This window comes from Antedon bifida, chromosome 3 (assembly GCF_963402885.1).
Source record: "Antedon bifida chromosome 3, ecAntBifi1.1, whole genome shotgun sequence".
Classification (NCBI taxonomy): domain Eukaryota; kingdom Metazoa; phylum Echinodermata; class Crinoidea; order Comatulida; family Antedonidae; genus Antedon; species Antedon bifida.
Genome location: NC_136228.1, coordinates 26,766,450 through 27,037,308, shown reverse-complemented (window position 1 = coordinate 27,037,308; position 270,859 = coordinate 26,766,450). Strand labels below are relative to the sequence as shown.

General features: G+C 32.4%; 10 protein-coding genes and 1 long non-coding RNA gene across 19 annotated transcripts; 8 read left to right on the top strand and 3 right to left on the bottom strand.

Annotated features, from left to right (window-relative positions):
- Nucleotides 1-4,807: 4,807 nt before the first annotated feature.
- On the top strand, nucleotides 4,808-13,246 carry LOC144836913 (delta-aminolevulinic acid dehydratase-like). Of its 2 annotated transcripts, XM_078691843.1 has the most exons (9): nucleotides 4,808-4,941; nucleotides 6,128-6,275; nucleotides 6,743-6,878; nucleotides 8,529-8,612; nucleotides 10,052-10,140; nucleotides 11,252-11,395; nucleotides 11,764-11,850; nucleotides 12,170-12,299; nucleotides 12,850-13,246. In XM_078691843.1, exons 1-9 carry the CDS (start codon nucleotides 4,829-4,831, stop codon nucleotides 12,927-12,929), a joined length of 1,011 nt encoding a protein of 336 aa, XP_078547969.1. In that variant the 5' UTR covers nucleotides 4,808-4,828; the 3' UTR covers nucleotides 12,930-13,246. The 2 variants fall into 2 exon arrangements, with proteins under 2 accessions (XP_078547969.1, XP_078547970.1); XM_078691844.1 differs by lacking the exon at nucleotides 12,850-13,246 and having other exon boundaries at nucleotides 12,139-12,227.
- Nucleotides 13,247-17,747: 4,501 nt separating this feature from the next.
- Nucleotides 17,748-56,754, bottom strand: LOC144836876 (protein SCAI-like). Its single transcript, XM_078691787.1, has 14 exons — nucleotides 56,558-56,754; nucleotides 48,012-48,107; nucleotides 47,543-47,629; nucleotides 40,336-40,434; nucleotides 36,145-36,241; nucleotides 26,259-26,357; nucleotides 25,676-25,828; nucleotides 24,430-24,537; nucleotides 23,835-23,936; nucleotides 22,718-22,896; nucleotides 21,414-21,495; nucleotides 20,369-20,618; nucleotides 20,019-20,119; nucleotides 17,748-19,346 (listed from the first exon to the last, which is right to left on the bottom strand). The coding sequence occupies exons 1-14, from the start codon at nucleotides 56,653-56,655 to the stop codon at nucleotides 19,203-19,205; spliced, it is 1,695 nt and encodes a 564-aa protein (XP_078547913.1). The 5' UTR covers nucleotides 56,656-56,754; the 3' UTR covers nucleotides 17,748-19,202.
- Nucleotides 56,755-61,232: 4,478 nt separating this feature from the next.
- LOC144837532 (acetylserotonin O-methyltransferase-like) lies at nucleotides 61,233-77,954 on the top strand. Of its 3 annotated transcripts, XR_013611521.1 has the most exons (8): nucleotides 61,233-61,502; nucleotides 62,351-62,531; nucleotides 62,718-62,893; nucleotides 63,261-63,405; nucleotides 63,487-63,753; nucleotides 64,382-64,653; nucleotides 77,582-77,648; nucleotides 77,756-77,954. XR_013611521.1 is itself a non-coding variant. In XM_078692701.1 (6 exons), the coding sequence occupies exons 1-6, from the start codon at nucleotides 61,428-61,430 to the stop codon at nucleotides 64,600-64,602; spliced, it is 1,065 nt and encodes a 354-aa protein (XP_078548827.1). In that variant the 5' UTR covers nucleotides 61,233-61,427; the 3' UTR covers nucleotides 64,603-64,816. The 3 variants fall into 3 exon arrangements, 2 of the variants coding, with proteins under 2 accessions (XP_078548827.1, XP_078548828.1); XM_078692701.1 differs by lacking the exons at nucleotides 77,582-77,648; nucleotides 77,756-77,954 and having other exon boundaries at nucleotides 64,382-64,816; XM_078692702.1 differs by lacking the exons at nucleotides 77,582-77,648; nucleotides 77,756-77,954 and having other exon boundaries at nucleotides 61,412-61,502; nucleotides 62,334-62,531; nucleotides 64,382-64,816.
- On the top strand, nucleotides 77,949-81,347 carry LOC144837535 (acetylserotonin O-methyltransferase-like). The gene is made up of 6 exons (XM_078692704.1): nucleotides 77,949-78,039; nucleotides 78,871-79,068; nucleotides 79,255-79,430; nucleotides 79,794-79,938; nucleotides 80,020-80,286; nucleotides 80,913-81,347. The coding sequence occupies exons 2-6, from the start codon at nucleotides 78,948-78,950 to the stop codon at nucleotides 81,131-81,133; spliced, it is 930 nt and encodes a 309-aa protein (XP_078548830.1). The 5' UTR covers nucleotides 77,949-78,039; nucleotides 78,871-78,947; the 3' UTR covers nucleotides 81,134-81,347.
- Nucleotides 81,140-90,593, top strand: LOC144837534 (acetylserotonin O-methyltransferase-like). Its single transcript, XM_078692703.1, has 8 exons — nucleotides 81,140-81,184; nucleotides 86,877-86,943; nucleotides 87,048-87,331; nucleotides 88,180-88,360; nucleotides 88,547-88,722; nucleotides 89,090-89,234; nucleotides 89,316-89,582; nucleotides 90,210-90,593. Exons 3-8 carry the CDS (start codon nucleotides 87,257-87,259, stop codon nucleotides 90,428-90,430), a joined length of 1,065 nt encoding a protein of 354 aa, XP_078548829.1. The 5' UTR covers nucleotides 81,140-81,184; nucleotides 86,877-86,943; nucleotides 87,048-87,256; the 3' UTR covers nucleotides 90,431-90,593.
- A 3,175-nt stretch (nucleotides 90,594-93,768) lies between these two features.
- Nucleotides 93,769-125,319, top strand: LOC144836940 (SNARE-associated protein Snapin-like). 2 transcript variants are annotated; one of them, XM_078691889.1, is made up of 5 exons: nucleotides 93,769-93,955; nucleotides 117,062-117,108; nucleotides 117,525-117,643; nucleotides 122,263-122,357; nucleotides 124,704-124,844. In XM_078691889.1, the coding sequence occupies exons 1-4, from the start codon at nucleotides 93,783-93,785 to the stop codon at nucleotides 122,353-122,355; spliced, it is 432 nt and encodes a 143-aa protein (XP_078548015.1). In that variant the 5' UTR covers nucleotides 93,769-93,782; the 3' UTR covers nucleotides 122,356-122,357; nucleotides 124,704-124,844. The 2 variants fall into 2 exon arrangements, with proteins under 2 accessions (XP_078548015.1, XP_078548014.1); XM_078691888.1 differs by lacking the exon at nucleotides 122,263-122,357 and having other exon boundaries at nucleotides 124,704-125,319.
- Nucleotides 125,320-135,982: 10,663 nt separating this feature from the next.
- On the top strand, nucleotides 135,983-166,462 carry LOC144838809 (complement C3-like). Its single transcript, XM_078694305.1, has 38 exons — nucleotides 135,983-136,105; nucleotides 136,972-137,138; nucleotides 138,909-139,109; nucleotides 139,675-139,727; nucleotides 140,365-140,520; nucleotides 140,679-140,721; nucleotides 142,218-142,305; nucleotides 142,652-142,751; nucleotides 143,020-143,247; nucleotides 143,823-144,008; nucleotides 144,995-145,114; nucleotides 145,650-145,718; nucleotides 145,965-146,153; nucleotides 146,413-146,562; nucleotides 146,876-146,950; nucleotides 147,326-147,377; nucleotides 148,102-148,161; nucleotides 148,638-148,923; nucleotides 149,495-149,723; nucleotides 149,913-150,125; nucleotides 150,541-150,655; nucleotides 150,762-150,863; nucleotides 151,117-151,411; nucleotides 151,948-152,119; nucleotides 152,302-152,379; nucleotides 153,276-153,456; nucleotides 153,676-153,926; nucleotides 157,710-157,871; nucleotides 158,214-158,273; nucleotides 158,742-159,034; nucleotides 159,306-159,393; nucleotides 159,512-159,583; nucleotides 160,115-160,220; nucleotides 160,838-160,930; nucleotides 161,686-161,763; nucleotides 162,796-162,876; nucleotides 163,595-163,754; nucleotides 164,066-166,462. Exons 1-38 carry the CDS (start codon nucleotides 136,047-136,049, stop codon nucleotides 164,202-164,204), a joined length of 5,250 nt encoding a protein of 1,749 aa, XP_078550431.1. The 5' UTR covers nucleotides 135,983-136,046; the 3' UTR covers nucleotides 164,205-166,462.
- A 5,145-nt stretch (nucleotides 166,463-171,607) lies between these two features.
- LOC144838337 (uncharacterized) lies at nucleotides 171,608-220,259 on the top strand. Its single transcript, XM_078693676.1, has 57 exons — nucleotides 171,608-172,140; nucleotides 188,842-188,930; nucleotides 189,389-190,062; nucleotides 190,966-191,019; nucleotides 191,589-191,642; nucleotides 192,508-192,561; nucleotides 193,264-193,317; nucleotides 193,701-193,745; nucleotides 194,269-194,322; nucleotides 194,419-194,463; nucleotides 194,932-194,985; nucleotides 195,105-195,149; nucleotides 195,364-195,417; nucleotides 195,506-195,550; nucleotides 195,737-195,790; nucleotides 197,667-197,711; nucleotides 198,043-198,096; nucleotides 198,257-198,364; nucleotides 200,445-200,498; nucleotides 200,805-200,858; nucleotides 201,352-201,396; nucleotides 201,588-201,641; nucleotides 201,862-201,906; nucleotides 202,370-202,477; nucleotides 202,758-202,811; nucleotides 202,970-203,023; nucleotides 203,272-203,325; nucleotides 203,645-203,734; nucleotides 203,833-203,886; nucleotides 204,169-204,222; nucleotides 204,539-204,700; nucleotides 205,093-205,146; nucleotides 206,017-206,124; nucleotides 206,334-206,441; nucleotides 206,776-206,829; nucleotides 207,004-207,057; nucleotides 207,216-207,269; nucleotides 207,941-207,994; nucleotides 208,193-208,246; nucleotides 208,423-208,530; nucleotides 208,755-208,808; nucleotides 209,129-209,182; nucleotides 209,505-209,558; nucleotides 209,780-209,833; nucleotides 210,225-210,332; nucleotides 210,426-210,479; nucleotides 210,803-210,865; nucleotides 211,024-211,095; nucleotides 211,434-211,451; nucleotides 211,751-211,768; nucleotides 212,304-212,321; nucleotides 212,596-212,613; nucleotides 213,027-213,113; nucleotides 213,707-213,839; nucleotides 217,448-217,557; nucleotides 218,608-218,820; nucleotides 219,265-220,259. The coding sequence occupies exons 1-57, from the start codon at nucleotides 172,115-172,117 to the stop codon at nucleotides 219,418-219,420; spliced, it is 4,422 nt and encodes a 1,473-aa protein (XP_078549802.1). The 5' UTR covers nucleotides 171,608-172,114; the 3' UTR covers nucleotides 219,421-220,259.
- LOC144836869 (uncharacterized) lies at nucleotides 210,600-235,988 on the bottom strand. 4 transcript variants are annotated; one of them, XR_013611401.1, is made up of 14 exons: nucleotides 235,854-235,988; nucleotides 234,952-235,158; nucleotides 233,919-234,131; nucleotides 232,351-232,524; nucleotides 228,624-228,803; nucleotides 227,748-227,990; nucleotides 226,603-226,718; nucleotides 225,349-225,516; nucleotides 224,766-224,919; nucleotides 224,086-224,330; nucleotides 223,172-223,361; nucleotides 222,839-223,025; nucleotides 222,170-222,449; nucleotides 210,600-210,612 (listed from the first exon to the last, which is right to left on the bottom strand). XR_013611401.1 is itself a non-coding variant. In XM_078691777.1 (13 exons), the coding sequence occupies exons 1-13, from the start codon at nucleotides 235,921-235,923 to the stop codon at nucleotides 222,233-222,235; spliced, it is 2,364 nt and encodes a 787-aa protein (XP_078547903.1). In that variant the 5' UTR covers nucleotides 235,924-235,988; the 3' UTR covers nucleotides 220,684-222,232. The 4 variants fall into 4 exon arrangements, 1 of the variants encoding a protein (XP_078547903.1); XR_013611399.1 differs by lacking the exon at nucleotides 210,600-210,612 and adding an exon at nucleotides 220,684-221,100 and having other exon boundaries at nucleotides 221,175-222,449; XR_013611400.1 differs by lacking the exon at nucleotides 210,600-210,612 and adding an exon at nucleotides 220,684-220,856 and having other exon boundaries at nucleotides 221,175-222,449.
- An 825-nt stretch (nucleotides 235,989-236,813) lies between these two features.
- LOC144836852 (sushi, von Willebrand factor type A, EGF and pentraxin domain-containing protein 1-like) lies at nucleotides 236,814-264,555 on the top strand. 2 transcript variants are annotated; one of them, XM_078691734.1, is made up of 27 exons: nucleotides 236,814-236,921; nucleotides 238,472-238,642; nucleotides 244,273-244,479; nucleotides 244,764-244,964; nucleotides 245,259-245,432; nucleotides 245,903-246,085; nucleotides 246,631-246,804; nucleotides 247,034-247,219; nucleotides 247,681-247,875; nucleotides 250,066-250,233; nucleotides 250,459-250,644; nucleotides 250,896-251,099; nucleotides 251,443-251,625; nucleotides 253,068-253,304; nucleotides 253,832-254,127; nucleotides 255,363-255,513; nucleotides 256,069-256,272; nucleotides 256,905-257,150; nucleotides 258,408-258,731; nucleotides 259,614-259,802; nucleotides 260,289-260,480; nucleotides 261,196-261,381; nucleotides 261,562-261,744; nucleotides 262,022-262,048; nucleotides 262,574-262,711; nucleotides 264,071-264,391; nucleotides 264,423-264,555. In XM_078691734.1, the coding sequence occupies exons 1-26, from the start codon at nucleotides 236,870-236,872 to the stop codon at nucleotides 264,349-264,351; spliced, it is 4,938 nt and encodes a 1,645-aa protein (XP_078547860.1). In that variant the 5' UTR covers nucleotides 236,814-236,869; the 3' UTR covers nucleotides 264,352-264,391; nucleotides 264,423-264,555. The 2 variants fall into 2 exon arrangements, with proteins under 2 accessions (XP_078547860.1, XP_078547859.1); XM_078691733.1 differs by having other exon boundaries at nucleotides 264,071-264,555.
- LOC144836948 (uncharacterized) lies at nucleotides 253,844-257,774 on the bottom strand. Its single transcript, XR_013611416.1, has 4 exons — nucleotides 257,642-257,774; nucleotides 257,292-257,407; nucleotides 254,182-254,234; nucleotides 253,844-253,983 (listed from the first exon to the last, which is right to left on the bottom strand). It is a non-coding gene; the product is annotated as an uncharacterized LOC144836948 (long non-coding RNA).
- Nucleotides 264,556-270,859: the final 6,304 nt, after the last annotated feature.

Below are 270,859 nucleotides of genomic sequence, written 5' to 3'. Positions count from 1 at the left end.
ATGAAATGCATCGATATGAATTGCATGATGCGATATGAATAACATGTTTTGAATTGAATGTTTTGAATTGGATGTTTTGAATTGGATGTTTTGAATGGAATATGTTTTGAATGAAATGTTTTGAATGAAATGTTTTGAATGAAATGTTTTGTATGAAATGTTTTGAATGAAATGTTTTGAATGAAATGTTTTGAATGAAATGTTTTGAATGAAATGTTTTGAATGAAATGTTTTGAATGAAATGTTTTGAATAAAATGTTTTGAATGAAATGTTTTGAATGCTTTGAAAAGTAAAACTATATGGCGGCCGCGTATGTATGTCATTCCCGCTCAAGATGTTTTTCTCAACCTCGCCTTGCAGGTACCCTCTTCTTCTCTCTCCACCCGCTGTCATCAATATGGATCCTTTACAGAAATTCTGCTGAAAAGAAGAAGGATAAAATCAAGAGTGACTTTTCGAACTGACGAAATTCGAACATTAATTGTTGGTTATGAACTGTAACATCTTTTTAAAAAGGAAGATCCTGATGGTAGCAGAAATGGGTGAGGCGGTGTCAATAAGTCATTAGCGCTCAATGATTGAGCCTCAATCTTAGCAACTGAATGAAGCAGCAGTCAACACAAATCATCTACAACTTGATACATCAACCATGGAGGTATACAACTGTGTATGAAATACTGACCGATAAAATTATACATTTTTCGATTATCAATTATTATTTATCAAATAAATTGTTAAACAAACAATGAAGCAAGTGCTAACGAACACTGGTGAGTGAAGAAACCTTTAAAAATCGTTTTAATAGAAAGATATAGTCTTTATTATTTTATTTAGATGTCCGTCTCGCGTATAATATGCTACGTGATTTATATTTCTTCGTACGTGCACCAAGGTTCTAGGACATAGATCGTGTACTGGTTCATCGTCGATTAGTACAGTAGGTATAGGCATTTATTTTTTTAATAATAAAATTGTTGATTTACACAGTCAAGCTTTTCATTTACAGAAAAAAGTTCTCAGGGAAACTTGTTGGCCTGTTATCCATGAATTGAAAGCAATGTTCCGAGGGAAAGCACAGGAGGAACAAGGTGACGTCGATATTTAGTGACTTGACAGAGGTTGAATGTTCTCAGTTAAATGCAAAGGTATGTTTTATGTATTTACTTCGCTATATTGATTCAAACAGTTTAATAATTCGATATTTCATTGTAAGAGAGGCCCAATGCTCATTCTATTCCAATTTTATTTTCATTTGTTTCTATTATTTTTTAAGACTGATCACAGTATCTTCAGGATAAACATCAATGCCGTCAAAGAACATGTCTCTGATACATCGCAAACAGCGTTAATATCGTCACCAACGAAAATGTCGTTCGAACCTTAACAACATTGTCAACGACATATTTTTGCATGTAATTCAAGAATTAAAAGCAGTACTTAGACTTAGTGGCATGGTACAGGCACAAGGGGACGGTGTCGCTTCGGTAGTCAGGTCAAATGTTGAACGGGCTCTTCGCAGTAAGAAACTAATGCCAATAAAGAAAAAGCCAAGCAAGATTCCAAGAACCAGATGTGTGGACACATTGTCTCCCTCTAAAACTAAACTAGGCAACACCGAAACAGGAGCCGGTACATCTGTGATGACCCAGAACCCTATGCAGGTATAACATGATTTCTCCTACTAGTGTACAATGTTATATTATCTAAAGTTCAGGAATAATACATTTTTATAACCAAGACGAATCTCCTCCCGATCATAAAACAAGAATTATATTTATACTTATGTCTCATATTTTGTCAACTTGAATAAATTCAAGCCATTAATTTTTACATATTTTTAAGTTGTGTTCTTTTGAAAATAGAATTGTACATCTTATCACAAATAAATAGCTTACTAGTATTGTAGGCTTGACATAACCCACACTTTTTACTTTTCACACATAAAAATATAGAATTTCATGTTACAAGATTACCATTCACTAAACGCTGACTCAACTGCTTTATACTAAGGCGCATTCTTCACTCTTCTTTCCGTTAAGCCGCCAGCGAATCTTAACAGACCTGGGTTTGGATCCATTTAGTAGGGGAAATTTGTACATATTATTTTTGGCGTATAGGAAGATTGTTTGAATATTGAGTATGTTTGTCGGCCGCCAGTTTGTTTACTGGAATGTTTGGGTATGTTGGTCACTACGGCCTTACGGTAAGTCCCATTTACACTAGGACGATAACGATCGACGATAAATTAGTAAATATGCAACTTTCCTACATAAAACAAAAAAATTAATAAAAAGTTTTCACCATAACCATGCTGCCTTTGATGAAAATAATATTGTTACGTAAGTCGAGCGGCTACAATCGCGTGCTCAAGTTAGTGTTTACCGACCAATCGACCGACCGACCGACATAGTGAGCTGTAGAGTCACGTTGCACGCGACTAAAAACAGTTTTAAACAGGAAAGTAAACGTTGCAGAATACACTTGGCCTACCAAATCCCAGTCAAAGTTTTCCATCTTGCTTGTGATGGGAAAAAATGAGCAAATTATATAAATTTAAGTAAAGTTTCTTTTTCTCTTTTTGTATATGAAGGCCAAAACAAGTATTATATCATTCATTCGTTGTTCCATGGAGAACTAACTTATTTCTCTTTTCTTAGTTTTTGCCATTCAAATTCAATCCATATTTCTATCTTTCTCTCCAATTTGATTTTTAATGCAAAACGTTAGGCGAAATATTTTGTTTTTGCTAATCTACGTCACAAAAGTGATTACTGGGAATCAATTAATATCATCAACACATTTCCATGATACGATCATATCGCTTGAACATTTATTGATTTTAATTTTTAGTTTGTCTATACTATTGTAGGCCGAAGCATCTTCATTAACAATTTCAAATTTCGGACGTGATTTGCCTCTAGGAACCATTGTTTAACAACTGGCTTTTAAAATTGATTTTTATATATTGAGGGTACAATTGTTTTGGCTTGTTCAACTATACAGTAGTATAATAATTGGAGTCCAATTAATTCTGTCGTTTGCTTTTTTAAGCTCTGTATTTTTAGCTCATGTAGTGGACATCTAGCCTCATCTGACTAACTCGCATCATTTAAAGAGTTTGTCCATCCGTAAACTTAAAACCTTCAATGTGAAACACTAAACTTATTTTTTGATAGCGTTATTAGAAATGTACTTTTATTCGGCTGGTTCTGGTTTTCGAATCTTACACAAAAGGGAAAAAATAACTAGAAAATTGTAATGCGGGTCAGTAAAATCATTAGAATAAGCTCGCCGCTTGAATCTCTAATTATTTCGCTTTTATAAAAGGGACATTCTAAACACTGTACAGTATCTAAAATTCAGATCCTCTAAATCAATCACTTAGCCACACTGGCAGACTGATTCTGATCTGCTTTAAATCAAAACTTTAGAATCACTGTTGGTACGATGCTTTATTATTGTATTCATGTCTAGTTTGTATGGAGCTTATTTATTAATGAAAACAGTGGAAGTTGGTCACTGTCAATGGTAACTTAAAAGTTACCATTGTAACTTAAAACTTAAAAGTTCTTCATTATAATAATACAGTATATTAGAAAATGCTATTTATTGCTTCTTAATTAAAATTATCGTTATTTTCTGTGTTACCATACTTGAATTGATCCATCGTTCTTGCTATACGACATTTCCTTTTCTCCATTCAACAGATCTTATTGTACCATTCGGACGTAAATGGGCCTAATGGCGACAACTGTCATCTTTTCTACCTTTTCATTATATAGTTATTAGTATACGCAAAAAGTAAAGACATTATTGAAACTTTTAATACAATATATATAGTGATCACCAGACCAAGAAACCAATGTATTACGATCTAACTTTATTTGACCTAATTCTCATAAAATCGACAATTACTTCTTCCATGGATCTTTGTTTTACATTTAATAATTACCAATTCCATGACGATACTCTTTTATCATTGTTTTTTTTTAAACCATAAAATTGTTTAGAATCTGAAAGATAATGAGCGAATAAGTACATTATGGTGCCATTTTAGACCAACATGGTAATGCAACAATCTCATCAAGAAAATACCCTTTTTGCGGGTTTAGCAAAAAAAAACACCAAACATTAATAACTATGATTTCCAAATTTTGTATACCAAGAAGTTGACAGAATAATATTTTCTTTCCTATGGAACCTCAGAACCGATAACATAGGAAAACTCTACATGTCAAATATATTCAAATTTGGTGGCCTACATTAAGAATTCAATGGCTGCATAAATTGTTGAATGATGAAACTATTGCACCTTGGAAAAATATTTTTATATTGAATTCTTTCTATTAAAAAATTATTCATTTTATACTTCCCAAATGTAATATCTGTACATCTTGTAAATGTAACAAGGCCATATATATACATGGCTGCAGTCGCGTGTGCAAATCTGAGTTATTATTTACCGACCGACCGACATAGTGAGCTATATAGGGTAGCGACTAATAAAAAGACACTACCAGATAGTAGGCAATTTAACATTTTCCCACTTTCACATTCATGAATCCGCAACACTAAAGCTCTCTCTACACTATCAATTCTTTTTTTAAATGTGATGTGTCATATATGGACACGGCGGATAATGTCATATCACTACCATATTTGGGCAGAACACTACCATATTGGGCACATCACACTTTTTTTCTCAAACGGCGAACGCGTTGTTAACCAGTCAACGCGTTTGAACATAAAGGAACGGATTATCTTGATTAAACGCATGATGAGGGCCGAGGGCAGCAGCTAGCATGGAAAAGCCAGGAAGGAGGAAACATGGCGAATAAGTCCTGTCTTCACAGTGGATATGCTAACGAAGTTCTTCGGGGCTGGCAATCTTGCAATACTTCGTTGCAACCTATTAATTTTATTTATCCTGTATTTATAACGTAAGAACACTACTTTGTTATTTGTTATGTCTTCTTGTGCAATACTAGCTAGGCCTACTAGGCTAGGCTAGGTCGGAAGCCGATCACTCCGGCCGCGCTTCACTCCGGCCGCCGTATCAGTTTAGCCTTTAGCTCTAGCTAGGCCTCCTAGGCTAGGGCTATGGCACTATGCTAGGGCTCTACCTAGTTAGGCCTAGCCTATACAGTAGCTAGTAAGGCTAGGCCTAGGCTTACTGAACCAGAGCCGGCTGAGGCCTAATATTAAATACAAAGTGGTTAGTTAGGATTCCGGCAAAATCAACGCAATTGATTGGTCAATTGAATATCGCTCATTCATGAATCATAGTCATATTGTACATGCACATTTTTATTTATAATCTCATGTACACACGTGACACAGTTTAACACCAATTTTTCCGACTGGTTGGCTGGCTTAGTTAGTGGTGTGGTACTGCGGATAGGGGTCTAGGCTAGTGGTTTTGTAGGTTCAATTCCTGATCAATTAAAACATTTTTTTTTAATTAAAAAAATTGTATTTTATTCACCATCATCGTCTTTACCCACCATTGCCTAGAGGGATGTTTTTTTTTAGTTTTAGGTTTTAGTTCTCAGTGAATAGTTTCTGCCGGAATCCTAACCACGGCGTAATAAATAAGCCGGCCCTTGTTTGTAGATTGATTGGCTAGGCCCAGGCTTAGTCTATGCCTTTTTAACGAAATGGAAGACATCTTCGATCGATCCAAACAATAACATAGCCTATAGCACGGTGAGCATATTTACGGAAGAAAAGTTTACTTAAAAATGTGTAATTCCTTAACATAACGGACATACATATATATATTTTTACTGTAAAATGTTCCTAAAAGTTTGGCTTCAATCACTGTATGATTTAAAAAAATATAAACATTTATGTTGTGTGGTGCCGGCAGAACTGTAATCATGATATCCCAGCGATTTAAAGATCTAAATAATACATAGGCTTTCTAAGTTGCCACATACTTTACAACATATGCAGGTCTAGACCTTCCTTGACTTGATTTGAATCATGATTACGATAAAAGTCCTTCAGTGAAACATGAGGTGCTTTAGAGAACCATAACATATTTCCACTGGCTTTATTATTTAAAAATATTTTCAAATTATAATTTTAAAATACTAGGTCTACTGTTTGTAATTGATACTGTAGGGATGTTGCTGAGGCTGTTGAACCGATTGCAAGTTTACCAGGACAAGCTCGATATGGTGTTGAAAAGCTACAAGAAGCCTTAAAACCACTTGTTCGCAAAGGCTTAAAAGCTGTCCTTTTATTTGGTGTTCCTTCATCTCTTCCAAAGGTTTTCTTTTAAATATTATTTATTATTATTATGTGAACTTAAATGTAAACCTGGTAACTGTCATTTTTTTAATTTTAAAAGTAATCTAATTTAAACAAGAAATATGAATAAGAATTATTGTTGATTTTTTTAATAGCCACTATTAAAAAAATAAATTAAAAAAAAAAAAATATTTAGTAAAGCTATACAATTATAAAGTGTAATATATTAAAATGTATGAAATTATTGCACATTTGTTAAAAAAACTATAGGCATCCCTAATATCTAAAAGATTCTCAAACCACAGGATACAGCAAAATTTAAATGAATTTTTACTTTGTGTTCAAATGTAATTTTCACCCGATGTTGTGTTCCAATTGTGCAATCAGCTTTTCTTATGTAGAGAAGTTCAATTCTGTCTTCTTATAACCTTCCCACATGTCAAATAATTAAATCAGTTGTCAACTGAAATCTACTTATTTTTACAGGATGCTAGGGGGTCATATGCAGACTCACCTGAAACACCTGTAATAGCTGGTATCAGGAAGTTAAGGATGACATTTCCAGAGTTGTTGATTGTGTGTGATGTTTGTCTGTGTCCATACACAGATCATGGACATTGTGGTGAGGATAGTAATTACTTTACTAGCTAAAAATATATATAAAATACATTGAAAATACAAAAACAAAGCATATGGCATTAGATTTTTGGGTGTTTTTAAGTTTCTTTGTGCAAATTTATTTTTATCTGTAAGTCCAAATGATGTAGGTAGGCAAATTGACTACTCAATCCAAATGTTAACAACTCATTTTAAATTGAATTATAAATATTTAACTCTGTGGAGTACAATAGAAATAACACACTATAAGTTGTTTCTTGAATGTCCAATAGCAGCCTTACATGATATAACATTCTAAAAACGTTGACAACAGATGAATGTGTCATAGAACCATTTAATAAACAACTAGACATGGAACTCGTCACTTGAGGACGAGTTTGGTTATCCGCCCGTAACAAAACGTATCTTGCGCATTCAAGTACTTTTCATTTATGACTTTTCCAAAAAGTATCCTATTCAAAATTAAAACTCCCCTTTCGGTGTAATAACCAAATAAATTGTTTTATTTAATTGTTTTCGCCTGATGGGATTTGAACCCGGTACCTCTGATACCAAAGGCGGTTGCACTACACATCGAGCCGTATGAGCACCTGCTGAAGAAAATCCGAAGAAAGATTACTCGTTCACTCGGTATGTCGTGACCCCTCGATGCAAGTTGATTATTACATACCGAACTAAATCATAATTTTTACTATGATAAAATCTTCACAAATTTTAAACAGTGACGTATTATGAAAGTGCATACTTTCAAGTTTTATATATTACAATATGAAGAAAAAAGATAAACGTTATGTTTATTGTTTTGCTCTTTGAAAATGTTATTGTTGGTTTGATTGTAAAAATTTCAAAAATTATATTTAATATGCAAATAATGTAGCCATAAAATACGTTTTAACGTTCAACACTATAATAAATCACATCTACGATTCATACACTGCAAGAAAAAAAAAAAAAATGGGGGTAACCTTGCATTCTGATGAACTGTATCGTTTTTAAAAGTAGACATATTTAGCAACATTTTCACAATATTTTAACATTTTACGTGCGCAACCAGTCATGTTTAACGTGCTCGTAGAACGTCATTTCAAGTTGAATAGTGAATAAAATAACGTAAAATTGTTAACCGAAGATTGAAAAACACAAATCGTGCAAAAGAAATGCTCATACGTGTTCCCTGCGCCGTGTGCACGTAAAAATGTGCGCACCTGGTGGCAATTTTTTAAAACTTAAAATGACCTGAAACGTGCTCTAATTTAATCAGAAATTGATTTGAAGCATTTTAAAATTTCAAACGCCATTTACACGCACACTTTCTAATGTTACATGCCATTTTTAATCCATAGAAAGTTAGCGTATGATGTAAATTAAACTTTGGCTAAGTTTCAATTAAAAATGTTATTTGGTTTTTGACCTATGTTAAATACGCGAAATTCATAAAATCGCGCGAAAATCACGTTGCGCAATTGCAAACGGCGTTGCGGATAACCAATAAGTATTCAATACACTCGGGTATGTTATAACCTGATTTGTCATAAGACCTCAATATTAAGGTACTCACAAACAGTCTGTAGTGCATCTAATGCCATGTTTAATGTATTTATTCTCTTTTACTATATCTCTATAATCTTGTATTATTGATATTCTATTTATTAAGGTATCTTATATGATGATGGAACTATCAATAATAAAGAGAGCATTAAGAGACTAGCTGAGGTAGGCCTTGCCTATGCCCAAGCAGGTACGTACCATCAAACCTATTGTACAGTATGTCCTGTACCTAAATAAATATAGAGTGCCAGTGTCCTTTTGTGGCATTTCTTAATAAGGCCAAACAAAAAATTATTGTGTTTTTGTGTTGGTAATCCCAAAAATGGGTAGGTCGGTAGGAAAAGTTTTGTTTTTTTCAGACCAAAAATGTGTTGCCGGCACATTAATAAACAATTTACACAAATGATACAAAAAGACTTTTAAAAACACTTTTCATAGCACCCTAGGCTCACGCTAGCCATAAATATTGTTTCAACAAAAGTTTAAAAAGGTTTATTAAGTAAACGTAGACCTAGCTTTTTGAGGCATAGATAGGCCTAGGCTAGCTCTAGACCTAGCTACCATTTTTAAAGCCAAAAACAATCAAGATCGATTTAAACTACATTACGCGAGTTAACATATTATTCCAGATGAAAAATATTGAGTTTTATATTGTTTTATCCATACGTAATTACACTGGCATTAAGGATATAACATTAAAATGTAGGCAGTTATAAGCCATATTTCGCCGATTTCTTATCGCGGGGAAATTCCCCACCAGAGACATCAATCGAGGAGAGGGCCTAGGCTAGAGGCCCGGCTAGAGGCCTAGCGTGCATGCCGGAACGGGTGGATTATCATTATATAAATAACAAGTTTGAACAAAAGAGCTTACGACAGTCTTAGGTATTACTACTACTTGCTTGGCGAATCCATGCCTTTTAAAAAGCTTGTAATCAGATCGTAGTACTGTACCAAAAAACACCGCCTCAACAACCTCGTGCGATGTACGATCTGTTGTTCTTCGCTGCAGATTATGAGGGTGTTTAAAAATGTGATAACTATTAAAAACGTGTCTCAACCACTGTGTAATCAAAAGCGTTTATTTAGTTAAAACTTGGATTCCCCCAAAAATTGATAATCGCGTATTCCGGTTATCACATGATTGATTCACGGTTGGTTGCACGGTTTTCTTTTTTACACGTCCGGCGGAGGCAAAATATATTCGGCAATTTGGCGATATTTTTTCACCATTTGGTTTCAAAATTGCCGTTTGGCAGTTTAAGGTCGGTCGGGCATGGCCAACATAATAATTTTTTTTTTTGCCTAATGGTATTCACTTGTTCTTGTCATTTCATTCAGATTGAATTAAAGGCCTATTCTTGTTATGGGAGGCCGCGCATAGTTCCGGTCTTTAACCGGTTGATAGTAATTCACCAAGCTCTCGCTGGAGTATGCGCAAAGCATTATTGTTATGCTTCATCCAGTTGAAATCTGAATTCACTGCGCTATGATTGATGGGGCACTTAATTTTTATCATGTGACCCACAATCATCCAATCAAAGGAATCTATTTAGGTGTTGCATAATACTGTTTATTTGTTAAATGTGCAGTTTTGATTTTATAACAAAATGTTTCCTTTTGTTTTAGGATGTCAGGTGTTAGCACCCTCTGACATGATGGATGGCCGTGTGCAAGCGATTAAAGAAAAGCTACATGAAAATGATTTAGGAGGAAAGGTAATAATAAATCTTTAAAAATTATGTTACTCTGTTTAACGCGGTGCACTGCGTAAAACGTTATTCCGTGTGTTATAATTCGAGTACAGTAGTAACATTTGTTCAGTGAACAGGGGAACTCCCAGTTGTGTGGCCGTCAAACCGGCGTGCTGCAAGACTCCTGGCTATACGTACATACTGTATACAATTTTATTCTTAGTAATAATATAGTGTATGAATGGTTTTTTTTTTTATCAAACTACAGTTTTACTTTTATTTAAAAAAACGTTATAATGAAGATATAGTAAAATGTCTGATTTAAATATTTACAATAAAAAATCACAATTTCCCACAGTCTTGCACATTTTCTCACGGTCCCAGTACTGCACAGTCCTAAAAAGGGTGTATAATTACTTAAATGTAGGCTATTTTATTTTTATTTAAAATAAACCTGTTATCATGGTGTAGTTAGTGTGTGTATTTAATGAGAACGATCTTTGTAGAAAAACAATTCCATTTTGTATATAATGTACATGCACCTCTCTTATGAGATATTTTGTGGCCACCTATCATCTTCTATTGTCTTTAGTCTATTAACTTATCCTATACTTGTTATGGCTGGCCATCCTAAACCTCCTAATAATGCTTCAGTGGCGATAATAGCCAGGCAAATTTGCAGAGGTTTTGGGCAACCCTAGCCCTTCATCAGTGGAAGCTGCAAATTTTTCTGGCTGTTTTACTTTATCGTTTTAGCTTTTTGCTTTTTTTATTTAGTATCTCCATTGTGATCCAGCCACTGATATCCACATTTTTTCAGTAATTTGCCTTTGGATTTATAATAAGAATATATATAATGTTTAGTTGCTGTATGGAAATGGCAAATCCTTCTGAATGTATTTCATCTGTTTCTCTTTTTTAATACTTTCAATGTTTAGTTTTTGTATTTAATGCTTTATTATCCAATTATTATTCTAAGTAATAGACTAATTATTGATCATTTCTGCAAGAAGTAAATTTGAAAAAATATAATTAAAGAAATTTGGAAATTGTTTCTAATTTGAGTAAAAAAAAAATTTATTTTTAGTAGATATTTTGGATTGAATTGTAAATCAATTAAATAATTTTGTTTTAGGTATCGGTTTTAAGCTACAGTGCTAAGTTTGCATCTAGTTTTTATGGACCTTTCCGTGATGCTGCCAAGTCTGCTCCAGCATTTGGTGACAGGCGGTGTTATCAGCTACCTCCAGGCTCCAGAGGACTAGCCTCCAGGGCTGTGGTAAGTATTTTAATAATCAAATATGTTATGTGGGTTTTAAAAAGATACAACATTTTCAACATTTAATGGGGGTAGGATAGGACTTGGGCCACTCTCCTCTCTCTCCACCCACCCCCACCCCCACCTACTCTTGTGACAGATAAAAATAATGAGGTTATAAAACTACTTTTTGATATCTATTTTTGACAGATTATGTTAGCGCTCGTGTTTAAAAAATCACATTTGAGTTTAGAATTAAGAATATAAACTTAATGTTTACTCTGAGTAGGTATGATGGTAACTGCGAAAAATGGCAAATTCTGTATAGTCATAATTGATTTTTGTCATTTATTACAAAAGGGAATAATTAAAAATATTTTATTAACCAGGAGCGTGATGTTCGGGAAGGTGCTGATTTTATAATGGTAAAACCTGGTATGCCTTACCTTGATATTGTCAGACAAACAAAAGACAAAGTAAGTTTGTAAACATGGCTTTTTGATACACCAAAAACTATTGTTATTTTATGTACATTTTTGTAGAGTAACACCTACTTATCCTTTCACTGTATGTCAATGTTATAACGATTTAAAACCTGTTTCTGCTGCATCCTGCCGAATACACCATTTATTTCCGCATTTCTGCTAATTTTGTGCTCTCAATTAACTGTTTAAATTAGTGGTTGGATGCAGCTGATTTGACTACGTTAAACTCTATGGCAATTTAGAATGCATATAAATCTGCTATTCAATGTTCAATTGCAGAGATTATAAAGAAAAACATTGCATTTTACAGTACCCGGACATTCCTTTAGCTGTATATCAAGTATCTGGTGAATATGCTATGTTATACCATGGAAGTCAAGCTGGTGCTTTTCAATTGAAAACTGTAGTTATGGAGTCATTAACAGCAATGAGAAGAGCAGGTGAGATTTATAACGAATAAAATACAGTATACACCTTCAGGACAAAACACCCTTGAACGAATAGAGCTTAGCCGTAGTGTTAACACATTGCCCCTTGTTTGTTTCACAGGAATTCTATCTTATCAATTAATTTATTATGTTAAACTAGAATCATGTTCTCTATTCTCCACATGTTAATGTGATTAAGCTCATGCACACAATAAAGCATCCGTCTGTCCTGGATGATGACAAATAATAAATGTGTAATAATATATATATTTGTCATAGTCCCAACTCCAAAAATGTTTGGTTTTTCTGAAAAATAGACATAGAAGGAAAGAATGTGAAGCTTTAGGGAAAATCAGGTTTAGAGAGTGAGTTACTAAATTTCAGGATGCCATTTGACTGTGCTTCAGTCAATGTTGTACCACTGACAAAAAAGAGTTTGAACGAGACATGTCTTTAAATACTATTGTACATGTGAATTATATATATATTAATTTAAACATTCTCCCAAATAAACAAAACAAAATTTGTTAATACACTAAATAATAATCAAACATTTTTTCAGGTGCTGATCTAATTATATCTTACTACACACCACAATTGTTAGGGTGGTTGCAGCCTGAGCTAGGTGAAGAAGATGACTGAAAAAGATAATACATTCAATTACTGTAAGATAAAACAACAGTAATTTTAATGAACCATGCTATTATGAAATTGTTATGTGTGGGTCTACAAGACCTAAAATAATTAAACCATGAACATGTGTAGATTATTTGTGATAATTTCCACAATGTGTTTAATGCATTTTTGCTGAATAATTAAACCTAGGCCAATATTTGTTATGCTGCTATAAAACGTAAATGGTGTTTAATATTTTATGGAACAAGTATGTTCTTAATATACTGATTATGCTTTTCTGTATAATTTTTCAAACATACAGTGAATAAATCTTTATAAATATATCTATGTAAGTTTTTATATGGTGCCCTACAAAGAACAATACTAGCATTATTAATTAAAAAGAAAAGTTTTAAGTTGACGTTTAAATAGAGGTGCCGAATTCGCTCCTCTTAATTTGATAGGAAGCGGATTTCAGATCCATGGTGACAGAAAAGTATTGTCACCAGCTTTCCGATCATTAGAGGAGCAAAGTCGACACCTGTAATTAAATGAAAGCTGGTCACGGTTAAACTTAAATGAAAAAGGAACAACAGAGTAAATACATTTATAATCAAAAACAATCATTTTGTACAAAATTCTTTTTTTTATATGAAGACATCGAGGGCTGATCCTGTACACGCTCAAACACCAGCCGCGCCACCTTTAAGTTTAAGATCAACTTCGCGGGCACCAAACAAGAGTGAGTTAGCATAGTCTTTTGCGAGTAGTTTTTTTGTGAGACTGAAAGAAAATGAAAAATGATGCATCTACAGAATCTCCAACAATAACTCTGTTAAAATGTGAAAAAAACGTTTCAGGAAACTAGGAATTATACGAAAATGTTTATAAATAACGGTTTGTGTCTAAGGCTTAATTTATATAAATTTAAAACTGTATTTTATTTTTTTACATATTATTGTGTATATTAAAATAGCCAATTGTATCATTCCTCACAAAATTATTCCTTTTATGAATTAGTACTTGGTGCTTTGGACCTTTGCTTCTCACTGTAATATTTGTAATTGTGAACCCATCCTTGGAAAATAATATTGGTGCTTCAATTTATATTACATAGTAGAGTAGCTAAAAAAAAAAGAAATATTATCAATTGTTCACAGCTGGTTTTGTGACTATTTCAAATATAATAGAGTCCTGACTGATATCCAAAGCATAGAATATTATTGCTAATGTGAACGTTACTTTAACATGTCTTTAGCAGTTGGTAGCTAAATAGAAACATTAAAAGAATCTTCAATAAATAAATGTCTTATTTGAACAATTTGTATTGTAATATTGTCTAAGTGTAAAAGTGCCTCTCTGCTGTTAAAATATATTTGATGGCAATGGTTTTTTGTTTGTTTTATTTTCACAAAAATAGAAGAAAAATGAGTTAATAAGCATGGAACACAACACATGAATGTTATGCACACAAGTTGAACACATCTGTAACATTTAGGTATACCTACCAAAATAAATCTTCTGTTATAACAGAAGATTCATTTTAAACATTCAAATTTCCTCATATACTGTACTGAAAAGCTTAACTGAAACAATGTTTAGATGGTGGGATGACATTATAGACATATTCACAATTTAAATGCTGTATTTGTCACTGATGAATGCTAGGTTACTTGTGTAGTCATGATGATGCTGGTCCCACACTGAATTCAATTCGTGGCTATGCAGTAAAACAATGGGAGGTGAAAGACAATGGATGCATAATTCAACTGAAATTTTCATGTACGGTTTGAATGATATGCACGTATTGTGATTGTGACCATGTGATTAATTAAGTTTTAAATGTGCAGATCAAATTGGGCGCAAGTATCATTGGAACATAACGTTTGGTTCCCACTTGGATGCAATGCAATGACATAAGTGCTACGCAAGACCAATAAAAATGACAGTTCTGATCATCCAAGTGTCATGATTAGTCAAATTACTTTCTGTTGCAAGGGAACCAAGATTTATGCACATACAGTATATACAGAACTTGGATTTGTAAAATAGAAACTGTTTTAACTACATAGTTAAAACTGTATCCAAGTCTAGTTAGTCTAGGTTCTAGACCATATTTCGAATTAATATAATAGCAAAAAGATAAATATTTTGGCACAGATGGCGTTTCATATGTATAATACTTGAGATCACAAATATGTATATTTTCAGACAAAAATCTAAATGCCGATGGGTCAACTGCCATAAAAAAGACCATAAATACAGACTTGGGGCAAGTCAACCAAAACAATGTGAGTTCTTTGTGGTACAGCGATGATCAGACATTAAAACACACGAAAAAAGAAACTTCCAGATATTATATAAAACTCTTTTTTATTGTTTGATTACTTGTTTAAATAGAACATTCAAGTATAATTTCATGGAATAAAAAGGTGTAACATCATAAAATCAACAACAGAGATATAGCCAGCAAAAGTGCTGGCATTTTGTCTCTTGGAAAAACATTTATAAAAGGAGCTTCTATTTGCAACAACTGCAGTAAGACTAGAACCAGAAAGTTGTAAAATAATCTCAAGTTATTCTTTAACCAGCCTGCACTTTAAGTTAAACTAGATCGGCCATTTTTCCTGTGCTACTATTATCTTTACAGTTCAGGTAACTTGGCTGAGATTAAGGTGCAAAAAGCATTCACACATGACTTTTTACAATCAAACGGACGTTCAATTAGTTTGAGTAAAACAGTGCGAGTAAGATTTAAATGTTTTCTTAAAGATATATTGTCCCCTGAAAAAATATTTTTTTTTTTGAAAATGCCATTTAATTTCACATAATAGTTATTCTCTTCGTCCAAAAATTGGATAGAAAAACAAATTATTTAACTGAAAAAAATGTAATTTAAAGCAAAAAAAAAATGTCAAAATGGCTGACAGCTAATGGGTTTATGGTTGAATTTAACAGTTTATTTTTGGGGTTTTTTTTGTTAGAACTGGAAAATGACCCTTATTTTATTAATCATCATTTTTCATGTTTTTAGAGGACAATACATCTTTAAACTCTGTGCAAACTGCCAAACTAAATATATGACACAACACTTTTTTTTAAACAATTCATAAAGATATCAACAGCATTTTGACAGACAAATTATAATTTGATTCTGCAGGAAAGAAGAAGAAAACAGAAATATCTGTACTACTGTATATGCCAGATATACAACACTTCTTAAAATATTTTACTATGTATTTGTTCGGTACCTTGTTTTTTTATAGTACAAACCAAAAAAAATACTCCTGTACATACAGTAGGCCTACTAAAACACTGTACAATTTTAAACATTCATTCAATTTATGCATGCAATATTGTAAAAAATAACAAATAATATGGTTTCTCTCCATTAAACTTAGCATTAATTATTCATTATATTTAAACTTTTTTATGTATAAAAAAAATAATTTGACATCCATGGAATATTCGGTTAGTTAATACTGCATACAAATAATTTTGGCAGAATATAACATTATTCAAATTGTATATACTTTATTATATAATTATTATTCCTTTTTGTCCATTATCATTCAATTTAATTGTTTTGATATTAAAGATGCTTTCATATCATGGTAACTTTGAATTCTATTTAATTGCTACAATTACAACATGCATATCTACATACAAATTTTATACAAATACATTGCTTTTAAACAATTGTAACCGGTAGGATTTGACAAGTACTGAAATTGAGTATAAAATGAAATGAGCATATTTAACATTGATACGATCTTAATACAGATCCTAAAACAGAACTCCAGGTCCTTTTCACTAGACAAATTTATTCGCACGAATCTAAAATGTTCACCAATGCGCACATGCATATTAATATTTTCATCTACTTTTTGTGACATGAAAAAATGCGTAACCAACCAGACCTCGCGAATATAAAAGAGGCTTAAACACTCCTAAAACTACCTTTATCCTCTCTCTGGACACCTATCATAAGGACACGTTATGGTCTAAAAATAGTGTATCCTTAATAGGGGTGTCACCTGATCCCCTGAATAGGGCTTGGCCATAATTTTAAACTTTCTCCTTGGATAGTGTACCTTTAACATGGGTGTCCCCAGAATAGATGGTGTGTCCCAAAAGAGGTATAGCAATATAATAGTTTTCTCTAAAAAATGTGTAAACAACTCAACTCAATGTTCTACCAAACATAACAAAAACACCATACACTGAATTGTTGTCCCCAATCAAATAAGGATTACCGTACGCCTTGCGTAAGATAAAGAAACCTAACTCAGTGAAATTGTAACTAAAAATTGAAATCAAAATTGTGATGTATTCAATTTCAAATGTAATTCTACCAGTGTGTATTGCATCTGAATAACATGATTTACAAACAAATATTCCATAATATTACACAATACACTGAAATATATGGAAGAAATATAGAGTATGAATATCCATCACCTAATGAACAAACTGACATAACGTAATATTGAAAACAAAAATAGAACATTATAAATATAATGGAAAAACAAATTGTACTGTTAATCCAAGTTTTTTTTTACAACATTATGCAACACTGTCTTTAATATGAAAATATATACGTTTAAAATAAATTAAGTTCGTAAGCTGAAACCAGATCATGTGGCAAGTTACTCAATACAAAATAATAAATATTATCAAAGACACTTGGGTAATAAATTATAAGAAAAAAACATTTCAAATTAACTATGAAAGAATGATGGCTAAATCACAAATTTAAATTAAATAATTATTTCAGATATTAAATAAAACTAATAAAGTCAAATAATAATAACATGGTTTAACTATAAACAACACACAAATATATACGGTACACCAATTATGTTCATATAAATACAAGTAATAAATCTATAAATCTATGTAAATAAATTTGATTAACAACAATTTAACATAGGGACCGGAAATAATTGTTTCATGTAGAATGTATATGAAATGGAAAAAAAAACATACAAACAAAACAATATTGCACTGAATTTACAATTAAAAAAAGTTTGTTTCAGTAAAAGTAGATTCTAAATATATTAAAAGTATTAATATTATAACTAAAAGAGTTAATTGTATTAATCATTTGGTGGTTAATTAACATTTCAAGCATTTTCTGCTTTTAAAATAAAATTTTTCCGTGATACATATTCTGTAAATTTTCTACAAGTTTCTTTTCTTGATTTAAAGTTCTAAAAATGCACTACTGCTTATTATATCAAAGTTTACAGTTGCAGACTAAAATTGATTTCAAATGTTTAAAAACCATGACCACAAAACAAACGAACCTACTACTACTTTTGTCCAAAAAAAACCCCCAATTTTTTTGTTTTTAAAAATGTTTGCATGCATACAAATGCACTATACAACAGCTGTTTCACACATACATCTAATTCTTGAAAACAACCATACTATGTAAAATAAGCATACTCTTGGTGGGATAAATATCACAGTAACACATTATTTATACTGTGTTTCTCCTATTCAAATCTTTATCATTTATTATATACAAAAGGAAGATTGCTGTTGTTGACATAATTATATCATTAGTGATGCGGAAAATATAATCCACATAAATATCTGTATCTGTAATATAAGTACACTAAATCTATACATAGTTTCATAGTTATGAACATACAACAGTATAGAAGAATAACCTAGGTTTTTGTAAAGATACAACAACAGTATAAATGTTATAAGGGCAAGGATTACATTATATCAAGGTTACCACAAAGGTCAAAGGGCACACGTTAATACAAAGGTTAGGCACATAATACTACTATTATTAATATCTTATGGATATTGATTCTTATAAAATTGAATCAAGGGCTCGCACAACGTGAGTGAAATACTTGGCAAATTGCAGAGAAGGACAGAGGGTGTGTTATTTAATATTTCAGCTGATCTTGAAAATACAGATAACTTTAAGGTTTTGTGACATCATCAAAATCAGGATGATAACTTGAAAATTGGGAAGTTATTGTGCAAAGAATGAAATAAATGTACTTGGCATTTTTCCAAGTAAAATCATCATCTTGCTTTTGAATTTCAAAAGGTTTTAAATTTAATTCTTGCTTTTTCAAGAACCTATTGTGGTTCCATCATTAATATTTATATTTTGAACAATACTTATAGGCTACAATGCACATGTAATTCATTATTCATTACGTTCTAATGGAAATCGGGCATTTGTAACTGGTAGTCCTCCATCCATCCATCTTCAATAGCCTCTTGCTAGACAAACATTTAGGTGTCACAAATATTGTATGTTTTTATTGACTAGTCTGTTTCACCGACTTCCAGAAACACCGGCCTGACATCCAAGATCGATGCTAACTCTAAAACATGCTTGTGCAAGAGGGCGTTTTCCATTATGTCATTGCCTCGCAAATCAGGATGCGATTGTGGGTAGAAACTTTCATCCTGAAAATTTAACATTTGAAATAAAATTATGGCACTGTAGTATTAGTCGACATGTTTGTTGCCTATCAGAATTTTTCTGACCAAAACAGGGCCACTGCCTAAACTTCATACAAGACACGGTTTAAATTGGTTTATTTTCCATCTTGAATTGGGAAGAATCAAAACATTACGAATGTGATATGAAAATGTATACATCATAAATTTTGAAAATGTTAAGTTAATCCCCCACTCATATTTGTCAAAGTTTTTTGGGGCCCAGACAATTGTCACCTTAATAAGGTTGTCCCCTGAAAACCAAATTGCCTTCACAGGACTGAGAAGAACTAAAAATTAAGCAGCCACCAATGAATACTTATTAGGATATCTATTTTAGTATTAATAACCCTATAAATTAATATAATTATTTGATCAGTTTTGTATTTTTTTGATGGAAAGAAAAATATTGTCCCTTAAAAGTATCCCTGTCCCTTTAATAGGGGTTGACTGTAGTGTTAAAATGTTATATTGCTATAGTTCCTGTAGTGTTAAAATATATATTGTTGACCCCCCCTCTACCCCCCGCCGCCCCACCCCACTTTGTGTCAGGATGTCTCCTAAGGGTGTTCCAAATGAGGGGTTTTATTGTAATTTAATACATTTAAAGTACAGTAGCAGATTTTTTATAGACAGTACCTTAAATCCTCGATGGTATCTGAGTGTTGCATAACAGAAAATGTAACGAAGAATAAGAAGTCTCAAGTATTCATCTCCATAAAATTGCATATAAACATGATCTTTAAAAAAGAACAAAAAATACCTCGTTATATTATTGTTTTTTACATGAATAAAATAAGACACACTTATGCGGACACTTATGATAACAGACACTCATCTAAAAGTCTATTTTCAACATGCCCTTTCCGTAATAGTATAAAACTATGTAAAAATTTACATTCTCATCATGCTTTTGTTGACTTAATATTTTATGTGATCAGAAATTAAATTTTTTTTTTATTAGAAATAACATATATTTTACTACTTACCAATACCCCTAGACTTGCACAGCAAGTTAGCTGAATCATTCACAACCTTTGCCATGACCTTTTGACACTTGGACCAGACATCTGCAGTGACATCAGTGATGTCACAGATTGAGCAGAATGCCATTACTGGGTCACTCAAGAACAGAGTAAAGAGGTTGCCTTTGACATAGCATCGCTCCTGGATGGCAAGTGGTAATTGTACTGGAGACATGAGAACAATAACTGGTTGACCAAACAAGTTTGGAATACCCTGCAAAAAGGAATATTTTTTTTTAAAATTATTGTATTTATTCAAATAAACGCCCCACTTAGGAATACAAAAATTTACATAATAACATTTTCTATTTGTAGTGGAATTCATTGACTTTCATGATTTACAATTGGCCAAGTATTTTCACTGTATTGTCAAGTATCACTTCTTGATATTAATTGTGTTGTGTATTTTAATAATTCAGTTACCATATTAAACCAAGAAAAGAATATATAATATAAAAATATAAAATAAACAAAAGATAAGAAAAATAAATTCACCTAAAAACCATCCCGAACAATAAACGTAAGTTTTAAAACCTGTTACTAAATTTGCAGAAAAAAGTCTTATTATGAATGTGAGAAGTGGTAGGATGGCAACATTCATGTCATTCTAACCAGCTGGGATGACAGACAATAATATAAAATAATTGCTATACTTATTTAAGATGTAATTTCCATTTTCTTAGACTCTGTACACAATATCAAACTACTAGTTTGTCAAAAAAGGTGTGATATGCCCAAATATGGTATAATTGTGTCTATATATGGCACATCACATTTTTGTTCACATAAAGTTTGATATTGTAGACAGAGGAATTTTGTATTTTATTAAATAAAAACTGTTTTGGTAGTTTCTTTAAAAAAAAGATAACCTAAATATGAATAAACAAAATGAAATTAAAGATTCCAACTTTTTGTATTTTATACAAAGATGTATGTAGTTCATGGTGAATGAAAATAGATGTTGGCTTACAGTAGTTAATATTTAGAAATATTATACAGTACTACTTACCTTAAAAACATGACTATTAGGACTGTCAACAATTAGAAACAATGGTTTCCTGGTAAATGGATAAATATCACCTGGATGCACACTAAATAAAAAAAAACAACTAAACTGATAAAGGATTACCAATTGTAGCATTTAGAAGTTGGGAATACAGGCATCTATACCAAGTTTGCAGTCACGTTTGTGAGCAAGGGGCTTATTTTTATTTATTTCATACACATCCAATGTGAGCAACTTGCCAATTACAGGATGGATAAACTAGAGGTTTCTTTATAAACTTTTTTTTTTACATTTCAGGAAATAGGGCGTTCAATTCAAACCCTATTGCATCCCTTCTACTAGGGCTAAGTACAATGTATGTATACGACTAGGAACAATATGGACATTATTTATCACTCAACATCGGATATATTTGATAACAAATTAAAAAAGAAAACAAGCAAGTATGTATTATGATATTTTAAAGATAGACAATTCATTTAAAAAAAAATATGTACATGAATGTAATAATTATGAAGATAGAAAGATAATAATTTAAGATTATATTACGATTACATGGCGATAAGATTGCAGATGAATTGTTTATTTCTTTTGATTGACAATAGTAAAAGTCAATGTACACTAAACAGGGTGGCAATCACAATATTTTGAAACAAGTTTTTGGTTGTGAACCCAGGACCACCAAATTACAATGATTATTAATGATTTATTGTTTGAAAATCGGTAAAAATGATGAATGATACAAATATGGATAAATATGTTGTGATGCTAATTATTCTTTTCAAATAACATTGTGAGTAGTAACAGTATCATTATTCATAATTTCAAAGAACAAATCTAAAAACGTTACAATGTGTGGTGTACTGTGACAAATTAACTGAGTATCAGTTGCAACTACTAGCAAATATGTAAATTAATAGTGCATAACTACTTGAATACATAAACAGTATATATTACATTAGAAACCATGATAAGGTTTGAAAAAAGATTCTTTGATATTGTTACAGAATTAGGGATAATGAAAAACAATGATTTGTATTATATTAATGCAAATAATAACCTCAGATAAAAACAAGAAATATTTCTTACAAAAAAACACTGCTTGAATTTTTGACTTAATAGTTTTAATTACTGTTCTTTCTTCAGAAATAATGATTTATTATCGATTATTTTTGTTTAACGGTCGATAATTATAATTTCCTAAAGGCGCGGCACAATAATTACTACAATTGCAAATAATAATTTAACACTATTATAAAAAATGGCTATTAATGTAACAAAAAAAACACATAATTACACATACATACCAATGCATTTCTTTAAGATTGCCACTTGGTTTATTGTTAGACCGTTGGTCATTGCCTTCTTTACGATTGTTGGTGGCGATACCACCATAATCATAAGCACCATAATCTTGAGGTTTATCACAACCACTGGAACCATCAGCTGACATGTACAGCAATAAGGCTGCATTTGGTGGAAGCTCCTGTCAATCAAATCATTCAATACCTTATTTAATCAATTAATACTTGAATCAATCAATCAATACTTGAATCAATCAATCAATAACACAATGATCAAGCACAACCACTGGAACCATCAACTGACATGTACAGCAATAAGGCTGCATTTGGTGGAAGCTCCTGTCAATCAAATTATTCAATACCTTATTTAATCAATCAATACTTGAATCAATCAATCAATAACACAATGATCAAGCACAACCACTGGAACCATCAACTGACATGTACAGCAATATCAATAAGGCTGCATTTACAATATACAATTCAAAAGTATTCCAGAATACCAAGATCTTCAATTCAATATCTTCATTTGTTTTTTGCTATCAGTAAATATACAGTTGAATAATGGAAAGATTCAAATGAATGGCCTATTCTCATATACTAATCTGGTATTGTTTATAAATATATGACACTTGTTTTATTTTTATTTATTTTATGTCTTTAGGCAATGTGGCCAAGGATTACCAATAGTGAATTAATCACTGTCCTATCAGATAGGTGGTAATCCCCCTGATACAGGGGCTATTTTGTGAACCAGTTCACCGGGGTAACCCCCTACTCTTTTCGAATAATGAACTGGGTTCTTTAAAGTGCACACAGGTTATAACTGTGTACACTGGACCTACGGTTTATAGTCCTTATCCAAGAAGACATGTTCCACCACCAGAACTAGGAGCGAGTTTTGAAATATGGAAACATAATGGCTTGTCTATTTTTTTTTTCAGAGTTTGTTTCATATCATTATTGATTGTATTGGAAATACAGTAGAAATGATGCATTTCAATACTAAAACAACTATTATGAAAATAAATTTTTATTTTATGACAGTTTGGATAGAGGCCAGATAGATAAAGGTGACCTTCCCCTTAAATAATCACAAAGACACAAGCTTTATTCTTACCTTAAAGGCTGTACCCATGAAAGTGTAGAATTGTCCAAAGGTTGGTTTATACAGTAAGTACTTGTGCGGATTTTCTCTCTTTCCTACCTTCTGACTATTCTCCTATAAGTCAAAATTGATTGCTAATAATATTAATTTTCTTATTCAACAATTGTTTTTAAAAGAAACACCAAAAATACTATGAGCAAATAAGGTATTAAATTTGCGACTATCAAAATAAGATTGTAAATCTTGAAATGATTCTAAGATTTTGCAGCTTCATATAACTTTAAAGTATAGTGTATAGTACAATTACTCTGGATGTACTGTACCTTTCTCCATGAAGCATGTAGCTCTTTCAAAAGTGTAGTTTTTGAATAAATTATTATTATAATGAATGCCTTCTCAGTCAGTGCATGGAGTAATAATTGCTCCATGGTCAGTGTAAGCTATGCTATAAATAGAACACACTACACACTCTTATGTAAATGTTTCATCTGTATTTTACATTAATCTGAAGTCAACATAGATTTTTAAAAAGTAGCTATTTGTAACATTAATTGGTTTTGTGTATTTAGTAATGTTATTAAAACAAGTAAAATAATGTGGTAACTACCTGTGCATCAGGAATGATGGTTTCTGATTGGTTCAAGTCTGGATCTGGTTCCCTCTCAATAGTTTGTAACATTCTATACATGTCAAGGGTCAATTCACTGAATTTAACCTTTGAAAACAACAAATTTCATCTATTAAATAACAAATTTGAAAATATATTAAAATTGAGTTTGTTAATATATTTGCCTTATCTGCTATTATAAGAAAGAACATTCGTTTGTTTGTTGAATTTGTTAATCCTATTCCAGGCATACACCTAGGATCAAAATGATTACAATGGTTCTTGAGAGGTTTTAAACCACATTTGGGTATCTTTCCCATATACTGTACTGTATTTGGCACATGCAAGGGAAATACAAATACTGAAACTACATAATCCAAGATTTAAAATGCTGAAAAATTATCTTAGTACCATGTCTACTTCCAGAGATTTGACAGTGTAAAGTTTTGGCTGTTGCAATCATTGTTTTGAGAAAAATGCTTTTAAAGTTAAGTAACAGAGGAAATAAAAAATACAAAAAAATAAACAGGGAATTTAAGTTTATGCCTTGGGAAAAGGGTATTCTAATTGTTTTATTTCAATGAAACGTCACACCTTCGTTAATTAACTATTGTTCTATTATTATGCAAAATTGTCATCAAAAACAACCCACTAGAACACTTTCAATTTAAGCATGATAGGTTTTATGAAAATCATACATAATTTACACCATTTTTTTAACAAACATACCACACAAAATAGAAAAACACCAAGGTAATGTAAAAAAATATGTAGCTGTTTCAGCTATCATTTTCTGTAAAAATAAAAAAAAATGTTTTCAGCCTTTTATTGTTTTTGGTTGTCTCGGACTTATGTCAGATTTTGCTTGCATGTGCCACATATTTAATGTACTCCAATAAAATTGACAAGGATGTGTTTGTTCTATGTGTGGTCATGGTTGACATTTTATTTCATACATTTATCGAAAAAGAGAAGGGAAAGCAACATTGGACATTTTTAGTTTTTTGTTATTAAATCCTGTAATTATTTTTGCTACTTTTATATTTTGTAAACTTTTCTTGTAAATAGGCCCAATCTTTAAATCACTTTTCTTTTACATTTATTTATTTACTCTGGATGCACCTTCACTCAAGAAGTGTGCCACTGTTTCGCTTCCAAATAAATTATTATTATTTATATTATAGATATGTGAAACCAACAATTTTTTATTTATTAAACAACCACTATTTTACATTGCAAAACAAACCTGTTCCTGGCAATTGCCTATGATCAGAGCTTCTTGTAGAGAGATGTAGACTGGACAACCCTTGTCTAATGGTGGTAGCACATCCCTGCTTAAACGGTGGGACAGTATCATTTGCTTGTTGTCCTTGTCAACAACAATCACCTGATTATCAGCCTATAAATATGTATGAACACAATTGAAAATTTATTTACGTTTTATAAATTATACTCTACAGATCTGCTCTCATAGATATAGAGACTATTTGTATTTTGCGCTATATAAATTTAAAACCATTCTCACAGGACGTAGCAAAGCTCTTCATCAAACTCTGGAAATGCGACACTAAATGCTGGTTTTGTTTACGGTTAGAATGTCGCCGAACATATATTTATTTGTTATCCATAGTGACATATGCTGTGAATGGGATCTGTCTGCAAAATTCCGCTGAGCATAATTGTCAAAATTGGCACTTGACTTGTCACCCATCAAAATGGTTATACTGTATGGAATCACAGTTGACATAGTGGACATGCAAATCTAAAAGTATGTACTACTAGTAATATTCAATGCTGTAGCTTCTTAGTCTGCAAGGATTCATAATTACCTCGATAAAAGCATTGATCTCTCCCAAAACTAGCGACCATTCCATTTTATCAGACGTGTCAAACAAACTGACATACTCATCAATGTGCCGTGACAATTCCTACAAGAACAATGTACATTATCATAATATAAGCATTTAAATCTGGCAATGTTATTATGAGAAAAGAATGTTTATAGTACTATACTCTAATAAATTATACGGCTAGATTTTTTAACAAGGCATGGAACAAAATACTTTTGATATTACTTTTTAAAATGCATCCTACACTCTAGTTCATACAAATACAGTACTTTATATTACTGAATTATTATTATTTGAATATGACATTATGGGTTTTATAATTAAACTTTGTACTGTACTACTATACAGTAGGCTTACTATTATAGCGATTACAGTACATGAAAGCTACTGTATAAAGATTAGCATAAATATTCAGTTACATTTAAATTAATTTTGTTCAAAAGTGAGTTTTTTATTAGTGTACTGTACACCTCAGATATTAAAGTCTTATTTAATTTACATAAACGCTCAAATCTCAAAAGACAAAAGATAAAAGTAGTTGACGTCAATAGATACCAATCTGTAAAGTACTCCCATAATTCATTGCACATACCAGTGATACAAATGAAATTGAGTTTAGCAGCAAAGAAGTTAATAAAGCTGATTGTGAACTTATAGAATCAAAGCTCAAACGTGTTCACCATGAACTAACATGTCCTAATAATATGGTTGCCTCATCATCAGCCAATTAATTAGATTGCTAGTTTGAAGCCACTACTAAACCCAAGTTTGATGTATTGCTATGATGCTCGTATAGAATGTTTTCAATACAATCTTGTGTGTGATCCTTAGAAAATATTTAGACTATCAAAACATAACCATAAAGCTTATTTTATAATAAAATGCTATTGTAAACCGCCCTTATAAATTAGTAAATGCTTTCTACTGTGATCACACAAAATAATGCGTTTTCAATGTATTTATGATACATTTCTGCATTCTCACTCCTGAGGAAGATCAAAGCATATTGATCAAAACGTCAAGAAACTTGACAGTTCTTTTCAGAACTAATACATGTAGTGTACCGCAAACTTTATATCAACTATGTATTTTTTTTATCAAATGATATAATAAATACTGTATAATTGAAATTGAATAAACACAAAATTAAATGTTATTTAAAAATTATTATAGAAAATATTATAAAACCTTGGCCTGAAATTGGAGGGTATGCAGTATTGAAAATTCCATCTTTGCAAAATACCAGTTACAACTTTTCACAGTAAAAACTATACACATCCCCATAATTTACATTAGATAGATGATTTAATGCCCCTTTCCCACATTCACAAATTTTGCTACGAATGAACATGAAGTTATCATAACAATATCTTATCTCCATTGTGTGACCATCACAACAGGAAATTGACAATTTTACAACGTAGTTTTTAGTACGAATGACTACGATTTTTTAAAATTTCATGTTTATTTGTAACCAAATTCATGAATGTGGGAAAGGGGCATTAATTATATTTTACACAAATGCAATATTTTCCTTAATTTTCCATTAAATAAAAACATTTAGATAAAATAATAAAACGCCATCAATTTATAGTAACGTATCAAAGAAGTTAAAGATGCAAGGATTTTAATTGCTTTGAAATTGAAAAATAAAAAACAATTTGCATCAAAGTGAATGTATAGAAATGTTATACAGTATGATAAATGTACAGTAATAAATACAGTTTTACAATTCAACCTTATACAGAACCTTAACTATCTACAAAGGGGTTAGATATGCAAGAATTATCTAAGCCAATTACTTTTAAACTTGAAATATTTTGAAAAGGAGAGAGTACGTAGTTTCAATCTTCACTGTCAGGTTTACATCCTCGGGTTATAATCTATTCAAGAAAATGCGGGACAAACTACAAGCGTACAGGCAATTAAAATATCTCTCTGTACAAGTGCTGAGACATATAAATCTGACTGATATTATAATTTCATATGCATTTTAAAATCTCTAAGGTGGAGGAGGCTGACATAATGATTAAAGCAAGTGTATGACTAAAGCCCTGTGTGAACCCCAAGGCAACTGCATAGAAACTAAAGTATAAACTGAATGAATTAGCATCTTCATCTACATGAAGCTTATTTTTAACCAGTGACATTTACTACAGTAAAATGTACAAAATGTCTAAAAATATTAAACTGATGATTTGATTTGGTGCTAGCCATAATTATAAGCATTAAATTTGTCATAAATTTAAGTGTACTTTAAATGTCCTTATTTTGTGTTGTGCATGTTTTCACTGCCTTTTCCCTGGTGAATTAAGACCTGAAGCCCACATGAATAAACTCCCCCATAGAAAATCATTTTGAATAAACCTATCCCCCACCCCCTCGAATAAACGCCCCAGGGCTTTTATTTATTTTATTGAATAAATGATGCACAATATTGTATTATTATTATAACACATTTCTATTTGTAGTAGAATCCATTGATTGACATGATCTACAATTTATCAAACATTTTTACTGTATTTTATCACTTCTCAATATTAATTGTGTTGGATTTTTTCATATCTAGGAGCCTTTATTTGATTATACATGTTACCATATTACACCCAAAAACAAAATAAACACCTCTTCTGAATAAACGCCTTCCTTGAATATACGTTCCCCTAAAAACACTGAACAATAAACACCCCTGGTGCGTTTATTCAAATAAATATGGTATTTTATGAATGTATCAGGTGCGCCGAAAGATTTTACGATTGGAGAAAGGACTAGTGACATGTCAACATTAACCTCCCTTAATTGACCCCTTTTATGAAAAAGCACCAAAAAAAGAACAGATCTTCAAAACATTTGATAAAAGATGGTCAAATGAACAGTCACAGACTATTGACTAATCTCTGTCAATAATGACCACCGACTGATAAACCAGTTTTATACTACAATTTGCAAAGCTATTTTTTACAAACAGCTCTACCAAAACCAGTTTCAAAGAAAACAGTCCTTCGAGGTTGTTCAATAGAAAGAATACATTTAATTCTTCCACAAGTTAAAAATAGGACAACAAATGCAAACATTGAAAAATTCATTTAGAATAGAGAGTAGATATTGTTAATGCAACCTCACTGATTAAATAACACGCTAATAAAATACTGTTACAAGGCCCTCGCTTTCTGTATAATTTCTAAACTACAAGTTAGATGGCATGTAGAATAAACATTGTCTATTGACACTGACCAAGTGATTCAAACAGCCAGGAGCAATTGTTTTTAAATTAAAAGTATTGTACACAGAACATCTATTAATTAATATTGATTATTAATATGCAATTACGTACAGAATACTAATTAAAACAACATGCCTATCACTAACAATTAATAGTACAGATCACAAATTTGAAGAATTAGTATATTTCTGCATGCCATACAGTAGTATTTCTTATGTATTTGCTTGCACAATAGAGTCCATGATTTTTAAGTTTAATAATAAGTCAGCATTTTTAGAATACAACTGTATTAATAAACTGAATATTTATACACATATTATAATAAAATGATGAATAAAATTAGATGAAGGCATGGTTAAGTGGATTACTGTATATTATGTCATCGCTTCTTTTAGAATTGCAAGGTAATTTCCATACTGTATTAGAAGTTTTTAAAGCTTATCAATTAATCATTTAAATTGCAAAATAATATAATTATGGTACATTAAAGCGTTATATTTTTGTATCATTGCTCTGCACCAAACTTTTATTGTTAACGAAAGTTGTTAATGTATGCACCACAGTAAAGGCATGACAGACAGGAATCCAGAGTAGAGTCACAATACAAAACTATTCTACTAATCTATTCAGTAAAAATTAAAGTTTTAAAAATTATGCATGGCATAAAAAATCAATCAATCAACATTTGATTCAAGATGGAAGCAGCTGATTATTTTAATAAAAGTTGCCTATAGAACAGTAGGTATTTGTTGAATGAGTCGAATATTTAAATGAAAATATTCTCCCCATTCAAGTTCAACTCATAAACATTTATTAATTATATCACTGTGTTTTGCACAAATAATGAATGTTTTACAACTTCAGTACAAACAAACTTTAATGAATTAAATGTTTTAGCATATCAAGGGAATTGTTTGTCGAATTCAGAACACAATCTACACACCCCACCACCCTCAATTCTATAAGGCGTCGTTTTATATGGTTTAACACCTACAAAAATTCCTGTCATTTAATTGGACAATTCACATGTTATGCAAAAGTACATACTATTTAATGATGATATAGTTACTTGGTTCAAATCTGCATGAAACCCAATAGCATCACCGTCTGTTGTTCTGTGCGAATGGAAGCTGCGACGCGCACGACGCAATCTCCCCTTCGCATCAACAAGTTTAGAACAATGGCAAGAATCTACTTTATGTATAAAACAAATGAATGTTTCTATATTCGTGCCATGGTACAAATAATTTCAATCGGTTCACATTGTGAAAATAGAATTTCATCTTTCACTTCATGAAATTATTTGTACATTAATTTAGTTGTATAATATATCTATTTATCAACTACTATTGCTAATTTCAGTACTGCTCTGATTATCGTACTGCATGGTACCAACATTTAGTTTTGAATGTTTTTTGTTGTTGCTTTGTGTCTAGAAACCACAGTTCTCCATTTATATAGAACTCATGCATTTTTCAACAAATAAACACCTCCATGAGGAATGATATACACAGTAACATAGTAAACCAAGAGCATGTTTTCCACATCTTATGTCCATCAGTTTCAGACTGTATGAAATTACGCTGTTCCGATATTATTAAAAATATAATATTATGCAGAAATAATTATTTGCAATATGAAAATTTCTATTTATAATGATACATATTTTAATAAATGTCTAATAAATCATATGAACTCCACAAGGTCAACAATAATATATAATAGTTATTGATATCTTATTTTGGAAGATGAGATTGTACAATTCAGTTTCAAGGTCATTAATCTTAAAGATAACTGCATACAGTATGATCTCATCTCTATACTTTTACAGATACTTTTCACTGAAAATGATAATAAGTTTCATATTAATGTTATTATCGATGAGCAACATCAGCATGTATTCAATTCAAATTGGTCGTGATAAATCCTTGCTTACGATTCATAAAGACTTCTGTTGCAATTAGAGTAGGGAAAACGGCAAGTTTACTTTGAAAAGCATTTTGTATTTACAACCCCAAGGAATTATAGATAAGTTAGTTGAAATTATCTAGGGATTGGACTATGCAATTACTTACTGTATGCAGTTGTAATTTATGAATACTAAATGAAACAGCACTATATAATATTTGGAATCAAGCAACTATAACATAAGAGAGAGAGAATTAGATGCTCTTCTAAGGATGAGGAATTACTTTATAGAGAAAAATTCTCCTCCCAAATACAGTAAGACTCAGGGAAATTGACCATACTCCTACAGGTAGAAAATTACAGTTAAAAGTGTTAACATTAAACTAGATTTAATTTGTTACTATGACTATAGGTTATAATGCATTGATTTAAATAAAGATATATTGTATATATATTCATTGAATGATTTTGTCAGAATCTTTAATTATTTATAATATATGGAGATAGGATCTTGCTAACGCAAATACAATAGCCGGTACCACAATCCAATCAAAGATCCCTCTGCGTATAATAATGTCATAAACTACAGTACCCTTGTTAAATAATAATAATAATAAAGATAATATAAAGACAAAGTTAGATTTCATTATACAGTACATCATGCGTATAATCTATACACTAAGAAGTTTGAAAATACGATTAGCTACCTACTATCAGTATAAAAAAACAAAAACAAAAAAAATAGAAAGGTCATTACTATTAACTTTAAATATTAGCAATAGATATGTCATATGTCATAACGGTGGAAAATGCATTTAGATAATTAACATACAGCAATGCTGCAAGTAATTAGCATGATGCCATAATGACAGAATTGATGATATAAGCTTAAAAGCTACTCTAGTCTAAGCAGTAAACAATAGTGTGAAATGAATACGTGGCTTTAGTGCATAACAAACATATTTGGGCAATTCTCCATTGGAAGACCAAAATCATCATTTTTTAAATCTACATGAACCTACACTTAAGTGTTATTTTTTGTTTACTAATATGTGTGGAATGTAGTTCCAACTAAAATTTTTGTTTTATTAATTCACATTTCTTCAAAAATTGCTTTCCTTGTCGAATGTGTAATTTAAAATTTGAAACTGAAAAAATAGCTGAAATTAGACAATCCTGAACTATGTACTTAACTCAACCCTTGTTGACTTTAATTATTCAAATTATTTGAGTTCATGGTCTCTAGAACACTAATATTAATATAAATTTTCATGTCGCATCTTCCACTTTCTATAAGAAATCATTCATTTTCTAGTAAATTAGTTTGTAATTCCGTTACCAAAAAATTGATTAAAGTTTTCCTGTGAGCTAACCAATGCTTATAAACTTGAGTTACTTTAAATTCTCTTATTAGGTATGTCCACTTACCTATATCAATTACACATTTTGTTTGGTCTTCTCTAGTTTTGTAGAAAACTTGGTAACGGAATTACATTTGGTAACGGAATTACATTTGGTAACGGAATTACATGGGGGTATAGGTATAAAATAATGTATCTTAATTCACTATAAATGTCTCTGTAATCACATAAAATTGTTTTTAAGTGAAGGGAATCAACAATTAATTGATTATTTATAATAAATCCAATTCCTAGTTGCCAAAACAGTTCCATGGAGTCACTTATAGTAGAAATTTACTATTAATGCACAAAATCACTTAAAACGTTTATAAAACATACTTCCTATGAGCTAACCAATGCTTATAAAAACTTAAATTACTTTATATTATCCTAATACTAGGTTGCTCAAACCAATATCATTATCAGCAACCAGTTATGTCTCCTCTAGTTTTTTTAGAAAGCCTGGGTAACATAATTAAATTTTGGTATAAATTAATGGTATTACATGGTAACGGAATTACATTGGGTTATGTATAAAGTAATATACCTTAATTCACTACATATGTCTTAGTACTGTATAAATTGTTTCTAAATGAAGCTAATCAACATTAATTAATAAATAATGAATCCAATTCCAAAACAAATCCATAGTATATAGAGTCATAGTACAGTATACTGTAGATACTATATTTCCGATCGATGCTAAAATCATTCAAATTCATTCCCTATACGGGCACCACTTTAAGGATCTATCTGAATCAAAATAGGTTGATAAAGGTTAATAGTCATAAAGCTGATGACAGTAGTGAATAAACTTATATTTAATAATGATTATTTTCTGTAGTACAGTGTATACAACAGCTAGTTAAACTTCAATAGTGATAACACTGACAATCTAAGCTTGAGGTGAGTAGTTTTAGGCACTTCAGCCAGAATAAAATTAGAGAAATTTTGGCCAGGCTCTTGAATATGACAATGAAAATTAAGCTTCACAATTCAATTTGTTAACATTTTTAAATTTGGAACATTTGGTTTCTAGTTATAGTGTAGATATGTAAATACAGTGGACAGATCATGCATATATTGAGTAAGCTCTGTGAACCACAGATAGGCCCATTTTTTTTATTATTATAGTAGGTAGATCCAACAAATTCATGTGATGATTTTTATAAAATCTGGTTTAAATGGACATCAATCATTGTTAAAGTTCCATGAGAACACTAAAAAACATAGAAAAAATTATTATTTGATGTTCTATTCGAATCAATAATCAGACGCGTAATTCCGTTACCATGTCATGTAATTCCGTTACCAGACAAAACTAACCAAATGCAGATAAACTATGAAAATATCCGAAGTAAACTTGTATTAATAAATTAGCCACATCTTATGTCTACACTGTAATACCAATCATAATCTTCAGTTGTTTATAGTATTCAGACGGAATCTCATGTTTCAAGTTAAAAATTTAATTATCGATTTTCTGCGTAATTCCGTTACCAAAATAAAAGTTACCAGAATATCAAGACATTGTAATTTTTTTTTTTAAAGTAGACTGTTTTAGATTGGTAAGTATGTGTACTACACACACATATCAAATTTATTATTCAAAGCTTACCCAGATCTTGTGGGTTGGTTAAAAAAGGCCGAAAATCAGTGTGAATTGTAATTCCGTTACCGTGGAATTGCCCATGGATCTGTGGAATTTTTACAATATTAATTTATTCATCTTTCAACTGAAAATCATAATTTACAGTCACTCACAGACATAACATTGGTTGAAATAAAAAGTCTTTAATTGTTTTTTAAACTGATTTTTACTGTGGTCATTTACAGTAAATGTTTTGGCAATTCCAGCATTACGGACATGCAAAAGACTTTTGTGAACTGTATTTTGAAAAGTAATACATAAAATATGATGAAAACTTCACAGAATGTTTGTCTTACTACAGTATTTATTAAATGTTCCAAATTTCATATAGAAAGAAAAAGTTATTGTTGAGAAAATTGCTGAAAACCTAGAAATTTATTTTTTAACCAGTTAGTTTTAATTCTAAATTTCATCAAATATTTTGAGGCCAGAACTAAATATGTCTTTATTTTCATCTTAAAAACACATACAATTTTAAAATTATAATGGTGTTTGACATGTAGGCATTTTCAAGGCAGGATTTATATTCATCTACAGTAACTGTAATGTTATCGACTTTCTGCAGTGTTATGGTTATTTAAATGGTATTTAAAAAAGTACAAATATTCAATATTATTATCTTAGTATAAAATTCTTCTGCTACTGATGTGATTTGTACAGTACATGTGTACTTGTACAATCCTTTCCTACTATTATAATACAAAATTATATGCAGAATTATAACATCATAAAGGCAATGGTAATTTTGTTCCATTCAACCGTAAATTTAATGTTGCCAATTTGAGTTTTTTGTGTGTAAACCGAACCAATATAGAATGTTTTGCAGCCATAATAGATTGAGATGGCGGACTTATTAATAATATATTGCATTTAATAATTGAATGGGGATAAATATATTATTCATTTGTTGAAAGAATGATTGTTTCATTCAACACAGCTCTACCTGTTAAGGCTAGGCAATCTAGTGAAACAAATTGCAAATAGAGATTTTTATTTTTTAAATGGTCACATTATGATTAGGAGATCAAAATTTGAGCATCATCACACCTTTGTCACTCATCCCGATGATATGCAAATTAGCTTAATTATGCAGATTACAAGTGAAATTACAGGGTTACCATATATCAAAAACTAACAGTCGGACTCAGAGAGAGTAGTCAAGTCAAACTGGTTGGATAAAAAGTCAATCTTTCAATATTGGAAATGAAAATCGCTTCTCTAGCTTTTCATTATAATTCCATGAATTATGAAATGTATTCACTACTCTGTATTGATGATATTGATGATTTTGGTATATAATTACTGTAGTACTGATAATTGCTTGAAGTAAAGAATATTGCCAAAGCCTTTTACATTTGGAATATTACCAAAGTATTACCGGTTTACCTGTACTTTATTCATCATACTTTTCCAAACATTCTGGATATCACCTGACTTAATAAATTTGTCCTCAATGTGTTTGGCATAGTCCCTCTTATCCCTTTAATTACTCGTTTCAATTCCCTTTGGCTGAATCTCCTTGTTTAAATGTTTTATATTTTTCTTTCATTAATGATCTTAATTCCTTTGAAAGAATTTAAGTTAGAAGAATGTTGCCAAAATCTATTTTTTTCCAATTAAAACCAACCAATCGGAAAACAAAACTACTACCACCTTTCATTGTATTTAAATAACATACAATACCTTAATAAGCTCTCTGATAAGATCCATTTTCCTCAAAAGCAAGCAGACAACAATTAGTCTAGCATAATATCGTAGCTTCTTTACCATCAGCTCAGGTCTGCAAAGATAAAATCTCTGTAAAGGACAGGTTCTTTTACAAATAGAGACATGATGATTTATAAAGCATGTTTTCCACTTAACAATTTTGTTTTCACAAATCAAAAGCATCAGCTTATCCACATACGTACAGTATTCATGCTTCCATCCTCCCTCGCTGCGACGAATTCTAGCTTTTTCGCTTCATTGAAATTAGTAGTTTGAATTTTTTCTACTTTTGGCGAAGTGAAAAATTACGCAACCAATCAGAGATCATGAAATGAGGTATATCGCATTCATGAGCACTCATGCCAATCAAAAAGCACAGCAGACACGCGATGGAAATAAAAATCAGGGCTATATTCCCTCTTGTAGTGGAGGGTAATTTTTTCTCTTGCTACTGTAAACAGCTCCTCTGAATTCGAGCTAATAAATTTGCCTAGTGGAAAACAGGCTTAAAGAAAAGATAACAACAATCTGACATAGTGTTGACATCATTGAAGAGATGTACACAAATACTATAGGGTTGCTAGAAAATAAAAGCACTTTCTTAGGTATCCGGTGGTTTCTTAGTAGGTGGAAGACCTATCATGAAAAGTGAAAGATATGATTTCTTGGCACAATATCATTGCTTACATTCCCCCCCCCCCCCCCCCGATATTTATACAGTTTACAGTTTTATATGTTTTATACTTAAAGACACACTTCAGTTATTACTGTACTGTATGTCCAACCATAACATCAAGTCCATTGAATAGAAAAACATGGATACAATTAATTGATTCTTTCTACTCTGGAAAACCAAATTCAATTTTGTGAATCTGACGTCGATGATATTTGACTTTGAAGCTACAGGACTGTTAATATCAACCTAATTCAAAATCTGAATGTAAATAATCAATATTAACATTTCAGCTAATTCAATAAGTATTCAGACACATTAACATGGCCAATCACTGGTATGCCATACACTATAGATTTATCAATGTGAGAATGACTTATGGAAATCACTTAGTGATGGCAGATGTACATATTCAAGTACTGTTTATTAGAGATGAATGAAGTCTCTACATAGTTAAGATGAAAATATGCATTGCATGCAATGGAAGGATAACCAAAGAAATATGAATTGTCAGAGTAGAAATTACCTTGATACCAATGGAAAAAATCTAATTTATTTACAATATAAACCTTGCCTTTTCCGTAATTAAATAGCTTGACTGTACTGTACTTTTTTATACTTTCTATTATAACAGTATTGTTTAAAACAAATTTGTCTTTTTACAATACTTTATACCAATGTGTTCTTTTGCAATTTTTAGGGTTGTGAGAATTTATTTAGCTTTAGGGAGCAGTCAAAACAGTTGCAAACATGGATGTACATTACAGTACAACACTAAATACATATACTCTGTGTACAATGAAATTGTCTATTATAAATTGGGTTATCATTGGGTTATTAGCTAAAAACGACTGATGTTGTCTGTAATCGAACCTCCCTCCTTATAGTATAAAATGCTTGTCTTAATTCTTTAATGATCATAATTTTGATGAAAGTATTCTTCTTGTGCACTGTGTGGTACATGTTGAAGTAAAGTACTGTACAGTATGCCTCTAAATCAGAAAAAAATAATCGTATGGCTTCTTGTTTTCTCTCAATTTATATTGGATGGAAATATTTTCTGAATTTAAAATGAAGTGATCAATCAATTAAGTGTCAATTGTATTGTACAATAGAGTAAAGTGTTCTTTTCCCTGCCATTATTTAAAGTAAAAATGCCACCGAATGATGAATATGACACACTCTACTTTATCCCAATAAAATATCATTACTGCAGAGTAGTACTACTGTACACACTCATCTCTAAATTTTCTGCAATATTAATGACAAATTCTTCAGGAATTAAAACCCCATGTTATAATATAATAATACTACTGTAACTATCAGTACACTACAAAGTATGAGTTATTTTGTTGCAGGTCAGTCTGTTTCTGCTCTGCTATAAAAATAATTTCTGAATACAGTAGTTGAAAATAGATTTTAAAAATATTTGATAATAACTGATAGTATTTCAGTTTACTCTTAAAAAATCACCAGCAATATCGCAAACACTCAAAATTCACAACACATGACCGTTGCTGGGGATCGAATAACATACTCTCTATACACCCCACATTGTTGAGTTCCTTCCTTAGTAGTACACAGAGTTGCTAGGGCGAATATAAACATGAAGATTTACCATTTCATGTCGGGGCAAAACAAATACCGGCACACGGTAATTACACATATTTTACACGCGCAACAAATGCAGGTTATGGTATATGCTTTGTAGTCAGTAACTGTACTTTACACTGCAGTAACGTTTGAATTGGCCACCAGAGCCGATTGCATTTTAAATACTGTTAACGATTTATGTCAACGACTACCCACTGATTTAAACGGTTATTTAGGAGAAAAATTGAGCAGAAATGCAGTCAATATAAAAACATATTCAGAAGCTTTAGATGTAGAAATGTACTGGGATGTCAATAATCAATGATTTGTTAACCAATCAAAATATAAGGGGCATTCCACAGTATTTTTTTGTTACGGACGGGACATTTTTGAGAATATAACTAGACATATCTTAGAAATAAAAAAGAATACAAGATTCAAAGTAGAATAAATGTATACATATATGGCCAATGTTTATTATGAAAGTCAAAAAAAGAAAAAAGACTGTACAAAAAAATGTTTATTATGAAAACTGTATGCGTCGCGGATGGGACGGCAAATGGACATGACTTTTTGATAGTAATGTTTTTTTAATGTTTAAATCTATTGCAATTTAATATCCTTAGGAGTTGAAAATTAAGATTTAAAATTAGGAATTAAATAACAATTTTAAAGCCATTACTTCAATAAACACAAGTGAGGAAAAACCCCCAATCGAAATGTCTCAGAAGTAACAATTATGAATTTTGAAATGCAAGTATGAAATTAATAAAAAATTTTAATAAAATACTTTATTATGAATAATTGGAGCTTACTTTGAAAAAAAAAGTAACTGCAGTATATTTATGGGCAAAAATGTTAACAAGATGCATGGTTTTATGAAATAAAAAGGATTTAAATGATATGTCCCGTCCTTAACAAAAATGTCCCGTCCGTAACAATATATTTTTGAATATGATATTTTCACCAAAAGTTTCAAAATATTTGTTTATAATGTATTGCATATAGTTTTAAAAAGAGAAAACAAAATATTAAATTGTGGTATCAATACTTTTAACTGAAATGTAATAAACACCATAAAACTACTATTAAAATGTCGCGGTTGGGACAATTATGAATTTTGAAATGTATATATGAAATTTAATAAACAAAATATGTGTTATAAAATGCTTGAATATGTACAATAGGGACATAGAGTAACTATATCTGGCAAAAAAATGTTTAAAAGATGCATGGTTTGTGAAATAATTAGGATTTAAATGATACGTCCCGTCCGTAACAAAAATGTCCCGTCCGTAACAATATATTTTTGAAATATGATATTTTCATCAAAATCTAAAATTTTCAAAAAATTTGTCCATAATATAATGAGATATAGTCCTCAGGAGGAGAAAATGAAATATCAAGATTTTTGCATCATTACTTTTAAAATAAATGTAAAAAAAAACGCCTAAAACGTCGCGGACGGGACATTTATGAATTTGAAATGGATGAAATTAATAAACAACAAAATTTTAATTAAATACTTGATTATGTATTATTGAGACATAAAGTAACTATATCTGTTGAAAAAACAGTAATAAGATGCATAGTTTATGAAATAAATAAGATTAAAAATGTCCCGTCCGTAACGCCAAATATGACTTTTTCATATTTAATATTCAATAACTTAAAAAATAAATATCAGAAAAATAAAAAAAATGTTATTTAATAAACTTCAACATGTCTACTTTGAGAAATGGCCAAGAGTTACATCAAAATCAGTAAATGAAATGTTTAAACCCACGGACCAAATACTGTGGAATGCCCCATAACACAAATTAAAAAAAATTTTTTAAATAAAAATCCAAACTTCTTTATAACTCAAAAGTCTCAAAATTAGTAATGATAAGTATACTGACCCTTTTTCCTTATTAACCTTTGAGTAATACGCACGAGCACGGATAGCTGAGTAAAATGAGAACGACTCCATCAGGTAATTTGTTTCGCTTGTTCGCAAACTGAAATGGAAAAAACATATACAGTAAAGATCAATAATTATGAAATAAAAAAGCAAAAAAAAACTTTTTTTTTTAAACATCAATATCAAGGACATGTCTTGGACTGCATTGGAAAAAAATTATTTTAAATATTGTATACAAACATATTTTTGGCATTAAATGTAGAAATTTCTTTTTTTCAAATCAATTGTAAAATTTGAAATTATCTATGGTTATTTATCTTCTAGACAGTTTCGTTGTTCCTTTTTTAATTATTTTCATTTTAATCTAATGGCAGTGGCGGATCCAGGTGGGGTTCGGGTGGTTCGGAGAAACCCCATTGAAATTGGAAAAAACTATTTTTTAATGATGGTCAGACTAGCTAGCTAGCACGGTAGGTATGCTACGAACCCACCTTGTATGAAACAAAAAAAAGCTGGCTTACATTCAATGATCTAGGCCTAGTCTAACTATATATGGAGTGGAGTTGTGGCTTGGTGGTTACAATGCTTGTCTACCACTCCAAGGGTCCTGAGTTCAAGTCCCGTCACATGTCAGGATTTTTTCTAAGGACCAAATTACTCCACTCCCAAAGACTTGTAATAAGACTTTGTAATATGTAGAGCATCTTGTGTATATGTTTGTCTTGTGAACCTCTGAGGGTCCCTAATGATCAGCAATAGCTGGATGGATCACCCTCATTAAATATGAGGTTGTTGGAGCTGTCAGTGTCAGAGATCATAAGCCAACTTTTACGGGACAGAAACCAGACTTCATTACAGCCTCTCTAGTAGCCGTTATCATCAGTAAAAGCGTGAAATCTGCAGTGTTGCCTAAATAAAAAATGTGTCTACGTTCATTCATTCAAGAGGAAGAGGGGGAAGCCCCACAGCTTCGTAGTATCTAAATAGGGTGTGGGTGTTTCGGGGAGGGCAATTACTGACCTCCCAAAATAAGTCATGGGGGTTAAATACAACAACCAGAAATGGTGTTGGTACCTGGATAAACCTGACAGTAGCCCTTTTCCACGAAGTGCGAAAACAATTACAAACAATTTTACAGTAGATCACCTCCTTAATAAATAGGCCAGTCCGCCATACTGCCCTCTCGTGGGATCACTCCCACGCATTACCATCATCATTTCTTTTCGTACCGTCGTGAAGAAAGCACAAAGTTTAAGAACGATAGCTTAAAGCTACAGTAACCTTTTATTACTTAGATACGTTGGTTTACGTTGCCCTTGTTTCGTTGTTACAGGGCAGAAATACCTATAAATTATAAGTTTATAATTTAAGAACTTGATCGTTGTCTCGTCTGTGTACGAGAGAGAAATATTTCTCTACATACCGGAGTTTCTCCGGCATAGAGTATAGCATACCTTTACGAGACATACAAAGGAATCAGTTAGGTGTACTAATTGTAAACAACATCTAGTTACGTTAGGTTAATGGGATACTCTGCTAGGATGTGTCCGTGTGTTTTGTTTAGATGTTGCTTTGCCACCATGCCTAAACAGGAATGCGTCCAGTGCGTTCAGCTATTAAGTGGGATCACCACATGCGGTGCATAAATTGCCGCACGTGCTGCCAGACCAAAACCATGCGACAGTTACGTACAGTGGACACCAGCAAAATTTGCATCCTTACCATGTCCCGCGGGACGTACTACTTCGGAAGATATCGCGCCCGAGAGGGCTCCAGCGGAGGTTGCGACTGAAGCCGTGCCACACAAGGAACAAGGCAGATTTCGGCATCGCTCCTGTTCCAGTTACCGGCCTATGTAATCCCAGAACCAACCGAGTTATCTCTGGCGATTTTACAAGCCATCACAACAGCGGTGAGGGCTACACCAAGGGATGAGCCCGCGGTTTTCTGAGGGCCTTCAGTGGAGGAAAGCTACACTAGTGACCGCAGTATGCTTACGCTCTCTTATGAGGAGAGAGCCGCGGAGTTGCGGGGGCCCAGTGAGGAGGGTTTACAGGCGCTGGTAAATAAGATACTTCCGGCAGTACTTGGATATCTCAGTATAGAGTACTCATTCCGTGAAACCTAAACCTACACCTTCCACAAAACGATTCTCGACATTTGGCTTGCGTACACCTCTCCGGAAGGTTATTACTTGTTCGGTTGTGCCTCTCAATCCGTAACTCGACACAATTGCATGTGATACTGGGACACGTAGGCCTGCGGCGTACGTCCTTTTTTCTGCTTTTCCGGTGCCGCAGGCGCAATTCGACAGATACATCATAGCGCCAGGCGTACTGGATGCCGCCAAAGATCGGGTCAGAGAGGACCGAGGTTTGGAAGCAGGCAAGCCAAGCTACCTTGTCCCGAAGGCCGCAAAAACGGAGGAGATGCATCTCTTGGTAGATAGAGCGGACTGTGAGAATGCTACGTGTAACATCTGTTTCAGGCTACCTGCTGTCATTTTTAGCTGATCCTGACCATCTGAGAGAACATGATGCGGAGGTCATTGCGCTATTACAGCAAATCACGGGGCTGATTGCTGATCAACATGCGTTTATTTATGTGACGACGGCCGCCTCACATCATATCAACGTCCTTCAAGGGACACCGGCACATTATCGTAGGTTCACGACATCAGAATCGTCAGAAACATTGCATCCGCAACCGCCATATACGCCAGACAACAACAGATATGCCCGGTCTGTAGAAAGGAGCAGTAGAACAAGTCAACACACGATGCATCGTCTCGAACACGAGTCGACCGTCTTCCTAACAGAAAAAAAGACAGGCGATTGGCGTCTAAACAAGCAGTTTATTCAGCCCCAGAGGTTTCAGATGGAGACATTCTCATCCATCCTACTGGGGCTAAGACGATGAGACTGGGCAGCCTCGATAGATCTGAAAGATGCATACTTTCACGTCCCTAGTGCAGAGGCTAATCCTTCTTGTTACGGAACAGGCAGGTTGCATTATAAATCGGGAAAAGTCATGCCTGGTGCCGACTCAATCCCCGCTATAATTCGGAGCACAGATAAATCTTGTGACGGGCTTGGCGTGTCTATCCCACCAATGAATAACGTCTGCAATGAGTGCAGTACGCAATCTAATCACTGCTCGTACTCCAACGGCTTACGAATGGCTCAGAGCATTAGGATGTCTGGCCAGCTTTGTCGCCTTACAGTAGTTCCGTATTGCCATCGGTGTATGAGATCAGTACAGCTTCATCTGCTGGCTTATTACCGACCGCACTTAAACTTATTACTCAAAGTGGTCCCGATGAATGACTTCATTCTGTGCAAACAGAAGCTAACGTCAGATACCATTTGGGCAGGAGGATCCAAGTGACCAAACAGGTTAAAATTCTCAACAAAAATTGCAAATAAAACATTGAACTAATGTACTGTAATCTACATTTCTTCTAATTACTTAAAATTCAAATGCTATAAAATAAAATTTGAGGATTCGATTGCAGCCATTACCAACCAACTGAACATGTCTATAGTGTACAGTAGACAACCTTAGTTTTGCTAGTCTAATTTATAACCAAAAAAATGCTTACAGTAGTAACAATTTTGTTTTGTGACTTCACTTTAGATTGAATTACATTATATAATGCAGTTTGCACATTAGCATTCACTGAATCTGACTGCATAATTAATGGTAAATAATCAACTACAAAATGCAAAGTTACTGTACAGTACAGGAACAAATAACTTTACAGTAATGTCATTTCATGTCAATGTTTGACTTTTAAACAACAAATTCTAATGAACATTGTTCCAAGACACTATTGTATTAGTAACTTATTGATTTATTAATGGTAAGACAAATGAAACCAACATGTTGTGGTGAGAAATATTTATTATTAAAATTAAAAGGTAGAGTATAAAAATTATGATCTGAGAATACCAAGAAAATAATAATGCATGCCATATTTGGTATAATACTACAGTACTGTATAATTAGTAAACAAATAGGCAATATTTATATTTTATAAAGTCAGTGTTATATAGATTGGTAAGTATAATATATTTAAAAAGCTTGGTTACTGTTGTTTAATATAGTAGTGGATATTCAAGTGGTTTTTGACATAAATTCAACTTAAAAGCAAGCATGAATGGTGAATACTATACTAGCAAGAAGATGATTACAGTAGAGACTGGATAGTGAGAAAACCTGGCAATCAATTAAATCCCCAGGGACACATTAGCATTCATAATTATTCATGTACTTTCATGCATATTCAATTCACACCTTTGCATTCTGTGTAAATCTGATAGTGATGCAGCAGACACATGAAAATAGATTTCTTTGCATTGCATAAATCAGTGAATAAAGAGTTACTGTACTGAATTGGAAATTTATATTTTTATACTAATATAAAAACTGGAATTTTAATGTGACTGATTATTAAAATAGCTTACAGTACTGTACATTTTAAATATTATATGCAAAAAAATATGTACGGTCAAGTAGTTTCAAGTAGATAATTTAGCATAAATGATCAGTCTGAGGAGATGGTGCTTGTTCAACTGCAATTATGTAAATGAACAGTAGCTCTGTATTCTCAATATTCTCAGAGAGAGCTTATCAATATTTAGTATTAACAATTTTAAAAGTTTGGATGAATTCATCTCTTTTCTTTCTATAAATGTAGGTGATTAGTTCAATGCTTTCAGCCTTTCTTCATACGACTGGCCTCTCAATTCGGTGACAACACTTGTTAGCTCTCTGCTGAACATTTTCCAAACGATTTAATTTAATTTTTATCCTTCCTGATATAGGAGATCCATGCATCTCCATATTCCATCTTGGATCAAATTAAATTCAGCTAAGGCTGTGATGACGATATTGAAATAAATAAAATGAAAAAAAAAAAATCATTTTAGATGTATGGCTGGAGAAATTTAATTTATGATCAATTATTATCCTCTGTTTCTTCTGTAACACACTCAAAATTTGTTTTAGATACCTTCTCCTAACATAATTAAACTGCATATTCTCAGATCAAAAAATATAAAGCAAAAATCAACTCAATCTTGAGCTACTTTACAAAAGTGCTTGATGATTGTTTTCTTGAAAAAAAAAACGCAATATACTGTAGCCTTGTTTTAAAGAAAGCTTGAAGATGTATTGTCCCCTGAAAAAATATTTATTGAACATTTTTTTTGTTGAAAATGCCATTTTAATGTCACATTATAGTTATCCACTTTGACCAAAAATTAGATGAAAATAAATGTATTCACCTGAAAAAACTGTTATTTATTAAAGCAAAACATAGTCAATTTGGCTGCCATTGCCAGTCAATGGATTTTGGATGAATTAAACCATATTTTTTTCATTTTATAAAAAACATTATTTTTTCCCCTTTTTTCTATGGAAGTGATTAACTTTATTAAAACTACAAAATAACCTACTCAAGTCTGATTTAATTAATCTTCATTTTTCATGTTTTTGGGGGACAATACTGTACATCTTTAAATTGAACTCCAAGACTCAAAAAACATGTCTGACCACCTACAGTATGTCACCATATCTAGATTACAATACATATTCAATTTTTCTTTTACTAAAAAAAAAATGCTGTGTATTCGAAAACTAACCTGCAGTGTGCGCCATCTATAATTCTTCTACCACATGATATAGCCGAATTACTGGCGCCATATTTTTCAAAGTAAGGTGTGTTACAAAACAAACAAAAAATGAATTCAAGAATGAACTGGTCTATTTCACTGGGCTCAGTCAGGCTCATTAAATAAAAGCTATCCAAGTTTCAACAAATTTCATTCGGATTTATGCATTATCCTTGGCCACACTGTCTAGACCAGTGTTCCACATTTTTATATTTTGTGGCTTAAAATCTAGTTCTCTGTACCAAGCCGTGGCCCAACTACCCAGCTGGATCAACATAGTGAAGGTAATAATAAAAGAATCAGCCACCTCAGACCCACAATGGTTGTGGGGCTGAGGTAAGACACTTTTAGGATGGACCTCTACAGTAGGTATGAAAAAAGTATTGTAACTTTGTTTTTAGAAAGGTAAAAATGTATTCACTGAAAAAATGAATCGCAGCACGAGACATGTCACTGTCTCACATCACAGTTCACACATGATTTTACATTATAGTCATACAGTAACTTTAGCCCACATTTAAAATAAAATAGTCCGCCACCTCAGCCACACAACAGTTGGGTATGAGGTAAGACAATTTTAGGATGAACATCTAGGTTCCTTGAAATGTCATTGAACTTTGTTTCGGGGGGTAAAAATTGTAAAGTAGCCGTTTTATTTTTCGCCAATCTGGAAACGTTTTCTCCCATGGCGACTTGGCGATCGGTCAGTGTGAGCCCAGCTGTATTTATTAAAATAATTAACACTCAACTTCTGCTTAAGCTGCAAGACGTACTGTGAAAAAAGGGCAAAAAAAAGCAAAAAAAAAACACATATTATCGCGCTCGGCTTCATCATCGGCCGTTTTCACACAACGTTGTTTACGAATAGAAAACATCACTAGACTACCGCTCTGTATGTAATGGACCACATGTATTTCTCTCTCGACTAAACTCCCTAGTCTTGGCAAGCACATATATTATCTGATCTCGTTTTCGGTACGTTATCACGAAATAGTGCGTTGTTAAAATATGTTGTTCACACATGCTGTTCTGCCGCATATATGGATGGGAGATGGGGAATTTAACTATGTGAAGAGGGAAGACAAAAAGAAAACCACATATCTTCACGCTCGACAACGTTGTTTACAAAATAGAAATACCCTCGATTGCCGCTCAAGCTTGAAAACATACAGTACAGTAGCCTAATACTGTGTATAATATCATGTGTATTTCACTCTCAACCAATATCGTGCGTTTCTACAACTTTAATTTCTCAAGCCACCCCACGGTCCTTCAGAAATTTGCGTAATGTCTATGTAGACTAATGAATCCTACTGTAGTTTTTTTTATTGTTGGCATGTTGTTATATTATCACACAAACTAGGGTATTGCTAAACATCGTAAACCTCGCACAAACCCCAAAAAAACCTGGGCAAAGCTCCTTCAAACTACTTAATATTATATTAGATCACAATTAGAACTATAAAAGGTTTGCGCAGTTTTTAACTACTGTACAGTATGCAGTCTCAACAGAAAATTGTGCAAACTTACTAATAATGGTAGTAAAGCTGTCCAATTTTGGATGCCACTTCTCCAATTTGCCATCGCTTTAATCCATAATGGGTATCCAGGGTAATCCTAAACGAGAAAAAAGGAGGGTTCCTAATATTTACTGTACATTCTTTTTATTAAAACTCTGTACAGTATAAGTTACAGTATCAGTACAGTTACAGTAAACTGAGTGTAATAAAAACTATCTGCATGGACTAAATAAATGTATGCATAAAATTCATTAATCATAATCTATTTTCTTGTTTTTACACTATACAGTCATCTGGATTGATAGAAAACTTTACACTAGACTCATGATCAATCGTGTCAATAGAAATATTAAATACAGTAACATGCACAGGTTGACTGTAACAAGCCAGGCCTAAAACAAATTTTTTTGGCCATTTGCGGAAAACAAACTGTGCCACACATTGTCAATAGAAATAACTTTTCCATAATCAATACAAACCTATGTTGTTGTTGAAACTTCCACAATTTAGTGTACACATCAAATGTTCTGCAAAAGTATGACTGCCATTGTTTGTGCCCATACTGTGGAAGATCTCTGAAACAATTTAAAACAATGGAAATGATTACATTTTTAACACATCGGCTGTGTATGTTTGACTGCATTTGTTTAATGCTAACTTTTTTAGATTGTAGGGATAGCAATCAAATTCGCATATTTTTCTGAGGACTCTTGAAAGATTCTGCCCTCAGACCTTTTAAAAGGTATTTGAACTATCATTTTGATATTTCTAATTACTAAAAAGCAAATTGTTGTTTGTTGGTCCCGAGTTCCAAACTATCGATGACAATGTTTTTCTTTCTGTACCTTTATTTTCCTTATTGACCATCCCTTTTTTTTTTTGTTAAGTATGGAAAATATCTTACCAGACTAGCTAGACGAAGAACTAGTGATATTCTCGGTCTGGTGTTTTGTATGGCGAGCGCCGCTAGATACGCTGTTTAATATTGGTTGCATTTGAAATCACGTTTTATTTTGGTCACGCTAAATGTTATTATGAATATGTTTATAATATATACATTTTTCATTTTACAGGTTTCAATGAAGTACTGTATGTACTTTTTGAAAATCATTAATAAAAAGTTTCTTGTTTTGCAATTCTAAAAAGATTACCACTGATTTTAAATTAGTTACCAGAGCCTGCCTATTACGTATTTTTAAACCACAATTACGAATCTTTCTATGATGTCAACAAGTGAATACCACCAGCTCATATTGCTTTATATTACATAGCCTATGTAAATACGTGAACGTGATTGGTTGAAACTGCGTCACATGACTATCGCTGCGAGGATCGTAAATCGTATATATCCTCGAGAACGATGATATTGACTGAGTAATTTTCGCGTAATTATCGTGTCCCCTGTCATTAAACATATACATTCTCGAGTTCGATGATATTGACTGTGTAATTTTCGTGTGGCAACACTCGCGTTTGCCGATAAATAAACAAAAGTCATCTACTGGATTTGAACTCGGGTGGAATTGTCACTCCATCGCAAGACAACGCTTCCACCGTTGCGCCACGCAGCTTGCTTGAAGAAATTATTCATCTAAACTATTTAAACTATGCATACATAGCGCCCTCATTTGTTATTAGTCCTCCCTAAATGTGATGAAACACCGTTTGTGATTGGTCAATACTCACGGTAGTAACCTAGTAACTAGTACGCGCTGAACATCCGGTGATTCGGCTAGCTCCTCGTCGAAGAGAAGACGATGAATTGTTTATTCGGCCTACCTGATTATAATATTATTATTAATAGGCTTATTGATGGAAATTCTTCTGTTAATTTAAACGACCTAGGCCTAAGTGAATATTTTATTGCCAAGGAATCATTAATTAGTAATTATCTGTATATTATTCTTCGCAAGGTAAGGTGTCTAGGCAGGAGGCTTGTTTACATACAATACAAATACTATAGAATAGGAGGCCTAGCCTAGCTTCACCAGCAGACTTGTTCTTGGCTATATAATATAACAGATATTGCCTTTTATATCGGTTAAATATAAGATTTGACATCCCCTTGGGAATGATATTATGTTCTCGGGGAATATATATTTCCCTCAGCTGGCGCTTCGGGAAATATATATTCCCTCGAACATAATATCATTCCCTCGGGGATGTCAAATCTTATATTTAACCTCTAAGCAGTCAATATCTGTATAATAGTAGTTTTAGGATAATAATATGAATATAAATGAAAATACAGTTGAACTTCCGTGAGTGGCCACCTCCCGTATGCGGCCACCTCCCTTATTAATGGCTGCACTTTCAAAAGCCTGTTTGTTCTTCCTACAGTATCTAATTAGTGCATTTTGTACCTCCCGTAAGCAGCTGCGGCCACATTTTTTTACTTTAACAATATTTTTAAAACATTTTTGTATGGTAAATTACCACTGGTAAGCGAAAATTTCGTATTGACGTTTGACTATAAAAATACAATTTTGATACTTATTGTGCTTTATTATTACTGTAGCTTTATTTTCGAAGCTTGTGTGGAAAATCTTTTGTTTGATTTATTAGGTGTTTGATTGAATCATTTAATTATATTTAATCATTCTTGCAAATCCATTACTTGAAAGTAAACAACTACTGTAGATAATACTAGGCTTACTGTACACCTGACGTTTTTAATAGGCCTGGTTGTTGTTTTGGTTTCAGGCTTTTTTTAAAAACTTTTAACGACAAGGTTCAGACCCTGCATCACATCACGTCAAAATAACGATGCAAGTTCGGAATTAAATTTAAATTTTCACATTTTTAACTGTTTCAAATTAAAGACAAAAAAAATTTATCGCAATAAGTACAAATAACGCAATATTTTTACATAAAATGTAGTGTGACCTAAAATTAGGTCAAAAACGTACGTCTTGTGTCTTTAATAATAAGCAAATAAAAAATATCCACAATCTAGATCCTAACAACATTTTATCGCGACCAAAATTAACGTGACCACCAATATCATTGTAAAAAAGATTGAGTGACTATGGCAGGGTTTCCCCTTCTTGGGCTGGTGAGGAGCTAGAGCGTGCGACCACGAGTAATGCACTTGTCAATTGTATGACCCACTAAATGACGACCGGGAGAGATGCGTCATTTGTTCGATGTGCATCATACAGTACCTTATAAATACCATGACGCAAATGTGATTTACCTTTAGGTGACCATGATGCACCCATTTTGACGCACTGTGAGTGACCATGTGGTTTATGAATGATCCATTATTCATTGATTTGACTACCATCTAGGCTAGGCCGATTCAGGGACGATTTGACCCGGGGCTATTCGGCCAACTTTTTGTGGGGCCGAAACATCCCACTTTGTGGGCTGAAACGTCTCACTTTAGACCAAATTCATATTCATTTTTTTTGGTATAAATTTTAAAGGTGTTAAACAATCCGTATTTTATTGATATTGACAAAGTTGATATAATATATATAATAAATTACTAAAAAAACGTAATTTTATATTCAATTTATTACTTCGAAAACCTTGTTTATTTTGTGCATTCGCCAAGCGGCCAACAGAGGGCGTAACTGGTTTACATTGTTCCCGTGACTAAAAAATGATCATTTTCGACAATGTTTTCAAAATGTTTGCTTTATTGCATCTTTATCCCTAGTAGTGCTACCCCATAGTCTCTCTGAAAATAAAGTTTCGGGAAAAAAGCTTATTTTATGCTTATAAATGCATATCAAAGCCGATAAACGTAAGTGTGCCGAATCGTCTCAGGGCCGAATCGTCCCGCTACCGGCTAGGCTTAGATTTTTTATGCACCCCTGAGTCAGTAATTATTCCCAGTGGTCGTATAGCCTAGTGGTAGTGCGACCTCCCTAGCGACTACATGGCGGAGCTTCCACTTTTTTTATGCCTAGAGTAGGCACCTGCAAGTTACGAGGCCACGCCCACTTTTTATGTCGGCGAAAATGTGTGACTAAATTGCGGACCGGTCCACGACCGCCAGCTGTAATTAATTCATAAAAATACGACGGGATTGGTCATGGGCTAAGATTTTGACCTCAAAATGTCACGCGGAAGTTATTGTACAGCTGAGTTATTTTCAAAAATTTTTGTGACCACGTTTATCGAGTGTTGCAGATTGTTAAACATTACCGTTCACAAAATACGCCTAATATTTTGATATTGGTATTAGTATTAAGCATTTTATAATCTTTCATTATACTATAAGTTTGAGAAATTTGGTGTACGTAAAGCTGCACTTTGGGCACCCCCCGTAATCGCCTATTTGTCCTAGTTTTGCATTCGGTCTAGGCTAGTGCTAGAGAATAGGATTTTGGCTGTGCGAGGCTCGTCGCCGTGGGCGATGAACTCGTCGATTGTAAAAATTTAAATACAGTACAGTATATCTAACAAGTATTTTATTGCAAATATATTATAAATAATAGGAATAATATATAATAATTTAATATTGATATTTTATTGATCATTGCTTACTTTCACTCACACTTTATATTTATTATAATTATTAATAAGGCCTATTTTTGTAGTGGGAATAGAAACAAATTCAGGAACCTTGACAACCTTGGGTGGTCGTTTTGTAGTCAGAGGCCGTGTGATAGTTACTATTACTAGGCTGGTGATGGTAGATTAGTTTAAACTAATTGTTGTACTATATTTGCATTATTAATACTTTTATTATATTTAATTTAATTGTATTGTAGGTTATTCTTTGCCTTAAATCAAGGATTAACAAAATATATCTTCAGTTATTTTTGGTAAATAGTTTTTTTCTTTTAAATAATTCTATATAATCATGCATATTAAAATATTATTTAGTATTAAGTAATATTATTTGATGAACATAACAGCTGAGAAAACAACATGGCATAACTGGTGATATCTCAGAATACTTTAGAATCTTATCTAAATGTAACAAAAGTTTGATTGTCTTGCTGTGGGTATTGGAAGGTATTTGTTTACCTTTTGGAGGTAAGTTTCATTAATACTTTGCTTATTTACAGATGTTTCCACCGAGATGAAACAAGCTTGATCGCCTCGCTACCAACGCCTTCTTCAAGAAGATCACCAAATGACTGGACGTCAACGCCACTGCACTGAATCAGCGTCGTCTACCACAGTTTACAACTCATTGTTTTATATAATGTTTTGCAAATATTTTTTATTTGCTCAAAGGGGCACATGCAAATGTGCAACCTACCCTCGCTGTGATCATCAACCTTGTCATAGCGAGGCTTGCGTGCTTCCTTGTATTGTTAGCCAGACCAATGATGATCAATAAAAAAGTAAAATATATACAAACACACTTAGTGAAGAAAGTATTTGCCAAACAACAAATTGAAAAAAATAGGGAAACTATTTCATATTTTTCGATAATTATTGTTTAAAGTATTATTTGTTATTGTATATAAACAATCAATATAATATGACTATGACTATGAGTGCAATTGGCACAGGCAACTTATTTATATTTACAATGCTAATGTTTTAAATATCTATTTTTTATCACCGAAAAAGTAATCAGAAATCACATTTTACAATAAAACTGTATTTTATTCAGAAATAGCTGAGTACTAGATTGTTTTAATTGAATAAATGTACAATATTTATATTATGATTGAATAAAAGTGGGAAGACCCCACTAAAGAGAAAAAAAGAGTGAGTAATACTGTAATGTTGTTCAGTGAAAAAATGCTCTAACAATATGCTAGTTATCGGGGTTTCAGAAACATAATAAAACCACAACTCTTCCCCCTTCACCACCTCCACCCAGGCCTCCCCCGCCCTTCTATAAATGCTTGCGATTCTTCATATACACCTAAAAAATTAAATACAAAATTAATACTGTATAGTTATATTGTAAATAAATTGATTACCGATTACAAATGTCTCCCCCTCCAAAACCCCCCTCCGAACCCACCCACCATTTCTCCACCCTGCCTCATAGGGTCTGCGGAGATGTCCAAGATGTTGAGCATTATGAAAAATAAGTAATTATTTAATTTTGGAGGTTAGCACACATAAGCATGCAATTTGCCACAAATATTTGGTATATAACACTAAAATGCCTATACCAAATTTTTGATATGTACAAAAAAAATCATAAAAAATCGAATTTTTTTTTTTTTTTACAAATGCATTACATATTTTTCTGAATTTTTTGATGTATGGGTCAATGAATTTGGTTACGTTTGAATTTTCTTGTCAGGTGACAATACAATTGTTCTGTTATGTATTAAACCTACAGTACAAACTACAAGGAACAATACAAAACATCAAAAACTAGCAATGCATGTACTTTTTATAAGGCATGTTATTATTAGGTACTGTGTTAGGGAATGCCAAGATTTTGTAACAATATTACTATATTAACTAAAGATATTTTAAATAAAACAAATTTTATAGACAAATTTAATTAAGAACCATCTACTAACTGGATAAAGCCATTTAGGAAAAATAATAAACAAGTTGATCATAACGAGTGGTTTTCAAAGGCCTAATGCAAAACAACGTTAACGGAATATACTATGTATAAAGGAACTCCAAACTTTTAACAATATTTGTTAGGTAAAACTAATTTTACGAGTATGAATTTAAAATTTAAAGCAAGATCAAACTCTCTAGATCTTGAGGGTCGTAGACAATCCTGGTCAAATCATAACACAGGATTATGTAAGATGTGTATTACTAACGAAAAAGAAACAGTAAACCATATTTTATTTAAATGTCCTTCATTAAACTCTGTTAGAAATGATGTATACTTGGATCCTAAGAACAACCTCATAGACAATAATTTAAGTATGTACTGGGATAATTTTAATTGTGGATCTAAGGAATTAAAACACCACTTTATGCTAGACAATTTATTCACTGAAAATGAAACATTAGGAGAAATCTTTGATTTTTATTGTAAACAATATTTCATGAAAGCATGGGTTACTAGATCTACAATTTTATCAGCATTACCCCTCTCAACTAATTATTAATTATAGTAAACAAGCTACAGACATCTCTATGAGGATGTATACTGTAAGTTTTATTTATATAGGCCTATTCTGCTGTATTTTTGTTGTTCTGTTTTTATTTTTGTAGTTATATATATTGTACAATTTACGTATTATGTATTTTCATACAGATCTAATTAATTAATTTGTTCACATTTTTTTTGATGTTATGTATTAGTATTTAGAACTTTGTGGCTTATGTTATTTGTAATTTTGTCTGTAAATTGGATGCACCATTAACTGATAAATGTGTGACACTGATATAAAGGTGATTCCTATGAATAAATAAATAAATAAATAAAAACTATATAAGTAGGTATACTTACTTATTATATATAAAAACTAAACTAAACACTACAGTATAATCAAAATTAAAGCATATTAATTAAATACTAGGCCTATGTTTTCCTATCTGGATTTAAACACTTTAAATGTTAGTACAATCGGATTCGAAATTAGAAAATCTTAAATACTACAATACAATCGGAATTAAAACATGTTACTACAGTACAATTGGAATTAAAACATCCTAAATACTACAGTACAATCGATATTAAAATATCCTAAATACTACATTACAATCGGTTAAATTACCTACACTCTATAATGTTGTAAAATATGTAAAAGAATGTTGGCAAATGCATTCTAATCGGCCCAATCCTATCGGATCAACATAAATAAAACGAAAGAAATAAGGATTGATTTTCGAAAACATAATTGCTCTGACAGTATACATTAATTAAAGTAAAGGAAGTAGAGATTGTTAACAATATAAGTATCTGGCAGTAGTGTTTGACTAAAGCTTAAATGGGTGGACATGTTGATCGTAGTTAAAAAGTTAATAACAAGGCTGTACTGCTTAAGGAAACTCGGTTCTTTGGGGTAAAGCAGGATATTTGTACTATAGAATGTTTATGTTTTACTAATCAGTGATGTTCTATTTGGGCATATTGTATATTGGGCTAGGAATATCAGTAAGGGAGATAAAGACCGAATTGAGAAGGTGCTGAGTAAAGCGGGGAAAGTAATTGGTTTGTCTATGCAAATGCTTGACTAGTTCTGACAGCGAACGGCTTGCCGATGTATTCCATGCTATATTGGAAGACACCAATCATCCTCTTCATGGCGACATTATCAGCTCCGGTTTGCATTCGCTATTATAACGTTTTGATGCAACGTTGTTCAATTAGAACATGTATTTCTACACAGAAACGTTTAAAAACGTGTTTAAAACGTTTTAGAAAAACCAAACCTAAAAACACGCAATGTCAAACGCTGTGTTTTCTGGGAACAAAATGGTACAGATTTATTGACAAAATTATAATGTTTATTTGTTTTACTGATTACCAATAATCAGTATGTGATAGATCTTATTAAATGTACTACTGTCATCTTTATTAAATGTACTAATGTTAGGTAAATTATATTTTTTATTTGTAACTGGAATAAAAACTTTCTTTATATATTTTCTGTATCTATAAATCCGTAAAAATTATTCAATATCCACCTTAGGGAATCCACCTAATATATTAGGGAAGGATACCTAAAAATTATATAGAAATAAAGAGCCATAATATACTGTATTAACTTGAAAACTTGAATTTAATTCTACAGCATGCAGGGCGTAGTTGTTTTCTCTTTGTTGCTGAAACATAATGCACTAAACAAAAGAACAAAAGCAGCAGTATTTTAACACATTAACACACTCAATTAATAAATAGGACACCCCTATTTTCCCATCTTTTTATAATGGTATAGTCCATACAAGTCGAGGTGGCCGAAAACGGCACCTGATCCATCATTGCGTATTAGTTTAGGACTAAATTTTACGCGACTTTTCGATAGGGCGAGTTGACTAACATCCGGCCAAGGCCTATCCTAGCTATCAATCTAGGCTAGCATCGCGGCCTATTGTTATTAGGCCTAGGGTAGGGGGTGCGGTACTCGGACTATAGATAGGGCCTAGCTAGCCTCTAGGCCTACCACGGCAAGAATCTTACCTTAATCCATTAAACAATTGTTTAGACTTTTCAAGCAAATAACTAAATTCCTGTACAACTTTGCGTTCTTCTTCGGTAATTCCATTGTCTCCTTCCATGTTACAAAACACACTTTTTATCAGGCAATCATTACACAAAACAAGGCAACTATGTTAAACAGATCCAAACAGGTGTCATCAAACACAATCCTTTCTCTGCTGTTGCAATGGGAAGCTAACGCGCTCGCTCAAAGATGGCTAGAGATAGATAGAGGGGTATGGAACGCCAGTAATCTCTTCTCATTCGATGACGTCATGCTCTTATACTATTTCATTATGCTCTTATACTGCACACAATGCTCTTATGCTCATATGTAATGCTCTTATACTCTTCGTCATTATGCGACGTATCATGCGCTTATGAGGTGTGCTCTTCTTATACTCGTTCGTCATTATGCGACGTATCATGCTCTTATGAGGTATGCTAGTATACTCTTTCGTCATTATGCGACGTATCATGCTCTTATGAGGTAACTGAAAATGCAACACAGATTCCCCACGCACGCGGCGCACTACTTAGAATGTAAAATAATAGACAGCTGTACAAATAAGTCTATAAAAGTTACAATCCCCTAGCCTAGGCCTAGTGTATAGGGTTTTACAAAGGTCCAACCTTAAAAAAACTAACTAGCCTAGCTAGCAAGAAGGTAGGCGTGACTTTTTATTGCTGAAACTTGTGAAAATAATTAATTCAAACGTGTACAACTTTCCTAGACTTATTTGTACAGCCGTCAATTATTTTACATTTGAAGTAGTGCGCCACTTGCGTTGCATTTTTAGTTACCACCTCATAAGAGCATAATACGTCGCATAATTGGATACCACATAATTGACATAAGAGTATGGAAAGTCACATAGAGCATGACGAAAGAGTATAAGAGCATGGAAAGTCACATAAGAGTGAATAAAAGAATAAATAAAAGATTAAGAATGAGTATAAGAGCATTAAGAATGAGTATAAGAGCATTAGCAATGAGCATAAGAGCATGCTGTGCAGTCATAAGAGCATGTTACGTCATCGAATGAGAAGAGATTACTGGCGTTCCATAGAGGGGACCGTCGGCGGCCTAGGTAGTCTTCTTTTTTCGCGATGCGTTTTTATAAAGCAGGCCCTCAGTGTCAGTAGAAGTTTTTGCTTGAAAAAAAATAGATGGCTCTCTCTCCCCACCCACAGAGCCATATATATAAAGAGTTACGACATTGAAAATTAGAAGCCATTTTTGTGTCAAAGAATTCGCACGCTGAGGGCGCGCGCGTCTCTTTTGTATCAGAGCCATATTATATATTGAGAGAGTTACGACTTCGAATGGATTAGAAGCCATGTTTGTGTCCAACTATTCCTATGTAGCGTATGGAGTTGAGTCTTTTGTTTTGAAAATGTATAACGTTCAAAAGGCTTTAATTATCGAATTTAATATCAAAACAATCAATTTGATTAAAGGTTTTTGTTAAAATAATAAAAAAATTATAAAGTTACTGCGAACATGATTTAAAACAACAAAAATAGCAATTTCGGAACGGCTCTGGTTGTGCGCTCCATGCACGCTCTACGCGTGCGCGTTTAGTTTGTACAGCGATTCTCTATAGTAATGCATTGTTTTTACATTTTGTTGTTTAAAATCATGTTCGCAGTAACTTTATGATTTCGTTATTATCTTACCAAAAACCTTTAAACAAATTGATTGTTTTGATATTAAATTCGATTTTTAAAGCCTTGTGAATGTTATACAATTTTTAAGCAAATGACTCGACTCCATACGCTACATAGGCATAGTTGGACACAAACATGGCCGGCGTGCACACCACGTGACTTTCTAAAATCTGTGAACGCAATGCCGTAACTCTCTCTATATATGGCTCTGTTTTGTATAGCGTTTTCCTATAGTTCATGCATTATTTTTAGATTTTTTTGTCTATGAAATAACGCTTATATTCCGTTTTTATTTTAGTAATTAATTTTATTAATGGTATTAATTTGGTAACATATATATATTGTGTCTATAATAACAAAAGAATAAATGCTAGGGCCTACATGCAAGTCAGGATACATCAAAGCATGAACCAATACAAAAAACACACAAATTCACCCCTCTTTTTATACAGTATATGTCTCTCTGTGTGTTTTTGACACAAACTTTCAGAGACTCGTTCATCATTTCATTTGTAATAATTTGCCTTTATTATTTTAATATTGTTCATACTCTATTCAATATATTAACAAATATATCCACGACACTTTATTATTTTATTTAGTCATCAAAGCATGCATTATGAATTGAAAATATTACATAATTGTTATTGATAGGACGTAGTTATGGGATGTTTCGTTCCAAAATCAATCAATCGAACTTTATAATGTACTAGCGCACGCGCGCGCAATATTCTTTGCTGCAATTACTTCTGTACGCTGTGCACATCGATATTTCACCGTAAAATGTGCAATTACATTTTTTTAAATATAAGAAAAAGTTTAAAGTATTTTCTTGCTTCTATACTTTACATGCATTAACGGAGACAAGTTTGACACAAATTGATCTGCATATCACGTGACTATAATCCAATGTCGTAACTCTTTATATATAAATGGCTCTGCTCACCCAATGTGTCACATACACTCTACTGTAGGCCTATATCCATCATCACAGAAATTAACCTTGTTATACTGTAAAAATCAAGCTAGAAATTCATCACCGAAGATGAGTATTAGAGTTCAGTTTGAAACTATTTTGGAGACTTACTATAGAATTAACTATTACTATAGAATTAATTCCATATGACCCTCATTCCAAAACCGAGCAAAAACACAATAGTACCAGAGTACGAACCCCATATCAGTATACTGTATAAGATAAATCACAACAAGGCGAACATGAAATTGTTTTCTTTGATGCTTAAATTACACATACAATACAAACAAATATAATAAATAAATATCAATACAATAATAGGCCTATAAAGACTAAAATAACATGATGTAAAAAAATGTATTTACCTGAAAAAAAAACTAATTTAAAGCAAAACACGGCCAATTGGCAGCCAGTCAGTGGGTTTTTGGTTGAATTTAACCATTTATTTTGTCAATTTATAGGTGAAAACATTCAAAGTCTGATTTAATTAATCTTTATTTTTCATGTTTTTGGGGGACAATACATCTTTAAAGGACGGATTCTACCTGAATTATTAACTACATATTTATTATTTAACGTGTGTGAGCTATCCTCCATTATTTTCTTAACTTGGCTAATAACATCACGCCTGTATATTACATCAATGACATTGATATTTCTAGCTATTATTTTATTTGCAGTTTTCATTATACGGTCAAGTTTCTTTCTTATTTTGTTGTTGTCGCAGAACACGGACAGTGCATATTCTAGTTTAATTTTTTTTTCTTTTGATATTTGAAATGTAATTCTTACATTATTACACAACATCCATTAAATACTAAAAACACAGTTTTGTTAACATAGTAAAACAAACTACTTAGTCCATACCACTTTCTATAAAATTCGTATTGGTTTTCCCAGAAAAATGGCAAATTGTTCCAAACTTCTATAATATACTTTAACTTCCCGTTGTAACTCAGTTACGTTTGGGTTTATTACACATTTTTGCTTTGTATATATATAAAATTTAATAACGATTAAAATAACATTTTCTAATATAAGTCAGGCTATTGTACCAGACACAATTAAAAGTTACAACACTAAGAATAACACTTATTATATTTATATATTATATGTGTATATTAACAATTTATACTTAAATTTAATGTGTATAAAATATAATACCATAAGAAAATTATAATTATGTTCATGTAAAAAGAAAGTGTGTGAAATGCTATGAACATGTTTAAAGTATAACATATTGGTAATCGGTATTAATTAAAAATTATAATTATTTTGTTATGGATATTTGAGTTGAAATACTTGTATATAGCTATGAAAATATAATTTTGTTTTATAATTATAATTATTATTATATCTTAATGTATGTATAAGAAAAACTTACATCTGTATTAATAGAGAAATAAATATTAATGAAAATTGTGCATATTACAAATCGTAATAGATAGGTTACGATAAGTGTTATAATTACTAAAAATTACTAAAACAGTTTAATGCACTGGAAATGTTAGATAATTAGGCCTAACTATTTAAACAAAATAATTTAAATTGATCAAAAAAAGTACACAAAAGTAATTCCCAGGGTTCTAATTTTGGTTACAGAAACCATCGTGTTTATTTATTCGTTTGTGTAAACGAAAATGTATTATAGTTAACGCTGAAATTACTGTGTATTCGATAAGCAAGAGTTATTATTACTAGATGGTACGCGAGCGAAGCGATTGTACCATTTAGTAATAATAACTCTTGCAAAGGTATACAAGCTAGCTGAAGGAAATTCATCTTGAAAAAAATCAAACAAACTTGACCTTTTGTCTTTCAGTGTCGTCTATTTTTTATGATGAGGCTTAAAAAATATGTTATCGAATTTACGGCTGTTGCCATAAAAGGTACACATTATTACTTATTAAGCCTAAGGAAGGATGACTTTGTACTGAAAAGTTGACCTCAAATCAAGAAGTCTTTTACTATTAATCTTGCTTGAAACAGGTTTCAGCAGATTACAGACCCTGAACTGCTGTCATCTTCATACCAAAAAAAAAGTATAATAGCCTGTTGTTAGAATTGGAAGTTGATGTGATGCCAAAGGAACCAGCCGATTTTATTATCACATGATACTTTTATTCATATTTCAAATCGTGTTTCGACGACGGTGGCCTATAGAACTTTCAATTTGTATACTGCGTGGTATTGTACAAGACCAGCATGGAAAACGAAACTAATTCAAGACTGTGGCCTACCGTTCTTGTGGATATTAATAATGGTTTTGAAAAATCACAGGTTTTTATTATTATTGTTGTTTTTGTTAAATTTACTTAAATTAAATTTACCGCTTGTTTTACAATAATAATTTATAAATAATAATATTCAAATAGTGAATGAATGAATATTCATTATTTATTTTATATAACATCTAAATAGATTCCTGTCATTTGAATCAGATTGAATAAAGGCCTAAATTTGATTCACATTGAAACCGTACGATATATTTGGTTTTACTGTAAAATATTTTTGTAAAACAATATATATAATTGTAGGTGTTATATAATATAATATGTAGGGCCTATATTTGATACTTCAAGCGAGTGGATGGTGCATAACCGAAAAACACACACTTTACTGATAAAATATGCATTCTCAAAGATCCAGGCGTTATATATTTTTGCTATTTTATAGAGTTCTATAAGTTTAATCTGTACATACCGTATTTAATCGAATAAGCGTTTGCTTTGAATAAACGCCTCCCTCTCATAAACTCCCCCATAGAACATCATTTGGAAAAAACGCCCACTCGAAATGTCCTCGAATAAACGTCCCGCCACATGTTTAATAGGCTATAGTAAAGTCATATTTCCACTCTAATAAGTTGCTGTGGGCATTATTCGTGTTAAAAGCGAATAAACATGTGTTTTAGGGTAATGAATTTGGGGTGCTGAATTCAAAACTGCTGTTTACCCGACTCAATTTTTAGAATTACAATGTGAGAAACAAAATGGCCGCCATTTCTGAATTAATTTGACTTATAACTTAATTGATCTTTAAATGACGTAGCAAGCTAAAATTGGTATCCTATGTTTGTTATACGATTTCAAATATACTTAGGCCTATTAGGATTACATTTGTTTAAGGTGTTATTTGTGACAACTGAACTGCAATTGTATGATCTCCTTGCGACGCATCCAAATGGAATGACAGCCAATGAAATAGCCAGCAGGAAGGAACTCAATCTGGAGGCAACGGAAAGAATTCTCGACTTTGTCGCTGGAATAAAACTTATTAAAAAAGATTTTAAATCTGAATCAAAAACTGGTAAGCAAATGAATGCATCTCTTGTAGATTCGAAGCTTGCTAGGCAGCGCGTACGATAACTGGTGGAACCAATAATAACATTGCGTGCTATTTACACTAGGGGTATAATTATTTTTTAAGCAGGGACATGAATAACCTATCTGAGTTACGAAGATCTGAATTTTTTATTTTTCATTTTTTATTTAGCAATTTACAAGAATCTTCCTCAGATTGCAACATTTCTGCAATCAAGTACGCCTAATAGCATGGTAGGGGCTATTATGCATGCTTCCCGTATCAAATACCCCTTGTACCAGCATTTGATGACAATAATCAAGACTGGCAATCACACAGAAGCTTACAAACATGCATTTGGTTTTGATGTAAGAATATTAGTATAATTATTGTATTTTGTTTTAATAACACCGCCGTGTACAGATATCTCTGTGTGTTTCACGTGAACCGAAGACTTCACCTAATATGGCGTGAATGAGTATATATAAATTTATGACCGGACATTCAACTTATAAATTACACTATACGTTTTAAATTTAAGCTTTATACTATTATACCATGAATTATTTGTTGAATTATTTTTGTCGTGGTGACAAAATACACAAAGAATGTCAGCCAGACAGGCTGTTTGTGCGCCTCAATTTCTGACATTTAAAACAATATTTCTATCTGTTACACCACAAAACCACCAAGGCACATATAACACAACTGAAAACTCATTTTCCCTTTCTTTAGGTTACATTGGAGAATAATATTTATAAATCAGATATATACTCGGCAACGTTTCTACAGTTTATGCATCAGATATCTTCAATTACCTCTCCTGGGGTTGCAAAAACATTCGATCTTTCATCTTTCTGTGAGATATGCGATTTAGGAGGTATTTTCTTTTCGATATCTTAATGAACAGGATGTTAATTTTAGTTATAGCACTACTACATTATCATTCTTCTTTATGCAGGTGGTTCTGGGGCATTAGCATACGCCTTAGCATCTGAATATCCAGACGCAACTGTAACAGTGTTTGACTTGGCTTATGCTGTTGAAGAGGCTAAGAAAATTACACCAGACGACACTCAAAGACAAAAGGTCAAGTTTGTTGTTGGGGATATTTTTCAAGATGAATTTCCTCCAGCAAACTTGTATACTTTTGCAAGAATTATTCATGATTGGGAAGATGAGAAAGTGCATCAGCTACTGCAGAGGACTTTCAAATATTTGAAATCTGGTAATTGGCCATGAAGTTTAGAATATCGGACTGTGCATATTGTTTGGTTAGACCTGTCTGTCATAGTGTCCTTCAGATGTACATACAATATCGTACATGTAATTCGAAAAGAGTAGGAAATTCCCGGTGGCATTATTTTTTTTCCTATCAAAATAAGCCAGAAATCATGAATAATTCATTAGAATAATTATGACATAATATGGAACATGATAGAGGGCGAGTTCTTTCAAGAACATGTTTTTTTTAATAGTTGAGAGAGATTATTTAGAGGGTTAGGTTTCAGTATATTTAGGAAGTAGATCATCTATCTAGCAATTCTTTATAATAGAAAATAATTAAGGTAATGAATAAATAATATTCATGATTTCTGGCTTAATTGGATACAAAAAAAAATGTGCTGATCATGGTAGCCATTGTTACAGGGCCTAATCCGATTTCCTTATTTTCTAAGGACGAATTATATCTGATACCTTGATACATTTTGTTAAACAAGTTAAAGCACTATCACTATGACAGCTGCGAAATCTTCCCAAAAATAGTATCCTTCAATTCATTCAATAAAATATTATTAAACTGAGCAGCTATACCTCCATGCTATAACTATAGGCCGTCTATCTTTTCCCCACAGGTGGTGCTGTGTTGATAGCAGAACATCTACTGAACGAGACTAAAACTGGCCCTCTAGAAACGCTCTTCTTGAACATGAATATGATGGTTGAAATGTCTGGAAGAGAAAGAACTGAGACAGAGTACCGTCAATTATTGGAACAACATGGATTTGTTGATTTCCAATGCAAATCTGTAGGAGGACACGGCAGTTTTCATACGATGATTGCTAAAAAACCATAAACATAATTGTGTATGCCTGTTATTGGTAACCAAATCCGTATCGTTAACAAGGTACTGTCTAATGAGACGGCCGGATGTCGTTGCTATCCGGCCTTCCACGATTCCTTATGACTTAGGATTAGGGTAAAAGGTTCCAACTTCAAGGTCAATAATTATTACTGTACTAAGGGTTTATAATGTTTTGGTTAGAAAATAAAAACAAATTACATAACAAGCAACCATAGTTATTTATGTATTTATATTACATAGCCTATGTAAATACGTGAACGTGATTGGTTGAAACTGCATCACATGACTACCGCTGCGAGGATCGTAAATCGTATATATCCTCGAGTACGATGATATTGACTGAGTAATTTTCGCGTAACTATCGTGTCGTCCGTGGCATTAAACATATAAAATCCAGTAAATTTTCGAGTACGATGATATTGACTTGAATTCATCCCATCCATCCTCACAGTTTTCATATCCATCGCATATACGTAGGCCGTGGGCGTACATCCACCACTTAAAACCACATTGGAATTGTTCATCATTACAAACATACTGCGTTGTAACAAAAATTGTTATGCAATATAATATTATTGTCATGCAGTCGGAAAGCCGCGTTGGTAACGCATCACTGATTTCATTCATTGTGAGGGCGCGCTTCGTGGAAAATGTTGGAATTTTTGCTATTTTAGTACACTTAGAAAATGGTATAATTTTGATATTAAATGAAATCAATAAACGTATTTCAATAGTTGAACTACAAGCGTAAATAATGATAAAAACTGTGATCTAAATTCCACAGATTTTTTGTTTCAAGAAATATCATTATTTTATGTATAAACTTTTTTACTTTAATTTTTTTTTAAATGATGGTAAAAAATCATTAAATTTCATATTTTCTAGATAAGGTTTCAAAGCGAATTTAAAATCCTTTCAAGATAAACTATTAAGCTATCTATTAAAATAAAAATCTAATTTTAAGCTTTCTTGGGATGCAACTCCCACTAATCAAACCAAACCTACTACATTTCTGTTCTGTTTCGATCGAAAAATCGCCATTTTGAAACTTTGTTTACGTTTTACGAAGCTGGTACGAATCGTCCCGGACCGAATCGTGTCTGTGTTCAATACGGTTTTCATGCAGGCGTATTACGTCATAGGCCTAAGATTTCAATTTGCTCCCCGATTATTGTTCTATTTGGTTTCTGAGCTAGGAAAGGCTACCTACTATAATTACTTACTTGATTTCTAGCCTAGCTAGGCCTAAAAATAGTATTTTCTAGGCCTAGCTAGGCTGAGTAATTCTGATACAATACTAATATTAGATAGGTAGGCCTACCCTAGTGAGTGTTAATAATAGTAGCTGGGTATTCTATAGTCTAGGCTGGTGGTAGGTCTATCCCAGCTCTGCTCATATACCAAGCAAGAAGAAGCCTGAAGGAGAAACTAGGCCCAGAACAAATAAAAAACTGTTAAAAAAACAATAAATGGAAAAACAAAAAAAAATAACCCATTTTCAATTTATATATGGGGAATGTTTTATAAAATCGGGCATGTTTGTTTCAGAGACTCAAACGTGTATTTTTATATGGTCATGTTTTTAAAAAAGATAATTATGGGCCCAGCTGAAACCAAGATATAAAAATATAAGTCCATCATTTACTTGAGTATTGTCACAGTGATTGGTTGGTACTCAGTATTTCAGTATCTGGCAGTAAATGTCACACTTGTATATAAATATTACTTTATTAGATACAACTTGCATTTCACACAAGCAACCAATTTTTTTTTTACGTATACAGAATGTGAAAAAGCAGTTTTTAATACAAATATCTTTCAAACAATACTGATATAAATAGTAAATACTACTACTGTATATAAAAACTTGCTTTTATTTAAATAGCACCTTGTTCATCAAACATAAGTAATGAGTCTTACGGTTGTACTGATTTTATGATTGTTTTATATGTTTATATTATATGTATCTGTGTGACTCTGGTTAATAAAGTAAATCAATCAATCAATTGCAACTTAATTTATATCTTATCATTGACTGATCTGAAACGCTTCTAAAACTTGAATGCGTATGAATGTATATGTTATATTATTATTAGCGAATAAAATGAAAAACTATCAGCTGCAGCAATGATATTGAAATCGAGAAAACCATTACAGCTTCCACCGTCCAACCTCATATTGAAGAACGAGACAGAAAATCGTTGAGTCTTGATACCAACAAAAAACCTAAAATGAAAATGAATAGCTGCAATGTAATGAATGAAACTATTTAAATAATTGTCACTATGATATGAACAAAACATTGCATCGTTATACAGTATAATTATTCAACAACCTGAAAACATTTTCAGATATAGGCCTACCATGAAAAAGCAGCAAATACAAAATTTCCTTATGTCTGTTTATTGTAATAATTATTAATATTATAAATAAATTGTACCCCTCAGTTGTCAATAATTTTACTATAAATAAATATTTAACTATAGAATAGGTAGGCCTATACCTGTATCAGGCTGCGATTTGCTTAATTATCTTTTTAAAACTTCCCAATGCATCTTCAATATAGAGTAGGATTGTAACGATACTTTAATAATACTAAATTGTAACTAAAGTATTTAAATTATAAACAGAACATGTTACTAGGCCTAGGCCGATATAATACGACAACGATCCACCAGGTCGTGCATATACTCACCTACAACAACTCACAATCAACACACCATGCACCACACACGACGGAACTAGTGCCGCGAGACGTAACAATATATGACATGAGGACCTTTTTTAAAATGTTCGCTATAGGAAGCTTAAATAGGGTTTCAAGCCAATTTTAACGTAAAACAGACTATTGATACTTACTCTATCCATATACGTCGGTTTTTTGGTAATTCACTGTATGGGATGCAAATCCCACTAATGGAAAATTTGTAAACAAACACCTGTTAGAAAACTTCAGTTTTGACGGACGCACACGAACTTTGGAAAGAAATTGTCGCTGACAACAAATCCAACAAATTATTCAGAAAATTAGGTGACCTGCGACATCTTAAACATATAAGGAACTGATCTTACCATATATGGTTAATTTTTCGCCTACTAATGTTTATTAAACAGCTATTAAATGACGTATACTTTATGCTAATGTTTTCGCGCGAAACGTTGATGCTTCTGTGCCGAGAGAGGGCTTCTAAAATTTATGACGTCATGCGAAGTCGAAAATTCAGCGATAACGGTCATATTTCCCAACGCGGCTCTCCGACTGCATGATTATCTAACAGTTACTGAAGCTTCTTCGCGATTCTCCGTAAGCAAAGCAAAACATGTGTATAATACGGTTACTAAAAGCAAATGTGAAGATTGTTTAAAATAACATTTTGTGGTACAACATGGCGTGATTCCTAAAAGGTAAAACACTTTCTGAAAGTGTGGTGATTTCATTCATTTGTCGTAACACAGTTGTCGTAATCATGCAGTGATTGGCAATGTTGTAAACTTTAAACTTATACTTTCGTTCTAAATCGGTATACTTTATCGTAACCAGTGAAGAGTTAAATTACTTTAATTTAATTTACATATACACCCATGCTTTGTTAAAAGTTAAGTTTAATGGTATAGAATAAACCAATGAACGGACCTCTATTGATGCCAAGAACGTGCCAATAATTCTTTATGATGAGACTTAAAAAATATGTTATCGAATGTACGGCTGTTGCCATAAAAGGTACACATTATTACTTATTAAGCCTAAGGAAGGATGACTTTGTACTGAAAAGTTGGCCTCAAATCAAGAAGTCTTTTACTATTAATCTTGCTTGAAACTTTTTATCAGGCAATCATTACACAAAACAAGGCAACTATGTTAAACAGATCCAAACAGGTGTCATCAAACACAATCCTTTCTCTGCTGTTACAATGGGAAGCTAATAGTCCAAGAGCATTAGGGTTTGACCCGGGCATTTCTGGTAACAAGCTATTTTTTTCAGGAAAGGTCCAGAACTATGATTGGAACATCATACTAAAAGTCCTGAAAAATCCTCCTTGTGCTCTCCGAGAAATCCAAGATGGCGTCCAAAATGGCTGCCATTTTAATTAATCTATAACTTTATAACCGCTTGTCATAGAGTATTGATTTTGGTGTCAAATAGTTCACGATTCCTATTGGCTCTAACAGAACATTTTGTCAAAAAATGGTCGCTACTGCAGTTTCTGGCAGTTTGACCTTTGACCTGGTCTTATCATATCTCGGTAATGGCTTATCATAAAGAATTGGGATTAGGCCCAAATTGTTCAGAACATGCATATTTTTATTTGGTGTAATGAAATATTTTATCCCAAAATGACCGGAAGTGAGGTTATTGACCTCTTCCTGACCTATTCATATATCTTTTACCGTATCTCAAGAAATATTTATCGTATAGCGTTACTTTTGGTGTCAAATTGTTTGGAACATATACATTTCTATTTAGTCTAATACAACAATTTGCCCTAAAATGCTCGGAAGTAAGTTAAATTATTGAAAATTTAAAAAATCAGAGAGCTGCATAGGCAGAGTATATGAATACTGTAGATAAAATCAAAAACAAAGTTTTAACTCTGCCTTAAAACATGTTTTGGGCATAGCACATCATCAGGTAAAGTGAATTGTTACAAAAAAAAAAATATCAAGTCAATAACTAATCAAAGTTGGTTAATTAAACAAAAAATGGGTTTTTCCACAACAACCGTTACATTTTATTGGGTAGTTGAATAGTGTTTTGTTGTTTTCAACAATAACCTTGAGGGTAAATTTTACTTCGATAGAACAAAGAATATCGGTAACACTTGTTACAAAAAATGGACACGACCAAATAAATAGGGAAACGTAAATTCTCATACTAGTTATGGTTAAAATGTTATTGCTACAAAATGTCACCCAATGAATACATTTTAAATGCTTAATTTGTCTTTAAATCGCGTTACATACGGGAATTAGTGCTTTGTTGAAATCATGTCGTTATTTTTATTATTTTATTATAGAAATTACAATAATTATTTTTGTTCATAAAAGTATAACTTTTATGAATTTAGGAAATGTATAGACTTTTAAAATACTGTGAAAATGAAATTTGTAGGTCATATACATTTTAAACACTATGTACATGGCATATATTATACTCCGGATTGTCAAAAACAAATGTAAAGACCATTTTATTTTTTATGAAACCAGGTCATTCCTTGTTTTAAAAGAGAATGCACTCTTGAATGTTCTCTAACTGGCAAGCCTAGACTTTAACTTTTTAACTGTTTAAAGATGAAAACAAATTAACGTCATAACTGTTTGGGCAAACATGCAACAACACCCATACAGATGAACATGATGATAATGATGTGAAAAAAGCAACAAACACCAAGATGTTGAAGATGCATGAATGACTGTAACAGAATGCTGCTGATAAATGTTACAGAGATTTAAAGACCCTTATTATGCATTATTTTCAATATATAATAAATCCTATAGGGCATATGGCGATAATTTTTTCATCTTTGTGAACAGTTAAATATGTAACTGGGGGACTAGCCCAAATGGTAGAGCGCTCACTTAGTATGTTAGAGGTACCGGGATCATTGCCCGTGTCTTTCAATCTATTTTTCATGGATTTCACAAGTACCAAATAAAATCTGAATCTGAAAAAAAAATCTATGCATGCTGGGTAAAGGGTGTTTGATGCGAAATACCTAGGGTACATTCTCTTTTTATCATAAATAAACCATATAACGAACATTTAAAACAAGGAATGTTTCAAAATGCATTATTTTTAATAAGTCAACAAGGCTATATACATCGCTGCATGCGCGTGTGCAAATTTGAGTTATTGTTTACTGACCGACCGACCTACCGACCGACCGAAATTGCTGAAAATGTTTGAAAATGTTGATAACATTTTAAAAACATTTATATTTGCCTCCAAGTATTAATATCGAGTGTCAAAATAACGAAAAAATATGAATATGAGTTAGTGTTTACCGACCGACCGACCGACTAACCGAAATTGCTGAAAATGTTTAAAAATGTTCAACATTCTTTTAAAACATTTATATTTGCCTCCAAGTATTAATATCCAGTGTCAAAATAACGAAAAAATATGAATATGAGTTAGTGTTTACCGACTGACCAACCAACCGAAATTGCTGAAAATGTTAAAATGTTTAAAAACATTTATATTTGCCTCCACGTATTAATATCCAGTGTCAAAATAACGAAAAAATATGAATACTAGTTAGTGTTTACCAACCGACATCGTGAGCTATAGAGTCGCGTTTAAAAATCTAATCTAAAAATTGCAGATAAATATGGCAAGCCTCAGCTGTCTGAAGTATTCAAAATATTATATTATTATATCATTTTTTTATTATATTATATATTGTATTGTAATGAATTATACGTTTTGCATTATATTACTTGGTTTTAGCATTATATTATATCTATTTCTAATATATTATGTGAAAAATGTAGGCCTAACAAATTATTGACTTTTTGTATTATATTATTCGGTTTTGGCATTATATTATGAACATTTACTATTATATTATTAATAAAATACATTATATTATAATATAATTGTATTATATTAAACCCATTTACCTTACTTTATAACATACAACATTATTATATTATACGGATTCGTTAGTTATATTATTATTTTGTATGATGTTTATTATACGTCACGGCTCATTTCAGTTCTTCTAACTCTTTCTCTCCCTCCCCCTGTTCACTAGCAATCAGCGGCAGAATCTGAATTGTGTGACTGTTGAAGAATAACTATACTACGTACTAGGCCTAGCCTAGGCCTACTAGGGGATCTAGCCTAGATGTAGCTAGTTAGACAAGTGACCAAGGACCACCGGACAGCTACAACTAATACTACAATACAATAATACTACTAATGCAATAACTACTACTGCTAATACTTAGGCCTAGCTAGTAGAGTACTAGGTAGGTTAGCTACTACTAGGCTCTAGGGGGTTAGGGCGTATGTATGATGTTAACTACTAGGCCTAGGCCTACTAGTACTAGCCTAGGCTTGGCTAGGCCTAGACTTAAGTTGTAGTAGGCTAGGGCCGGGCCTGCTGCCTTAGGCTAGGCTGCTACTACTACTACTACTAGGCAGCCAGCCCATGATGGTTACGAGTAAGCCAAAATTTTGGATATAAGTAAACCAAAATTTGGGTACGAGCGAGTTGGCATGGGTACGGGTTGACCTGTATCCTTCTTTCTAGCTAATCGTACTAGGCCTAGGCCTCAAGTAAGTCTACGCTACCCAGTCCGGCTACAATATGGTCTATTTTGTTTTATAGCTTTATTGATAGCTGGGTTCAAATCTGGGTTGGGACGGCTTTTTCTCATTCTAAAACAGAGTTCCTTATCATAATAAAATAATATATGAATTTATTTGTAATAGTACCTAGGCCCTAATTGCCATTGCATTTATTATTATTAATTATATATTATACGGTTACCCCTTAATTATACTATAGTATAATTTCCTTTATATAAAGGAGAAAGATAGATATTATAATATTTCTTTTTTATCATACAATACATAGTACCTATTGGTATTATATCTAAAAATACAAAGGCGGCTAACACAGATAGTTCCATATATACAGTACTCTCTTATAAATAGATGTATCTCTCCAATCTACCTAATCTAATAATAGTACTATTAGCATACTACTTACACTTTGTAGACAAGAAGTAAGTTGTATACACCTAGAGGACTTATGGTAGTACAGTCGAACGCCCTCTCACTGGCCCGGTCAACATAATCTATACCTAGATTATTACAGTAATTAAAGTACATTATTACAGAGATTTTTTTTTTTTTGTTGCAGAAATCAAAGTTATGTGTATAGAAAGCAGTACTCGTATTAAAAACTAAGCAGGTTGTACTCTTGAACGCAAACTGGCAGGATATTTTGAATATTTTTTATTGTTGAAATGAATGGAATCCTAACTTCTTTGCAACAACTGGAGACGAAGACATATTATGACCCTTTTATTTAAATTTATTTGAATAGACCTTCATGTAAATTCATTAAAGGCTATATGTTTGTTTTATATTTTAATATGTGATAGTAGAAAATCATTGTGTATAATGAGGACTAAGAATCTGATATTCACTTGCATTCTCATCTTTTACAAATTTTATTTATAATGCTGGTAATGAGTTTAAAATTTAATTATATTGACTAGTTTTGATAATCATTATTTCTTTTGTGTAATATAGTTCATATATTATGTATTGAATAAATTGGTAAGGCCCTATACTGTTATTATTTAAGGAAAGTTTATATACACTTATTTTATGCCTACTTAGTATTAATTGTTTATATAAATATTTTGTCTAATTGCCTTGATTTTTTGTATAGGCCAATGGCATCAATGTTTTTCTCAACGCAAATTAGCCTAATAATGCCACATTTAAACACATGATTCATTGATTTCTGATATTCTGTACTTGAGTATGCATTACTAAAATAACCAAGTAGTTAATATATTTCATTTGTAATGTATGTATAAACATTACGTTTTTTTTCACATTTTTAAATTTAAAAATTATTACAATACCTACCTTTCTGATATTGTTACTATTGTATAATATATTTTGAGGCAGCAATAAAAAAAAATTAAAACAATTAATTTGACTTATACTGTACTATGTTAGTTCAGGATATGAAATGTGTGTGGGCATCTGGTGTGTTGGAGGTTGGTGGTGTGAGGTGTATATTTGTCACTTTAAGACCTAAATTAGATGTTTTCTGAAGAAAAGAAGTAAGAGGATACGCTTTCAAACAATTCCAAGAAGATTCACACAAAAATAATTACTTTCCAATAAAATAGTATAACAGTGTATATTACAGTACATTGAATAAACTCGAGCGGAAAAATAACGCACATAAAAAAACACTCATATTCTTGTCGAAAAGTGCCCTCTATAGTTTTCTATTAATTTATTAATAATTATTATTAATCAATGAGTAATATGAACATATTTTTAACATTCAATGCTGGAAACTGGTTTTACTCCTAACAAAGGTTCATACCTCCAAATTTCATCAACGTATTCAAAGCACTTCAATAAATATCACATTTAACATAAAAAATTCGGGTTTTGGATAGAATTTTGCTTAAAAACATATACAAAAAACATCGATAAAAAATACTTTTCGTATTCAAAAACAGATGATACTTGGTATAAATGTTCACTATAGGTTGCTCTATTCACAGAAACAAAATTGCATTCATGAACGTTTTTTGTTGGTTGTTTTTTCAAAATAGTTATTAGCTTGAAAAAAATGAGTTGGAATTGTATAGTCTTTCATAAGTGTACATTTTGTAAAAACGTAAATTTAAAAAATCAGTGATATGGCTTGATAGTTATTTTTTTTTTGCAATATGGATGGAGCAACCTATATTGAACATTTATACCAAGTATCAAATGTTTTTGAATACGAAAAGTATTTTTTATCGATGTTTTTTGTATATGTTTTTAAGCAAAATTCTATCAAAACCTGGATTTGTAATGTTAAATGATATTTATTTAAGTGCTTTGAATACGTTGATGAAATTTGGAGGTATTAAACTTTGTTAGGAGTAGAACCAGTTTCCAGCATTGAATGTTAAAAATATGTTCATATTACTCATTAATTAATAATAATTATTCATAAATTAATAGAAAACTAGAGAGGGCACTTTTCGACAAGAAAATGAATGTTTTTTTATGTGCGTTATTTTTCCGCTCGAGTTTATTCAATGTACTGTTATATACACTGTTATACTATTTTATTGGAAAGTAATTATTTTTGTGTGAATCTTCTTGGAGTTGTTTGAAAGCGTATCCTTTTACTTCTTTTCTTCAGAAAACATCTAATTTAGGTCTTAAAGTGACAAATATACACCTCACACCAGATTCTGCCCACACACACTTCATCTCCTAAACTAACATAGTACAGTATAAGTCAAAATAATTGTTTGTTAAAATTTTTTTTTATTGAAAACAATCTGCCTCAAAAAATATCATACAATAGTAACAATATCAGAAAGGTAGGTATTGTAATAATGTTTAAATTTAAAAATGTGAAAAAAAAATGAATGTTTATACATACATTACAAATGAAATATATTAACTACTAGGTTATTTTAGTAATGCATACACAAGTACAGAATATCAGAAATCAATGAATCATGTGTCTAAATGTGGCATTATTAGGCTAATTTGCTTTGAGAAAAACATTGATGCCATTGGCCTATACAAAAAATCAAGGCAATTAGACAAAATATTTATATAAACAATTATACTAATATTGGTAGGCATAAAATAAGTGTATATAAACTTTCCTTAAATAATAACAGTACAGGGCCTTACCAATTTATTTAATACATAATATATGAACTATATTCCACAAAAGAAATGTAAATGAATTTATAAGGACATAATTATTATCAAAACTAGTCAATATAATTAAATTTTAAACTCATTACTAGCATTATAAATAAAATTTTAAAAAGATGAGAATGCAAGTGAATATCAGATTCTTAGTCCTCATTATACACAATAATTTTCTACTATTAGTATCACATATTAAAATATAAAACAATCATGTAGCCTTTAATGAATTTACATGGAGGTCTATTCAAATAAATTTAAATAAAAGGGTCATAATATGTCTTCGTCTCCAGTTCGTAGAAAATGAAGTTAGGACTCCATTCATTTCAACAATAAAAAATATTCAAAATATCCTGCCAGTTTGCGTTCAAGAGTACAACCTGCTTAGTTTTTAATACGAGTACTGCTTTCTATACACATAACTTTGATCTCTGCAACAAAAAAAAAATCTCTGTAATAATGTACTTTAATTACTGCAATAATCTAGGTATAGATTATGTTGACCGGGCCAGTGAGAGGGCGTTCGACTGTACTACCATAAGTCCTCTAGGTGTATACAACTTACTTCTTGTCTACAAAGTGTATAGTAGTATGCTAATAGTACTATTATTAGATTAGGTAGTTGGGAGTAGATTGGAGAGATACATCTATTTATAAGAGAGTACTGTATATATGGAACTATCTGTGTTAGTTGCCTTTGTATTTTTAGTTATACTGTAATACCAATAGGTACTGTGTATTGGGATGCAATTCAACAGTTATGAATAAAAATAGTCCTGTGTACTCTGTATGTTGGAGGAAATAAGCATAAGAGCAAGTCTTGACCACAGGGTGTAAGTCAGTCACTATTTTGAATCAGTAGTATGACTTCTTAGGATTTAATTAATTTTAAAATTATCATTGTATGATCGAAAAGAAATATTATAATATCTAACTTTCTCCTTTATATAAATATATTATTTTATCCAAGGGGTTGCAAACACAAGTGTTCACATGTATTGCACCTTTGTCCTGTCTTTATGTTGTCCGTAATGTTACTGCACTAACGGGTGACCGGTAAACGAGCTTCGCTCTTACGGTTATCCATCCATATAAGTTGTTCATCTCTTATGTTCAGAAATTGAAATGGTAAATAAACTGAAACTGAAACTGTGCTTATGTGGTCCAGGTTGACGAGCCAGGAATAATGGTAGTGCCAGTATACCGTGTAGTTTAGCCTCAAGGCAATACCATGTAGCTGGAGTAGCTTGGACAAATACAGTAGAAATTTATGAGACTTGGTGTGTGATGATTCAGTATGATAAATTTGTGCTGTGAAAGACAAAATTGTAGAATATGAAGAAAATATTGTAAAATATAACAAGGAAATTATACTATAGTATAATTAAGGGGTAACCGTATAATATATAATAAATAATAATAAATGCAATGGCAATTACTTATATTATGTATACATTACAATATTACAAATAAATTCATATATTATTTTATTATGATAAGGAAATCTGTTTTTGAATGAGAAAAAGCCATCCCAACCCAGATTTGAACCCAGCTATCAATAAAGCTATAAAACAAAATAAACCATATTGTAGCCGGACTGGGTAGCGTAGACTTACTTGAGGCCTAGGCCTAGTACAATTAGCTAGAAGGATACAGGTCAACCCGTACCCATGCCAACTCGCTCGTACCCAAATTTTGGTTTACTTATCCAAAATTTTGGCTTACTCGTACCCATCATGGGCTGACTGCCTAGTAGTAGTAGTAGCCTAGCCTAAGGCAGCAGGCCCGGCCCTAGCCTACTACAACTTAAGTCTAGGCCTAGCCTAGTACTAGTAGGCCTAGGCCTAGTAGTTAACATCATACATACGCCCTAGAGCCTAGTAGTAGCTACCTAGTACTCTACTAGCTAGGCCTAGGTAGTAGCAGTATTAGTTATTGTAGTAGTATTATTGTATTGTAGTATTAGTTGTAGCTGTCCGGTGGTCCTTGGTCACTTGTCTAACTAGCTACGTCTAGGCTAGATCCCCTAGTAGGCCTAGGCCTAGTACGTAGTAAAGATAATTAGTTATTCTTCAACAGTCACACAATTCAGATTCTGCCGCTGATTGTTAGTGAGCAGGGGGAGGGAGAGAAAGAGTTAGAAGAACTGAAATAAGTCGTGACGTATAATAAACATCATACAAAATAATAATATAACTAACGAATCCGTATAATATAATAATGTTGTATGTTATAAAGTAAGGTAAATGCGTTTAATATAATACAATTATATTATAATATAATGTATTTTATTAATAATATAATAGTAAATGTTCATAATATAATGCCAAAACCGAATAATATAATACAAAAAGTCAATAATTTGTTACATTTTTCACATAATATATTAGAAATAGATATAATATAATGCTAAAACCAAGTAATATAATGCAAAACGTATAATTCATTACAATACAATATATAATATAATAACAAAATGATATAATAATATAATATTTTGAATACTTCAGACAGCTGAGGCTTGCCATACTTTTGTCTTTCAGTGTCGTCTATTTTTTATGATGAGGCTTAAAAAATATGTTATCGAATTTACGGCTGTTGCCATAAAAGGTACACATTATTACTTATTAAGCCTAAGGAAGGATGACTTTGTACTGAAAAGTTGACCTCAAATCAAGAAGTCTTTTACTATTAATCTTGCTTGAAACAGGTTTCAGCAGATTACAGACCCTGAACTGCTGTCATCTTCATACCAAAAAAAAAGTATAATAGCCTGTTGTTAGAATTGGAAGTTGATGTGATGCCAAAGGAACCAGCCGATTTTATTATCACATGATACTTTTATTCATATTTCAAATCGTGTTTCGACGACGGTGGCCTATAGAACTTTCAATTTGTATACTGCGTGGTATTGTACAAGACCAGCATGGAAAACGAAACTAATTCAAGACTGTGGCCTACCGTTCTTGTGGATATTAATAATGGTTTTGAAAAATCACAGGTTTTTATTATTATTGTTGTTTTTGTTAAATTTACTTAAATTAAATTTACCGCTTGTTTTACAATAATAATTTATAAATAATAATATTCAAATAGTGAATGAATGAATATTCATTATTTATTTTATATAACATCTAAATAGATTCCTGTCATTTGAATCAGATTGAATAAAGGCCTAAATTTGATTCACATTGAAACCGTACGATATATTTGGTTTTACTGTAAAATATTTTTGTAAAACAATATATATAATTGTAGGTGTTATATAATATAATATGTAGGGCCTATATTTGATACTTCAAGCGAGTGGATGGTGCATAACCGAAAAACACACACTTTACTGATAAAATATGCATTCTCAAAGATCCAGGCGTTATATATTTTTGCTATTTTATAGAGTTCTATAAGTTTAATCTGTACATACCGTATTTAATCGAATAAGCGTTTGCTTTGAATAAACGCCTCCCTCTCATAAACTCCCCCATAGAACATCATTTGGAAAAAACGCCCACTCGAAATGTCCTCGAATAAACGTCCCGCCACATGTTTAATAGGCTATAGTAAAGTCATATTTCCACTCTAATAAGTTGCTGTGGGCATTATTCGTGTTAAAAGCGAATAAACATGTGTTTTAGGGTAATGAATTTGGGGTGCTGAATTCAAAACTGCTGTTTACCCGACTCAATTTTTAGAATTACAATGTGAGAAACAAAATGGCCGCCATTTCTGAATTAATTTGACTTATAACTTAATTGATCTTTAAATGACGTAGCAAGCTAAAATTGGTATCCTATGTTTGTTATACGATTTCAAATATACTTAGGCCTATTAGGATTACATTTGTTTAAGGTGTTATTTGTGACAACTGAACTGCAATTGTATGATCTCCTTGCGACGCATCCAAATGGAATGACAGCCAATGAAATAGCCAGCAGGAAGGAACTCAATCTGGAGGCAACGGAAAGAATTCTCGACTTTGTCGCTGGAATAAAACTTATTAAAAAAGATTTTAAATCTGAATCAAAAACTGGTAAGCAAATGAATGCATCTCTTGTAGATTCGAAGCTTGCTAGGCAGCGCGTACGATAACTGGTGGAACCAATAATAACATTGCGTGCTATTTACACTAGGGGTATAATTATTTTTTAAGCAGGGACATGAATAACCTATCTGAGTTACGAAGATCTGAATTTTTTATTTTTCATTTTTTATTTAGCAATTTACAAGAATCTTCCTCAGATTGCAACATTTCTGCAATCAAGTACGCCTAATAGCATGGTAGGGGCTATTATGCATGCTTCCCGTATCAAATACCCCTTGTACCAGCATTTGATGACAATAATCAAGACTGGCAATCACACAGAAGCTTACAAACATGCATTTGGTTTTGATGTAAGAATATTAGTATAATTATTGTATTTTGTTTTAATAACACCGCCGTGTACAGATATCTCTGTGTGTTTCACGTGAACCGAAGACTTCACCTAATATGGCGTGAATGAGTATATATAAATTTATGACCGGACATTCAACTTATAAATTACACTATACGTTTTAAATTTAAGCTTTATACTATTATACCATGAATTATTTGTTGAATTATTTTTGTCGTGGTGACAAAATACACAAAGAATGTCAGCCAGACTGTTTGTGCGCCTCAATTTCTGACATTTAAAACAATATTTCTATCTGTTACACCACAAAACCACCAAGGCACATATAACACAACTGAAAACTCATTTTCCCTTTCTTTAGGTTACATTGGAGAATAATATTTATAAATCAGATATATACTCGGCAACGTTTCTACAGTTTATGCATCAGATATCTTCAATTACCTCTCCTGGGGTTGCAAAAACATTCGATCTTTCATCTTTCTGTGAGATATGCGATTTAGGAGGTATTTTCTTTTCGATATCTTAATGAACAGGATGTTAATTTTAGTTATAGCACTACTACATTATCATTCTTCTTTATGCAGGTGGTTCTGGGGCATTAGCATACGCCTTAGCATCTGAATATCCAGACGCAACTGTAACAGTGTTTGACTTGGCTTATGCTGTTGAAGAGGCTAAGAAAATTACACCAGACGACACTCAAAGACAAAAGGTCAAGTTTGTTGTTGGGGATATTTTTCAAGATGAATTTCCTCCAGCAAACTTGTATACTTTTGCAAGAATTATTCATGATTGGGAAGATGAGAAAGTGCATCAGCTACTGCAGAGGACTTTCAAATATTTGAAATCTGGTAATTGGCCATGGAGTTTAGAATATCGGACTGTGCATATTGTTTGGTTAGACCTGTCTGTCATAGTGTCCTTCAGATGTACATACAATATCGTACATGTAATTCGAAAAGAGTAGGAAATTCCCGGTGGCATTATTTTTTTTCCTATCAAAATAAGCCAGAAATCATGAATAATTCATTAGAATAATTATGACATAATATGGAACATGATAGAGGGCGAGTTCTTTCAAGAACATGTTTTTTTTAATAGTTGAGAGAGATTATTTAGAGGGTTAGGTTTCAGTATATTTAGGAAGTAGATCATCTATCTAGCAATTCTTTATAATAGAAAATAATTAAGGTAATGAATAAATAATATTCATGATTTCTGGCTTAATTGGATACAAAAAAAAAATGTGCTGATCATGGTAGCCATTGTTACAGGGCCTAATCCGATTTCCTTATTTTCTAAGGACGAATTATATCTGATACCTTGATACATTTTGTTAAACAAGTTAAAGCACTATCACTATGACAGCTGCGAAATCTTCCCAAAAATAGTATCCTTCAATTCATTCAATAAAATATTATTGAACTGAGCAGCACCTCCATGCTATAACTATAGGCCGTCTATCTTTTCCCCACAGGTGGTGCTGTGTTGATAGCAGAACATCTACTGAACGAGACTAAAACTGGCCCTCTAGAAACGCTCTTCTTGAACATGAATATGATGGTTGAAATGTCTGGAAGAGAAAGAACTGAGACAGAGTACCGTCAATTATTGGAACAACATGGATTTGTTGATTTCCAATGCAAATCTGTAGGAGGACACGGCAGTTTTCATACGATGATTGCTAAAAAACCATAAACATAATTGTGTATGCCTGTTATTGGTAACCAAATCCGTATCGTTAACAAGGTACTGTCTAATGAGACGGCCGGATGTCGTTGCTATCCGGCCTTCCACGATTCCTTATGACTTAGGATTAGGGTAAAAGGTTCCAACTTCAAGGTCAATAATTATTACTGTACTAAGGGTTTATAATGTTTTGGTTAGAAAATAAAAACAAATTACATAACAAGCAACCATAGTTATTTATGTATTTATATTACATAGCCTATGTAAATACGTGAACGTGATTGGTTGAAACTGCATCACATGACTACCGCTGCGAGGATCGTAAATCGTATATATCCTCGAGTACGATGATATTGACTGAGTAATTTTCGCGTAACTATCGTGTCGTCCGTGGCATTAAACATATAAAATCCAGTAAATTTTCGAGTACGATGATATTGACTTGAATTCATCCCATCCATCCTCACAGTTTTCATATCCATCGCATATACGTAGGCCGTGGGCGTACATCCACCACTTAAAACCACATTGGAATTGTTCATCATTACAAACATACTGCGTTGTAACAAAAATTGTTATGCAATATAATATTATTGTCATGATTATCTAACAGTTACTGAAGCTTCTTCGCGATTCTCCGTAAGCAAAGCAAAACATGTGTATAATACGGTTACTAAAAGCAAATGTGAAGATTGTTTAAAATAACATTTTGTGGTACAACATGGCGTGATTCCTAAAAGGTAAAACACTTTCTGAAAGTGTGGTGATTTCATTCATTTGTCGTAACACAGTTGTCGTAATCATGCAGTGATTGGCAATGTTGTAAACTTTAAACTTATACTTTCGTTCTAAATCGGTATACTTTATCGTAACCAGTGAAGAGTTAAATTACTTTAATTTAATTTACATATACACCCATGCTTTGTTAAAAGTTAAGTTTAATGGTATAGAATAAACCAATGAACGGACCTCTATTGATGCCAAGAACGTGCCAATAATTCTTTATGATGAGACTTAAAAAATATGTTATCGAATGTACGGCTGTTGCCATAAAAGGTACACATTATTACTTATTAAGCCTAAGGAAGGATGACTTTGTACTGAAAAGTTGGCCTCAAATCAAGAAGTCTTTTACAATTAATCTTGCTTGAAACTTTTTATCAGGCAATCATTACACAAAACAAGGCAACTATGTTAAACAGATCCAAACAGGTGTCATCAAACACAATCCTTTCTCTGCTGTTACAATGGGAAGCTAATAGTCCAAGAGCATTAGGGTTTGACCCGGACATTTCTGGTAACAAGCTATTTTTTTCAGGAAAGGTCCAGAACTATGATTGGAACATCATACTAAAAGTCCTGAAAAATCCTCCTTGTGCTCTCCGAGAAATCCAAGATGGCGTCCAAAATGGCTGCCATTTTAATTAATCTATAACTTTATAACCGCTTGTCATAGAGTATTGATTTTGGTGTCAAATAGTTCACGATTCCTATTGGCTCTAACAGAACATTTTGTCAAAAAATGGTCGCTACTGCAGTTTCTGGCAGTTTGACCTTTGACCTGGTCTTATCATATCTCGGTAATGGCTTATCATAAAGAATTGGGATTAGGCCCAAATTGTTCAGAACATGCATATTTTTATTTGGTGTAATGAAATATTTTATCCCAAAATGACCGGAAGTGAGGTTATTGACCTCTTCCTGACCTATTCATATATCTTTTACCGTATCTCAAGAAATATTTATCGTATAGCGTTACTTTTGGTGTCAAATTGTTTGGAACATATACATTTCTATTTAGTCTAATACAACAATTTGCCCTAAAATGCTCGGAAGTAAGTTAAATTATTGAAAATTTAAAAAATCAGAGAGCTGCATAGGCAGAGTATATGAATACTGTAGATAAAATCAAAAACAAAGTTTTAACTCTGCCTTAAAACATGTTTTGGGCATAGCACATCATCAGGTAAAGTGAATTGTTACAAAAAAAAAATATCAAGTCAATAACTAATCAAAGTTGGTTAATTAAACAAAAAATGGGTTTTTCCACAACAACCGTTACATTTTATTGGGTAGTTGAATAGTGTTTTGTTGTTTTCAACAATAACCTTGAGGGTAAATTTTACTTCGATAGAACAAAGAATATCGGTAACACTTGTTACAAAAAATGGACACGACCAAATAAATAGGGAAACGTAAATTCTCATACTAGTTATGGTTAAAATGTTATTGCTACAAAATGTCACCCAATGAATACATTTTAAATGCTTAATTTGTCTTTAAATCGCGTTACATACGGGAATTAGTGCTTTGTTGAAATCATGTCGTTATTTTTATTATTTTATTATAGAAATTACAATAATTATTTTTGTTCATAAAAGTATAACTTTTATGTAATTTAGGAAATGTATAGACTTTTAAAATACTGTGAAAATGAAATTTGTAGGTCATATACATTTTAAACACTATGTACATGGCATATATTATACTCCGGATTGTCAAAAACAAATGTAAAGACCATTTTATTTTTTATGAAACCAGGTCATTCCTTGTTTTAAAAGAGAATGCACTCTTGAATGTTCTCTAACTGGCAAGCCTAGACTTTAACTTTTTAACTGTTTAAAGATGAAAACAAATTAACGTCATAACTGTTTGGGCAAACATGCAACAACACCCATACAGATGAACATGATGATAATGATGTGAAAAAAGCAACAAACACCAAGATGTTGAAGATGCATGAATGACTGTAACAGAATGCTGCTGATAAATGTTACAGAGATTTAAAGACCCTTATTATGCATTATTTTCAATATATAATAAATCCTATAGGGCATATGGCGATAATTTGTTCATCTTTGTGAACAGTTAAATATGTAACTGGGGGACTAGCCCAAATGGTAGAGCGCTCACTTAGTATGTTAGAGGTACCGGGATCATTGCCCGTGTCTTTCAATCTATTTTTCATGGATTTCACAAGTACCAAATAAAATCTGAATCTGAAAAAAAAATCTATGCATGCTGGGTAAAGGGTGTTTGATGCGAAATACCTAGGGTACATTCTCTTTTTATCATAAATAAACCATATAACGAACATTTAAAACAAGGAATGTTTCAAAATGCATTATTTTTAATAAGTCAACACACATGCGCGTGTGCAAATTTGAGTTATTGTTTACTGACCGACCGACCTACCGACCGACCGAAATTGCTGAAAATGTTTGAAAATGTTGATAAAATTTTAAAAACATTTATATTTGCCTCCAAGTATTAATATCGAGTGTCAAAATAACGAAAAATTAATATGAATATGAGTTAGTGTTTACCGACCGACCGACCGACTAACCGAAATTGCTGAAAATGTTTAAAAATGTTCAACATTCTTTTTAAAACATTTATATTTGCCTCCAAGTATTAATATCCAGTGTCAAAATAACGAAAAAATATGAATACTAGTTAGTGTTTACCAACCGACATCGTGAGCTATAGAGTCGCGTTTAAAAATCTAATCTAAAAATTGCAGATAAAGGGTCTTGGACATTTGTTTTTGACAATCTGGATATGTGCCATGTACATAGTTATTTTCCAATTGTCTTTTGTTTACTTAACCAACTTTGATTAGCCTGACAGTTGTTCTTTGTAATTTATTCACTTTATATTTTCTTTTTGTAACAATTCAGTTTACCTGATGATGTGCTATGCCCAAAACATGTTTTAAGGCAGAGTTAAAACTTTGTTTTTGATTTTATCTACAGTATTCATATACTCTGCCTATGCAACTCTTTGATTTTTTAAATTTTCAATAATTTAACTTACTTCCGAGCATTTTAGGGCAAACTTTTGTATTAGACTAAATAGAAATGTATATGTTCCAAACAATTTGACACCAACAGTAACGCTATACGATAAATATTTCTTGAGATACGGTAAAATATATTTGAATAGGTCAATAAGAGGTCAATAACCTCACTTCCGGTCATTTTGGGATAAAATATTTTATTACACCAAATATAAATATGCATGTTCTGAACAATTTGGGCCTAATCTCAATTCTCTATGACAAGCCATTACCGAGATATGATAAGACCAGGTCAAAGGTCAAACTACCAGAAACTGTAGTAGCGGCCATTTTTTGACAACATTTTCTGTTAGAGCAAATAGGAATGTATATACTGTGAACTATTTGACACCAAAATCAATACTCTACGACAAGCGGTTACAAAGTTATAGACTAATTAAAATGGCAGCCATTTTGGACGCCATCTTGGATTTCTCGGAGAGCACAAGGAGGATTTTTCAGGACTTTTAGTATGATGTTCCAATCATAGTTCTGGACCTTTTCCGAAAAAATCAGCTTGTTACCAGAAATGTCCGGGTCTGCCTATACTTATGAACTAATGCTCTTGGACTATAACGCGCTCGCTCAAAGATGGCTAGAGATTATTTTGTCAATTTATAGGTGAAACATTCAAAGTCTGATTTAATTAATCTTTATTTTTCATGTTTTTGGGGGACAATAGGCCTACATCTTTAAAGGACGGATTCTACCTGAATTATTAACTACATATTTATTATTTAACGTGTGTGAGCTATCCTCCATTATTTTCTTTTGGCTAATAACATCACGCCTGTATATTACATCAATGACATTGATATTTCTAGCTATTATTTTATTTGCAGTTTTCATTATACGGTCAAGTTTCTTTCTTATTTTGTTGTTGTTTTTTAAACAGAACACGGACAGTGCATATTCTAGCTTAATTTTTTTTTCTTTTGATATTTGAAATTTAATGCTTACATTATTACACAACATCCATTAACTACTAAAAACACAGATTTGTTAACATAGTAAAACAAACTACTTAGTCCATACCACTTTCTATAAAATTCGTATTGGTTTTCCCAGAAAAATGGCAAATTGTTCCAAACTTCTATAATATACTTTAACTTCCCGTTGTAACTCACATTTTTGCTTTGTATATATATAAAATTTAATAACGATTAAAATAACATTTTCTAATATAAGTCAGGCTATTGTACCAGACACAATTAAAAGTTACAACACTAAGAATAACACTTATTATATTTATATATTATATGTGTATATTAACAATTTATACTTAAATTTAATGTGAAATGCTATGAACATGTTTAAAGTATAACATATTGGTAATCGGTATTAATTAAAAATTATAATTATTTTGTTATGGATATTTGAGTTGAAATACTTGTATATAGCTATGAAAATATAATTTTGTTTTATAATTATAATTATTATTATATCTTAATGTATGTATAAGAAAAACTTACATCTGTATTAATAGAGAAATAAATATTAATGAAAATTGTGCATATTACAAATCGTAATAGATAGGTTACGATAAGTGTTATAATTACTAAAAATTACTAAAACAGTTTAATGCACTGGAAATGTTAGATAATTAGGCCTAACTATTTAAACAAAATAATTTAAATTGATCAAAAAAAGTACACAAAAGTAATTCCCAGGGTTCTAATTTTGGTTACAGAAACCATCGTGTTTATTTATTCGTTTGTGTAAACGAAAATGTATTATAGTTAACGCTGAAATTACTGTGTATTCGATAAGCAAGAGTTATTATTACTAGATGGTACGCGAGCGAAGCGATTGTAGGTACCATTTAGTAATAATAACTCTTGCAAAGGTATACAAGCTAGCTGAAGGAAATTCATCTTGAAAAAAATCAAACAAACTTGACCTTTTGTCTTTCAGTGTCGTCTATTTTTTATGATGAGGCTTAAAAAATATGTTATCGAATTTACGGCTGTTGCCATAAAAGGTACACATTATTACTTATTAAGCCTAAGGAAGGATGACTTTGTACTGAAAAGTTGACCTCAAATCAAGAAGTCTTTTACTATTAATCTTGCTTGCTTGTTTCAGCAGATTACAGACCCTGAACTGCTGTCATCTTCATACCAAAAAAAAAGTATAATAGCCTGTTGTTAGAATTGGAAGTTGATGTGATGCCAAAGGAACCAGCCGATTTTATTATCACATGATACTTTTATTCATATTTCAAATCGTGTTTCGACGACGGTGGCCTATAGAACTTTCAATTTGTATACTGCGTGGTATTGTACAAGACCAGCATGGAAAACGAAACTAATTCAAGACTGTGGCCTACCGTTCTTGTGGATATTAATAATGGTTTTGAAAAATCACAGGTTTTTATTATTATTGTTGTTTTTGTTAAATTTACTTTAATTAAATTTACCGCTTGTTTTACAATAATAATTTATAAATAATAATATTCAAATAGTGAATGAATGAATATTCATTATTTATTTTATATAACATCTAAATAGATTCCTGTCATTTGAATCAGATTGAATAAAGGCCTAAATTTGATTCACATTGAAACCGTACGATATATTTGGTTTTACTGTAAAATATTTTTGTAAAACAATATATATAATTGTAGGTGTTATATAATATAATATGTAGGGCCTATATTTGATACTTCAAGCGAGTGGATGGTGCATAACCGAAAAACACACACTTTACTGATAAAATATGCATTCTCAAAGATCCAGGCGTTATATATTTTTGCTATTTTATAGAGTTCTATAAGTTTAATCTGTACATACCGTATTTAATCGAATAAGCGTTTGCTTTGAATAAACGCCTCCCTCTCATAAACTCCCCCATAGAACATCATTTGGAAAAAACGCCCACTCGAAATGTCCTCGAATAAACGTCCCGCCACATGTTTAATAGGCTATAGTAAAGTCATATTTCCACTCTAATAAGTTGCTGTGGGCATTATTCGTGTTAAAAGCGAATAAACATGTGTTTTAGGGTAATGAATTTGGGGTGTTGAATTCAAAACTGCTGTTTACCCGACTCAATTTTTAGAATTACAATGTGAGAAACAAAATGGCCGCCATTTCTGAATTAATTTGACTTATAACTTAATTGATCTTTAAATGACGTAGCAAGCTAAAATTGGTATCCTATGTTTGTTATACGATTTCAAATATACTTAGGCCTATTAGGATTACATTTGTTTAAGGTGTTATTTGTGACAACTGAACTGCAATTGTATGATCTCCTGGCGACGCATCCAAATGGAATGACAGCCAATGAAATAGCCAGCAGGAAGGAACTCAATCTGGAGGCAACGGAAAGAATTCTCGACTTTGTCGCTGGAATAAAACTTATTAAAAAAGATTTTAAATCTGAATCAAAAACTGGTAAGCAAATGAATGCATCTCTTGTAGATTCGAAGCTTGCTAGGCAGCGCGTACGATAACTGGTGGAACCAATAATAACATTGCGTGCTATTTACACTAGGGGTATAATTATTTTTTAAGCAGGGACATGAATAACCTATCTGAGTTACGAAGATCTGAATTTTTTATTTTTCATTTTTTATTTAGCAATTTACAAGAATCTTCCTCAGATTGCAACATTTCTGCAATCAAGTACGCCTAATAGCATGGTAGGGGCTATTATGCATGCTTCCCGTATCAAATACCCCTTGTACCAGCATTTGATGACAATAATCAAGACTGGCAATCACACAGAAGCTTACAAACATGCATTTGGTTTTGATGTAAGAATATTAGTATAATTATTGTATTTTGTTTTAATAACACCGCCGTGTACAGATATCTCTGTGTGTTTCACGTGAACCGAAGACTTCACCTAATATGGCGTGAATGAGTATATATAAATTTATGACCGGACATTCAACTTATAAATTACACTATACGTTTTAAATTTAAGCTTTATACTATTATACCATGAATTATTTGTTGAATTATTTTTGTCGTGGTGACAAAATACACAAAGAATGTCAGCCAGACAGGCTGTTTGTGCGCCTCAATTTCTGACATTTAAAACAATATTTCTATCTGTTACACCACAAAACCACCAAGGCACATATAACACAACTGAAAACTCATTTTCCCTTTCTTTAGGTTACATTGGAGAATAATATTTATAAATCAGATATATACTCGGCAACGTTTCTACAGTTTATGCATCAGATATCTTCAATTACCTCTCCTGGGGTTGCAAAAACATTCGATCTTTCATCTTTCTGTGAGATATGCGATTTAGGAGGTATTTTCTTTTCGATATCTTAATGAACAGGATATTAATTTTAGTTATAGCACTACTACATTATCATTCTTCTTTATGCAGGTGGTTCTGGGGCATTAGCATACGCCTTAGCATCTGAATATCCAGACGCAACTGTAACAGTGTTTGACTTGGCTTATGCTGTTGAAGAGGCTAAGAAAATTACACCAGACGACACTCAAAGACAAAGGGTCAAGTTTGTTGTTGGGGATATTTTTCAAGATGAATTTCCTCCAGCAAACTTGTATACTTTTGCAAGAATTATTCATGATTGGGAAGATGAGAAAGTGCATCAGCTACTGCAGAGGACTTTCAAATATTTGAAATCTGGTAATTGGCCATGGAGTTTAGAATATCGGACTGTGCATATTGTTTGGTTAGACCTGTCTGTCATAGTGTCCTTCAGATGTACATACAATATCGTACATGTAATTCGAAAAGAGTAGGAAATTCCCGGTGGCATTATTTTTTTTCCTATCAAAATAAGCCAGAAGTCATGAATAATTCATTAGAATAATTATGACATAATATGGAACATGATAGAGGGCGAGTTCTTTCAAGAACATGTTTTTTTTTAGTAGTTGAGAGAGATTATTTAGAGGGTTAGGTTTCAGTATATTTAGGAAGTAGATCATCTATCTAGCAATTCTTTATAATAGAAAATAATTAAGGTAATGAATAAATAATATTCATGATTTCTGGCTTAATTGGATACAAAAAAAAATGTGCTGATCATGGTAGCCATTGTTACAGGGCCTAATCCAATTTCCTTATTTTCTAAGGACGAATTATATCTGATACCTTGATACATTTTGTTAAACAAGTTAAAGCACTATCACTATGACAGCTGCGAAATCTTCCCAAAAATAGTATCCTTCAATTCATTCAATAAAATATTATTGAACTGAGCAGCTATACCTCCATGCTATAACTATAGGCCGTCTCTTTTCCCCACAGGTGGTGCTGTGTTGATAGCAGAACATCTACTGAACGAGACTAAAACTGGCCCTCTAGAAACGCTCTTCTTGAACATGAATATGATGGTTGAAATGTCTGGAAGAGAAAGAACTGAGACAGAGTACCGTCAATTATTGGAACAACATGGATTTGTTGATTTCCAATGCAAATCTGTAGGAGGACACGGCAGTTTTCATACGATGATTGCTAAAAAACCATAAACATAATTGTGTATGCCTGTTATTGGTAACCCAATCCGTATCGTTAACAAGGTACTGTCTAATGAGACGGCCGGATGTCGTTGCTATCCGGCCTTCCACGATTCCTTATGACTTAGGATTAGGGTAAAAGGTTCCAACTTCAATGTCAATAATTATTACTGTACTAAGGGTTTATAATGTTTTGGTTAGAAAATAAAAACAAATTACATAACAAGCAACCATAGTTATTTATGTATTTATATTACATAGCCTATGTAAATACGTGAACGTGATTGGTTGAAACTGCATCACATGACTACCGCTGCGAGGATCGTAAATCGTATATATCCTCGAGTACGCTGATATTGACTGAGTAATTTTCGCGTAACTATCGTGTCGTCCGTGGCATTAAACATATAAAATCCAGTAAATTTTCGAGTACGATGATATTGACTTGAATTCATCCCATCCATCCTCACAGTGTTCATATCCATCGCATATACGTAGGCCGTGGGCGTACATCCACCACTTAACACCACATTGGAATTGTTCATCATTACAAACATACTGCGTTGTAACAAAAATTGTTATGCAATATAATATTATTGTCATGATTATCTAACAGTTACTGAAGCTTCTTCGCGATTCTCCGTAAGCAAAGCAAAACATGTGTATAATACGGTTACTAAAAGCAAATGTGAAGATTGTTTAAAATAACATTTTGTGGTACAACATGGCGCGATTCCTAAAAGGTAAAACACTTTCTGAAAGTGTGGTGATTTCATTCATTTGTCGTAACACAGTTGTCGTAATCATGCAGTGATTGGCAATGTTGTAAACTTTAAACTTATACTTTCGTTCTAAATCGGTATACTTTATCGTAACCAGTAAAGAGTTAAATTACTTTAATTTAATTTAACTCTTCCCTAATCGTAAGCATGAGTATGAACAAAAAGTCAATTTTCATTTTTTTAATGACTAGAGATATAATGGTTTTTTTATATTGGCTCATATTTTATAGTTTAGTTATTTTATTTTCAACCTGTTATTGGTGTTTTACACTGTTGGTTTGAAATAAAGAATAAATAAAGAATAAATGAACTGCTTTTCTTGGACGAATAATTAAAACGAACTTAATTTACTAGTACAATATTTGTACTGGATTAATCTGTTGGTACTTGTTTATTTTTAGTACGGTCGCAATAAAAGATTGTTCACTTCATATTTCATTACTATTTTGGGCTGTAAATTTTTTCTCTAGTAAATGACTTTTGTTAAAGATTTAATTGGTCACCATTGACTCCATCCACTCCCCCTCCCGCCCCCCCCCCCCCCAAAAAACCCCAAAAAAACCATGACAAATTATGATTAATAAAATCAGGCTTTAAATAGGCCATTTTGTAGTTTTAACAATGTTAATCACAGAATGTTTTTCAACCATGTCCTGACAAATATTTGAAAATGAATTTTTGAAAGTTTTATAATTTTTGCTTTAACCATTTATTTTATTTAAGGTCAGCATAACTATGGAGACGACATTGGAGAGAATTTCATCCGTTTTCCAGTGATTCTGTGTGAGTTCCAGTGGCTGATCTAGATTTTCTTTTCAGATACCTCTCTTCATTTCCATACGATTTTTTTCTTTACTGTGTACCTGCCTTAATACAATCTTTCCATAATTTTCGGTCATCAGCCTTTTTTTCCCAGGTGTTAACATTGATGTCCATTGCCTTCAAGTCTCTTTTACATGCATCTTTGAAACGCAAAAGTGGACGTCCTTTGGATCTTTTACAATTCGCTAGCTCACCGTACAACATAACCTTTTGAGTTCTTGTATCGTCCATTCTTCTGACATGACCAAGCCATCGTAGTCTTCGCTGTCGAATTAATGTAAATATCGAAGGAATGCCATCTGATATTTAAGATAGTCCGGAGACAGCGGAGGTGAAAAGTTTCTTTTCTTGTCTAACATAGGTTGTCCATGATTCAGCTCCATACAAGAGGACACTAATGACACATGCCATATACACTTTTATCTTCACAGCCACTCTAATATTTTTGTTTTCCCAAACACGTGCAGACAACTGATCTGACTGAGAGTACTAGAAGCTCTTCCGATTCGAATGTTTAGTTCACAATTGCAGTATTGATATATAACTTTACCGGATCAAATAATTCGATTACATTAGGCCTACTTGTAAAACCATCGATCTCATAGTTTGGACAAATTTGCTTTGCTTACCAGGGAAGAGTTAAATTACACTAATACGCATATTAAAATGTTGACTTTTTACCTTATGTCAACTGATGAAAAGTACTCTTTTCATGATGTGTATAATTGATTAACAGGATGAGAAAAAATCAAATGTTATGTCATTTGGTTTTATATGTAAGTTCTATGATTGGTCAATATTGACATTTGACCCTTAATCGTGGAGGATGTTTTTTTCATAAGGTGATTGAATAGATATCTATAATCATAAGAATTTAATAAAAGACCAAATTGTACTTTAATAAATTGGTTATAATACTTATATTTAATACATTGCTATAATTTGACAATCTTGAACTTTAACCCCTTATATATCGAAAACGCTTCCAATCCTGATCGATTACCTTCCAGATTTGTAATCTACGGACAATTCTGGTCTAGAAAAGGTGGATGGCAATTTTTCCCCCGTCGGGTGGTGATACACTCCACGGGATTCTCTCCCTTCCCCCTTCTCCTCCCTCCTGCCACGGGACTATTATAAATGTTGAATTTGGTTAATTTTGCGGGTAAAGTCATATATGGTCTATAAGTAAAATATTCACATATTCAGAAATTTTCGTTGTAGCATGCAGTGCCATTAATAATGGATTTTTGGCACTCGATGAGTGTTTTTTTACCATCAATATAGACTCCTCTTCATTTGATGTCCATAGCGACAGTGGAAGTATTCCTTCATCGGATTTAATGATAATTAATTTCATTACGCATGACGCAATAAATTAGCTGGGCAACGGTTTTAGGTGGATTCATTCCACTCTAACTTTTCGGCTTAAATTTGTTAACATTGCTTTGTTTTGCGTGCTGTCTGTCTGAATCAGCAAAAAAATCACGTAGTCGATAGTCTCTGGCAGTTGTTGTGCGCCGCAACCTCATGTTTGGCAAAATGTAAGTCCTCTGTCACAAGAAGTTTTTCTCTCCTTCGGAAAGTCGACACTTAATTTCAATAGATTTTTCCTTGTGTTTTCTATTCTTAGTAGTGTATCAAACAACAAATTTCCAATTTTATTACAGTGCTTATGCGTCACTAGACCGTACGTACCGAGCAGCACAAAAAAAAGCCCACGTACCTCTAGAGAGGGCGTAACAAATTAAAAACTTAACATGGCGTCAAATGAAAACAACACGGTTTATCAGGAAAATGAACCTGAAGATTCTAATAATATGCATTGTCAAGGGATGATAAACAAAGATAAGAGAGACGCCATGGCAGAAGGTCTTTTAGATTTACTGAGACCAGCTGTTGAGGAAGTTGACTTAAGAGTAAAATCTGTAAGGTAGGCTAGGCCCACGTATAATAATAGGCTACACTCACTCAGTCGTCAGCACACACGCAGGGATGACGGCCTGTGTAATGATGCGTGTGGCCTCTGGGTAGAGCCTAGGTGTAGACCTGGTGAGTCCTGGCTATGCGAGCCCTGGTATTAGTGGTCCTAGTCTTATCTTAGACTATGCTTGGCAGAAAGTACTTTCTAGGCCTAAGTAAGGGTTTAACATGATATCATCGGTCACGTTTTTTGGTCGCGATTCTGATAAAAATAAAATAATAAATCGTTATGGCTAAAGGTACGGTAATTATAGAGGGCGCTATGTAATGTGGATGTTAATCAAATAGGTTATATTGCATTGGTTTTCTGCAAGCCAGTTGTGTAGCCTAGTGGGCATGTGATGAGGCTTTGGCTTAAGGGGAGATTCGGTACTCTTCTCGACGTCTTTTTTAAATTTTTTTTTTTAGTTTTTAATTTAAGAGAGATTATTTAGAGGGTTAGGTTTTTAATATTTAGGCGCTAATGCAGTTTCGTACCCACCCCTTAAAATTACTCAAAATCTTCATCCATCCTACTCACGAGTTGTCTACAACATCCTGCAATCATAAAATTGTAAAAATTCGATATTTTTTTTAATTTATAACTATTTTTAATCAATTAATACAGAGCACCCTTCAGAAATACATCGCAAGCTTAGCTTCGCGAAAATCATCGCTAGGCCTGCCGATAAAAGTATGGAGGCCTCACAGGACATTAACTCTTGATAGAGTAAACAGTTGCGTTCTATAGAGGGCGTAGTTACTAATGTTTAAAGCACGCACTAAATAATAATTTGCATTATTTCCGACATGAATTTCGTATTTTTAATAAAGAAATAATATACAACTAGAATTTAATTCGTCACTTTGACGAATTATAGGTGATCATTTTTATCATTTTACTGAAATTAATTTTTTTTAAACATGCACGTACGTTAACATACGATCGGAAAATGTTGATGTATGTCATCCTATTATATGCTTATAGTGCTGAGTTGTGCCTATATGCCATATACAATATGTACAGTATATACAGTACTGTATATCTATATACAGTGTAGCATAGGTGAAATTACGGGACACACATGTTCTAATTTTTTGGCATGATGACGTTATCAAACTAAACTTTAAGATGACAATTTCGAAAGATAATTAATTGAGCAAAAAAATATAAGATTTGGAAAAAAATTTGGCACGTAGAAGCGCTGTGCGCGCTCTTTGAATTGTGTATAACTTTGACGAAAAATATGAAAAAACTACTTTTTCACTTCAACTGGCCATATGTTAACGTCACAACATCCGATAGGCTTAATTTTTATATGAATTAATATCTACATTTCATCAGCTTTCATAATAAATTATAATCATCAAGGTAACCTTCAATTCTGAAGAGCTGTAAGATATTCAAATTTACTGCGAAGGTGAAATTACACGGCCTACGTTATTCAAGTTTTTACGCGTGATGACGTCATTAAAATGAAGATAGTGTCAACTCATGATAAAGATAATTAATTAAGCAAGCACATACTGAAAGTTGTGCAAAATTCGAGCACACATAACCAAGATGCGCTCTGTTGAATGTGATAATCTACACAAAAAGATAACAAATCCTAATTTTTAAATTCAAGTGGCCATTTGATGACGTCAAAACATTTTGTACGTAAAATGTGTACATGAATTCATATCTACAACTCAATGGCTTCCAGAATAAGTTAAAAAAATTGGGGGTCATCTTGAATTCTGAAGAATTATTTTCATTTTAAAAAAGACCTATTTTTCACCATTTTCAGAACTTTTGTAAAATTAATGTGCGCATTTTGTCATTTTTAACGTGCTCGTATAGCGTTATTTTAAATCGGAACTGACTCAAATTTGGTGAATGTACTAAGGATGGTGAGTAGAATGAGATTTGTAAAAAAAATTCATATTTTTTACGCTTTTTAAGTATCGCGCGCGCAAAAACGCATTTTTGCGCACTAATTTTTTGAAACACGCAAATGGCCTAATTCATGCTCTAAATTGATCAAAACTTAATTTTGAGCGTTTTAAATTTTTAACGCGCGATATCACGTGATGAAACTACGTGCGCGTGCGTTTTTATTTGCTAATATTTTTACCCTTGATCTGAAGTTTACGTGTAGTGAATTTCATTAATATGTGATAATGAATTATGGAGATATGATTGATAATGTGATTTCGCAAAATGGCGTATAAATGTCGTCACGGATGAGTGATCACGCTGGAAAGCTTATTAGGATTAAGTTATATTATTTGAAAGATATTCTGAAATTTTTGTAATCATTGACATTAAACTTTTTGAGATAATTGTTACACAAAATAGTGTACAGAAACAATAAAAAGAAAAAAAATAATAAAGATTTTATACAATAACAATAGGTGATCATTTTATTCTAAATGATCACCTAACTAGAATTTAATTCGTCACTTTGACGAATTATAGGTGATCATTTTTATAAATTTATTGACATTAATATTTTTTAAACATGCACGTATGTTAACATACAATCGGAAAATGTTGATGTATGCCATCCTATTATACGCTTATAGTGCTTAGTTGTGCCTATTATATGCCATATCACATTATGTACAGTATACTCTATATCTATATACAGTGTAGCATTGGTGAAATTACGGACACACATCATGTTCTAAGTTTTTGGCACTGATGACATTATCAAAATAAACTTCTGGATACCAATATCGAAAGATAATGAATTGAGCAATAAAATATAACAATTGGAAGAAAATTTGGCACGTGGAAGCGCGGTGCGCGCTCTTTAAAATGTGTATAACTTTGACGAAAGAGATGAAAAAACTACTTTTTAACTTCAACTGGCCATATGATAACTTCATAACATTCGATAGGCTTAATTTTTATATGCATTCATATCTACATTTCACCAGCTATCATAATAAGTTATAAACATCAAGGTCAACTTTAATTCAGAAGAACTGTAAGGTATTCAACTATACGTTGTAGGTAAAATTACGTAACCACCGTTATTCAAATTTTAAGACGTGATGATGTCATCAAAATGAAAATATTGGCAACTCATGAGTAACATAATTGGTTGAGGTAGAATATATTAAACATTTTTAAAAAATCGAGCACAGATAAGCGACTTGCGCTCTGTTGAATATGGTGGTCTATGACAAAATGGAAAAAAACCCCATTTTAAAAATTCATGTGGCCAAATGATGACGTCATACCATTTTGTACGTCTAATGTGTATATACATTTATATCTACAACTCAATGGCTTCACGAATAAGTTAAAAAATTTAGGGGTCATCGTCCATTCTGAAGAGTTATTTTCATTTAAAAAAAGACATATTTTTCACCATTTTCAGAACTTTTGTGAAATTAATGTGCGCATTTTGTCATTTTTAACATGCTCGTATAGCGTTATTTTAAGTCGGAACGAACTGAAATTCGGTGAATGTACTAAGGATGGTGAGTAGAATGCGATTTCTACAAAAAAATCGTATTTTTACGCTTTTTAAGAATCGCGCGCTCAAAAACGCATTTTTGCGCAGTAATTTTTTGAAACACGCAAATGGCCTAATTCATGCTCTAAATTGATTAAAACTTAATTTTGAGCTTTTTAAATTTTGAACGCGCGATTTTACGCGCATGACCCTACGTGCGCGTGCGTTTTTACTTGCTAATATTTTTACCCTTGACCTGAAGTTTACGTGTAATAAATTTCATTAATATGTGATAATGAATTATGGAGATATGATTGATAATGTGATTTCACAAAATGGCGTATAAATGACGTCACGGATGAGTGATCACGCTGAAAAGCTTATTAGGACTAAGTTAAAGTATTTGAAAGACATTGTGAAATTTTGGTAATCATTGACATTAAACTTTTTTAGATATTTGTTACACAAAATAGTGCCCAGAAACAATAATAACAACTAGACATGAAACTCGTCACTTTGACGAGTTTGGTTATCCGCTGCGCAAGTGGTGAAACATGGACGTTTAACGACGTACCTTTTAACATTAAGGGGATAGGTTGAGGCCAAAAGGAAGCGTTCACATTGGCATTATGACCTACAGGCCGGACAAGCAACTGACAAACAAAACCAGAAAATGTAATAGAAATCACATATCTCCTAACAGCGATGAACGGCTCTGATACGAGAAAAATATTGTTTGCCTCCCTCTATCCTGTAAAAATAACGCCTTATTTGGCCTGCTACATTATAGAAATAGGTAGGAAATAAACGATTTGGGCTATTCCATTACAGTCGGTATAAACAGTAAAATCTGTTTACATATTAAATACAGTGTAGATTAGGTGTAATTACGGGAGCCGCCATTTATTCCAAATTTTAACATGGCGGCGGCATCAAAATGAAATACAAAGATAGCAATTTCGGAAGGATATTATCTCAGCAACAACATATTAATGTGCAGAAGAAATTTGAATACGTGAAATATTGATGCGCGCTCTTTTAAATGTTATGAACTATTACGCTAAAAATGAAAATACGACTTTTTTTAGTTAAGTGGCCATATGATGACGTCACATCATCAGATTGGCAAAATTTTCACATGATTTCGTATCTACAATCCAATAGCTTCCAGAAAACGTTTTAATCGTGATTATCACATTTTATTCTTACGAGCTATAACAGATTAACATTTACTGTACAGATGAAATTAATGCCACACGTAATTTAAATTTTTAGGCATGATGACGTCAAAAAAATTAAAATATTTTTAACTCATGCGAAAGATAGTTGATTGACCTAGACAATATCAAAATCGGGGTGAAAATGGAAAACGGATAAGTGGAGATGCGCTCTTTTAAATGTGATGAGCTATGACGAAAGATACAAAAATCCTAAATTTTATATTCGCGTGGCCATACGATGACGTCACAATGTCCGGTTAGCCATATTGATACATGATCCTATATCTACAACTCATCAACTTCCAGAATATGTCATCCACAAAAAGTTGACCGTGCAGTTTAGAAACTACGACTGTTTAAAAAAAGGCATAATTTTGACGAATTTCTGAACTTTTTCATCAAAAACGCGCGCAAATTGACCAATTCGACGTGCTCGTATGACGTAACTTTAAGTCAAAATTGTTTAAAAGTTGGTAAAATGACTAGAAGAGGCTGGAAAAACATAAATCATGCGAAAAAATAATGTTTTTAATGCTACGTGCGCACCGCACACGTAAAAATTTGCGCACGCGTGGGAATTTTTGACATGCTTAAAATGACATAAAACGCGTAGAAAGTTGATTAGAAATTAATTTTGCGCATTTTGAAATTTTAAATGCGCGTGCGCGCGTAATTTTGTGTAAAACACGCAATTTTTTTCCAACAGAAAGTTAGCGCGTGATATAAATTAAACTTTTGCAAAGTTTCACTTTAAAATGTTATTTGGTTTTTGACATATGTTAAATACGAGAAAATCGTTAAATCGCGTGTACGTCACGTTGCGCAATTGTAAACATCATGAAAAGCTTCGCTTGACGACGTTACATAAATGTCAAAATGTTAACATAGTTAACAAAATTTTATGTTTGCAAGTTTTAGAGAAAAGCGTTACACAAAAATCATACAGAAAGAAAGAAGAGAAATACTAGACATGTAACTCGTCACTTTGACGAGTTAGTTATCCGCACGACAAACGCCACGTGCACGTCATACGTTAGACTTTTGCACACAGAAAAAGATTATGGCATTATGACCTGATCTGAAGAATATGATATGTTGTTAGTGCTGAATTCTGTCAATTTTGTGTCATATAGTATATACAGTATAAACAGTATAATCTGTATACATATTACATACAGTGTAGAATAGGTGAAATTACGGGACCCCCGGTTATTCCTATTTTTAACATGGCGACGGTATCAAAATGAAAAACTAAGACAGCAATTTCGGAAGGACATTATCTCAGCAACCACATATTACCGTGTAGAAGAAATTTGAATACGTAAAATATAGATGCGCGCCCTTTTAAATGTGATGAACTATTACGCAAAATATGAAAATACGACTTTTTTTATTCAACTGGCCATATGATGACGTCACAACATTCGATTGGCAAAATGTTCACATGAATTCGTATCTACAATCCAATAGCTTCCAGAAAACGTTTTAATCATGATTATCACGTTTTATTCTGACGAGCTATAACAGATTGAAATTTACTGTAAAGATGAAAATAAGTTAACCACATTATTTACATTTTTAGACATGATGACGTCATACAAATTAAAATATTTTTAACTCATGCGAAAGATAGTTGATTGACCTAGCTAATATAAAAATTTGGGTAAAAATGGAAAACAGATAATTGGAGATGCGCTCTATTAAATGTCATGCGCTATGATGAAAGATACAAAAATCCTATATTTTATATTCGCGTGGCCATACGGTGACGTCACAATGTCCGGTTAGCCATATTAACGCATGATCCAAAATCTACAACTCATCAACTTCCAGAATATGCAAAAAAAATAACTTTCACCGTTTAGTTTAGGAACTACGACTGTTTAAAAAAGGGCATAATTTTGACAAATTTTGACGATTTTTTGAACTTTTTAATAAAAAATGCACGTAAATTATCCAATTCGACATGCCCGTATGACGTAATTTTATATCGAAATTGTTCAAAAGTTGGTAAAATTACTAGAAAAGGCTGGAAAAACATAAATCACGGGAAAAAAATTGTTTTCAACGCTACGTGCGCACCGCGCGCGTAAAAAAATGCGCGCGCGTGGGAATTTTTTACATGCTCAAAATGACATGAAACACGTAGAAAGTTGATTAGAAATTGATTTTTCGCATTTTGAAATTTCAAACGCGCGTGCACGCGTAACTTTGTGTGAAACATGTCATTTTTTTCCCACAGTCAGTTAGCGCAAGATATAACTTAAACTTTTTCTAAGTTTCAAATTAAAATGTTATATGGTTTTCGATCTATGTTAAATACGCGAAATTCATAAAAACGCGCGTAAGTCACGTTGCGCAACTCTGACGTCATTCACAATAGCAGGTGCACAACTTCACGTGAATGCCCACATGTTGACAAAGTTATAAAATGTTATGTTTACACGTTTTTGAGTTACGTGTGACACAAAAATGACAGAAAGAAAGAAGAATACAGAAAAAAAAAAAAAAAAAGATGATGAAACAGGACAGTTACAAGGAGTTATCCGCTGAATGCGGATAACTAAAAAAGATGTTGATGTTGATGATTTCGTACAATCACAAGAGGTTATCAGCAACTTCGTTGCGGATAACCAATAAAGATTTGATACAATAACAATAGGTGATCATTTTATTCTAAATGATCACCTAACTAGAATTTAATTCGTCACTTTGACGAATTATAGGTGATCATTTTTATCATTTTAATGAAATTAAAACTTTTTAAACATGCACGTACGTTAACATACGATCGTAAAAAGTTGATGTATGCCATCCTATGATATGATGCATACGCTTATAGTGCTGAGTTGTGCATGCCATATACAATATGTACAGTATATACTGTATATCTATATACAGTGTAGCATAGGTGAAATTACGGGACACACATCATGTTCTAATTTTTTGGTATGATGGAATTATCAAAATAAACTCAAAGATGACAATTTCGAAAGATAATGAATTGAGCAAATAAATATAAGAATTGCAAGAGAATTTGGCATGTAGAAGCGCTGTGCGCGCTGTTTGAAATTTGTATAACTTTGACGAAAAAGATGAAAAAACTACTTTTTAACTTCATCTGGCCATATGTTAACGTCACAACATCCGATAGGCTTGGTTTTTATATGAATTCATATCTACATTTCATCAGCTTTCATAATAAATTATAATCATCAAGGTAACCTTCAATTCTGAAGAGCTGTAAGATATTCAAATTTACGGCAAAGGTGAAATTACATGACCTACGTTATTCAAGTTTTTACGCGTGATGACGTCATCAAAATGAAAACACTGACAACTTATGATAAAGATAAATAATTAAGCAAACACACACTGAAATTTGTGCGAAAATCGAGCTCAAATAGCGGAGATGCGCTCTATTGAATGTGATAACCTACACAAAACGGAAAAAAATCCTAATTTTTAAATTCAAGTGGCCATTTGATGACGTAATACCATTTTGTACGTCTAATGTGTATATACATTTATATCTACAACTCAATGGCTTCCCGAATAAGTTAAAAAACTTAGGGGTCATCGTGCATTCTGAAGAGTTATTTTCATTTTAAAAATGCCTTATTTTTCATCATTTTCAGCACTTTTATGCAATTAATGTGCGCATTTTGTCATTTTTAACATGCTCGTATAGCGTTATTTTAAGTCGGAACGGACTCAAATTTGGTGAATGTACTAAGGATGGTGAGTAGAATGCGATTTCTACAAAAAATTCGTATTTTTACGCTTTTTAAGAATTGCGCGCGCAAAAATGCATTTTTGCGCAGTAATTTTTTGAAACACGCAAATAGCCTAATTCATGCTCTAAATTGATCAAAACTTAATTTTGAGCTTTTTAAATTTTTTACGCGCGATTTCACGCGTATGACCCTACGTGCGCGTGCCTTTTATTGGTTAATATATTTACCTTTTGCCTGAAGTTTACGTATTGTGAATTTTATTGATATGTGATAAAGAGTTATGGCGATATGATTGATAATGTGATTTAACAAAATGGCGTATAAATGACGTCACGGTTGAGCGATGACGCTGAAAAGCTTATTAGGATTAAGTTACAGTATTTGAAAGATATTGTGAAAATTTTGTCATCTTCAACATTCAACTTTTTGAGATAATTGTTACACAAAATCTGTACAGAGAGAAATAAAGAACTAGACATGTAACTCGTCACTTTGACGAGTTTGGTTATCCGCCGCGCAAGTGGTGCAACATTAACATTAAGGGGATAGGTTGCGGACAAAGGGAAGTGTTCACGTATGACCTGAACTGAAGAATATGATATGTTGTTATTGCTGAATTTTATTATTTAGATTCATATATAGTATACACAGTATAATCTGTATCCATATCACATACAGTGTAGAATAGGTGAAATTACGGGACCCGCTATTTATTGCAATTTTCAACATGTTGACGGTTTTAAAATGAAACGCGAAGGTAGCAATTTCGGAAGAAAATTATCTCAGCAACAACATATTAACGTGTAGAAGAAATTTGAATACGTGAAATATTGATGCGCGCTCTTTTAAATGTAATGAATTATGACGCAAAAGATGAAAATACGACCTTTTTTATTTAACTGGCCATATGATGACGTCACAACATCCGATTGGCAAAATTTTTACATGATTTCGTATCTACAATCCAATAGCTTCCAGAAAACGTTTTAATCGTGATTATTACATTTTATTCTTACGAGCTATAACATATTAAAATTTACTGTAAAGATGAAATTAATGACCCACGTAATTTATTTTTTTTGGCATGATGACGTCATAAAAATTAAAATATTTTTAACTCATGCGAAAGATAGTTGATTGACCTAGACAATATCAAAATCGGGGTGAAAATGGAAAACGAATATGTGGAGATGCGCTCTATTCAATGTGAGGAGCTATGATGAAAGACACAAAAATCCTAAATTTTATATTCGTGTGGCCATACGATGACGTCACAATGTCCGGTTAGCCATATTAATACCTGATCCGATATCTACAACTCATCATCTTCCAGAATATGTCATCCACAAAAAGTTGACCGTGTAGTTTAGAAATTACGACTGTTTAAAAAAAGGCATATTTTTAACGGATTTTTGAACTTTTTCATCAAAAACGCGCGCAAATCGTCTAATTCGACGTGCTCATATGACGTAACTTTAAGTCGAAATTGTTTAAAATTTGGTAAAATTACTAGAAAAAGCTGGAAAAACATAAATCGCGCGAAAAAAATATGTTTTCAATGCTACGTGCGCACCGCACACGTACAAATTTGCGCACGCGTGGGAATTTTTTACATGCTTAAAACGACATGAAACGCGTAGAAAATTGATTAGAAATTAATTTTGCGCATTTTGAAATTTTAAATGCGCGTGCGCGCGTAACTTTATGTAAAACACGCAATTTTTTTTCAACAGAAAGTTAGCGCATGATATAAATTAAACTTTTGGAAAGTTTCAATTTGAAATGTTATTTGGTTTTTGACCTATGTTAATAAATACGAGGAAATCGTTAAATCACGCGTAAGTCACGTTGCGCAATTGTAAACGTCATGAAAAGCTTCGCAGCACATCTTCATGTGCATGACGATATGTTGAGAAAGTTACAAAATGTTATGTTTGCAAGTTTTAGAGAAAAGCGTTCCACAAAAATCATACAGAAAGAAAGAAGATCAAGAAAAAGATGTTGATTTCGTACAATCACAAGAGGTTATCCTGCAACTTCGTTGCGGATAACCAACTAGACATGTAACTCGTCACTTTGACGAGTTTGGTTTTCCGCCGCGCAAGTGGTGCAACATTAACATTAAGGGGATAGGTTGAGGACAAAAGGAAGTGTTCACGTTGGCATTATGACCTGAACTGAAGAATATGATATGTTGTTATTGCTGAATTTTATTATTAGTTATCCGCTTGGTATACCAAGCGGATAACTCCTTGTTATTGTATGAGATCAATATTTTTTTTCTGTATTATTAGTTATCCGCTTGGTATACCAAGCGGATAACTCCTTGTAATTGTATGAGATCAATATTTTTTGGTTATCCGCAACTTAGTTGCGGATAACCCATGTGATTGTAAATATCTTTTTTTTCATCTTCATCTTCTTTGTTATTCTTCTTTCTTTCCCGGATTTTTGTGCGTCGCATATCCCCTATTGCTTGTGAATATATCTTTTGTATAACTTTGTCATTATATGGACATTTACCTGAAGTTGTGCACCTCCATATTTTTAATGACGTTAGAGTCGCGCAGCGTAAGTTACGCGCGATTTTATGAATTTCAATGATTGATCATAGATTATAAACCAAAAGTCATTTTGTTTTGACACTTAGTGAAAATTTAAGTCATATCAAGGGCAAACTTTCTATGGATTAAAAATGACATGTTTCACAAGAAGTTACGCGCGCACGCGCATTTAAAATTAAAAAATGCGCAAAATTAATTTCTAATCAACTTTCTACGCTGATCATGACAATTTAAACATGTCAAAAATTCCCCCGCGCGCGAAAAAAATTACGCGTAAGGTGCTCACGGAGTATGAAAATCATGTGTTTTTCTCTTGAATTATGATTTTACAGCCTTTCCTAGTCATTTTAAAAAAGATTGACATAATTTCCAATTAAAATGATGTCATACGAGCACGTTGATTTAGACCATTTGCGCGCGCTTTAATTGCAAAAGTGACAAAATTTTGTCAAAATTATGCCTATTTTGAATCTATTATAGCTCCTCAGGATCAACCGTTACCCCCAATTTTTTAAATTTAATATAGAAGCAGATATGTTGTAGATAAGAATTCATGCAGAATCTTTACCCCTCGGATGTTATGACGTCATCGTATGGCCACACGAATGTAAAATATTGGATTTTTGACTGTTTCGTTATTGCTCATTACATTAAATAGAGCGCATCTCGCTTATACGTATTCCATTTCCTCATATATTTTAATACTGTCTAGGTCAATCAACTATCTTTCGCATGAGTTAAAAATATTTTAATTTTTATGACGTCATCATGTCTAAAAATGTAAATAACGTGGGTCACCTATTTTCATCTTTACAGTAAATTTCAATCTGTTATAACTCGTCAGAATAAAAAGTGATAATCATGATTAAAACGTTTTCTGGAAGCTATTGGATTGTAGATACAAATTCATGTGAATATTTTGCCAAACAGATGTTGTGACGTCATCATATGGCCAGTTGAATTCAAAAAGTCATATTTTCATCTCTTGCGTAAAAGTTCATTGCATTTAAACGAGAGCGCATCTCACTTTTACGTGCTCAAATTTCTTCAAATTTGTATTAATGTAATTATTTAGATAATTATCTTCAAAAATTGTTATCTTTATATGTCAATTTGATGACGTCATCTTGTTAATAATTGGATTTAAAAGATGGGTCTCGTAATTTCGTCTATGCTACACTGTATATAACATACAGTGTATTCTGTAAATACTGTAATATGCTGTATGCTACAAAATAGGTACAATTCAGCACTTTAAACATACTTAATTCATGTCAACGGATGGCATAATAATTGTCGAAGTTCATATAGTTTAAAGTATGTGCATGTTGCGTTTGCGCGGATAACCCGAACTCGTCAAAGTGACGAGTTCAAATCTAGTTTTCTGTATTATTCTTCTTTCCTTCCTTCCTTTTTGTGAGTCGTGTTCCTCTAAAATGTGTAAACATAACATTTCATAACTTTGACAACATATGGGCATTTACGTGAAGTTGTGCACCTCCTATTTTTGAATGACGTCATAGTTGCGCAACGTGACTTATGCGCAATTTTATGAATTTCAATGATTGATCATAGATTAAAAACCAAAAGTCATTTAGTATTGACACTTTGACAAAATTTAAGTCATATCAGGGGCAAACTTTCTACGGATTAAAAATGGCATGTTTGACAAGAAGTTACGCGCGCACGCGCATTTAAAATTTCAAAATGCGCAAAATTAATTTCTAATCAACTTTTTACGCGTTTCTTGTCATTTTGAGCATGTCAAAAATTCCCACGGGCGCGCAATTTTTTATGCGCGCGGTGCGCACATAGCGTTAAAAGCATATTTTTTTCTCTTGAATTATATTTTTCAAACCTTTCCCAGTGATTTTGAAAACAATTTAGACCTTTTCCAGTTTAAATAACGCCATACGAACACGTTGAATTAGACAATTCATGCGCGTTTTTTATGAAAAAGCTTAAAAAATCGTCAAAATTATGTCTTTTTTTAAACAGTCATAGTTTCTAAAGTAAACCGTTAACCGTTTATTTTTATTACAAAATCTAGAAGTTGATGAGTTGTAGATATCGGATCATGCATCAATAAGGCTAAAAAAACATTGTGACGTCATCGTATGGCCACACGAATGTAAAATATAGGATTTTTGTCTCTTTCGTTATTGCTCATCACATTCAATGGAGCGCATCGCGCTTATCTGTATTCCTTTTTCTCCTACATTTATATATTGTGTAGGTCAATCAACTTTCTTTAGCATGAGATAAAAATATTTTAATTTTTATGACGTCATCATGCCTAAAAATTTTAATTACGTGGGTCATTAATTTCATCTTTACAGTAAATTTTAATCTGTAATAGCTCGTAAGAATAAAATGTGATAATCACGATTAAAACGTTTTCTGGAAGCTATTGGATTGTAGATACGAATTCATGTAAACATTTTGCCAATCGGATGTTGTGACGTCATCATATGGCCAGTTGAATAAAAAAAGTCGTATTTTCATATTTTGCGTAATAGTTCATCACATTTAAAAGGGTGCGCATCTATATTTTACGTATTCAAATTTCTTCTACACGTTAATATGTTGTTCCTGAGATAATTTCCTTCTGAAATTGCTATCTAAGTGTTTCATTTTGATACCGTCGCCATGTTAAAAATTGGAATAAATGGCGGGTCCCGTAATTTCACCTATTCTACACTGTATGTAATATGTATACAGCTTATACTGTTTCCATGTATATACTATATGACACAAAATTCAGCACTAACAGCATGTCATATTCTTCAGTTCTTGTCATAATGCCATAATCTTTATCTGTGTGCAATATTCCAACGTATGACGTGCACGTGGCGTTTGTCGTGGTGCGGATAACTAACTCGTCAAAGTGACGAGTTTCATGTCTAGTTCTTCTTTCCTTCCTTCCTTTTTGTGAGTCGTGTTTCTCTAAAATGTGTAAACATAACATTTCATAACTTTGACAACATATGGGCATTTACGTGAAGTTGTGCACCTCCTATTTTTGAATGACGTCATAGTTGCGCAACGTGACTTACGCGCAATTTTATGAATTTCAATGATTGATCATAGATTAAAAACCAAAAGTCATTTAGTATTGACACTTTGACAAAATTTAAGTCATATCAGGGGCAAACTTTCTACGGATTAAAAATGGCATGTTTCACAAGAAGTTACGCGCGCATGCGCATTTAAAATTTCAAAATGCGCAAAATTAATTTCTAATCAACTTTTTACGCGTTTCTTGTCATTTTGAGCATGTCAAAAATTCCCACGGGCGCGCAATTTTTTACGCGCGCGGTGCGCACGTAGCCTTAAAAACATATTTTTTTCTCTTGAATTATATTTTTCAACCCTTTCCTAGTAATTTTGAAAACAATTTAGACCTTTTCCAGTTTAAATAACGCCATACGAACACGTTGAATTAGACAATTCGTGCGCGTTTTTTATGAAAAAGCTTAAAAAATCATCAAAATTATGTCTTTTTTTAAACAGTCATAGTTTCTAAAGTAAACCGTTAACCGTTTATTTTTATTACAAAATCTAGAAGTTGATGAGTTGTAGATATCGGATCATGCATCAATAAGGCTAAAAAAACATTGTGACGTCATCGTATGGCCACACGAATGTAAAATATAGGATTTTTGTCTCTTTCGTTATTGCTCATCACATTCAATGGAGCGCATCACGCTTATCTGTATTCCTTTTTCTCCTACATTTATATATTGTGTAGGTCAATCAACTTTCTTTAGCATGAGATAAAAATATTTTAATTTTTATGACGTCATCATGCCTAAAAATTTTAATTACGTGGGTCATTAATTTCATCTTTACAGTAAATTTTAATCTGTAATAGCTCGTAAGAATAAAATGTGATAATCACGATTAAAACGTTTTCTGGAAGCTATTGGATTGTAGATACGAATTCATGTAAACATTTTGCCAATCGGATGTTGTGATGTCATCATATGGCCAGTTGAATAAAAAAAGTCGTATTTTCATATTTTGCGTAATAGTTCATTACATTTAAAAGGGTGCGCATCTATATTTTACGTATTCAAATTTCTTCTACACGTTAATATGTTGTTCCTGAGATAATTTCCTTCTGAAATTGCTATCTAAGTGTTTCATTTTGATACCGTCGCCATGTTAAAAATTGGAATAAATGGCGGGTCCTGTAATTTCACCTATTCTACACTGTATGTAATATGTATACAGCTTATACTGTTTGCATGTATATACTATATGACACAAAATTGACAGAATTCAGCACTAACAGCATATCATATTCTTCAGTTCTTGTCATAATGCCATAATCTTTATCTGTGTGCAATATTCCAACGTATGACGTGCACGTGGCGTTTGTCGTGGTGCGGATAACTAACTCGTCAAAGTGACGAGTTTCATGTCTAGTTCTTCTTTCCTTCCTTCCTTTTTGTGAGTCCTGTTCCTCTAAAATGTGTAAACATAACATTTCATAACTTTGACAACATATGGGCATTTACGTGAAGTTGTGCACCTCCTATTTTTGAATGACGTCATAGTTGCGCAACGTGACTTACGCGCAATTTTATGAATTTCAATGATTGATCATAGATTAAAAACCAAAAGTCATTTAGTATTGACACTTTGACAAAATTTAAGTCATATCAGGGGCAAACTTTCTACGGATTAAAAATGGCATGTTTCACAAGAAGTTACGCGCGCACACGCATTTAAAATTTCAAAATGCGCAAAATTAATTTCTAATCAACTTTTTACGCGTTTCTTGTCATTTTGAGCATGTCAAAAATTCCCACGGGCGCGCAATTTTTTACGCGCGCGGTGCGCACGTAGCGTTAAAAACATATTTTTTTCTCTTGAATTATATTTTTCAAGCCTTTCCTAGTAATTTTGAAAACAATTTAGACCTTTTCCAGTTTAAATAACGCCATACGAACACGTTGAATTAGACAATTCGTGCACGTTTTTTATGAAAAAGCTTAAAAAATCGTCAAAATTATGTCTTTTTTTAAACAGTCATAGTTTCTAAAGTAAACCGTTAACCGTTTATTTTTATTACAAAATCTAGAAGTTGATGAGTTGTAGATATCGGATCATGCATCAATAAGGCTAAAAAAACATTGTGACGTCATCGTATGGCCACACGAATGTAAAATATAGGATTTTTGTCTCTTTCGTTATTGCTCATCACATTCAATGGAGCGCATCACGCTTATCTGTATTCTTTTTTCTCCTACATTTATATATTGTGTAGGTCAATCAACTTTCTTTAGCATGAGATAAAAATATTTTAATTTTTATGACGTCATCATGCCTAAAAATTTTAATTACGTGGGTCATTAATTTCATCTTTACAGTAAATTTTAATCTGTAATAGCTCGTACGAATAAAATGTGATAATCACGATTAAAACGTTTTCTGGAAGCTATTGGATTGTAGATACGAGTTCATGTAAACATTTTGCCAATCGGATGTTGTGACGTCATCATATGGCCAGTTGAATAAAAAAAGTTGTATTTTCATATTTTGCGTAATAGTTCATCACATTTAAAAGGGTGCGCATCTATATTTTACGTATTCAAATTTCTTCTACACGTTAATATGTTGTTCCTGAGATAATTTCCTTCTGAAATTGCTATCTAAGTGTTTCATTTTGATACCGTCGCCATGTTAAAAATTGGAATAAATGGCGGGTCCCGTAATTTCACCTATTCTACACTGTATGTAATATGTATACAGCTTATACTGTTTGCATGTATATACTATATGACACAAAATTGACAGAATTCAGCACTAACAGCATATCATATTCTTCAGTTCTTGTCATAATGCCATCTTTATCTGTGTGCAATATTCCAACGTATGACGTGCACGTGGCGTTTGTCGTGGTGCGGATAACTAACTCGTCAAAGTGACGAGTTTCATGTCTAGTTTAAATTCATATATAGTATACACAGCATAATCTGTATCCATATCACATACAGTGTAGAATAGGTGAAATTACGGGACCCGATATTTATTGCAATTTTTAACATGTTGACGGTTTTAAAATGAAACGCGAAGGTAGCATTTCCGAAAGGAAATTATCTCAGCAACAACGTATCAGCGTGTAGAAGAAATTTGAATACGTGAAATATTGATGCGCGCTCTTTTAAATGTAATGAATTATGACGCAAAAGATGAAAATACGACCTTTTTTATTTAACTGGCCATTTGATGACGTCACAACATCCGATTGGCAACATTTTTACATATTTCCGTATCTACAATCCAATAGCTTCCAGAAAAAGTTTTAATCGTGATTATCACATTTTATTCTTACGAGCTATAACAGATTAAAATTTACTGTAAAGATGAAATTAATGCCACACGTGATTTACATTTTTAGGCATGATGACGTCAAAAAAATTAAAATATTTTTAACTCCTGCGAAAGATAGTTGATTGACCTAGACAATATCAAAATCGGGGTGAAAATGGAAAACGGATAAGTGGAGATGCGCTCTATTCAATGTGGTAAGCTATGACGAAAGATACAAAAATCCTAAATTTTATATTCGCGTGGCCATACGATGACGTCACAATGTCCGGTTAGCCATAATAATACCTGATACGATATCTACAACTCATCTACTTCCAGAATATGCCATCCACAAAAAGTTGACCGTCTAGTTTAGAAATTACGACTGTTTAAAAAAAGGCATATTTTAAACGAATTTTTTAACCTTTTCATAAAAAACGCGCGCAAATTGTCCAATTCGACGTGCTCGTATGACGTATCTTTAAGTCGAAATTGTTTAAAATTTGGTAAAATTACTAGAAAAGGCTGGAAAAACATAAATCACGCGAAAAAAATACGTTTTCAATGCTACGTGCGCACCGCACACGTAAAAATGTGCGCACGCGTGGGAATTTTTGACATGCTTAAAACGACATGAAACGCGTAGAAAGTTGATTATAAATTAATTTTGCGCATTTTGAAATTTTAAATGCGCGTGTGCGCGTAACTTTGTGTAAAACACGCAATTTTTTTCCCACAGAAAGTTAGCGCATAATATAAATTAAACTTTTGCAAAGTTTCAAGTTGAAATGTTATTTGGTTGTCGAGCTATGTTAAATACGAGAAAATCGTTAAATCGCGCGTACGTCACGTTGCGCAATTGTAAGCATCATGAAAAGCTTCGCTTGACGACGTTACATAAATGTCAAAATGTCAACATAGTTAAAAAAATGTTATGTTTGCAAGTTTTAGAGAAAAGCGTTACACAAAAATCATACAGAAAGAAAGAAGATGACAAAAAAGAAGATGATGATGATGATGATGATTTCGTACAATCACAAGAGGTTTTCCTACAACTTCGTTGCGGAAAACCAATAAAGATTTCATACAATAACAATAGGTGATCATTTTATTCTAAATGATCACCTAATTATTGTATTCATCATTGTGGGTATCATCATATATGTTATGTTTTTAATTTGTTCTTTCATTTTTAATAGTAGAATTTCACACAGAAAAGAAGATAAATTGTATGCCGGGACTGCTGACTTGAAGATTTAAGTACTACTGACCAATTTTCCTCTGTTTTAGTTATTTTACATTATGGTTTGTAGGTCAAATAAATAAATTAAATGAAATAAAAAGAATTACAGTACTTCGTTCATTCCTGAGCTACATTGTTATTACACAATAAACAAGGAGCTTATGACAAATTAATTGTATTAGTAATGTTATCACCACTAATGGTTTCCCTGTTTTAAGATTTTATAGAAGTATATAATTTTTTATTCACCTATGAAAGACATCTTCAAATACATGGAAATAAGAAATGCAACAAAAACAGAAAGATATAATTTATTGAAATGTAATGTACAGTAATACAATGATAATTATATAATAAAAATGCTTTTTATCAATTACTAGAATTTATTTTACTTCTGCTGACACTGAAAACATCATTTCATGTCTTTCATTTCTTCTTTTTTATCTTCTTTCCTGTTGTGTTTATTAAAATAAAATAAAAATATATCATTTAATAATGAAGCAACTGTTTATTTATTTATTTCAACAATATTTTACGAGCGTGGTCCATCCAGCCGAAGCTGATCATTAGGAACCCTCACAAAAATATAATTTGACAATAAGACACAACACTCAAATTAAAAAGAATTTCTAAAAATTAACAACATGTCATATAAATTAAACACAAAATATTTCTTTATGAAAAAACTTAAAAGTTTGTTTCACGAGGAATATTTTTTATTGCCATATAATATGACCATAACAGCGTCCTCTATAGATCAATGCCCTATGAGGCCTCCGTACTTTTATCGGCTGGCCTAGCGATGATTTTCGCGAAACTAAGCCGGCGATGGGTTTCTGAAGGGTGCTCAATTATAAATTTTATTTATAAATAAAAAGTTATCGATATTTTACAATTTTATGCTTGCAGAATGCTGTAGACAACTCGTGAGTAGGTTAGATGAAGTATTGAAACAATTTTGAGTAATTTTAAGGGGTGGGTACGAAACTGCATTAGCGCCGGAGTTTAATATTTAGGAACGAGTTTTATATTTAGGAACGAATTTTATATTTAGGTACGAGTTTTAGGAATGCAATTTTACTTTTAGCAAACGGAAGCGCCCTCTATAATTACCGTATCTTTAGTTTTTAGAAGCATGGATACGGTACCGTATCTTTAGCAACGGCGATAATAAATAGACCTCTAGTTCTAGGTCCAGCGCGCGTGTCTACTGGTTTAACTATTTATTAAATTATTTAAACATTTAAAAGCTTTAAATCTTTTTAAAAACACAATAAAACAAGAAACCTTTTTAACTTAAAAATCTATTATATAAAATAAATCAGACTTTGAATGGGTTGTTTTGTAGTGGTAGAGGATGATATCAAATTTATGTTGATTTAGGGGGGGGCTTGAGTAAAATAACAAGACCCTCCTCACACCAGATGCGCTATACTCAACAGGTGAACCCTTGTGCTTAAAATGTGCAACAATACTGTAGATCTTACAAATAATTAAATATTCTTAGCCTATGTATATACTGTTTAAAAGATACAGTATGTACCTTATAAATAAGAGAAATATATAAATGTGCAAATATATATATTATTATATTTATAACAGAGAACTATAATAAAAGTGGGACGAACCCACACAAGACAAAAAAAAAATAATTAAATATTTTTATTTTAAAGCTCAGGTACAGGCATGAATTTTAAATATAATATCTGGTTAATTGTACATAAATCAAATATTTGTAACAGAAATCAAGACGAAAAAACATGAATTTCCCTTAATATGGTCAAATACAAATTTTGGCAAAATTCTGCCATAAAAACCAGGAAGACTTTTTTTCAGTAGTTAGGTAGTTTAACCTAATGTAATAACATGTCTGGTGACTCCCTAGAAGGTGAAAAAAGATGGTGGATATACGGTGGATAATTTTTGCTATAGCATGAAAATAAAAATCTGAAGTTGAATAAAAATACCAGAAATGTAAAATTCAAGTTATATTACCTATATTTAGTCATCTGATAACATTTTTTACCACACCGTTTATTTTTCATAGCTTTTTAAAATGCCCCTCTATTTACAAAATTTGTGTACAAAAGAATAGAGATTTTACTGTGTAATTTGAACTATCCCCCCACTGATAAGAAAGTGCTTATTTTCAACAAGCTCGTGTAACACAAATAAAATCTCAAAAATTATGAAACATAGGGGAAACTATAGATCGATAATTATTGGAATGTATGATCAATAGAAATTTTTTGCCCGCACCTGGCCTTTAAATAGTAATTAATAAAAACTGTCAGAAAATGTGAAAAAAATTAAATACTCTATAAACCATGATATAATAATATCTGCCTTATCTTATGGCTACTTTACTACTGTATGTATAATTGTAAATAAATAAATTGAATCCATTCCTATTGCAAAATGTATATATTAATTCATCTATTCTAATTTTAAAGTTTTTATTATAGTATTATCTCTTATTGTTTTCTGTCTGTTTTAAAAAATTAAATTTTTGTTTAATTCCATGTTCAAATGATGCTTTTACATTATTGCCCCAGTTATTTTTTATCAAATATGGAAACATACTTCTTACATAATGTTGCGGAGTTTTATTTTAATATTTAGTTTATTTTAGTTTATAATAAATAATAGTTCAGATCTTAATTACCAACCCCGGTCATTTTTTGGATCAAACACAGTATGGAAACATACTCCCATAATAATGCAGCTAGTAATCAGCGCAAAGTTGTGTCTTGATCTAACCGGTACCCAGTTTATTTGAGTTTTTGGGGGACGATACATCTTTAATAGCAAAATAGTTTTCTGTTCTACCTAGCAATTTAACTATGCACTTTGCAGTACTGGTACTAGACTTGCCGCAAGTCTGTATTTATTGTCTTTTTGATGATTTTTTTCTAAAAATACAGACTTGTGATACACGTATAGAAATCGATTTTCAGACCGCAAACATCCAATAAGAATGACGTAGGTTATCATACCGTATTTGGATATATGGGGCAGGCGATATGTAAATTGGATTTCTAATCAACCAATGATCAAGCGGACGTCATTTAGTTTCAAAATTAAAATGATCGAGTACGTACATACAGTACTAATAAATCTGCGATGGAGACTGAAATACAGTAACAACTGTTGAAATATAATATCGTGGCATAGAGTGTTGCCAAGTTTTTGTGTTAATTACATTATCAAGTCTAGTCCTATAGCCTAGGCCTCGTACTCGTATTGCCTAGGCCTCGTACTTGTACGTATGACCTGCCAAATAAATTGCCAATAAGGTACATACCACCGGCAACACCACACAGGGCAGGGTCTGGGTGGGTGGGAATTAATCAAATTATCTCTGCATACTAATGATCCATTCAATGTTTGATTTGCGGAGAATTCTTGGTGTCAAACCAAGTGACTTGTACATGTGTGCCCAGACGTAGTTTACAAGCACAAGCCGTTAAGTTTAGCACTTCATTTTCAAGTTCAGTTGTTATGCCCAGGGCCCGCTAGATTTTAAAATCTTAGATTCACCACTGTTCAATTGGGTGCCGGTCAAGTCGGCCCTAAACCATCTTGGCCAAAGTCAAGTAAGCCCCACGTCAAATTGGCCCCAAGTCAAGTCGGCCCCAAGGCAACTCGGACTCAAGTCAACTTGGCCTCACATCAACTTGCCTAGGCCTAATAACAAAATAAAACACAAGGGGGCGTTCGTATTATTTACCTGAAAAAAAAGTAATTTAAAGCAAAAAAATAGTCAAATTGGCTACCAGCCAATGGGTTTTCTACGGAAGTGATTAACTTTATTAAAACTACAAAATAACCTATTCAAAGTCTGATTTTATTTAATCTTCATTTTTCATGTTTTTGAGGGACAATACATCTTTAATAAAGAAAAGTTGGTGAAATTATTTTTTTATTTTTGTTGCTAAAAAAAGTATTAGACCTGGCCTATTATTCATTAAAAAGTCTTCTTAGACAGTTATTCCTGTGTACAAAAGAATATTTAATATTACAGTATTATCATTATATCAATTCGCTTTGTTTGTACTTTTTGGGTTCTATACTTTATTAGATGACCGATTAGTTTTGGCCGAGTTGGCGTGAGGCCGATTAGTTTTGGCCGAGTTGACTTGAGGCTGAGTTGAATTGAGGCCGACTTGCTTTAGGCCGACTTGCTTTGGGCCGACTTGACATGGGGCCTACTGTACTTGACTTTGGCTGAGACGGTTTAGGGCAGACTTAAATCAAATTCATTCAATTTTTACCTGTCTTTACAAAGGGCAAACATACACAAAAAATGCTCTCCTGTACAGGCAAGTCATTGAGAGTGGATTTGTTTTTTGTAATGAGAAAAAATCTTGACATGTGATGATACTGTATTGTTAAAATTTTAAGTAAAGCAATATTGCTAATCAAGCTGAATTTTAGAATAGTTTTTATTGTACTTTTTTTGTTATACAGTTTTTTATTGTGTAGCAGTGTGGTAGTTATCATTGTTACTGTACTTCCTAAACCTGTATATATTTTTTTTTAGAGAAAGCCAAGTAGAATTACGTCAACACATCGATGATCTTGATGAAGGTATCTATTTTAAATTATCACCTCTTGCTTGATTTTAATTTAAATTTCAAATACTGTAACTGTCCTACATTCTGTTCACAAATTTCGATAAAATGAAGACCCTATACAAATAATTACAGTACTGTATGCCTAAACTATCAACGCTATTCTGGCCTAAGCCCATGTACTCGTTTACTGCAGCACCAGAAAAAGGTAATTATATCATAAAATGTTCACTGGTGTGTCAACATACATGTCAACAGGTGGGCTCCGGGAATACAATTTCTAATCCTTATCTTGTAATATTGTCTTATGAGAGGTGGAAATTGACTACGACTACCACCCATGAGGAGGTGAATGTATTGCACGTTCACTTTAATCAAGAAGTCCCTAGTGTCTGCTACTGTACCACATTTTGACTCTCTTTTATACTGTAGTGTTAAAAAAGCTTGCAACAGAAAAAGAGGCACCAATAGAACTTGATGGTTATGTTAAGAAACTTACAAATTGTAAACGCAAGATTACAGTCATAAATAGCATTTTACATAACGCTCAGGTATGTGTACTCTGGACATTATCAGTACCTTTAATTTTAAACAAAATGTCTTGTATGGTAAAGGAATAAGAGGAGCCCTTGTTTGCTCTTGACTTTTCTAATGTGCTGAACTCAGACTGACACTAGTGCTCTTGTCATTGGTTCTTGGTTCTTTTTTATGAATTCACACACTTTCAATTCAGTTTTAATTGAATGGATAGATTTAACAGGAAAGAAGAATTGTCTCTCAGGGCCGTAGCCAGTATGAGGCAGATGAGGCGCTCATCTAATCTGAAATTATCAATTTTTACCAGCATAAATTATATTAAAATATTTTATATAATAATTATTTAAAGTATCTTTGCCTCATCTGTTTTTAACCTCTCACCTCTACTTATTATACAATTCAATATTTGGTGCATGCTTGTCCAATACTAGTCACTACAGCCTCTGGGGTCAAAGGATATCCAGGTACCATTTCATCATCTATAAGGATGGTGTTTGATGATACGGTATTTCTATTGAAGTAAAAACTTGTCAAGGATGTTTATCTCTTCTTAACAATGGCCGTTTTAGAAAATGTCCATTGTTCTTAATAAGGAATCACTTGGTAAAACATTTGAGGGGTTTTCCCCAATAGTGTAGGCTGGTATGTCGTTTATATGAATGTCGTGTATATTTTTTGTTAAAAGCAAACTTTGACTTTATTTCATATCTTGATAATATAAGGAATGAAAAAAAATATGTTGCCATTTTTTCAAAAGACATTTAAAGGACCAAATTCAAGATGGCCGCCAACATTCAAATAACCCTATTAAAAATCAGAATATCACCAATAATACAAATTATGAATGTGGAACAAGTCCGTTTTGATGGTATTACTGTACCCATTATACAATCTTAACTATGTAAAGCGATAATCTGTCGGCCATCTTAGATTTCAAAATGGCCGCCACTAAAAATTTAATTCTTTAAATAATTTTTTGTTAAATATGTGTGCATAAATTGTTGTTTGTACACAATGTTCTAAAATTGTCACTTCTCACAGGATTGTCTAAATATAAGGCTGTCTAAAGTTGTCAATGTTCTCTATATAACAGATATATAATACCCCACTATGACTCTTAAATTAACTAATCGTTCAAAGTTGGAGTTGCAAAAGTATGGAACAACTTACCAATTTATATCAAATATTCAACAACAATTACGTCTAACTAGAGGGTGGGCTAGAAGTGTAAACGATGGTTCTCGGAATGATAATGACTCGGGTAAAATGGTTTTAAAAGGATGTTCCCTTTGTACGTTTTCTGTCGGTTACCATTATTGAAAATGCTTGACATTCGAAAAACTAAACCTACTCTGTTTCACAGTGTCTTAGATGATTAATAACAGTTTAAAGTATAGTGTTTATTGTTTTGTAGGGCCCTTATAGGGCGGAGGCAGAGTTCATTTGAGGGAGATGCTTATTCGAGGGATTTTTTTGTTTTAAGAATATCGTAACATTTATAATCAAATAAAATCCTCTAATAGATATGAAAGTGGTAAAAAATAATAACAAATGCTTAGTAAATTGTAGTTAACAGTGTGATGAATTCTATTACAAATAGTATAATTGTGTAGTTGCAAAGTGAATCTGTGAACTCATCGTGAACCCGGAAATTACTTTGACCGCGTACAATTGAAATTGAGTTGAAAATCTACCGATGAAATCAGAAATTTTGTTTTAAAACTCTTTATAATATATTCCTAAGATAGAAATATGGAACAATATCGTAATAGTGAAAACTGTTATCAAATTTACATTTCGCGGTACATCTGAGATAGTTCAGGTAGGTATCCAAGGCAGATATTTGTTCCAAAGTTTTACCATTGTGCTCGCCTATGTCAGAAATAACCATAATTTATATATAGATTATAAATTACAGATCTCATTTCTTTTCGTGAAACTGAAACTTGACAGGATACAGGACCACAATATAAAACAAGTGCATTTATACCTTATTGTGAAATCCTGTATAAATATGATGTTAAATAATAAATGCGTTATTGCTATGTAATTCAATGTCTGAACCTTCAGGGCCAGTCACCAGTATGGTTGGTTTTCAACCTGTCAACTTTTGGCAGAAGCTTGAAGGAAATAAAGATACAGCTCATTCACAAGGTTATTCATAGGCAGCATTAACTCCTACTTCTCATCTTCTACAATCTCAACCGATTTCATTAGATATATACCCCTACAGATAGACCACCATTATACACTGGTTTGATGAGTGCACATGGTTGTGGTATAAAAACTCATGTACTAGGGAAAGACAAGATAATGCCTGGTGATGACTCTTGCCCGAGATGAGTGGAGGTGGACAGAGATGACATCAAGAAGCAATTATTATGTCGACCCGGTGAACTACATGACTTTTGGACATGTAGCATTGTGAAAATAGTGTTGAGGCCAGTGCTTTTGTTGAAACTGAACTTGTATTACCTATACAACCAGTGACACAAATATCTTAGACGGAAAACATCTTAGAGATGATATCCCGACTAATGAAGAATGCTACAATTCGCACAAAGGTGTTTGTTGGCCATGGCATGATGAAATTGGACAGAAAATGTTTGAGGCATTAGTAAAAGTCTTGTAGAAGGCAAACTGTCTATATGGTATCATAAGAAAAAGATGAATATTGGCAAAAAATATATATGACGGTGAATACAGGTGACAAACTTATCAAAGTAAAAGAGGACTCCTATAGAGATTATTTGGCGGTGAAATGCGGTATTGCAGTGCTTTTGCCAATTTGTTTCTGAACAAGCTTTTAGGGATCGCTGATCAGTCTGTGGAAGTTTGATGGATACAGTAGTAGAAAACGAAGGAAGGACAGAAGCACACTAATTCTGCTTTCTCTCTACAACTTGCTTCTACAAATGCAGACATGGAAAGAGATTCTAAGTGAAGTATCATTTTGTTTGAAAGAGGCTGATCATAAAGATATTACCTTGAATACAGAGAGTCGACGAAATCTAAATGATGTGGTTAAACTATATCCCTATATATGTCCGAGACCCAAGAAAACGATATCTGCACACATGGAAAGTACACATGCTTTTATCAAATATTTCTTAGCTCATGACCACCTGAACTACGACCGATTACTTCCGCTGTATCAATTTCAACAGATTACTGAAACAAATTACAGATATTGGAGTTTATGAGAGGACATGTATGTGTGGGACTTGCTGGATTTACATCAATTGATCAGGGTCATTGAGCGTGGTATCATTGGAATATCACAAATTAATGATTTCATCAGAGCTGGCAAATCTAGTTGATGAGTTTGAAAGCCAACATTTAAAGAGAGATGATATCCCGATTAATGAAGAATGCTGCAATTCGCACAAAGGTGTTTGTTGGCCATGGCATGATGAAATTGGACAGAAAATGTTTGAGGCATTAGTAAAAGTCTTTTAGAAGGCAAACTGTCTATATGGGATCCTAAGAAAAAGATGAATATTTGGCAAAAAATATATATGACGGTGAATACAGGTGACAAACTTATCAAAGTAAAAGAGGACTCCTATAGAGATTATTTGGCGGTGAAATGAGGTATTGCAGTACTTTTGCCAATTTGTTTCTGAACAAGCTTGTTGGGATCGCAGATCAGTCTGTGGAAGTTTGATGGATAATACAGTAGTAGAAAACGAAGAAAGGTCAACTTACTGTATCGCATTCAAGATTAGAAATATTTCATTGAAGGACTTAATGGCAGAGTTAGTTGTCATTTAACTGAAGAATTTTATGAGATGTTTTAATATGAAGTGTACTGTCAGAACTATAGACCTCCTGATGGTCAACATTTTGTGTTAATCACCATGTTGTTGTCATAAGCATATCATTTTGTGTATTTCAATCTAATTTTATTTAACTTACACACGTTTTAATAAGAAATTTAACCCATTTTAAAATAATGGCGGCCATTTTGAAATTCAAAATGGCCGCCATTTTGTGTTAATCACCAATGTTGTTGTCATAGGCCTATCATTTTATGTGATTTCAATCAATCATAACTTGCACATGTTTTAATAAGAAATTTAATCCATTTTTAAAAAATGGCGGCCATTTTGAAATTCAAAATGTCAGAATACTAATGAATATAGGTTTATAATAATTCTTATATAACAGAGAACCCATATGAACTTAAAATATTATTCATAAAGGGTGTTACTTTGTCCAATATGGTACATTTATTGGATATTTTACGTATTGGCGGCCATCTTGGATTTGACACCCTTAAGCTTTTTTAAAAAAATGGCAACATATTTTTTTCATTACTTTACATCCTAAAGACACTAAATCAGCTGGAATTTTGCTTTTAACAAAAAAATGACACGAAATTACATAGTGGCCTACATTACAAAGGAAGAAGGTATAATATTAATCGGATGCTTCCTTCTGTTTAGGAAATATTGCTAACCTCTTGTTTTCTTATTACTAAAGTAATGAAATACTGCAAAGAGAAAACTTTTGATTCTAATGAATAATTTAAGTTAAATAGTAAAGATGTTGGTATGACCACATAGTGTACTTTAATTAAATATAATTCATCTTAGATAACTGACAAAATTACACTGTATTGCTTATGCAGGATCGTCTTAGTCGTCTTCACTACAATATTTCTAAAGAGAAAGCCAAGAAAAAAGCACAGCTAGAACCTCCAACATTATGGCCTCAACTCTAAAAGTTGGTTTATACTGTATTATCTTAAAGATGTATTGTTCCCCAAAAACATGACAAACTGAAGATTATAAAAATTAGGCAAGACAGAATAGGCCATTTGCATTTTTTTTTCACTTCAAATTCCATGAAAAAAAAAAATTTCACTTATAAAAAGACAAAATAAGTGTTTAAATTTAACTTTATTGGCTTACAAACAATTGTCATACATTTTTTTTCAGGTAAATATTTTTTTAAATCAAATTTGAGTCATGAAAGTGAATAAATATTATGTGACATTAGTAGAAAGAATGGCATATTCAACAAAAACATTTATAAAATTATTTTTCCAGGGGACAGTATATCTTTAATAAATTAATATTAAAATACAAATTATTATTATTACCAAAGCCTGTATTTCTGTCAAAATGTTTTATTTTTTTGTATCCCTGTATAACACATTTTATCATTAATTTAAAACAACATTAAGATAAAGTATTGTAAAAAAGATGTCTGACAATTCAAACACATAATTTACATAATCAATCAAATCTAAACTTTAGTTCCATTTAACTACAGTACTGTATATTGAATATTTCAGAATTGACAGAAGAACAGGTTTTAATGTCTTCACGTTTTTGTGATTGCATGTACTGTATTAATAACCCTTGTAAATGTTATGTGATATATGATTTTTTATTTTTAATTTCTTTCTTTGTTTTTATTATACTTTGTCAATTTTCATGTTTTGCAGTTTATGTTGTCAGCTACTAATACTATAACAATGTATTAATCATAGTGACACAGACATTATTTACGATTTAAAATACAGCAGTAGTCAAAATAATTATAAATTGTTTATTTCAAAAATGTTTTGAATACATTGATATTTTCCCAGCATTAATATTTAATAAAGTTAATCACTTACAAAGGAAAAAAGAACTTTAAAAAATGTTTTTCACTTACTGTATAAAAGAGGAAATAAACAGTTAAAGACACCTTCCCTACGTTTTTTAGATCAGATTTAAGAAAACAAACTATATTTAATGTAAAAATAATACTATTATTATTATCTATTGCGATAACTTTTTTCCTCTTTAAATGGTTAAAAATGTGAAAAATAAGTCGATTCTAATAATTATAGCGGCCTCCTATAAATCCCAAAATACATTGCGCGCTGATTGATATTTTTGTTTTTCTTTTGTAATTCACCCACTTTTCGATCGATCGTGAGGCCAAAACAAATGGAAGACTCCTAACTTTTCAGCGAAAATACCGGGTTTTCCCCAATTTGTATCAACAGAGTCTGGCAAAAATAGAAAGACAATTAATGCAGCAACTATACAACGTCAGGCTAGGTATATAGCTAGCGTATGATGTTCGTACGTTACCGATGTTTACCAGCTAGGCCTACAAAACTAAGCCTAGCTAGGCTAGGCCTAAAGAGCTTAGGTAGTGCATTGTTTCTTTAATTTACCATAAAACGTACATTTAAGACAAGGAATTACCTGGTGTAATGTTTTTAAAGTAATATATATGTATTATTTTTACAAAAGTCACAAATTGTAGGGAAGGTGTCTTTAAATTCAACTAAAAACCCATTCTTTTCAAGTTTTTTTTTCAGGTAAATACTATTTTTAATCCAATTTGTTGTCCAAGTGAATAACTATATGTGACATTAAAATGCATGGAGACAATATATCTTTAAGTGTTGAAGCAGTATAACTTTAAATCCTCAAAAACTATTTCTGAATGTACAAAATGCTGGTACTATTGACAATCAAAGTAAATCAATGGGATTTTTTATGGAAATTTATGTATTTACAAATTACATATAGTTTTTTTTTTGTATAAGAAAACAAATTTACAATACAGTATTTGCTTTACACTTTAAATGCATGTCGCCATTGGCAATGCAAACTCCTGTAAATTACCCTTAAATATAATAAACTTGATGATCATATCCTAAATTGAATTGTTTTTGCATTGCAACAGCAGTAGAACCCATGGAGTGTCCCCTGAATAATTGTTGGTCGTAGTGTTTAAAACATATTGCCCCTTCTTGTTTCACAAGAAAATGTCCCCCCTACAATATAGTAGTGACCCAAAGGAGGTGTTATAGTATACTGTATTGTGAATTGTTGTGTGGGTGTGTGTGTTCCTTTTGCATGTTTGTCTTAAAGTTGTTATACTTTTTATAATCTTATACTGTGCTTGATTATGTGTTTTTTAATACAATTATAATACAATTTTATTAACTATTTTTGTGTGTGTCTTCTGCATGTTTTTACAGCTTCAAAATTGTTGTATAACCTACAACTTTCGTTAGTTTTCAATTTATACTAACTTGATGTTTTTTCCCTTTGTTTTCAGGATAGATTACAGAAACTAAATCAACGTATAAGTAAGAATACAGGAAAGCGTAGCTCAGTATTGAGTGTTTTAACAGTCAATCAGATGCCAGAAATAAGTATTGTTGATCAATCTATGTCAGTGCAATAGCTCATTATAGCTCATTATTACATCAGACTAAAACTTGATGAAAGAATAAGGAATGTAGTATAGTAGACTATAATGTGGTTTAGCTGGTTTATTTGGTTTAAATACAATACACCTAGATCCATAATTAAAAGAAATGATAATATATATTATTAACAAGTTAAATAATAAATTAATAATTTAGGCCTAATTATTTTAATTATGCGTTTTAAAATTAAAATGCCAAAACATTTAGGAAAGTAAATTACAGTGCAACCCTGCCCAAAATTCACACTAAATACCGAGAACTTGTTTACACATGCTCGATAGATCGTCGTAAGCCACTGCATTAAACATATAATTCAAATATAATTAGTATTTATTTGGTTGTCAGGATAGGTTATCACAAAACATATACATACCAAACCCTTTCTATTGGAATTGTTTAACCTGATTTATTATTTTATTGAATTATAAATGTAAATAAAAGAATAATATGTGAGTATATCTACCTGAGTATCTTTTGTTTTTCCGTCGGACTACATTGTGAAGTAATTCGAAGAAACACTTTTAAAAACCGAAAATTAAATAAGATAATTATGAATGTCGAGCAATAAGAAATATTGCGTTTTTCATTTCATTTTTGTTATAGTAGGATTGTTAGATTATTATTGACATATTACAGAAGATGATCATGTTTATAAATTTTTCAACTTACAAGTTAAAGGTCATTTTCAAGGTCATAAGGTCAAATAGAGCACAGACCTGTTATTTATTATCAGTATTAATAATTTAAATAAATATAAATAAATAACTAATTTTCATGAGGATAGCCTGCTGGGGCTGATGGGTAGTGATGTGTCAAAATTACTAGAATTGTCCTGGGGAGATTTTAAACTTGAAAGTTCAGGGGGAGTCATGGAATGTTTTAAACTACATTTTAAAAACATCACAGAGGGGTTGTGGGTTGAAAGTGACCATGGGATATCAACATGACCGGAATTTGTACTTAGAAGGTTTTAAACTACTGGTGTAGGATAGGGAGAGGTACCCGCACTGGGGTGGGTATTTCTTCTAATACATATATAATGGCAAATGCATATTAGCCAGCTGGGTATTCAGCAATCACACATGCATGTTTACGGCAACAACTATATCTGGCTCTTTCATTTACATACATATGTAACTGACAACTAAGATAGTGGCTTCCAAACGACCCGATTCATTTTGACCATAATACTGATTTAAACATTCCATTTAAAGGAGTGGATGCGTTACGAATGATTTCCAGTATGACTCCTTCCCATAACCAGCAAATGATGATGTCTTGCAACCTGTAAAGGCACGAAAGCTGTTTTGATTATCCTTAATAGGTTTTAATTTCAGCCACTTTGTTGTTTACTTTACCAGATATCGTCATTTAGTATGTTTGCTATAAGAGTAAACAAGTGCACATCATTACAAATCAACTGTCATGTAAGCACATTCTTCGTGATTGCCATAGCAGATCATTTCTCCTTGTTTACCTTGCATCTTGAAAATCTACCCACTGTTACCAACTCGTATCATTCTTATACTGTTCTCTCTGTATTCATTTTCTAGGTAACTAAAATGCCTGACAGCCATGTTTACTGAATCCTTAAACTGATAGTGAATGATTATCATGTTTTTAAGTTTCAGCTTCTGGAACATCTGTGAGTATGTCAACGCCATCCATTAAGATATGTATGAAGTCAGATTTGGCTGAAGAAATTGAAATTGGTCTATGATCATGCTCTACTTTATGATATTCACCAACTCCAATGGTTGGTCAGCAGATTTTCTGTCAGCTTTTTTTCGTAAATTTTTCGTAATTATTTTTGACATTTCTCAAAAACAGAGACCCAACAAAAACTTCTCAACTTTAGGCCGTAAGAGTCTCTGTTTTTGAGATTTCTCGAAAACATAAACCCCCAAAAACAAGGCCATATATACATAGCTGCAGTTGCGTGCTCAAGTTAGTGTTTACCGTGCAACGTGACTCTACAGCTCACTATGATGGTCGGTCGGTTAGACCGACCATCATAGTGAGCTGTAGAGTCACGTTGCACGCTAAAACACTTCTCAATATTACGTTATATATAGGTAGTAATAATATAGTAAAATATAAATATTTTGGCACATATGGCGTTTCATACCTATAATACTTTACCTATTTTCCCGACAAAAATCGAAATGCTGACTGGTGGACAACATAAAAAAAAGACAAATCATGGATTAAAGAATAGAAGGATATGCATCGACGTGAGATCAAGGGTTCCTTGACTCTCGCCGACAGACCGCGGACCGCCCACAATGTTATCAGTTTAATTAACCGCATGGTAAGAACGAAACGGTCGCGTGCCTAATATATTGTTTACTGCACATGTGCAACGACATTTAAACATGTTGGCTACGCTTCTTTCGCGCGTTCTTTGGTGGCATGATGTTTTAGCGCTAGCAACAACGGCGACGAACAATTTATACGACGACGAATTTAGTTATAACCTTTCTGATGAGGAATTGTAAATGCTATAATTGTAATTAGTATAGGTTTCTGCCGCGATTGATCTACGCTAATGTTTTTATGACATTAAAGTAGCATTTTATGACCTGTAGTAGCCCTACATCTGAGACAATAACTATTTATTTGTTGTCTCAGCCTAGCCCTACATGTAAAATTACAAAATCAGCAAGGATACTAGGCCTAGGCCTTTTCTTCTAGGCTTACTAGTAAACCATATGATTTGCCGACATTGATACTGCCTAGGTAGGCCTAGGCTAATCTTAAGTGTAGTAGATACAACGTGTAATCATGATCTATATACTCACCGTTTTCTTACTTCTTGTGTGAATAATAATAGGTACTTCGTTTGTTCGTGATTAAGTTTGCCCTGCGTGTACTTTTCAAAACGACCGCTAGGTAACGAATCGCAACTATACATAGCCAGCCAATCCCGGATCAGGGATCGCTGTTTTCATTCAATTAGACTCGGTGATTGGATGTGATGTGGATGACATAACCACTAGCCAATCACCAGGCACTACAATTTAAATATAATCACATCGATAATTAAGGAGATTTATGAAGAAACCACTGCTTAGCCATATATTAAAAACACGATTGTTGTATGGGTGAACACCGGCCACGCTAACAACATACATGGTCAAATGCATAATTTAATATTCTATAGATTAACGCAATTTTTAATGACAGAAGATGGCAGGCAAATAATGATAATTCAAATATAAAAATTGCATATTTTATTAATATTACCAACTACTTAAAATTACCAGTCGTAAGAAAGTGAACTTTTCGTAGTCCGATTGTGATGAAACTAAAACAGAATTATTCAGCAATATATTTTTGTTGTCAATTAATCATCGACGCAGACATGTCAATAGAACATTCAGACTGCGCATACGATTTCTACATGGTTACGTTTTGGTCTCAAAAAATGTAACAGTTGATTCGCAGCGTTTTACAGAGGGCCGCGGTTAGAGACACGGAGTTCAATGAGCATGTTTGTTTGATTGGCAGCAGTGCTTTAGTATAGGCAAGCGCGTTGTAAAATCGTTTGATGTCACCGTCGATGCATATCCTTCTATTCTTTAATCCATGGACAAATTAACAACAGACTGGGGAAAAGTAATTAACAGATGTGCTATCTAAATTATGTTAAAACAACATTTTGAGAAAATGACACTTTTGTATTTAATTTCCTATGTTTTTATGTGTAGAATAAAATGTTTATCTTATAATTACTATAATAGAAACATTAGTTGATCTTCAAAAATAGTTTTTGTGGATAGATCTGTTGATGTAGATGATTTTCCATGAATAAAGTAAAAATCATTGTTTGACCTTTTGACCCTATAAACTGACCTTAAAACCCAAAACTGACCATTTTTGTCAACCCACAAAGGATACATTCAACATGGTTGCCTGCTATTAACAAAATATGCTCTCCGAACTTTTTCTAGAGGATTTGTGAGTATTTGGCCTCTCTACTATTACATTTTTGTTAATTGTCATCCAAATTAAAGATTAATAATGTGATATTGTCTTTCTCGAAGAATGGCAAATATTTCTAGATACGGTAAAAGATATATGGATAGGTCAATAAGAGTCAATAACCTCACTTCCAGTCATTTTGGGATAAAATATTGTATTACACCAAATAAAAATAAGCATGTTTTGAACAATTTGGCCTAATCTCAATTCTCTTTGACAAGCCATTACCGAGATATGATAAGACCAGGTCAAAGGTCAAACTGTCATTTTTTGGACAACACTTTCTGTTAAAGCAAATAGGATGTAATATTGTGAACTATTTGACACCAAAATCAATACTAAATGACAAGCGGTTTTACAAAGTTATTTAATTAAAATATCAGCCATTTTGGACGCCATCTTGGATTTCTCGGAGAGCACAAGGAGGATTTTTCAAGACTTTTGGTATGATGTTCCAATCTTAGTTCAGGACCTTTCCTGAAAATTAGGTTGTTACGAGAAATGCCTGAGTCAAACTATTATAAGTTGCTGCACTGAGGAGAGTGTTGATTGCGCTATAATTCTTAACAGATGAGTTGGTGAAGCGACTGGATGAGCCCTATATCCACTGTGGTCAATGCGACAAGAGACACTCGGATATCTGAGTTATCTATAGATCTAGAAAGTTATAGGAACTAGGTTAGAAAAAGATTTTTGAGTTTTGTAGATCTGAAAAATTCAGTTAGGGTGTTCCTGGTCAGTTGCGATGTTTGTTACTATTAATTTCTTTAAAAAACATCATACCTGTAACACAATCAAAATTGAATGCAGTCCAATATTCACAAATGAGGGAACATTATTTCTTTCTTTATTTACCCATAAATATAAATTATAAACATTGTAACATACAAATAATAATAATTATATCAAGGGAAAGGCTAAAATTATTATTATTGTTCGTAACAAGGATAATACTTGCGCTATTGTAACAGAGTATAGCTTCAATAATGTACGTATGATTTAAGCACACTCTATTTAATTTAAACCTTCCTTCAATACTCCAGACAGTACACATTAAATTTCACTTAAACAGAACATTTTGAAAAATGTCCTACATAATGTAGAGAAAAGTAAAAAATGAGAAAAACAAAAAATATGCACAACTTAATTACAAATTACTGCTTAGAATTATACCAACAAATATACAATTATATACATGGAAAATTAAAAATACAACAAATGTGAATTATGTGAATTATCAGAAGATGAATAACATGTTTTTCAAATGTAAACGTAATGTTTTACTATGAAAAAAGGTTGGAGATATTGAAAAAAAATTAGTACCTGTTTTTTTAAAGAAATAGTTTTTGGTTGTGAATGCAGCATAAAGAACAAACTATATTCAATTACTCTTTCTTTTTTTTAACCATATTTAATGAGGGTGATCCATCCAGCAATTGCTGATCATTTTGGACCCTCAGAGGTTCACACGACAAACATATACACAAGATGCTTTACATAAACAAAGTCTTATTATAAGTCTTTGGGAGTGCAGTTGTAATTTTGTCCTTAGAAAAAATCCTGACATGTGACGGGACTTGAACCCAGGACACTTGGAGTGATAGCCAAGCATCATAACCACCAAGCCACAACTCCACTCTTTACTCTTATTACAAAGTAAAAATATTGTCAGCACTAAATAAACCAATCTGTAAAAACTTATGGGTCATATTTAAGAGTATCCTTATACAGGAGCATATGAATGTATTTTATTATGTTATTTATTGATTTTATTTTTTAATTGCGAAGATGACTGTATAATAAATTACGCAATTCTGTGAATATACGTAAATAATGCAAACATAAAAAAAGAGAGTTACTAAAGACAATATGTGTAAAAGGCTATACTCTAGTGTAGCTGAGTTGTTTTTTTTCCATTTTTTACATATTTTAATGATGGATTGTATAATGTATATTTACTGATCTACATCTGTAAGACAGTGGGAAACTTGACATATACAAAAGAGAAATATAAAAAGAAATATATGTATATTATATTATATTATTAATTTTTAGAATATCACCCGGACGGTTCAGAAGTGTTTGGCGCCTGTGGTGCGCCCACCGTTCAACAAAAACGTCAGCACAAACATTGGACAGAAATTCCTATCTCTGTGGACAAACACTTTCCAAAAGATAACAAACTAAGGGAAATCTTCAACCGAAACACCATTAAGATTAGTTACAGCTGTATGAACAATATGAAACAGATAATAGACAGTCACAACTACACCAGCCCGAATCAACATCCGTGGAAAACTCGCAAGAAAACAAAACAAAAGCAACTGCCGATGCTTAACGGAAATTGCCTACAATCATATATTATATACCAAGCCACAGTTACACGCAAAGATAAATCCACTTCGGAAACTTATTTCGGACTCACTGAGAATGATTTTAAGACACGGTACAGAAATCACACCTCATCATTCCGCCATACACGTTCTAGAAACTCAACTGAACTCAGAAACATATTTGGACACTCAAGGACAACAACACAGATTATTCAATCTCATGGCGCATCTTGTCATCTACTAAAGCATAGGCCTATAGTAGCGCAAACAAGAAATGCAACCTTTGCCTCAAAGAGAAATTATTTATCATCTGCCACCCTGAATTGTCGACATTAAACAAATGTAACGAACGTGTGTCCTCTTGCCGACACAGAAAGAAAGCATTATTACATAACAATATGCCAAAACATATCACCTGTATATGCTAATTATACAAGTAAATGTGAATGCGAATGAGGGCGTATCAATTTGATCTCTGGTGCGCGTGCGTACAATTGAGGGACTAGTGCTGTTCCGCCGTACCACGCCGAGAATGTTAAAGAGTCGCTATCCAATCGGGTTTGAATTATACCATGAAAGCCCCAGTGGTTAGAACGGTTAGAACATCTGCATATCAAGCAGAGGGTCCGGATTCGAATCTCGGTTCTTTTTTATATATATTATATTTATTATGAAGGGCTAGTGTTGCCCGAAAGCTCTCCTAACTTTTCTGGCCGTTTTACTTTATCGTTTTGATTTATCTCTTCGCTTTTTTCCAGCCACTGATACCAACATCATTGTAATTTTTTCAGTATTTTGCCTTTGGATGTATATATATATTTATTATTATTATTATTATTTTTATGTTCTTTGCCTGATGTGTTTATATATATATTTATTGTTATATATTTAACAGAGCATAATAAAAGTGGGACGAACCCACATAAGACAAAAAACTTTATTTTTTAGATATTCTTATATAAAATTTGCATTTCATCGTATTGTCCAGGCCTGGCTTCCAAGTGACATGTTACGAACTACCTTTGAACAAACGTGATATTACTTTTTGATTTCTTTGGAAAAAGCTAACACATTGTTTTATCTAGTTATCTAGGCAATTTAATTGGCAATTTAGCTCCGATCATGTCTTTTATGATATTGTTGCTCTTCACTTTATTTATATATATATTTTTGTATTGTACTTTTTTTATATTACCTTTTTAACATTTTATATGTGGTTGCTTACTGTTTTCAACGAGCTCTCGCTAGCCACACTATTCATAGTCAAACCGGCATCACCTCCTTCTGGTTTATGTAAAGCACTGCATTGATTTTCAACTTATTTACTGAGTTCTGTTTTACAACTATCATCTACACTATTTTGTTCGTTTATCGTATTTTACTGATTTTCTGGTGGTTCTTCTACGACGTTTACTAGGCCTACCTGTTTGTTCGTGTAGGTCACGTGACTCTTACATCGCCATTATGGGCATTCCGGACTGTCTTACCACCTGTACCTTGCTCATAATTGCATTTTTCTTTGTAAGCGGGCTAACTTCACTATTCGACTCGGATAACAAGGTTGAGCCTCAGTGCTTAGAATATCATCATTATAACTGCGTAAGTTACACAAACTTTTTTATGCCGCCTAATTGCCGGTGTTTTTTTAAATACCGTAGACATTTAAGAAACGCAGGTGGAAGAGTGCTTTATTATGCTAATCATACGTCGTCTCAACGAGACATGATCGTGCTTGCGGGTGGTCCTGGTGGATCTACAGTAAATCTATCTTATTATAATGCTAGAAGCATTGTAAATAACATTTCAGATCTCCAGCGTATTATCACCACTGAATCACCCAATGTAATCTGCATTACAGAAACTTTCCTACACCCAACGATCTAACCATGGAGCTATAAAATTAGAATTTATAGCTCCATGATCTAACTCTGAAATGTTTCCTACATCCTTATACACAGTATGTAGATGTGACAGAAACCGACATGGTGGAGGAACGCTTATTGCTGTCGTTAATGACTTAAACCCCATGACACAGCTAAGTATAACGTTGATGGTCTTGAAATATGTTGGACTGTTAAATATACTATGAAAGGTAAAATTCTTATTGGTTCTTATCGTCCTCCAAATGCTAATATTACTTTCTTTGATAAACTGCAAAATAGTATTGACTCAGTTTTTGACGATGTTCATTTATACAATTGTATAATTCTAACAGGCGATTTCAACATTAATTTGAACTCTTATGATAATTATTTAAAGGAGAAACTTTCCTCTGTTCTAGATGTATTGAACTTTATACAAGTTGTCAATTGTGTTACTAGACGCAGAAATCTGATCGACCATGTCTATGTCAGCAAACCTGAAACGCTATCATCCATCTCAACATGTGCACCTATCTGGATTGATATTAATAGATTTAATAACACTTTCGAAAATACTGATTGGCCTGATTTTACATGTGCTATTGATATGAACTCTGCTTGAAACTTTTTTAGAACAAATTTCCTTGATGTCATTCACAAAGTAGTTCCGAAACGCAAAGCTAAGAGGCGTTCTAAACCTCCGTGGATAACGCCCGATATAATAAAACAATCAAGAATCAAGAAGCGTTCATTCAAGAAAGCTAAAAATTCAGATGACGCAGTTAAATGGGATAAGTTCAGAAAATGTCGAAACGCTCTCAAATATCGTGTAAGCAAATAATACTTTGAGTATGTTAGTAATCTCGCGGCAAAAAGTAATACTGACAATGGAAAAGCGTTTTGGTCATTTATGAGGAAATCGCGGGCGAAAAATGCACCGAAGATGTTTAATATTAATGGGACACTTTTTTCAATAAAATTTCACTAATGACTCTGTGCAGGTTGAAACTCACACTGATTGTACTGGGAACCATATTGGCCTCTCTCCCCTCAATAACATCAATACAACCCCGTCGGAGGTCTTGTTCATAATTAACGATCTGAAAATGGGGAAAGCTCCGGGGCCCGATGGCATAACGTCATCGATGCTTAACTGTCTGCTACATATTATGTAAGCCCCTTTCTGAGCTTTTCATTCTTTCGCTTCGTTCTGGCGTTCTTCCGACGGAATGGAAAGTGGCCAATGTGGTTCCCATTCACAAATCGGATGATGTTAAAGTTATAAACAACTATCGTCCGATTTCGCTAAGTAGTGTTGTGGGTATGATACTTGAGAGAATCGTGTGTAAAAATCTAACCGACCACCTTAACTTGCATGGTATGATGTCCTCATAACAGCACGGGTTTGTTTCCGGCAGGTCTTGTCAAACTCTCCTTGCCACTGCATACACCCATTGATCTGGTATTTTGGATGAACGCAAACCCTCTCCCATTGATGCCCTGTTCTTAGATTTTAGCAAGGCTTTTGATCGGGTCTGTCACTCGCTGCTCCTTGAGAAGCTTCACCGTCTTGGGATCTGTGGCGAAATTTTGCGGTGGTTCACATCTTTTTTATTGGGTAGGTCTCAAAGAGTTGCGTTTAGGGGTGCCCTGTCATACAGTTGTCCTGTCTCCTCGGGAGTCCCGCAAGGTAGTGTACTCGGCCCGGTTTTGTTTAATGTATTTACTTTAGACTTGTCCTCCTCCATTGAATCGAATATTTTACTTTATGCCGACGATGTAGCTGTCTACAGGGCAATAAGATCTACCGGAGATAGTGCTGCATTGCAGAACGACATAAACGAAATTAATAATTGGAGTGTTCTTAATAAATTACCGCTTAATCCTATTAAATGTAAGCACCTACGGTTTACTAGATCAGCCAAACTTAAGTACAGTGCAATCAATTATCTAATTGGGGAGAACGTTATTGAGAGGGTGGAGTGTTTTAAATTTATTGGGATTACCTTTACACACAAGCTTGAATGGGGTACCCATGTCGCAAATGTTGAGGCTAAGGCGTCCAGGCTTCTGGGGTTTATCATGAGGGTCGTGCGTTTTAGAAACCACATCGAAGCTTTTTAATGCTCTTGTTAGACCTATTATGGAGTATGGGATGCCGGCGTGGTTTCCGTATCGAAAGGGAGAGATTGAATCATTAGAGAGGGTTGAACGCCGCATGACCAGGGTTTGTTTATCTAAATCCTGGGGCACCTTGTCTTTTGAGCAGAGACTTAGAGTTCTTGGTCTTCCGTCCTTTGATGGTCGTATAAATTACCTATTGATTTTCCTGTAACTATTGTATAGATATTTTGTACTTTTTAATCTTCACGTTGTTTTAAATGTTGTAATTTTGTATTTTATTGTTGGATGATTATGTTTTGCTTTGGAGACCCACTTGATAGTTTGATTTAGTTCGCTTTTGGGAATCCTGTCTCTCTCTATTGTTTGTTATTTTTTGTTATAATTATGTGATACGAAATAAATGAAATGAAATGAAAGTGATTTTTTATTATGTCTTTCACATTTCCATATGCTTTTCTTGTGATCCTTGTTCACTTTCACATCTCCGATTTCTCTTGTAATGGACCCCATTGGAAATAAATTGACATGTCGATTTTATGGGTCGTCCTTGCATCCATTCACTTTGGTTTTATTCAATTTTAATATTCCAATTATTTGTATATTTTCTTTGTTATGTATTGTAATGGATGCTAAATGAATAAATGAAAAAAATGAAATGAAAGTAAACGTTCCAAAATAAACAAACGTTGTCGGTGTGTGCCAGCATGATTTTGATTATCCACGCTTAATTCCCGGAAGTAAGCACGCCTCTTATTGGTCCTTCAACTTTCCTGTTTCATATTGATAATATTTGAAGGTCATATATCTTACAGTACTCATTTTTGGCAAGTGTTTTCATTTCAGCTTAGAAAGGAACATTGAAATACAACATAATTTAGTAAGAAAAATGTTCGAAACTGGATTAATTATTTTCGTGATACTTTTGCAGAATTGTCTTGGGAATCCGTAAGTATTGATTCAGTATACTACAAAGTTTCTTCAGATATGTTTTATTCTTAAACACCGTGCATTTCCTTTCTTATCATAGAACCAGAACCAAATGCCAGTGGTTGTTTTATGATTATGGTTTTCGGAACACATCCTGACTTAATCTATCGGGCAGGTTTGACCTGCTCAAGAGTTTACCATCAAGCAATAAGACCCTTTACTGGCCCAAATGTAAATAGTGTTAGGTGTAATTACTGTATTAAATGCCAAGACTTATAAGAGATAGCACCGTACACCATCCGACAAATAACTTTAGTCCCTGCATCACAATCAAACTTTCAGTGTCATTTCTTTTAAACTAATGTTTGCTTGATCACCGAATTAATGAGAGTCAACAGACGAAATGTACCGGACTCTGACGGCCGGTCTTGTTTTATTGTATCAATTCGAGAGTATTTATATTTCAAGTAAAAAATGTAAAACTTATTTTGAGGGCGTAGAATAAATTGTGATTTTGTTCTTTTCTTCTGGCTTTTAAACTGTCAGATCATTTGTTACGTTTGGATGGGTAATTTTCAGGTCATGAACAGCCACTACAGGTTTTTGTGTTGAATTACAGTTTCACGTCAAAAATAACCTTGAATAAAAATCATAATATCCTAGACACAGTAGGGCTCATCGGATAAACAGAATAAATAATAAATAGTATTAACATATGATTAGTAACAGAATTTACAAACTACTGTATACATTTTAAAGAAATGTAATAAACATAATAATAATAGTAATAATAATAATAAAGTAGCATATTATTTCTTAATGACCGATTATATTATACATTTATAATGAACATTTTTATACTTTTTTCATGTTGTATGTTTTAGACCATCGTACCTAATTACAAGTCCTGATGTACTGCGGGTTGGAAGCCAGGCAACGGCGCTGATAAATATCTTTAACACGGATGAAACTATTCCTGTCCAGTTATATTTAGAGAATTACCCGAATCGCGAAAATCGGTTTGCTGAAGTTTCCGTTGATGTTACCGCAGGTAGGACATCTTTCCGCAGCTGCGGTCCCCTTTATATGTTGTTCTTATTCGTAACTTGTACAGTATCCGGTAGCACTTCCAACTAGTTTAATAGTGTCCTTCGTTTTTCGTAAACAAAATTCGTACGTTAATTTCCAACACAAAATATAATTTCATTTATTTTGTGTATTGGGTGACCGAAATTTAATTGGTTTATATCTATACTAATTAAGGTATGGAAACAAAAGATGTATTATTATATAAATCCATCAAAGTTAGAAGATGTCAAGGTATCGGATTTTCAGTTGGATAAGAATACATCTAGAAAGATATTTAAAAATTAAATTATACCAGATATATGTATATTAAGCCTAACATTAAAGGAAATTCAGGAAAAGAATTTAGTTGGAATAAAGTTTGGCTACTTAAGTTAGTTTAAAAAATCTTGCATTATTTAATTTCTTGTAGGAAATATCTGTATAAATGGAAACATATGTTCTTACGTTGCAAAGATTTTCAAAACTTTTGAAGTAAAATATATTTTAAAATATATAGGTATAAACAATGCTGATGACAAAATCGTTAAGGTCACTTGTATTGTACGCGAACCTTATAATTATATTCATTTAAAGTAAAGTAAAACTAGTTACTCATGACAATTCTAGGAGGCTGAAATTAACATTCATTCGGATTTTTGTATAGGTTTTGCGGCTTTTCGAAATTATTGTAGGGCCTGGGTCTTATGGTAAACTCATTATTGAGGGTCGAATGTTTTATATTGCATTATTTTCCTGTTTGGCTAATGTTTCCACAAGGAAGTGTTTAGGCTATCAGGTTTAAATTACCACCCATTACAACAGTAATGATGTGGATTGGTGGTTAACGTGTGGCCTTCCAATCCGAAGGTCCAGGGTTCAATCCTCAACAAATGCCAACTCCACTCCCTAAGCCTTAAATGATAATTAGTTTGTAATCATAACTTATAAAACAGTTTATCCATCCTGTAATTGGCGAGTTACTCACTGTTAAATGCGTACGAAATTTGAAATTACATGTAAATACAATTCAATGAATTAGCCTGTATTGGAATATTTTGTTCCGTGACATGGCTGTAGTAAATAAAATCGTAAAAAGTGTGTATTTACTATCAATTATGTAAAACGTCCAGAATTTACCGGAAAAATAGAAAGTTATAAACAGGAAAAAGGTTTGGTCAGTGGGTATAAAGAGAAGCTCAATTATTCATGTTTTCAATATCACTGTCACTAAATTTAAATGTATTAATTTACCACACTTTGCTTTTATTTTGACTGCATTTTTTCATTTGCGAATCAATCAAATATAGTAATGTTAATAGATGATAGACAATAATATATTTTGTAAATAGATGAATAAACAGAAAATAATGTTATGAATGAGATAATGTATGTAATGGTAATCACGTGTATCATTAATGGTAATCATGTGTATCATTAATGGTAATCATTATGTGTATCATTAATAGTAGGCCTAGTCATTATGTTCGCAATGATGACTTACAAACATATTATACTGTGTGACAAAAATATGTACTGTATGTTTACATTCTTTAAAAAACAACTTGATCTGACGTAAGTTGACAGTCGTGACTATGTTTCATTAACGAAACCAGATCAGATGAGAGTGAACACTCTTCCCTGATCAGACATTACAAATTTACAATGTTGTGTATGAAAACAATAATCCGTAAAAGTTAAAAGAATAATAGGCCTAATATGGATTACCTGTAATGTCTTCCTTTCTATATTTCAGTTTCACCAAAGATTGTGACATTCCAAATAAATCTGGATGACATTGTACCAACCGAAGCTGAACTACAATACGTTTACTTAGTGGCCAAGTCTGAGTCCCCCGCATTGACTTTCACAAAAGAGAGTCGAATTTTGGTTACTTATAGACATGGATATGTTTTCATTCAAACGGATAAACCAATATATACACCTGAACAGCATGGTAATGTAGTGTTTTAATAAAGTTAATCACTTTCGTAGAAAAAAAAAATTATAAAATGACAAAATAATCAACCAAAATCCCATTGGCTAACAACCAATTTGACCATTTTGTGCTTTAAATTACAGTTAAAAGTAAATACATTTTTTCGGTCCAGTTTTTGGTAAAAGTGGATAAATATTATGTTACATTAAAAATGTTTTAAGAATTATTTTTTCAGGGATACAATACATCTTTAACTTGTAACGAAATATAAAGCTAATTAAAAAAATGTTACCGATTTTAAATTTGACAGCAATAATTAAATTCCTCTTGGAGATCGTGACTCGCTCACACATTTGTATATGTTTCTATGTTGTACAGTATGCTTCTTAAAAAAAATATTTGACTGGTTTTATTTACAACCTGTATAATCTGGTTTAATTATTTGTTCAATTCCCAATAATCCATAGGAAGCATATAATACAAATATATAGATTATTATGTTTAATTGTTATTAATATTACGTGTGTGTATAATCTACTAAAAAATTGTTTTGTGCTTTGTTTTTCATAATTTACCGCAATAGTTCGTATACGAGTAATCCCATTAACTATGGATATGTTGCCGTCCACTGATCAGGTAAGCCTAGTTTGGTATTCATTTAGGCTTAAGCCTAGTTTGCTGATGATGTAAGCCTATTTTGGTGATCATGTAAGTCTAGTTTGGTGATCGTGTAAGTCTAGTTTATTGATCAGTAAAGCCTAGTTTTGTGATCAGGTAGGCCTAGTTTTGGTGATCATGTAAACCTAGTTTAGTGATCATGTAAGCCTAGTTTTGTGGTCAGAAGCATAGTTTGGTGATCATGTAAGACTAGTTTGGTGATCTGTGTAAACGGCGCCTAGTTCTGTTATCAGAAGCCTAGTTTGGTGATCAGGTAATCTACTTTCGGTGATTAGGTAAGCCTATAGTTTGGTTATCAGGTAAATCTAGTTACAAAAATATAGTAGTTATAATAACAACCAAATCATTAGAAGTTTAAAATTTGAATTGAGATGTGATAAAGAAAAACAATATTGTTAGCTGTGTAAATCAGAAATTGCTCCGTCGAGAATCTACGTACAGTTATGTAAGAACGCAAGTCACATTTTCTAGCGTTTCTAGTCCATCCAATAGATACTGTACGTTCGGCTATTTAAGGGTTATGTAATACGACAATAACATCGTGTCGTATTCCCATTATTATCCCATTTACTGTAATTCAATACTTATTTTATAGTTTCGTTTTGAAATCATAAACGGTAATGGGAATATTTTGGAAAAGGAAGATGCTGTAACTGCTGATGAGGAAACCGGTTTCTATACTCACGCGTATCAGTTTCCGAAATTCCCTGTATTTGGAAATTGGACAGTGAAGGTTTCCTATGGCTACATGGTAAGTAATGAATAATTTAACACTTTGTGGCTGGTTGACCAAAGCTACTTCATGACAGTAATAAATAATGATGAAATAAAAAATGGACTGCCAATCATAAAAATATTCATTATATTATTAATATTATTATTATTTTAATTATTTTGGGTTTTTTTTAGTATCAATTAGAGTCATCAGTAACATTTGAAGTCAAGGAGTATGGTAAGTTTTAATTTTCATTATCATGAATTGTAGTAGGCCTATATTTTATACCTGTTAAGAGGATTAACATAGCCTATTTGTTGGTGATATGCTCCTCGCTATGTCATATCGATGTAGTTTAGTCTACTATACGCTCATTTGATTCCTTGTCTTACATGTTTCCCTCATGGAAAAAACATACCATTTTCCCCGTCTGGTTCGAGCGTACATCCTACAATTCTTAAAAAAAAAACTTAGATTTAAAAAAGTTTAATAAAAGGTTAATAAAAACCTGAGTTTGTTGACGATTCAGAACGATAGTCATTTAGATACTTTGTGGACCTTCCCTTAATTTTTTATTTCATAGTTTTTAATATATATTTTACTCTGTACACGTATGCATTTAAATGAGTGGAAAATAAACGAAACGAAACGAATAATTGTATTTAAAATACGGTTGAACAAATCAATGAAATCTACCTGTTAGATTGCATTGGACAAATGCATCTATCGTTCCATCTTCAAATCAAATTAAATTACTTTTTATCAACAATAAATCTGCAAAATTCGGTAAATCGCGCGTTACTAGAATTTTTACTCGATGGTATATAAAGTACTGATTTTAACCACCTAATGTAACCCTGTTTACTAAATAAGTTGAGTTATTATATATTATTATAATTAGTTATTGACAATATACAACGAATTTAGCTTCAACGATTTGCTACAAATAGGGCTGGTGTTTTCCGATCGTGGTATACACTGTCTAATGGATGCCCATGTTGAAAAATACCCGCACACAATAATACGAGGATGCTTCGCATTTACCTATCTCTTTCTACGATAATTATTGTTTTTAATAGCTGAAAACCGGTGAAACAGCTCGTCAAGCTGTTCGAATACAGCATCAAAATGTTGAAGACAAACCAAATAAAAAAATACTAGTTTAATAGATTTAATATACGTTTATACAAACGTATTGATTGACGATGAATGGAACACTCGCTGTCTGAGTTGGCCATAAGAAGATCGCGAGCGATTATTGATGAGATGCATGGACGTAGCCAGCATGAGGCAGACGAAGCGCTTGCCCCTTTGAAATTTTAAATTTTCACCACCCATCCAAGTTCACCAGCACAGATCGTCAAAATTTATATGAATTATTATATTTATTATTAGGAGCTATCTGCAACCTTGTACCTTTTTGAAAATTTGAACAGGTTATGTTAAAGCTCTTTTCAGTATCGGAGTTATTTAATTTAGCTTTGTTCTGCGGATGGAATCTAGTATCTCAGTCGCGGATGGAATCTAGTATCTCAGTCGGATCAGAGTTTCATCGGTGTTAACGACACGGAGGTAGGCCTACCGTAGACTTCACAGCGGATGTAGCTCGGAAAGGTGTTTGTAATCAATATTGTTGCAATGGTGTATATCTTTATAATAAACAATAGACATTTGAAACACTTGATACCATATAATTCGATTTTTAAAATAAATAATTTATTTTGTTTGTCCAGTTCTTCCAACGTTCGGAATCATGTTTACAGGAAAACCTGAATACATCTTGCCATCCTCGCTTGACTTTGTTGTCAGTTTCAAAGCTGAGTAAGTTGCTTAACATTACATGTTCCGAATTATGACCGACCAAACAAGATTTTTATTTATAGTAATAGAGGAATTGATAAACAACACATTCACAATCAATTTGTATTTCATATTTTCTATTGCTTCCTTTAGGTTTATTGTATGGTATTTTGTTATTTCTTTTCAAAAAATTCTGACCGAAAACCATGTATTATGGGCAATATGACCATTGTTAAAGACATATCAGCTGAATCATATAAATTACGTTACTCTTTATGTATAATCACTAACTAACTATGTTACTGATTACATTGAATCCAATTAATGACTCACTCAAATCATAATGATTTACATATATTTTTAACAGATACATATACGGTAAACCTGTAGAGGGTGTCTACAATTTTCATGTTGGATATGTAGGTTCTAATGACGATCCAGTAATAATTAAAAAATTCAAAGGCGAGGTAAGATAAAAACAAAATAAAATTGAAACGTTACCATATAATGTTTATATCTTCTTAAATCTACTATAACATGTAAAACCAGGGAAGAGTGACCTGGTCAATCAGATCGTTAACTTTCGCGGTGATTATAATTGCTTTATTAACTATCAACAGACAATAATTATTAGTGCATAATATGAATAGATAACAGAAATGAAATAATGGGCATGATACTACATAGTAAACATAATTATAAAATGTAACAAAGAAAAAATTGTACTTTTTGTAGCTTCAATCCAATGGTGAAACATTAATACCAGTCATGTTGCAATCAACTGTTGATGATTTCGACTTTCTAGTTGGAAAGAAACTTCACTTGGAAGCAGTTGTGAGGTCAAGTGACAGTAAAACTGAAAAGATAATTGACAATAGCATACCGTTTGCAAACAGCGCGTACATACTGGAGACCACAGACACAGTGCAATATTTTAAGCCAGGGCTGCCTTATGAAATAAAGGTAAACATTTATTTCTGTTTCTCTGTTTCTTCAGTATCAATCTGTTTAGCGTTGACTAAGATATCACTAAATTAATTGAAATGTTGAAATAGCGTAAGCCGTGCCTGCCTTAGGAGGTGGTGCAGGATGGAGAGTTGGAAGGAGGAAGGGGAGGAAGAGGAGGAAGAATGGGGGGGGGGGGGGGTTGCTTTTTATATCTATTTAATAATTATGGTTTCTGCCTTGATTGCTTGACTGCCCAGAAGAGGCTATTAACCAAATCCAATCCACCTGTTTTGATATGATGATGTCGAGCATTGGTTGATTGCAGTTGTCCTCCGTCTAACATTGTTTTTAAAGCATATAAGGTAAAAAAAAACAAACAAGAAAATGGTTACAGTTTATAACAGTATGAGTTTATTTGATAATTACGTAAATACAGTCACTTTGGATTATTCGTGGGCCTGGATTTCCTATTTTACAGTTCGAAAGTTATTACTATAATTTAAATATACAGTTGAACATTTATAGATATTTCTGCAATGTGTGTGTACTACAAAAGGTATTATGTCTTTGTATTATTTTTCATTCCCAAGTTTAAATTACTTTTTGTCAACAATAAACCTGCACCACATACTGGGGTAAACATCAAGGCAAAAGTTGATGGAAAACCATTAATGTTTTCACAAGGAGATTTTCATTTGGAACCTAATACGAACGGAATTGGAGAAGTTAAAGCGAGACTTGATATTCCGGAAAATGCAAATATTTTAACTATCACCGTAAGTAATCGAATAGAAAACCGATATTAAATACTATGTGCCTCTAGTGATTATTTTGTATATATGCACTAATTATATTCTTGTCATTCTAGTGGTTGACATAATCACATGATGTTAATTATTTTTCCTACCAACAGTGTTAACACTTAGTTAAAGAATAGAACAGTTATGAAACTAAATCAACGAATATTTTCGTTGATATATTCATTATTCTATTTAACTTAGCTCCAACTCGTTGACTAAAACGGTCGATATATTTTTTATTCTAATAAAATAGGCCCTATTTCTTCCATTATTAAACTCACAACATTCATTTTTCTCTATTCTTTGGATAGCCCACTTTATTATTTGAAACTCTCTCACTAATAAAGTATCTATAACATTTACAGTATTTTTCTAATTTATATTTTTCTTTCACATTAGCCTTATTTATATTTAGACATATTTATTTTCTATTAAATTATTACGTTCACCTCAGAACAAGTTCCAGACGACTGTTGATTTTATTTTAGAATGATTTTCTAGTGAATTAACAATACAGTATTTAATTGGTCAGATGTTTTGCCCTACTCTGACGTAATTTGAGAATACTTGCAAAAAAAATCGCAAGTAGTTCTCGGGTGGGACTCGAATCCACGAGCTCCAGATCACTAGCCTGGCGTTCATACCTCTAGACCACCGAGCCTGCGCTGATGGCTAGTGGTTAGATTCGAGGCCAAGTAAGCAGCGGGTACTGCACCAACAGGATTGTAACAATATTTAGCCATGCTGTTTTGTCATTATGTCATTCAAAAACCATACTATTGAACTTGTTCCGTGCATATTATTGCATTTTTTTTTCAGTAGCATTTTCTTATTTTGTCATATTTTAGTTTTACAGAAATTTTCCATATCTTTATTCTTTTTTTTACGTAGCAATATTATCAAGTTTGTGCTACTTGTGTAATCATTGTTTCTAAACATTCGTTATTATACTGCTTTTATAGATTCAACCAACTGGGCTACCTAGTGATTCTGAAAATGGAGAGTTTGAAGTGACAATAAATAAACATGTGACGTCAAGCGGAGATTACATTCTTATTAAACCTTTCACACAACACTTTTTGGTATGAATGTTAGTTTATAACTATGATTATAGAATCTATTACCTTTATACGTTTTACTTAATCGTGCACTTGTACTAAAGGTTAGTTTTACCCGAAAGCTCTGCAATTTTTTATTGACTGTTTTACTTAATCGTTTGATTTAGGCTACCTTTTTGCTTGTTATTATTAGCCATTGATACCAACAGCATTGTATTTTTCTCAGTAATTTTCATTTTGGTATAATATGCATATTTAATATACGTACATGTATGTCAACATTATTTAAACTAACTCCCACTTATGTCCAACAAGAAGGGGGTAGAATTTATTCTTTGGAACAAGAAAACAGCCAATAAGTGGTCAACAGGCAAAAAATGAATTCTAAAATTCGGTGATATACCGAATATGAATTAATTAATTAATTTGAAACGATTAAAGATGAGGAAATATGTGAGAATAAGAAAAAGCCATCCCAACCGAGATTGGAATTCGGAACCTTTTGTATGTATAGGCATATGTCCTAACCATATTATATATGTTATTTTTGTTTTTTTAGCCAGACAATACAGTTGACTTTGATATTCTATTCTCAAATGATGCTCTTGTTGACCGGATTTACTTCATGGTAAGACTCCGATTTTAAAATTTAACATTTAAATCCAGGATCAGAATTTATTTTAACAACATAGCCCCAGAAATGAGTTTTGTCTTAAAATTGCCAAATAAAATATCATAATCACAAAGCGTACTACAAGCGTAAGGTGTTCTATATAATGATATAGGCTAATTCAACCTTAATACACATTGCATGTAAATATAATTTATTAAGATTTAATAATGAAAATAATAAGCAAAATATTACTTTTGTTAGATTGTTTCCAAGGGAAAGATATTAGAGAAAGGTACAACACATGTTGGTGGTGTAAGAGTTACATTAACTGTTCCAATCACCTACGAAATGACACCAAGTGCACGAATAATTACATATTTCGTTGACAACAATAATACAATTGTAGCTGACTCCCTTTACTTGGACGTTTTAGATGAATGTGAAAATCAGGTATTTACTTATTGCTTTATGTTTATTGTGTGACGTTTTTCATAAAGACACTGTTATAGCTCAATAAAATGCCGAGTCAATGTTGCCGTATTGTGTAATGTTATACACTCTAAATATAATCATCAATGCATTGGACTAATAAATAAGACTAACTTGGGAGGGACAGTATAGTTAAACATTAATGAATGACTTAAATGCATATCACAATACACATTCTTCACTATAAGTTATATCAGGATGAATAACGCATTGATTACAGGTTAGGTTACGGGCAGACGATGATGAATATGTACCAGACGATGCAGTAGAATTTACGCTGTATGCTAAGCCAAAAACTAGCATTGGGTTGATAGCTGTTGACGAGGCTGTATTGCAACTGAGAGACACTGACAGATTGAGTTTTAAAAAGGTAAGTTTATATATATCTGATAAAAGATAAATTTATTTTATAGCCTAAAAACATCTTCTGACGTACAGTGTAGTGTTTATGTATGCCTATGTTAGTTTAAGTACATAAATACGGGGCGCAGTTTAGGACATTCTATTTTGTTGACAAAGATAAAATTTTGTTTCAACAAAAGGCATTTAAATTAAAGAAAGTTTTTTTTTCATTTTGTTAATAATATAAGCCTACTGTCTTGAAAAATGTTTTATTTTGTTTTAAGACAAATACGTTGTTAACAAATGACTAATGACCCAAATTACCGTACTCTTTTCGATAGATGTTTGAAACTATGGAAAAGTTTGACTTAGGCTGCGGACCAGGTGGAGGATTGGATGCTCAGAGTATATTTGAAGTAGGACATTTATTTATTTATTTTGTTGTATATTGACACCAACAATACTAGAAATGTGTATATAGGCCTACATTAAAGAGAGGTCAAAACTAGTAAGAACATTGAATTTGACTTTTGGGCATTGCAACTAATCTCGCATAAAAAAACTATTTTCTTATAGAATGTATAGTTTAATCCTCTAATCGTGCATATTTGTATACACAAATGAACATTTTTATATAGAGCATTTATTAATAATAATGACATAATACAATGTACACTTAAAATTATGAATGAGCAAAAACATGTTCCCCCATTTTAAACATTATTATGCTGGATAAAATAGTATTATATGATACAATAAGTATTCAACTTCAAAACTCATTATATCTGTAGGATTCTGGTCTAACAACTACAAGTGATATTATTGAAACGGATCTTAAATTAGGTAAGCTAAATAATATTATTTCAACCATTCAAAAAGTTTGCTTAAAATGGGTATTTAGGATTTCCATGCAACACAAGTAACAAAAGTATTTGTTAATTCTATGTAATAATACAGTTAATGCATTTTTCAACAGTTAAGGTAAGTTAAGTGTATGTTATAGTGATGTTGATAAATTGTTCCGTTAAAAAAAGAAATAGTACATACTGTCTTGGTACTGTTCTACATTTGCCTAGTATCATAATGTGGAATGTGATACAGCTTCACATGTGAAACACATAGGGTGGTTGCGATGTGGTGCGGTAGTGTAGTGTGATATAAAGGTGGTGGTGAGTGTCATGGTGGTATTGTAATGGAGGCGAATGTTACGGCGATGGTTGTACTGTATGTAATGTAATTATAAATAGTGATGACAACTGATATGACAAATGCTTGTTGTATTATATAATAGTGGTGGCCTGATGATATACTTGTTGACTGTGGTGTGTCAACCGATTCTGCTACTGTCCCTCTATAATATGTATGTTAAAAGTACAGCATTTATGCAGACACCATACACTTGCTGATAGTTACACAGATACATACCTATTGACAGTAGCAGAATCGGGTCGTTGTGTTGTATTTTAATTATGATGTTGTTGTTTTAGAAACTGTTCAATCTATGTAAATTGTAGAAATTATATGTTTCTATAAGGGTAATAATTAATGTTAATGGTACATTCTGTAGATTTTGGTTGTAAGAGTAGTCAGCGAAGACGAAGAAGCGTGCCATATGTATACCGTGATGGTGGGTATATTTATTACTTTAATTTTACTTTATAATAGATTGGAATAATGTGAATGTTTGAAGTAAAGTGTTTAGTCTGGAAAATGTGTAGGTTAACGATTGTTAGGCGCGCAATCTGTTAAACACATGGCTTCTAAAGAGAGTAAAAATTAAGAACACTCTGGTGGTAGATAAGATTGAGTATCCTACAGTGCAAGTTTAAACAATTTCAACCTATATTATTGATAAGCAATATCGTTACAATCAACTAAATTTGAATGATTGCAATCAACACGACGTCTGTGACACCGTTACAACTGTACTCGAAAAGGACCCTTGCAAATAATGACCATAATAATTATCTGAAACTCTTATAGAGGGTGTTCTAAGCTTGGATTGTTTCCATTTTTGTTTTGTAATTTTAATGTACTGTATCTCTTCAATTCTGGAGACTTTTTTGAATAAATTTAATAAATTTGTACATTCTCTTTTTTTAGAAACTGATCCAAAATTAATTACAATTTGTGAAATGGGTTACCGAATAATTGATGACTGGACTTGTGAGAAGCGAACTGAACGCATTTCAAAGGTAGAAAATCTTGAAGTGGATGATCCAATTGTGCAGAGATTTTACAATTGTTGTCGATTGAAGGTGATGGATGGAATGAATCGAGGGAGAACCTTCAGCGGCAGTGACATCGATGATGTCAATGTATTAATTGCCAAAGATGTATCTGTGAGGAGTAACTTCCTAGAAAGTTTTCTTTTTGAAAACGTTGTTATGTAAGCAATGTTTTGTATTTACTTAAGCCTAGGTTGGCGATTAACCCCATTTATATTCATAAGTCGACGTGGTGTAGGCAATTTATTACCTCATCTTTGTAAAGGATAACACAAGCCGCTCATTAATTACCCTAAACCTCTAGAAACCTCCTCCTAGGCCATCGTAGTATCCTTTCACTGCAGCCTCATGTTTTAACGTTCGAAAAACGATAAATTAAGTTAATCTCTTCAGTTAAATATGGATCGATTAGTAGGCCTAATGGTATTAACAAGTTCATACATGAACACACTTCCATCAAACAACAACAAACAATATAACTCGAGGTAATTCGTAAGTTCATAGAGGTTACATGAAGTCACTGGGTAAAATCATACAAAGAATATCAGGATTTTAAAAATGTCCTGAAATATGTTGTAAATTGAACAGAAATGAATGGATGGATTGTTTACTTGAAATGTTGTCAAACAGGTCTATATAAACATAATACAACGTTATTCTTCATTGCGTATGCGGATGTTCAAATGACTGTATTGCAAGTTGCTTTTATATAAAGTTGTCCTTTTTTTCTAGGGAGGAAGACTCAATGAGATATGATTTTAGTCTGCCTAGTAGTATTACTAAATGGCAGATACAAGCCGTGTCTGTGTCACCTAACTACGGAATGTGTGTGGCTGATCCACTTACGTTGACAGCGTTCTTAGATTTCTTCATCCAGTTAGATATTCCATACTCAGTTGTCCGTGGAGAACAAGTCGAGATACAGGCAACGGTGTTCAATTATCAACGGCAGGATCTACGGGTAAGTCACATAAGTTGAACATTCATGTACAATCTGTTGTAAGCATGGCTGTAATCGAATGGAATCCAATTGTGCTGAGACTGAGACTACATGCTGCTGGCATTCCCGAGATCACACTAGCCTATGCTGAGGACGATAAGAGTATTGATTTTTACATATTTTCGTTTTATTTTAAAAATCCTATTGTAGGTTTTCATGTACTTAGAAGGAACTGATGGAATTTGTTCAGAAGCATTGCCTGGTCAGAGGTCAAAGAATAAGAAAGATTTTACCGTGTCATCTCAGGATTCTTACACTGTGACGTATCCCATGATTCCACTAAGAGTTGGTGAATTTAAGATCAAAGTTCTTGCATTTACATTTTATAAACATGACGCAGTTACCAAAATACTTCGAGTAATTGTGAGTAAGAAGAAAAATTACAAAAATAAAACTAAATTAAAAAATATATGAAATATTGAAATTAATGTCACTAGAATAAATGAAGAGCAATTCTCCGATTGAAATTGATAATACCTGAACAATTCCTAATGAATAGGCCTATACCAAGATGTATTAAGTTTTAAGAACGAAGTCTCCTCTCTCTCTATGTTGACTCATTGTCCACTTGCCAACTTGTTATCGACCGATGCGCGATCGAGATTTGCTTTTATATAGGACTCTCTAACCAATGTTAGTGATTGGTGGCGAGATATGGTTTGATGTATTTAAAAAAATATTATAGCGACCTTTATAGTGTTAATACTACCATGAAAGTCTAACGCAATAGAAGACTACTACATAGGCCTATATTTGAAATTCTTTTTTACATCGACAGCCTGAAGGGGTTACACGTTACATTACAATGTCACAAATTCTGGATCCAATAGGAAAGTTGAATGGCCAACCAGCAAACCACGAAGAAGATGATCATGACATGTTTGAGGCAGAGCGTAAGAACTGTTGATTTGTGTGATATCCTCAATCAATCAATTTTTGATTTATCAGTTAATCATGATTTGCATATAATATCCATTATTATATGTATTTTTCGTTTAGAAATTCGGAGTACTGAGAATAAAAAGCAAACTGATATCATAGACATCAGACTACCACCAGACGCTATTGATGGTACTGCTCATTGTAAAGTTAGAATCACTGGTAAACATTGTTTTATAATTATGTTTAACTAGCAGATAGATACGCAAAGATTACAAACGCCTATTTTTTTATATCATTATTATTGTTAGGCATATTAAAAAGTATACAAAATAAGATTGGTGGTAAATGTAGTATACCTTTTTTGCTAGAATAAAATAAAGTACAACTGACGCTTCATTTCTAGAGTTATTTAGTTAATTTTGATTACTGCTCATTTGTTGTTTATAGTAATTATTATTTATGTTTTTTAAAGGAACTGTTATGGGACCTACAATCTCTGCGATTGTTAGTGATTTGGATAAGATGATAAAGAAGCCCACTGGATGTGGCGAGCAGACTTTGATACGAATGGGACCTAACGTATTTGTGACGAAATATTTGACCCAGACCAATCAAATAACTTCAGACTTTGAGAGGAAGGCGTTTCGTTACTTAAGAATGGGATACGCTATGGAATTAACGTTCTTCAAGCCGAATGGTGCATTTTCGTTATGGGGACCATCATCAAAAGGGGAACCTTACTTACCTGGTGATACATCTAGTACTTGGTTTGTATCCATTTTGTATTATAACAAATGGAAAGTAGTAGTAAAATGTGTTGAAATGTGTGCATGATGGAAACTGCTTTGAAAGATGTAGTTGAAATACTTTAAAGGGTAATAGTGAAAAAGTTTTACAGAATTATCTGAATCTATATGGATGAAAATAATTACAGCCATTGCGAGGGGGTAGGGAGGTGGTGTGGTAGATTGAGTTTTTTATTTAGGTGTTACCTAATTAAATTTGATTGGGCTGACATGTTACAATCAATAGGAGATACAAAGAGAACATGGAAAGTAAGAAGTGAGTGTTTCAACACTGCATTTTTTTCCGAAACGGTTTTTTAGTATAATTATTGTTTTCGGTATGATGGAACAATGTAGCTATAATTCTAAATTACAGCATCATGGACGAACTAAGCAATAACTTTATTATGGAGTTGATAAGTAGTTGGCCCAAAACTCATCTTGTGATTGACTTTGAATGTCAAGAAAGTATTATATTATTCTCAACAGTATTACGGTATATAATTATTATATTTTAGGCTGACGGCATTTGGAACAAAGATACTGTGTCACGCAAAAGACCTTATTTATGTTGACCCTGACGTCATATGTCGAGCTATTGGTTGGCTTTCAAATCCTGAAAAAAGCGAAGTACAACGCGATGATGGTGCTTTTAAGGAATTATTCCGTGTACATCATCGAGAGATGACGGTAAGGTTACCTTTAATTCGTTGTTGTTATTTGCCATTGCTAGAAATATAAAACAAAAGCATAAATTAGTTGACTTGACCTGATCGAGGTTGCGTCAGAATAAACATAGTTTATTCTGGATTTAGTGGATTTAATTAAACAACCAATACACGGGCGATATATAATTTATTATTATTTTTTAGGGTGGTGTCCAAGGAGATGTGTCGTTTACTGCATATGTACTGATCACCCTTTTAGAATGTGATATTTGCGATGAAAATGTAAGTAACCTTCGACCGTTTGTAAATTATATGATGAATGAATAAGCTCTCACAATTATAAAAAAAACATCAACAAACACGATAATGAAAAAACACATCAAAAGATACAAAAACAGGCAAATTCCAATAACATGCAACAAATTGTCATGGTGCCTACAATGAGATACAGTTTATAGTTATACTAGTCTTATCTAGATGTTCTGCTGTTATATAGAGTTATACAGTTCGGAATAATTGACTTTCTATATCGAGTTCGAGTGTAAAAAGATCTAATACGGACTAATGATTGGAGAAATTCGGGATGAAAAATAAGGGATGAGACGGTTGTGCGAGTATACGCTCTACCATTTTAAGGATCGCAACTACATATTTAGACTTGAAGTCGCAAACGTTTAACTTAGCTATTTTATTAGATTTTTTACGAATATCATTAGCTGTAAGGCTGCCGCATCCAGACTATAAAACAAAAATAAATCACACTGGATATCATCGAATTATAGTAGGCCTACAATTCGATAATATTTGGATTAATATTAAATTTACGTAATTGGTGCATTATGTACAATCGTTTTTGTCCTTTTTTATATAGGGGCCTAGATGTGAAACTATAGGCCTATTGATTATATCATCACCAATCTTAACTACGTTATGGGTTTTATCTTTTCTAAAGTCAATGATAATTTCACCAGTTTTTTTAGTGTTTAGAATTAAATAATTGTTTTTACACCATTCAGTAATACACAAAACTTCACAATAATAATCATTAAAAGTGGCGTTATCAGAAATTATTATACTTTTTCTTGTTTTATTTATTGACAATATTAAATATTATTACATATTCACATCAAAATACAGAACATTTGTAATCAATTATCCACCGAATGATTCTATTCTAGACTCAACAAGCTAAAACCGCTATTGATAAGGCAGTAATGTTCCTTGAAACAGAGTTTGAGAAAGGTGCTATTGTACGACCTTACGCTGTTGCTATTACAGCATATGCTCTCACACTTGCCAGCAGTCGCGTCAAACAGACAATAAATGAAAAGCTTCGGGAAATTTCAACTTATAAAGCAGGTAATAAAACAACTTCGATAGTATTAATTGTTTACATTGTTTAATTCAATGTGTATCACAAAAATGTAAAATTGTATAAAATGCAAATGTAACATGTAGCGGATGTAAGCTATGTCTACACTATCAAAATAATTTAGCAAAAATGTACCAAAATGGGGTAGTGATATGACGTCATCTGAAAAATGATATACAAACTAACATGTATTTGCTTTTCTATAGGTAGTCCAAAACAAATTGAAAACAAATTTCAATCATCAATTCCAGTAAGGTATTGGGGTGTAGACGACAGTACCTTAGCTGGAACAAAGAAACCGTTTTGGTACGTCAGAAGACCCTCGGCTATTTCTGTGGAGACAACGAGTTATGCACTCCTCACACAAGTTCTAAACAATGATGTAGAATATTCTAATCCAATCGTCAGTTGGCTAACAGAACAAAGAAACTATGACGGTGGTTTTGTTTCTACACAGGTATGTAACTTCTATTATAACATGGGTTCACGGATGTAGCCAATCAGACGCGCTGAAATGAGTCACGTGGGAGGAGTGCAAAAAGTGCGCAGCAAAAATGCATAACAGCACACTCTGCGCGTGTAAATCGTATTGCAGAATATCGATCGCAAACAAACACACACCACTTGTATATCTTGTCAATTCTGCTATACGACTGTTTTGTTAGGCCTAGGCTAGCCGCCGGTGATTTGGTAGCCGAGCAGTGGTGCTTGCCGTGATAGGCCTACTAGCTTCTTATTTCAACTTGCATGTTATAAAACAAATAATGCATAAGTGCGGCGCACTCTCGGGTATTCACTCATATCTCTATCTTTCTTGACGAATTTATTGTGTTTTTACTTCAGAAAAATTAGTAATTTACGATGTAAGAACATGAAAGCTATTTAAAGCTCATGAATAAGAAAGACGAGCAGACACGCGATCAAAATGAGAATTCCCACTACTAGTATCCCCATTTTACACTTTCTCTGCAGGGAAAAAATTAGAAACAAGTGTTTCTCAATTGAATTGTGTCATATGGGGTCTATATATCCACCAAAAAAAGTTCCAGCTTATCTGGCATGGGGAAAGCCGCCATTTTGGATTTCAAAATGGCCGCCATAAAATACAGGTTTTTGCTCATATCTCCTCTTCTACATCATGCATGGAAATGATTTTGATGAGCTACTATGATTATGGTTTTGCTAAGCCTATGTTTTGAAGGTACAGAATAAAAACAAAATTCAGCTTTTGAAATACAGTTGGAAAGTGATGACGAGAATAAGTCAATATGTTGGTGATAATATATGCGAACCACAATGATTATGACCCCAGGAGGTACTGTACACAAGAAGATATCAGCGATGTACTGTAACTATATCATTCGCGTGAAGAACCTAAAAATAAAATATTCTAAAAAAGTTAGACATTTTAAGATATTTTCCAATCCTAAAGCCCTAAAAGTCGGAGACTAGACAAAGGGGATTGTACATAAATGTTATTATTTTGCCAGTTTGATTTTTGAAGTTTGGTCCTAAATGTAATAAGAAGATCTAATCACTTTCTGATTCTGTATTTTAGAATGCTGATTTTTTATTCTGTAACCATCAAAACATAGACTTAGTTATCAAAACCATGTTTTCATTATGTATATGAGCTAAGAAATTAGCAAAACATGTACTTTATGGCGGCCATTTTGAAAAACAAAATGGTGGCCAATGAGTGAATTACGAAAATGCTGTTTTGCGAGTTCTTGACACTCACAACTACATTTTGTCACTAAAATCACGTTCATACACGATGTAGAAGTTGAGTTAAGTACAAATCTGTATTTTATGGCGGCCATTTTGAAAAACAAGATGGCGGACATTCAGTAAACTTCAAAATGATGTATTTGGATTCATTGACCCTCAAAACGTATACTTTGCCACCAAAATCATATCCATACATGATGTAGAAGCTGATATATGAGCAAAAATATGTACTTTATGGCGGCCATTTAAAAAATCCAAAATGGCGGCTTTTCCCAGGCCAGATGAGCTGGAACTTTGGTGGATATATACAACCTATTAACTCAAATCAGTTGAGAAACACTTGTTTCTAATTTTTTCCAGATTGGCCCTTTTTAGACTTAAATAGGGATACCTTATTGTAGTAAATAAAAGATTGTTTTCTTTGTGAAAATGTTGATTAAATACACTTTTACGGAAAATAGGCTTGAAAGAATCATGATTATAGGTTTATGTTGTAATGGTGCGGGAACTATTATTAAACACACGACATGTTGTATCCTTTCCATTTGTTACGGTTACTTTCGTATCATGTGCAGTTTAGTATTCGGTTCCATTACACTGTAAAAGGTCTATGGAATGGTTCTATTACACGGAATAATTTTATGCAAGAGTGGTGTGACCGCGTGTTCGAAAACTGTTTTGTGAGTATTTCCTCCTCGAAAATAGTATATCTTCCACAGGTTAATTGAATATTGAATATGAGTATTGTTATGGAATTATAATAATATAATAATAATTATTATAAATCCAAAGGCAAATAACTGAAAAAATGACAATGCTGTGGGTATCAGTGGCTGGATCTCAATGGAGATACAAAAAAAAGCGAAAAGCTAAATCAAAACGATAAAGTAAAACAGCCAGAAAAGTTAGCAGAGCTTTCGGGCAACAACACTAGCCCTTCATCAGTGCAAGTAAAGGAATTTGGATAACGTCATAGTATAAGAACTGGCAAGTGCTGCCTGAGTGGACAGGAATAAAAGAAATACAACAAAAGGAGACAGGATGGAGTCTGAATAAGAGTAGAAAACAAAGAAGGTAGCTTGGTAGAGATATAAACAATGAATGATACTAAAATACAGCTTAAATGGTGGTTAATATTGAAACTTAAATTTTGATAGTTAATGGAATAATTTTACCGATCTGGGAGTATGTTCCTAATGTTAAGTCCAAAAGGTTTTGTGGTTTTAAGTTGTAATTCCCAGTGGTTTTCTTTGTCTTTGCGAGTTGTGTCGCTCCATTTGACATCGTGGTCTAATCTATCTATAAATTAAATTTGCAATCGAGTGACCAGCTGAATTAAAATGTTCGGCTACATGTTGATCAAGCTTTTTTTGATAGCTGATCTGTGTTGTGTCATTCTCATACGGAGAGTGTTTTTTGTTTCTCCGACGTACTGTTTGCCACAAATATTACAGTATATGAGATAAATGACGTTTTTGGTTAGGCAATTAATTGATTGTCTTATCCGAAAAATGCGGCCAGTTTGGTTACTCTTAAGTTTTTCAGTAGAATCAACCAATGAACAAGTTTTGCAAGATTTGCCGCAAAGGTGACATAAGAGTTAATTTCACTCTTAAATTTGGATCTGACTAATATATCACGAAGGTTGGGAAGTCTACGAAATGCAATAATGGGTGGTTCCGGAAAACAGTCCTAAAGACGTTCTGTGGACTGTAGAATGGGCATATTTTTCTCAATAATAGCCCGTAATGGAGGCAACCTAGGGTGATAGGTTGTGACCAATGGCACTCTGGTCGAATGTTTTGGCTGACGTGGTTTTTACGTCAGTGTTTGACATCGAGGAATATCTTTTGCTTTCTTTATAGCAGTTACGATGTATTTCTTCTTGTAATTTCTATTCCGGAGATTCCGGTTAGTTCTTCGGTACAATTCTGAAAATCTAAATCTGAAGAACAGATACGTCTGATACGTAATGCTTGACTGTACGGTATGTTTTTAGTACAGTGTCGGGGATGACAACTGCTAGGGAGCAGGTACATATTTTTATCCGTGGGTTTACGGAATAGGTCAGTTTTGAGTGTACCATTTTCTATGGTCACTATAGTGTCCAAAAAATCAACGCTACTAGTGGATTTGGTAGCTGTAAATTTGATAGTTGCGTGGGCCGAATTAATATTGAGAAGAAAAGATTCCAAATTATCTTCACCATGAGTCCAGATTATGAAGATGTCGTCAATGTATCTAAACCAAACAAGTGGTTTATTAGGTTGGAGGGACAATAAGGGATAATAATTATTATATATATAAATAACGAATATTTTGCATTCGTCTAATGGAGATATATATATATATTATGTTGATTTGAAAAGCCTATTTACCTCAGCTCCGCAACGGAGAACAGTCCGTACAACAGTTAATCGTTTAAATCATGAAAATATCTCTCCATTCACATTATATTCATCAAGTAAACAGTAATGTATACAATGTATTCAATTTATTTATTTTCTAGGACACTGTTATAGCCTTACAGGCTTTGAACGCTTATTCACATATTATTGAAGCAGACGAACTTAATCTGCAATGTACAATTACAACGACGACAAAGGACGACGATTATAAGGAAACGATATCGGTTCAAGCAATCAATGCACTGCATCATCAAGAAAGCACGGTGAGTTACGTAAAGGGTCTATAATTTTGATACACCTTATTTTCAGACAATTAAATATAGGCCTATTATAAAACAAATCAGTAAAATTTACAAAAACATTTGTGTTTATATTATGTACTTATTAGTGACTATTCATTTCAATATATTTAATCAAGTATTTTACTGGCGAATATAAAGTTGTTTCTTTTACATGATGAACTGCTTAGCATTACATAAGCACATTATGAAACACTCAAACAATATCAAAATAAATAATAAGAGGCCACTTGTCCGATGGTTTTTTAGTAAACTAATTGGCAAAGAAACTAACAACTAATCAATATCTTATTATTGTTTTCTTAGCCACCTGTGAATGGATTCATAGTTATTGACACGACTGGTAGCGGTATTGGCCAAGCCCAGGTATGTCATGTGTAGCTTTACAGTTTTAATAATAATCTCTATGAAGTTTATGAAAAAAATCGTGTCCATATATATATAACATAAAGTGTAATAGTGTAGACAGAGCTTAAGATCCGCTACTTGTTACCTTCGCATATTACTCTTTCAATTGGACTACAACGTTTCTTTGTACAGTAATACACATCAACACTGACATTGAAATTCTTCCACCAATTAACGCTTCTGGATATGAATTCAAAAAACAAAGGAAGATAGAGTTAAGAAAAAATCAGAAATCGCAATTTTATACACTTTCACTGGATTTGTGTTAATATAATCTTAGGGACGTCGCGATTACGTCAGACCGTTTTATTGACCGGTCAGTAGGCCTATAACATGTTTTGGATCCTTGTAGTTAGTCATGTGCGCTGCTGCCTTTCAAACAAACACGTTCTTGTATATACATATGCTGTGTAAAATATTTTTCAGGTTGAAGTGCGCTATAATTCAGATGCCAAAACACCATCAGAACACTGCGCGTTTGATGTAGAGGCAAGTGCCTCTACATTAGATGATAGGGAGTGGGTAGCGGTTAATGGACGCATAGCCGCACCAACTGAAGTGCCAGAAAAAGTTGGTATCGACATGGACTGCAGTAGGGATAAAATAGGGGGTAACTGCCCAGATGAAGAAGACGTCACGAATAGTCCTGATAATTCAAGATCACGTGTTGGCCGTTCAACAAGTAGTAGTTACATGCTAAACATTAGAGCTTGTGCAAGGTATCATTCATTCTCGTACACTTTTTTTGTTATATGAATTTTTCAATAAAATGCATAAGATAAGATAACCTCATTCTTTTTTTCCCGACTGATATGAAGTGTGTTGGTTCTATATTAAACAAACTGCAGACTAGCAGTCTATAAGATTGTTGAATTTTAAATTTAACTTTCAGAATGATCCTTTTGTGACCATAAATTTTCTTAAAATGAACTTGCGTATCTTAAATACGAACATACAACGAAAATAAAATAAACATTATAATACATTTAGATACCATGGCCACGAAAAGACCGGAATGTCTATTATTGAAGTTGGAATCTATTCTGGATTCAGAGCTAAAGAAGAAGACTTAGAATTAGTAAGTATCGGAGAAAAACATGATTCGTTTGTTTTTATATGCATTTGAATTGCATAATGATATGCTTGACTTCATTTGCACATATGGATGTATGATAATTATTTTTTTCATTTTAAAGATATTAAAGGAAATTGACCTTGTGAAAAAGTACGAATTTCAAGATAGATCCGTTGTGTTCTATTTAGACAGCGTAAGTACCGTAAATATATCTACCCCTTGGTCCCCACTAGGACGCAACCCACGAACTCACGACGCGATGGATCATTTCATGTGGCTTGTGATTGATCAACACACTTGCGTTGTCGTGCGTCCAAGTGGAAACAAAGCTTGAGATTACTAGATGTCAATACTATAATGAGCTTTTTATATCTGAACCAATTATGTAGATAACTTATTATTCATGTTTTTCTTTTCAACATGTTTCACTATTTCCCATCAGGATTAACAAAACACTGCGAAAACTGGTTCAATCACTAGCTAGTCCGCCCTCTATAGCAATAATAAGTCAAACACCCGTAGAAGTTTTGCTCATATATGACCTTAACTTTAAAAATAGCAGCATAATTATTTCTTCAGATCTTCACTGATAATGATCTACTGCGATGGCGGTGTAGATTTAACTATTTTTTAAAGGTATACAAGATGTATGCCATTTCATCCAATAGGTTACTTTTCATGTGACAATAATCAAATGTTGTATTTTGCTTATTTCTGTGAGCAGATTCCTCGCGATGAGCGTGTTTGTGTGAATTTCCGAGCTGAACGAGTGATCGTTGTAAGCGCTATTCAACCCGTCGCTGTTCACGTGTACGATTATTATGAACCAGGTAGTGTAAGAAATGTTACCACCATGAATCAATTTCCAGCCCCTATATGTTATAACAATTTATCCTTAGTTAGAAATATTAAAGAGCACTCGATTAATATTGTTTACGGTACAACATTAACAATGCAATAATAATACATATATGAAGTAAGTTTGATCATTGTTATTGCATGTTTTATTTTAACAGATTCTTCAAAATTAACTCTTATCGATATTAAATGGAGTCATGAATGCAATTCGTGATTGCTTAGAGTAATATAGGCATTATATTCGTTGCCTTTCACGATTCGATTTACTACAGCTGCAGCATATTAACATGCACAGACTAATGTAGTGTCGAGTGTGGGCGTCGTGAAGTAATCAATAGGGAGCTTACGATTTACGACGACCGACGACCAAGTCATGTTAATCCATCGTGCGCACGCGGGGATATTGAGACGTGTGTCCTCGCGCTTTTCACCTGGGCGACGACCGACGATACATTTGGTCGTCAGTCTGCTGCGTCGTCGCAAATCAAAAGCTCCCTTATACAATATAAACCCATAGCATCTGTCACAACATTATGCATATTAAATAAAAGCAATATTAATAAACATATGGGATAATTCAAATCCACAGAGGAGAAATGTACTGACTTTTACCATCCAGAACCTGGTAGTGATCTGCTCAATCTACTGTGTTCAGACGCTGATATGTGTATCTGTGCTGCAGGTACGAGAAACTAAGTAGCATGGTCATGGATTAAGCCTGCTTTTTATTAGGCGACTTTTAATTGAAAGCGCTAAATAATGCGTATGCCTATTCATATTTCCATCTACTATTGTTATTTGAAAATTGCGCAACCACAATTGTTCGATCGGCGCGAATTCATCTTCCAAATCCCTTTCTGCGACGAATCCTAGTTTCTAGGAGATCGCTTCACATCAGCGAAATTGGTATAGTTCGAATTTGTGTGCAAAGCAAAACAATTCGCAACCAATCAGAGCTTAGAAAATGAGTTTCCATGCCTTCATGAGCACTCATCATGCAACAAACAACAATTGAAAAGAGCGATTTTTTTTCTCTGAAAAAAAAGTTGGATTCGTGCGCCTAGTGGAATTCCGGGTTTAAGCTTGGCATATTTCGTTAAAGTTCTTATCAATTTTATATATAATACAATTTATAGTGCAAAGTATAAGTTCTGTTACTTGGTAGCAATCAAATCAGTTGTTATTTTAAAGTTTTATATAACATGATTGATTGAGTCACAGACGTTTATAAACAAATCTCTTTACTGCCAAACAAGTTTGGTGTGTCGTTCTACAGTTTGTGCATCTATCAAAAACAAATGAATGAGACGAAAACAACTTTCACTACCAAAAAACTAAAGATTAATTGTATTTGCTTTATTGTTCCAATGACGTTTTACCTTTTCTATTATTTAAATGTACCATGATTAATACAATTATGTTTTTGTTTTTCGAAAGGTAATTGCGCTCTTTGTAATTCAAAGAAGACCAAATCTCAACTGATCGATGAAGCATGCAGTCAAAATAGAGATTATGGTAAGTGTCTCTAGAAAGAGAACATGACATTTTGGTTACATTACAATGTTTTTTGTAGTGTAATGTATGCATATTTAAATGTAAATACATTGGATTACATGGATTGATATTATAGGCTACTGTTGATGACGTCAGTAATGCTTGTAAATATACTGTTGATGTTGGAAGTCAATATTGTATGCAAGAATGGTAATAAAATAGTTGATAGTCAATATCGCTTGTGGAGATAGTAATGAATAAGAAAGTTCAAATGAAAGAATTGCATATAGATAATATGAATGGTGTTTATAATGAATAACTTTGCATATTTTATAACATCAATTTTTATTGAAAAGAGAATCATTAAAAACTTTAAAACCCAATCCCTTTCCCGGTTAGAGAGAGAAATCGGATTGCTGTCGTACATCATTATCAATACACACAACAGACGTAGCAAATAATATGAAACTATGGTGTCATAATCTACATGCCTAATTTCATTCCTGAATATAATAATTTAAAAATAAAAAAGCCAAAGTCAGAGTGAACACAAAACACTGATTAAAAATTGCGTATGTGACTATGTATTAATTGTGCCTGTTGGGTAATAATATATGACCCAACAGGTGACGTGTGAACAGAACTTTAATTTTGGCCGTCTCCTACACAATGTTTGATATACTTGGCATGTCTAGAAAGTGATATTGCACTTAGTATAATATATCATCATCTCAATTTTTAAAAATATACTATATTAAAAAAATAGAGATGATGATTATACAATCAATGATTTGATTTAGGAACACGATTATGATGACGACGAAGGTAAGAGTATTAGATATAATGAACAGTTATACTGTAATTAATTAAAAAAGGAAATTAACTAAATCCAATGTCAGTTCAATATCCTCTTCAACTGTGACATTATTTTTAAAGATCAAAGGACGTCAATCTGATTATCTACACAACAATATATTTGTATCATACTAAACGAATCAAGGACATATTATAATATGTTTTAACAAGATAATATTTCTAACCATTTTACAATAGCTTTTGAAATCACCGTCAATAATATTAGGGAGACGGAATCCTTTGATGTGTATAATTGCACCGTGCAAGTTATTAAGAATGGTAAGTAACAGTTACTAAGTAACAATATCAACTCTTTGTCCGAAAAAAGTATTGATCATTTTTGGAAACTCCGTTATTTTCGCTTGAAAAATCATTGTTAATGCTTTTAGTTTTTACCACAAAAATAAGACTTATAGCAATGCGAAAAGTATGGACATCTATAGAATCATAATTGAATTTGTTGCATTAAACTTTATCTATATTGCGTCTATACCATTCAGGCGTTAAAATAATATTATGAACTTTGTCATATCATTTTGTGTTTGACATAATTTTAATATGATAATAATGATTTAGCTTTAATGGCATTTTAGGCCTACTCTATATAAACATGTAGAGACAGAGAGATGTTTCTTTATTTTCGTGATCATTATTAGGCGTCCTCTCACACATTTTCATAAATCTTAAATTCAACCCTGTTTATAACACCTTCTTACATAGCATTATAAACCGTTTCTGAAGAAAATGCATTACAAAATTGTCCATTTAAGTTGGAAACATTCCATTGTTATTATAATTAATGATAAGCATAAATAAAGCAGAACATTAAACACAATGTTTATGTATTAACCTTTCTGTTAACAACGATTAGTTCCAAATTACACTAAGGCCTCCTCTGGAAACATTTTCCCCACTTCGGAATTTCAAATACAATACAATTTACCTTCGTCCTGGCTGAATTTGTAACATTAATCATTGTGATATGACTGTTACATAGGCATAGATGATATCGAATCAACTGTTGGTGAAAATGGGATAGCTTACAGGGAGTTCTGGAAATCTAGGAAATGTAGATGTCCTGAGATTCAAGCTAACAAGAAGTACCTCATAATTGGAGTTGATGGATTAAAGACAACTGATAAAGACGGAGTGACAGTGTAAGTTTTACTTGACCATCACAATAATTATACTTGATACGGGTTAACGTCCGCTTCAATTTGAACAATGTTTATTACAGTACAGTTTGTTCAATACCGGTATACTTTTAAATTGACCGTAAATGAAAATTGAGTCCGAACTTTACAATTTATTGAGTCCAAAATTGACAATTAAGTCGAAATTTAATTTTGGCTATAATATAACAGATATTGTTTTAAAGGTGGACTTCGTCAAAATTATTACATTATACATACAAGTGAAAATAAAATAATAACTACAAATTAATGTATATATTTACTATCTCCTGCAGATATAAGTATTTAATTGATGATCAGACATATGTAGAGTATTGGCCTGGAGTTGGGCGGAACGGGAAACAAGCAAAGAAAAGATTAAAGAAATTGAACGGTCTAAAAGCTGAAATGCAAGAAATTGGCTGTGGAATATAAGACACAATATTATTATTATTAATTAGTAATAGTTTTGTGGCAAAACAAAAACACATAAATATAACATGCTGATAAAATACTGCGCTCAAATATAATTTTTAGAACATTATAATAATTTCTTACAGATAAAGCAATCATTAGTAAAAACAGCGTCTAAAGTTTTCAATGCATGGTTCAGTTGTATTATAATCACGTACTTTGTGGCCTAAATGTTTCTTATTAGAATGTTGCTAAATAAATTACTTGCTTTTCCCGGTCTGTATCTAGATTTCTCCAGTCTCATAGATGAATTCCATAATACATTATCACATGTGTTTCACATAGTACCATTGACCAAAACCTACAGTAATCCTTAACCTCACTTTACATGATTTCTTCAAATATGTATATGCCAATAGACTATATATCTATAGATTTTCAAAGAAATCGATTTTTTGTTGGCATCACAAAAGCTTATTGAAATCTCGATCTATCTTCAATCTGGGGCAAATATTGAAAATAGCACGCCCCCTATTGCTCTTCAATTTTCCCTCTCCTTCCAAGGTTTAAATTCTGTCTATGATTATATTATGAACAAACATAATTATTTCTCAAAATAAAACAAATATTGAAAAAAAAAATGAAGTAGGTCCCTACGATTGTGAGCGGCTGTAAACTTTCGTTAGGTGAACAATAATCATTATTTTCTTCTAAATTGTAAAGATGCTTGTTATTGGTTAATATTTTTGCATATTAAATAGAATAGACGTTTGTTTATTGCTGCTAAAAGTTTTGTACTTGAGAGTATCACTTAGTATCACTTAAGAAGATTACCGTAACCATGAAAATTCGATTTCTTTATTTAGATGCCGGGTAGAAGGGAACAATAATGTCTTGCTAGTATTGGAAGAGAATTTACATTAATATACTTAATTAAAACCATTAACACCAACCAATTTTCGGAATCATTTTAACTCATGTGCATCTGTTTTTAGCAGGCATGAACATTAATAATGTGGGTGTAGTTCAGTGATAAATCTTAAATAAATGAAGCTTAGCAAAACTTTATTGGTAACGGAAGTATGACATGTCTATAGCATGGTTCACTTATAGATGGATATTTGTTTAACTTTAAGTGAAGACGATTTAGTATGAAATTGAATATCCTGTCGGATACAGATGGGTTTTTATTTATTGAAAATCGCCGACAATTTATTTTCACTGCCAGTCGTAAGGGAAGACTGTACAGTGATCAGCAATCTTCTGATCTCGTTTATACCGTTAATAACTCTTTGAAAACATGTGCATGCTGTAGGTAAAAAGATGAATAAAATTATTCTTTTATTGTTCAGTTTCAAAAACATTTTAAAATTGATAATTGAGTAAGTTGGGTGTAACGTTGGGTATGTTACATCCTCCGTACACCTTTAATTGATATGTGCATTATGGAACAAATTCAATTTAAATGTTCTAAATAGACGAGCTTAATGTTTTCGGTAGAAGGAGCACCATTTTTCATCACTGACATAGACAGATAGGTATAATATGAAATTAATGTGTAGCAATTGTGTAATAAAAACAATTTTGTTATATATTTCCTTAAAAAAACGACCATATTATACATTTTTAGTTTTCCCAAAATTTACACCACCATTGGTATTCTTTCATGGAATATTTTATTCAATAAAAAGGCCTACTTTATGTCAATTTGTATCGAACATCTCATCCTCTCCTCCAACCAACAAGGAGGCTAGGCTATTATGAGTATAATTTTTTTTATTCTAGCCAGTGTTTTACCTTACTATCAATACTGTTCGTTAAATTGTATATGTTGAAACTGAACACTTGTTACAATCTTTTCAATTATAGTTGGGCTAACGCGATTCATAAGTTCAATTTTGATACCAATTGGATTTGAAGTGCGAGGCCTTTACCAATTAACGAAATACATTTTTACAGACAAACTGAACATTATTGCACGAATTAAATGTCATAATATAGTTCGACTATGTCTTTTTTAATTTACGTTCACAAGATCCAAGGATATCAAAAGAAACACAGCGAGACAGTTATACTGGTAAAATATTGCGTGTCATAGTTAAATTATAGGCTACCGTAGTTCTAATAATGTTAATTAGAAATGAGAAAATCCTAAATGAAAATTCGTCTGGGTCTTTTTTTTTAAAGATAAATTGGGGTACCATGGAAAATGTTTGGACAAATACGGCAATGTGTGTTCCAATGGAAGTTATTCGATCTATGTTGAATTATTTTAATTAAATCCATTAAACCATTATAGTCAATAGAAACTTTCTATTGACTATGATTAAACACAAAATAAGACATAAGAGAGGGTGTTTTCTTGAAAGGCCCAATGGTTAGGACATATCAAGCGGAAGGATCCGAGTTCGAATCCTGCTTGAGACGGCTTTCGCACATTCTCATTTTAATGTCAATCAATTTACTTCCAATATTACTTTGTGTTGGTTGACGTAAAAATATTTATTTTATATTACTGGTTGGACATATATTTGTTTGTATTTAAACTCTCCTCTTTCAGGATTCGTGCTTCTTGTCCTCTCTCTTTATGAAAGTTATTTTTATATTTAGAGGTATTGTATTCATTATTGCAATTCTAAATATGGAAACAAATGTTATTTTTTAATTGAATTGAATTGAATTACTTTGACTACTCTGGGCGTTAACCTTTAAAAGGTGACGCTATTGAATAAGGAATGCAAGCTCTTATAAATCCGATACTTCAACGATTCAGATATTTAAAAATATCTACTTTTAATTAATTCAAAAATAGCTGTGTTGTGTCCTTAAATGGCATATTTCTTCAGGCTTTGAAATAGCATGATACATGCCTGAAGAAAGTTAATTTTTTACATTTTTCAATTGACATTAACGGCACTGTTAGCGACACTTTATAATCTCTTTCGATAAAATGCCAACTATCAAACGAAATTAAATCCTCACATAAAGTTTTGATTTCGAACTACATCTATACCCCAGGTAATGACCATGTCCTCTCATTCACATTACTGTATACTTAAACATACAACACGTATCCCCGGGCTTATAATTGTAATTTGAAATACCGCAAACTGTTGGAAACACAAAGGCCCTATAGGAAAAATATGTACGGAAGTATAGTAAATAATATAAAGTAGGCCAAGTATAAAAATAAAGTTAAATATATTAATATTATAGGTAGGTAAAGCAACCGTGTTGCATTTGTTTATTTTTGTTGTTACTGATTAGTACCGTAAGTATAATACCATCGAATTCCTAATGTCTGCAACCAAACTTTTTGAAAGTATTTTTTTATATAGTTATAGTTTCAATATATTATGAAATAACTTTTTAATAATTATTAAATATAATAAAACTGAATGGCCAACTGGTAATGGCAAAAATGCGGAATACAAGATAGGCTTGCATTCAATTAACGACACCCACCTAAACACAATGTCTCGAATCGCTCACATGTTCCGAAATGCGCCACATCGTGTGCTTTTATTTTAACGATGCGAAAAGTTAATAAAAAAAAAAAGTAGGATTACAAATATTCCCACAGTTTATTATGTCTACGTGCTATCAGTATGCTAATTTAATATTAGTTGCAAATCAAACTCAACCTAAGATGACATTGTGAAAAAAAAGTGTCAGCAGGCAATGTTTGCCCCAAATTTCTAATCAATTAAAATCGTGACAACGGTTAAACGGTTTTTAATTTATTCACACGATAAATGCAAACATTCTCCTCAGAATGTATTTGACGACTTAATTTTGCTCATTCATGTCATGTTTAGGTAATGGGAAAATATGCAAATACGATGCTGGAGACGCTGTTATAGTAAGTCGTCAATATTATTATTTCATAATCATTATTATATGCGCAAGCCATCGGGCGCGCTCTCAGCGGTCAAGGTTGACCACGAAAATTGGTAACAGTCATTAATAGGAAAGTTGGACAACGTTTTCTTAGATTTTCAAGAAATATCCCAGCATTCTTCTATACATTCACATGACCTCTCTAGCTTAGGGCTGGTCCTTACTCAGTAGGGATACCCACCACTGGATTACAAAGAGAGTAGAAAATAGTAAATTTGAACTTTCCATTTTATTTTTCCATTTTTATATATATATATTTATTTTTTTGTTATTAACAACCACATTTCAAACAGCTATCAATAAATATGAATTAATACTCAAATTTAGAACCGAAAAGAAACATCAGTATCTAAATCATTATACAAAATGAACCGTGTAGGTTTACTTTCCAAAGCTGGTGTATATTAGAACCCGGCATGTATGCTAGGAATATATCTGGCTAACGTTTTGTTCCTAATTGTGCTGCACACTCAACCACTATTTACGAGTAAAAAAAACATCGGCTGTCGTTTTAGTTTTGTTATCCGGTACCTGTATTTAGCCTACATGAATGCAGACGTATAGGCTTATTATGTTGATCATCAACTTACGTTAAGCTATGGTGATGATGTTGCTTTTGTTTTAAAGTCTGTCTCCTTCCATAGTGAATTTATTAAAAATGACGTCATGGCATACATTATTCGGAAAGTTATAAACCTCTTTGTTCTGAACTTGACTCTTTAGTTAATTAAAAAAATAATCTCAATTATTACCCCAGGTGAATAACACTTCGGTTTCAATATCTTTAAAAACATTGGCATGGCATTCCACATAATACACGATGCTATACAATTGCATTTTGTTTAAACAAACAGCGCTTGTGGCTACGGTATGTTTTTCTTTAAAAATGCTAAAATATAAGAATGTCTATATGATAGCCTACAAAAAGCAACAGCTGATTAAATGGTCGGCCCCGTTAGCTGGCAATGAAAGAAGTAACATAATTATTTATACAATCATTATCTTAATTAAGATTATAAATTATATCCTGCCTTCTCTATTAAAAAACCTTTTCAAATCGTCTTTTGGAAAAATAAAAACAACAACATTTCTCACCAACAACATTTAAAACTAATTATAGTTAGGCCTATAAGAAGTAGACGCAACGCAAACCATATCGGCAATAAAACACCACGATCTCGAATAACAAAATGAATGAAATGATCGAATTCAATTTGATTTACTTCAATTTATAAAAATAAGAAATAAAAACCAAGAATGACGTTAACATGTTTACCATGATTCCTAATCAAACCATGTCTTCCGGTCAAGCTCAAGTAGGTTATTCTGTATTTCTTATTATGATGTTAGAAATGTAGGCCTATCTAGTAAACCAACTCTTAGTGGCCGCCAAAAAATGTACATCAATTAAAACATTTCATGGTGATTAAATGGGCAAGTCTTATTAGTGAAATAAAAAGTGGAAATGGTTGAGTCAAAAATATAACATAAGCTAAGCATCCATCGGCAAGTAATCTTGACAAGTTTGAAGTAAACACATTATCGGTTGGCATTGAAGAGATACTGTTTAAAAATTGGCGTTTCCTGTTATATCTTTAAAAACCCTGTCCCAGAAAGCACTACCGCTTCAAGGTTATTTAATTGACAAATATATCCGATTTATTATAAAAGAAAGTCCTTCTATAGATTAAAGGATATTTTTTTATTGTATTGTACAATGAGTGTGTGCTGGTGTTACTTATGATAGTTATGTGTGACTATAGACACTGTTTTTACTCCCTTTTTACTACATTATTATTTTAGGCCTATGTTAAATCAACTGCTCTGAATCCAGTTCTACAATGCATATTGACAGAAATAAAGAGATTGGTTTTTAGTTTTCACTAGGCAATACATGTGAAACACATGTGATGCTGTATCGTAGTGGAGAAATATATATATTACAGTACCGAGAATCCGGTGATTTGTTTGAATAGGGATTGCAAGTATTTTTGGTAATGTTTTATTGTTCTTATTTTAATCATTAAGGTATAAATAATTCACAATCTTAGTATAATCTTTGAAATTGTGTGATGTGTTTATTTCGGAGATGACAATGTTCATCCCGATGGACGGTGTTTCCCGCAATAAAAACCAGTCCTATGCCACCTACGGCGTCGGAGATTGAAGTGTCAGTAACTATAGGTGGCGCTTTTACCCTTGGCATTACAACCAAGCACTGCTATTTTAACTTATTTGTTTTTACAAAAATAATTAGTCTCTATGAACTTGATGGGTTATTCTCAATAATCCATAACTCATACGTCATGATCCAGGGAAGATGATTATTCTTTCTTTTTATTTAATTATTAGACTGATAATAATTGATTCACTGTTGATTTGATAATCAATCCGAACCAGATGTATAACGTTTTCCACTTGGCGAATTGAAAAAAAATGTGTCGACTAATGCGCATGCGTACTTATATTTTTAACAAATGCGACAAAACTCAGGAATGTGTTCCATTCACGAGAATATATTCGCCCAGTGAAACACAGGCTTTAGGTCCGTTCTGAAAGTGAAACGAGGTGCATGTTTCATTAAAAAGTGGTATCAATTTCGTTTATTTGTAAGTCATTTTCGGGTTTCTGAAGAAAAAAAAATGACAATTACATGTTTATTAATAACAATACTATTTATTAGGCAGGAGCAAGCAATTGCATACTATGCCCGAACCAATTAAACTGAAAAAATTCTAGTTATCAAATTAGTAAATGACATATGACAACACTGAATTTTAATTAGAAAACAATATAAATGAGTTATGTTGAAAATAAATATATTTAAGTCCGGAGCATATTCATGCATCAAATGTGTGTAGTGTTTTGTTTTTTGGTTTTTTTTTATGATAACTTAAACTTAAACCTGTCTGCGGTACGGTTTCTAATACAAACTCATTTACATTTCCTTTCAGCAAACGGAAATCAAAGATAATCTATATCATGTCTCAAAACGGTAGGTTTGGACAAACAAATATACAACCAGCTTGGGTTGCTTAGTGTATTTAGGCCTACATAGATCGTTATAATCGATAGTCATCTGTCCAACTAGTTGCTGATGTGCACATGTAGGCCTATTATGATTGGTGATCATTTACACGGCCTTCTATAGTCTTATCCGCACCAAAGTGATAAGCTTGGTGATTTCCTTATCTTTGTGTGACTGTCACCAAATACGTACATTATAATATTCATACATATTTATATTATTTTATGAAGTAATAAAAACCACACAATATTATTTTGTAAATCTTTACAATTTTAATAGAACCCAACATTTAAATTAAGTTTTTTTTTTTAGAACGACACGGCCGTTTGGGAACGATAGAAAATAATTTAACTACATTAAAAACAAAGTAACAGTACAACTTATCATTATTGGTATTGAGAGAATCAAATATAAGTGATCAATCCACTGAATGCCACCTTTTAGTTGAAGACGTGACGTTTTGTCTGCGTAGCTTTTGATTGGCTAACAAGTTGGTTACAGGAACGTTCTGATTATGTAGATCACTTCCTTTGTCGATTGCATCCATCCACTCCTGGGGATTCGCAACCGCTCCCCGGGTCCTTGCCTCTACGAATATCAACTCACGCTGGGTTTTCAGTTCAGTTTGAACCAAACTTTCGTCCACCCGGGTGCAAACTTTCTCTCAGAGTATTCTTTATTTTTTTATGTTTACTTCTACATTTTGCTGTTTCAGACAGCCAACCAACAGTTATTTGGATTATCATATTATTTTATTCCCTACTAAACTGGTCGACGTGGTTACTTTGGTTCCTGTAGGAAATAACTTGTAGTGTGATGGAAAACAATATCGACATTTCTATCGGAAGCGTATGATATCAGCAAGCAATCAACACAGCTAGACAGGTTATCGGCGAGTGAATTTGATTTCATCTACTAGTATTAAACACGATAATGTGGTGGTATTGAGTGATCAACAGTGTTTATTTTAAATGATGGAATATACAGCCAAGTGTCATACAGAATGAACGTCTTTTTCACAGGAATAAGGTAGGAACTTATACTTATATTTAAAAAAAAACTTATTTTATGCACTGTGAAAAGAAAACAAAATATTAAACATTCATAAAAATATTAATGGTTTGATGATTTATGAGTTCTTCTCCTTCATCTGCTCTTAAACGACTTACCGGTGGGTTTACTCAATGAATCAATGCACTTCAACAGTATATCTGTCAAGAAAGAGTCACGGATTATTTATTATAACTAAAGGGCCGATCCACAAAGCAACCCTTTTCACCTTCCCTGAACCTCAGCATATATAAATACCTGTGTATAGAAATTGGAGGAACGAAAGCCAGACTCGACAATATTTGGCGCAAACAACGTGTATGTTGTTTTAACTAACAGCGATGGTGTTTAATAACCGAAACTAGTGGTATTATTTGAGAATTAAAAATACACAACACACGCTGCCGCTGTGTTTAGTCCTACATGGCATGGCGCACGATGTAAAACCATTCAGTTTTTTAGGAATTCTCCATCTTATAAATAGTTGTTTGTATACGTCATCTTTTGTTTAACCATTAGTGATATAGTAGACCTGACCTGGTACCTGGTGGTATAGATACAGTATTATCTTTTCCAGTGTCATGAGGTGCAAATATTATCTCGGCTTGCTTACATACATACCATGGCCGATTTTTAGAATACTATATTATTATGTACCTGTATTAATTAAAATAAAATGTACTTTTATGAATTAAAGTAGACACCACGTGGAAGGTTATGTCTTGGAATGTTGCCCAGATGAAGTTTCAAATTCAGACACAACCTGGGCAAGTCCCAATCGCCAAATGTAATAAGTGACACTGGTGTATTAAGGGCTAATGGACATCAAGGGTTGTCTTACTAACTAGCCTTAGGAAATGTATGTAATCCATGATGAGTCTTATCCTTTTGTACTTGATACGATCTCTCTCAGAGTTCGAAAGTACAACAAGTGATACAAAAATGTACTCACAATTCTTTATATTGAATTTAGAATTTTAGCACCGTGACATAGGCCTAGAATAGGTATAAATATCAGCATACTAAACATAACGCTAATAATTACGAAGTATGGTGTTTATTTTGTCATAATCTTTGACAATTTTAGGCTTTGTGAATCATGAATCATAATGGGAGGGGATTGTACGGACTATATAAAATTGTATTGTAATGCCATGTATATTTCATTGATATTTTGCTTGTTCAATTTAAAATGACTTTCTGGGTCAACATAGAAAATAAGAAGTTATGTCTGTGGCGCACACAACAAAATAGAGATACAGGTATCTCTATTTTGACATATATTTAGTTTTTAAATAAGAATGTCAGAATAAATTACAGCTCAGAACGCAACGGGCCAGGTTGGCTTATTTTTCATGGAACATTTTTCTCTCCACACGCATGTATGTTGAAAGGTGTCATAATGGCCCCATCAATTTACTTTCCGACCTAGACAAATCTGTCAGCTGATACTCGGTTGATTTTCATTTATAAATGGTGTGAACATTTTGTTAAATAAATAATAATAACAATAAAAGTAGATTATCTTGGAAATATACGTACTACAGTATGTGAATATTGGCTTAAATTAGATCATAATGTGGAGGAAGAAGAGCAGGGTTACATATTATGTTAGATGAATTGTTATTACAAGAGTATGCCTATCTGTGCCGACATGCTTCAATTAGTTAATGGCTTTTGAACTTGACGAGCCAACGAACACAAACTTATACCGAGCTGCACCCACCTACCTACAGTAGTTTGAAGACCGTGCGCGACCCCTAGTCTTTTAATAAAACCGGACAGACACGACTATTAAAACCAATAAACTGACAGTTTTCAATTCAATTTCCAAATTCCAGTGTTAACTTTAATTTAATTAGCACGTTTCAGTGTGTAAACTAGGACAAAATTTCTAACTAAACGTAATATTGTAGAAGGCCTACACTAAACCAATAATAGTATATATAACAATTCTCAGTATAGCTAACTGAAAGAAGTCAAACCAAGTATTATGACGTGAACACTCCTGAGCCACTAGTTCACCTGGTAGGTCACCGAATTTGAACCTGAAGCAACCGGCTAGAACGCTGAACTCTATTATGTCAAAAGGAAAATACGAGCTTTATTCTAAAAATCGCGTCCACGAGGGATCAGACTACTGGTGTAAAATTGCTATCGCTTTTAGACCCAGCATACAATTTTGTGTACACAGAAAAAAACAGAAATAATGGCTGTATACATAATACTAATCACATTCACAGTCTAGACCAGTTATTTTTGACCTATTATAACATTAAATACAGTTTTAAAAAGTCCTTCTTTAAAGTCAGGGAATCAAGGTTAGGTTAGCAGTTAAATTTTGATGATTATTCTTCCAAATGGGAACAATTCATTGAGGAGCCCTTATTAGCTTTGACCTTGTTGTTTACACCTATAGGCCTATATTATAGCCTTTCTGTACTTGGAAAAGGGAGTACTTCCGTTGTGAAAGAAAAAGTGATAATTATTGTGATTAGTATAATAATTTGTAGCCTATATTTCAATGTGGTAACGTAAGGTAGGTAATTGTAAATTGTTAAGGAAATCTTTATATGCATCAGAGGAAATGGTAAAAACCTCAATTCCCTTGGTAATTCTATTTGAAATCATCACCTAACAAATAATTTAGCCAGAAACCAATCCTCTGCCATATCAATTTGGTAAACAAATGATGAGTCTAGCTACTGATGTTATTAAAAAATCTGATTGAGAAAACACAGCATGGTCGTACGTTCCATAATCATCGAAACTAATCCAGGGGTCACAAAATACGCCTCCGTATTATATAGAAAACTGATTTTGGGTAGACAGATTACAAAATTGTGTTAAAAAAGTTAAATACTAATTGGAAATAAAAATATTTTATGCTTTTCATTTATCAAAATTTTAAGAAAGTAAAGGTTATTGGTCCAGAGGATGTGTTATAGCCATAGTTTGTGGAAAGACAAAAGAATATGTAATTATGTTATGATTCTCATTACCCTTCCCAAATTTAGCCAGGAAAGACAGCTTATCAGTACAGTATAGTGAACAAATTGAGGTTCAAATAAAATAAGAATATTGAAAAAAATGGTGAGCCAAATACCCGAGAAAAATAGAGACAGAATGAGGACGTGCTATTTATTATTTCGGCCCATAAAGAAGATAATAATAATCAATAAGCTTTTTTTAATCAATATATCGATTTTTCAACAGGCTTGGTATCTTTTTTTTTATGTTATGGTTCTGAAATCCCTAATACACTGTGAACAAACATACAGCAAAGCAATTAGTAATTGCAAACCGGACCCGTTTTTGATTATTTAATATAACTTTATAAGTGTTTAGTAAGGATAAGCCACAAATAAGCCAAGTACAATCAAAATTAATGATATCCAGCTTTATTAGTCCTTTCGAAAAAGAATATGATTCAAGAAAGAATAAAGTATGGTAAGCCTATAGGGATAGTTTTGCGGACTGAAATTTGGTCTTATAATATTAGTATGCAACAATTTCGATTTTGAAAAACTAAGTTACATACGCCCTTGCACGATTTATGTAAAGTTGAGAAGTAAGTCAGCAGAAATGTTAAAATAGAACTTTTGTGGGAGGCAGCGATTGTCATGAAGTAATAATCATCAGACGTATCCTGCACTAGTATTCTTATAGGGCCTATACTTTTATTTTAATACAAATATGATTCTCCGATGCTATGTGTATAAATATAATTATATTAGTAGTTCTAAACAGTTATTCCATTTTTAGTATTATCAATCAAATAGCAATTGTGTATACATCGTATACACACAGTAGTCTATGTTCGTACCCAAAGGATCTGAATGAATGATTTTTATAATTTTGTTTTAAAATCTTTAACTAATGCATGACACTGATAATATCGTTTGAAACAGTTTATCTCTCAAAACAGAAGTCTATAACCAATATTAAGGAAGAACGCATCCTGCTGACATGTCTATTTTACAGTCTGAATTACATGGTCTTGAGGTAGTATGGTAATATATACTGACTTAGCTGTCAGTTGCCATCCACCACTTTCAGTGGTTCATCCCTTAAACTGTCATCATACGTGTCTCCGGGGAGTCAGAGCTAGATTATTACGACTGAGAGACTAAAATGTCTAATAATTTCTTCCAAACGTAATTATTTTTTACAAGAATAATCTTTAAAAAATAACTTTCATTTCATTTATTGAATAATCCGTAAACTACTCTTTTAAATGCAGTCATAAACAATAACAGAGTGTTTCGATGTGTATTAGGCTACGTTTTCAAAATATATTATCAAATACTAATAAATATGAAGTATATAAATTAACACGATACTAAATACTTTAATTAAAATATGACAGAATATTACTGGAATTTTGCCAACTTCTTATAAATTAAGTTTGTGTCACTTTTTACATTACTTTTTTTTTTGGGCCCAAAGGTTATTGGCCAGAGCAATATAGGTGTGTGAATTAATGTTTTTGCTTGTCTACTGTAGGCGTATCGAAAACGACAGGTAAGCCGCATTCACCTTGCGTGGTACATTTCACAAGCACGATCAAATTCCTTGGTTACATTTTCCTGACTGATTTTAACATGCCAGTCGGGCCTCTACTGTTTCGCGGTCAAATCATTTAACTCAACGCCACGTTTATAAGTGGTTATTAAAATATTTAGTTTAGATCTCCTAGACGGTATAGTAATGTAAGTAAGATTAATGGTCTCATAGAGAGGTTAAAAAATTAATATATTATTGTATTTCTGCAGTAATTCTATCATCGGTAAATTATTAGATTCCGCAGTAAATCAAACTTCGTTTATAGAATCAAATAACTTTTCCGGGTCAAAGTCAGTAGTAAATTCGCTTAGCACATGAATGACATATTGGTAGTAAAATCACACCAGCGTATTTTACCCGATTACCCGATTCTCCACATACTGCAATATTTGCCCAGTAAAATCTGAGCATTTGGTAAAATGTCTTTATCATGTAAAGGTTAGGATGGTACATGGTACAAGAGATGCATGTGAAACACAACTGGAGAAATCTAGATTCAGCACCGAGCTGATATGGTGCCTATTGTTCTTACAATCAAGGAAAGCAATTCGATGTATTGAAAACAATTAAATAACAATCTCCTTTTGTAACTTCCTTGACAAATATCGAATAACGACGACTGCAACATTTGTTAGTGTATCTGTTACTTTAAAACTGTTGTAAATATATATAAATAAATGAAGCATTCTTACGATGCAGTGTCCTAAATACTAATTTTGATAAATTTCTGTAATTAAAAAGGTTTGCTAGCATAGATTATGAAATCACTATGAAATATGCCGTAAATGCAACCCTGGATGGATGAAAAAATGGGTATCGAGTATTGCTTTCACTTTCATCAATTTTTATAATATTATTAGTATTTTATTGGGCTAAAAATTGACCTGGCCTTGATGCGTATTTGATTGATTGAAGTTTTGGCGTCGATTGTATCTGATATGGCTATAGTTTGATCATCTTTTGTTTTAATGGAAATGCCACTTCCATCTTTTCTATTTAATTTAGTAGATACAAATCTGATCTTTTCAATAATTCTTTATTATATAAAAATTGAATTTGAGACCATTAAGGTAAATATCTATGGTTCAAATTATTAAAAATGAAGTACTGAGCTCTACCTCCACTCTACCCATTTATGCAAATTTTATAACATTTATTTTTACGAATATCAATATAAACAGAATCCGAGAGAACCATAAAATGCAGTGTTAAAAATAGGCATATAATAATATTGTAATTTGTGCTGTACGAACACATTTGAAACTGAATTCCCAAGAAAGAGAACACGTCTGAACACTTTTTCCCACTCATATAAACTATTAAAAAATGATATGTATGTTTTTCAACCGGTATCATAATTTAGGCTACCTATGTTAATTAGACCTTAGTGTGCAGTTTTTGTTCTAAGGTCAATGTCCGACTCACTAAAAGGAATGTGTGTGTAGATTGTGTCGAGTTGTTCAATTTGTAAATCCATGCCCGCTTTTGATATGTATTGTATATTGGCTAATAAAAAAAATCAAGAGTGTGGGAAATAGAATTGCACATTTTATCGTTGCCATGAATAAGCATTAAAGTTTTCTCACCCACGCTTCTCACATTCAATTCCTAACCCCACTTCTAAATGGGAAGAACAATGCAAAAATAAATGTCTTAATAATATCTTATATGGTTTATCACAAATTGAATGAGTACACCATAACCCTAACAATAGTAATAATGATAATATTAGTTAAAAACGTTCGACTGATCACTTATGAACATTCTAATAATATTCCACAAGTGTCCAATATTATTGATACACGTGAATTGTGTCTGTATAATAAACACCTGACCTTAATATGTCAAATAAATGAATTACGGTAAAGCTTAAGGGAAACCCCTTTTTTGTAATACTAATCTCACAGAAGGAATCCCCTTAGTATAATGCAGCAGCTGGCTAAAATTTAAAAGAGTTTTAATAACCTTGCTTGCTTGCTTTTCTTTTTTTTACAATTAATATCTACAGTATTTATACGAGTAAATGCTTTTTTTGATTTTATTGTTCAGGAGCCTTTTTAGGGAGCGTTATTCGAAGGAGGCGTATTTTTTGGTGTAATATGGTAACATGTATAATCAAATAAATTTCCCCTAGATATAAACAAATACTAACCCAATTAATATCAAGAAATATACTAAAAAGTGTACATATCAATATGGCAGTCAAACAAATAGAGAATAAAATCTTTCCAGGACCATAGCCGATCATGTTGACCCCATGATGATGGATACAATCGCATAATGTACGTACAAACGCTCTCTCATAGGCCTAGATATATTTATACAAACATAAAATTCATATATATAAATTTGATGTTCGGACTGTTTGCGATTGGTTTTAGAATTCTACTATGTTAGTCATTATAAGCGGATACTTCTAATTTCCTCGAAGAGTGGCACTTCTAAGTGTTATCAATCGGAAAAATCTTTCAGTCGCTCTTATGCACACGCTATTAATATCTAACTTAAAGTAAGCGGATTTTCCTTCACCTCAGCAAATGTATATTGATTCAAAAATATAATTGTAATAATTATGTATTTCTAATATTTAAGAAAGTAATATTAGTTGAATCAAAGCTATGAGTCACCTTGCCAACAATTGCACTAATATGATGCCCTATACGAATTAATTAGAACACGGTTAGCTGATTAGCTGAACATGTTCTTTGATCTTTAAACAGTTGAAAACGCTTCCCATTACAGCATATTATTGTTGTTAAATATTATGTCAATAGCTCTTTTTGAGAATCAATATACACATAATTTCCTATTGCATTGTGCTTCCACATCTGCTAACCAGTAGTAACTGACCTCAGTACAAAAGTACACGTATGTCAAGTATAGAAATTATTGCACAAGTCAAGGTTTTAAGGGGGTTTGACAGGACGTTGGACGTAGGTAATTCCCACGGGCGCAAACAGCTGCATCCGAACCCCAAAGAACGGGAAATTTAAAATTACTTTCCTGAAGTAAATAAAAAAGTGAACAAAAGTATTCACTGTACAATGTGCGTCCCTCTTTTAGTACCTAATAATATAATATATTTGTTGGATTAAATCATTTCGGTTAAACATTATTATTAATTACTCTATGAGATATAAACATTCTATATAATATTATAGCTTATCATAAACATACACTCTATACTAAACAATATTGTCACCATTGTACTACCTGTGATAGTGCCATGCTCAACCTCAACAACAACAACAACATAATCTTTCATCATCATCATCATTATTATCATCGCCATCATTAAAAACAACATCATCTTTATAATCAATATCATCATTAAAAACAACATCATCTTTATAATCTTCATCACCAACAACAACAACATCATGTTTATCCTCCCTCATCACCAACAACATAATCATCTTTATCACCCTCATCATCGTCATCAACATCATCTCATCGGAATTCTGATATCAAATGTCTACTAACTACTACAGTACTATTATTGATTGAGCCAAACAAAGATCCAGCGGAAAACCAAACCTAAACGTTCCGTACCCTCAATATTCCGTATTTTTAACACGCTTCACGAACATTTTGTGATATAAATTATAAGAGCTTTTTTTCATTGATTTTTAGCTGATGTAAGATGGTAAGAATGATGTATGGGAACATTTATGGTTGGTGGTTAACACATGGTTGTTACATGCATCATTTATATTATTCAGATTAGATTATTGTTGGTAATTCTAATAAAGAGAAAGGGTTGTTATGTAGTGTGTTAGCCTATAGGTTTTGCTAAGCTTTTCGTCGCCTTAATTTACTTCAGGGATGCCAATTAGTTCATCGTTTGCTAAGACTTTAAAAACAAATGAATGAGATGTTAGCTTTACAATTACAGTAGTATGATCATCATCATAACAACATTAGCATGCTCATTCTACGCAAAATTGCGTTTCTGTCCACAAATTCCATAATATTCAGTTGTTTAGGCCTATTACAATGAAACCCGAAGGGTATTTAGGCCTATCTGAAAAGGATATAGAGTAGGCCTATGTAACAGAAACGCATAACTTGACTTTCATAGGTAAAATAAAATAACTTTAGAATGTAATAACTGATATAATTTTGCCGCACCTGTCTCGTATTCAGTTGTGCCACGATGACACATGTGGATTAAACGTTTTCCGACTCTCCATATTTTAGTCGACAATTTACACTATAAAGAACTGTATGTGAAAATGGGAATAGTTATCAGGCTCATTTCGTCTTAGAAAACCTACAGAATTGGACTTTAAAGAATTACTAAATGTGTGCTAGATTCAAAAGCAAATGTGTCTAACAATGAGTACATGAATACATTGGTATGTTGTATTTCTTTAGTGACTGTTAGTTTCTTAATTTCTTTTTTTGTAAACTCAGCTCGGGACTCAGCTATTCTAGCCTGATTGTACACAAACAGTGTTGTCTGAGCTTATTATAGTCTACACCTAACCCAAGTTCTTGTCTAGTAAAATTAGAATGATAGAGGCATTACTAATCGACTGGGGATTACAGTAGAATGACCTTGTACAGTCAATATAGTACTATTGGATTGAAGCCGAGGTGAATTCCTTCATGTAATATGAATATTGTATCTGACTATGACACCCATGTGACCTCAAAAAGATTGCCAGGGAATACCCTCTACTAGACTTCCTTCCAGTTTATATAAATAAGTCTATTTCAAATAAACTGGTGTTGATTTTGAGTTTCAATTATTTGTGAGTGACCGTATTATAAACATGAACATAGTATTACTCTCCTCACATTCAGTTCAGTAACAATCAGAATGCACATTATCGAAAATAGATAGGCCTACGATGTTAAATAAATAAATACACTAGATAAATTGCATTTTGTAATTTTAAAATAATCTTGAGACCGAACACATCATCGTCTTTCCGGAACACCTTCTCCTTTTTGAACACAGTTCCCAAACATTTCCGAGTGGAGTAGATGAGTGGAGATTGAGGGGAAGAAGGGATAGAGAATATTTTAAGTGCGAGAGGTAACAATTACCTGTCTATAGTTCAATGTAAATTGTGTGTAAATACGGTACAGAATTATAATTAATAATATTATTAATAAAGTATTAATAATTAATTCCGATGGTAAAAAATATGATTTGAAAATATATGATGTAAGTATCTGTTCATGACAAACAGGGTGGATTTTTTAAATAGAAATTTTGATTTAATAGAAATATATATAATGTAAATGCAATTGAATGTTCTGGCGACTTGTCGACTTTGCCGAAGGGCGTTAATTCATATGCGTTTCCTAATAGTCATGGATTGTCTACTGTCATTTACGCTGTTCATCCTTAATTTATCCGATTCGGTCCTATAATCTCAAATACCATGCACTGGGACTATAGATACTTTATATTGTTGTATTATTAATCTTCATTACCGAATTACCTTTGGGAATTGATTGCTTTGTCATCTAGATTTTATTGTATTTGTATAAAAAAGACCTGAAAATATTACTTGAACAACTTTGCATCTCACAGAAATTATATGCTAAAATCGAGAAAAGTACAGAAGTACAAAACCAGGTACGCGGAGACGTCATAGACAGACATAGGTAACTGCTAATTTAAAAAATAATACCTTACACACAGGACAAATAAATGAATTAGCTGGTTAGATTACCACGCAGGGCAGCTAATAATTATACTATGTACATTCTACCAATTACTATCAGGGGAGTCATTTCGACCTCAATAGACACAACACGGAAATTTCGTGATTGTAATACGGCTGTCTTCCTCCCGATTATTAACTGAAAGAAAAACAATGTATTGTTTTAAAAAATTGTTCCAACGTTAATTTTTAATAATATATATTATATAATAAAACGAGTATAACAAAAAAGAAAGCGTTGTCAATAGTATATGATGATGCCAGTTGTAGAAGGTTACAAATACAGAGAGTGTACTGTAAGAAATGTCTATACTATATTATAGAATTAAAATAATGTTACTATAAGTAAAAATATATTCCTAAAATGTTCGCCTATTGTACATTTTGAGTATTATATGAATACATTTTGCTCAAAGGCTCAGAATGTTGTGAAAATAATAATAAATAATATGATTATAGGCCAACATACAGTATTAGTGTTATGCCATATACAGTATTCCACAATTATAATTTCGGTCATTATATATTGCCACGTGTACTGAAGCCATTTTGTACCTAAACCTGGTGATTCACGTTGGTGGTAGCGGCAACTTTGCTCAATATAGACAGCTGTGATATTTAATTGTACATGGTGCCCATTTGTCGCACAAGTAAAATAAGAACCTCCTGTTTAAATTCGTTTTTTACATACGGTACACTCAGAACGTTTAATTTTCTAAAGAATTTACAGTTGAAAAAAACGTATCAATAGATTTATTGTAATATAAAACTTAATAACTTAATTTCCATTTTGCTGAAAGTGTTGCATCCTGTAATAACTAATTAACAAACACAATTTACATGGCGAAACTTGATTAAATTAGGGCAGCGAATAAATGCAACTTTCTGTTATACAACACCATATTAAAAAAAATCACAAAAGCAGAGTGTTGGCTAATATAAGTTAATTTTAAGGCATGGATCGTGGAATTTGAAAGGATAATCACTATTGCTGTTTTTTTACTTATGAAGTTGCTGTATAGTTTTCTGTTTATCTAATTAATGAAGACAACTATAATTGGCAACGTAACTACTTAATTACCTTTGGGATTGAAGGCCGTGTGGTAGTCTTTGCTAAGTTCTGTAATTATATCGCAAATAAACTCCATTTTAGATGAATCAACACAATTTGCTGAGTAGCAAGAAATCTTCTCAGAACTTCCTAGCTGGCGGAACCTGTTAATTCAGGAAAAACACAGACAGAGATATTTATATAAAGTATTCTCGAAAATGCAATAATTCAACTATTTTTTTATATATATTTTGTGCATCCAGTGTTTCTCAATTGCCGTTAATTACGATGCAATTATAATAGCGACATTGCCTCCACAGTATTGTAGTTATTTTGTTTAACGGTTGAACAGGTAACATCATTAAAATTGTACAAATATTGTTTTAACTGTAGTATTTAAAGGTCTGAATGGCGAATAAACACAAAATTATGCTCTGGAGACCAAAAGAAAATGTTGCAACCATCTTCTGCGGGAGTAAAAAATGATGAAAATCTTACTTTGAACAAACAGTTTTTTGTAATGTTTAACTGAATGAATAATAAAGCCATAATAATTGAATGTCTGCAGTAGGTAGCATAATGTAACTGACAGTCAATGTAAATTAATAATTAAATTATTGGTTAGGACAGCAGTGTATCTCTGGATACCTGTGTTGTTTTGGTAAATATTTGTGTTTTCCGGCTGTGGTAAATTGTATTATTTACTTACGAATCATTCTACTTGCTACAGATTACCGTCTGCGTTGCAGATGTACAGTGTCAACCTCCCATCATGCATCTGCCAGATCCCCGCGTGGGTTTAGAACCCCTTTAATCAAGGTTATGCTATCCTTAATCAGCACACCAGCTAGCCTATTATTGCAATCAATCAGGAGACTCGGTCATACTTTATATATGATAGTTTGTATATTTTACATTACTCAAAAATAAATACGAATTCAGGTGCAACGTATACATAAATATAAGTTTTAAATTAGATTTAGTCTAGTTTATTCTGTGTTTTATAACTTTCTATTTTCGTGCCATCCTCAACTGTACATCGTCAAATAACAGATATACCGGTAACCTCAAGGCTTTTTAGTAGACAATCAGACAGAATTCAATAAAGTACTATAACGGATGGTGTCATTCCTGTCAACAACATCGTAAAATGGTCATGACTGAAACGGAAGTCTACAATATTCGTTTACCAATCGAAAAGTTCACCGTCGCCAAAAATAAAATAAACGTATATTTTTTTCGGTATGAATTTGTTTGTGCAAGTGTAATGCAATTCTATAATTAATTTAATTTCATTGTTATTTAAAACATAAGAATTAAGTTCCTAAACTTTAAAATGTTATTTCATTTTATTGAATTTCAAAGATAACATTTTGAAACATAACTTTTTGAACAGCAATCAATTCTTTCCTTGCTAGGAAGTAAATTGCTGATAACCTTTGAGAAAATAATACAAAATTATATAACTTTCGTACAAGCGAATAATTGGCAAAATCACCTCATTTGTATTGATGATTAGTTGATGGTACAAAACAGACGAGAAATATGTTTTTGAATTATTAGGTTACAAGTGTCATCAGTCACAGTGTGAAGTAATAATCTATTTAACTACAACATTGTCAATATTCAGCATGTTCGAAAACATTTTATTGAAAGGAATTTTATATATTTTAACTAAATTATTTAAAGCCAATAGGCCTATAGGGCCTATTATTATTATTATTTAATTATACATTCCATTGACAATGCGTACGGATATTTTATTCATACATTTTTAACATTTTCATCAGTATGTGGTAATGTTCGGCAGAAAATTCAAACGTTGATTTTGTTTCCGATATTGTATTTGCAACAAGTTGTTGATATTGCTATAATATAACATTATTTTGGCCTACATTCACCTTACCGGGTCTATTTAAGGCTAATATTATATACAGAAATACCGTACCTTGATATTTAAAAAAAATCATAATTTTGCTGGTTTTGTTAAAAGTATTATAAGTTCTTTTTCTGTTTCTAATGTTACTTTTAATTTGACTTGGAACGATGTGTATAGTTTCAGCTAACATAACATGATATTAGCTTGCTTAACCGTATCCCTCATTTGGATTTACTCGTGTTGTACAATCTTAAAATAGTACGATAATCTTTATCTAACATAACACAAGGGATGAAATTTTATTATGGCACAGGCGATAGACGAATGGTTTGTCTGCAGTGAATACAAAGTTTATAAATAGATTTTACGAGTTCAACAACATTTATAGGTTTATTCGATATGGGTCAATTAATATTACCCATTTCTGCTAATTTTCACAAAATAACAAATTAACTATTGAATATGTTGTCGTTGAAAATTATATTATTACAATTATTGATAATTTGCAATTTAAATATACTTCTTGTAAAATGCGTTTGCTTATTATCAAACAATACAATCGAAAATTGATTTATGTTTATACTTATATAGGCCCTAGTCAGTAATTTTGTTTCTGTATAATGTACAGTATTGTGAAATGGACATACAAGACATAGTAGACATTAATGCCATTACGGTATACGAAGCGTCGTCCGAACAATGAATAAAAACAACATTAATTTTGTGTGTCAGAAATTGGCTACCAAATAGGCAGTGAGTCTGGAAAAAATCTGACTGTTTAGTAACCATTAAAGAGCTATCTAAATATCGTAAGGTATATGTGTTTGCTTTAATCACTTTCTTGTAATTCAAATTCGTTCGTCCTTCAAAATCCACCTGTTATTAGTGTAATTTCTTTAACTTTCCGTTTCAAAAACATCTGGCAAATTGTAGTATGCTTTTAATTAGTGACCTAACATACAAGTAATTGGGGTCTTCGGTATGACGTATAGGCAGGGTATCCAAATAATTCGTGCTTGATCCTGGAACGAAACGGGAAATGCTGCTGTGCTATTTAAATAAAACCACCTACTAATTAATTATGGAATTCCAAATTAGGATTTTTCCCATATGTGGGTGTCTTGATGTATTATAACCTATAACACAATTCAATCCCACTGTGATCGGCGATCGAAATAAAGCATAATAACAACTTTACTTGAACTTTAAAATGTCTAGGGAAACATAACACCAAACTATTTTCATAATTCCAGTATTATAATACAAATTTTATAGAAAAAAACAAATATATAATCGATTCGGGGAATTCGTTCCCTTCATTGGCTCACTTTTGATGACGCAACGGTAAGGACAGCATGCGCGAAGCATTGATTCGGTACCCTTTTATGTGCCTTGTTAAGTTGCTTGTATTAAAGTAAAATGCTTTGTTCCCATTGCCACGCCCTTCAGAGTACGTAAAATGATAGAGAACTTGGCACAATATTCGAAAAGGATAGAGGATCGTCTCCCTGTGTGTTGGATTATGAAGCCCATAGACACAATACACAATAAAGCAGCATACAGTACCAACAAGAGGCCTTAACTTACAAAGTGCAATGCCATGACGTTTATTACGCAGTAAGAACGTTATTTTATGTCATCCGACACATCAGGTAGTCTGTTCGGTAACATTACAATAGTGAGACAGAATGGTCCACGCTCGAGGACATAATCATTTCAAGTGCCAAGTGGAAATTAACTTATGACATTTTTGTCACGATTATGAAGTATGTGTTAAAACATTCCATTTAACTTGGTACCGATTCGGATTGCAGTCGTTATAATTATTACCACTGTTTTATTTGTACTGTACATATTATAATATCAGAGTTTATAATAACGCTACTCATTTTGTTAACATCAATTTGAAGGTCATTTTGAAGGCCAGCTTCTCCTGTCTTTCAGGCATGAAAAGAGCAAATTGTATATCAAATAATGTACTGTGATATATTTGGTTTTTATTTTCGCGTACCAATTACCTTTTTAATTTAAACAAACAGAACACAGTACTAGTCTAGGCTCTAGCATTTTGCCTTAATGATGGTAAAAAAGATAAATATGTTTGCACATATGGCGTTTAGCACGCATAATACTTTAGCTAAAATATAAAATTCTATCCGAATACGTACGGTACCTTTAATATTGTTTAAAACATTATATCTACTAATGTATAATGATTTATTTCACTCCCACCTGTCTCTTTATTCAGTTGTAGATAGGTATCATTTTCAATTATAGCTACCAGGCATTTTGACATATGATCGCCTTTAAATATACCGATACCCGGTACTGAACTCTGAGCGATTGCATTCAGTTTGTACCTTGGGTAGGCCTATATTCATTATTGTGTTTAAAGGTACATTACTTTTAACTGTTAATAGAGTATTTAATACCATACTGTATGATATTTAATGTTTGTGTTACGTATGAGTTTGTTTAACCTTATGTTTCGCTTTAAATTTTAAATAGTTTTGTTTTACTTTTTTTTTCTCAATGAATTCCTGTTTTGAATAAATTTCAAACAAATAAATGTTGGTTACACTACTATTTTTTAAAACAACAATTGTAATTGTAGATCCCACACAGTCATGACTTCTGACCTGTAATTCTGAATTTTAGGCAGGTACTTTATTCAAGGACAATTCCCTGCCTTATTCGCCTCCACGACGATTATGCTAAAACAAAATGCAAAAGTTCCGGTTTAAAGTTTCATGTATAGTGTAGTGTAGTTTTTTTTTTTCTCTCGAATTTCTGTACCGTAATTATGGTTCTATTCCACGGAAACCTTTTGATTTTAACTTTAGAATTGTGTGATACGCGAGGCTTATGACTATTAGGCCTACTACTCCCCGGCCAACTTCGGAGACCTTCATTTGTGAATATTCCAGCCTCCCGGTTAGCTTTTGATTAATTAATTAAAGATTGATTAAAGATGGAAGCATTGATTATTGAATAAATGAATGTTTGTTAAATAAAACCTGACTATCTTATGTAAAACTCGGATGCGGGTCATAGATAGAACACTCTTGTTTTTCATTCAACTCACGCATGTGAATTGTTGTATTAAGTTCGTGCTGTAAATGTATTGTTCAAATCTGGTTAAAGATGTATTGTCCTCCTGATAATTTTTTTTTGTTAAATATGCCATTTTAATGTCACATAATAGTTATTGACTTCAACCAAAAATTGGATCAGAAAAAAAAATTATTTACCTGAAAAAACTGGAATTTAAAGCAAAAAATTGTCAAATTGGCTGCCAGCCAATGGATTTTTGGTTGAATTTAACCATTAATTATGTTATTTTATAAGTGAAAACATTATTTTTTCCGTTTTTGTTTTCTACGGAAGTGATTAACTTTATTAAAACTACTAAATAACCTATTCAAAGTCTGATTTAATTAATCTTCATTTTTCATGTTTTTGAGGGACAATACATCTTTAATGTTAATGCATTTTTCTTTTAGGTGGACCGAGAATATGATGAAATTAAGCGTGATTATTGTCATCATCGGATTAAATTCTAACTTGGTAGCGCCTGTTCTTCAACGAAAAGGTATGAATACAGTAGTTATCTATCCAAGCCAAATACTGATACATTAACGTACGATATCTAATACTGTTCATAGACTATATACTAATGACCATTGTCGTGTCGAGTGGTACTGTGGTAAAACAACATCACACTTAAGCTCCTCGAACATTGTTCTGGTGGTAGACAAGTCTTCTCGGATAAGTCAAAGTCAGGTGTTACAAATCCGCATGTGTATTTTGAACACAGTGCATCTTTCAGAAGAGTTAGTATATACTTCAGCCACTGTCTTTATGCTGACACAAAACTGCAACGAAATAAAAGAAATCTTAGACAATTGTAACAATATCTATTATTATATAAATACAACTTATAGTATTATATTTGAGATGAGACATACAATATACAAAGTGTAATATTAAGTTGACACACATTAATTTGTTTTGATTAACGTCTTTCTTCTATTTGTTCTTATCCAACAGATGGACGATTTGGAGGTCTTGGAAGAGACGAACTGAGCTCAGGGAAGACAACAAATATACCTCTATCAACCTATAATCCTTCCACTATAGACCCACCTTTACAAAGTACAACTTATAATTTTGTCACAAAGGAACCACTTAAAATACCTGCAACGTCATCAGCAGCTTCAGAAAATATTAATTCTTTATTTACAAATCAACAAAAAAACAATATTTCTGATGGAATACTGGACACAAAATCAGAAAGTTCTGTCGGGGAACCGCCTCCTGGAAATCGAACAAAAGAATTACATTCTGTAACTAATAATACCTTTTATAAAAATTCTAACGAAAAATCTATTTATACTACTGTTACACATAAAGATGCGACAAAACATCAAGAAAATGAGACAGACAATATTCAAACTTTATCAAGGGACCAAAATCAGTATTCGAATATAAACGTTTTAGAAGATAATAATAAAACAATATCTTACAATGCAGAGACTTATAGTCCGCAAAATGTCACGAATACGTCAAATTCAAAGTTATTTAAAGACTCATCGTTAGTGGATCAAGAATTTCAGGACGACGCAGAACGTGGTTCCGGGGCAGAAGATTTCCCAAAATCTGCTTCGAATCGGATGTCTGTCAGATATGGTCAGAAAGGTGAAAAGGGTTTTAAGGGACCAAGGGTAATTATTGTTAATTTTTACGATATTTTTCTATAACATTAGTGATGTGTTTAAAATTGATGCCTTCATTGTTTGTAGACCCAGCCTGTCATGCCTTTTACAGACCGAAGCTATTAAAATCATTAAACTCCTGATACAACTCTTATCTGAACACAAAAAGTTTACAAGAGGTATAGGTATTTTAATTATATTGGTATTCACAAAACAACGCGGAGTGGATAGGCGGTTAAAGTTGTTCGCGCGAATCGAAAGCGTCATGATATGCGCATGCGTATTCGAGTTTCTGTCATACTTCGTTCTTCGACGAATTCTAGTTCCTTTGATTTTTCGCTTCAGCGAAATTTACTAGTTCGAATTGTTTCTACTTTTTGCGAAGCGAAATATTGCGCAACCAATCAGAGCTCAGAAAATGAGCTATGACGCTTTTCATGAGCACTCATGCGAATCGAAAAGCTCAGCAACCACGCGAGAGGACATGAACGTCGCAGCTATTCGCTCATGTAGTGGAAAGAGAGTAGGCGATTTTTTTCTCTTCGAAACGTTGGATTCGCGCGAACAAATTCGCCTAGTGAAAAATCGGAAACCCGCTCAGGATAGATCTATACAGATTTTACGCGGGACAAACACGCCGTATTATCCGCTCTTATGTGTATATTGGGCCTATACACGAAGTACAGTAATGCACAACATAGAAACCGCGGTCCTCGTATGGGTCTGGTTTGTTTATTAAGCGTATTATTGAATTAGACCTATTATTGTTGATACTAAACATAATTCTCATTGGTTCCTGAGAGTTTTGAAATTGAACGTGATTAACCTGGTTTTCATTGTATTAACTGCTCTCAAAAAGCACATTTCTAGCAATTTATATGTTACTCATGTAAGACATGTTCTTAATTTCAGGGCATAATTGGAGTACCTGGGCTCCCGGGTGTTCGTGGACCAAGAGGTGAACCGGTAATGATTCTACAGTAATTTAAATTTAAATATTACCAGATGTGTTGTTAGGCAATTAATGCTGCAATTATTAGATGTAATTCACAGAGCCTATAGTATTAGGTTAGATAACCACGGATGTAATTGAGGAAGCATTGTGATTAATTAGTGTATGCTACTGATACGAGCGTTTGAACGCAGTTTTACCATACATTCTCAATTTATTTGACTACACTCAGACTTGAATAACTATGAGAGACCTACGAAGTGTTATACTGAGTGTTAATACTAGAAGAACATTAATAGTTTTACTGAGCTGTATACAAGACGGGTTTGTTGTTAGTAAATGCTGTTGTTTTTAATTACATGGTGAAACGTGAGTCTAATGTTAAAAGGAGAGTTGTACAACAAATTCCAAACTCTCCTTTCAACATTACCTATACTTAATCAAATGAATAGCTTCACGTTGCTGAATTTAATCCCATTTCATATTTATAGGAATACAAAACAACACAGCGAATAACTACAAAGCTAATTATTTTTGTAATTTACCCAATATAATTCTACACTCATTTTATATTTGATTATAGGGAAAGCGCGGGCGCAAAGGTCAACCTGGTCCAATTGGACCCATCGGACAAACGGTAGGTTTCACTGCACAATCTAAACGAATCAGGATAACTTTTATGTCAATTGTAAAGAGTGATATCCATAAAGCATAACCCATTGAATCTTAATCTTTCAAAACGAGGAAATAAATGTGTGTAGTATATGCCAACTGTTTCTTGGATCTAATCAGGCATGTAGGCCTAACCTACTAGCGTGACTTTGGTAGGTAAATTGTAGGCCTATGTAGTGGATTTATTTATCTCGAATATATGTATGTCTGAAATAAAATGGAAATTAAATTATAGGAAGTCATCGTTGTAGGTTATTAATAGTTACCGGTAGCACATTACATATGAGGCAACTAGTCATTTCATGTAAGCTGTATGTCATCGCCAAGTTTTTATGCAGAAATAAAGTTTGGCACAAAATCAGCAAGGACGCTAGAAACAACGTAGCTTAACATTTAGTGTAGACATTTGTGTACAGCCAGACCAAACCCAGGCATTAAACCCACTATTATACTTACACATTAGGGGATATTCTCATAATCAAGTTAAAATGGACACAAATTACAGAAATAGAACTTCATTTTTCACCACAGAAGAAAACGGGGGTCTCAAAAAATTGTTATTTTAATTGATTTACACTCTGAAATGCATAGAGTTGCTGTAAGATTGAAAAATAATAATAATTTATTATCAAAAGTAGTTCAGAATTGTAATGTTGTTTAATAAAAATAGATAAAAATGTCATTAGTACAGAAAGAGATTGGTATTAATTATGTTTTTATTAGTCTTCTTTAAAGAGGGAAGTCAAGATCAGTGATATCACTGCAATATTGGTATCATGAATAATTAATAATACAAAAATAAAAACTGGACTGATTGATTTGTTTCTTAGGGGTTACGAGGTCACCCAGGACTGAAGGGGTATTTTGCACCACAAGGATTACCGGTAAGTTCAATGTACCTGTGTTTCAAATTGCAGGTATGGTGGATCATGGTGTCTCAACCACTAACTAAGTATTTTTTAGCATGTACATCATTTTGATTCTGTTTTGATCGGATTGCGCAACATGCTCGACTATTCACAGACATGATAATAAACTTATTCCTCATTGATGACGTATTATTATTATTATTAAAATGTATTCTATTTACGGCTATTACAGAGAAAAGTTAAACAGAAAACACCATACCATCTGTAAAACAACTTATCAAATTATTTGGTATATTATTTTGTTCACATCCTCCATCATACATTTTAAATAAGTTGTGTTACAAAAAATCAAATCAGTTTTTTATGTTAGGTCAGACATTTCAAATCATCATTATTTATTTGACAGAAATGAAGATGTGAAAACTCAACCTTGAGCGATAGGATATTGAAATTCATACATTTCCTTCCTAGAAATCATTATAGAATGGTTTGTGAGTCACATGGGTTTCTGGATATCTCAGTGAACCGCGTCCATGGCGACGAATTGCTAAACGACAAGCACTTAAAACGATTAACCGTCATAATAAATAAAAGTTTGCTTATTGAGAGCAATAATGTTATGATTCATTACACTCTTGGTTACTAATTTATTCTATTTGTTTTAAGAACAAATAATTTGAAAATTTAAATAATTGTGTAGCTATCGTTAATTTTCAGGGTGATTCGGGAATTGATGGAATGGTTGGTGAAAGAGGTTTAAATGGCATCAAGGTAAGACAATCAGTTTATCTACATTTACATCGTAAAGGCAGACAAGGAAGACATGAAGAAACAGTATCAGTAAAAATAAAATATAGTCATGCTTTCGGTGACACCTTGTAAATAATTTGTAAATACTGTACAGGCCTATAATTATGGGAACAAGTCAAGTTCATCAAGTTATTTAAATATGATTGGAGTTACTCTTGTTTTGTTATGGGAGTAATTCGGAGTTACTATTTTTTTACTTTATAAAGTATTTTTTTGTAGTTGATCAAGATAGAGGGCGTCATAATAGTTACATTGTCGACATGTACAGTGATTTCAATTGATTTAATGAGTTTATTATGTGTTATAAATTCTCTTCATATATGTTTTTACTTTATTTTAATCAGGGTGAGCGTGGATTACCTGGGCCAAAGGGAAACAAAGGAATTAAGGTATAATATTAATTATTAATTAACCACCATGTCATTTTTTTTGTATGTCATATTTTACCCACTGAAAAAACGGTACCACACCAAATAAACGACGTGTCGGTTATAACATGTTTATAGGTTTTAATGTGGCACTTTATATTACTAATACTAATAGCCTAGTGGCCGAGGAATAACGGTAACAAGATTCGTGTCTGACATTTATTTAAAGCAAAAAAAATACAACACTTTTAATTCCGTTGCTTTACCCATAACTTGGCAACGTTCTATTAAATATTATTACTTACTGTTAATATGACCTAATTGTGACTGTCAATGTGATATTGACATGTCTGTGAATACAGATTGAGGTGGTTTACTTCCCTCGATGTTTTACCACGGTCGAAACCATTCGTTTCACTAACAGTATTAGACTTAGATACCTACTTAGACGGTCGAGAAAGTGTTTTTCTCCTTCAAACTTCCTTCCTTATCAAACAGTTTTTATTTTCCATTTACTAATTTTAATTTTATGTCCATAATTTAGGGAATTATCGGAGAAACAGGAATTAAAGGCGAAAAGGGGTTCAATGGACGAAGGGTAATTTACTGTTTTAATTTTGTATTTTAGTTAAATTAAAAATACCAAAACAGTTTGGGTGAGTTATCTGTGTTATATTTTGTTTTGTTTTTACAGGGACCAAGTGGGAAAACAGGACAGCAAGGGCCGGTCGGTATTGAGGTACTAATTTTGCTCTGTAATGCCTACTCTACAAAATAAAATAAAATGCTTTAGTAGACTTACATAGTTGTAAACCTGGTTGTAATATCTAATCTAAGATAGAGTATGGGCACTCTTGTTCCCAACTTAATATCAATGTATGTTGTACTCAAACATACATTTTAACATTAACGCATGCGAATCTTTTCGCATTTACATTGAAAATGTGATGTATCTATTTAGAGGCTATACATTACCGTAGTAAGCATTATTAATAAAGGAATTGATACAGATATTCTAATTTACCTTGTGATTAATTTTAATTAAAATAGAATATATTTTGTGTACGTTCTCAAATTGTCTAGGCCTATTAGTACTTGTTTTATTGTTATAGTAAGTTTTTTTAAAAAAAATGTTATTACTGTAGACATTATCTATTAACAAAATACATTCAGATCATTGTTAAACTTACACTTTGATATTTCATAGGGAAGAAACGGTTTTCCTGGTGTTCGTGGATTCCCAGGACCAATCGGCGAAATTGTAAATATACAATATTTTTCGTTATACATTCACTGAATCCATATAAATTCGAATTGCATTTATGTCGCTTTCATTAAAACGCATGCAACTTAGGCCTATATTTGTTTTCTTTCCTTCAGGGTAGTCCAGGACCACAAGGCCCCCGAGGTAGAATTGGACCTGAGGTAAGTAAAGGCAATTGCAAGTGCACTTGGAAGAGTAAAATTACTTATCTAACTACCGTATTATTTTGTCATGAGAATCATGCATTTTTCTTTCGTTTGATGATGTTGGATAAAGATAATAACAATTAGCGACAATGTTGTGAAGTAAATTGTATTAATTAATTAACTAATTTAATTTCTAAATTATTTATATCATATATTATATTGTATACAGGGACACATTGGGCAACCTGGTCTCCCTGGTGAACTTGGAAGTGAAGGAAAACCAGTAAGATAAACTTATTATTACATTATTTTCCTTTAACGTGATTAGTAATAATGATGACGTCATTAATGATACACTTCTATTTCAATAGGGTCTTCCGGGCAATCCAGGAAGAGATGGAGAAACAGGAAAGCCGGTAAAAACTTGTTATTAAACTTCATAAAAGTGTTATCTATTGTAGGCTACTTAATTTGTTACCGTAAATGTCTATATTATTTGTCACGCTCAGTGTGTACAATAATTCATATATCTGTATAAATAAATAAAAATAATAATACATTAACTATTGTAACATACTTGTTTATTACATGTTTATTTTAAGGGTGAACTAGGACCACAGGGACCACACGGTCCACCTGGACCAAAAGGTCAAAGTGTAAGTTATCTTATCTATTCATTAACAACTTGATAAAGAACCCAGAACCCCAATCTTATTTCGGAAGAGAAGTGGGTTACCCTGTTGTACTGGTCCATCTCAGCCCTGTCGTTCACGGTAGGCGATGTTGTTGTCATGCGTCCGTAGATGACCTAATCCGAATTTTCGCAATGAATATTATATTTAATTATTGATGAATGTTTAACTACTACGAATTAGCTTTGCGTCGGGGGTGTCACGAAACCTAATATCACGAAAGCTAAGACCCCCTAAGATCACGAAACCTAAGACCCAAGATTACCAATAATTTTAACTCTAAATTTGTTAACCAACTTTATCCTGAATACCACACCTTAGAATTAGATGAAGAAGAATAAATAACAATAAATTCTTTAAATAAATTGATGATTTTACAGACGTTTTTCTCATGCGAATTTCGCATACCCTATGTTCAATATTTTGTTTCTATGGAACGCCAAAAGAGCAACATTAATAGAGTGCTAAAAACTATGTGGAATCCATCTATTTAACACATTTTTGGTGAAAATCATGTTCAATTCAATATATTTTGTCACTCTTAATACAAATAAAATGTTACTGTTGATACTTTACACGGTTTTGTTAACGTTAAGAATAAAATCGACAAATTCATCATATTCCATCCCTTATTCCATCCCCTTAGGTCGCCCTTATGACTAGGCCTAGGGTAAGTAGTGATGCTGATTTTAAGATCGATTAATAGTATCAGCAGTAACATATTACAGCATTTTTATTTACAAATTGACAAAATATATTGAACAAATTAAACGTGAAATGCATTAAATCGAGTTTTTAGCCCTCTATTGTTGTTGCTCTTTTGGCGCTCCATAGAAATGAACACATTGAAAGTAGTATGCGAAAGTGTGCGTGCAAGAAACACGTCTGTAAAATCACGAATTTTATTTATAAATAATACCAAGTATTACTTTTTATGTGAATCTCTTTCATAAAAGTACTTATGAGGCCTAATTCTAAGGTGTGGTATTCAGAATATTAAAGTTAGTTGAATTATTTTGGAGTCAAAATACAATGCAGGTGCGAAAGAGAAACGCCCCTGAAACCAACACAATGGTGTAAATATATATCAACAAACAAACCGTCCAGTTTGTTTGTTGTGAAACAAAGGTACATATTTACTCAACAGGCGAAAATATTGTGAGTTTAATTTCTGTTTGTGATACGTATTTAATTAAATTTATGGTAAAAAGCATTAATAAATGAAACCTACTATGTTTAAAATTGTGTATAGATTGTTTTTAAGCGGCCGTATATCTTAGAATTTGTAATCTTAGGTCTTGGGTCTTAGGTTTCGTGACACCCTTTGCGTCGGGGAGCTATGTTAATTGGTAAATGTTTTTCCAAAACCTAATTGTACTTTATACTTAATACATTGCGAAAAAAATATATTGTCCGCTATTCTGATTGATGAATTAACCGAGAGTAAACCTGTCCAGACCGGGACATTTAAACTGTGTTTGCTCAACGTGTTTGAATTGTAGCCTAAATGTACGTTTAGGTCAACTGCCACGAGAGCTCTCGGTTGATGACACGACAGTGAGTACACTAGTTTACATAGAGGTTATATAAGTTCGCATTGTCTTTCAACACAACACAGAATTATGTTATGTTGGTTAAGCTACTGAATTACAGTATAATAGTTATGTTTATGTTAATCTTAATACATTTAGTAGAGGGGTTAGTTGGCAGTGATACTCGTTTCAGTATTGTAATCATTTTATATTGCAAAATGTGTGTCTGCCTTTGCTGACATTATTGGCACATTGTTGGTATTGAATTCGTCAGTTAATCTTGTTTATTTTTGTTTTATTCAATGAAGGGAGGACAAGGAGACAAAGGTGTACCCGGATTGAAAGGCCATAAGGTGAAACTGCTTTTTATATATCTATCCATTATATCAATAATACAATATCATGTTAATTACATATTATTTAAAATGTCTCATTTAATACCAATGTAAGTATAATAGTAATTATTGATATAATGTTCGTGGTTATTTGGCCGATCGAATGTTTATCCAAATTAAATGTACTACACATATATTTTCGAGAAAATGTAAATCGACTTCGTTAGCTAAATTGTATTTTCTCGTAAAATGTTTGAGACTACAAGCAACGAAACACTGTTTTAAATTAAAATGTTTTTGTATTCCCACATTTTAACATATGTATTTACATTTTCATGGTTATTGTCAGGGTAGCAGTGGCAGGGAAGGGGAGAAGGGCTTTTCGGGTGAAACAGGAGATAGGGTAAGTTAAGTTTTTAAATGATTATAACACTATAACCTTATACTGTACTGCAATAAAACAATGTTTTACATTTTATATCGTTTGGACATTTCATTAGAAAGTTGTGATTACCTTATGTTGTATGTTTATTTTGTAATGCTTTTGAAATCTTCTTTTACAGGGAGCTATTGGACAAATAGGATCACGAGGTCAAAAAGGAGATCGTGGATATAGTGGTGAAGAAGGTATTAAGGGTATCAGAGGTGAAACGGGATTTCCTGGACCACGTGTAAGAAATTATTCTTTTGTTCTGTGATGTATAGAATACCTATAATAATAATAATATTTATTTATTTTAACAGTGGCACACATGTGTAGATGGTGCGTCCATACCAATTACAAAATTCAATACAAAAACAATGAAAAATAAAAACTGAAACGAAAATAAAACATATTTGAGATAATGACATAAAATTTGACTCGACGCTATTACAAAACTTATTTACAAACTAAAACTACACTAATACAACTACTAATTTTGCAACAGCAATGGAAAAGAAAACACTTTTTTAAAATAAAACAGTTCAAAATTGTAATACAATTGCATTTCTTAATTTCCAAGCACGGCTTGTGTACATTTTACAATAACTGTCAAATACAGCATAAATGTCGTGAGAGTTATTTTTATGGAATAACGTGCTTCCTAGGACATATTGAACCTTTATAGATAGGTCACTAGAAATAAAATTTACCCAAGTATCTACACAATTTATTGCAATGAGTTTACGTTGAAGTGTTTGTAATTCTTCCATTCTAATACAATGTAACTTATTACAAATAAACAGGAAATGTTTAACATCTTCTTCACCTGACCCACAAACCTTACACTTGTCATTTATATTATCAATGTTCCACTTATTTGTAATTTTTTCAAGTGGTAAAGTGTTTGAACGAAGTTTAAATTTTAAACTTGAGCCATAAAAATCTGTTTTATCCAGTAGGTAAGGTTCTAGGCCAGGTGACTCTTTTATCAAAGAGTAATCAAGCAAAGATGATTTTCTTAATACTTCTTGTTTCCAAAAAGTAGAATACGATTGTTTAATTGTATTTTCAAATGTCTTGACCCAGTTTATATCAATATCAGTACCTGTACATATATCATTAAGAATGGCATTGAAATCGAACTTAAGATAATCACAAGTTTTTTCAAATTCATTAATAAATTGGTACCTTGAATTAAAATTCTTATGTCTAATAATTATTAATATAAGTTTTGGCTAACGATACATTTCCATACACATAACATTTCTTATATATTTTGCTTTAAAATTATCCTGAGTTACTTTAATTGGTTGCCAACCTAGATCGCCATAAAGTGCCTCTTTTGCAGTGCTTCTACTCGCTTTAAGAATTGTTCGCGCCATTTGTAATTGAAGAGACTCAATCCTTTGTATGTATTTAGTATTTGTATTAACACATACAGCACAAGCATAGTTAATAGTCGGAAGGCCGATACTTCTCCAAAGGATATCTCCATATACAACACGATCAAAATTGTTGAGTCTATCTATAATGGATTTAATGTATGCAATGATCCTATTGCCCTTTTTAATAACTTGATTGATGTGGAAATTGTCTTTTAGATTTCTAGAAATATATACACCAAGATACTTATATGTTTCAACTTCAGATATAAAAGTATCCCCCAATTTCCAACGTTTTTCGCTATTCAAATTCTGGCCTATTATCAAAACATTTGACTTTTCACTATTAAAATTAAATTTCCATTTTTTAGCAAATAAGGATACTAAATCTAACATTTTATTGAGTTCTTTTTCGCTATCTGCTAAAAGTACGATATCGTCGGCCCAAAAAAGGCTACCAAGGCAGATATCGTGTATGCGCACACCTAACGCGTGTTCTCGTAATAATTTAGTGAGTTCGTTCATTATTATGCAAAACAGGGTTGGGGAAAGCACACACCCTTGCTTAACACCTTCTTCTATATCAAAAGACTGTGTTTCAATGTCACCAAATCTTACTTGCCCCTTAACATTGTCGTACAAGCTACTTATAATATTCCATAATCTACCACGAATTCCAATATTCCATATTGCAATTAGCATATACATATTCGTTAGTTATAGCTTTTTGTATTTTTGTATTCCGTGTGTAAGATTAAGAATACTAATAATGTGAATGAATGAAGGTGGGTAGCTCCCACAAAAGAAAAATAAACGTTCATCTCTATTGAGAACGTTGTGACGATTACATAATAATACCCATTATGTTTTCCATATCCTTGACAATAATGTGATGTAAATGTTCACCTTGAAACATGTTTTTGTTTCGTATTCGTGTCTTTGTAGGGGGAAGTTGGACATACTGGCGTAAAGGGTACCATGGGTATTCCGGGAAAAGCTGTAAGTACGATTAATTGTTTGAGATAAAAGAAGATTTATCTAGTGAAACCGCATTATTAGTTTTATAACACATCATCTGTCCTATTAGTTTAAATAAATTAAAATTAACTTATTTTCATAAAATACAAAAATATGCACAAAAAAAAGGAGGCTACTGGATTTTGAACGCTGAAATTATACTCTATACTCTATATTTTAGATTAATTTGATAATAATTAAAATATAACTTTCACCGTTGAAAAAAAACCAGAAAATACCGATTGCTCGTGATTATTAATTATTTTATTGCGTACGTTTACTTTTAAGGGTCCTAAAGGTGATACGGGTGGTGTTGGTCGAGCAGGATTACGAGGATCAAAGGTATGTAATAGATATGAATTTATAAATCCAAAGGCAAATTACTGAAAAAATGACAATGCTGTGGCTATCAGTGGCTGGATCTCAATGGAGATACAAAAAAAAAGCGAAAAGCTAAATCAAAACGATAAATTTATATAAATTTATATAAATATTTAATGAGTATTGTATTATTGCCTCCCGAAGTACATACAAAATTAGATTTTAATCTCGTAATACTTGTAAAATGTATCTGGAATACACTATCATAAGCGACAAACACACAAATTAAGCATGTTCTACACCATTCATCACACAAAACAAGTACGAGCACAAAATAACGTTAAGAGAGAGCGAACTTCATCCACTTTAATAACACAATGATGGCCTGCTACCAAGTATGACAACGTAAGTCGATCCTGTCTGTGCCAACAGTGAACTGCGTATTTTAACTGAGTAAACGTGATTGTGCTTAGTTTTCTACCGTCGTTAACAAAAACCCTGTATTTTCGTATAGGGCACCAACGGATTTAAAGGACAAAAGGGCAGTGAAGGTAGACAGGTATGTTTTCCTGTTTATTTTATCTTAAATTGTGATTTTTTAAAAAGTGAACAACCCTTAAAAAGATACTTTTGAAGTTGTATGGTTGTTTAATACAAATATGATAATACTTTAGATTTATGGTAAACGTAATATTATGTAAGAGACAAGGCAATTTTTGACAGTAAACCTATTTATGTTTATTCTGATAGGGAAAAAAGGGACGTTATGGCCCTAAAGGCAGAAGTGGCAGACACGGATCTCAGGTAAATTATAAATTCTGTATGTAGGACTATATATAATTCTCTTAATCAGAATTTAACGAAAAACTGTCTTGAATCTTGCGAAGTTCGAGGAGTATAAATGTTTCCTAAGATTATTAGGCGTGCTCATCTATGTATTTTATTTATTTTATTTTGATAAATTTATACAATGAATTACAAAAATAGATTTGCTTTGTTTAAGTTATAATTCATTTAATTACAGGGTGACACCGGAGCATCTGGTAAAGAGGGTGGAATTGGACCTGTGGTAAGTCTTATCAGACGAACACTGTAGATAGCATAAGAGCATGTGTATGTGTTACGAATTTACTAAACACTATAACACACCTGATTGTATTCTAGCAAGTTGGTGTTTGTATTTGTCAATTACGCACCACGTGTCATTTGGGATTAGCCCCATGTAATGAAAAAGTGAAATTTAATGGTGATCCTTAACGCGCTCTCTCCATGCAACTGTGTTGATAGCGTTTGGAAATAAACTTGTTGTGCGCACTGTCATAACTGACCGCTCTTTTTAATGGCCTAGCTTCCCGGTTTAGCATTCGATACGATGGATAGCTTGAATAAAATAAATTAATGTTTTGTATTCGCTAAATGGAAAGGATATTCAATTCGATGAAAAATCTTCTATTCATGAAATACTCTCACCATCCAACTTATAAACATTCATTATGTGTATAATATGTTTTTTTTATATTTCACTTTTTAAGGGTTTACCAGGACAGAATGGCCCACTCGGGGAACGAGGCAGAAAAGGACCCGAAGGAGATCCTGGGAGAAGCGGTGGCCACGGACCCACAGGAGATTCTGGGCAGCCAGTTAGTGTATAATTTGTATTTCTTGAACACCAAAAATAACTTACTTCAATTGAATAGTGCTTTTATATATAAATCCATCCAATCTAAATAGTATGAATTCAATTATGTGATCAAAAATGACGAAAGTTGGCCCTCTTGACGTTTAAGAACAATTTCTAGAGCAAGTGATTAATATTATAAATAATATGTCACGCTTAAATTCTTAAATTCCGTTGTCCGTTTACAAAAAAATCCATCTTCGCATTTAAATATGTTCTACCAACACTGTTATTTTGTGTAGGGTCTAAGAGGGGTTGCTGGTGCACCTGGGCCTGACGGAGTGCAAGGTCAACAGGTAGGTTCTTATTATTAAAACGTATAGAATGAATAATAAGTAAAGAACTAAAGCACCATGGTTGAATTAAGGTATATGAAAACAATGTATTCTAAAGTCATAGTACCATTGGGAAAAAATGCTATTGATAATTTATAATCATTTGTTTTATTTTTTAGGGTCCTCCTGGTCCACCTGGTCCACCAGGAACTACTGGTTTACCTGGTTACACAGTAAGTACCTTGGCAATTGTCATTACGTTAGAATTGTGTGTTATAAACAAGTAGGCCTAACTTACTTACTTTCATTACTTGCACCCTTAACAAAAATTAGTGTTAATGTTGTTGTTTTCCACATCATATTATAGTTCCGTATCACTTACGACTGAAAAAGCTATAACATATGAAAATCACTAAAATCGACAAGTTAATTTTCATGTTAGCAAAATCTTCATGTTATCGGTTATGTATATTCTTTTTAGGGAAATAAAGGCCTGCAAGGATCTAGAGGTGTTCGTGGACGTAGTGATATTCGAGTAAATATTGTTTTATTGATAGTATAGTAATACTTAATACATCGTCATATATATAATAGTTTATTGTTTTAGTATTATACAATTTCAGCTATTTGTATATATTTAATGTTTGTGCTTTTAATATTGTGTTATATGTTCAACTGGGGATGTAGCTAGAGAAGCTTGTCATCGTTTCGTCTATTTCTTTTCGCTGCTCTGTTATTTGTGTCTTGTATTTATGTTGCAGTTATGAATAATGTCTATATACACAAATAACTGTAATATTTATTATATGGATGAAATAATCTATTATTATGATATATCAATTTATATCTCATAGGGTCGCCCAGGCGAGTCGGGACTACCGGGTGAAATTGGTAGTGAGGGACCAATAGGAGAACCAGGGGTGCAAGGACCCCCTGGACAGGTGGTATGTATTTCACCATATGTATTGTTACCACAATATTTTATTAATAAAATGACAATTTCGTGATTATAATTTGTTTAATGTATCCGTTTTACTGACAGGGGAACAAAGGAATAACCGGTGACCAGGGGGATAAAGGACCAATGGGAATAGAGGTATGTTCACATAATCTTTCACTTGCAATGGCTTTACGGTGTTATTAAAATGTGTGCTTACCGATGAAAAGACAAGAATGCAAAACACACAATCATTCCTTGACTGTTATTAAGTTAAAGTTCATACGGGAACGGGGATTGTTGTATTTTATCACGACATAGATGTTTAATTTTCAAACTAAGAGTGAGGGTTTATACGTGTGGGACGATAACACATTATGTTTCTGGTGTAGTAATATAATTAAGCAGACCTAGTGATTTGTAAATTGTATTTTCTTACAGGGACCAATTGGTGAATATGGCCCGCCAGGCCCTATGGGAAGACACGGTTTAATGGTAATATTATTAAATAATTAATTTAAAACCCGCATGCATAATGTTATGCACAATGTTTTTACCCGAGGAATTACAAAGATGACTTAATGCTACAGTACATGGAACGACCGACGATAAATCGTCATTTTTTTTTATGCAGAAAACAAAATAAATTATAAACATTTTCATCTTAGAAAGATAGCCACTGTCCAATCAGATTACGTCATGACCGTTAAGAACAACATAATCAATAGGCTCTACTTTGTTCCACTTAGGTTTCACCTTGTATAATTTTGATGTTTTAAATATGTTTTATTTTTTAAACTAAATGTGACAGGGTCAGTTTGGGGCACCAGGAATCGATGGAGAAACAGGGCCTCCGGGTGTAAGAGGTACGCATGGCAAGCAAGGACCACCAGGCCCACCCGGACAAAAGGGACCAACTGGTCCCCAAGGTTCTGAAGGCCAAAGTGGTCAACCTGGTGTAATTGGTGATCCCGTAAGTTTAAATAAATGTTTGCAATATTTAGGTCATACTCACAATATAAATAAGCCTATATATTTTTTTAATTTTTTTTGTCAATGTTTTAGACGACAATACATCTTTAATTTAAATTTAAGGACTTACAATTATCACACGAACACTAGTCTTACTTTTGATGGTCACTTACTGTAATCACCCCGCATTGCAACTAGCATAGAAGCTGCATAGTTAAAAGCATAGCACGAAATTCATTATAATATGTGGTTCTGATATAGATGTTAAACGTAGTTCAATTAATGCAAGACAGTTGATCTATACCAAAATTATATATTTTTTTATACAATTGTCTATACTAAAAGAAGCGTTAATTTTATTTTAATTGTTTATGTTGAACTTTTTATCTTCAGGGAACTTTAGGTGAGAAAGGAACTATGGGACAAAATGGAGAACATGGCTCCCAGGTAAGATTGTATTCCGAAATATTTCTTTACATTAACTGTCAAGCAAGTAATCAGCCGGAGTATATATGAAGTTATATTTCAATCTTGTTTAAGACAGAAGAACAATTGTAATATCTCCAATATCAGAAGAGCTTGCAGTCCAACTTAGAACAAAAAATATATAAATATTAACAATAATATAATAACTACTAAGATAGGAAAACGTCAGAAAACGTAATACAAACTAATCACAATAATGGACGTGATGAATCATCTGAAACGTGGTTTATGAATGGTCAACTTACTTTCGTAACAAGTTGCGTTACGTTACAAGTGGGTAAACTTAACTTATGATACGGTGTTCTAAGTTGTAATGATCCTAAGGTTTAAATTAGATTGCAGTTCACCTTAAACTGTTTACATAAGTATACAGTACTGTATATTCATTTCCACATTTATGTAGCATAGCTTAACTTGAGAACAAAATTCAAATTAAGATAGGTCTTTTGAAAAATGCCGAAGGGTTTGTCAAATTCATGTAACTGACGGTTGTTTTAAATTGGAAATACTTTATTTGTTACACTCGTAACATAATATAAACTTCATCAATAAATATGACAAACAAGACCAATATCAATCGGCTTTCGCTACTCTAGTTTTGACCTTTAACATCAAATGCATGAATTATTAACACAATTGATTGTTAGTTTAATTAAATGGGTTTAAATATAATAGTATAACGTTATTCATCTTTAGTGTATTTCAAAATAAGGACTAATCGTGTTGTTCTACTGTAATAGATAACGTTTAAGTTTAAAGTTAAAGAGTTTCTTTGAGGATATTTTTCTGGAAAGTAAATTGAAAATTAGCTATTTCATATCATTTAAATAGGGTGAAGGTGGACGGACTGGACCATTGGGCCAGAAGGGTCATCCTGGCCAAATTGGTATTCAAGGAAACGTAGGAAAGAAAGGGGAGAGAGGTTTACTTGGATTTAAGGTATATAGATTTATTTCATAGACATGAAAACTATTATTATAAAACTATTATAAATTTATTTGACAAAATGTGTGAATTACACTTATTTTCTACAATATTCAGTGCAACGATAGTTAATTTTAAAACATAGATTCTATATTTTAATGAGTTCAATTTAATGTGGGAACCACGAGAGAAGCTTTTAGGTTACAATCACTTTAATGTTATAGGGTGATAAGGGTGATCCAGGTGTACCAGGAGCAAGGGGAATAACAGGGGCGACTGGTATTCATGGAGTTAAGGGCACGAATGGGGAAAGAGGTCCAACTGGTCTACAGGTACATTTTATTTTTGTTTATGCTGTTCGTTCAAACTCGACAGCGAAAAACCCCGCCAATAACAAGTTTAATACTACTAAACGATAACTTATGATAAGTTATGTTAGTATCATTGCTTTAGTTACTCTATATATTTACTACTGATTTTTATATTGACGAAAGAAAATAAACAAACCAAGTGTTCTCATCCTGCCATCTATTTGCTAATACTAAGGAGAATTTGAAGTTCCGAATTCCGATTTATCACATGAAGACATACTGTATGCTACAAAGTAGAAATTTCTATTTCAGTTTAAAGTTAAATTCAGTTCAATCTCTCATTTTCTCCCCAAAGGGTCCAAAAGGCCAATCAGGTCCACAAGGAGCAGTCGGATTGATTGGTGCTTCAGTAAGTATTTATGTGTTTACAAATGGCTTCATTAGTATCTTTTACGATAGTAAATAAAAATCACTACATTCTGACATTATCGATTTATTACGAGGCACAACCAGTGAATAAAATATAGTACTTAACCAGCATTTTTTTTAATTTACTAAAGTTCTGCCAAACCTTTACTTTCAGGGTATACAAGGTCCAAAAGGCAAGAAAGGACAAAGGGGATCTCATGGACCATTGGTAATACTAGTTCAGTTTGTTTAACCAATAATGTTCATAATATTAAAATCATGTAGTCACTCATATACATTATCTAACAAGCGAATGTAGCAAAAATACGTTAAATAACATAGTTACGTAATTGTTAATTTTTTTTGTTTTGAAACGATATGTTTTAGGGTAAAGTAGGCGATCCTGGTCCACGTGGAAGAGAAGGTTATGAAGGTTCACAAGTAAGCGATAAAATGACATTAGTCAGTTAAACATATTAGTTAGTTAAACATACTTATACTTACGGGCCAAAAGCAATTATCTGGGTAGCACTATATTATATATCATTGTCTTATTTAAATATAATTGTGAAATAAAATAATGTGTGTTCAATGGTTATTTCAAAGTATGTAGATTTACCCAATTAAACATTTATAATAATAAAATCACTTATTATCTGCAAATGAACAGATCAGAAAATAAAAAAGTAGGCCTATTAGTATTACAAACTATGAAATAAACAATGAATTCATTGAGCAGTTCAAACCTCATTTAAATGTTTTAAAAGTCACCAACTCTTGGCAACACTTTAAATGTGTGTTGCGTATGGAAACAATACCGTTTTAACAATGTAATATTAATTTTCATAATTTTGTTAATTTGCATATGAAGAAGGCTACACATTCGTTCCCAACAAAACCTCGTCTGGTTGGTATTTATGTACGCATGTAGGCCTAATGAATTGTGTACATATTCTAAATAACTTAAAATGTGTGACAGGATATTTCATAAATCCATCACATTATTTTCTTTCCACAAACTAAACTATTGATTTCATATTTTTCCATATTCCACTCTAGTGTTTATTTTAAATTATTACTATTAATTAAGAGACATTTTATATTGTTAAAAGGGCTCGAAAGGGGAAGAAGGTGAAAAGGGAGATCACGGAAATGTGGGACAACAAGTAGGTACACTGATTTACACAATTTCTGATACAACAAAGTTATACTTACAGACTACTATGTTATACTGTACTGCAGTATTTTGTAGACACTGACAGAGTATCTCTTAACGGTTCAACTTACTTCAAATATCATTTTGGTACAATTGCCGATGAAATGAAATAGTGTAAAGTATAAATATTATATTTCATCATTTACAGGGACTTTCTGGATTACCTGGCTCAACAGGACAGCCCGGAGAGCCAGGACCTATGGTAAGTAATCGTGGTAGGCATATATATCGGAAAACTATTCGCTATGGACAATCCTTGGGAGTGTGCCCACTAGGTTAATTTAATGTCAGATAATAATTGTTGTGTAATTGTATTGTGTTTGTGCATTGCATTGCTCCTTACAATAATACTGCATTGTATTGCTATTTTATTTTTAGGGGCACATTGGAAAAACTGGAATTCCTGGTCTGCCTGGAGAGGACGGGTCTTCTGGTGAAGATGGCGAACCTGGCTTACCGGGTGATCAAGGGCAGGATGGACGAAAGGTAATTGATGCGTAATGTAATAAGACGAAGGAATCAGATTAGATGGAAGCTTATTAGTTCAGGTTGCTGATGAATTATGCCATTGTAAATGTAGAATATTAACATCGTATTAAAAAAAAACAAATATCGTAAAAATAGTCAACTTATTTTTACAGAGAATGTGGTATATTTGTGTTGATTTTTGTTTGTATGTTCACTCACAAACTATACATTATTCGTTTTAGGGAGGAAATGGACCACGTGGTTTGGCAGGACCTCAAGGACCATCTGGAATACCAGTGAGTATGCAGTGATAACGAACAGAAAACTAAACTTATTTTGGAAGAGTAATATAACAATATTATATATCGTACACAAGAGTAGATATTTTATTTTACATTTATGGATCAAATTAAAGGCTACACTGATCTGTGTACGGGTATCGTACGTTTTGTTAGATTACTATGATTTCCAATGTTCAAAATCTTTATTTTCTTTGTATATAAATGTGAAAACAATTAGCAAACCAATCTGTAAATATAATCTTATACAACGTTATTTAAAATAAGCGATTATAATATTGTTTCTGATAATATGTAGTATTTGTTTTATACTTTAGGGACAAAACGGTAAACTAGGAAGTCCAGGACTGAGAGGAGAAAATGGACTAAAAGTAAGTACAGTAATTTCGTACGTAGTAACTGAAGTTACAGTGTGTAGTCTGATAATGACTGATATAGTAACTAAGCAATTAATAGTACAGTAGCATAATGATTTATAAAGCCAATAGGGAGCTTTGCGACGACCGAGGATCGACAATAGGTCAGTCGATGTGTCGTAAACATCAAACCAGTGTCGAGGTGAGGAGCGAGTCAGGCGTCCCAATGCGCGCCTGCACACAATGAACTAACATGACGTAGTTTGGTCGACGTCTATCGTCGAAAATTTGAAAGATCCATAATGACTGATAGTATGCGAATTTCGTTTTTGTTTAGGGAGAACCAGGTGAAATGGGAATTTATGGGTTTCGCGGATTACCGGGAAGACAGGTAAGTCATTAGTATAACCCTAATGAATATTATATGAGTAGAATAGGAAGTACTGTATAGGTAAACTAGCATGTTCGTCACAGAGAGAGCAATATACATTTGTATTTTGATCGTGAATTATTATCGACGTCGAGGAGAAAATAATGATAATAAATGGTGTGTAATAATGCTGTGTTATAAAACATTCATTCACTTACCAATTTAATCTGTTAATTGTGAAGGGTCCTGCTGGTCCGATGGGTATTGCAGGAGTTCAAGGTATCCGTGGACATCCGGTAAGTAGACCAAATATATCATTTTTATTTAAATTGCCAAAGTTTAAGATGAGACTACTTTTCTAATCGTATGCTGCACTTATTATTCTGGAAATCTAAGCAATTAAAAGAAATTTAAAAAAATGAAATTGCTCGCACTAAAGTTTTTAAGGTAATATTTTTAATTTAATGTATTTCTGTCTATTTATGTAAATTAGTCTGCATTCATCTGTATGTGTATGATGGATAAAACTAAGTCATGGGTGTTTAAAGCACCTTAGTTGATCCGATCATCGATCATGGGCTTCTCCCGCCTGGTGTCCCCCTTAACAAGACAGTAAATGGATGAACGTATGAATGTACCGTTTGTTGTACTATAGACTTTAAAACAACTTTACGAATTAATTCACAGGGAGAACCAGGAACCATGGGGCCGATGGGATTTCCTGGTATACCAGGACCCCCAGGTCATCCAGGACCACAAGGAAGGAAAGGCTACAAAGGCAGTCAAGGACGAATGGTAAAGACCTCGCAGTAATTTTCCGAACCGGAGTAATCGATTCCGTAAAATGATTGATTGATTAATGATTGTGTGTTTAACCATTTATTTCAGGGCGCCAAAGGAAGGAGAGGGTTCCAAGGATTACCTGGAATGCCCGGTCCCATGGTAAGAACAAAGTATTTATAGCTTGGTGTTTTGTTTTAGGCTTTCTTGGTTTTAAATCCAAGTCAATCAAGGAAAACAGTCGTGCACTGAATTGGGTACAAATCATAATAAACCGTTGAGTGCGCTAATTTATCTATGTCTATCATGGAGTGTTCTTAATGTTTATGATGTAATTTTATAATTTTAAAACTTAATTTGCAAATGATTTGACTTGCATCACAAAAACTATTTTTCCTATTTTTCTCAACAATTCAATTAACATATTATATGAGTGTTTTGAATTAAATTTGTAAAGAAAATGATATTCAATTTTCAATTAACAGGGCATAAAGGGCGAGAGAGGAAGACGGGGTCCTTATGGCCACGTTGGATTACGTGGAGAAGAGGTACGTTTGATTTGTTAGGCCATCGTCTTACTTTATTAATCTCTCAGTTAATTGATCATTATTTTCCTGCTGATTAAATTATTATAAATATGAAATTCTTCGTTGTTTGATCACAAGAATACATCCTACAATTTGTGTAATGCGTTATTTATTTACAGGGTCCTCCAGGTGAAGCAGGGTTAGAGGGTCACCCTGGTATTCCGGGACCAGTTGGAATAAGAGGACCCAAGGCAAGCTTTTTTCAAATCATATTTTTTACACCAATTGTTCAAGCTAACACACCATAAAAGCTGCGTGTAATATATTTAGTTTTCTAAACTAAAACTGTATGTATAATTTCATTTCAAATACCGTATCTGTAATAACTAAATTGTTTCAGGTAACGTTGATGATTTGAATAAGTAATAAAATAATACCGTAGTAGTTAAACTTAAACTAATAATATAAATTGAAGAAAGTTTGCAAATTATATGAAGCGAAAATACTGTTTAAAATTAATGCAATTAAACTTCTTTATCTTGCTTTCAATTATTTAAATTAAACATATTTGCCCTTTTTTTCATTATAGGGGCCACGTGGAGATAGGGTGAGTATTGTTTAATGGTAAATTGATAAAAATATTCTACGCAATCCTTTAGATTTTAGAAAGGTGTATAGTTATTTTTACCGTTTTATCAAATATAGTAATTGAAAATTGTTATAATTGCAGACAAAATGTGTGGGGTTTTAACCGTTTAAAGAACGACATATTCAAATTAGTTTTTTTAATTTTGTTTGCAATAAAGCGTTTCCGCAATAAATAAAAATACAATGCAAATATTTTCATGTTATATTATTTACGTCATGACCGGTTGTTAATTGCGTATTTATTATTGTCTTTTACAGGCTGAACATGGGTTTCCAGTAAGTATATGCCCACATTATTTGTAAATAAATGGATACAAAATGCTTAGGTTAGGAGGTGCACAAGGTACACATGCAACCTCACGCCGAGGTAAAAATAGTTCCACCACTTGAAAACAAAACTTTTCGAAACTTGTTTAAAAACAGTTTTAGAACAAGGGACCGAAAAATCTGCCGTAAATCCTGTCGAACCAGTAAAAACTTCTCTTTGAAACTTGATTTCCATCTTCCTGAGATGTGCACCTCGAGCCTAATGCCCAAACCAGTCTACGCCGCATCGATTCGTTCAACATCTCGATATCTATGATTTTACAAACAAAAATACAAGATATTTTAATGACATGATTCGTAAATTACACACAAGAGATTACAGCAATAACGTTAATTACCAAATACTGTACTAGATATTTCAAATTGAGGAAGCCTATACAATTTCCTGTTTTACTATTAAAATATGAAATATAGGTAATTCTAACAAACAATAAAAACCACTACTTCTCATAATCTAATTTCATTTTTATTTCTATGTTTTTAGGGAGAGAGAGGACCAATGGTAAGATTATTTTATTTTATAACTAATATTCTTTGTTAAATAATTTCATTTGTATGTATTTTTGATATGTGGATAAACACCGCAAATAAACTCACTAGTAGTAGAGTTTTTAAAGAGTAACAGTTGTCCCATCCGATGTTCGGAATAGTCTACTTGATACAGACATCCGTTTATCTTCCCTTCTACATAATATATATTGTATGTATTCGAAATGTATTAAGTTTTATTGAATTAGTTGTATATGTAAAATAATGTTTATTTTATTTATTTGCAGGGAGCACCAGGTTTACCGGTAAGTTTGTAATATCATTTGTTATATTCATTTCCATGTCAGATCATTATTTTACCCGAATATTTGCCCATTATCCTGGGAATATTTAGTAATACAGCATCACATGTGTATCACATGTGTTGCCTGCATCATGTAGGTTGTGGGCTAGGTTATGGTCTATGATAGGAAGAGTGTAATTACACTCGCTCTTCTCTGATGGTACTAGGCGATACTTGCGAAATCGTGTATTTTTCTATGATATTGATGAATTCTAGATAGAGTAGTAGAATTGGGCTATTATTTATAATTACAGTCCAGCATATTGTTTGTCTGTAAATGACATGTACTGTCTATAGTAGCCTACCAATCAAAGAGTTTTTGTATTTTGTATTCAAATAACTTTATTATAACTGTCTTTTCTTGTTTAATTACAGGCAACAGCAACTTATCTTAGTGATGCTGCTGCAATAGCTCAGATATTTGATCATCTTTTTACAATTCCAAACAGAAATGGACCCGGTGTAAGTTGTTTTAATTATAATTATTATATTATATTATTATAACTTTGTCTTTGTATTGATATAAAGCAAAACTCCACATTCCAAAACAATCTTAATAACTTCCACCTTTTTTTTTTTTCATTTTCATACATTTGTTTATATAAATTATAATGTTTATATTTAAATATGGTTATTTATGTAACCCGGGATAATACATTGATAGTGCCTTAACGTTGACGTATTTTGAAAGATTATTGACCTATTTTGAAAAGACTCGCGTAGTTTGGATTTGTTTTGTGCCTCCGAGTTCGGCGTATTTTGGGATGATGTTCACCAACTCTACTGGATGAAGGGTCACAGGGTTAATTCGATTCATGATTTTGTTCATGTCTTTACATTTTGTACTTGTTTGCCGCCTATCGTTTCTTAATCTTATTAACCTTATTAACGTTGCAAACTCCTACTAAATAAAGTTATGACACTAAATTTACATCCATTAGTTTTATAAAAGTCATACGGTGATAATTTTAAAATAATACAGACAAATAAATGTGTTTGTGTATAAAGAGGATATTTATAACTATTGTTTCTCTTATTCATGTCATTTTCTTTAGGATACAGATGTTTTCTATATGTTACGATATGTAGCCAAGTACATAGAGGGTGTTCGTTATCCACTGGGTACACGCGATATTCCAGCCAGAAGCTGCAAAGATATTTTAGACTGCCATGACTATCTAAAAAATGGCAAGTATTATAATTAACTCAAATTTGATTTGATATAAATGTCACCGCATCCCATAATAGTGTGCAGAGGTCTCAATTCTCCCGAAAGTCACGGGAGTCTCCAAAGAAACAAATATAAAAAAATGCACATGTTATAACTGAAAAAATCCCTGTAATATACAGTTCTGTAGTTTGATGATACCGTTTACACAATTATTTAAGACATGTAATTATGTCGCTAACCTTTCTAGCGCTCTTCATCCAATTTTAGTGGTTGTAATTGTTACGATACGTCCTAAATTATCATTTTGTCTTATCCAATATAATTAAATAATTGTGATCGCAGTTCTAATACGATGACGGTGGTATAAGGGGGAGCTTTCTTTTTGCGACGACCAACCTAGTCAATCGATTTGTCGTCGGTCTTCGCCTGTACCTAGAAACCACCAATCCTACAGTTTATTTTTTTATTTATTCATTCAATCACAAATTTCAATACAAATACAAGATATTATTATATACAATTCAAAATATTTTAAAAAGTATAAAAATCAAAAATAGAGTAAACAAGAAATATTTCTTACAAAAAACGACTCGACATTTTAACATAAATAACTCTTCTTTTGATTAATTTATGATTAATTATTAAAAAGATGTCCTTTAACCGCAGAAATACATACAAATCACAGATAGTTCTTTAATTATGAATCACATGCCCATTTTTCACTAGTTAATTGTATACACAGCATTTGAAAGAAGACATGTGTACCTTTCCAACAATGTATTATTTGCCAACAAATATTAATCTACTAATTCAAAAATGGCATTTAAAAATGGTCAATTTTGAACTTCAATGTGCTGTAGCCTGTTTGTGTATGACCTCAACCTGTACTGTAGGCATGCAACTGAATACCTCTAGAGACAACGTGACTTCACGGTGGTATACAAGTGAGAAATTCTTCCCAGTCTGTAGATTCGCGTCAACCAATCAAAGGGCGAGAATCCAAAATCGTTCAACCGTGAGCCCTCATAGACTCTCTTTTCCCAGACGTTTACAAATTCGCAAAACTGTCACTATGAAACAGCTTATTAATGAATATGTCCTCCTGGGACATAGCTGGCTAGAGCCGTGGCGCGAAAAATGTAAAATTCGTATAACAAGTGTTAAAAGAGTAAAACACTAAAAATTGTAAAAATTACATTTAAAACCTTGATAAAGGTAAAACAGAGAAGTAGGCCCTAATAAGCGTTAAAAAAGTGTCGTAAAAATGTAAAAGTATTAAAATTGATTTTGACCAGGATAAAACCAATTACACAGGTTTATTTCTGTTGGGGTCCTGAAATAAAATAATACTAATTAAGCCTACACTAGAGATTTAAAAAGAATTAAATTCATTCAGTTTTTCTCTGCGACTATAAGTGGTCTTTAACTAGTTTTCTGAAGGCAGCGATACTGAGTTATTTATAGTCGCGTGCAACGCGACTCTACAGCTCACTATGTCGGTCGGATGGTCGGTCGGTTGGTTGGTCGGTCGGTAAACACTAACTCAAATTTTAGCACGCGACTGCAGCCATGTATATGGCCTTGTTTTATCACGCTAGGAAGTTTATTCCATTCACCTAATGGCTGTGGCATAAAACGTCCGTCGATAGTTTTTGACGTTATTGGTGGGATAAAATTTGTACTGTGATTCTAGTTTAAAGTTGGCGTTCAAATACGATGGGGCAGATTTAAGTACAGTATTTAATTTGATTTAACATTCGAAAGTCTTAAATTGTCTAACTCTTTTTGTCCAACATGGGTTAAGATAAGATAAGATACGATAAGATAAATCTTTATTGTCATGAACACAACAAGGCGAACATGAAATTGGTTTTCCTTGATGCTTAAAAACACATACAATATATAAAACATTAAAAATATCAATACAATACATTAAAACTATATAGGCCCTTCGTTTAAAATATAACGAACTATGTTATTCTCCATTACTTGTAATTTTCTTTTACTTTTTATTGTGATTACAAAATACCAAGATGAACATACGTAATCAATTACTGTTTATTAATCAATTATGTTGAATAAGAGCAGAACAAAGCAGTTTCTGGCGTTTTCATTAGGGAATGATGCCTGTCTATATAACAACTTTTGTCTGGTACCATTTTTTTTTTCCTGTATTAGCAACATTTTCACTTGTTAACGACTGGTCAAGTGATAGATCCAGGTAATTTAAACAAGCCGATTCATTAATTAAAACTCCATTACAACTGATCGAAAACTCATTCACTTTTTAGTCGCGTGGACGCGACTCTATAGTTCACTATGTCGGTCGGTTGGTCGGTCTGTCGGTCTGTCTGTCTGTCTGTCTGTCGGTCCGGTATCACTATGCGTTTTATCGCTTTCTGAACTTATCTTGATATCAGTTTAATCTAGCTAAGTCAATTTTTCACAGAATATTCCTTATGGCCAGGAATCGATGTGGTTATGTTTTCACGGTGCGCAATAAAAAATTACGCGGTCTACGCACGATTTAACGAAATCACGTTTGTAATCATATCTTCACAACCATGAATCACAATTAAATAAAATTTGGTACTCATAAATTTCAGGGCATAAATCATCATATGGCAATACAATTACGTGCGTAGCGCATGTAACGCATGCGTACGCGCGCTTAAAATTTTCAAAATTTATTTTCGATGAAATAAGAGTACGTTTCAGGCAATTTTAAGCGTTTACAAAATTGCCATGACTGCGCGTTAAATGTTATTGCGCACTCTTTTTGCCCGATTTCTGTTTTCTTGACTTACTTAACTCGAAATTACGTTATACGAGCACGTCAAAAGTGACAGGCTACGCACGTGTAAATTAAAAAAATATAAATGTTTTTAAACATTTCAACATTTTTAATGTCAGTATAGTTCACTATGTCGGTCTGTCGGTCTGTCTGTCGGTCCGGTATCACTATGCATTGTAGCACGCGACTTAATGGCTGTTGGCCTTGTTACTCATTGCTTTACTTTGTGATTAGTTCCAAACAGAATAGCTTCTTTTAGAGGTGAGAAGCAAGGACACACGTCCCAACATTCCCGCATGTGTACAATAAACTAACATGGAGTAGCTTGGTCGTCGGTCGTTGTCGAAAATCCCCTACTGATGGTTGTGGTAGACTTATGATAATGACAATGACAAATTCGTTTATTTTCTTTGTACGATATGACGATAACAAAATACTGATTTAAACAAAAAAAAGGGGAAAATTATAGAAGCAAATGCTTATAAAAGAAAGAACCCCATTTAAATACAAATTTAATTAAATAGATGAAAATCAGCTCTTAAATAATAATTGCAAAAGGTTTTTCAACAAAATGCAACACTAATACTATGCAAATAAACATTTTTATTCTATTATTTTTCACTTGACTTAACGACCTACGCATATATTATGTTGTCTTCGCCTGGACTCGGTATCCGCCAAAGCTGTGTGTCGATGAAATTGTGTTAGGATGTGTGTCCCCGCGTGCACACAGATTCCGAACTAGTTCCTATGTTATACAGAAGCTTATCGCAAATTAAAAGTTGATGGTGGTGGTATTATTTAAATTATTTAGCATAATACTTTTTGTAGGACGTTACTGGATCGATCCTAACCTTGGTTGTCCTACTGATGCAGTAGAAGTGTATTGTAATTTTACAAATAATGGTGAATCGTGTCTTATTCCAAGTGATCCGAGTAGGGTGAGTGATTATTATTATTATTACATCTTACTTACTTACAGCTTACTGAGAAAATCCAAAACCGGTCTTTATATAGAAAAACTGTAATAAAACCATTATGATAAATATACTATTGACATTTTACGTAATATTATTCAATCATCGTAAAGTTAACTGTTTTTCTAAATACCGTATTTATTCAAATATACGGCCCGAGCGCAATATTGTTTTTGCTCGGTTACGGCAGAAATAATGAATAATTCATGACCCTTATTATTTTCAATGATAAAAAATTAATGACAAGATAGCTGATCTACTTTCTAAATATAACATAACTCTCTCAACTATTGAAAAAACATGGATGATTTTAATGGGCATTGAACCCAAGATGCAAGACCCTTAGTCTGAAGCCTATACTTTCTCGACCAACTGTTTGGCATGGCAAAACCTGTTGACACAAGGTACTGGATCTCTGTCCATGTTAATATATAGCGAGCCCTATAATGTCATAATGTGGGTCATAAATTATTCATAATTTCTGCCTTAACCACATAGGAGAAAAAAATAACTTAATACTAAGGGGGAGTTTATTCGATGGAAGCATTTATTTGAGGAAAGCGTTTATTTATGGATATAATATGTTTAACATGTATAATCGAATAAATACCCGCTAGATATGAAGACATACCATTCAATTAATATCAAGAAGTGATTAAATACAGTCAAAAGTGTATCAAAATGATCATGTCAATCAATGAATTCTACTGAAAATAGAAATGTGTGAAATTAATAATGGTCCTAGGGAGGTTATTCGAGTGGTGGGGGAGTTTATTCAAAATGATGTTCTATTGGGGTGGTGGCCTTGATATATATGTACTGATGATATAATTAGCTTTAAACTATTTTAAAGATTGTGCAATTTGACCAAGACAAATTTATTATCAATTAAGTAAAGCCATGCAAGCATACATTTATTTTAAATTTAGCTGACTAAATAGCATTCAAAGATGAAGTTTAAATGTGCTGGCTGAAATGTGTTTGTTTTTTATTTACTTATGGTGACTTCTTTAGTACATCTATGGAATAACACGACCACAGCTGAATTTTCTACATTTGTTGACATCGGAAGGAAGTCAAATAGTTACAATTCACTGTAGAAACATGTCTGTCTGGGAAAGTTCAGACGGCAGATATGTAAACGCTATTAAGTTCAAAGGATGGAACGGAAGTATATACCGCCATGATGGCCAGTTTAAACCAACAGTTATACATGATCAATGTAAAGTACGTATATTTTGATTTAATTGAATACAAAATTATTAGTTAAGAGACCGAACCTTATATGGTTATCTTAGTTGGCGCATTTCTGTCACAAATGTCCAACTTTGGACTTTTTTTAGCTGCAGCAGTAATGATTTGCTGTAAGTCAATAATTTGGCTGAATGGTGACGTCAGCTTATGGAACCCATCGACCTCATTAATTAGTGTTTTTGAGATAGACTGACCGTCAGCTATCTATTCTTCTATAGCATAGAAAATAATTATGCTGCATTATTGATGATTTCTGCCTTAAAACGATAAACAGAAAACAACAAAACAAGTAAATTGGGTTTGACGGTGGTCTGTGACTTCAGCCTAGTGATCTGAAGATTGTGGTTTGGATCACATCCAAAGATAACTTTATGTCATTAAATTCAAACTTTTTTATTATTATTATTATTGATAAAGCATCAAGATACGAGGTGGCGGACAACGAAATTCCTTTTTCAGAGTCAAGATCCAAACATGTTACCAATAATTGATGTCATCACCATTCCATCAGTTCACGAGAGAAATCAGGTAGCAGGGTTCAAAGTTGAACTGGGCAATGCTTGTTTCAACTAAAATCTTTCATTCTCTGAACCAAATCATTAAACAAAAAGTTATTGTCTTCCTATGGCAACAGAAACCTGGCTTTGAACACAAATAAAATTAAAGATTTTCTCGTTCAAAAGCACTGTGTGAAGTACAAAATTCAAATGAAAATAATGCGATTATAGTGAACTCTCCCAATACCGGAGTCTCTGAAAACCTGAAACTCTTTTAACCAACCAGGTCCCCAATTTGTTACCCAATAGAAACACATTCAAAAATATCAAACCAGACATATCAGGCCAGCCCCAGAGTGTCCAGTATTGTGAGAGTTGTACTATAATTATGTTAAACCATGAACGTTTTTTAATTACCGTTTTTACAAAAAAAAATTTATGTTATGTTATTGTATTTAGATTTAAACATAAGCACGTTGTCAACTATGAAATGAAAAACAAAATATACGTATGATGAACCACGTTTCTTGTGTTGTTATTTAGTTATATTCCAAAAGTGTAAACATTAACAAAATGTACATACAACAAATTTGATGTTGTTTTAAAATTATGTTTATTATACCAAATAAATGCGAAATTCGTTTCAAAACCTACCTGGCAAATCTTTATTTGTTATTACAAAGTTATTGTTTAGCACTTGCAGCTGACTTTATAATTTACGGTACTTTTACTGTTGCCTTTTTGAAATTACAGCTTTAGGCCTACTTTAAAATAAATTTTAAAAATTAATAAATTAATTATTGCTATATTATGAGTAAATAAAAGGAAAGATATATAATTTTGTAAAACGAAAAAAATGTTTGAAAAACCACCTAAATGCTATAAATGTATTGAAACATGTTTGGTCAATATTTCTTATTGCTGTTATTATTCTTACTTAATATTATTACATTATTTTAATTGTATTATAAGTATATTTATTAGTATCAATACTGTTATTGTCGATATGGCCATTTTGTTATTAGTAATATTAATATTAACTAATCCAATAATATCGTTATTGTTTATTATTTCGTTTTTAATATTATCTTACATTTACATTTTTTTAAATAAAATATTATTTTGTAATCATCATCACCATAAAAATAATTATTATTACTATTATTTGATCATGTTTATTATAATTAATAATAATAGAAATTGTATTTTTTTTAAATAATATTGTTTTTAGACCTTATCTTTCAACCTACAAACAAGTTGTATTCGATATGGTTTAGTAACTTACACGATTATTTCATCTATGCGAGGTATAAGTATTTGAAAATATTCAGTCGTTAAGTACTACGCGTTTACATTGGTGCTATTCTAGTACGCCTTTATGCTCGTTTATATTGGTATTACTATGTATTAATTCTCGTTTACATTGGTGCTATTCTAGTACGCCTTTATGCTCGTTTATATTGGTATTACTATGTATTAATTCTCGTTTACATTGGTGCTATTCTAGTACGCCTTTATGCTCGTTTACATTGGTATTACTATGTATTAATTCTCGTTTACATTGGTGTTATTCTAGTACGCCTTTATGCTCGTTTACATTGGTGCTATTCTAGTACGCCTTTATGCTCGTTTACATTGGTATTACTATGTATTAATTCCCGTTTACATTAGTGCTATTCTAGTACGCCTTTATGCTCGTTTACATTGGTATTACTATGTATTAATTCTCGTTTACATTGGTGCTATTCTAGTACGCCTTTATGCTCGTTTACATTGGTGCTATTCTAGTATGCCTTTATGCTCGTTTACATTGGTGATATTCTAGTACACATTAATTCTCGTTTGCATTAGTGTTATTCCTGTTCACGTTATTCCTCGTTTACATTGGTGCTATTCTAGTTAGATAAATTAAACTGTATATAAATGAAAAAGGTTTTATACGTGTGTGATGTTTTGTGATATTTTTCAAACCAGTTTGTGTCTAACCAAAATTTTCAAAATGTTATCCAATCAACGAAACATGCCATGGGATCATACTATACCATATCATTATTATATTGTGCAAGATAAATGTTTGATCTTACAAATGTACAGGCCTAAAAATTCACAGTAAACCTGGATACATTGTACTTATATAAGTTCGAAACTGCTTGATTGAAAACGAACAATATGTCGTCGAGAACTTAGTGAGAGTTGAACATAAATGCACGTATTGGTACGTATCCAACATCATCTAATAGCCTCATGTTTTCATATAAATCAATTGTCTTTCATTAACATTCATAGTAACACGTAACCTTGCTGACGTCAAAGAAATAAATCAAATTAAATTATGTTATTGTGAAATGTTTTACTTCTTTAATTATGTTAATTAATAATGTCAAAAGTAATGTTTCGAATATGAAATAACTTGCTAGATCTAATATGTCGATAATACTCGCCATAACTGTTGAAATTGGTTTAAATTGTGAATATTCTGTTGTATAGTTTTTAGTAAATAAAAAGGTCGAAGCACTGTAGTAGAAGAAAACGTATGTGTTTTATTTATTATTTGGGACTTAACGTGTTATGTTATGTATGCAATTGTACAGTATATTATTGTTTTTCTTGAAACCAATCAAAGGGCTTGATAATTAACTTTACCATCACTTTATATTTTACCGGCTATTATATAATGTTGTGGTCCTTTGTTAAACAAATTATATTTGCCAACAAACCAGCAACTACAATTTGTGTGGAGTTATTAGTTAAGAAGAATAATACATTATGAATAGTCAAATCACCCCTCCCCGATTATGTTATTGGCGCTTTAATTTGTCATTAACTAATTAAAATACTCTGAACCTGTGTTATAAAAGTACTACTTATTTAAATGAAATTGTTTTAAACTAATCAAATATATTTAGATGTTTTTCCAAACAGTTTTCGGTGATACTGTTTATCCATTCTGTAAATCCCACCGGCTTCGTGTATAGACCATATTTTCCGTTATTGTCACACTGGTTGCTGGGCAGAGCGACACCGACTACCGCCCAAGTTTCATCATGTCTAATACAAACCAAAGCACCGCCAGTGTCTCCAAGGCATGCGGAGTTTCCTTCGGACCTAAAAGGTTTAAATATGGAAATGATAAATGTATACAAATATAATAACACACTCATAGTAACATCAAAGAATAAACAATCCGCGATTTTTTTTATAAAATAGCACGGATGACTACCCTCATGCGGGCAGATGTAAAAGTGTAGAAGAAAAATAATAGTATATCTAGGTATTTTTAATCTATTTTCGGTCCAAATATGGTCACTTCATTATTATTGTTAAATTAAAAATCGGATATTACTATTTCTTTTGAAATATATCATTATGATAATACAAAATCTATTCAAACATATTTTAACAATGGAACCTTAATAAAAAAATATTATTAATTAGTAATTTTAAACGTATTACTATGACTAGTAAGTATAAATTGCAACGCAACACATCGTTACCTGTAACCTGCACAAAGAATATTTTCGTTAAATTCAGTTTTGTGCGCATCTTCACAGTCGTTATCAAGGAGAACCGGCATCCGTAATTGTTGAGGGATCTCTGGGTAGTCGGCTTTATCACCTAGATCATTTGCACCCCAACCTATCGTGTAACAATCTTCAAATGCACTTCGAATAACATCGTCCTCTATTAGAAATAAACAGTTTAAAAATCGTAAAAAGGCCAATAAGCAAGCTGTAGGCTTAATCCTACATTCACTATAGGTTCACGCATATGTCTAAGGAATATTATTACGATAGACCATTATTAATATTGTAGTTTTAAAATCTTACTTGTTCCCAAACATGCTGTTCGTACAAAACTAGCAAGTATAACTGGAGTCTTCAGTTTGATCAATGCCAAGTCTCGGTCAAAATTGTCTCTAACAAAACCGTCAGCCAAAATGATTTTTTCAACTTCTATTTCCTGAACCTCGATTTCGGAATCTGATGATCGATTGTGTTGCCCGAATGTGACCTTAATCTAGCAAACAGATCAAAAGAAGTTACTAATTTATTAATTTAATTAATAATTAATTATTAATTAAAATTAAAAATACAATTTATTTACAATAAAATACAGTTGAAATTACCAATTTTAAGATTAAAATTTAACTTAATTACAGTAACAAGCGGCAATTAAATGAATTCATTTATAAAAAGCAGACATTATTTAAAAGAGAGATTTGAAACCGACGAGGTTCTTAGCATTCCTAATGTTTACAGAAAGATCATTCCAAAATGTAGAAGCAGTGAATTCATTCTAGTAATAAGTTGTGTATAGATTATTGTTTCCTAATAAAAAAAAACATAATATTATAATGATCAGAAGAGTTAGCTATAATTGTAGTATTTAGTTGATGCCTGATTGTATCGATGTTTATGTAACAAGAATTCATTGTTACAATTAACTTGCGGACACTGTATAGAAAATACAATAATGAGAAGATCGGCAATTGATTAAGTGCATTAATCGTATTTATTTTAAGTTTATTTAATTGTAAATCTAAATTCCTAGATTATCGTATTGACTAATAATTAATTTGTATCCAATAACTGTTGGTTGTATGTAATTTGTTTTTATTTTTTCTGGAAGTAGTAGATAGTATCTCTCTTTACTCTAGTCAGCACTACAATTGTGTTGATTATTTCATGTAATGTTTGGCTTAAAGAAATGAACAAATATAAATTGGAAAAAATATGTGTACCTCATTTACTCGTAACGGTTTACTGTTTCTGTTAACACATGAAGCAGCCGTTAACACCCACTGGTTACAGAGTAACGTTCCTCCACAGATATGCCGAAATACATCAGTGTTTTTAAAATTTCGGGTTATGGAGGCTACCCACGGCCAACTGTTTGGTATTTCAACGTCATAATTTTCCTGCATTGCTTCTTTTTCCTTGGCTTCCTTGATATCAATATCAATTGCCACACCACATCGATTGAAATCTACGTAACAAATAAATTAATAATATATTATTAGCATTGGAGGAGAGTAGATGAGGAGAGGTTAAGACAGAATTGTAGAGCTCCCAATTCTCCCGATTATGGCAGGAGTCTTGTTGAGCCGTGAATGTGAACAAAGTCAAATTTCTGCAAACAACCACATTTGTGCATACATTTTGCCCTCAAATGTTCAAACAACAACATTTGTGCAAACATGGCAACCATAAATGTAAAAAATGCATAATCCGCCAATGCGCAAGAATCACACCCTAAATTTCGACGTTAATTGTGCAAAAGAAATTCTACAAATGTGCAAAATAAAAATCAGTTTATCAACAGCAGGAAAAGAATATGTAGACATAGGGATGAATATTGGTATAATCTGATTTAAAATAGCGCAAGTTCTAGTACTAAGTTCACCGTATATATTCAACTCACCCACACGCCTCTCTGAAATAACCTCTGACAATATCTGAAGATCAGAATATGACTTTATAAGAAATACGTGCGATGTATATGGTGTGTTTGCTATGGATTTAAGTTCATTTCGATCTACTTGTGCTCCAATGCCAACTGCAAATATCTCTACATCCTGAAGAATAATTTTTTTTTAAATGAACATTTATACCAATGATTATAATCACATACATTTTACAAACTCGATTATACTATTACGATATAGCACTCTATGGCTGCTTTAAATTTTAGTTTTATTAGTTACTTCTCCTAGATTATGTTTTCCAAAAATGTTTTTTTGTAATTTGCGTTTGGGACAGAAGTTCAAAAATTGAATAAAAAAATAATATTTTCACCAAATTTGTAATTTGAGGCATAACCTACCTTGATATGTGCTGTAGGCAAATAAATAAAATGAGAGAATATCTGGCAAATTTGTTTACGCCAACCACTGTAATTGAACATAGAATCCTGCCTTCTATCTAATTATAGTGATTACTGTAGATTGTTTTTGTATGTTTTATAAAAAGCGCGGAAACATGTATTATATTAAAGCAATGTTAACCTCCGAATCACGAAGTCGCTTTGCTGCAGCAGAAGGATTACCATCGTTTGATTCACCATCTGTCATCATAAATAGTGCCCTCTTGGCTTCAGGCCTCATTTTAGGTATCACATCTTGGAAAATGGTTTCAAAAGCTTCTCTCATAGATGTTCCTCCGCCAAGTTCTTGCTAAAATCATTAAAGAAATATTGTAAGAAGGCTTCATTGTCATAATTACTTCTTTTAAATCTAATTATTATGAAAGTGAGAGTGTTTACAACGCCTACAGTTGATATTAAGCCACTGTGTTATTGTGTTATGTTTTGCTTGCATTTTCTTAAGCTACATTTAGGCCTAAATGTGTTTAGTTTACTGAAATGATTACGACACCGTTCAATCATTTAAAATGTTTTTTCACCAAACCGTTACTTTTTATTTATTTAGGAAATACTTCCCACCAAAAAAGTGTGGCAATAGGCCTATAGGTTTAAAACTATGGACACCGCTACCAGAGGACACCAATATTAAGGGAATACTTTGTTGGGTACCGAATGGGTCTACTATATGTTCCGTACACTTTGTGGTACTAAAAAGACATGTATTTAATTATGTTACATTTCCCCCAGATCAGACAAATCTTTTCCAAGAAAGATAGAAGATCCTGATCTCTTTGTACCAGTTACGACCTACTGGTAGCCTACTACAATTGATTTCCTATGGTTTATTATATCAAATCACAAAATTTGCTTTTGTATTGTTGTATAGGTAAGTTTGCTTTTGTAAGAAACCGACCAACATTCGATATATATAGTTTTTATTTTTATTTATCTTGCATATAATAGAAAAGAATTGGTTGTAAAAAACTCAAGTCATTAGTGCAATATTCAATTCTATATTAATATAATGTTGTGCCTAATTAAATGTGTACTCTTGTACAATATTGTTCACTTTTAAATTGCAACTTATTCGTATCAGTATCAGCAGTGGTTAATATCATGTTAAGATACTTGTTGTACTGTTCTTTTTATTTATCTTGCATATAATAGAAAAGAATTGGTTGTAAAAAACTCAAGTCATTAGTGCAATATTCAATTCTATATTAATATAATGTTGTGCCTAATTCAATGTGTACTCTTGTACAATATTGTTCACTTTTAAATTGCAACTTATTCGTATCAGTATCAGCAGTGGTTAATATCATGTTAAGATACTTGTTGTACTGTTCTTGCGCAATTGCGTTTGATTTGTTATTGGAAATAAAACATTAAAACATACTTGAATTTCTGTTATTTTATCCTTTACTTCCTGAATTTCATTTGCGTCTTCCTGATTAAAATTAAACTTCACTCGTGCACCAGATGCAAACACCACTGCAGCAATTCGTGTTCCCCCTAATTACAACATAACATGACATTTTGTATTTATCATAAGGATTCTTTTTTTCTTTTTTTATATTTTCAAAAACATTTCTGCGTCGAACTGTTTACGTATGTGTTTTTATTTATTGAAACTTGTAGCTCATAAGCTAGTCTTACCATGTACTAAAGAAACAGAATTACTTCATCTGCGATTAGATAAACCGGTTATCGAACGTTCTATCTTAAGCACTGGTCTTTACAACAAAACGTACCCATGTATAATACATACATAATAGTTATTTTTACTTTAACAAAAAAAATCTTTAAAAACATATTTGCCTAAAAAAATTGAAATAAAATCAAACAAATATGGATGCCAGCATTTATTTTACATTGAACAGTTTATTTTGTCTTTTTATGAATGAAAACATAATTATTTTGTTTTTCTATGAAAGGAATTAACTTTATTAAAACTACAAAATGTCCTATTCAAAATCGTATTTTATTAATCTTTTTATTTTAAATATTGCAGTGCTTGGTGATTGGCTAGTAGGTTACATCACATCAAATCACCGAGCCTAATCAAATTAAAATTGTGGGACTAGCTGACTGAGTGCGGTACTTTACGTCAGGCCCCAGCTCGCTGAGAAGCTTTTGTTTATATCGTAAAATTCGTGAGTGGTTCACGTGTGTGCAGAAGACACAGAACGAATAATCCAACTACAAGCGTCCGCTTTAGTTCACAGTCTTACCAAACTAAACACCTAAAAACTCGCTTAACTTTTTTCAATATTGTTTTAATGACCGTAAATACTAAAAAAAGATACATATTAACTATATACAATTAAATTTAAAGTTATTGATGTCCACCTCACGTGACACTGTCATAAAAGGCGGACTGGATCCTCTGTAACGACAATGTTATTTGAATACAAGATAGATAAAAAAAGACTAACAGAACCGACACTCGAATTCAATCTCCTTGTATCGTTGTCGTAGTTGCAACCAACTTTGTATTATTCTTCTACTTTTGTAAAATGTGTCACAATTGTTTAAACTTACCTTCTTCGTAACTGACACCAAACTCGTCAACAAGAAGCTTCGCGAATTCCACTCCGTATTCGAAGTCAGTATAACTGATAGAGGATGATGCATCGAATGCAAAGACAATGTCAAGGCCTACCGCATTGGCTGCTAAGCGGCCTTCAATTGCTCCTCCAGCGGCACTAGTGTTGGAATATGATCCAACTTTATCTATAAAACTGTCCTTGAAATCTTTTGCTACATCGACGAACGTAGGGTTTTCTGAAAATAAAATAATTTGATCTTACCAAAAAGCAAAAGAAAAGGAATGCAGGATTAATATGTCGTAAAGACACTGTAGATTAGGTTAAATAATACACATTACAATAATTACAAACCTTGAAAAGAAGCCCATCCTGAAACCACGCACACTGGGCTTCTTCTCAAGATAGTATAGGCCTTTTTTTTCAAGATTTGAATGTCAATGTCAGGAATACAAATTTGTATTATCGTGTTTAGCATATATAATGTATTAATTACCTTACCACCCTAATTATCTCAACAATCAAGCTTCACGTATTTATTTGACAGGCTATTGTTTTCCAAATAGTAGGCCTACTTAGAATTCATCTTTTTCTTGTCTGCTTCGTTGGGAAATATGAAAAATTGGCAGGGAATGTCTCAAAATCATATTATTGTAGTAACAACAACAATTTACAGCATTCATTAAAAAAAAGAAGCACCATCTTTAGTTTGAAAAAGCAATCTTGAAAAGAAGCCCACTCTAGAGTCTCTTCAACGATTTACGGTATTCGTGTTATCATACACTTCAATATTTAGTTAATCATAAATCACACCAAAATACGCCATTTCCTTTACAGAATTTTGATATACAGTAATTATTGTCATACTTACTCTTACAAATTGGTTCATAATATGAAAACTCTCCGGATACAAGGCATGTTCGTCTATCTGGACCTGCTAAATGAAACCCTTCATTGCACGTATAATAAATGCTGCTGCCATACAGGATATTTTCGTCGGCTATAATCCCTCCATTTTGTATATTCGGAGGTTCAGAGCAACCCTGAAACTCTAAACGAGACATAATTTTGTTTGTATATATTACAAATAGTTTATTGAGATAATATGAATAGTTAGGCTGGTTTGCTCATCACCGCATTATGAATGTGTTAATTAATCAGTAAGTGTGTCCTGGTGTAATTTGTAATCTGAATCCGATGACGTCTAGCCACATAATCAATACTAATTATTACTCAGTGCTGAGTAATATTTGCTTATTTTTAAAAAGTCAAAATAAGATGAATACTTTAGTTATTACTACAGTAGGTTGAAGAAACTGAACTAAAGATTCACATCGCGTTAAAGTTGATAACTTCATGGGTATCTCCAAACGGTGGTATCCCTTAAGGATTAACGACATGACCAATGATCTCCCACTTTATGGATAACCCAACCATTCAGAAAGAATCATAGCAAAAACATCTTCTAATGAAAGAGCTTAACACAGAAAAGAACATTTTTCACCAAATGAAAGATGGGTTTGTGTCGAGAGAGTTCATGCATGGTCCCAAGGGTGCCGTTATGGCTTTTAACTTCGAGAAGGTCGTGTACTTTTGTCCCATGGGCGTTCAGGGGAAATTTTGTATTTCTTTTCCTTTTGCCTTCCCTCGGACCAACAGGTCAATAATTATATCTCAATTTGTTTATGTATATTAATTCTACGATATGTTAGTTACGATTCTGTATAGACCTATAACTTTATATGTCAGGGCAGCCTTCACGTAATGTAAGGTATTAGATGTAATATCAATACCATAATCTACTTATATAAGGTGGCTGCCCCCTTTGTTATTATTACATTAGTTTTACGGTATATATTTAGTTATTTCGTCATTTAATAATAAATGACATTTTCCATCCATTTCGATGTTTTGTTTCCTTTGTTTTGTCCTTGACTCCTCATTTAATCCTCCTCTGGCCGCGAACGGTAATATATCATTCGATGTTTTGACGAGACTGAATTATTTGGAGTTAGCGATCTCCCTTGGTCTATAGCATTGTCAAGAAACGCAATTCTTGTCCTTTTTTTCTAAAGAAATTATGACGAAGTGGTCTTTGCTGTAAGTCGTTGGTATATTAGCCTATTATTGTACCATTATACGGTCGGTTATAAAATACGCAAGCCACTAATCTTTCGAATCTACTGAAAACCCAACGACGTGCTTTTGCCATAATACTACCATTTCAATCCTATTAATGAATAGAATGATATGTATCGACGGTGACATCAAACGATTTCTAACGCGCATGCCTATTATACTAAAGCACTGCTGCCAATCAAACAAACACTCAAATGCAAACGTTTCGATTACGTTTTACAAACGTTCCGTTAGAACACCATGTAGAAATCGTATGCGCAGTCTATTGACATGTCTGCGTTGATGATTAATTGGCAACAACTATATATTGCTGAACAATTCTGTTTAATTTCATCACAATCGGACTACGAAAAGTTCACTTTCTTACGACCGGTAATTTTAAGTAGTTGGTAATATTAAAGATGTATTGTCCCTTTGACTAATTCCAAAAAAATAAAAAAATAAAAATTTCGAAAAAAGTGGGTCATTTTGAAGTATTATTATAGTTATTAACTTTCACCGAAAATTAGTCGAAAAAAAAATAATTTAACTGAAATACAGACGTTTTTTTGTTCAAAAAATAACTTCCAGTCAAAGTTTTCGATCAAAACATATCTCATAATGCAACGCGCTTGTTTGGCTACTCTGTATGCATAATCATAAAACTTTTTCGCGATCTGTGTGAAAACACCTTCTCACCCGTGACGAGTTGTAAACAATCTTAATTAACATCATGCATAATGCATACTCGTTGTTTGAAATCTTTGTTTATTTCGCTCACGACGATTTTCCAGACGAAATGTAATCAAATTAATTTACCTGTTAATTACGTAAACTTTTTGTTTTTGGCTCGAATTTTCGACTTAAAGTGAATACATTTAATATTACTTTGATATGGCCAATTTAAATTTAGAATATTTTGACCTTCATTTTTTGTGTTTCAAGGGACAATACATCTTTAATAAAATATGCAATTTTTATATTTGAATTATCATATTAGCCTGCCACCTTCTGTCATTAAAAATTGCGTTAATCTATAGAATATTAAATTATGCATTTGACCGTATGTTGTTACCGTGTCTTGTGGTGTCAAGTACAACAAACGTTTTTTTAATAGGCCTATATGGCTAAGCAGTGGTTTCTTCATAAATCTCCTTAATTATCGATGTGATTATATTTAAATTGTAGTGCCTGTTGATTAGCTAGTGGTTATTTCATCCACATCACATCCAATCACCGGTCCTAATCGAATAAAATCTGCGAAAATCTACTTTAAGGTCATAAAAATATTAGCGTAGATCAATCGCGGCAGGTTTCGAACATGGAAAAATTAATGTTTTTTAAACCCAAAGGATACTATAATTTACAAACAATTTGTATTTAATCTTGTATTTACACTTATTAATAATCTTGTAATAGTTCTGGGAGATCGTTTAATTTGAATTCAGAAAAGTTATAATTAAATTCGTCGCATAAAGTTGTGTTTGTCGCCATAGCAGGTACAGCGCTAAAGATATAAAATAGTAATCATGCCACCAAGATAAGAGCGCGCGAAAGCATAGCCAACAAAGTTAAAGGTTGTTAAGCATGTGCAGTAAACAATATATTAGGCACGGGACCGTTTCGTTGTTAACGACGGTTAATTAAACTGTGTTTATTTTGTAACATTGTGGGCGGTCCGCGCTCTGTCGGTTAGAGTCATGGAAACTTTGATCTCAAACTGATGCATCCTTCTATTCCTTAATCCATGATCCTAAGGTAAAACAGAGCAATTACCGCCTTCATTCGCTGTTACCTAAACCTAATGAACATACATATAATTTCCGACGTAAACGAGAATTGAATGTACCTAAAGTGAACAGTACACTAACCGCTCGAAATCACGGTATTTTTGCTGACTGGTAATCACAACATGAACACTCAAGGAACTTTTTTAATCGCGGGTTATCTTTTAATTTTAAAAGCTGTAGGCCTATAACTTTATCTTGTTTTTTTTTAAAATTATTTTTATCTAATAATTTAAGTGTAAATGACTTGATAAACTGATTGTAAATGATAATTGATATTTTTGTATCTAACTCTGCAATATTGCAATCTGTATTTTACTGTTACGATTGCAATAAATAAATTTCAATTTCAATGATAACATATTATGTGTATAAAACATTAACCGTTATCATATACTTTGTTATTAATTTTGTTTTGTTAGACAATTCCAACACAGATGTTTATATAAGTCGTACCAATTTATAGTGTTAAATTGTTGTATGGTAACTTGACCTTGCAGTTACACATGCTCATCTAATAGCAAAGAAGTAAAAGAGTGTAGGCCCATAGAAAGCAATACTATTATAGGCCTACAAGGCCTACATGTTTTGGTTAAGCTTTATACTGTATAAGATTGGTTTGGAAATAAAATAAATAAATATATAAATAAATAATACCTTAAACTAATTCCTCCATGATATTATTAATCTTACCACAAAATACAGGCTTGTTATCAGGAAACCAATTACCATTACAATCACATGTCCTGATGTAACTTGTACTTCTGTAGTTTTCGTCACATGTGTATTCCAAATTACCATTACCTTTTATTTCAATTTTGCCATGCTCTAAAGATTCGTTCAGATCCGGACATGGTTCATTATATTCTGAAATAAGTAGAGAAACAGAATATGTGATGTGTTTTAGCATCCTTTTTGTCTTTAAAATTAAGATTCACTGTCGTCACTCACCTAATTTCATTTCAATTTTTTACTAAGCTTTGAAAGTTTTATGATACTAATAATAATAATAATAATGATGATGATGATGATGATGATGATGATAATGATACACTTACTAACTACAAAATTGAATAACACTACATGGAATACACTAGAATTAAGTGACATGTTAGCAGTTTCTCACAGACAATGTTATTTGTATTAATATATTCACTTAGCCCATTCCAAACCTTGGCACGTCTATATGATAAGCTACATTTTGTGTAGTTTGTTTTTAGTTTTTGTATTAGTTAATTATAGTAATTGTTTATAATATTGAATTTATTTAATACATTTTGAGGTAGTGTCTTACTTTAAATTATATTTGAACAGCCCCGACCAACGTGGGAATACTCAAGATTTTACATTATCGATTTGTGAGCACCAAAAAAGATTATTATCTAATATCACAATTTTATGTACACAAGAGGTTCTCCGTCTATGTTAATGTTGACTTGTAGGTAAGATAGCTTACTTAACTTCTGCCTCGTTCTAATTAACATATAACTATATTTTTTAACATTTTGGCTAAGTTTGTTGCATATGAGCCATCTTTTAAGACATAATAAATCAGAATTTATTGTTTCAGAAAGGTTATTAATATTGTTGGAAGTGTAGTAGGCATATCTGATAGTATCATCAGCATACATAGAAACAGAGAATATATTACCGTAGAGGAGAAACATTAATGGTCCTAGTATAGACCCCTGAGGAATTTCACATATACTGTGACTTTCATCAGAAAAATATCCATTTACATTAGATATGTACACGGTTATGCAGGTATTTTTCAAACCATAACATCTATATCCCAAATGTCATCTACATTACCTCTACCAACTAAAGATAAGTTTAGGTTCATTGTTTGATATATTATAGTTATAATTACTAATAGTAACTATTATAAATTATGTTGTATTGTATTCTGTTAATTTTGGGTGAACCACACCGGTGTGTGCCACTGTATCAAAAGTGTCTCCAAATACATGTTAAAAAAGTTAATCCGCTAAATATAACACGGCTTTCAAATAAGAACGGGTTATTTTGTAATTAAATTTTTTAATTATGTATGTTTTGGGTAAAGAGGCCCACTGATGATCGAACATTTTTTCGCCAGTTCCAGTATTACAATAATAAACATTGATGTCAAGATATTATTGATGTTACATTATTCAATTCAGAAAAAACCTCGCCATAAATGGAGAAATATATTATACTACAAATCAAAACAATATACAATACAAAAAGGAAACAATTCAATACTTTACGTGTAGGCCTACCTGTGCAATGTTTTCCGTCTCCAGTGAAGCATTCCTTGCACTCACAAGTGTAAGATCCGACGAGATTGGTGCACCTTGCTTTCGTGTGACAAGCAGGAATTCGTTTGGGTTCGGGATCGTCCGAGGCGGATGACGAGAATGATAATGAGAAAGAATCTCCTACTATAGATTGTGTATCTTCTAGTAGAATTCCAACTTTGCATTCGTTTATATCTACCGACGATAACAAATGAATTAAGACCTACCTATTATGTTTATATATGCACCATTTTCATGATAATTTATCATTATCATAATTATCTTTTTTGCATAATTATTAATACTAGACAAATTTTATTTGTATATACGTTTATATATCTAACAGTATGGCCTACACACAATCACAGTAATAAGTTTATTTATGTGTTTATATATCTAACAGTACCCACACTCACAGTTAAAAAATTGCGATTCAATTAATTGCGGCCAAAAATGGTTAATACGTATTTACAGTAATGTCCAAGTATTGCAATACTATATCTAAAGGTTTTAGGTTTGTTCATACATTTACCAACAGGTACTTGTGTTAAACCAAATAGTTATATTGGAGTAGAGATAGGTAAATGTGAAACATCCTCGTATTATGTATACGGGTATTTTTCAAGATGGACATCCATTAGACAGTGTATATCACGATCGGAAAACACCCCCATTTGGGGAAAATCGTTAAACCTAAATTTGTTTTAATTGTCAATAACTAATTATCTAACTCAATTTAATTAGTAAAAATGGTTACATCAGGTGGTTAAAATCAGTACCGAAAGTACGAATCAACTTTATATACCATCGAGTAACATTCTAGAAGTAACGCGCGATTTACTGAATTTTGCTCTTACGTAAATTTATATATAGATTATAATTATTTACCATTATCCTATTTAATTGAGTTTAATCATCAATCACCATTGTCATAAATACCGTTCTTTATCGTAACGTTGCCATATGAATGACGTCACAATAGAATAGTATTGATGCCTTTCAAATTGTAACTCACCTATACATACTGACATTAGGCCACCCCATCTCAACTTTCCGTCGTTTTCCTTTTCACACGTACGTCCATCAGCACCGGATAGTTCGAAACCATCTTCGCACGCTATCATAACAATACCTTTAGAGGATACGGCTTTTCCTGTGCGCCTTTCGCCATACTTATTTAGAAAATAACCATTATCTGGTGCATTTCCCTCAAGTTTACATGCTAAAGAAAAATATTAATTATCAAATAAACGGAAACTATTGAGAAGAAACATTTGCTATACAATCGTCATTAATACTGCGTTCCCAGTAGTTTCTCAAGTCAAGATCCATTTGACAAAAAAAAAGTGATTTGCCCTAATGGTAGAGATATGGTGTTATCGTGCTCATATATTGGCACATAATAAGTTTTGTCACTTAAAGTTTGATAGTGTACCAAAAACTTTAAACTGACTGTATTGTCCAAATTATTATATTGTTATAAAGTACAAAACATACAAACGGTTTATTCAATGTTTTTATTAATTTCAAATCTAGATCTAATATTATAATTATCTTATTCATTTAGAGTCGAGGCTTACACTATCTTGGTATAACTATCGTAATGCAAATAATGTGGAACAGTAAGTAGTATTTGCACTTGTCTTATCTTAAACCAGAACAAAATATTTCAATTTAAGCAACAAAATAAACCCAAAACAAACAAAAAGTTATTTAAAAATGTAAAGAATCAAAACAAAGGAAAATGCGTAAAATGGTAGTAATAGGCCTATGGTAAATAAAATAAATTATGTTTAAATGTATTTAACGAAACGAATTGCTTGATTGTCTATACTAAACATATGTTTGCGTTATAAAATCATTTATTTTGTAAACAATTATATTTGTTATAATTTGTTGAAGAACATTTAGACCTACCTGAAAATGCTTGTTGTACCAATGCTAACAGCAAGAAAACGTACATCAACCGTTCAGCCATAATCGACATACAGATACTTACTTCAGAATATTCAATTAAGAAATAAGGAATAATGGTAGCAGAGTAAACATTTCGCAAAGTTATTTTGGGCTTGACAAACAAAATCTATCAAGGGCTTGTCAGGATGTTAACGATTTCCGGTAAAAGTATCTTACAGTGCTATATCCCGGATCTTTCACTTTCAAAAGGAACTGAAATTGATTCTTAAGTGCATAGGGTTTGGCTGTCGATATCCGTAGTTTCTGTTTTATCTTTTGATTCTTTCCGAAATAAGGCATCGAAAGACTTTGTTATTTGAACTTCAATATGGGTGTGTAACCAAAAGCTATGCCTTTAATCTCAAGTGGCTTAACTTGATCCTTGCTCTATAGGTGTGGAGATTGGCCTGTTTGGTTTTTTTTAACCTGGTGCTAAATAATCATATTTAACAAATATATATATTGTACAATAATTTATATTTATATTAAACACACGACATCTTAAATCTGTGAATTAAATTTGATTTCATTATAATTGTGTACATAATAATATAATATAAATTAAACAAATTACTACAAGACATTGATTCATGAATTTATTTTACAATCTGAGCAGATATGATACTGTGACAAATAAGAACGAACGAGAAAAAAAGGATGAACGAACTAAAAAAAGATAATAATAAACATATAAAGTGTTGAATAAGATAGAATTTGTTCATATAATCGTTATTGTACAAATTTAATTAAACTAATAACTTTTTCCACCTTGGTGGAAAATGGTGGAATATAATTACTTTGTATTGGTTAGTACTGTTTAAACAGATTATTTTATTTTAGAGGCGTGCGTTATGCTCGATGTCCATACCAAAGCTGTCAATCAAATTGGTAAGCATTGTGCCAGTGCTTTAGTAAGTGTTGAGCATAGCGGTTTGAGATACACTGGTACATTAGTTCCGTGATAGTCGATAGCAAATATGGCAAGGCTTGTTGGGCTTCTTATTTTCCTGTTATCAATTATTTATGTCGGTAAGTAGTAGCCTCAAATTGGTTATCTACAAATTCAATGTGAAGAATATTTAGATACTTTATTTTCTCGATAGTTTCGCAAACATGGTATTATGCGAGTACGGAGGCATTGATGACTAAAGGCAGCAATAGAAGATCTCTTTGTTGTGTTTTTGGGGGCGGGGTGGTTTATTTACTTTTTGTTTCACGTCAGGAGAGCTGCCAACCATTTTAACATTTAATAATTGCATATATTCTATTAATTTATTTTGTAAGAAAGTCAATTTCATTTAAAAATACATACAAACATTGGTATTACCATCAGACAGTCTGAAATCAAATGATTACATATTTTATCATATTGTATTACTCGAATTATTGAATTATATTACACCATACAAATAAATAAATTACGTACGTCTGGGCTTATGAAGGAAAATTATTGTTACATAATTTAGTATAATTTTGAGTTCTGTTATGTGTTTATTCATTGGTCAATATGTGGTTGTAATAACTATCGTACATTGATTTGATCAGATTGTTAATAGCCTACAGACATTAATAATTTTCTGAAGAAAATGACCACATTCATCAATTGTCCTATGTCGGTTTATTTTAAAGACATGTTTGTCATTTCTATATATTAGTTAGCAAAGAAACCGCTCCAAATGAATCTAATAACCGTATTTATTTATGAGATATTGTATACAGTATCATGTATACATTACGGTAGTTCGTGTGATTCGTACGTAACTAGGAAGTAACCTATGTGTACATCATTCTACATTGTACGTACTCTTAGGTATAAATCTAATAATACGGCATTTAAAATATTACTAATACTATTTTTATTTCTAATTTGAAATAAAAAAATAGGCTTAAATTTTAAAAATACCTTGGTTTAATGTATTATTAAATTATCGGTTACGTTGAATGGCATTATAAAACGAACTTTTTATTGTAATTCATATTATAAGTAATAATAATAAATAATTGTATCTTACTTTTCAATTTTTAATGATATTGCTTGAACATCGCAATAAAAAAAATACGGAATATACTGGAGCACATTTTTTCTCTGGCTTTTCTCTTGAAACTTTGTATTCTTAGGCTAAAGATGTATTGTCCCCCTAAAAAACAATTCTTAATTTTTTTTTAATATGTCATTTTAATGTCACATAAAAGTTGGCCATTTTGATCAAACATTGTATCGAAAAAAAGAATTATTTACCTGAAAAAACTGTAATTTAAAGCAAAAAAAATTGTCAAATTGGCTGCCAACCATTTCTTTTGTCATTTGTCAACACTTTTTTTTTCTGCAGTGATTAATTTTATTAAAACTACAAAATAACCTACCTAAAGTCTGATTTAATTAATCTTTATTTTTCATGTTTTGGGGAACAATACATCTTTAAGATAAAAACGGAATGTATTTTAAATTATAGGCCTAAAACTTTTAAATATTAAATTGAAATACTTTATTGAAAGTTTGAAAAACATTCCTAATATTACAAGAAAGTTGATTGAGATTTTGCTTTATACAATATTAAACATTATCACTCTATTTTTAGTATCTCAAACAGACTTGGATCAATGTTTTTATGATGAAGAACAAGCGGATTTAACCGGCCGTCGTTGCAATAGGGACGCTGCTTGCACGGGTGAAAGTGATAAATCAGACTGCAAGGGAAATCGACGATGCAGATGTGATGATATATGTGGTTACATTTGCATCAAAGTGTGTAAGTAAAGTAAACCTATCATAATCATATTCAAAATAATTATACTGATTTTAATTTGACAACCAGAACCTATCGTTCATCCGAAGTGGTTTTTTTTTCAAACATGTGGCCAATGTCCAAGATCCATGTCAGTACCATTAAATACATATAAGGCGTGTCAAAGTATCAAGAAATCAGTTTCCTGTTCTTACGTACAACACACACCAAAAAGAATACATCAGGTTTTTCTACAAATTAATATCGAATATCATTGTATCAATCATCAATCAATTATTCTTTGATAAAAGAGATATATTCATGTTTGTGAATGAATTTTTCGCTGTACTAATTTTACATTTCAGTTTTGATACTATTCACATGTACACAGTACACACATCGGTGTACCAGACGACATTCATGAGCAAAAACAAATTAAAATAAAATAATGTACATAATAAAATAACATTTTCTGCGAAGAGAAGGGGGAAATTCCTCTTTACTTTAGTAATATTGCCGTCTTTCTTTTGGAAGTTAAATTTAATTTATTGGTTTTATAGAGCGCGTTCCAAATATTTAGTCCGTGAATGAATATGGATCTATGACTTATTGCAAGTCTGGAGAATGGTATGCATATTTTCGTTGAATTTCTAAGAGGTTTTTGGCGTTCACTTTTTTTTACTTTGATCAAGAATTTTAAACACAAGGGATTGGGTAATAGTCAAAAAAGATATTAAAATGAAACATATTGCTTATTTAAAATAAAACATTGTGAGTAGGTTAAATTGTTTAAATGAGAACGTGATTTAGTATCTCTCTTTGAGTATTATTATTCTAACTATTAATTTGTGTAAATTATGTAGTTTTTCATTATGTGTTGGATATTCATTGAAGATGCGGCAAATGAAGGGCTTAATATAAATAAATTAAATATAAATTTATTAATATGTGTACAGGAAATGTTTTAAACTTGCAGATGATACCAATGGCCTTAGAAATCTTACATATATACTTTATATGGGGTTTCCAGCTTATTTTCGTTCACAACATGCCTAAGACAGTATTATGTTCCTATCTTTGTAGGTTTGTACCATTAATTGTTATGGGAATATTTTGTCTCGGTATAACAATTATTTTAATTCTTTTATTCAATATTTCCTCCTGAGGCTCCTCACAAGGCTTTGTGTTTTGAAAATAACATAATATTTTGGAGAGTTTAAGATTCACTGTTTGGGTCAAGTTTGTGATATCTGTATTTGAATAATAGGCAGTGGTATCATCAGCGTAGGAGATTACCTAAGTTACATTACTGACATTACATCATCTATATATAATAAAAACTCATAAACACAGTAGATAAAGGTGGTATAAATATGGTGAATTTTAATATCTTAGTTGACTCCCTGAAGTTGAGTTAGGTTAAGAGACTCTTAAATCCTAACCCAAGTATTTGGAAATGTATTCCAAATTACTATATGCATCCAGTTGATTATACTGTGAATTGTAGTAAATTAAATACTGAAGCGCATACTAAATTTTAAAATATGCCAGTATTTTATATAAATGTTGAAAGCAGCTTAAAAGTTAAACAATATTGTATTTTATTTAGAGCCGCAAAATTTACAAGAAATTAAGTCCCAACACTTATGGAAAAACAAATTTATAATATCAATTGAGGGAAAATCTCTATATTTCAACACCTGGTTTAATTCTGGATACAAAACAGTAAATGATTTAGTTGTTCATAACAAATTCGTTGAATTTAGGTTCAACGATTTGACCCAAATAGGAGTGTTTTCCGATCGTGGTATACACTGTCTAATGAAAAATACCTGCAAACAATAATACGAGGATGCTTCGCATTTTCCTATCTCCTCCTATGATAATTGTTTTTAATAGCTGAAAACCGATTGAACAGCTCGAGTACAGCCAGGCCGATTTTCTTTAAAAAATACTATTTTGATAGATTTAATGTACGTTTATACAAATGTATTGATTTGCGATGAATAGAACATTCCAATCTCTCAGTCTGTCAGGTCGGTTTAACACAAGTAGGTACATTTATGAGCCCTTGGAAAATAAACTTGCAATACTTTGACAATACTGCAATAACTATTTTTGGTCGTCATTTGTATCGAACATTTCTTACTGTGAATGTGCGTACTGTTAGCTGTAAAATATATACAAATAAACTTTATTACTGTGATTGTGGATAGGCTCTACTTTTAGATATATAAACACAAAATATACAAATAAACTTTATTACTGAAAGTTGCTTTTTAACGTTTGTATTAATTAATTATTACAAAAAATATAAACGTCGTAGTGGTGTATCGTTACATGTACTTTACTATTTCAATCGACTATGACAATGACAGTTTTAACAAAGTATTACATCGCAAATGTTTTACTATATTTAGTGGTATATTATTTATAGGCCTATAAAACATGAAAACAATATTATTTCGTTACTGAGTGGATAAAGAATATATTTAAAAATTGGTCCTCTTTGTACCTATCCTCTTTCCCATCCCTCAACCCTAATGGTACATACAAAACACAAATTGGGTTTCTTTAAATTAGTCCAAAATGTTGACTCATCATCGTGTCTATTTATTCGTTTCTGTAAACGACAATGTATTATAGTCCTGCGGTACGTACATTTGAAATCGTCAGTTTTGTTACGCTGAAATTACTGTGTATTCGAGAACCATCTGTGGGCAGCCTAAGCCACTTTCATCAATTAGGTGTGTACCTCCAACCAGTGAATATACTATGTAACTAAAAAAACATGTTTTAACAATAATCACAAATATGCACGTGTCACTTGCATGTGACAAGAAAAGATGGAGAACATGACCTTTGTTTTTTATTTAATAATACAAGAGAATATACATATTATATGCCTTATTATTGAACTTGTATATATTTCAATAATTTGTACAGCAAACTGAAATAAAAGTGGGACGAGCCCATAAAAGACAAAACAAATCTATATATAATAATAATAATGTGGGACCTAAAATTAACCCATGTGGTACATTTGATTTCTGATAGAAATGATTTATTATCCTGTATGCATACACATTGTTTTCTACCTTTCAAGTAATCTGTGAAATATTTAAGACAAGTACCTCTAATACCGTAATGTTTAATAGTTTTATCAATATGGAATGATTTATTATGTCAAATGATTTTGATAGATCCATAAAACACCGGCAACAATTGTATTGGATTCGAAGGATGACATAATATCTTTAATTAGTTCAAGCGCGGCATGCGAGGTGTGGAGTGTTTAGCACGACACCCATATCGGTGGGGGTTTAACATTTTTAATTTGGAGTAGAGTTTATTATGCATTGAATTTTCAAATATTTTTTTTAATCTCTGATATCGGGCGCTAATTTGCAATTTCATCAATGATTCCTTAGTTTTTAGATTTATAACATAATTTATTGTATGCCATGTTTTTTTATGTCTCCGTGGCATTTCGATATTCTATACGTTATATATAAATTTCCTTTTGTAAGATGTTACGGTATTTTTTAATTTTTTCTTTGTACTCGGGTTTTTGCGATTTTTTATATAGTTTTACTAAATTTTAATAGTCCATTTTTCATAGTCAATTTTGTACTAAAGCTTGTTATGGAACGTGCCATAGGCAATATTTGGATCTTTACTTAGAGTAACATTTGTCCAGTCTATAAATACAATTTGAATTGATTATTTTAAAAATAAGTTCCGCCATGTTGATTAAAAAAGAATCTTGATTTAGTACAGTATCAGTCATGTTATATTCCATAATATCGTTAGAGGCCTCTGCTCGGACTTTCGGTAACTTCAGGGTTGCTTGAAACTTGTATCGAATATTGCTAGCAAGTAGACTGGTGCCATCTTGAATGAGTAGATAATATCACCATTTCTAAGAAAATTGCTGTTATCACAAAAAGTCACGTTGTGTGCTTTATTTCTGCATTTACCATCTCAAAAGTTCAGTTCCCCTACTCGGTAGACCCAGTTGATGGCACAACTTTTTATCATACTGCAGAGGGATTTTGTACACTCTTCTGCGCTCATGGATGTTTTTAAAAGAATTTGTGAGTTCATGTATCACGATGCAGTCCTGATTTTTCTGACGGTTCTCTAACGCGTCGCTGATGTCTGATAATACGCTGGTGATGGTATCATAGTTGTGTTTGCAAGCTGCCAAATCATAATACTTGAATGTATTGGTTTGCTTCCCCTCTCTGAGCAAAATGGTTCTGACATACATCCAGTCTCGATATTTATCTTCAGTCCTTTTCGTCTCTCGCTTCAAACATTGAATCCAGTAATCTCTGCAGATTTTAATCTGACCTGACAATGAGTGCCATGTTGTCAACATAGCGAAGATAATTGATGTTATGTCCACTTACAACACACACCGGTAGATCTTCAATTTCCCGGATAATACTTTTACTATAGTGATTGAATAGGTGGTCTGGATAGGATGCACATCCCTATTTTACCACTCGTATTTCAGTGATGAGTGGTCCCGGTATAGTTTTCTAATATTCTATTTTCCATCTAATTCAAGTTGCTGAAAGCATGGATGTTTAGAAACTATTAACAAAAAATAACAGAAAACGTTAAGTGATATAAATAATTATATAAATAAATAAAAAATAAAAATATAAAATATATAAATATTTTCCATATACTTTTTGGAATAAAATTATTTGCATGAATCATTTAAATTGCGTGTATTATGACTATCTAGTTACTTTCATAAATGATTTTGAGAGTTTATTTATATTCGTACTTGTACATAAACAAAGCAGATTAATTATTGATATTAAATATATTTAAATTTAAAGAAAGTGGTTTGGTGTGGGCTAGATAAGTTGATTTAGAACAAATACGAAGCGTTTTTGTCTGTAATTTAAACAGATAGTCCAACCTATAAGTTTCCGTAGTAGTCCATGGACATTGAAGATGTTTGTTTTCTTTTTTATTAAAAGATTATCAATTTTGCTTTTTACATTACTATTCCCTCGGACGTGTCTTCTGTCACTTGCGAAATATAAAACTAACAATAGTTTAAACAATTCCCTATTAGGCCTAAGTGTTTCAACAAGTGTATTAATATTTTTATGGGATAAAAAATATTTGCATCATCAGCAAATAATATATAAATTTATAACTCAGAAGAGTTTGGGATATCATTTATATCTTACTTTAACAGATCAGTTATAGTGTTAGATAAAAAATAAATGATAAATTCTGAATACAAATGCCCAGCGTAGATGCTATGGATTCTGAGTTGTGTTATAGTGTTCTTACGGTTGTTCAGAGGCTATTTTGCTAACATAATACTAATAAATCCCCTTGGACCAGATGGCATATTTAGGAAAATACTATAGTTATTCTTGTTTGTTTATTATGATTTACATATTTGTCAAAGACAACACACATAGTATACATTTAGACTGATGGTGATATTCAATTCAATTTCACGACAAATGCTCCACGGAGGGTTACAACACGTAATGCGTAGTTATTAGAGTACATCCATCGATTTTACACGAAAAAACCTGCCGGTGTTTTCCTATTGAGGCTATGACTGCTTACAATCTAACACACATTTTGTTCAAAATAAGTATTTTTTCTTACAGTTCAAGATGACTTCTGCGACGTGGACGATTTGCCTCCGTTAACGATAGGCCTTTCGTACGACCTTAGTGTGGACCCTGTTCGTTTCGATACAACGGCAACATATATTTGTGACTTAGGATATCAACTATCGGATGAATTACTGGCCGTACGTAGGTGCCGCGGTGATAGTCGATGGAGTGGTGAAACACCAACATGTTTGACAGAAAGTAAGTACCATATAGCCACAAAGTAATAATGAAACGTAATATGTTATTATCACATATTTAATCGTCGTGGCTAGGAGTAATATGGTCCGTATATTTTGCTGCTGCTGCAGGTACAAAAAAAAATCCCTCTAGGCAATGGTGAGAAAAAGATGATGATGAGTGAAAGAAAATATAAGAGAAATAAAAAATAGCAAAGCAAAAAGTACTGGAATTACTACTAATTAATCTATCGCCTAATTGACATTTATTAAATATTTGTTTGTTTGTTGTATTAATACATCTAGTTACATGCCCTACTCCACCAAAGGTCGATAATACATTAGACAACCACGACAGACAAATATATGCTCTAGAGGAAAGGCTGAAATATTCTTGCGATTATGGTTATTATCAGCTCGGCAATGGATATATATACTGCAAGGAGGTCGCAAGTAATCCAGGAACGGCTACATGGACTGACCTTGATGAAAGCTTCTCTTGTCCACGTAAGCCCTTTTATTTTTGCACAATAACGTCAACAATTTGTAAGTTATCGTTGTGAATATTTGGGCGTTAATAATGATAATAGGTATGGAGTTAAAGCCCATGCCTATTGATCAATATTAAACTTTAAACATGATTCAGACCTGAATCACAATTGAATATCCTTTTTAACCCTGTCATAGGTTGCAACTTTCTGATTGCTATTGTTGTAATTGTCGTTTATTGTTTGGTCAAGTCACGCTTTACCATGATTGAAAATTCATTTTATTCGCTATTATTTTAATTCTACCTAACAGCTAGAAGTTGTGGATCACCAGGATCAATCAGAAATGGATATAAAGTTGGTAATATTTATACTTTTGCTGCAGAGGTTTTGTTTTACTGTAATAAAGGTTACAGATTATCAGGAAGAAATTATCGTATATGTCAGGCAGATGGGGAATGGAGTGGACTAACTCCGACCTGTTCACGTAAGTAATAATCTAAAATAATAAATTATTGTGTTATTTTTTCAATTCTTCACTCAAAATAAATTATATAGATAATTACTATATTTTTATTATTGTTAAATTTCTTTTACGATTGTTTTTATGATCTTGTCTAGCCAGGCAGCGTTTGGTTTTTTCTAGTCTAACAATTTAGTCAAATAAAGTAAAGTAAAGTAATAAAATAGATAAGATTGTAAAGGTCAACGCAATCTGAACTCCAAGGTTTAAGTTTAGCCAATGGCATGATGCCAATAAGATATGCCATTATTACATCATTTGTTTCTATCATTAGGCCTATATATTCAATATTATAATCAATATTAATGAGAAGAAAGTTTTTTATTCGGATTTTCTATGAAAATTAGATACAAATGATTAAATGATAACGATTCTAAAATAATTGATTATCTATAGCGACGGCTTTTATATATATTTATTTTATATATTGTTAGCTGTGACATGCCCTGCAGTTGATGATCCTGAGAATGGAGAAGCTTTTGGAACGGATTATTCCTATGGAAAACGAGTTCAGCTGACTTGTGATGAAGGATTTGTTATTCCTGGTGCCAATTTAAATTCTGGATATATAACATGTCAAGAAAACGGTCGCTGGGATTTACCAGTACAATGTGAAGGTATGTGTTTATGTTTGGATAGAAAATAATTATTTTCAAACGCAATTAATCCTTTTGACAGCTGATTCTTGTACGGTACCATGTCTAACAACCAAGCAACTGACTTGCAGGAAACTCTTTTGTCGCTATGACCTAGACATGATACTGTACTGCGTAATAATGAGAATAAAGGGTTAAATCAGAGACAATCCTTATTCTGTTTCCATAAACGTCAATAACGTCATTGTATATAAGTAAGTATTCGTAAAACAATCTGAATTTATCTCATAATTAGAGAGATACATATATATTAAACTTGGTTGTCCTGGATATATTGAAGAATAATCTCACCAGACTTTTTTTTTTGTATAGCATCTTTTTTGTATGTCTTGTGTCGTGAATGAATTGTCAACTGTGTATTAGCGCAAGGATTAATTCACTATTAGCAATTTAATAATGTACATAATCACAGTAGTACAATTTTTAAAGACATTAGGTTACAAGTATAATACATTTAAACATCTCATAGATAATATTTTGAACTTGGATTTGTTAATTTCTTTTAGCTGTCAATTGTGGAGATCCAGGGATTCCAGATAATGGCGGACGTGATAATGACGACTTCACCTACAAAGGCTTTATTATCTTTCACTGTGACCCTGGTTTTAACCTTAAAGGGGAACTATCCATATTCTGTAAAGACAATAACGAGTGGTCTGCCGATATTCCACAGTGTCTTAGTATGTATCATCACATGATCATTATACCCATACTTTCTGTTAATTATATTTATAAAACACATAGAAATTCTTTAGCATGTCACCAATAATAAAGGAACAGTTAAACCAACGAATACGGTAAACGTCATATATTTACAATACAACCTGATGATAATAAATAAATTGTTCATCTACAGACTTACAAATTCATAACTTTAAATAATGATATGATATTTTGATTTAATTTCAGCTGAGTGCATTTTGCCAAATGTGCCGCAAAATTTGGAGGTGCCATCACATTATATTCCAGGGGAAAGTGTGGACCCAGGCACTACTTACCGAATCAATTGTAAAGATGGCTACACTTTGAATTCGGATACAAGTACATGGGAATGCATAGGCATGGTAATGTCATTTGATCCTGTTTGTACTGAAAGTAGGTCGTTTATGTATATATTTATATATATATGTTACCTTTAACATTTTGTTTAACCATCAACATTTTAACGAATGAAATAATCTCTTCTAACACCTAAAATAAACTCGAATCCACTGCTTCCTTATTAAATCAATGCTAAAGGTTTGGCTAGGTCTTCGAATTCACAGTAAATATGGTTTTCGAAAGCCCAACAGTCACAGTTTTTCGTGCCCCAACATTTGCAAAATATTTACAAGCTAAGCGTTTAATAGCACCGTTCAACATAGTAGGCGTAGTACTATTTGAATTTTCTGGTCATAATACCTACCGAATGTATACGTAATTAGCCAACCCAATGAAATATAAATACATTACAATGCATAGAAAAGTCAGATGTCAACTTGCTATTGATTGAACCTTTCGTAAGCAGCAACTGTACTATTAAAATGAACATTAGATTTTGCTTGTTTCGTGTTTAGAGCCATGTCCTATGCCAAGCAATATACGTAATGGAAACATAGTGTTTTCGAGCAATCCCAGAGACGGTTTGTACGACCCATCCACAGTTGCACGTTACAATTGTAATGAAGGCTACCGACTGAGTTCAAGTGGTACGGTAACTCGCAGATGCACCTTAGGAAAGTTTGGTGGTACGGCGCCAACATGTTCGGAAAGTAAGATGTAATTCAATTATATTATTTATTTTTCTTTTGCTTTACCATAAAAAAATTTTTTTTTATGCCTTATAACTGTAATGTTTATTATTTAGATTCTGCGTATGTAGGAAAGTTGTACAATAATAAAGTTAGTTAGTTTAAATGAAGCTCAACATTAATCGCAAAGAACATTGAGAAATAACGAAGAATACCGTATTTGCATTTATAGTCAGGTGGCTTAACAACAAATTTTGAGGAAATCGTGACACGGTGGACAAAAGCGCCAAATTTGGCATGGAGCTTCGTTGGGACCTACCAATTGATTTTTGCCTAGGAGCCACTCTGGTCATCATTTATTTTTCAAGATGGTGGCCAAAATCCAAAATGGCCGCCAATAAATTGGAAAATCACATTTTCATTTGTTGCAGAAGTCACATATAGGCAAATGAACTATCAACACATAAGTATTCATGTTCATTGAAACATATTTTAGACATGTTGCATGACATGGGTCATTCGTTGTTAAGATGGTGGCCAAAATCCAACATGGCTGCCAGTAGCTTAAACTGGAATATCATTCTGGTTGCAGAAATCGCATAGGTATTAAACGAAGTAGGAAAACATGGAGTAATCATGGTCATTGAAACATATTTTAGACATGGTACATAGTTATAACCAGTTCAGTTTCTGAAACCACATAAAATGTGGTATTTTTGGGAAAATTAAGATTGAGGGCGCTGTTCAAAAGTAAAAAGTACACTTTTTTACCTGTAACTAATTAAGTTTTTGTCAGAATATTTTTTAAATGGTCTTATTTAATAGATAATTACATTTTCTCTATATTAAAGAAAACAAACTTTACATTAAATATCCATAGTTCAGATAAATTTACGTTAATTGCCTAAAATCAGCAAATATAACACATTTTAATACATAACAAATACTATTGGATGTTAAAAAATTACAAATTTAGTTATCATAAATAGGATTCTTTTACATTTTCATAGAAACTGTTTTATTATAAAACATATAAATATATATTTTTCTAACAATTTCTCATAAAAAAACTTTTACGACCACTAGTTTTCGAGATATAGAAATGTGTACTACCAGTACAGGTCAAAGGTCAATAACAAGAATCTGGGTCAGTTTCTTGGAAAAGTTTGTATTAGACTGAATAGAAACATCCATCTTCTGATTAATTTCAGACCTATTTAAAGTTTGTCCAACTGTTAGTTACCAAGTTATATGACATGTAGGTCAAAGGTCAAAAATACCAAAAATCATACTTCCGGCCATTTTGTGACAAATTTTTCTATTAGGATGAATATTAATATGCATCTTCCTAATAATTTGACACTAAAATTATTTAATTTAATGTAAGCGTTGCGGAGATATGGTTATTTTGTTTTCAGTTGGAATAAAATCTTCAAATTGAGGTCAAAGGTCAAAGAAAAACTTTAGAAATTTGATAACATGGGTTTTTATAACTAGCACGGTTTATCAATTTATAAAATGCAATGCTTGCACTTTCCTTCTGATTTGCAGACTAAAATACATTAGGAATGGACTATTTGTGACTTTGTATACGATTATATGTATTTCAATTTCAATGGCTACCATTTTTTATTTTTGGGCGCCATCTTGGAACTCACTTTATATAATATTTCCTGAATCGGTTTTACTGACCTCAGAAATTCTTGATTCAGTACATTATTTGTCTATTTGTAACTTTTACAGCCAGATATATATGATATACCAATTTACTGGCAGCCATTTTGGATTTTGGCCGCCATCTTGGAAAATCGGAAGCTGATCGGGTGGCTCCTAGGCAAAAATCAATTAGTACGTCTAAAAGAAGCCTCATGCCAAATTTGGTGCTTTTGTCCACCGTGTAACGTTTTAGTCGCTAAGCCACCTGACTATTATATCTTTATTACTAGTACAATAACAGTAGAAATATCTTATTCTCGATCTGGAAATACGTTTTTATATTGACTAGGATTCACACTTGCATACAATATACATATATGCATTACGCAACATTTCCTTAAAAATAATTCGCACACAGCATCATACTGCAATCATTACAACGAATCAACATGTATGCATCGGTAAGCGGCCATTGATGCTCGGTTCCGCATGGCAGTGGTGACTATTATGCGTATAATAAAAAGTGGTAATGTTCAACTTTTTGTTCATTCACAGTAACATGTGATATACCATATGTGGCCAACAGCGAAAAAGATACACCGTTCCCTATCTTGACGTACGGACAGACAGTAACGTTCACGTGTCACAATGGTTATACCTCAAATGATGTCTTAACGTTGATGTGTCAGAATGAAGATCTCAATGCTCCTGAATGTGTAGAAGGTAAATTGCTGAAGGTTCATATTTTAAACATGATAATAACTACTAACCGTATAGGAACTGAATTGATTGTTTTCCTATTTCTTATTATCCAAAAAAATATGATCGAAAATAATGAATGTACGGTTATAATAATCATAAGCATATATAGAGTAAACTTGTATTGCATTTGGAATTTAATAAAAATATTTTATATTAAAAATTATTTTATTTATTTATCTTGTAAAGCGCCTTGCCCACCACTGTCCGGCGAAGATCATTTAAACATCGAGTACAGTAAGTTTCCTAGAAATGGTGTGTATGAAGTAAATACCAAGGCAACATTTACCTGTGATGATATCCATTTCGAACCCAGTAAAACTTCCGTGACTTGCAGACGTGGGCAATTTCCTCGAGTCACGTGTGAAAGACTTCGTAAGTTTATTCATTCATTGTGATTGTAAAATATCTTTTCTTTCTACTTTCTGTTTCCGTTGTTGTTTTGTTTTTACCGATAATTCAGTGACCATCAGATAGACGTAATATCTAAAAGATGTGCACCTAAATCTTTTAGACTTACTTTAGAGCCGCTCAGCGTAATTTATGCGCATTTGCATTACATTATATTGTATTAAAGCATTTATATATCATCTTACACTCATCAATAATGTAATTATTATTATTAGCAACTTGCCCCATTGTGGAAATCGAACACGCGACAGTAACGTACACGTTGAATGATGAGAATTATCAACCTTCTGAAGGAGTTATCAGAAGAGATGTGGAAAGGAGTGTTAAGTGTAACAATCCACATATTATTAGCGGAACTCCAAAGAGTGATTGTTTGGCTACTGGTAGCTGGAGCTATGACGCACCTAGATGTGAAAAACGTAAGTTTATATTAATATCATTTTAATTTTAATTATACAATATTTTTAAATATTAATACAATATGCCTATTTTTCTTTTAATATTTGTTCTGCCTCATGTCACCGCTGTGTCGGTTTTGTTTTTCTTTTGCATATTTATACTGATTAAAATAAAAAAATAAAAAAATTGTATTAATATTTGTTTCAAAATTATGATTGTTGTTATTATAAGCCCATCGGTACATATTAACTATTTACGATTACAATTTATTTATTGTATTATTATTCATTATATTGATAGCATGATTTTCAGAGTATAAATCCATATCAACATATATTATATTTTTATATCACAATTGTTTAGCAAGCTGTAATATTGCACAGCCACCAAAATACGGCTCTTACGAATCTGGTACTTATATCGGTAGTAGCATCCGCCACCCAAACACTATCCAGTTCAATTGTGATTCTTCACATCCAAGAAATGTGGGAGATGATGTTCTACAATGTGACAGTATAGTATTGCAAGTGCCGCAATGTATAACAGGTAAATCCACGAAAAGTTAATGGATACTTTCATGTTATTATTTTATTATGTCACTACCAGAGTAATGGCTGCAATTTAGAATTCATGAATCAAGAAAACAAATCCAAACATGGAGAAAAATGTTTAAAACATTTAAAAATAGAAATGAAACCTGTAGATCACAAAGTTCACGAATATGAATGGCTGCAATTTAGAATTCCTAAATCATGAAAACAAATCCGAACATGTAGAAAAATATATATATATAAATGAAACCTGTAGATCACAAAAAGTTCACGAAAGAAATAAAAGTATGATGCTAGCTTCATAAATAAGACCAACCCATCTGCGACTATGCTCAAACGATGTTCTGCATGTAGTGAAGTGTGTGCCGAATATTATACAAATAATCAATGTTTATGATTGTAATGGTACAAATAATGGCATGAGGTGAATGATGAAAGGTTATATTTTAACGAGGCGAAGCCGAGTTGATATATAACCTTTCATCATTCACCAAATGTCAATATTTGTACCATTTACACGAATATAAAAAAAATTCATTATTTGTTTATATAACATCTAAATAGATTCCTGTTATTAGAATCAAATAAAAGGTAGGCCTACATTTGATTCACTTTGATTAAAACAGTAACATTTGGTTTTTAATAATATATTAAATATTATATTCATATGGATGTTATAAACACAACTACTGTAGTGTTAATTATGTCAACAAACGACCAAACAATCCTAGGCCTACCAAGGCTAACACGCCTAGGCCTAGCCAAATTACTAACAGGCCTAGGCCTACTAGCTACGATGAAATGCAGCAATACCAAATACGAAACTTCGACAGGCAACTGGAACTCATCTAGGCTAATTATAATTTTCTTTTTTTTTTCAGTCATAAATTCAATCTTTCACGTTTCACGACGAAAGTACAACATAGGCGGCGCTGTTGTATTTCAAAAGCAACAGTATAAAAAAATATTTTCCAAACGCGAAAAGATTTTGTTTTCGTACACAAAAAAAGTACTATTAAACCATCGTTTAATAGTGCGTACTATTGCACGCCATGTGACCCACAATCGTCCAATCAAATGACAGGAATTTATTTAGGTGTTATAAAATATATTCTACAGTGTTTACATTTATTTCTATTAACTCTAAGATTGGTTGCACAGCGGCTATTTATCAAAGATGAATAAGGGATGTATAATATTTACATATAACATTATATATTTTATAACACCTATAATATGATTACCTGCTGCTGTTCTGTTGAATATCTTAATTATTAACATTATTATTGATCTATGATTTGGTTTTGGGGATATACATTTTCAATTACACTCAAGTTACTCAAGTATTTGTTTTGTAAAGTTGTACTCCTGATTCAATAGTTCCTAAAAGCTGTAATGAACTGTTTTATTAAATGAAGTTAACCTGTTTTATTTCAGAGGCCGTCTATAATTCAGATCGATATTGCACATTGCACAGAAACCCAGGAAATGGATGGTTTAGTTATTCAGATAGTTTGAATATAGACAGTAAGATTCGTCTAGGTTGCTTTGGTTCAAACTATATGGCAACACTTCGTGGTTTTGAGCGCACATGCAAACTAAATACACGTACTGGTAACTACCAATGGCTGCCTGAATTCTCGGAACTCCCTGATTGTATTTTAGATACAGAATGTAAGTTTGGATGTATTATTTCAAGAAATAACAAAATAATAACTACGTCTATAAATGTACTAATGCCTAACTATTTATTCTATGTTCCTTCCGTCGCTTACCATCTTGATTAGGGTAGTGTGGTCAACACCACTAGGTTTGTTTACTAATTTGTTCACATCTTAAGTAATCATTTTTAGTTTAGTTGTGTACAAATTGTTTATTTAAAAATAAACAATTTGTACACAACCGTCCATTGTTAAGATTTCAACTTTTGAAACGTTATGTTATTCAACAATTGTTTTATATGAAGAAATATTACCAAATTGTATATATACAATATATAATGTAAAAAATCAGATTCTTTTTTCTTCTTTTTTTGTTGTCAATGTTCTGCCTTTCCTCTTCTTGAATTCATTATTTCCATTAATATTGTGGTGTATAAGTTTAAATTTTGCCAAGTTTTTTTATTGTCTAAATAAATTTGTATAACTTTTAATTTGTTATGTTGATAACAATGTATAATTTTTATTTTATTTTGTCACTAGTTGAATGCACAACACTTGTCCGTCATGCAAATCAGGAGTTTGAAGCATCTTCTATTGATGGAGCCAACTATGCCACCAATGGTCGGTTGTATCGTATGAATGGTGCATGGATACCCAACCAAGACATCGTAGGAGAGTGGTTAAAAGTAGATCTACGTGAAACAATGAAAGTGTATGGGACACAGACACAAGGACATTACATTGACGATTATTGGGTTACGCTTTATAAAGTTGGCTACAAAAAAGATATTTCTTCAGAAGAATTTACAGTGCAAAATGAACGCGGAGAAGATGCGGTAAGTTGAAATACATTTCAAGATGTTTTCAACAGTGGAACAAAGGTTACATACCTGGAAATGTCTTGCTGCTACCGAAGATTAAATGTCCTATTTACCATAAAATACTAAAAAATATAAATATTAATTTTAACAATTTGTCTGTTTTGTTTTATTAAAGATGTTTTAAAGGCCAGGTGCGGGCAGAAAATGTCTGTTGATTATACATTCCAATAATTATCGATCTATAGTTTCCCCTATGTTTCATAACTGTTGGTACTTTATTTGTGTTACATGAGCTTGTTGAAAATAAAAATTAAAAATATATTATTTTTACACAAATGTTGTAAATAAAGAGGAATTTTAAAAAAACTAGAAAAAATAAACGTTGTTGTAAAAAATATTTTTTTTAACTAAATATAGGTATAACGTTAATTTTACGTTTCTAGTATTTGTATTCAACTTCATAGTTTTATTTTAATGCTATAGCCAAACTTATCCATCGTATATCCACCATCTTTTTTCACCTTCTAGGGAGTCGCCAGATATGTTATTACATTAGGTTAAATGACCTATTTTGCGAAATTTTGTATTTAATCAGTTTAAGTGAAATTCATGTTTTTTTGTTTTGATTTCTATTACAAATATTTGATTTATGTACAATTAACCAGATATTGTATTTAAAATTCATGCCTGTACCTGAGCTTAAATTTTCAGAGATTTGGGAAGTTTTTTAACGTCGTAAGCGCTTTAATTTTTAAAGCAATACGTACAGTAGATTACAATTGTGAAGTGTCGAGATGATGAATATTATTGCCAAATTTTGTCCTAATGTAAAGCTTTTTTCCTGAAATTGGCCGGTGGATCAGCTGAATTTGTCTCCTTTAAACAAACAAATTACAATATCCGGGAATACAGAGGTCTATAATATGGAATATTTTAGGAATTCTATTTTTTACCTCAGCCCTAACCATGGTGACATGCAGTCCTTTATATTTGCCTGGTCTAGCTGAGTGTTTGTGCCTCGGATTGGTGCCGGGATTTTAGACCGCGAGATAAAGAGTTTGCAGGACTCTGGATGAAGTGTTATTTTGTATGTATATTGGCAAAGATTCGTTCATATTCATCTATCTTTAATCGCCACCATCAATAGTTATTCAAATATCGTTCTACCTAAAGTAGCACATTACAGCAGACTAATAAATCGACCTTAAATGACGATAATTTTCAAAATAACCATTTCTTTAAATTTTCAGGTACTTGTAGGGAATGTGAATAGAAATGGTGTCTCTCAACAATTATTTCCTGAGAAGGTCTATGCACAATATGTAAAAGTATATCCATTGGAATGGTATGGAAAATTAAGTCTACGATTTGGTGTAGTAGCTTGTGAAGTTTCTGAAGAAGGTAATTTAAAAATGTTGTGGTGTCACCAGAAATATATTACACATTGCTGTACAATTGTGTCTTTATTGTATTATATTGATTTAAATGAATAAAAAAAACAATTTATCAGTTTCATATTATTCTCACCCAAGCCCAAAAAACATAATAATAAAATAATAATACCACATTTATATTGCGCCCTTTCATGAGTAATCATGCTCATAGGCGCTTTGCATTATTACCCTGGTCATTTTTGGATCAAACACGTAAACTACTACTATAATGCAGGTAGTAATCAGCGTAAAGTTTTGACTTGATCTAACCGAGTACCCATTTAATACACCTGCGTGGATAGGGTTAGGAAAATATACAGTAAGTGCATTGACTTATATATTAGGATACAATGCGGCGATAGTCCAGCGTTGGTTCAACACAATGCGCTGCACGCCCTTTGGTAAGACAGTATTATAATGCACATGTGGAAGATATACAGTATGAATATTAGAAAAGGCAAAATATATCACCATCATTACACTCTAGTGTTTTTATTATTTTTATGATTATTCAAACTAACAGAGTTATCCTGTCAAATTCCAACGGTACTGAATTCAGTTGTGTATGTTGACAGTGCCAGAACAAAAGAAAGCTTAGCAGAAAATGGTGCCACAGTCTATATAACATGTAATACAGGTTTTATTTTTCCCAACGGAAAAAGAGCTTTAACAGGGTATTGTCAAGAATCAACAATTATTTTCGATGAGGATACCAGGCATGTTTGTGGTAAATCATTTTAACGTTGTTTTTTTATTTCAATTCCTTTTATTGCATCAACTAAACAATGATGAAGTTGACATAACTATTCATACAATTAAATATATATATATATATATATATATATACAAAGAATAACAAAAACAATCAAGTTAACGCGGTGGAGGTGGCGATGGCGATGGCGATGGTGATGACGAGTTTTATTACATGTTTTTAATAAACTAAAAGAATAATAAACTTGTTGAATAAAGGTCGATTTATACTAGGACGATAACGATCCACGTACAGTAGTACATACAAAAATAAATCGAACATAGAACTATTAGATAACCAGTTATGCTGAATTTAAGTCCAATCCAATCAGATGAATTCATGATAGTAAGAGCAATAATATCATGACGACACAGCAAGAGTATTGTTATTATTGACTATGACGTTTATATTTGATTGGATTTTTAAAAAATATTATTTTCTTTAAAGACAACATATATCGTTATCATTTAGTTCAACAGTAGCATCAAAACATTTCTGATTTCCCTGTTCTCTCTAAGCAAATGTATATCTATTTATCGTCGTTCATTATCGTCCGTAAAATAAACAGGCCTTATTAATATCGGACTCACAATATTTATTTGATACAGAACCAGACCCTGAAATTGAGAGAAATAAAGAACAGCAGGACTGCTTAAAGCCAACGATAAGTGCAAATACCGTAATCAATATCAACAATAGGTACGATTTAGATCCCGCAACTTCGTCAGACACAACTTTTCCGTCGGGTACGAATCTAATAACTCGTTGTCGTGATGTTGGTAAATTTAGACTTGATAATGCAAACGTACGAACTTGCGAGAATGGACAATGGACAGGATGGCTTGTAACTTGTAGTAAGTTCTATACAGTTTTTCCTTCATTAAGATATTCATTGCGATATTTGTCTATTGGTAAATATCACTATGTAGTTATATAAATAAGCATAGGTCGTGATAAATGTAAACAAGTATTGAAACTTATTAAAGACAAATTACCTTTGGTTTAGTCAAAATAGTTTGTGCAAATTGCTTATGTTCTGGCCAAATCAATAATTTTAAGCACACTGTTAATGCGAATCTTTAATGTCCATTCATAAAACGATTAAGATTAACTGAAACAACAAAAATATCTCTCAGTAATAAGACAATAGCAAACAATAATAGTAAAGTTATACAAACTAATTAATGCATAATTCAGGCTAGATAATAACTAAATACACTTTAAACAACAGGTGAGTATGCATATAGCCAATAGCAAATTAAGGTGTGGCCCAAATGGCTCAACCACCATAACAACATAAATACAGTATAAATCCATCAATAAAGGTAATAAACTTAAAACTCACCAAAGATTGTGCTAACTATTTTGTACCAGAACATATAGGCCTACATTGCCATCTACTATAGTTGAACATAGCTATACTAATACTACTATTCTTGTTGTGAGGACACATCCACCTAGCTTTCCACTGGCTTTCCAACTACAACTGATCTCAAGGCCAAGGTCAAGCTCCAAAGTGAGCCACCTGGAATATTTATTCCTTATATAACCTAAAAAGTAGCCAAATTGGTTCCTAGACTTAATAGGGATAGCTACCAAATTGGACCTTCCAGCTTAACTTTCACTAAGTATCCAATGAGCAACAGAAATATTGTTCAACACAATAATGGAGATTTCTATTATAAATGTAGGCTACGTAAGGGCAAAATTCGGTAAATCGCGCCTCACTTCTAGAATGTTTACTCGATGGTATATATTATACTGATTTTAAACACCTGATGTAACCCTATTTACTAATTAAATTTAGTTAGACAATTAGTTATTTACAATTAAAATGAATTTAGTTTATTCGTTTCTGTAAACGACAATGTATTGTCCTGCGGTACGTACATTAGAAATCGCCATTTTGTTTACGCTGAAATTACTGTGTATTCGAGAACCCTCCTTGGGCACGACTTAGGATGTACTGTATCTGTATAAAATAAAGAGAACTAAACTTTTCTGTAGCAGAAGTTTGGTAAGGTATGATTGGAGATTCATACCCTGGTATTAGTTAACCATATCGAAAAAGAAGCTTGGTTTCTAAGCAGGCTTTCCTTTTTTTGTTTCAGCTGATGCAGAAAATAAGCTTCTGTTTTATAAACCAGATAGTTCATCGTATTCCTCGATGCGTCGGAAAGTTGCCCCTGATAGTACGTACGTCATGATTGCTTCACCTAACACAGGAATAAAAGTACAGTGTCATGTAAGTGATACTGCAGTAATTGGTTTTGAACCCTTCTCTGGTCAAAATGAATTGGAGGAACATACTTATTGGACATCAACAAAGGTATATTATGAAATCGAAGAGACTCGACATTCCGGAGTGTACACATGTAGAGATGATTCAAATATCAACCTTCCAACACAGAGGGTAGAAGTTCATATAGTTGCTCGTAAGTAAAACAAAATAATTTGTATTGGATCTTTCCAGATTCTACCAAAAATTAATCATTTTACGTCTTCAAACTTTTCAAACCTGCGATTTTTGCAGCACTGTTGCGTCGTCGGTTCCCACTTGTGATTACGCAATACATCACTTTGGGTCAATACGTCACTGCGTTGCGTTCTAGTGGAAACCACGCTTTAGTTATTTCAACTTACCTTCGAGTTGCATTAACAGTGTACTAACTTGTTGATGGGACAAGTAGTAGTATACGAATAAAGAGTGTTTATGATGGACAAATAATTGCATGAGGTGAATGACGAAAGCCAAATAAAAATATATCTTCTTCAGCGAAATAATCAAATTAGTACAAGAATTAATATAAAAAATGTTAATTCCGATCGAGTGACATTCTGAACGGTTATTATTGATATGCCAATGTCAAGCAAAATATAGGCAACACGATTGGATATCCAATCGCGGATATCCAATCGCGGACCATTGTATTGACGTTAATAATATATATCTATTGCACACTATGTGACCCACAATTGTCCAATCAAATGACAAGGATCTATTTATGTGTGTTGGCTTAACTTCCTGAATTGTGATATATTGAAACAAAAAACTCATCCTATCCAATTGAATTGGGTCATCAGTAAGAAGTGCTTTCAAAGGCCAGTATAATGGCTTTCAACGATTTCATCAAACTGTATGTGACAACAAAAAGTGTTATGCCCAGACATGATGATGTCATCACTAGCCATATTTGTTCACATTACACTTTTTTTGTCAAACTCGTTTGATAGTGTAGACAGAGCTTAAGTGGCGGTCACGCAATAAATACAATACCATTATTACTTCCTAAAGCAAATTTGTATTGTTTTTTTAGCTTTTTACTGCTCAACTCCAGTAATAAATAATGGAAGAGGTATTGACGTAATTGAAGGGTCTCAGCCACCATATCTAATGAATACAGAACTGTCTTTCTCCTGTGACCTGACTTTCAAATTGGTTGGAGAACGGTATTTAAAATGTCTTCCTAGTGGAGAATGGGATTACGATTTTCCATATTGTGTTTGTAAGTATACAATAACTACAATGTGTCAGCTATAATTATCGCCACTGACGTATTCTACACCATAAATCATTCAGCACGTGTATAAATCTTAATAATCTAAATAATATTATGGTATTTATAAGGCGCTCTTCCAAAAAGACCAGAGCGCCGTACATCAGATTTATCATTTAATGATAAATCTTAAAATAACTACTAAAACTAAAATAACTACCGTCCGTAACTTACGATAAAAATAAAAATTTCACATTAAACCGATAAATAGATTATTAATTTTTTTTTTAAATTACGGAACCAGATGAGTTATGTGCGTTTGAAATATGTGTATAAATTACCGTCAAGCTAAAACTTTAACTGAAAGTTATCTTATCCATTATCACCCTCTAAACTTGTCTAAATCAAATTGTTGATATTTTCTAAAACGGTCTACTATTTCTGGCTTATTCTCAAAAGATGAAACTCATTCGGCTTAAATTATTTAATTTTTAGCTACAATATGTAATACACCACCAACTCAAATTACCAACGGAATAGTAGTAGGATCTGGAACGTCTGAGAATACTGACATTGGTATCTATTGCAATAAGGATTTTCATATACCATATACTAAGGATGACAGACAGATCAGTGTTTGCATAGAGGGTAAATGGGTTCCAGCAATACCTAGAGGATGCATCAAACGTAGGTGACGTTTCATTTTAGTTAACAGCACATTAGTATAATTATATTACCATTTTTTCAATAGTTTCTCTGAATACACACGCTAAATTGTATCAAAATTAATTATCAGATATTGTTATCAATTACATGGCTTTTATTTTTACCTAAATAAATGTTGTTGTAAATGTAATTTTTTCTTAGTGTAGGCCATAATTTCTTCCCATCACCTTTGTTTAGGCAGGTGTAGTCACATGGATTTATGCGCATTCATCGACGTAATTTTTCGATATTAAAAAAACCCTCTCAAACTTCCTTCAGTAATCACTGGGTTTTACTAAAAATAAAACAGTGCATGCGCAAATTCGTGATGTCACTCGATACTTTCGGTCGGTTCCAATCTCAGTCAGTTGTATCAGTCTATATCAATGTTATTATACAGATGTGAAGAACGGATGAAAACATAATTGTAATCTAATTATATTTATTGTTCTGTTGTTGATCTGTAAACAATTGTCATAATATTGAATAGAAATTGTATTCATTGTCAAACTATTTAATGGCCGATTAAGTAACAAGTAGATTATTTGTGAAATGTTTATGAAATTTGAAGACATTTACCAAAACATTATTCACTGCAAGGCATTAGTATAGCCATCTAGCTGCATAATAATTAACTGGTTTTAATTCATCAGTCAGCCTTTCGCAAAAAGTTGATATATTGTTCTTTTTTTTGTAGCAACCGTATGTGATGATCTACCAACATCTATCGAAAATGGTTACGTTTTAAAAGATGATACTGATGGAGTTACTGTAACAATTTTCTGCAGGAACGAAGCAGTTATAGAAGGCACTCAAGATTCAGAAATGACTATCAACTGCATTGAGGGAAATTGGGACAAACAATTTCCATCATCATGTATTTGTATGTATCATTTGATTAACCAAAATCATCATCAAAAATAACAAAACAAAGTCACAAAGTTATTAACTTCAAAAACAATATTACGAATTTTATTAATTATCTTTTTTCATACTAATGTATACAAATAGCACATGAGACTTTACACGTGACTTTATTATTTTTTTATTTTAATGTTGTTAGTTGAAACGCCACAATGTTCAGTACCCCCAGTTACAATGTGGAACGGTATTGTAAGAAAAGACGGTGATGCAGTAACATTAATTTGTGATCAGGGTTTCTATATACCTGGTACTTCTCTAACTCAACGCACAGTGACGTGTGTAAACGGACAGTGGAATTATGTATTTCCTAAGACTTGTACCGGTAAGTTGCCACTCTTTATTTTATCCTATCTGTCTATTTCCAATTAATATGGATATTAATTTAACCCAGACTGGATTTGAAAACGCGTCAATCCCATTAAGTAGAAAGACTAATCACAATAACTCGAGCACCTGCCGATAAAAAAAACACAATATAAGAAACATTTAAATGAAAAGCTCTATTTTTCATATTAAAAACAAGTGAAAGAAAAAGTAGATATACAGTAATAATATGCTTAATAATGATTATAATAATAATAATTATCTTTTTGTCCTAGCTGACGGAGAGATCGAAAATGAAACATGTGAGTATTCAAATAATTTATGCCAGTTTCACTCTTCAAAAATGCATTTGCTCTGTTCATTGTTTGTAATTTTAAATCGAAATTTATTGACGTGATATTTTGTATTCGTGAAAAAAAGACTCCATCTCTGTGTTTTTATATCACATTTATTGCAAACAAAATTCATACTATTGCCAACAATAAGTTATTAGTCAAGTAAAATCATAATCTCTCAGTTAATTTAACATTTTTTTTAAATTGTATTCAGTGATCTACTGTATGAATGTACTAATAAATGTTCTTCTCTGCCCATCTTTCAATACATAATTTGCCCAAAAAGACAGTGTTGCGTTTATTTTGTTCGTACAAATATACTAATTAAATATATGTTTCAACTTAATAATATGTTAATATTAATTTGTTTTACTAAAATAACAGAATATATATTGGCTATGGAACTATAAAATTCTATGAAGTAAATAACCATCCTTTTCTCTTTGTTTTTATTCTGTCATAGGCATACCATTTTTTATAATTTACTTTCAGCATTTTCATTTTCATCATCGGATGACACTACTTCCAGTGAAGTATCGTCATTGCTGTCATCACCTTCAATAGCTTTTTGCAGTAAAGATGTGTGTAACATAGAAGGTGTAAATGCCTTTTGTAAAAAAGTTGGAAAGAGTGAGTAGTCCTATACAATTATACAATACTATTAAGTAGCCATTTTTAGATTTTCATATAAATATAGTAATGTTTACGTAGTTTTTCTAACATTGTTTTTTTTTTATCATATGTTTACATACATGATTTTGTTGTACGCATTTCTCTATCCATTATCATTATTTACCATAATTTTCTCTTATACTTTATACATATCATCTTTTAATACATTTCCAAAACCTGCTAGTTCTTATTCATATTTTCTATATATATTCTTTTCTTTATACATACATTTTCATTTAACACAATTTATATTTAATAATCTTTTTATAAACTTAGACTTGTTTTTTTCTCTTTTTAACAATTTTATTACACATCAAGCACAGATCTAAACCGCCCGGTGATATACCGAAATGTAATTAATTAATTTTAATCAATAAAGATGAGGAAATCCAGACTCGAACCCGGAACCTTCTGCTTGATATGCAGATGTTCTAACCATTAGACCACTGGTGCTTTCATGGTATTGTTCAAACATATATAATATACAAACATAAACATCTTACAAAAACACACATATAAAATGCAAATTTGTCTGCCTGCTTTACTTTACCATTATATATTCATTTATTATCTCACTCAGTACTCACAGCATTGATATTTTTCTTTACACATATAATGCAAATCTACAAAACACAACAGACACAGAAACATTAATTTTAAACGGCCCTTTGTATAATTATACATTGACCTAAAAATTAGATACTTAGGTCCTTTGTATTTGTAGTCCCACATATATCATACATAATTTTCATACTTTTTTTTATTTCTTAACATTTTTTTTCTCTAATGTGGCTATTACCCATTTTCATTTATCAATTTTTTTTGTAATAATAATTAATAAAAACTACAGTTTTACCAACCAAATGTTCTATTTACAAACATCTTTTCTTATCCTTCATCATTGTTTTTTTTATATTATCATCTATAAAAAGCTCTAATTATCCATTTTATTAAATACCGCCACGTTCTTGAGGCGTATACATTAATGGTTTTTTAAACAACAATTTTTTTTCTCCTCAATATTTTGCGTCATAATTGGCAATTGTATATTCGACCCGCTTAATTAGTTGGGTAAGTTATGAATCAAATGAGGCGACAAGAAGTATTAGCATAAAGACCCATCTTTATACTTTTGATCTCAACAATATAACGTTTTTCATATTGCGTTGAGATCAGAAGTTTTTAAACTTGTTTCTACGACAAAGAAATACTTTATTTCCTGCTTATTCGGAACTAAAATAGTTCAGTGGTAACCTAGACCACCTGAGTTAAATTACTTACTTACGTTCCTTCTTTGAAATTCTCTTTATTTTTTAGTTTTCCCAGTAAATGGAAGAATCATAGACGCTACACCTGTTAACGAACAAGCTCTAAATGTTACTATAGAAATTATGGAGTGGTTGAAAACAAAAGACGAGATTAGAGACCCACAGTTTGTTACCTTAACGATAGAAGACGCAAAAATCGGAGATTGCTACTGCCCTGCTGGACAGTTTAAGACTGATTTGCGAATTTATATTCGATATAATGCAGGTTTAAAATTGGTTACAAAATCCTACATAGATGCTGATACATCATCTGAATTACCAACATGCTAAATAATAACTTACTACATATAATGTCTAGGGTTGCTGTTACATTTACCTTATTGACTGATATACTGTCCTACTACTACATATTAAATAAATCGTCCTCGAAAACTAATTAATAATTTTAAAAAATTGGTTGACTAGACTAGACTAAACTAGAATATACTAATGATTTGACATATTGTTTCTATTAAATAATTTCAAGTAAAATAACTATGACTTTATTCATATGAGTTTATTTTATATCTATTTAATAGGATATATATATTATTACATTAAACAATTTGTTTTCATATTTCTCAAAAACCCACTGGTAAAGAGTAAACTAAATTAAAATAAATCTTATTTAATTTAGACTGGGTGAGTTTTAGAGTGAGTTTTACCAGTATTCATATTGTTTTATAAATGACATTTTTACTAGTTTAGACGTAATTTTGTACAAAACTAAAAACTTTCGGGTAGGAATATAATAATTAATATTTATTACCTCCGCTTTTGAGAAGATTATATTTGTGTCTGTGATATGCGTGTTTGTTTGTTAGCAAGTTAACGCCAAAACTAAAATGACGGATCTTTACCTTTACACCACAGAGAGATGCAGTAAGTGATATAATGTGCATCTCAGCAAGAAGAATAAAGTTTGAGTCAAAAAGTGTTTGGATTATTAACAATAATCGTGGTCTACTAGGGGAGACCGGGGCGCTTTGAAACAAATTTTGTTTTTTTTTATAATAATTCTGAAAATAATAGTCTTAAAACTTCCAAAATGGTGTCAAAAGCAAGTAATGGGTGTCATTCAGTAATACTAAAGTCAAAAAGAAAAAAAACTTTGGTAATTTTCGTTGAGGAGGCTAATTAATTTAACAATGTACCCCGGTCCACGGGTGCAAACGGCAAACGGTATATGCTTAAACATATATATAAAATATAATAATGCTAGCAAATCATCAAATAATATGGATCTAACAATACTGATAAAATATTATTAATAATAAAAAATGTTAAGTCATAAAATGACTAAATAATGAAAAAACACAGGACATTGTGTTTTAAAATATACATGGGGTACATTGAAACACGGTGTTTCAACGTACCCCGTATGCACTACCAACTTATGTTCCTGGCCAGAAAATCAAGGCCATATAAATTGCTGCAGTCGCGTGCTCAAATTTGAGTTAGTGTTTACCGACCGACCAACCGACCGACCGACCAACCGACCAACATAGTGAGCTGTAAAGTAGAGTAAAAATACTACAGTGAATGCTGCAATTTGCTTTAAAGGAGAAGGTGTTAGATGAAAAAGGAACCCTTATAGATTATCAGAAGAGGTGGCAAGAGGAGAAAACCAAGGGCCGGAAAGAGAAAATGGAGATTCTTGATGATATTATTAAAGAATGGTTGTAAAACAGAAATCGGGCAAAAAGAGTGCATATTAAGGTTTAACGGGCAGTGCGCGTGCAAAAATCTGCGCACTCATGGAATTTTTTGCTTAAAATTGCCTGAAACGTACTTAACTCTAATTTCATCGAAAATAAATGTTAAGCGCGCGTACGCATGCGTTATATGCGCTGCGCACGTAATTATATTTCCATATGATGAAATATGACCTGAAATTTATCAATCAATTATTTATATTTTTATAATAGGCCTAGCGTATCTAAATAGATTCGTGTATACACTCATCATGTTGTTTATTTTTATGTAACGATTGTTTTTTTCATTCAAGTCATATCGTGTCAAATTTTACTTTTACAAAAGTGCCCAAACTGTTCAAAAGTTGAGCATCCGTATCCGCCTAAATCTGAAGGACAGTCTTTAACTTTCGATAAACAATAATTGTTATAGCGACACTCATCAAATGACTGTTTGTTGGCATTTCGAGCGTGTTCACTTTACAATTAATTTAACATGTCTCTCGAACATAGCAGAGTAAAAATAATAAATAATAAATAAAATAATATTTTGGCACACCCCCGCGCCTCGATCCGGTAGACCCGAGAGATGGAAAATACCTCTTTACTATTTAGCAGGTAGCGGAATGATTCTGCCCTGAGAGGATTCGGCCTTGTGGCGATTTCGCCTTCCTATAGCACGTGGTTTCAACAGCAACGCACATACTTCTCTCAAAGCGCCCTGCCAAAGACATTTTTTACATTCCATTCTCTATGAAATCAACACGTGTACCTCTCTCGCAAATAAAGTGAACAGCGATGGCCAGGACAAGTTCAATAACTGGCGGTGCATAAAGGTAACTGATATGCCGATCAAATAACATGCCGCAAAGAAATTGCGAGAGAATTCTGGAGCGCGTGTGAAAAAGACTTACGTCCGACAATCGTAATACTAGGCCTAACATTAAACTTTATATTAATACTTTAATATGTTTAGCCCTAACCTAGAGACATATGTAGAAAATAATTTAATCAATGTTGATATAATAATAATTGGTGTAATATTAATAATGATACGCTATTCCTGTTTTAGTAGGCTATGTATATTACGAACGATTTTTATTTATTTTTGTCCATGTACGTACTGATAAACTTGGCGCTAGTTTCCTTCACTTATATTTTGACTCCAAATTTGATAACTAACTTTATCATGTGAATACCACACCTTAGAAGTATACCTCATAAGTACTTTAATGAAGAAGAATCACATAAAAAGTAACAAATAAATCCTTAAATTAATGATTTTACAGGCGTGTTTCTCACACACTGTTCGCGAATTTCACTTATTCAATGTTCAATATTTTTGTGTTTCTATGGAGTGCCAAAAGAGCACCGATAATAGAGGACTAAAACTCAGTGGAATGCGTCAATTTCTCATGCATTTATTGGTGAAAACACGTTTAATTTCAATATATTTGTTAATTTGTCAATAAAAATAGTGCTGATACTGTTCTGTTTTCAAAGAAAAATAACCGATCCTAAATCAACATCCTACTAAGGATATTATGATGAATGTTTCTAGTATTCTTTAAAAGGTTAACGAAACCGTGTACAGTATCAACAGTAACATTTTTCCTTACTGACAAGTGACAGTGACAAAATATATTGAAATTGTACGTGATTTTCACCAAATAATGCGTTAAATATATGGATTCCACAGTTATTAGCCCCTAATTAATTTTGCTCTTTTGGCGTTCCATAGAAACCAAAATATTGAAACATTAAGTGTCGCGAACAGTATGCGAGGAAAACGTCTGTAAAATCACCAATTTAACGGATTTATTGTTACTTTTATGTGATTTTTCATCATTAAAGTAGGCCTACTAATTCTAAGGTGTGGTATTCAGGATAAATTTGGTTAACAAATTTCGAGTTAAAAGACAGGTGCAAAAGGGAACTAGCGGGCCTAGGCTACTTCAGTTTCGGTGATTTCCTGCCTCGCAATTTTGGGAAAATGATAAAATGATGCCTCGCATTTTTGGATGATGGTAAAACGATGCCTCGCATAAATTTCTGACTTGCCTCGCTTGCCTTCCCTGCCTCGCGTGCCTCGCTGCCTCGCACTTTGTTACTTCCCCTTCCACTTGCCTATGTGGCCTACTTGAGCAACACTACGATCCAAACAGTAACAACGTGGTGGTCTAACTGAATTATCTATGCCGCTTCTCGGAATCCACACAGGACTAACCGCGATAAATAATAATACCGTACGGATTTCACAATTTCCACCGGATACCTTGCATACATCCACACGGGACAACTTACATTACAATGACAATTTTTTCACCGTTAGGATTTTAGTTTTCGCGCCGCGGCTTTATCCCCATATGACATACTCTATAAGCTTTATCAACGCGAAAGCTATATATCTACGGCTGACAGTTTTGGGAAATTTGTAAACTCGACTAATATATAGGTCCAAGCTGCTGGAACAAAAAAACGTCTGGAAAAAGAGAATCTATGAGGGCTCACGGTTGAACGCATTTGGAATCTCGCTCTTTGATTGGTTGACTTGACGCGAATCACGTTGTCTCAGACTCTGACGACTGCATGTCCAACACACGTCGGGAAAATAATGTATTGCAATTCTTTGAATTAGGTTAAATTTCTTTTTTATTTAATAAACATGTAATATCATATTTGATTGAATTTTGATATGATGATATACAAAATATATTACTAAAATCCGTAAAAAGTTCATACAATTGCCTTCTGAGGGCGCAATTTATTTACTTCGTTCGTGGCTAAAAACAATTAATGTCGGCGATGTTTTGTACATATACTGTAGTTTAGTTTATGATTATATTTTTGTTCTGTACAGTAGGCCAGACCATATTTACACAAAATGTTTACTATCGATTGATCTATAAAATCATTATCAAATAATTGATCTAATAAATCATTATATCTGAAGAAGAACAATGATTAAAACATTCAAAAAATCGAGCGACGTTTTTTGTAAGAAATATTTCTTGTTAAATTCTCCCTGTGTCTCTTTTCCCGAATTTTCGCCTGTCCGTTTAAAAAACCAAATCACACAAATAACAATGCCTTCGTCAAAGTAGTGTCTACGAGCTAATATCACATTTAATGATAGAAGTCAGCAAAGTAACAGTAGATACAACATGAACAACAAATTTGGACCTTGAAGGAGGTAACTTTCATTTTAACAAACGAGTTTACTTGAAAATCGACATAGTAACATGAAAGACTATTATATTGATAACAACGTTGCAAGACGAGAGACGATCTTCTTTAGTGTTTGAATGGGGTTAGTTCTTTATCGTGCACATAATCAATGTATATACAAGAGGTAATGATAGTAAAGTATATTGCCTAGGGATATAGCAATTAGGCGAATGTCGCGAACACATGCCTCTCTCGATATAGATATATATACACATATATATCTTTTCAAAATGTCCATGCAGTCTTCCATCAAAACTTTACACCGGGCCTGACGTCTAATTTTGATCATCTGGTGAGAGCCAGTAAGTTTAGGTCATGCTCAATGGTTATTGGTCGGTGGCGCTTCACAGAAGTTACAATTTATAATATTGATCAGATTTAAATCATTTGTTGGTATTCCACCAATAAGGACCTATATTACTAAATGATGGTGCAGCAAACGTTTTTCAAATTTACAAATGGAATCGGTTTTTTTCTGTCTCCAAAATTAAGTAATCATGCTCGTCTAACCAAACGTATGTCTAATCCCACTCGTCTGATCAGAGCCGTCGAAATTAATTCTAAATAAGTAATGTGGGTCGTCCTCCTTTCAGCGAGATAAAAACCAAGCACACTACTTGTAAATATCCAATGAAATAAAGAATCCGTTTCCGATTCTTATTAGATTATATGAAAACACACCTTTATGATTACACACCCATGTCGGAGAGGAATTATTGAACTTAAAAAAGACTATCGATGCCTATATTTCGGAAGGATAAAACACTTCGGATATTGACTGCCAAACCCTGTAAACTTAATAATCAATCAGTTTCATTTAAGAGCGAGAGATCCGGGATGGAGCACTGAGATAATTTTACCAGACAAGCCCTCATTAGATTTTGTTTTAAAAATGTTATTCTGTTATATAACATACGTCACCGTAATAAACAGAAGTAGGCATACGTGTTGATAAAAACCCCAAAACTGGAAATGCTGATTAGAGATAAATTAGAAGATTATGAATTTTAGATCTTGAAAACGAAAAGGGAAGATGGACAGGAATAGAAAGGGAAAAACGAATCTTTAAAGTTTGCAAATGTAACGAGGTTGAAAATGAAAATCACTTTGTTTTAGTATGTCCATACTACAACGAAATAAGACACTCTTTTTTAAAACCTTATTATTTTAATCAACAAACAAATAAAAAGTTTATTTTACTAATGAAAATAAAAAGAAAAAAGTAATCAATAACCTGGTAAGATTTCCCTTTTCGCAAATAAAAACTAATAAGTTTGCTGTTACTACTATACTTAAATTGTTTTGGAGGGTGAGCTCGCTTCGCTCGCTCCCCGTCTAGGAAGTGTAGACGATGGTTCTCGGAATGATGACTCGGGTATAAAAAGGACGTTCTGGCTCGCTTGGACGTTTTGGTAGGGCCCTTATAGGGCGGAGGTGGGGAAGTAAGTTCATTTGAGGGATGTGCTTATTCGAGGGATGCGTTTAATGTTTTAGTTTTAATAATATGGTAACATTTATAATCAAATAAAATCCTCTAATAGATATAAAAAGTGGTAAAAAGGATAACAAATGCAGTCAGATTATTATTCTAAGTGATGTTTTATTGGGGATGTGTTGGGCGTTTATTCAAATAAATACCAATTAAAAATTGGTGTAATTAATACATTATTTAGTTTAAACATCTTTTTAAACAAACTTCCGCGACACAGTGGGCCGTTTCGACCCAAGAAGGAAGACGTGTTAGACGACTTGCAACATGGGGAGAAGTATTCCAGTTATTCCTGAGCTTATTCAACAACTCGCCTATCGGGGTTTCACTCAAAACAAAAGGTCTTATCATCAGTTCTCTTAATTTGATCTTTATTAATTTGCAGTAT

Excerpts from the sequence above, each read along its gene's own strand:
- LOC144838809 (XM_078694305.1), top strand. The coding sequence starts at position 136,047 with ATGTTCGAAACTGGATTAATTATTTTCGTGATACTTTTGCAGAATTGT. Across the intron at positions 152,380-153,275 it reads GTGATATTTGCGATGAAAAT|ACTCAACAAGCTAAAACCGC; the intron begins GTAAGTAACCTT and ends ATTCTATTCTAG. Across the intron at positions 153,457-153,675 it reads AATTTCAACTTATAAAGCAG|GTAGTCCAAAACAAATTGAA; the intron begins GTAATAAAACAA and ends GCTTTTCTATAG.
- LOC144837532 (XM_078692701.1), top strand. The coding sequence starts at position 61,428 with ATGGAAAACGAAACTAATTCAAGACTGTGGCCTACCGTTCTTGTGGAT. Across the intron at positions 61,503-62,350 it reads ATGGTTTTGAAAAATCACAG|GTGTTATTTGTGACAACTGA; the intron begins GTTTTTATTATT and ends CATTTGTTTAAG. Across the intron at positions 63,754-64,381 it reads TTTCAAATATTTGAAATCTG|GTGGTGCTGTGTTGATAGCA; the intron begins GTAATTGGCCAT and ends TTTTCCCCACAG.
- LOC144837534 (XM_078692703.1), top strand. The coding sequence starts at position 87,257 with ATGGAAAACGAAACTAATTCAAGACTGTGGCCTACCGTTCTTGTGGAT. Across the intron at positions 87,332-88,179 it reads ATGGTTTTGAAAAATCACAG|GTGTTATTTGTGACAACTGA; the intron begins GTTTTTATTATT and ends CATTTGTTTAAG. Across the intron at positions 89,583-90,209 it reads TTTCAAATATTTGAAATCTG|GTGGTGCTGTGTTGATAGCA; the intron begins GTAATTGGCCAT and ends TTTTCCCCACAG.
- LOC144836876 (XM_078691787.1), bottom strand. The coding sequence starts at position 56,655 with ATGGAAGGAGACAATGGAATTACCGAAGAAGAACGCAAAGTTGTACAG. Across the intron at positions 48,108-56,557 it reads CAATTGTTTAATGGATTAAG|AGATCTTCCACAGTATGGGC; the intron begins GTAAGATTCTTG and ends AAATTGTTTCAG. Across the intron at positions 47,630-48,011 it reads AAGTTTCAACAACAACATAG|GATTACCCTGGATACCCATT; the intron begins GTTTGTATTGAT and ends TTTCTCGTTTAG.
- LOC144838337 (XM_078693676.1), top strand. The coding sequence starts at position 172,115 with ATGAACGTCTTTTTCACAGGAATAAG. Across the intron at positions 191,643-192,507 it reads TTGGACCCATCGGACAAACG|GGGTTACGAGGTCACCCAGG; the intron begins GTAGGTTTCACT and ends TTTGTTTCTTAG. Across the intron at positions 203,326-203,644 it reads GTGGACGTAGTGATATTCGA|GGTCGCCCAGGCGAGTCGGG; the intron begins GTAAATATTGTT and ends TATATCTCATAG.
- LOC144836852 (XM_078691734.1), top strand. The coding sequence starts at position 236,870 with ATGGCAAGGCTTGTTGGGCTTCTTATTTTCCTGTTATCAATTATTTAT. Across the intron at positions 244,480-244,763 it reads ACCAACATGTTTGACAGAAA|TTACATGCCCTACTCCACCA; the intron begins GTAAGTACCATA and ends TAATACATCTAG. Across the intron at positions 261,382-261,561 it reads ATTTCCATCATCATGTATTT|TTGAAACGCCACAATGTTCA; the intron begins GTATGTATCATT and ends TAATGTTGTTAG.
- LOC144836869 (XM_078691777.1), bottom strand. The coding sequence starts at position 235,923 with ATGTCGATTATGGCTGAACGGTTGATGTACGTTTTCTTGCTGTTAGCA. Across the intron at positions 225,517-226,602 it reads ATAAAATAACAGAAATTCAA|CAAGAACTTGGCGGAGGAAC; the intron begins GTATGTTTTAAT and ends TAATGATTTTAG. Across the intron at positions 224,920-225,348 it reads AGCGACTTCGTGATTCGGAG|GATGTAGAGATATTTGCAGT; the intron begins GTTAACATTGCT and ends ATTATTCTTCAG.
- LOC144836940 (XM_078691888.1), top strand. The coding sequence starts at position 93,783 with ATGGCGTCAAATGAAAACAACACGGTTTATCAGGAAAATGAACCTGAA. Across the intron at positions 117,109-117,524 it reads CATCGATGATCTTGATGAAG|TGTTAAAAAAGCTTGCAACA; the intron begins GTATCTATTTTA and ends TTTATACTGTAG. Across the intron at positions 117,644-124,703 it reads GCATTTTACATAACGCTCAG|GATAGATTACAGAAACTAAA; the intron begins GTATGTGTACTC and ends CTTTGTTTTCAG.
- LOC144836913 (XM_078691843.1), top strand. The coding sequence starts at position 4,829 with ATGGCGAATAAGTCCTGTCTTCACAGTGGATATGCTAACGAAGTTCTT. Across the intron at positions 4,942-6,127 it reads ATTTATCCTGTATTTATAAC|GGATGTTGCTGAGGCTGTTG; the intron begins GTAAGAACACTA and ends TTGATACTGTAG. Across the intron at positions 11,851-12,169 it reads TCAGACAAACAAAAGACAAA|TACCCGGACATTCCTTTAGC; the intron begins GTAAGTTTGTAA and ends TGCATTTTACAG.
- LOC144837535 (XM_078692704.1), top strand. The coding sequence starts at position 78,948 with ATGACAGCCAATGAAATAGCCAGCAGGAAGGAACTCAATCTGGAGGCA. Across the intron at positions 79,069-79,254 it reads TAAATCTGAATCAAAAACTG|CAATTTACAAGAATCTTCCT; the intron begins GTAAGCAAATGA and ends TTTTTTATTTAG. Across the intron at positions 79,939-80,019 it reads TGAGATATGCGATTTAGGAG|GTGGTTCTGGGGCATTAGCA; the intron begins GTATTTTCTTTT and ends TTCTTTATGCAG.